At 37.1% G+C, this 219,437-nt stretch overlaps 9 protein-coding genes across 11 annotated transcripts; 6 read left to right on the top strand and 3 right to left on the bottom strand.

Annotated features, from left to right (window-relative positions):
* The first annotated feature begins 12,339 nt into the window (after positions 1-12,339).
* LOC306985534 (ankyrin repeat domain-containing protein SOWAHC) lies at positions 12,340-46,442 on the top strand. Its single transcript, XM_079587894.1, has 10 exons — positions 12,340-12,595; positions 17,567-17,628; positions 21,063-21,296; positions 24,505-24,618; positions 27,991-28,047; positions 29,236-29,337; positions 42,170-42,256; positions 44,012-44,084; positions 44,594-44,683; positions 44,947-46,442. The coding sequence occupies exons 1-10, from the start codon at positions 12,472-12,474 to the stop codon at positions 45,129-45,131; spliced, it is 1,128 nt and encodes a 375-aa protein (XP_079444020.1). The 5' UTR covers positions 12,340-12,471; the 3' UTR covers positions 45,132-46,442.
* A 2,113-nt stretch (positions 46,443-48,555) lies between these two features.
* irx7 (iroquois homeobox 7) lies at positions 48,556-54,945 on the top strand. The gene is made up of 3 exons (XM_079588893.1): positions 48,556-48,836; positions 53,015-53,517; positions 54,004-54,945. Exons 2-3 carry the CDS (start codon positions 53,311-53,313, stop codon positions 54,727-54,729), a joined length of 933 nt encoding a protein of 310 aa, XP_079445019.1. The 5' UTR covers positions 48,556-48,836; positions 53,015-53,310; the 3' UTR covers positions 54,730-54,945.
* Positions 54,946-57,468: 2,523 nt separating this feature from the next.
* Positions 57,469-63,270, bottom strand: cd40 (CD40 molecule, TNF receptor superfamily member 5). 2 transcript variants are annotated; one of them, XM_079588048.1, is made up of 9 exons: positions 63,103-63,270; positions 62,286-62,370; positions 61,021-61,143; positions 60,607-60,759; positions 60,246-60,336; positions 59,615-59,670; positions 59,170-59,268; positions 58,310-58,341; positions 57,469-58,189 (listed from the first exon to the last, which is right to left on the bottom strand). In XM_079588048.1, exons 1-9 carry the CDS (start codon positions 63,130-63,132, stop codon positions 57,959-57,961), a joined length of 900 nt encoding a protein of 299 aa, XP_079444174.1. In that variant the 5' UTR covers positions 63,133-63,270; the 3' UTR covers positions 57,469-57,958. The 2 variants fall into 2 exon arrangements, with proteins under 2 accessions (XP_079444174.1, XP_079444175.1); XM_079588049.1 differs by having other exon boundaries at positions 58,322-58,341.
* Positions 63,271-68,535: 5,265 nt separating this feature from the next.
* On the top strand, positions 68,536-104,988 carry LOC306985600 (uncharacterized protein). The gene is made up of 18 exons (XM_079588030.1): positions 68,536-68,604; positions 69,129-69,175; positions 69,714-69,836; positions 70,916-70,990; positions 71,060-71,233; positions 71,407-71,564; positions 72,854-73,114; positions 73,210-73,780; positions 75,591-75,753; positions 84,866-84,977; positions 87,034-87,124; positions 89,134-89,220; positions 94,331-94,483; positions 99,335-99,464; positions 99,569-99,601; positions 99,901-99,998; positions 100,841-100,924; positions 103,577-104,988. Exons 2-18 carry the CDS (start codon positions 69,143-69,145, stop codon positions 103,679-103,681), a joined length of 2,451 nt encoding a protein of 816 aa, XP_079444156.1. The 5' UTR covers positions 68,536-68,604; positions 69,129-69,142; the 3' UTR covers positions 103,682-104,988.
* Positions 104,989-112,726: 7,738 nt separating this feature from the next.
* cbln4 (cerebellin 4 precursor) lies at positions 112,727-123,221 on the top strand. Its single transcript, XM_079588017.1, has 3 exons — positions 112,727-113,532; positions 119,832-119,948; positions 120,923-123,221. The coding sequence occupies exons 1-3, from the start codon at positions 113,239-113,241 to the stop codon at positions 121,118-121,120; spliced, it is 609 nt and encodes a 202-aa protein (XP_079444143.1). The 5' UTR covers positions 112,727-113,238; the 3' UTR covers positions 121,121-123,221.
* A 12,149-nt stretch (positions 123,222-135,370) lies between these two features.
* Positions 135,371-218,973, top strand: LOC306985598 (uncharacterized protein). Of its 2 annotated transcripts, XM_079588027.1 has the most exons (18): positions 135,371-135,492; positions 135,652-135,962; positions 143,490-143,617; positions 184,343-184,381; positions 204,650-204,710; positions 204,802-204,899; positions 205,973-206,030; positions 206,240-206,315; positions 207,308-207,636; positions 211,543-211,689; positions 212,573-212,632; positions 213,663-213,698; positions 214,021-214,212; positions 214,932-214,970; positions 215,863-215,985; positions 216,089-216,172; positions 217,712-217,924; positions 218,742-218,973. In XM_079588027.1, the coding sequence occupies exons 7-18, from the start codon at positions 205,992-205,994 to the stop codon at positions 218,805-218,807; spliced, it is 1,404 nt and encodes a 467-aa protein (XP_079444153.1). In that variant the 5' UTR covers positions 135,371-135,492; positions 135,652-135,962; positions 143,490-143,617; positions 184,343-184,381; positions 204,650-204,710; positions 204,802-204,899; positions 205,973-205,991; the 3' UTR covers positions 218,808-218,973. The 2 variants fall into 2 exon arrangements, with proteins under 2 accessions (XP_079444153.1, XP_079444154.1); XM_079588028.1 differs by lacking the exons at positions 135,371-135,492; positions 135,652-135,962; positions 143,490-143,617; ... (1 more) ...; positions 214,932-214,970; positions 216,089-216,172 and adding an exon at positions 199,839-200,478 and having other exon boundaries at positions 204,650-204,899.
* Positions 165,620-168,850, bottom strand: LOC306986169 (putative N-acetyltransferase 8B). The gene is made up of 2 exons (XM_079589076.1): positions 168,776-168,850; positions 165,620-167,828 (listed from the first exon to the last, which is right to left on the bottom strand). The coding sequence occupies exons 1-2, from the start codon at positions 168,792-168,794 to the stop codon at positions 167,122-167,124; spliced, it is 726 nt and encodes a 241-aa protein (XP_079445202.1). The 5' UTR covers positions 168,795-168,850; the 3' UTR covers positions 165,620-167,121.
* Positions 196,506-200,460, bottom strand: pfdn4 (prefoldin subunit 4). Its single transcript, XM_079588029.1, has 4 exons — positions 200,396-200,460; positions 199,710-199,817; positions 199,224-199,364; positions 196,506-198,668 (listed from the first exon to the last, which is right to left on the bottom strand). Exons 1-4 carry the CDS (start codon positions 200,420-200,422, stop codon positions 198,537-198,539), a joined length of 408 nt encoding a protein of 135 aa, XP_079444155.1. The 5' UTR covers positions 200,423-200,460; the 3' UTR covers positions 196,506-198,536.
* On the top strand, positions 207,892-209,891 carry bcas1 (brain enriched myelin associated protein 1; the record flags this gene model as incomplete). The annotated part of the gene is made up of 2 exons (XM_079588808.1): positions 207,892-207,906; positions 208,574-209,891. 2 exons carry the CDS (start codon positions 207,892-207,894, stop codon positions 209,810-209,812), a joined length of 1,254 nt encoding a protein of 417 aa, XP_079444934.1. The 3' UTR covers positions 209,813-209,891.
* Positions 218,974-219,437: the final 464 nt, after the last annotated feature.

Raw genomic sequence — 219,437 nt, 5'->3', positions numbered from 1 at the left:
AAAAAAAAGAGGGAGGGAGGGAGGGAGGGCAGGTTATTTATATTATATTTAAATCCCCTATATTTATTTTATATTACATATTTTTATCATCCAGGTCCGGATTTAAGGTACCCTGTAATAGGTAATCTAGACTAGATGTTCTTCTATAAACAGAAAACTAAACTATTCAGACAAAAAAAAAAGTAAGTCCACACTCCGACCACTAGAGAGAGCTACTGAGTCAGAGTTAAAGGGATAGTTCACTTTGAAATTAAATTTTGATATGTTTTAGCTTACCTGAAGTGCATCCAAGATGTAGGTGTCTTTGTCTCCACAGTAGTTTCAATTTTGATATTTTTAGGTCAAACCGTTGTTGTCTGTCAGTCATATAATGGAGGTCTATGGGTACAGACTCCAAGAGCATGCACAGAGACGTCCAAATTAAACAATTCCCCATCGTTAGTGCACATTGATGGCCTAAGACACGAAACGAGCGGTTTGTGTGAGAAAACGAACAGTATTTATATAGTTTTAATCTATTTCAAGCAACCACGTCCTAGTGATCTGTTTACTTAGTCTGCGCAAGCGCCGTAGGGCGCCGGAATGCTCCGGAAGTGCTCTTAGTTCTTGATCTGTATATTCTGGTTCAAATAAATACGGCATACATGCCAACCCTCCCGATTTTTCCGGGAGACTCCCGAATTTCAAAGCCCCTCCCGAAAATCTCCCGGACCGACCTTTCTCCCGAATTTCTCCCGATTTCCACCTGGACAACAATATTGCTACACCATCCGTCACTGGGCGACGTTTCAGACCGAACAATAATAAAGGTTACACACCTAGAAGTCAAGCGCGGCAATCAGAACGGAAAAATAAGCAGTCTATGCGCTGTCAGAGCCGTCTATGGGTTTGCGAGCCTCCGCTGCGCGCGCCTCTGCTGACTGCGCGCGCGCCTCCCCACGAGGCATTTATACTTCGCGCTCGCCGGTGTACTATTCTTTGAAAAGACAGGGTGCGACTCGGTGTAATTGTCCTCTAAACCATCAGGAATCAGCGGTGAGAAGAAGTCAGGTACACTCGTGAATGTTTATTTTAGTACACTTTAGTAGGCTACACCAAAACCACACTACAAAAGAATCGTTTAAAGCAGTAAAACAGATTATTCAAAAAAAATGGATATGAGAATGTAATCTACAACTAAATTAACGTTATCTTACATAATTTCTATGTTTTTATTTAGTCTTGTCAACCTTTTTATAAAACATGGGCATCAAGGTCTCAAGGTTGGCAAGTATAAAATACGGTTGTGAAAAAAATTCAATGTTGTCTGTTGATGTCTCAAAATCATCTTCCATTGCGATTTCTTTTCCGTCTAAATAACTTTAGATGTTCTCAGTGAAAGGTAATACTGCAGAAATCTCTGTGTACACAATGAGTGACGTACATGCGCGAGAGAGCACTTCCGGAGCATTCCGGCGCCCGACGGCGCTTGCGCAGACTAAGTAAACAGATCACTAGGACGTGGTTGCTTGAAATAGATTAAAACTATATAAATACTGTTCGTTTTCTCACACAAACCGCTCGTTTCGTGTCTTAGGCCATCAATGTGCACTAACGATGGGGAATTGTTTAATTTGGACGTCTCTGTGCATGCTCTTGGAGTCTGTACCCATAGACCTCCATTATATGACTGACAGACAACAACGGTTTGACCTAAAAATATCAAAATTGAAACTACTGTGGAGACAAAGACACCTACATCTTGGATGCACTTCAGGTAAGCTAAAACATATCAAAATTTAATTTCAAAGTGAACTATCCCTTTAAGAATTGTAAGCACTAAGCACTGTAGTGAACACACGGCTATGGAACTGACTGGTCTTATAAAGGTAACGTTATAGATTTTAGGGTAGGTTATATTTATGTAGGTTAGGTCATATTTAGTATTTGACAAGTTTTCATTTCTTAAATAGTTCTAAAGGAAAGACTCTGAGGGTAGTAGTGTGAGTGAGGATTATTGATCTTCTAAGTGTTACTTAGTATTTCTTTAGCATTTTTTTGGCCATCCTGGCCAAATTTGTCCATTGGCCTCTGTCCATCATCATAGCCCCCTAATCATCCCCATATATATAGTGATTGGCTTCATCGCTGTCTCCTCTCCACCAATAAGCTGGTGTATGGTGGACGTTCTGACACAATATGGCTGCCGTCGCATCTTCCAGATGGATGCTGCATATTGGTAATGGTTGAGCAGATTCCCCTTTCCATATGTAAAGAGTCCCCAGAAAAGTGCTGTTCACGTCTCAAATTTGGACTAAACCTTAAATTGGACTAACAAATAGTTTTACAATCTCTTCATGGCCTTTTTGAAACCTCAGTGTGGTAGTTGTGTAGCTGTCAATGGAGGGACAGAAAGCTCTCATTTCGTCAAAAGGTTTTTTTCATAATTTGTGTCCTGAAGATGAACGAAAGTCTCACGGGTTTGGAACGACATGAGGGTGAGTCATTTTTCTTTTCTGGCTGAACTATCCCTTTAAAAAATAAGGTGGAAAAATCATATGTAATCAAACCAGAATCAAACACAGGACGACTTTCAATTAATCTGAATATAATACTCTCCCTCTGAATATGTTTTATAGAAACATAAACACAAGATGAGATGCTCTGCTGTGTATTTACATTTACTCTCAAACGGATTCATGAGATGAATGTTTCTTATCAGTCAGTGTCTTTGTGGCATCATCTTCAGATCTTTCTGAGCCTGAAAGTGTGTTGGTCTAAACTCGTTCTCCCTCTGTGCTCGGCAGCGGTTGGCATTCTGGGATGTGTGCGGGCCAAGGTGTATTTACAGGTGATTATATCAGCTAATCGGTGGATTACAGCATGTTGACTCCACACAAGACCCTAATCCTCATGGAAAAGGCAACGTTCCGGCCCGTGGGATTTTCTCCATTAATCCCATCCTAGATTTGCCGGATCCAACCCCCCACCAACCTCCCCCCCATTCCCACATCTGGCCTTCTGGGGTTTATCAATGTAATCCTTCATTTTAGAAGTAGTTTATTATGCTTCATCGCTGATACACTGGACTTTAATTATAAAAATGCAGCTTTACGCAGCAACACTAAAGTAATTACACAACCTGAGTCGATTAGCCGCTCTGTTTGTGTGTGTGCGAGTATGTGCTTCCATACACACACACACACATTTTTTTATATATATATTCAAAAGTTAGGGATCAGAAATCAATACTTTATTTAGCAAACAGGTATTATAGTGATCAAAAGTGACAGTATTTATAATGTTCAAGATAATCATATTTCAAATAAATGCTGAAACTTTCTATTCAAATATATTAAGCAGTACAACTGTTTTTACATTGATAATAATTAGAAATGTTTCTTGAGCAGCAAATCAGCATATTAGAATTTCTGAAGGATCATAAGGGATGATCAGGATAAGAGATTTTCAAAACCATAAAGAAATCATAACCAAATTGATATACGTATTAGTGCTGTCAAATCGATTAATCACAATTAATCGCATCTAACATAAAAGTTTGTGTTTATATATATATATATATATATATATATATATATATATATATATATATATTGTGTGTGTATACATATACACACGCATATTAACACAAACTTATGTTAGATGTGATTAATCACGATTAATCGCTTTTGACAGCACTCATATGTATTTATTTTTTTACAATATGCCTACATTTTTTTTTACAATATTTGTAGTTCAGATGCGGCGCCGGAAAGCATCTCCTTGAAAACTCAATAAATACCAAATTGATGAAGTTTATTTATTTTATTTTTTTATTTTTTGGTCCGTTTAATATGGACATTTCAACTGACACTGTATTTTAGATCTGTCACCAAGTTCAGCACAAGCGATCATGAACTCCTGCTTCCCCTTGTGACAGATGTCATAAAGCATCCTGTAAAATTTGTCTGATTAACACAAAAGGGCACTTTGGCAAATACAGATTACGAGAGCACTTTCCTTTATTAAACGCTGCCAATCCCAGCACTCTGCAGCTCTGGGATTAAAATCAGGTAGACACCATTGTCTGTTTAAACAATCCCCTCTGTAAGCCTCGCTGGCTGTGTTTCTCCGCTCATGATGGAGGGAAGTGTGTTAGTGTGAACACCGTTCTCTGAGTTCTCTTTAATCAACATCATCCTCTTTTGAGGCCTAGGTGATTGGATTTCGGCTGTGTTTGAATGAGGGATAAGAAGGGAAATGAGAACTGAGGCATGTTTACTAGTTTTTCGGCTGTGTGAAAAGGCTCCGCGACAAGCGCAGGCCATATGGAGTGTCTCACCATGTGAACAGCTGCCTCCCATCAGCCCGTCCATGTCGCACGGCACCATTATACGCCGATTGACCTTTGTATTGTCACAAAAGCTGCCAAGCAACATCTGGCATCATTAGGCACAGTGGTTTTTATCAGGTTAACATGGAATATTGTATACTGATCCAAGGGGGGGGGACATGGAAAATCTGTTGTGGGGTTTGATATCTCTCCATCTGTGAGGTGGAGCAACATTGTCCTGAGGGGTTTTTAGTGCACTATTTGAGTGTTTTGGGTGGTTGCTAGGACGTTGTTAGGGTGTGGCTGACCAAGTAAATCGAGCCCACACTCAAAAAAATTACTCTTTGAATGAACATAAAAAAATCATGGAAAGGATTTCCACATGATTAACTTGCTTTATTTCAGCATTATGCAATTATGTTATTCCAATTTAATGTACTTACGTTGGGTCAACTTAATTTATTAAGGTTGATTCAACTTATTTACTATAGTTTGGCACAGCTTCATTTAATAGTGTCAGCCCAACTAATTTTAAGGTTTTCTGACATGATTGAAGTGTTTTTTATTTTCAAACATCCATTAATATTTCATTTATTTTAGTGACACATAATCAAATCGATAGACTATAGCTAGCTATTTGCTAGCAGTAGTACATATTTGCAAATGCTAAGATTTACATGTTTCTTCAACCGAAACAGTTAAACGTATCTGAATCAGTCCACAGCCAAACAAAATGCTCCACTCTTCTCCACAATGGTAACCCACTGTAATTTAAATGGTTCTAATTATTCCAATGTAATTGAACATTAAACACAATTACACACTATCAAGTCTTCCCCTTTTCTAATTTTCTCCAAAAAACATAAAATAACACTTCATTTTAACATTTATTCTCTCTTAATTTAACCATATGCAAAGCATGCTGGGAACTAACAAGCACCGCCCAGTCTCAGTTAATGCAACACAAATCATTCATGTAATCCAACACAAATGGATTAAGTAAACTTAAATTTTATATTTAAGCAGATTGAACACAATCAAATTAAGTTAGGGCAAAATGGCAGTTGGCGTCGCACTATACCGCCCCCTCTGGATGTAAGAATTTTTTACTTAACATAAATGATTTGTGTTTAGACAACACGTTAGGATTTTGTACTGTTAAGATGAGACATAATTACGTGGACCTTAATAGAAAAAAACATTTCAAGTCAACAAACACAATTATTATAAGTAAACTAAATATAAATATATTATGTAAAGTGCACAACCTTCCTAGTTCGTTTTTTTGAGTGCACCCCCAAGTCTAATCTTTTGTAAATGTATGGAAATTTCAACTTTTTAGCATCCACCAAGAGAAAATCATAATTATTATTATTGTTGTCATAATTATTTGTAATCAATTACTTTAAAACTATAAATAATAAAACGCACCACAAATAATGAATAATATCACATAATTTCACATAATTAATTTGCTAGAAGCAACCAAGTCAGAATTTTTCTGAATTACTTTTTATATTCTTATTCTTAATCTTATTATTTTGTATTACTTCATTATCAGAATTATTTGTTACCACAAACAATAAATAGTCAAGTCAAATCACACTCATTTATATAGCGCTTTTAACAAATATAAGATTGTTTCAAAGCAGCTTTACAGTGATAATAGGCCCTTAAGAGAGCAGCCAGGAAAATGGAGCGCAAGGTAATGCATACAGAGGCATTAAAAGCTGCTAGATCATATTATTTTTCAACCCTATTAGAAGACAATAAACAAAACCCTAGGTATTTGAAACAGTGGCTAAATTAACAAAAAATAAAGCTTCAACCCCAGATGTTTCCAATCAGCACAGCAGTAATGACTTTATGAACTTCTTTACTTAAAATCCACATGATATCAAAATTGACCATTTACTTTGTTTGCCTAAATTGATCGTTTTCTGGTGAACAATTAATCCATGCAAGTCAATCCACACACACAAAAAATTGGGCTTTGTAATCTTTAATGAAATCTGAAAATGCCCCTCCCCTCTGCATTGGAGGACCTTCCCTGATGACGTAGGTTTGACAGTTTTGGTGTCTGCTTAACATCCGTAACCACGCCCCTACAAATGACAGTAGACAGGCTGAATGAAACACCTACTTTTCTAGATCCAATCAGGTGCTAGTTGGGGAAAAAAGCCACGCCCACTATTTTTCCTCATTTAGCATTCCGTTTCTCTCGGAAATACGTCACAACACTGAGATAAAGTCGGTCGAACTTCCGGTTCACGCGGACTTTAAGATGGATAAAATCAGGGAGAAAAGTATTACTATGCAACCGTCTACTACAGTATCGCATCAGGAAGTGCTCCTGGTTCCGGCTGACCAAATCTATACAGCCTAACATTGAATTATAGAAGTCTATAATGTGTTATGTGTATGCTAGGCCAAAGAGATGTGTTTTTAGTCTAGATTTGAACTGACAGAGTGTGTCTGCTTTCCGGACAATGGTAGGAAGGCTGTTCCAAAGTTTTGGTGCTAAATAGGAAAAGGATCTACCGCCAGCAGTCAATTTTGATATTCTAGATATTATCAACTGGCCGGAATTTTGAGATCGCAATAGACGTGAAGGACTAAAATGCGTTAAGAGCTCGCTCAAGTACTGCGGAGCTAAACCATTTAGTGCTTTGTAAGTAATCAGCAATATTTTAAAATGTATATGATGTTTAATAGGGAGACAATGCAGTGTTGACAGAACCGAGCTAATATGGTCATACTTCCTGGTTCTAGTAAGAACTCGAGCTGCTGCGTTTTGGACCAGCTGTAGTTTGTTTATTAAGCGTGCAGGGCAACCACCCAGTAGAGCATTACAATAATCTAGCCTTGATGTCATGAACGCATGAACTAACTGTTCGGAATTTGTCATTGAGAGAATATGACGTAGATATATTTTTAGGATGGAAAAATGCGGTTTTACAGATACTAGAAACGTGACTTTCAAATGAAAGATTGGTATCAAAGAGCACACCCAGGTTCCTAACCGACGACGAAGACTTAACAGAGCAGCCATCAAGTGTTAGACAGTGCTCTAGGTTATTACGTGTGGAAGTTTTTTTGTCCAATGATTAGAATCTCTGTTTTTTCAGAATTAATTAGTAGAAAATTACTATCCAGTTTTTTTTTTATATCTGCTATGCATTCCGTTAATTTTGTGAATTGGTAAGTTTCGTCAGGGTACGAAGAAATATAGAGCTGAGTATCATCAGCATAACAGCATAACTAATGTCATGCTTCCTAATGATATCTCCTAATGGTAGCATGTACAGAGTGAACAGCAACGGTCCTAGTACTGAGCCTTGTGTTGTGGTACGCCATACTGAACTTGTGATTGATAAGACATCTCTTCATTTACTGCTACAAACTGATAACAGTCAGATAAGTATGATTTAAACCATGCTAATGCAAGTCCACTAATGCCAACATAATTTTTGAGTCTATTTAAAAGAATGTCAATAGTGGTCAATAGTGTCAAATGCAGCACTAAGATCCAGTTACACTAATAGAGAGATACAACCACGATCGGATGATAAGAGCAAATCATTTGTGACTCTAACAAGAGCTGTCTCGGTACTATGGTACGGTCTAAATCTGGACTGAAAATCCTCGCAGATATCATTTCTTTCTAAAAAGGAACATAGTTGTGAGCATACTGCCTTTTCTAGTATCTTTGACAGAAAAGGTAGATCCGAGATAGCCCTGTAATTGACGAAATCTGTAGGATCAAGTTGCATTTTTTTTAACATGCGTAACATGGTTTAATCATAGCCAGCTTAAAAGTTTTTGGTACGTAATGACAAAGACAAGTTAATGATATTAAGAGGAGGATCTATGACATCTGGAAGCATCTCTTTCAGTAGCTTAGTCGGTATAGGGTCTAACATACATGTTGTCGATTTCGATGATTTAACGAGTTTAGAAAATTCTTCCTCTCCTATAGCAATGAATGAATCGAATTTTTCCTCAATGAGACTACAATGTACTGTCTGATGCGATACTGTAGTAGACGGTTGCATAGTTATAATTTTCTCTGTGATATTATCAATCTTGTAAGTAAAGAAGTTCATAAAGTCATTACTGCTGTGCTGCTTGGACACATCCAGGGTTGAAGCTTTATTTTTTGTTAATTTAGCCACTGTTTCAAATAAATACCTACCATATTTTCTTTTAATAGGGTTGAAAAAGAATCTGATCTTGCAGCTTCTATGGCCTCTCTGTATACAATCATTCTCTCTTTCCATGAAATGCGAAATACCTCTAGTTTTGTTTTCTTCCAGTTGCGCTCCATTTTTCTGGCTGCTCTCTTAAGGGCCTGAGTGTGCTCGTTGTACCACGGCGTTGGACTATTTTCTTTAATCTTCTTTAAGTGCAACGGGGCAACTGTGTCTAAAGTGCTGGAAAATAGAGTAGCAATATCGAGTTCTTAAAGCTATCTGGGATGCTGAGGAGATGAAACTGATCAGGAATATTATTAATAAAGCAATATTTAATGGCAGAAGTGATCGGTCTAACATATTTACGCAACACGGCTTTTGCAGCCTTGGCTAAATGAAGTACTGTATACACGAGACTAGATAATGATCTGCGATGTCATCACTCTGCTGCAGAATTTCCACGGCATCAACATTGATTCCATGTGACAATATTAGATCTACAGTATGATTACGACAATGAGTAGTCCTGACACGTGTTGTCTAACTCCAATAGAGTTCGGAGTGTCTTTAAATGCCAATTCCAATGCATTTTTTGTTATCATGTATATTAAAATCACCAAGAATTAGGACTTTATCTGCAGCCAGTACTAACTCTGATAGAAAATCTCAGATTGATTGCTCGATTTATTTTAAATAAATAAATAAATAAAAACAAAAAAAAGCACAATAATTAATAATAAGGTTCACATAATTCATATGCTAGAAGGAACCAGGCCAGAGTTTTCTTGTATGTTTTTTTTTCTAAACTACTTTCATATTATTATTATTAATTTATTAGTAGTAGTAGTAGTGTTACTATATTAATGATTAAATAATTGTATTATTTAATTATCATAATTATTCCTTAACACAAATAATAAATAATTCATTTGATAAATATAAACAAAAAAATGTATCACAAACAATTATAATTACACAAAGTATTTTTTATTAATTATAATAAATAATATTATTTAGTTGTCAGAATTATTTATTACCACAAATAATAAATAATTATATTAATAAATATAAATATTAAAATGAATCACATACAATAATATAATTAATAATAATATAATTAATAATAAGGTTCACATAATTCCAATACTAGAAGGAACCAGGCCAGAGTTTCTGCTGTTTTTTTGTTTTGTTTTTCTGAATTACTTCAGCTTGGCTTAATATTAAGCTGTTTTTCTGTTCTGATTCTGTCCCATTAGACATAACATATGTCTGCGAGCTCATAATCATTACTTAGGTGTTTCGAAAAATGAAAGTGACCATACGGCACAGTTTATAAAAACAACTTTACAGAGATTACTGTTATTGTATCAGCCTTAAGGAGCTTATTGTCATTCCAGTATTGTATTTTGGAGGGGGTTAATGCACATGAAAATGAAATGACAAGCATATTACTTAATTAAATGGAAATCCATTTGGAAATGCCAGACGCCGCCAGCGAGTAATGATGTAAACGAGTTGCATTTACTACCATTTCTGCAATTAATCTGGTTTACTGTGGTTCTGACATACCTTTGGATTACCAGATGTCAAATCCAAGAAGCCGCAGTAAAAGATAGCATGAAACATTAAATCCAATGTGTATTCTCACTGCAACTAAAGGAAGAGCACATGCAGGTCTCTAATTGTGTAGGCAATGGTTATTGCATATGGTCCTTTAAATAAATGATAAGTCACCAGTTGTGTTTGATAACCAACCCAGATCTTTATCAGGTCACTCAATCCACACAGCTAAATAAGTGTGACTAATGACAGTGAGGATGATTATGACTAGAGCGTATGACCAGCCGCTATATCAGCTGAATGAGTGTCCAGAAGAGAATGTTGCCCTCTCGAAATGTCCAGTCATTTCCAGTCGTTAAACATTAACAGACGAGCTCACCTTGGAAATGCACCAGTTGAATAAGCTTATAGTTCATTGTACACTTTCTGGAAATCCATCTAGTCTTGGTTACAAAAAGCTATTTCCATCGGTATTGCGTTATTAAAGCGAATGCAAATGAATGCAACTATCATGCAACTACCACTCTGAAGCTTCAAAAAGCTCATGAAGAGATCATAAAACTAATTCATATGAATTGAGTTTAGTCCAAAACTTCTGAAGATACTTGATCGCTTTATATGATTAACATATTAAATTTAGGCTTTTACTGACATATAAACATTCATCAGTGAACATAACCAGAAGCTCAACTGTACCTGCTTGACACGCAAGAATAAACCTCTTGCGGAAGCTCAAACATGCTGTATAACACGAGAATAAACCTCATTGGTTCATGCCGAAGCTTAAACGTGATGCGTAGCACACAAGAATGAACCTCATTGGTTCTTGCCGAAGCTCAAACGTGATGCGTAACACAAGAGTGAACCTCATTGGTTCCTGCTGAAGCTCAAACGTGATGCGTAACACGAGAATGAACCTCATTGGTTCCTGCTGAAGCTCAAACGTGATGCGTAACACGAGAATGAACCTCATTGGTTCTTGCCGAAGCTCAAACGTGCTGCGTAACACGAGAATGAACCTCATTGGTTCCTGCTGAAGCTCAAACGTGATGCGTAACACGAGAATGAACCTCATTGGTTCTTGCCGAAGCTCAAACGTGCTGCGTAACACGAGAATGAACCTCATTGGTTCCTGCTGAAGCTCAAACGTGATGCGTAACACGAGAATGAACCTCATTGGTTCCTGCTGAAGCTCAAACGTGATGCGTAACACGAGAATGAACCTCATTGGTTCCTGCTGAAGCTCAAACGTGATGCGTAACACGAGAATGAACCTCATTGGTTCCTGCTGAAGCTCAAACGTGATGCGTAACACGAGAATGAACCTCATTGGTTCCTGCTGAAGCTCAAACGTGATGCGTAACACGAGAATGAACCTCATTGGTTCCTGCTGAAGCTCAAACGTGCTGCGTAACACACTAGAATGAACCTCATTGGTTCCTGCTGAAGCTCAAACGTGATGCGTAACACGAGAATGAACCTCATTGGTTCCTGCTGAAGCTCAAACGTGATGCGTAACACGAGAATGAACCTCATTGGTTCTTGCCGAAGCTCAAACGTGCTGCTTTTCGCACGTCAAGCGAACATGCTTGAGCTTCTGTTTACCACAACTGATATGTGAGTTGCTGAATGTTTATATGTGAATAAAAGCCTAAATTAAAACTTTTTATCATATAAAGGAATAAACCGCTCAATCATATGTATTCATTTTTACGTTATCTTTATGAACTTTTGAAGCGTCAAAGTGATAGTGGCGTAGCTGACAATACAGGGACAGAAAGCTCTCAGATTTCATTAAAAAGATCTTCATTTGTGTTCCAAAGATGAATGAAAGTCTTACGGGTTTGGAACGACATCAGGGAGAGTAATTAATGGAAGAATTTTCCCTTAAGGTCTATCCCTTTAAGGTCTTTTTTGACAACATGCCCCAATAGCAGCTCATATTGTTAAACCATGTGGAATCTGCTAGTAGCATGCAACACACAAAAAATCAGGGTTATAGTTTTACATTTAGATATTTTTAATTTTATGGTATTTATATATTATACATTTATATTTAAAATATTTTATTTAGCCTATACACATATTAATACATTTATTCCCTACAGTTTGTATCTATCTAAAATCATAATTTTTGTGTTTATACACAAGTCTCCAGGTGGCAGACCTCTCATTATGAGGTGCAAATTAAGCCATTTATTTATGAATTCTTCAGAGCGCAAAGAGTTAACTGTGGGAGGTTCTGTCAGCAGATTTGGGTGGAGTAAACTTGGCCAGCCTGTGTACACTTTTCTCCTTCAGTAATTAGCTTGGCTTCCAGCAAAGCCATGCTTCAGCATCTTCGAGAAGAACCCATCACGACCAGAGCTCATCTGTTGTAAAATTACTGTTTATTTTCAGTCAGAGATGGGCGAAATCAGTGAAGCGTCCTTACTGGATTACATCTGTTCCTGTGGAGGAAAAGTCAAAAATTCAGATCTGTCCAAAACATATAAGCATTTTATAAACCATAGCGATTTGCAGCTACGTGGTGAGTAAATGAGAATATGACATTTTTCACATTTGCTTTACACCTAATCTACACTGCAAGCACGCGACGCAACGCGAGACACGAGACGCGTTTTTGCGTTTATAAACAGAACGCGCGGGGTCTTTTTTATAAGTAGTTTTAATAAACTCATTTTTAATGTGAGACGCCGTCATAAAAACGCAACACTCGAGCGTGAGACGCATTTGAGGCAGTGTAGTGTAGACCAACTATTACAGACATTTTAATTTAGTCGAGGTGTAGTGTAAATTGGGTGTTTTTGGTGGTAAGTCTCCTGCATCTTTTTCATTCTAAAATCAGCATACTGTGCGTTTGCTCTGCTTGAGGTCTGAGTAAATGGCTGTTAGCGTCTTAAAAAGTAACTGTGGCAAACATCTGCTTTAGATTAGAAAAGCTTTACCAACAGATAGAATTACACATGGAATTCTGTCATTTCCTTCGCTCCCTCAGGAAGGGCCCCCACATTCCCAAACCATGACAGTGGAGTTCTAAATAGAATATTCACTGACGGTGTAGTTTACTATTTGATCCATATTTCAATATTAATCAAAATATGACCATATTAAATTGTTTAATGTATTAAACTGATTGGCATAACCACATAAGTTGATATTCTGATTGACAAATCTGAATAACACACCTGGCATATGCCTATAGGCATATATAAAAGCGTTCATTTATAAATGTGCATATTCATATAAAGATGATATTAGATATTACTGACAGTTGTAGGGAAAAAAAAACTAACTATTAAAAAACACACACATTTGAGACAAGGAAGGACTGCTTACATTAAGCAGAATATACCCAAATTATGAGAATTCCTGTGCACATAGGCTACTTATTTTGATAAATGTTGGCTCATATGGACCAAATGTTTTACTGATAGGCCTATATAAGATGATAAATTGACCAATATTTGCATCAAATGATATCTATAGCTGCTTGTCTGAGCATGAACTATCTCACTTGTGTCAGTTTCAATAGCCTTTTCAATTAATATTGCTGTTTTTTTTTTTTGTGAATTACAAGTTGCGAATATTGCTCAAAGTTGGCATGAAACAGAAGTTGCAATAGTTTTTTCTTCCCTATTGTGACGTTATCCGAGTGAAACGGGTTCTGGAACAAGACTTGATTATGTCAATCAGGAATTGATTGGATGGTTGTGGTTTGCTATTGGAGGATCTCATGTGAGTGACGGGTTGCCCCGCCCACGCACCAGTAAACACATCATCAGAGAAGCAGAGAGATGTCACTGCAGGAGGCTACAGTTATTTTGTTTAAAGATAACAAGGGCACATGAATTTAAAAAAATTTGCTCAGAGAACTAATTTAAAAATAATAATAAATACTCCAATATTCCATTAAAAAAAAAAGATTTAACAATTTGGATTTCATGGTGACTTTAAAATCCCATTGTATAGTTATCAGCAAGCATCCCTCGTTGTAAAACAAATACTGGTTTAATCACTAGTTCTTTGTGTGTGAACATAAAATATTAATGTAAAAAATTAAATGACGTGTCTGCAATCAAGGACTTGGCTGCAGCAAAGTGGGCCAAATGAAAAAACAACAAAAAAAAACAGGCATGATGTTCTCATAAACCACTTACACAGTAATTAAATTAGATGATGTTGCATTTAATCCTACATACATGTGTCAGACATAAATATATGAAACAATTATCCGTAATGGCTTTTAATGCGTCGTCCAGCTGTGCTTGTACAGTTGTGTACAGAGGTTTCAAAATCTGCCTTCATCTGGTACCATCTGACACCGCTAACCAATTATCATAATTATTCCCGGTTACCGCATCAGCCGGCATGACATGCTCTAATTCTGGGCTTATAATGACTCCAGTCCTTTTTAGGATGGTGGTTTTGATGGGATCTCGGGCAGTTGCTATATTCTCTGTGGGAACGTGGAGTCCTCATAGTTGGCCAGCGTAGAAGACTAATAACTTTCCTCAGAAAGCTAAACAGTGTTCCTCTCAGTACCATGACTGGAATTCTGTTGGCTACAACGGTTAAGTGTTGACTTCCCTTAGGGTTTCCTGTTGTTGTGGATGCCGTGTTGCAATGTCATCCCTATCTTTTTCCCCTGGCAGGAAAACGGAAAGGTTGTGTTTAAAGGTTGCATTCTCTATTTAAAGATCCAAGCCCTGATATGTTTTGCCTGTTTGGCACAATCCAGTTTGAGTGGTACTGTTTAACCCTTTATGGATCACATTATGTAAACATGTGATGTGTTTGAAAGTATACCACATTCCCTTCTTCTACTTTTAGGTTTGTTTGTTTGTGGTATCTGGCTTTTGAAATGTAAAAGGGTGAAATATTTCATAAAACAAGATCTATTTCTTAAACGAAAGTCTCAAGAATGAGATTCTTAGTTTAAAATATTTGTTTGTATTATTTTTATTGTATCGTTCATTAACTGACATTTTATTATAGTCATTCATAATGTTCATTAGCAATAAAATAATTATTTAATAAGGTCATCACCAGTTATTAAAAAGTGCATACTTGGAGTGAAAAAGAAAATGCTTTATTATAATGTTTTTGTTAATATATTAGTGTTGATATATCAACATCAATATACAAGTAATCACTGACATAAATACTATTCAATGAAACTTAGACTAGGGATTTTCAAACTGGGGCCCAAAAGTTTTTGAGAAAAACAGTTACAATGTATATAAAATATTTAAATAAAAAAATCAATCACACATTAGAATGAATAAATAAATAATACATCTAAAAGCACTGCAGTGAGTAAAAAAACAACAACATAATAATATAACATAATTTCACTTGGATGAGAATGATCATATTTGAGGGCATCAAAAAGATTAAAGACCCTTGACCTAGACTATGCTATGTATGCATTATATATGAATACTAATTTGAAAGATTAATACTCCAGATTATGCTTACCATGTTGACCTTCAGCAATGTGTCTGTTGCCATGGTAACCAAAAGCTATTTCACAGAAAATAAAAGTAGGATTGAGTAAAATAGCACCTGCAAACAACATAAATCTTTGTGTTATGTATAAATGAAACCGGATCATTTAATGTGCCTTTATGAGAGAATGACATTCTGCCAAAATCATATGCTCAAGTTAGTATTATACTATGGGTTGCGAATCGCCTTAGTGGGGAAACAACAAGTGGTTCAGACAAAGCGCAAGAATGATGGTGCGTTCATGCCATGTCAAAAATATGAAAAATAAATGTTCTCAAGTTTGTTGGGTTCATAACTTTTATTTTCATATTTCTGGCATGGCACATCACAGGAGCGTTCCCTGAACTCGAGTCCTCGCGGGCAGTGCTTGTAAAAACAAATAGGCCTAAGCACCACCGGTGTAGTCCATTTCATGAACAGATGACTCTTATGAGTCGGTTCTTTTGATGACTCGTTCAAGCGACTCACGAGTTAACAGTTTGATGAGTCTTTTACTGAATGGACTCCATCAGAGTCAAGTCAATTCACCTTTATTTCTATAGCGCTTTATACAATACAGATCGTTTCAAAGCAGCTTTACAGTGATAAACAGGAGAATGATTCAATGATACAAACAAACAGTTCATTTCGGCTCTACTGCAGCTCTAAAAGAAAACAGTGCCATTGTTCAGCTGAAGTCCGTTCAGTGTTGATTCAGTTTCATTGTAAAGATCATTAATTATTCAATTGGTTTATTTAATCTCTAAAGCAGTTTTGGAGAAAACAGTGATCATCCAGCTCAGTTCAGTTCTCATCCAATAGTGTCAAATCAATAATATTGTTGAATATTGTTGAGTGGCTCCTGAATAAACACATGACTCCCTTACTGAACGGCAAGTTCCATGTCAAAGCTCTTTACGTCAATATAACTGTGTTGTGCCACCAAGAACACCATAATTCATTTTCCTTAAGGCAATGGAATGAAATTGAAGCAGGGAAAATAAGTCTTTGCGATCTAAATAAAACTACGAGCCAGCGCTGGGAGGATCTGAGTGATGATCCATTGGGAATGGTCGCTGAAAAGGCATATGAGCAACGCAGTAACGGAGGATTTGGTTGCGCTGGTCTCCTCCCTGTCATTTTCTATTCTTGTATAGTAATTCGAGCCAGTTTTTGATTTCTCCTTGATGCAGTCAGTCTGTGCTGAAGTGATGTTGCGTAACATCACACACTCCCACAGGCCAGGAATCAAAGTCCATTGTTTGCAAAACATTAAACACGAGTCAATAACTTGCAGACAGAACAAATCAATATACATAAACAAGTATTCAAGGTGTAGTGTCAATCTCAAACCTGGAAATGTTGCTTTTAAAGGGATAGTTCACCCAAAAATTATAATTCGGTCTTCATTTTCTCACCCTCATGCCGTTTCAAACCTGTATGACTTTAGTTTTTCCATTGGAACACAAACAAAAATGTTTATTTATTAAAATTTAAAGGGATAGTGTCCACCCAAAAATTATTTTTTTGTCATCATTGACATTTACTCAATTCGTTCCAAACCTTTATGACTTTATTTCTTCTGCTAAACATAAAAGTAGATATTTTGAAGAATGTTGTTAACCAAACAGTTTCGGTTCTATTTGACATTAATTGTATGGACAAACAAATGTAGTGGAAACCAATGGGAACCGAAACGATTTGGTTACAGACATTCTTCAAAATATCTTCATTTGTGTTCAGCAGAATAAAAACTCATACAGGTTTGGATGAGTAAATTGGTGACAGCTGTCATTTTTGGGTGGACTATCCCTTTAACTACTTCTGTATTCCATAGAAGAATGGTTTTTAGTTTTTTAGTTTAGATTTATAAAGCAAAGAACAACTGCAAGGTCATATTATACGAGTAACCTTTCTTTGAATAAATATTTTGAAAGCATGCTGGGAAAACATGATTATCATCTTTTACTCCCGACACTTTAATCTCTCTTTTTTTTTTTCTTTCCTGCAGCCAAATACAGAGAAGAGTTCAAACTCATCATTGATAGAATTGCTGTGGTGAAATCTGAGAATGTGAGTACATGTGTTCATGTCAGATCATTATTGCAGAGTTTAAACTAATTAACTCCTCCCTGGCTCCCTCCGTCTCATTAAATAATCGTTAGTGCATTGTTGTGTTTGTAATGCGAGCGTGTTTATTCCCTGTCCCTGAAGAATAGTCGCACAGGGGTCCGTTCTTCGTACGTTGCTTAAAACATCCGAGATCAAACGAGACATCCAAGATGATATAATCGGCCTAATCATGATCTGGCTAATTGGGTTCTTCGAACACACCTGCCGGTTATGATTAGTATAGCTGGATTGAGTTATCTGAGATAATTGCGCGTGCATGCGCTGGTTTAAAAGGGGATATGTATCGATAGTAGAAACATTGATCAGCAACGCTGCTATTGGCTGCTCACCGTGGCCAAAGAGCACGCACAGTTTTTCTCCGCAGCAGAGCAAAAGCTAGTAGTCGAAGTTAATGCGGAATTTTAATGTTTAATGAAAACGCTAGGGAACACATCAAAGTCTGTAAAAAGCCAGGAGATGGGGCTGGCAAATAGTAGCAAACAAATTAAATTCAATAGTGGGGACCATGTTAAATATTTCCATCACTTGTTACAGTATATACATTTTTGTATTTTAATTTAATTTCATAATTACTTTGTTCATTGTAATGTCAGAGCCACCACCACCCACTAGAACATTGGAACAAGTAAAAGTGAAAATGGTAATCTTTACTAAGCTACTTATACTGTTCTTGGTCTCTTTTAAAAATACACTGTTAAATGATGCGCATGTGTTGTTCATGTGCAGCAACCAAGAAAAAGGCTATAAAAATTAATAAAAAACAGGTGGTGGTCACTTACTCCCCGACAGAAGGGCTGGCCCTTGGGTTGAATGTGAATTGACCCTATTGTGGAGGGCATCTCTTCCTTAGACCCACGGCAGGGACCAGTAGCAGCAACAGCTTCATTACTGGTAAATGAGCTTTTAATTATCTTAGTACACTGTAAAATAATTTGTTGCTGCATTAAATTAAGTAGGCCTATTATCCAAATGGCTGGTCTAAAGCCTGAATTGCTTTACTTTATGAAAGTGAACAATGCATGTAGGCTAATGTAAAAATATCTCTCTAAAAGAACACACAGAGTACTATTGCTGACCTTGCATAATATCTCTTATTGCAGGCAAAAGATGGCTTGATCACTGGCTTTTCTTTACAAAGAATAATTGAAATAAAAAAGGAACTAAGCATATTTGTCTTGTCTTTTATTAAACATTTAGTGAATTTTAAAAATGGTGTCCCACAATTCTGTCCCGTGCCGCTTTGCTACTAGGTCCGTCCAAGTGCACTGGTGGAGGTCATCATCAGGCTGGAGATCATCAGGCTGGAGGTCATCATCAGGCTGCACCTCCACAGGGATCCTCTCCTTTCTGATGTGTAATGATGTGTAATACGGCACATGTAACAATAATGTCACAGTCCCTGTCAGGTGCAACCCTCAGCCTTTTCAGACACTGAAATTTTCCCTTTAGTTGCCCATGCTCAATTTAAAACTGTGCCCTTGTCCTGGCTAGAGCTCCATTGTCCGGGTTGTGGGTCAGGGAATGGCGTCATAAAATACTGCCTGCAGGTATAGCCCCTGTGTCTCCAAGTATGTTGTAATCACCTACATAATGAAAAAAATATTGTTATGTTAGGCTCAGAATACGTGTAGCCTATATAGTGTGCTTGATATTTATATTTTCCGTTTCCATGTTCAAATAATGTGCTACATGTGACTGATATGGTATAGTGTCACACACCGCCAAGACATTTTAGTCAACTGCATACTTTTTGATTCCATTCCTTTTTATATATATATATATATATATATATAATAATATTACTAATATGATATATTTAGAATTGTAATAGTAACTTACCTGCACATTTACACTGTTCACAAAATCCTCTTCATTGAGGCCTTGATGGGAACGTGTGTACAGTCTCGTTAGTGAATCATGTTAGTGAAGCCTGACACAAAGGCTACTGTAAATCATACTTATTGGCTAAGTCATGATTGCATGATCTTCATACAAAAACTATAATGTACCTGCATTGGCAAAAAAAAAAAAAAAAAAACTGCTTTACAACCTTGGGTCTGGAAAAACCATAAAAACCCCTAAAAAAAGCTTGAGCGCGAGGTAAACTTTGTGAATGGCACGACGGGCTGCACTTTTCTCCAAGTTCACCGTATCACTCGCAAAGAATCTCAGGGAAATGCACACAGTTTGTGCTGTTGTTAAAGCCCGACTCCGACATTAAATGTGTTGTTCAACAAATTAATGATACAAATGACACTCACGAGTCACGAGAAAAACTATATCTCTCTAAAAGTACGCTATCGCGCTGCGCTAAAGGACTTCCCGGATCACCTCCGCTTATAAAGCCGGGATCTAATCCTGTTAACATGAAATAAGCCTGCTCGCGAGCAGGTTTAAGATTGCGCACCTGTTGCTATGACAGCAAGTCCAGGATGAGCGTCGAAGAACCAAACAATCCAAGATCATGCCAAATCGCCAACAATCAAATCCAGCTAAGTGAGTTAGCGACGTACGAAGAACGGACCCCAGGTCTCTATTCCCACAGTGATTCATTATTTACTCTGGGACTGGGATAGGTCTCATTTTCACACATCGGTGCTATACCCCACACACACCCTTATGATCTTGGACCATTGTCCTAGTGTGTACTTCCCCTCACAAGAGATCCTTTTCCATCTGCAATCTGAACTGCAATCCATTTTTTCCAGCCGTAAACTAGCAGTCAAAAGTTTGGGTTCAGTGAGACTTTGTGGTTTTGAATGGAAGTCTCTTCTGCTCACTGCATTTATTTGATAAAAAATACAGTAAAACAGCAATATTGTGAAATATTAATATTTGTTTTCTATTTTATCATATTTTAAAATGTGATATTGTGGAAAATGTGATAAAATATGTGTGTTTTTTAGGATGATTTGATTAATAGAAAGTTTGAAAAACATATTTTGTAACATTATAAAAATATTTTTTATGTCAATTTTGATCAATTTAATGGGTCTCTGCTGAATTTCTTGATTGATGCACTATTATTTTTATACGATTGTGCTAAAGAGACCAGAAATAAACATTTTATCATAATTTATTCACCTTAACATTGTTCCAAATTCATATGACCTGCTTCCTTCTGTGGAGATATTTTGCAAGTTTCCAAGGTTTTCTTTTTCATATCATTAAAATGAATTTTTTTGGTCTCCAAAAAGTGCAAGGAGAACAACCACTATAAATGCAATGCTCTATAATGCAAGTCTTCTGAATTCTTCCCTTTGTGCTTTAAAATGTGATATTTTCTTTGAATAAATGATGAGATAATAGTCATTTTTGGTTAACTATTTTTTTTAAATAACAGTATCGAGGTAATGGTTCCTTTTTTATTTCAGGGAGAGAAATATCTCATCCTCAAGAAGAAGTATAGACAACTAATACAAGAGCGAGAGCCTTGCGCTGGCGAATCAATCAAGCAGGTTCATCCGAACCCACAAAATGAGCTTCAGGTCTCTAATCCAGTGCAGAACCATAACCCAACAGCCCAGAAACAGCCAGTACTGGTGGCCTGGTGCTCAGGACCCATGATTACAGTCACAGAGGCATCAGAACCGACCCAGACAGATCATGTGAGTGATTCTTGATTGTGATATCAATTCTGTTTCAGGGCTCCAGAGTAAAGTTTGAGAGTAGTAGCACTGGTGCCAATAAGTTCTACAGATAGTGCCGCCAGCACCTGATCAGGTATGGCACTTAGAGGTAATTTTTATCATATAAGTACTATTGTTTTGCATTAATAAGTGCAGCAACTAATGATATTACATGTTTATTTCTTGTAAATGCACATTTGACAGCAAAGCACTGAGCTAGTTGAGATGCAGACAAAAATAATTCCCTTGTTATTTTTGGTCATCACATTAAAAATAACATTTAAATCAGATAATATTTATAGCTTTGAAATGCTGGAAAAGTGAAACACTTGAAAGTCCTTGAAAAAGGCTTGAATTTCACTCTTAAAAGGTTGTACGAATCCTGAAATGAATCGTTTAAATACATTCAACTATTTCTGGCTCGATCCCATGGTTCCAGTTACCATTACTACATTAAATCAATGCCGAATGTTTGTGATCTGTGGAATTAAAAGCCATCTATAACTTCATTCGTTCATGGCACAACGTTTCTCCTGGTTTCCATTGGTATTTGAATGCTTCCCACTAGATTTCACAGCGATATTACTGTGGCCTCACAGATCAGTGACCAGCAGCATTGGGGTTAACGCATTACAAGTAACATGCATTACGTAATCAGATTACTTTTTTTGACGTAACAAGTAAAATGCATTACTTTATAAATTTTTACGTGTTTAATGCTTGTTTGCTTAAACATTTTTCCTACTTCTGAACATCAAGCCTTAGCCAGATGAGAAAAAGTAACACAAAAGCAATGCAACACATTACTTTCCATAAAAAGTAAGTAGTTACTACAGTAGTAGTAACTACTTACTTTTTAGGGAGTAACACAATTACTTTTTAGGGAGTAACGCCTGGAAGTTACTAGGGAGTATTCATGTTGTCATAAATGACACATCTTGACGTCTTGTGATTTTACTAAAAAAAAACAGAGAAGAAGAACCGAGAAGAACTAAAGAGGAATCTGGCTGAGTAAGTTGACCACAGTATTTCAGTAATATTTTGTCATGTGACGTAATTCCATTAAACATAATATTTAAAGCTCTGCTTTCCAAATGAGAGAATTATTATTGTCCAAGTATGTGTCATAGTCTCTGTTAGACTAGCATGAAATGTGCGCATCAACTAAAGGGCATCATAGTAAAAAACTCTTGTGAAATTCAGGTCTCTATTAATCATTTTCCTGGATATCACCCAGAATCCAGTGTTTTCCTCAGACTGTTTGCTAAAGCTTTTTTAGCTGGATTAAAGAAACAGCTGGTGATAAGAGAAAGCTTGTCAAAAGCAGATAACACTGTGTTTCAGTTGCCTTATCTTTAGCTGTGGGACTTCAGCTGTTAAAAGCGTTATTTTGAACCTCATATTGAGACTTCCGGCAAGGGAGAGCATAGTAAGCATGTACAATTTAATTTTTGGAATGATTAATGGCTATTTGTTTTGCTTGGTTTCAAGATCATCTTCATATATCTTTGAAGCCTTGAAGCATCTTTGGATCATATAACTTGCATCTCCACTGACCTTGACAGAAACAACTACTGGGTCTGTGCACAATGTCATTGAGAATATACTGTAGGTTAAAGGGATAGTTCACTTTAAAATGAAAATTCTGTCATCATATACTCACCCTCAAGTTGTTTCAAACCTGTATGAATTTCTTTCTTCTGCTGAACACAAAGGAAGATATTTTGAAAAATGTTAGTATCCAAACAGTTAACTGGTCCCATTGACTTCCATAGTATTATTTTTTTCCTACCATGGAAGTCAATGGGACCAGTTAACTGTTTGGTTACTGACATTCTTCAAAATATCTTCCTTTGTGTTCAGCAGAAGAAATAAATTCATACAGGTTTGAAACAACTTGAGGGTGAGTATATGATGACAGAATTTTCATTTTAAAGTGAACTATCCCTTTAAAGAATATCTCTCTAGAGAGGTAAACTTCTTAACCATAGCCATTATGAGAATCAATGACAGGGTTGTTATAGTTAACTAAAAGTAAAACTATTAAAAACATTGTTAATTTAAAAAAGCATATAAATAATACTGGTCGATGAGTGACGGTTTCACTCACGCATTGAGTATATAGTTCAACACACAATAGTGTGAATTTCCTGTCAGCACTTATTTCAGCCACATTGCAATGATGTCTAGAAAACTGTTAAACAGACAAACTGTATGAAACCATGAAAGTGGCTGCATTTATCTCTGGGCAATGAAATACCATCTATAGTTTGGCTTTCCTGATCTCAGAATAAAGAGTGGATGTCTTCTATAGATGTCTACTGAGAATGCATTTGTACTGTGGCTTAGAGAGCTCAATGTGCTGCTACTGAAGACAACACATGCAAAATAAAAAAACACCAGCAAATTAAGAAATAATCTTCATCAGTTTGACAACAAACGTGCTGCAAATACTCTGCAAATACTCACAAAAAACAAATACAGAAACAGATTGCAAAAGTTCACACCGCAACCAAATACAGAAATGAGCTGCAAATACTCACAATGCAACCAAATATAGAAACACATTGCAAAAGTTCACAATGCAGCCAAATACAGAAATGCGCTGCAAATACTCGCAACTAAACCAAATGCAGAAATGCGATGCAAATACTCGCAACTAAACCAAATACAGAAACGCAATGCAAATACTCGCAACTCAACCAAAATACAGAAACGCAATGCAAATACTCGCAATGCAACCAAATACAAAAACATGCTGCAAATATTCACAACCAAATACAGAAACACGCTGCAAATACTCACCACTCAACTAAATACAGAAATACCAACGGACCACAACAGAAATGTCAAAAAGTGGCAAACCTGGCTGGGACATGCTTTGCTGTTCATTGTCCACTAATCAGTGGTGTTGTTGATGACCTGAAAAGTGAGTTTTTGTTTATTTTAACATCCTAATCGAATGTACGTTGTGAGTATATTTGCAGCACATGTGTTGTCAAACTGATCAAGATGTTTTCTTAATTTGCTGGTGTTTTTTTCTATTTGCATGCCTTTTCTTCAGCTGCAGCGTTTTGAGCTCTCAGCCACCATACTTTTGGCCCATGACCTTGATATTTTGTCAGCATCAGCTGATTTGAGTGCAGTGAAGTGATCTTAGTGAAACTTCTCCTTTTCTTGTGATTAGCAGTCAGACAGCACCCTCTCCCCGCCAGCAGAGGCAGAGAAACCAGAGCATCTGACGGAGGAGCTTTCAGCGTCAGACAGAGAAGATGAACTCGACAAGGACTCAGGGTCAAAGGTGAGAGCCAAGTTATCTGTTTTTATGTTTTTAATTGATCACAGACTATTTAAGATGTTTGCTTTGTCTGAAATGGAAGAACTGGTAATGATTTAGAACAAGTTTCTCTTAGTTGTCATAAAAGCACTGAACATAGAAGGCTCAGGATGTATTAGTTTAATACTTTTAAAAATGCATAAAATGCATTTCATTCAGACAATGATTTCTACATACTTTTTTCGTGATTTAACATGATTCAGATGTCTTAACTTATTTTAATGTTTTATCTTGAAATAAATATTTCTAGGAAGTTTTAGTAAAAAAAATGATATACTATTATACTAAAATAATATTATTTAATATTTAAAATACAATAAATACAAATAAATAAAGTAATTTGACCTCATATTTTATTACTGTCTTTAAAAAATAACAAGTGCAGCAGTTTTATTTTAAAATAAGAAATTGTAAATTTCCAAATGTAAACTTCCAAATGTCTGTTAAATTAAAGTTTTGTGAATGTGCTGTGTTGTCAACATGCAAGAAATCCTCTTGTTGTCATGTGACAAGACCACAAAAATGGGAAATGACACCACAAAGATGCTGATATAGTCCGGATGAACTACATCCGCCATGTTGTCATTTATCATGTGACCTACCAGCGTCAGTCGCTTCACTGCCATTCACGAATCCTCTCTAGTGGCCTCATGGGATAGGAAAGTGTCCATGATCGTATGCACACTTCATTCTTGCCGGAAGTAGTAAGTCACATTCGCACAGGGTACTTTTCACCTACTTTTTTACGAGTACTGTGAATTCAGACATACTACTTTTGTCACATACTGTTTTTCGCCTACTATGTAGTAGGGACGTCTGCGATTTCAGTTGCAGCCATATAGATCAGTGGTGCCCACAGTAGACGGTTGCTGAATTCAAAACTGTGTACTTGCATTCTATTCTTACTATTTCTGCCATAGAAAGATATGGTAAAAGTAATATATTAGTCTGTGATTCCGAACGTGTCAAGCTTTTTTTTAAATATTCAGACTCAAATTCAGCTAGTCAAATTGTGAAACCCCAAGAATACAATAATCATGATTTAAAGGAAAAGGTATTTAAAATATTTGAGCACTCTTTTGAAAAATGATGATAGTAATGTGCACTCGCACAGGGTGTTGAATGTTATAACTTTTATATTTGATTATTACACCCCTTCGAAATGTTTACAACCCCTTTTTTGAAATGTTTTAGATGACATGAAACCACACCAATATTACCTGAAAATTCCATGTATAAGAACTTAATACATTCTAAAAAAAAATTGTATATATTTTTCCTTAAGATACACTTATTATTTGTCATTGCTCTTATTTGTTCATCCTTATTTGTCATTCGTTGAAAGACTGGCACAATATTTCACCACAAGAGCACCACAAACAAGCTGCTCATTTGATATCTGTAATATTAAGACTTACCAAAAGGTGGCGCCAGAATAATTAGCTGGATTTGAGAGGCCATATTTCAGCCAGGGGTGACAGCATGAAAGACACGTTCATTTACATTTGAATGAAGCTTTCTATTGTTGTGCAAAACAGCAACATGCTCCACCTCATTATAGAGAAAAGTATCATCTGTGCCCTCCAAACATTTGTATGCAGATCAATCTGAGATGCGGCTAGATAAAGGCCAATGTTTTATTACGGTATAATGTTGGAACATGAGATTTTATGCTTTATTTTGATGCGTATTATTATTTTATGAATCGTATTGAGTCTTTTATATAATTTGCCTCAACCTTTAAGACATTGAAGGTTTTGTTTAGCATTAAATGTTTCTCTTTCAACCACAACACTTGCGAACTTGATTCACACTTGAAAGCTCTTCACGCCCGAAAGCTCTTTCCAAGAAGCGAGACAAAAGTGACGAGTCCTTCTTAAGAATTATTAATATGATGCACTGAAGCTGAAATCATCTGCATAAAATGTGGTTACATATTTTAATATTTTACAATGTAACAAATCTCTTTTGTTGTTGTATCCATTGCTGCGTTCGGGTTACGCTACTGTGATTATTGCTTACCTTTCTGGTTGATTTGTCATATGATAAAAATAATAATAATTTTGCATGCAATTATTTAGTCACTCACCTGTCCGATTTCATTCTTGTTTTAAAAGGAAATATGTCTGGCTTAGTTCCTGTTTAAGGACAGGTAAACAAATATTGCTTGCAGTCTTTAGGAAAAGAGGCCTTGTTAGTGTAGCCTATATGAAAGAGCTCAAGTGTTTTCCCACTGTCCGATCGGACACTCCATCGCTGTCCTGAGAACAATTAGCAAGCACGCGCGCTGCAAAAATGACCCAGCCGCTCCATTTTCCCTCACATTAATCAGTGTGACTGACACTTTGGTACATAAAGAGAAATTCACCTTCTCTCTCTCACAAAGCGGGTAGATTCTGGTAAAATAGCGTACGATAATAAAAACTAAAAGACATATTTAGGGAAATTTGGCTACGCTAATCGTTCACCTCTCATACGGGTTTAAAGTAGAGCTGTAAAATTATTAATCGCGATTAATCGCATCCAAAATAAAAATTTGTGTTTACATAATATGTGTGTACTGTGTATAATATTTTTTTATATATAAATACACGCATGTATGTATATATTTAAGATAAATGTGTGATTTATATATAAAATATTTCTATTTATATAATATAAATTATATAAAAATATATACCGGTAGGCCTATGCAGTATATAAAAGCAAATATTTCTCAGATATATACATGCATGTGTGTGTATTTATATATACAAAATAATTATACACAGGACACACACATATATTATGTAAACACAAATTTTTATTTTGGATGCGATTAATCGTTTCACAGATCTACTTTAAAGCATTTGTTTAATGGTTGTGTGACCTGAGAAGAGGTCAGATTGGAGGAATTATCCTTTGTTTTTACTGTCCTTTCATTTCAATGAGCAGATTTGTTGTGTTTTTGAGGTAAACGTCCCTGGAAGTTTTGTTTCTAGTATTCAGTGTACGTCTGCGTACTGGTAAATAGAGCGGCATTATGGGTGTTTCCTGTATTTGCTGTGTTTACTGCATCTTTGTTGGGGCCTATTCAAGTATTTGTGGGCTGTTTAACTTGTTTATTTGCTACCAAAGTTGTTTAATTCTTGACAGCGCTGGGTTTCCCTCCCCTCATATCTTAAGTACAGAACAGGAAGAGGAAGCACATGACTGCCGAAACCCAAACGCCCACTCTAGCTTCTCAGATTATTTATTAACTGTACAGTTTCACACTGACTCCTCCGTGTTCCAGGTGATACTTCCAGGTGCTTTTGTGAGTGATTTCAATCGTATCATGTCCTGTTTCTTTCTCAGAGTGAATCTGAGCAGGATGAGGATTGCGGGGGCAGTTTGGGATCCACCGCTGTGGCTGTGAGTATAATACATCATACACGCATTAGAAGAAACATTTATTATGATATAGTTACAGTAAAATATATTTGGTTACTGTTGCTACAATAAAATTGTTTTTTATCCACCACTCTCATCAAAATAAACCACAGAAAAATTGCTAGTCTGTCTTTAAGAGATCCAATATTAATGTATCAGTAATTTGACAGTAAAAAACAAGAAAAAAACAGATTTTGTGCCCTTGATTAAGACACTTAACCTCGGGTTACTCCAAGTTTCTCCCTGTAAGAATAACTGTTAGTTGCATAGGATAAAAGCCTCTCCTAAATGATTATTTACTTATTTTTTGGTGGAATCAAATAGATTAACTATGGTAAATGTTTTGAATTATGTGGACTTTCTGAATGTTACTTAGAAGGCAATACACTACCATGTAAATTGTTTGAGGTCAATATTTTTTATTTGAAAGAAAGAAATTAATACTTTTATTTTGTAAGGACACATTATATTGATCAAAAGTGACTGTAAAGACATTTAAATGTTACAAAAGATTCTTATGCTTTATTTTCGTTCCATTCAAATCATTTAATGCATTAAACATTTCTTTTTTAAAGACATAATATTTTTCCACATTTTTGTTCACGTTCTTCTTCTACTTTCTTTTAATTTATTTTGTGATACCACCACCAACACATAAAAAAGCACATAAATAAATGTTACAAAATATTTGTGTTTCAAATAAATGCTTTTTTTGCCATAAAAGAATCCTGGAAAAATGTATCATGGTTTCCACAAAGATATTAACTGATTTCAACCTTGATTATAATTATAAATGTTTCTTGAGTATCAAATCAGCATATTAGAATGATTTCTGAAGGATCATGTGACACTGAAGAGTGAAGACTAGAGTAATGATGCTGAAAATTCAGCTTTGATCACAGGAATAAATTACATTTTACAATATTTTATTCAAACAGTTATTTTAAATCTTCACAATATTCTTGTTTTTACTATATTTTGATCAAATAAATGCAGCCTTGGTGAGCATTAGAGACAAAAACATAAAGCATCTGTAAAACCCCAAACTTTTGAACAGTAGTGTAAATGTAACTAGAAATGTGACTGAGTGAAATACTGAATATTTGTAACATTTGTTTTCAGTGTAATTTCAATAATGTAAATGGCTTCTCTTGTTTATTTCGTTCGTAGCTGGATCCTCTTGAGAAAGAGTGGATCTTCTCGGCAGCGAGTGGCAAACTGTCTCATCTCATTCAGCTCCTGAAACAAGACTCTTCTCTGGCCAATAAAAAGGTGAAGAGAGCTTTACTGTATATTCTCCTAAAATGCATCGTATAATGTGTCCCTCTCCGCCTGAATGCATAAATGCCTTATAGGATTAGAATGCATGCATCTCAGATCATAAACTCACTTTTAATCATTAATGTTTCTTGGTCTTTTCACATGCTCGGAACAAACCAGGACTTTACCTCAGTGAGTTTTCAACCAATCATACAACACTACACTTACTCTACCAGCTAAAAGTTTGGGAATGCATGGTTAAATTAATGTTTCATGTATACACACACACACACACACACACCCACGTCATGGGAAATATTAATTTAACCATGTGTGTATAAATTTCAGCTTCAATACTGTTTTAAATGCGTCCTAGGATGCAGCTCATGATTAAAAAAAAAATTAAAAATGTTATCATCAATACATACTTCCATTTGTGATATTTCTTAGTTTTAATGACTTGACTGATCTTCTAAAATTTCTAATAATAATAATGATCAAAATTTTATAAATAATACAATTATTAATTAAAGCTGCAAGCAGCGATTGCGGGCCCAAGCCGGTGGCACCGCCACCCTGGTGCCTTTAGTGGAACTAAAGGCACCGGGTGGCGGTGCCACCGGCTTGGGCCCTCCATCGCTGCTTGCAGCTTTAATTATATATATATATATATATATATATATATATATATATATATATATATATATATATATATATATAAAAAATAAAATAAAAAATTTAAAAAATATATATATATATATATTATGTAAATTCTTTTCCCCCCCTATTTTTAACATATATATTATTATATATATAATAATAATATATATATTATTAACATTTTTGGATGCTAAACTATTCTTTTTATAGGCTTTGTACTTTGTACACTTTGTACACTCACGTTCCAATATAGAAAAATTATCCTCTTCAAATGCGCAAAAATGTGCTTGGAAACATCACAGTGGAGCGGTGCTTACTATGAACGGCACAAACTGTACAAATGACTATTTAAACAGAGCAGTGTAATTTTTATATGTAAGGTTGACTATTTTATTGTTATATTTTATTAAGGCTATAATGAACATGCTGCGATGTCAAGATTGCAATGCTGGAATGCTGTGTGTGTGTGTGTGTGTGTGTGTGTGTGTGTGTGTGTGTGTGTGTGTGTGTGTGTGTGTGTGTGTGTGTGTGTGTGTGTGTGTGTGTGTGTGTGTGTGTGTGTGTGTGTGTGTGAGGCTTGATCGAACAATGGAGACATAAAAACATACTCCGTCATTTTGTTCATACAGACCATCTTTCAAAATGCAAAGTGTTTCCTTATATTTGTGTACACTCGCAATGAAACACAACATTGTGCTTTTGTTAAACTATAAACTCTTGTCAAACTGTAACCTACAACTGTCACCCAACCAAAATCACACACACACACACACACACACATCCCCCCTCCCCTCCCCTCCCCACACAGACAGACACACACACACACAGAATGGCAGAGAGACAGAGAGAGAGAAAATACACATTCAAATATCTGACTTCCTGTTGGTTGGAGCTAATGACTGTAAATTAGAAAGTTGTCTGGATCGAAGAGAAGAATGTACGTACCGAGTTTGGTTACTGTAGGTAAAACTATAACTAAGTTATAACACACTTTATGCATCCTTTTTTAATCATAAATTTGTTTCCTCGCCACGGCCAAACCGTTCGAGATATCAAAAATCCGTCCGCAATTTAGCATCCTCCATGTCCTGACTTCATGCTGACCGAGTTTCGTGGTCATCGGATGAATTCTCTAGGAGAAGTGTTTCAAATGCGAGAGCAAGCGTTCTCCAATCAACCCGTAATAGCCGACTTCCTGTTGGGCTGGCATAAAACTTGACCCAGGGAAAGTTGTTCGGCCCGATTAAATCTATATGTGTACCGAGTTTCATATTAATTCATGCAAGCGTGTTTGATATACGGACAAGTGTTCGAATCCCATTCCAGGGGGCGCTGTCGAGCCCCCCTGCCACGCCCGGGTACCAGCTTCAGCCTGGCCCTGTTGGCCGCGGGTTCTGAACTGTATGCAAAATTTCAAGAGTTTTCGAGCATGTTAAGGCCCTCAAAAGTGCCAGAGATTTTGCACACAGCAGAGAAATGGTTAAACTAAACTAGCCCCCCTCCTCACACACACACACACACACACACACACACACAGAGGGGCAGAGGGAAAATGCTCCAAACAGTACACATTCAAACCAAAATATCTGACTTCCTGTTGGTCGGAGCTAATGACTGTAAATTAGAAAGTTGTCCGGATCGAAGAGAAGAATATACGTACCGAGTTTGGTTACTGTAGGTAAAACTAATACCCCCTTTTTGACTAAAGGTGGCGCTACTGAGCCCCATACCACGCCCGTTTCTGAAACTTCGCACATGTCTATTACACAATAAATGTCAAATGCATGTTGAGTTTCATGCAATTTGAAGCATGTTAAGAGCCTCAAATGCATCCAAAAAGAATATAAAAGTTTAAAGCGTTGCCATGGCGACAGTATTAAAGATATCAATAATCCTTTCACAGGTCTACATCTGTCGTGTGTTTACAGTATACAGATGAAGTTTGAAGCAAATCGGGTAAAAATAAGAGGGTGATTTCAAAGCATTTCGAAAGTGACACACTTCCTGCTGCCAGTTGGTGGCGCTATAACTTTGACTCACAATAGTCACATCCATGTGATGGGCCTCTTACAACGAACACACTGCTGAAGTTTCATCAAGATCAATTAATGTATGAGGATGTTATAACACACTTCCTGTTTCCAATATTCGCCATAAATTCGTTTCCTCGCCACGGCCAAACCGTTCGAGATATCAAAAATCCCCTCGCAACTTTTCATCCTCAATGTCTTGACTTCATGCTGACCGAGTTTCGTGGTGATTGTTTGAATCGTCTAGGAGGAGTATTTTAAATTCCATTGCATGTGTTTTTTAAACTACGCCAAATAGCCGACTTCCTGTTGGGCTGGGGTAAAAAGTCAGAGCATGAAGGATATATGAACCGATGAGATCTATAAGTGTACCGAGTTTCATATTATTTCATGCAAGCGTGTTTGATTTATGGACCAAGTTTTCGGACCCCGTTCCAGGGGGCGCTGTCGAGCCCCCCTGCCACGCCCGGGTACCAGCTTCAGTCCAGCTCTAATGGCCGCGGGTTCTGACCAGTGTGCAAAGTTTCAAGAGTTTTTGAGCACGTTAAGGCCCCCAAAAGTGGCAAAAACCTTGAAAAAAAATTTATTATAAAGAAGAAGAAGAAGAAGAAGAAGAAGAAAAACAAAAAACCCTTAGAAGAACAATAGGGCTCTGCGCCCTTTCAGGGCTTGGGCCCTAATTAACATATATCGGCCGATACCGATATGGTGGCAAATATATTGTGCATCCATAATTCTAAAATACTGATTTGGAGCTCAAGAAACAATTTCTTAATATAGCTGCAAGCAGCGATTACGGGCCCAAGCCGGTGGCACCGCCACCCTGGTGCCTTTAGTTACACTAAAGGCACAGGGCTGGCGCTGCCACCGGCTTGGGCCCTCCATCGCTGCTTGCAGCTATATTTATTTATATATATATATATATATATATATATATATATATATATATATATATATATAAAAAGCCGCCACCCCGTTGCCTTTCGGGTTCCTGTGCACGACGGGCAATAACGTAACCCCGCTTTGACTGTCGAGAAGAAGTCTGCTTTAGAGCTTGTATCAGTGTGAGTCTTTCTGCTCCCCTACAAACACACACAGAAAAGGGGGGGGGGCTGTCTGTGTGTGTGCCCTCCCTCCTCCCCCCCCCCCTCCCCCTCCTCCTCCAGTATCTCACTGGACTAACACACACACACACACACACACACACAGAGAGAGAATGGCAGGGGGAACTCTGTCAGAGAGAGACAAAACCACATTCAAACCAAAATATCTGACTTCCTGTTGGTCGGAGCTAATGACTGTAAATGAGAAAGATGTCCGGATCGATAAGCACAATATACAGACCGAGTTTTGTGACTGTAGGTAAAAATAACCCCCCCACTTTAGTCAAAAGTATCTTGAAAGTAACACACTTCCTGCTGCCAGTTGGTGGCGCTATAACTTTGACTCACAATAGCCACATCCATGTGATCGCCCTCTTACAACAAACACACTGCTGAAGTTTCATCAAGATCAATAAATGTATGAAGACGTTATAACACATTGTGTTTTTCTTTTCTCGCCATAACTTTGTTTCCTCGCCACGGCCAAACCGTTCGAGATATCAAAAATCCGTCCGCAATTTAGCGTCCTCAATGTCTTTACTTCATGCTGACTGAGTTTGGTGGCGATAGGATAATTTTTCTTGGAGGAGTATATCAAATTCCAGGGGCATGCGTTTTCATACAACCCATAATAGCCGACTTCCTGTTGGACTGGCGTAAAACTTAGAGCACGAAAGTTGTTCGGCCCGATGATATCTAAATGTGTACCGAGTTTCATATTATTACATGCAAACGTGTTTGATATATGGACCAAGTTTTTCGGACCACGTTCAAGGGGGCGCTGTTGAGCTCCCCTGCCACGCCCGGGTACCAGCTTCAGTCCGGCTCTAATGGCCGCAGGTTCTGACCTGTGTGCAAAGTTTCAAGAGTTTTCGAGCACGTTAAGGGCCCCAAAAGTGCCCGAGAGGTCCCACACAGCAGAGAAAGGGTTAAAATAAAGCCCCCCTCCTCTCTCACACACACAGACACTGAGAGAGACTGGCAAAATTCCCATCAAATCACATTCAAACCAAAATATCTGACTTCCTGTTGGTCGGAGCTAATGACTGTAAATTAGAAAGTTGTCCGGCTCGATGTGCACAATATACATACCAAGTTTTGTTACTGTAGGTAAAACTAACCCCCCACTTTTGTCAAAAACATCTTGAAAGTAACACACTTCTTGCTGCCAGTTGGTGGCGCTATAACTTTGACTCACAATAGTCACATCCATGTGATAGCCCTCTTACAACAAACACACTGCTGAAGTTTCATCAAGATCAATAAATGTATGAAGACGTTATAACACATTGTGTTTTTCTTTTCTCGCCATAACTTCGTTTCCTCGCCACGGCCAAACCATTCGAGATATCAAAAATCCGTCCGCAATTTAGTGTCCTCAATGTCTTGACTTCATGCTGACCGAGTTTGGTGAAGATCAAATCAAATTTCTTGGAGGAGTATATAAAATTCCAGGGGCGTGCGTTTTCATACAACCCATAATAGCCGACTTCCTGTTGGGCTGGCGTAAAACTTAGAGCACGAAAGTTGTTCGGCCCGATGAGATCTATATGTGTTCCGAGTTTCATACTAATTCATGCAATATTCAGTTTGATATATGGACCAAGTTTTCGGACCCCGTTAAAGGGGGCGCTGTTGAGCCCCCCTGCCACGCCCGGGTACCAGCTTCAGCCCGGCCCTGATGGCCGCAGGTTCTGACCTGTGTGCAAAGTTTCAAGAGTTTTCGAGCACGTTAAGGGCCCCAAAAGTGCCCGAGAAGTCCCACACAGCAGAGAAAGGGTTAAAATAAAGCCCCCCCTCCTCTCTCACACACACAGACACTGAGAGAGACTGGCAAAATTCCCATCAAATCACATTCAAACCAAAATATCTGACTTCCTGTTGGTCGGAGCTAATGACTGTAAATTAGAAAGTTGTCCGGCTCGGGGAGATAAATATAAATACCGATTTTTGTTACTGTAGGTAAAACTAATACCCCATTTTTGACTAAAGGTGGCGCTACTGAGCCCCTTACCACGCCCGTTTCTGAAACTTTGCACAAGTGTACTAGGCAATAAATGTAAAGTGTCTGTCGAGTTTCATGCAATTTCAAGCATGCTAAGAGTCTCAAAAACGTTAAAAAAGAATATTAAAGTTTGCTGCGTTGCCATGGCAACAGTATTTAAGATATCAATAATCCTTTCACAGGTCTACATCTGCCGTGTGTTTACATAATACACATAAAGTTTGAAGCAAATCGGGTAAAAATAAGAGGGTGATTTTAAAGCATTTTGAAAGTGACACACTTCCTGCTGCCAGTTGGTGGCGCAATAACTTTGACTCACAATAGTCACATCCATGTGATCGGCCTCTTACAGCGAACACACTGCTGAAGTTTCATCCAGATCAATTAATGTATGAGGATGTTATAACACACTTCCTGTTTCCAATATTCGCCATAAATTCGTTTCCTCGCCACGGCCAAACCGTTCGAGATATCAAAAATCCCCTGGCAATTTTTCATCCTCCATGTCTTGACTTCATGCACACCGAGTTTCCTGACGATTGGTTGAATCGTCTAGGAGGAGTATTTTAAATTCCATTGCATGTGTTTTTTAAACTACGCCAAATAGCCGACTTCCTGTTGGGCTGGGGTAAAAAGTCAGAGCACGAAGGATATATGAACCGATGAGATCTATAAGTGTACCGAGTTTCATATTATTACACGCAAGCGTGTTTGATTTATGGACCAAGTTTTCGGACCGCGTTCCAGGGGGCGCTGTCGAGCCCCCCTGCCACGCCCGGGTACCAGCTTCAGTCCGGCTCTAATGGCCGCGGGTTCTGACATTTGTGCAAAGTTTCAAGAGTTTTTGAGCACGTTAAGAGACCCAAAAGTGCCCGAATAGTCGTAAGAAAAATAATAATAATAATAATAATAATAATAATAATAATAATAATAATAATAATCCGAAGGAAAACAATAGGGCCTTCGCCTTTTCAAGGCTTGGGCCCTAATAATAATTATAATGAGTAGATGTGTCTAAACCAGATTGGTAGCGTACACACGATTTAGTGAAACCTAATGTTGTGATTGTACAACAAATTGTTCATTAATAGTTAATTAATGTTAACTTAATCTCTCTCTCTCTCTCTCTCTCTCTCTCTCTCTCTCTCTCTCTTTAATTATCCTGGATTCATCTTCTAAAAGGGGGTGAGTTGAATTTTGTCTCCTTTTTCAGTGTTGGGGAAACTGTTAAAGTTTTCCAAGCAAGGATCACTTTCAATCATGTATTATTACTTGTTGGAAAAGCTACAAACAAGTATGAAATAAAAATATAGTTAGTTCCTCCTCAACACTGTCTTTTTTTAAGCATCATTGCTTCAGTTCATTAGTGCTGATCACTGAGTCCGTTACAGTGCATGTGAATGTTTGCCAGCGCAGCGAGCAGCTTGTCAGCGACGTACGTAGTTATGGACCGCCGATTCCCTGTGGCTCCTCGCAAGGTTACCGACTCTCCACAGTTTCCACTCTCGTACCCAGGTGCAACACAGACCAAAGAGCAAAGCTCAACCCCAATCATGCATTTCAAAGGCTTATTTTCAGAAGGATTATGAAAGATAGCTTTTTAGCTCCTTCACCCCCCAAAAACAAGCTCAAATCCTTTTATTTGTCCCCCCTGTGCGCTTAAGAGCTTTGAGTCGGTGTTTGTGGTCGCTGCCTGGGCCGGAGTTCTCACACTGTCCTGTGTCAGACCACCTTCTAAGAACCTCTAAGCCCTTCGCCTTCCCCGCGCAGACAAGATACAACGGCGGCCATTGAAGTGCGGGAAGATTAGGGCTCACCTCAAAGACTTCAACCACTTAAAGATAATCTGAAAGTAATAGAGCAGGCTGGGATTAATTGGAGAACAATCGCCGCCATGTCCCCAGGAAGGTGGTAAGTCTGACCCCCAGGTGGCTTTGATGCCCCCCTTCCTGAACCAAGAGGCATGCCAAGTGAGCCACCTCTTCTTGACTTGGTACAGGGTGACCGCGCTTGCGAGACGTCGGTTTAAGAGGTCATCCGACTTCTTTTCTGGCATTTTGCCTTCTAAACCGTAAGAGAAAACTCAAAAACTTTGCGTTAAATGCCCCGATATTCAAAAAGTTAGTTTGGAGTTTATTTCTGAAGTTCGAAGCAGCTTTTCAAAGCGAACTTGCCCATAAAATCTGCTCTGGCTGGTAAACTCCGTCCAACTACCATTGGTCCATGGTGATGTAATAGATGGGTGTGGCTCTGAGGCTCCGCCCTCTTTGTCGTGGAAGGGTTCTCCAGTTCATCTCTTCTGTTTAGTCCATTTGAGGTCAGGCGTCCGCAAGTAAAAGCATGAAACACGCCGGAGAGCTTATTTATAGTAGAAATTGAAGTTGTAATTCTAAAGGAAAGAGACACTGACAGTGTTTTTCATGTTTAATACTGTAAAGCTGCTTGCTTTAAGCAATCTATTGTATAAAGTGCTTTATAAATAAACGTGACGTGACTTTACTGGAGTGCCAAATTGCAGAGATCGTGCAAACATCCACATCACTATGATCCGATGCTTTATTAACTGCTGTTTTCTCACCACTGTCATTTTTGTTGTTGAGAGGAAAGCGTGCAGCACATATTTACACATTCATAAATTCTGCTCTCAAAAGCGTGGATGGCGTCGGGATGTTCGCTAACTGTATACTGACTTCTTTTTACCCTTAACCGAAAAAGTAAAAAGAACTTTGCCGCGAGTATCGGGAGAACTTATGGAGAAATTGTTGTACCAACTTAATTAAAGTGGGTCTATGCTTTCATCTAACACTATAGTAAGTTCTATAAACTCAAAATTAATGTTTTTTATTTGTAGATCCATGTTCAGTCAGCTTGCATTTTATATATATAATAGTGATGTAGAACTTTCTTAGTTTGTCTAACTTGTGTATCCGTTTCTTGAACAAACTGAAAAGGTTATACAGAATTACTTCTATATACGCCGAAGCAAGTTGTGTATATGTGCTGACAAAATATAATCAAAAACACTACATAGAGCGAAAACATCTATTATTTCTGATGAACAAATTTGTCATCATAACTCTCCATGCTTTGACCAAAAATACAAATTATTAAAGTGCATCGACAGTGATCAACCTGAGCATAGGATCTTACTCTGTAATAATTATAGTTGGTCAAACTAAATTGATTAATTTGATTGACATTTTATGTAGTCAACTTTTTTTACATTCGATAGTTCAATAGAAAATTGAGTTTGTCTCACAAAACAAGTTTTTTTTTTAATTTTAAATTTTTTTTTTTAAACTAGCTGTCAACGATGCTCATTTTTTGCTGTCCTTGGATCTTTTCTGCCACCTCTATTGTTTAAGTCTTAAGTTTTAAGTAGCTAAGCTTTGCCTTTAGCCTCTCGGTCGCTAAAGTTACACATCACCCCGAGCCCGTAACCCGACACAACACGCATTATCTCTGTTTTCCTTTCACACGTTGGAAGCTCCTTTGGGGGAAAATTCCAATTCAACCTCTCGCAGTGAAGCCCATAAATAAACAGTCGTGATCTCCGATGCAACGTAAACACTGCTTCCTTTGAGCCACTCGAGCAGGACCGCTCGCTTTCTGTCCACCAACAAGATAAGTGTAAATGAAAAGCCACCTGTGCGCTCATCTCTTTTCTTTTTGTCTCCTTCTCCAACATGCCATCCTCTCCCGATGCCTCCCGGACTTCCTCCTTTCCCAGTTTGTGAGTACATCATTTGTCCATCTCTCTTCTTTAAAAGCCGCAGTGAATATGTCTCTTTTGGTAGTCATCACAAAGGTGCTATTTGGTTAGTGAGAGTTAAGGGATCCCCGCCAGGCCAAAACAGGAACCTGAGGAACAAGGGTAGGAGACGTCACATCCTGTTGACCATCGTCCGTCACACCGAGCCTCCATGAGGCCTGTCGGGCTGTCAGTCAAGCATGTGTGCCAGCCAATCCATCTCAAGGGTGCGACAGTGGAAACAATAGAGCGGCTGATAGGGGAACCAGACTTCATCTATCACAATATGTCCTGCGAGCCGGACTGGAAACACCTACAGTAGACGGGACCCTCCCTTTAGTGCAGAACACGTGCTTATTAAGAATACACAATAGTGGGGATATGTTGCGTACTGTGTGTCCAGATGAAAACGCGCGCATACAAAAACATTTCAGAATGTAGTACATTGTTGTCACGTGACTTCATTTGGCAAGTAGGACCTAGTTAATAAAAAAAAAAATTCGGTATTTTTAGTGACCGCATGTGTTAAAATTTCTTAAACTTGTTCAGTTACTAAAATATAGTTGATAGATGCTGCTTCGGGTTCATACGCATTTTATAATGTTACAAAACATGTCTAAGCATCAAAGAATCCTGAAACAAAAATGCGAAGCAGCACAATGTTGAAAACATTGATAATAATCAGAAATGTTTCTTGAGCAGCAAATCGGCATATTAGTATGATTTTTGAAGGATCATGTGACACTGAAGGCTGTAGGAATGATGCTGGACATACAGCTTTGATCACAGGAATAAATTGCATTTTAAAATAGAAAACCATTTTTGTTTGTACTGTATTTTTTATCATATACATTGAGCTTTGGTGAGCAGAAGAGACTTTTAAAAAAAATTGTTTTTTAAATCTTAACAACTTAAAATTTTTGCACTGTAATGAATGTTGGAGCACCCAAAATAGTCACGTTATGCAACTAAATGTGTTCCAGTTTGAGGCAAAAAAAAGAGATTATTTTGTGTTTTGAGTGCAGTTTTGCGAATGATTTTTAACATAAATGTGTTAAATAAAACATCAATATCAGTAAAACAAGTAATATCAGCTGAAAAGGCTCAGAGAAGTGAATAAGTACTTATGTTTTGCTATCAGCGTTAACATGGTATTCTTTGCAATGCAATAAAATGAGTGAAACAGAAAATTAATTGGTAAAAAAATATAGATCACAATGTTTTCTTCTGTTCTTCATGTGTGCTGCTACATACATCATTAATTTCTTTACAAAACTAAGATAAGATGTTTATTCATTCATTTGTTTTTTGTTTTTTGTTGTATTCCTTCAATATGGTTTTAAAAGAATCCAAGGATGTAGTTCATGAAATTGCTTGAGAGGTTTGGCTAAACATTCCAGAAGCGTTCAACTTGTTAATGGAGTTTAGGAGATTGTCTTTTGTCTAACTTTAGATTTTTTTAGACAATTATCTTTCCAGCAACAGAAAATTCTGCTGTAAATGTAGGCCAGAACTGGATTTTATTAATCTGAATTTGATTGGATCGTGAAAATCTTTTTTTTTTTTTTTCTTTTTTTTCTTGCCCACATGACCCATCTTACATCAGCAAAAAAGATAAAAGCATTTCAGATGCAGAGAAAAGTAACATTTGAATGCTTTTTGATATCTTTTTTTCTTCAGAATAGCATGCACTGAAGCATTGTGAAGCACCACCACGTTAAAGCGGTAGATTCTGATATATGAAGAGTTCTGATAAAGCTCAGGCTGAGATCAATAGACATCTCCTCCATTCTCCGTGTTTGAGAGTGTCGGGCGTTTAGCTCCAGCATCTGAGCTTGTGTGTGGTGTGCGGCCCCTTCTCCTCTTGACAGGCCTTGTCAACAGGCTGATGCCTGGGTGGGTCCTCCATCAGAGGGTCATACCAACATCATCAATCTTGCACCCCGTGACAGGCCTGTGCTCCCCCCGCAGTGGGCACACTGGTTTGTTGTTTTGTAATTAGACCGCCATTAGATGGCAGGAAACCGTCCCCTCCACACCCTCTGTGCACAGCTGGGGCCCGCTGGCAGCCTATGGGAGCCACGGGCCGCTCCACCGCGTGGCGTTAGGGGGGTGGGGATCTACCTAGTGGGAGAGAATGAACATGCAGAGTGTAAATGATGTATTACAAGATGAATCAGATGGGTTGACGATCGTGTACTAGCTCAGACAAGCTGGTCAAACAACCAATATGAGAATTCAGATTGACCGTGAGGACCAAAAGTCTAAGACCACACTAAAAAAAAATGTGTTTGTATATATATATATATATATATATATATATATATATATAATATAGAAATAAACATTTTTAGGATTAATCTTTTAATGATTTTGTCAATTTTAAAACAATTTGAAAAATGATTAACAAATGATATATATATATATATATATATATATAAAAAAAAATTTTTCTTTTTTTTTTTTCTTATGAAACGTATGATTTTTTTTTTAAAACCAATCCTTTCAAACTATTTCATGAGCTGCACCCTGGTATGCTTTTAAAACAATATTGAAGCAGTTAAAAAAAACTTTAAAAAAAAACTAAAGTGATTTGAATTGAGTGAATTTTTCTTTTTTATTCTAAACTTTTAATTATTCTTATTTCTTTTGATTATTTTAAATTCTTCTATGTAAAGCACTTTGAAATACCATTGTGTATGAAATGTGCTATATAAACTGGCCTTGCCTTGAATAAGTAAATTGAATAAATTAAACTAAAAAAATATTGAAATAAAGTAAAAAATAAATATTCAAATATAATGTAACAAATAAATATTATAATTAATAAATAATATTAGAAGGAATATTAGGATTTGGCACAATTTTATACAGATTTAATAATTAAAAATGAATAAGTGAAAGAATAAATAAATATTAAAATGAAGTCAAATAAATAAATATTATAATGAATATATTATGTTTGAAGATGGAATACTTAATATTCTGCACCATTGTGATGCATTAACCATTGTAATAAATAATAAAAAGAAATGAATGACTAAATACATTTGATAAAAGAGTAAAATCAATATCAAGATATAGGAAAGTAAATATAAAAATAAATAAATATAATAATTAAATAATGATTTTGCACGATTTCTTGGTCAAATGTAAGTAAATTTGTGACACTACCCATGTATTAGGGAGGTCATAGTTCATACTTTGTACAGGAGGATATTATTTAAATAGTTATGTTATATTTCATGTAAAATGTATATATTTTAGTATGGTAATGTTTCAATATCTCTTACAGACAGCGCTGCACTGGGCTGCGAAACACGGTAAAGAAGATATGACCACAGTGTTGGCGGAAGCAGGAGCTGACATCAATACGAAGGCAGTAAGTACAGATATGACTCAAAAATCTATTCAAATCAAATACAAATGCATATATGCCTACAGTCCAATTCATTAATTTTTGTGTGTCTTTTTCTCTCACAGCATGTAAGTACTCCTCACCTTACACTCACCCTGGATGTGACGGCACGCACGGGTTAATGTTTCTCACGTGTGTGCCAAGCTGCCAGAAAGTGTGCGTTTTTAAAATGTCCGCTTCTGACATAACTCCTCTGAAAGGGTATGTGGGTGCCCAGCTGTGCAAATGAATCCAGGCGCTGTTTGAGAATGTCTGTTCATAAATCAAACTCTGTCATGTTAACAGCTTCCCTTAAACAATGTCTTCATGTATTCCAACAGCAGGCTCAGAGCAAAGCAATTTCACTGAATTACCAGGCAATTATGATTCTGTCATTAGATTCTGTTGCTGTAACCTCAGTTCATTTGTGTCCTGTCTTTCTCTCCCCCTCTTCTCTTCTTTCTGTCGCTCTCTGATTCTCTTGTGATATGTTTTTTTTATTATTATTATTGGGACATGGGCACTAGGGGGTGAGTGTCGAATTTCCCTTCACCCCGTCCGTTTCCTTATCATTTCTGATTTGTGGTGAGATTTATCACTAGAGATATTTAAAATAGAGAACCCTTATGTCACACATAACATTATCACTCCAAAATCAAAAGAAAAGAGTAAAAATATATTATATTTAAAGGTACACTATGTAACTTTTGGACCTCTAGCTTTAAAAAAAACAAAACTGCATGCATTTTGCGGAAGAACATTGTTTTGGTTGAGCTTCGGCTCTCAATGTGCGGATGAATTAGGCTATCCTACTCTTCATAAAACATCCACTGAAGAGATATCAGCAGTTTAGATGGAAAGGATATCGAGCTGACTAGCTGAAGACGTTACTGTAGCTTTACCCATTTATAGACACGGTAAATAAATTCCAGCACAACCGTAATGAAATGACCCTTCACAATAGATAATGCTTTACGATGATATCTGTTCGAGAGGTACAAATAGCAATTTATCTGTTCAATAAATATCGTACTCACCAGTTGAGTTATATTGTATTGTATTATGTTATATTGTTGAGTTATATACAGTATTGACTCATTTTGAACAATATACAGGGCTTCACATTAACACCCACCAACCCGCCAAATGCGTGTGTATTTCAGCACAAACCCGCCTCCCCTCACTCACTTGTTTCATTTGCTCCGGATGAATATTGTTGGTGTTACAGGGCTTGAATTTCAGCGTGGGATTGTGCGTAATGCGCATTTTTACTCATTCCCACAGATTTTATGCTTACACAGTACTAAATTGACTTCTTTTTAGCTGCTTATTCCGCTTAAACAGTCAAATACACAAAATAATGTCAAAATGCTGGTCAGTTATGTTTTAAGTTTCAAGTAAATTATGTGTAACAATAGAATGGATCAGTGCATCAGGTCTTAAAGTGACGGCAGCCTAATATACCTGCTGCCAAATTATAAGATAATATAAAAAATATCTATATGGCATTGATGTCAAAACTTTGGAAAACCACTAGCCACAGTGACCAAATCTGTGACGATGAGTAAAAAGGGCTAACTTCTCATGAAAATTATGTCACATATCTTCATAGTTTAGATAAAGGCATTTATTTTTGTAAAATATCTTTATTTCTATTATTTGATTATTTAGATTTTGAGGTGAAATATGATCTAGACATGCTCTTAACAATCTTGGTGATATTCACTCTTATTCTCACAGGGATACACACCTTTACACATCGCAGCACTGCACGGACATCGACATATATTTGACCTGCTGGTTAGGACATACGGTATGCGTTTTCTTCACAAACATTTAGTTGAAAATCGTCTGTTTTTAAATCGTCTGGTTTGTTCAAGAATGTCTGTTTGAATTTGAAAGCAGACTTCATTTTACGTTCACATTTTTATTGTCACGTCAAATGTTGTCCCAGTAAAGCAAATTCTTCCTGATATATCAGATTAATGTTGCTTAATTAATAATTTACCATATTTCACTGCATTTGAAAGTCACTTTTTTCGAAATATTTGTGATTATTTAATTGGCAAGATATTTTCCATTTTCAAAGAATCAACATGTTTGGTGACATGCAACTATTTATTTAATTGTTTAAGTGTGAAAAAACATGCAAGTCATTTTTACAGAGCAAAAAAAATAATTATAGGTTACATTGTCATTTCCTGTCTTGTTTATCATTTGCTTGTTTATTGAACTGTTGTATAAACGCAGTGTGCTGTTGAACTGAATATTAACGCTTAATTTGCTTGATTTAACATTGCTGAAATGTGAACATGTTCACAGGAGCTAAGGAGAACCTGCGGGACTACAGCGGTCGCTTAGCATATCATTACCTCAATCTACGGGATACACAATTAGAAGACCATGAGCTATGTGAGTCAAACTTCATTGTTTTTTTAATGCATGAATGCACTGTAACGTGGGCGTTTAGTCCATTCAGACCTGTGGCACATGTGGAAGAGCAGCACTGAGGATGTTTTCCACATTAGCGCAGGCATATGGTTTCTCGAAATCTACGGGGTGCCTCGTGGATCAATTTTAGACTGTTTGTCTTCACCCTATTTGTCCCTCCAGCATGTTATTTCATTCACAGTGTGGTCTTCTTCTTAACTCTGCTTTGATGTTTTTTCTCCAAGCTGAAGTCAGCGAGTGCCACAGCCTAACCCAGGCCGGAGAGCGCAGGAACCGCAAGATCACGTCATTATTTCACTCCATGAAGAAGTGGGGATCAGCGGAGGAGCTCGCGGCCGTACCGGAGGAGAGGACTGTTGCTCATCAGCTCATGCTGCCTGCGTTTAGGCCCAGAAAGTTCTCACGGTAGACTGTGACACGTCCAAACATCTTCAGGCTTGCTTTAGTGCCAATCGGATGGTTTACAGATGAAAACGCACTTGTTTTCTTTGCTGCTTTTTTTTCACACAAATAGTATGTTGAAGTTACATTCACATTTTCAGTAGCAATTCAGCTTAATGATTAGCTTTTGTAGTATGTTATGCCACTGCAGAATGTGACGTGTTGTAATGCTGTAGTGTAATGTCTTATGTTCTCTGCTCTACTACCTGTTCAATTAAGAGTTTAAAGATTTACAGCTTTCACTGAGGAATGAAACAATGCATTTTAAATTACTCTACATCGCACAATCCAACGTTTTTAGCAAGTATGAAGAACTCCGTTTCACAAAATATGTCAATGCTTTTCTCTATTTTTATATATATATATAAAGCAACTTTTCTCTATTTGAGGATATGAGACATGAGACGCGTATGTACACAATTTCCCACGAAAACCATCCCGACAGGTCTAAAATATAAATAGGCTTATAATATGCTTACTATAGTGAATCAGGGTAAGACAAAAACACATTTTGGAAGGCAGATTAATTATTTATTGACTCTTCATTCAAATTTTGTTAATTTTGAACAAAAAAGTTACGTAGTGTTTAAGTTCCATGATTGTCCAGATAAAAAAAATGTCCAACTTCAGCATTTATTTGCCTTATCTTCACCTTACAAAACTTTAAAAGTCAAAACCACCGTTTATGGCTGCGTGAGAATGTACCAAAAATACCCTATTTTCATATTGTGTGTATATATAGCATATAAATAAACAATATAAAATGACAATTATTATAAAAAAATCAAAAAAATCAGTGGACATTTATTCTAAAGCAAAAACAAACTGTTGTAATTATCTTTCAACAAAATGTAATAACTTGCTCTGCCTTTGAAATATATATTATTTTATGATGATGTAACCAAGGCTCTGTGGACTGTGAAAAATAATATCAGCCAATAATATCCCAGCCAAGTATTTTACATTTTACCCTATGTAAAAATTCCATTCTACCTTATTTCCCTGTGAAATATCTAAATGTATAATAGATTTGTAGATTTTAAATCCTTTGCTAAAGCAGTTTCTTTTATTTTTGCTGTTATTGTCTTTAAATATGTTTTTATCCTATTTTTATATTACAATAAGTGTGTCTTTTGCATTCCAAAGGGGCGATGTTGAGTAAATCTGCTAGTTTGTGCCTTAAGTCTGATGTTGTCTTTCCTGTTACCTGAATGTTTATTTGCATAATGTAAATTATTTTCTCTTATATAAAAGGACAAATAAATTGTACTTTGGATAACGGCTGCTTTTTTTCCTCTCTTCATTATTATGTGATTCTCCTCTAATTGTTACAAGCCTCACACATTTGAAGTGTTGCGCTCCAGTCTCCCACCTTTCCTCTGGGCTCTTCCCATAATCTAGCATGCCGGCTCTTTCATCACTCTCGTGGATCACCCTAACAAGATTACACCCTATCAGATCTTCCACGATCCCCTTCCTCGCACCTTCCCAGCGACACCCGAGAAAGAAGAAGAGGAGAAAAAAAAAAAACAGTTCCTCGGTTCTTTTCTCCTCTCCTCCTTTGATTCCCATCGCTCGCTCTGCTTTGAGCTCCCCAGATGGAGCAAATATGGGCCCTGGCGGCCCTCCGTAAGGTCCTGAGCCCTTAATTCCAGCTTAGTCGCAAAAGGCCAGCGCTTGCTTTCGGGTTTTGGGTATCACAGGAGTGAGAGGGAAGACAGGCAAGTGATTTTGTGCCTCTTTCCTATAGGGCATGGGGGTGTTTGAAGGATAAGAGGAACTTGCTGTAATAGATACTTATCTGACTGCCCCGCAGTCCTCAAACACGCTGCTCCTCTGAAGAGATTAGAACCCAGGGAGGGCACATTAGCTCTAATCCCGTGCTTTGAGGGCTCGGCCCCACCCCACGCCCCACTTATTCTTGCCCCTTCTGTTGCAGGGGGATACCTTGTATCGGGCCCATGTGTAAGGGGAGCCTGTGGCTACACGGGAGGGGGGTGGAGGGTGTGTGTGTGTCTGCGTTTGCGGTGAAAAGCACGGAGAGGCCTCTACTGCTGTGTAACTGATTCCCAGCTCTCTGAAGAGATTAGGCGCTACATTGTTGGTTTGGTTGCTCATTTCCATCTGAGGGCCGCTCCCCCTGCGGTTAAGGGCCGCCATTGTGCCGGGGAGGGGGAACTGAAACCAGCAGCTCAAGGCCTCCAGCTTCCTTGTAGTCTTTGTTTTACAAATGACCCAAAATGTAGATGTCATGTCACAGATGCCTTACAAGCACACCAGGTATTGATTGTGAGGAGAGAACAGCCGCATAAGGAGTGCATTTGTTAAGCGAGACTCGCTTCCGTGCGTTGATACCGCACGAGTTTCTGATCACTAATCATCAATAATGCTCAATCTATACAGACGACTCATTTTGGACACACACATATCCATCTGACTTATTTTCAGATTTCTGTCTATGCTTCTATATTTCTGTATATATATGTCTATCTGACTGTCTAATACATTTTGATATATCTGCCTGTATTTCTGTCCATCTTTATGTCTATCATTCTGTAGTTCTGTTTATGCTTATATTCTGTGCTCCTGTCTATCTATCTGACTGTCTAATACATTGTCTGTCTCCATTTCTATATCTGTCTGTCTTTTTTATATTTCTTAATATTTCTAAGTCTGTCTATCTGACTCTCGTCTCTCTCTCTCTCTCTCTCTCTCTCTCTCTCTCTCTCTCTCTCTCTCTCTCTCTCTCTCTCTCTCTCTCTCTCTCTCTCTCTCTCTCTCTCTCTCTCTCTCATATATATGTATAATGTATATGTCTGTCTGTCTAATACATTTTGATATATCCATCTGTCTTTCTGCCTGACTATCTTTCTGACTATATATATATATATATACATATCAATCTGTCTTTCTCTATCAATCATAATTCATTTTAAAACCTGTCTATCTTTCTGTAATTCTGTCTGTCTAATACATTTTGATATATCCATCTGTCTGCTTGTCATACCTGTCTTAGGCTATATAGTAATATATTTTGATCTATCTGTATATCTGTGTCTATTTTTATATATTTCTGACTATGCTAATTTCTGTCTGTCTTTCTGACAATTTTTTCCTTCCTTCCTTATGTCTGTCTGTCTGTCTGTCTGACTATGTCTCTCTCTATCTGTCTTGTTTTTGATCTATCTGTCTCTATCTTTCTATATGTCTGTTTATATACTATGTCTTAATACATTTTGATGTGTCTGTCTATCTATCATGCAGTTTATTGTTCAGTCTATCTGTCTGTATGTCTATCTTTCTATCTATCATGCAGTTTATCGTTCTATCTGTCTGTCCGTCGAATTGTGATGTTCTCTCTTTCCTCTCTTTTGCAGCGTTCCAGTCTTTCATTCATTCAGGCACCAGAACTCACAGCAGGAATCCGGGAGCCGTTTGGACACATTGCACAGTATTCTCAACCACACACACTGTAGCGATGCTCATGTAACACACCGTGTGGAAGGACCCCGAGCCACAGCACAAACTCAAACCACCATGCTGGCTGTCACAGGCTAACCAACGCCACCTGTCACTCACCCCATGCGGGGGCTGTCAATCAAATCACACCCCAAAAGAGAAAGAGGAGTGGGCGGGACTGCTCCAGACCCCTAACAAAGGCATCCTCCCATTGGTGAGTACTTGCAATGTCACTTCTCTGTAAAGAGGAGTGATAGAGTGGGGCTGATAACACAAATGACAAAAGATAGATGGATAGTGGAGGGGGTGATTGATAGAGGGGAGGTGAGAAAGGCTGATAACATTCACGTTCAGCTAACTTCCCTCTGTTTAGGTCTGTGGCCTTGGCATAGCTCATTAGCTCTCAAAATGAGGGTTTTGAACACTAAAAACAACAGCATTGTTTCAGGTGCGCAACACTCCTGCGAGGTCAGGGCATTTAGAACGAGGGCGGTCTTGTCTTGAAATGGCCCACATCAAACTAAACTTCTTTTTAAAGGGGTTAAGAGCAATTTAGACCACAAATGGATGTTTATGTTTCTCTACACTGTAAAACGGGGCTTTGTCAACCTAACATTGCATTTAATGTGGTAACATGTCCATATTAATGTTATTTTAATATAACTCAATCAACACCATGCAATGAAAGTCATTTTAAAAGTTCATTTTAAAGCTCCTTAAAGTAACATCTGTATTTATGTACTTATATTTTTGTTCTGATGGATTTTCTCTACATTTTGCTGGTTTAGGACAAATAGATTTGATGATTTCTTTATGGTGTTCTTTTAGATATAACACTAACAGACTTAATACACAGTGTTTAATTGAATTTGATTTCACCAGGTCTGGTTTGAAATGGTGCTTCTCTCTTCACCTCAGAGCGCGTTAAAAAGGAACAACTTCCAGAAAGAAAAACTAACATGTAGAAGGTGTGAAAGCCTCTCTGTGGATTCCCTTCATGCTTTTGTTAACAGGTCTTATTGACACCTGACTATTGGCCATTCTAATGACTTGTTCAAGCCTTTTGTCTGCTCAGCGGTATGTGATGAGCGCTAAATGAAGTCGCACCTCTGCCCATTGTCATTATCAGCTCATTAGGACACGCATACTTTGGTCAATGGACGGTCCTCCCATTCGCAAAGAATTCCATTTGGGACAAAAACAGATAGTTTGGTTTTCAGTTTTGGAGTACCTAGTCTGGTTTGTCTTGACATGTTTAACCGTTGTTTTTCCTCACCACTAGTAACTATAATTTTAGTTTGTTTGTTTATTCAGGTTTGGAGAAGTTAACAATATATATTTTTCTATTATATTGTACTACATGAAAAAAGGTATGCAGCATAAACACACAGCAAAAAAAATATATATATATTTGTCTTAATATCCATAAAACAAGATTTTCCCATCAAATTGTAACATTTACCATATATTTGTTTGATTTTTTTTTTTTTTACCATGCATTTGTATGGTTTTATTTTATTGTAAATTATTTTACTTGAACAGCCATTTTGAAGTATGAGTTATAGCACCAAGTTTTGTGCACATGTATTTATTTATTGCTGTATATGGTGCAATTGCAAAATGATTCCATTTAAATTGTAATATATATAATTTGTTGCGATATGCGATAGATGGATGGATGGATGGATGGATAGATGAGAATGCAAGCAGTCTCTGACATTGGAAATACAAGTTTTTATTTATTTATTTACCATTAAAGGGTCAGAGTTAACGTGTGTGTGTGTGTGTGTGTGTGTGTGTGTGTGTGTGTGTGTTTGTGTTGTCAAATCGATTAATCGCACCCAATACAAAAGTTTGTGTGTGTACAATATATATATATATATATACTGTATATATATATATATATATATATATATATATATATATACACACACACACATACATATTCAATCAATTTGACAACACTATATATATATATATATATATAGACTATATATATATATTTTTTTAATTCACCAATGTCCAGATAATTAACTATGACCTATAAAAATATATTTACAGTACACCTATATTTTCTGAAGTTATTGAGGATTCAGACTGGCCTTAGGTTCTGGTGTTACGTGCTTAGTGTTCAGCTATAGTACTGGGCCCTTTTCCCTCTGATCATGCTTGTTGATTTGAACTGATTAATCTAGTTGATCTCTTTGGTTAACCACACAACAAACCACAATAATTTTGAAATTCTCCAGTAGAGTGAAACAAAAATGTAATCGGGCTCTCAGGAGAAATCTCTGCTCATGCCGATCTAGATTTATTTTCTGCCTCTGTGGCGAAAGACTGGAAGAAGCTCATCTCTTATCTGAAGCCTGTTGGACTGCTATCACACTTTTCTCCTCTCGGCAAATGACTGACATCCCCTGAGCAAACAGTCTTAACTGGACCTGTCAGAACATGAGTACACCTGTATTGTGTGCGAGAAGAGAGGAAAGAGAGGAGAAAGCCGAGTGTGTGAGGAACACAATAATCACAGCCCTGAGCTGCTTATCTCCAGAGATGCAGCATAAGCTTTGCTCTTTGCACTCCGTTTTGACCATTGTGCTACTTGAGTAAATTTGCTCTCGGCCCAAGGGGATCTGAGCCCCACCCTGCTTCCAAACTCTCTCTCTCTCTTTCTCTCTCTCTTTATCTGTCTGTCTGTCAGCCCTTAAAATGTCTCACAGCTTCACACAACCTCACCACACACAATCTTAATAAACATTTCCAAATACAAGGTGATTAACCTTTGGAGAAGATCAAGGTGTAAATAAAACATAAAATGCAATGATGGATGAGAAATGACTCAACTTAATTTGGTGAGGCTCTGTCAAAGTTTTAGGAAACAATGCATGCCATCGCTCTGTTTACTAGATAACAGATTAAAGAGCAAGTTTCAACAACAAAAAAACTTGTATTTCCAATGTCAGAGACTGCCTGCACCCCCTGCTATCTGGTTGTTTGCTGTGCTTTTCTTTCCAGGGCATTGGTATGTATGTTTAGGAATTCTAATCTTATCTGAGTATCTCCCTACATTAACATCTGTTATGCTGCAATTACCATATACATTAGTCGACACCTGTTTCACTTAAACCTATTTAATTACGACAATTGTACTGGTTTGTTGCGGGCGAAAACAAAGTCATCCCCTTTTAAAAGAGGTTTGATGTTCGGTCACAGTAATTCATAGTCCAGGTTTATTTGAACCCGAAAGAAAAAAATCTGAAATAAAAATTCGGAACTAATTTAAATGCATTGCATTAGAAAATTAAAACCGCTTATTTGATTCATAAAATCGGCATGTATACGGATTTTGTTTTTAGCCAACGTAACGGTGCGTAAAAGTTAGCCTATTTGTTGCAAAGATGTAAAATTCTCACGTTTAGATTCGTTAAGCCCTATAAATCTATAGCCTAATGTTTTGTAATAAATTTAACAACTTTTTTTTTAGCAATGTTTATTTAAAAATGTAAATATCGAAAATGCACTAGTCTATTCTTAGTAAATAGCCCATAAGTCAAAAAGAAAAAAAATCCTAATGTTTTTAATGAAAGATATAGGCTTAACCTATTTTGTTTACCAATTAATCTAATTTAATAGCCTAAAAAAATAGACTTACATCAGATCTAATGTCAAATTAAAGCAACTAAAGTTTTCAAACCTGTGTTAATTAGTTAAAAGGTATTTGCTTACTTTTTAACGCGTCAGACACACATTGCACCGTGTTGCTAATCAAATTTTGATAATGGCTCGTCATGTTGTGTCTTGTATCGGTTTGCTCAAACAAAAAGATGAAACAGTCTCGGCAAGGTGGAAAAAAAGTTTATTCTGAGACGTTAATGTGCGACATTTGAAGGTGATCCGAATGGCTTTAGTCACTTTTCAGTGTTTCCCGACTGAGCTTCCTTCATTCAATTCATTGCATGTTAGCTAGGCTACATGTAAACAAGATTAAATAAAACATAGGCTAGACTCTTAGCCTAAAAATAAAGGTTCTTTATTGACATCTTTAACATCAATTGGAACTTTTTATTCCATCGCACAAATAAGAACTGAAAGGTTCTTCTATGGGCATCACGGTGATTGGAACCTTTATTTTAAGAGTGTATATAAATCAAAACGAATAGGCTATTACATGTAGGCTAATATAGGCTATATATATATTTTTAAATAGGCTACGTTTTTAAATAGATAATATAATTTAGGCTAGGTCTATATAGCCTACTAATAAAATATAGTTTGACACTTTGACTTAACTTTTGAAAAAAACTTTATAAATGATCCTACCATTTAAAACCGGTTTCTTCATGTAGACTAGGCTATATGTAATGTAGTTTTCATTATATGAAACTGTTTCAGGTTAATGCATCACAAGAGCATCTCCAGAAAATGCGAATTTCAAACGGAGCCCTAATATTTTCCACTCTTCAGTGCGGATAAGCGTGAGATAAGCATCATGAGTTTAAAGACTTTTAGAGGCCGTTAAAAGGAACAACCGAAATTCTCCTTTGAAGGGATTTACTCCCAGAGAAATCCTTCGAATCACAGCTGTCAATCACCCGCTCAGGCCCCGCCCATTGATGCGGCTCCGCCTATAAAGAGAGCCCGTGAGCTCGTGGGAGTGTCATTCAAACACCAGAGCTCAGGGAGTAAGGATGCCTGCTTCACCAACGGGGTTTGGAAACTTCTTCATGGACAGAAACATCAACATGCCCGCTGGATATCAATTATTGGGCTGCCCACCTGGAGTGCAACAGCCACCGCCACATTTTATGGGCATGGCTGGGGTTCCCTTACCTTTCTCAGGAATACCGGGGTACAGCTTCATCCCTTATCCTCATCCGGGACACATTGCACACATTGTAAGTATTTTGAATGCTTCTCATATTGAATTACAATTCAATGCAGAAAAGTTTTTGTATAAAGGTGAAATATGTATAACTATAATGTATATAGAAATAAAAAAATGATAAAATGCTATTAAAGGAATAGTTCACCCAAAAATGTAAATTCTGTCATCATTTACTCACCCTCAAGTTGTTCCAAACCTGTTGAGTTTCTTCTGCTGAACACAACACACGTTTGTTATAAAGAATGTTGTAATCAAACAGTTTGACTTTCATAGGAATAAAAATACTATGGAAGTCAATGGCTACTGTCAACTGTTTGATTGCCAACATTCTTTAAAATATAATTTGTGTTCAGCAGAAGAAACTCAACAGGTTTGGAACAACTTGAGGGTGAGTAAATGATGACAGAATTTTCATTTTTGGGTGAACAAACCCTTTACTGTCTTTGTAATGCAAAACTGTTCATATTCTAAATCTGAATCTCTTGCTTACTTTCAGAGCAATTCCTATGACCTCAAGGCTGCATCACCATATCACCAAGCTCTCCTCGGACGTGGGGGACCCTATTACACTCCATATCGTCCCATGCCAGCTGATGACCCCAGTCGGGTCACCAAGGTGGCCACCCGGGAGAGCACCAGCGCTTTGAAGGCCTGGCTCAGCGAACACCTGAAAAACCCATATCCCACCAAAGGCGAGAAGATCATGCTTGCCATCGTCACCAAGATGAGCCTCACGCAGGTGTCGACGTGGTTCGCCAATGCCCGGCGCCGCCTGAAGAAGGAGAACCGGGTCAGCTGGGCCTCCAAAGGAAAGTCAGATGAGGAGGATGAGGAAGAGGAGGGTGAGAGCGAAGAGGAGGGGTCCTTGAGGAAAGGCATGGAGGATGAAGATGAGATCGATCCTCAAACGGTTGATGAGGAGGAAGAGGATGTCACGGTGGAGGACCGTTTAGCGGAAGGACTTGATCAGCAAAAAGAAAGTGACAAGTCTGACACATCGTGTGAGACCAAAAGAGAGGTGTGTAAACAAAACGTCGATGTCCAGAAACCTAAAATCTGGTCTCTCGCGGAAACCGCGACCTCTGATATCATCAAGAAACCCAGCGATTTGAAACACCCCCAAAGCCCAGACTTTGGGAAATGGTGGGCTGGATGGCCTTCAAGAGACTCCTACTCACCTGTGAACCTTTCCACACACGACCTTCTCAAACAAAGTCAATGAGACTCTTCATCCAAAACACTCTAGACTCAATTTTGCACTTTGAAACCATTGGGAACGTTTTGTTGTGGAAGTTTGCATACAAGATTTAATCAAATGCCTGCATGGTTTAAAAACCAAAGGATGCGTGTTCTGTAAATATTGTACATTTATTTTGTTTAAATTATAAATGCATTTACCTGCTGACTTATTTTTGCTAAAATAAAACGTTGAAAAATCTAAAAGTTTTGCCATGGTCAGTGTTAATGATCTGGGGGTTTGTTTTTACAATGAGAAATGATTTCAAATGCGAAATTCTGCATTGTTTTGCTTTTGGTTTTTGTTTCAGAAGCATTCTTTCGATTGAATTTATGAAAGTCTTAAAGACCAATTTACTTAAGCAATGCCACGAAAATCTGTCCATGTTCAGTGAATTGCAAAATGCTGGGTTGTTTCAACCCAATTTTGGGTGAAATATGGACAAACCCAGCCGTTGGGTTACATTTTTACATTACATTTTTAACCCAACGTTTGGGTTTGTCCATATTTTACCCAAGATTGTGTTGAAACAACATTTTTTGTGTTGCAACATTTTTTAGAGTGAGTAACTCGAATAGTGTTCGTAGCTACTTCGTAGCCGCAAAAACTTCAGAAAATAGTGGCAACAGCAACATAAGCAAAATCTAGATAATTATTTATTAAAAATTGCCTTTATTACATGTAATATCCGACTTTGCAACATTGTTGGCTTCAATACGAGCTTCAAATGCGGCTCATCCAACCAGAGCTGGCGCAACGGGAATTTAAATAAAAATAAAAATGTCAACAACATGCGATGGGATAAAAACCATCGATTTGAATAGGTAATCATTTATATGTTAATGTTAAGACTTACATTTTCGTAAATGTTCGCTGTTTGACAACGCTTTGAAACGCGGCTCATCCAATCAGAATTTAGAACTATTTTGTTTTATTTTTGTAGTCACACATGTATCCATCATTACTTTCTAAAAACTTTCAAATAACGTGTATACAATCGAAATTTATATATATGATAATTACAGTGGTTCGAGAGGAATTCTCCGATTTTCGAGGCCGATCAAGACGCGTTCAAAGCGTTTCACTTCAAGGCTGGATTTAGGCTTCATGTTATCAGTGAGGACACTACTATTAAGGGATTTGCATATCTAGCTCTGATCTGTTAAAACAATTCAAGGCATCGCGGATTAAGGACATGAATTGTTCCGTCTTAAAGGGTGATAATTAAGATTATTCTCCTGTTTAGTCACGACTTGACAGACGAAAAGTGCCAGAGGCTCTACCTGGGCTTTACACCCTCATTTGGTGCTCAAAGGTAGGAGCAAACCTGAACAAAGTTACTTATGAGAAAATAAATAGTATTCTGACACAAAAAGTCAAAGTGCAAAAAGTTAAAAAGTGAATTATATTATGAAAATAACATAATGGTGTGTGATAAATGATTAAAATAAGTTTGAAAAATGAACAAGTCATGCTAATAGCATTAAAATTTCCTGTGCATATTTCACCCACCTAGTTATGAACTGGCATCAGAAAACTATCAAATAATAGAATCTCAAATTAATAAACTGATCCATCAAGCGATGGCAAAAAGAAAAGAAAAAAAGAAACTCGCATCCTTTTTCTTTAATAAATCTCTGACACAAACACACTAACATGATTAGGCCGTAGGACAATATTCTGTTTCTGCGGCCTCCCCTCTGCAGAGGGAATGATAAAAGGAAAACTCTTCCTTGCCAATCACTATGGCCTCCATGTAAATTCAAAGGCCTGTGGTCTGTTAATCCAAGGATAATGAGAAAACCCCTGGGTACAAAAAAGGAGCACCTCCCAGCCACCCCCCAAGCACATATTCACAGCTAACACACACTGGGCACAACAATCTCCTCCATGCCCCCTTTTCAGTGGCCCAAATGATGTGTAATCCCGGTCTAAACATGACAGGCAAAAGGCTGTGATATTGAGATAAGGATTGAGGTGTTGAACAATGGTGTGAGATACAATGCCTAAATCGGCCATCAATGCGTCACACAAGGGCCTCCTGATCCCAGCATATGGTCTTATGCTTCGGATGCTACACCCTGATTTATAGTTCAACAAGCTATGTTTGTTTAGATGCATAAAACATGCGCTTTATAAGAATGTGTCAAGTCAGAAATATTTACATCCATACAATTCATTACAATTGTATATTTTCCCCCAAAAAAGTGAAGTGAGTTGGATTAAGAAAATTGCAATGTGAATTTACTGTGAGCTATTTTATCCCAAAATTCCACAGACATGGAAATGGCAACCTCTTGTGGACAGTCAGAGTATCCCACAATGCATCTCTTGGACAGTCATGACTCATGAGCGATTTAAAAAACATTTGTCAAGTTTTTCTGTGGACACTTCACACCTCAGAAGTGGCGAGTAAATATCTTGCAGTGATAGACGGGTTATTTATAGGGAATCGGGAATTCTTTAATATGTATAGAGAGTTTATTTTACATAAACCTGAAATAAAATACACTAAAAGAACAATGCGCACAAAAATTGTGTTTACATAAATATTTACATAAAACAATACAAAGCACCACAGAAATCCCAACATTTAACAGCAAACAAATAAATACAAAGCCAAAATCGTAAAACATTATTATACATGATTTTGAGCATGCATAGCGTACTCCCTTTTTTTTTGTACAACGCTATCTTCCATCCCAACTTACTTCCATTTAAAAAAGTTGTAGTTTATACAAGCATTCTGGAAAACGGATCCATAAAAGCATCCATAGGAACTTTCATAGAGCTTCACCACTTTTCTTCCTCGCTCTTTTAGAAGAAGTAGTGTGTGTGTGTATGCTAGCTATCTCAACAAAAAGCCACCCTCAACCACCACTACAATCCATCACTGTTTTCATTTTTGTTTGCATCTAAATTTGCCTTCTGTTTTGGACTTGTAATTATTATGTACTGTAAGTAGTAGATTATATTTCATAACTACCACAGGATACGGCAAACACTCAGCAGCATTGAGTAGTATCTACAGTACATGTTTGAAAACACAAAGCTCATGGTAAGAGCTACTGTTTCAGTCATGGAAAAACTCTTGTATGATTGTATAAGACACATGCTGGTTTGGGGACGTTCAGAGTAAAGCAGTGCTTTATAATGTAATGCTCGATGGTTGTAACATGATGGGAGCACAGCACAGATTTAACAAGACTTTGCTCTATTGATATGGATATGAATTTGATTCAGTAGTTGAAATGATATGTTCCTTGCCATGTTCTTGATCGACAACATTTCCATTTTCGGTCATGTTACTTGGCGTGGGGCTCACGGGTCCGCTGTTGTCAACGTCCTCCTCAGGCTGTCGTAATGGTTGGTGTGCTCTCTCAACATCTTCATCTTGATGCTTCGTTATGTTTAAGCCCTTAACATTTGGGTTCTCATTGGGGAACTAAAAACAAAAGAAGCATTATCATTAATCTCCACACATGAATATAACATTTTTCTAATTTAAGGCTGTGCATGACTTTGAATGTCGCATATGATTAAATAGTAAAGCATCTGGGTTTACCTCATCGTTTACCTCTTTCCATCCCTGCTTTTCTAGAAGAAAAGTAAAAACAGCAATTATTGATAATTGTTTTGGTTTTATGAAAGATATGAGCACTTGATCACTTAGAAATTGTAATATGAAAGCCTATAGAGTGAAACAGTCGGGTTCCGGAAGTAAAAACTCCACTTCTCCGCAGGGAAATTGATTTTTAAATGACAAATTATAAACCTTTAAAGGCTTTACTGTGAGCTACGAGGTTGTTAATCGATAGTATTTGCTGTTAGCCCACATTATTTCAACTTATTTAAAAAATATTTGTTTAACAGCAGAATTCGCTGTGAAAAACTACATTACCCATGATTCTGTGCAGAAAATTTCACCAATCAGAAGTAAAATGTAGACAGCAAATGACGTAGAGTGAATATTTGCATATATGTGCATGTTATGCAATAAACTTAAATTATATTGTTTATATATAATCAACATTTTTAAATGAGTAGTTTTGTATTTCTCTATCGTTTTAATTCGATTATGCTCTTCACAAAGCTTCATGGGATTGTAGTTCTTTCACTCACTAAAGCCGTTAAGAACGGTCTCGAGCCTTTGTATTTTTTTCTGATTTTCAAATGCTTTTTGCTTCAAATCAAAGTTTGTAATGTTGCAAATCACCTCATAGCTTGTTAGCTTGGTTTATGGCTTATAACTATTTAATGAAGAATTCTCTGAAATCCCTATGAGAGAAATGAATGGAAAAAATACTTCGGGAACCAACGCCGCTGAAAAAGTGGCCGGCTCTGTTGCACTCTATTATGACAAACAGTATACTTTGTGTTATCGTAGATACATTAAGTAGATCATTTGTTGGTTGCAGTACTTACTTTTTGACTTTTTAAAATACACAACTAAAGCTACGATGACTCCCAACACAAGTACTCCAACTATTATGCCAGTGACAACTCTGTGAACGGGTGAACCCACTGAAATGTGAAAAACAAAACACAACAAACTGAGAAGACTTCCTCATGCCTAATATTAAGGTACCTACAATCAAACCAATACTACTGACAGCATTGTAAAACATGTTAGTGTATTGCAAACTCTTCACAGTATTGTTTCAAATAAGCATGAGTGATCAAAAGTGATCACACAATTTAGCCATACAGGAACTGGACTCCACCCACACAGCCGTCAGGTTTCACTACTGTTTTCAACACCCACAAGTCTTTAGAGCGAACAAATCAACAACGATTTCAGTTCTGTTTACTCTTTAAAATTCATAGTGATTTTGGACAAAGAACGAAGGCAAGATTGCGTTTTACTCACAACAGATGCGGTCTGAAGTTAAACTGCCAGTGTTTTGATCATATCCATTGTCACATCTAGACAGGAAAAAAAGAAATTTAAAACCATTTATAAACGTTTTTATGATTGTCAATAAAACTCTTGACTTAAATTCTGATATAAACCTATAAATATGACGGCCAAATGAAAATATATAATAAACAATACACAAAAATGTAAAATTGTACATGTTTTTGAAAGAAGTCTCTAATGCTGCATTTATTTGATAAAAAAAACAGTGAAGACAGTAATATTATGAAAATAATAATTTTCTATTTTAAAATGTAATTTATTCCTGTGATCAAAGCTGAATTTTCAGCATCATTACTCAGTGTCACATGATCCTTCAGAAATCAGTATAATATGCTGATTTGATGCTCAAGAAACATTTCTGATTATTATCAATGTTATTATTATTATCAACAGTTGAGCTGCTTCATATTTTTGTGAAATGCATGATATATTTTCCCCAGGGTTCTTTGATGAATAGAAAGTGCAAAAGAACAGCATTTATTTGAAATAAAAAATATTTTGGAACATTATAAATGTTATCCTTGCTGAATAAATGTATTGATTTCTTTTTAAAATAGGGACATAAAATCATTTTTCATACTTTGTCCATTCCTGGCAAGTGTCGACTGAACCGTGAGTGGAGAACGTTCCATTTTTACAGGCTTCACACACAGTATCACTCTCCGGTGAACCTGTGTAAATACAAGGAGATGAGGGGCAAAGATTAAACATTGCCAGAGGTTTGAACCTATAACCTTTCATTTAACCACCAGGCTTCAACAGATTCCTCCAAGGTGTCTTTAAGGCGAATTATAAAATCTCTAAATCACATCTGAAGTGATAGTCTAAGAGGGTTGTGGCATATTATTATTCTGGAGGTGCAATTCAGGACAGAATCAACATAAACCAGCAAGTAAATAGACTATATACATATAAAACTAGTGACGCCCGACAGCACAAACCTTTTTTGGCGACTCTCTGTCCTGGCTTGCAAACACTGTGTTCCCTACAAGCGCTGCAGTCGTCATCTAGTGTACAGTAGTATCCAGATTCACAGACGCATTTGTTTAGACGGGTTGTAATGGGTTTATCATCTTGTGGCTTAAAATGTAAATCTGATTTAAACAGAAAAGCAAGAGGAGAGATTACATATATTCCTTTATCCACAAGTTTATCATGAATATTAATAATTCAGTTTTAAAACTATTTATTATTGATAGATATAAAATTAAATGTGTAACTGTTAAAAAAAAATCATACGTTTGTCTTAATAAATAAATGATTAAAAATATTGAGGCCAAGACTAAACACTGTATTTATTAACAGCTTCCCAACCGCCCTAATATTTCAATATTTCAGCAGTAATACACACTTACTGGTGTCACAGCTGGGCTGGCGTAGGCATTTGGTATTGGTTGTGTAGCCGCTCTGATACTCTCCGATTTGGCAGTCCTGACAGTGCGGGTCCTCACAGTTGTCGTCCATCATCATCCTCTTACCTGAGACACACTCACAGTAACTACCCACTCGGATTAAACTAAGAGATTCGTATATTAAAAGAGGACTAAGACTATGTGAAATATGGTAGAATTGATGAGTTTATTGCAAGGCAACATGTGAAACAATATTAAGACAAAGCAAGGACTGGGCGATTTAAAAACAGACGAGTTAACTTGAAAAAATAAGTTAACTCAACTAATTTGCTCCAGTTAATGTCAACTTATATACTTTTGTTCTTCTACATGCTTACATTGCTAAATGCTAAACATGCTTTAGTTGCCTTGACAAGATTTTATAAGTTCAAAGGACTAGGCTACCTGTTACTCAAAAGATTAAGTGGAATTAGTTGAGTTAAAGGGTTAGTTCGCCCATTTAAGACATGAAGTTGTATGCAATCCTTACCAGCACAATAGTGCATACACACGGACCCACTATGTGTTCACCTCCCTGGTCAGAGTTCTGGCCGCTGGAAGTTTTTCAAGAAAGTAGTCCTGGTTAGTTTACGGGGCCACAAAACTGTGCGTTTTTACGTGAAAAAATTATTTGCGTTTCAAAGCTTGATTCATTTACATCACAAAAAACACGCCTGACAAAATTCATACCTCAGTTTTAATCGGCACTATTTTCTTTCCATTTCTTTCAATTTTGTCAGGCGTGTTTTTTGTGATGTAAATTAATCAAGCTTTGAAACGCAAATAATTTGTTCACGTAAAAATGCACAGTTTTGTGGCCCCGGAAACTAACCAGGACTACTTTCTTGAAAAACTTCCAGCGGCCAGAACTCTGACCAGGGAGGTGAACACAGAGTGGGTCCGTGTGTATGCACTATTGTGCTGGTAAGGATTGCATACAACTTCATGTCTTAAATGGGCAAACTAACCCTTTAACTTGGGTTGAATGTGATAGGTTGTCTTATTTTTTCAAGTTAGCTCAACTTTTTTTAAAAGTTGCCTTGACAAGAATTTATAAGTTAAAAGACTACCTGTTACTCATTAGATGAACAAAAGTTTTTAAGTTGACTTTAACTGGAGGGATCTAGTTGAGTTAACTTAAGTAGAATCTGATAGGTTGCCTTTTTTCAAGTTAGCTGTGTGTGGTGATACTTCCTTCGAGTCTAGACAAATGTATTATTTCCACACACCTGGTCCACATTTTTTGCAGCATTTATCGTTCTTCTTATAATGTGTTTCATCCTCACAGCACAACATTAAGTGCAACAGTGTGACCTGTCAAAGATAAAGACATAAGAGGAACATTATGAAGAATACTGTGCATTACAAAACAGGTCATCACGTGATGTTCACATGCCAGCGCCCATGAGGAGATGAGGGCCGGCCCACTCCATGAAGAATAAAAACAGCTTTTTCAAGTAGACTAATATGTTTAGAGTCGTTTTCATTCATTGATTAGCAAAAGGTTAACAATCTTTTTAATAATTATCATACAATGCGTTATTAATAACCAACCCTTATATATTTCAAAATGTATTTTTTCGAGCTAGTTAAGTCAGTTAAGGACATGGGAAATCTCAGACCCCAAAACAAACCATCTTAAAACTGAACGACGTTATAGGCAATACGGAAAGTCCCTGAGATCCCCACCAAGAATGACCGTTTTGAACAAGGCAGACTGCAACCTTATACTTGCATCAAATAACTATTTAACAACTCACAATACACGTGTTTTTTCCCCCATATGTCACTTAGATAGCCTACAGAGATACTTGAAATGTTTTCTCTAGTGCTATGCGCATTCGAATAGAAAGTGAAAGTAACCAGAAACATACGAGTCATTCTTTCAGCAACAACGTCAATCTAAGAAATCTAAATGCTGCACGTGAAAAATAATAACGGTAGCTTACGGTTACAATGAATATCATCAACAATGTAAATAACAACAGACACTAACATTCACGCGCAGTTATCATGCACGCGCAAAGCACGCAGCACACTACTTACCAGCAAATAAATAATGAAATATGTCCTCATGATGGCAATATCAATAGAAACGGATCCTTTTAACCAGTTGTTAAAGCTTCACAAACACATAAGACACTAAACGGTCTGCTGCAGCTCTTCAACTAATGAATCACACAGGCGCAAGAGGGGATTTCTTCCCGCAGACACGCCCACATGTGACATCATGTGACCATTTCCCATTTCCCCATGCTATTCCAAGAAGTGAGAGTAGCCTAGCAACTCTAAAGAAGTTTTAGAGCTATTGATAGACAAATATTCTTGACAAGATTGGTTATGGCGCTTATTATATTATTAGAAGTATTATTTCCAGTTTTAGAGGGAAAGTTGAAAGAGTAAATTATTTAAATAATTAACAAAATATCCAAACAAACAAAAAGACACAGATTATAATATAGGAATGGTTTATCTTTCAGCAATAGGCTATAACTTGTAACTCAGCCAGATAGAACTTCCCAGCTTGACTCTCACTTCCTCCACAGACAAGCGCTGGAATCACGTCACCAGCAGGGGCGTGGTAGTGGGGGGAAAAGTGGACCTGACTACCCAGGGCCCCGTCTAGGGAGAGGGCCCTTTGAAATCCCATCAAAAAAAAAAAAAAAAAAAAAAAAAAAAAAATCCATTTTTTTTTTTTTTGTAACCTAATTCGAATTAATTGGGAACTCCAATGGATGTCATTATTCATTTCAAAATATATTGATAACACCAACTGAGAGAATGAACTCAGTGCCAGACCTTTTCCCTGTTTGTATCACTCCGCTTGTTCGTGTTTGCGCAACTTGCATCATTAAGCCAGAAGGCGGCGACAAGTGACTGTCTTTATGAGTGAGCAATTGAACCATTGATTAAATGAACAGATTAGTCCACAAATATTGATTCATTTAGGAAAGAAAAAGTAGATGAAATTGATATTTGATGCGCATACTAATTGCTCATATGCCTCTGGACACAGAATTATTGCATTGGCGTTTGTTTGAAATGTAACATCTATGCAAAATAATCCTTGAATCATTTCTTATTTAAGGCCTTTCCCGTTTCGAATATGTGATTGTGTATAGTCAACAATAAGCATAAACATTCTGCATTTCCATTTTATAGTGTGGATAATTCATTGCGACATTTAAACTGATTCTCATGTTTTAGAATTTCTTATCTGATAAAATACTACATACTGCACTGACATGCTTTTAAAGCTATTGTCCATTTTTTTGGGCCTTCAAAACACCTTAAAATTCACATGTTGAGCTCAGGTAAATCTAAATTTTCTCGGGGGGGCATGCCCCCCAACCCCCCTAGTAGGAGCAGTTTATTCCGGTTTTTAGCTATAAAAGTAGTTTTCTTTGTTTGAATAACTACTCAACTCTACCATTAATACTCGAAAAGTAAAAACACAACACACAAGTCATTTTACAGCGAAAGAACCAGTCATTACTATAATCTGATTTGATTATGGATTTAAACACTATTTATACTTGTTTATATTCAAATAATTTAAAAAAATTTTTATTCAAAATTGAATTTTCATTTTTGCTAACCCGCATCGTACAATGGCATGTGTAGGGGGCCCACTGACATTGTGAGTATACAGGGCCCAGAATTTGGTGCTACGCCCCTGGTCACCAGTGACAATTATTTATCCATCCACCTAATTTTTTTTCCACATTATCTACAAATGCAAAATATAAAATCATTTAAAATAGTTTATCTATGATTTACCGAATGGATTAGCCTACGTTATGTGACTAATAGCAACAACAAAAAATTCGGACCACTAAGTGTAACTTGAGCAGGGACGAGGCAGGGCATCCAAATGCAAGCACAAAAGTTTATTAACAAAAATCAAACAGATAATCCAAGAACAAGAGTAGCCTAATCCACAGAGAGCAGGCAGGAGAGCAACGACCGACAAACAACAACTGAAGCACAGAGGTTTAAATAAGGTTAACAAGGGGCTGATGAAGGACAGGTGTTGGTGATTTGATGTCATGGTAACTAATGAGGGTAACTAGGGTGACAAACAAGGTACAAGGCAAAACAGGAACCAAACACAGGAAGTGAACGCAGAAATAATGGGAAGTAAGAATACACTTCAACATAAAAGTCCTTACAAAACACGACACAGCACAGGGATTGTGACAAGGCGTAGCCGAGGACCACCACGGTGGCACAGACGACCACAAGGCCAGATCAGACAGGTCTGAAGGTCCCCATGGCGGATCAGGAGCAAAGAACACAGAGAGTTTAGGGTTGGCCTCTGGGCCGTGTGTCAGAACCGGCAGACAGTTCAGTAAATGGCTCTGTGGCCATAACAGGGCAGGCAGGACATTCAGGAGAAATGTCCGTGATAAAACAAGCAGAGTCTTTGAACTCGGCCTCCTTGGCCGAGACTCGGGACCATAGAACGGCCTCTCTGGCCGAGACGAGACAGGGAGTTCAGAGGTGACCTTCGTGGTCGTGTCAAGGCTAACAGGAAACTCAGGGACGACCTCCGTGGTCATGTACAGAGGGTTCTAAGGCAACCACTCTGGTTCTTATACCGGGTCGTATATCAGGTCGTACCCGGACACCACCACCTTGGGTAAAACCAGATCTGGTTCCGCCACCTCGAGAGAAACTGAAGCATAGACAAACTAGTCACCCAGACAAACAAAATGGCCACTGCCGTAACAGGGAATGCCATGCAGTTGGAAAACTTCTGAAACCCTCAGACTTGATACCACCATGGAGATGCTAGCTGCCTGTACCAATATCAGTACTGCGTCAGCCAAACTGGAAGCCAATCTCACATGCCTATGGAGCCACCTTGCTATCTTCAGGTGCAGCGTTCATGGCGGCCGGAGACTCTAGCGAGTACCACGTGAATGTCTCATTCCTCCTCCACGACACCCACCTTAAAAGCTGAGCCACTCAGTTGTAATGTCAGATCATTAATATAAAATCCCAGAGTCCATTTTCATGTAATGGCATGACCTAGCTGTCTCCAATAATAACAACTCCAAACCAGGGAACAGAATGAGTGCACCAAACATACATCTGTGCAGGACAAGACCAGCAACACGAAACACTGGGGTTTAAATACACAAGGGTTGGCAAGCAAGAGACACCTGGGAGAAATCAAAGAACTAGTCAACAAGAAAAACTACAAAGGACTACAAAACCAAACCATGGCACAGAAAAGAAAATAACATAAAAGTCCACACAAGACCAGGGGAACACAGGCTGGAATCATGACACTAAGATATATATACTTATATATACTTCTATTTACTTAAGATTTATATATCTTTATTGATATTACTTTTTATTTGTGTGTGTGTGTGTGTGTGTGTGTGTGTGTGTGTAATAATGTATCAGTACTATTTAAATAATATAAAAAGTATGATATAGTACAGTGTTGTTATTCTTAATTATTAAAATATATATATATTTTTTTTTATTATTATTTTAAATGAATCTGGAAGAACATGAAATATAAATATAAGATGAAAAAAAAAAAACTTTAACTTAAAAAAACTTAATGAAAATTGAAAGTGTTGCCTTGGCAAATAACTAAAACTGAAATAAAAATAAATTAAAGATAAACGGAAATATAAAAAACTAATAAAAATGACAAAAGCACATAACAAAACTAAATCTTAAAATGAAATATAAAAAGCTACATTACAAATATTAATAAATACAAAAATTATATAATACGTATGAATATATAATATAGTACAATAGCCCATAAGAAAGAAAGCAAGTGATATTAAAACAGTTCATAAGACAAATGTGGAGATAATGCCAGCATGCTTTGAAAGAGCACCTCTGACACAGTTTGCTGTGAGAAAAGAGGAGATTGAGCAAAGCAGTCTGTAGCGTGAGAGTTTAACAGCCACATGTGAATCCACCCCTGCTGTAGGACTCTCCCTTAGAAAGAAAAAAAAAGAAAAAAGCCCAGGTTTGGATTCAAGAGACAGCAGGAGGAAATCCCCATGTAACAAGGAAGTTGTTTTGGAATATACACATGAGTAGTTTTAGGGACATACCATGGAAGAGAAGAAATATTCTCTGATCATCAATGATTCAACGAGGCAGATCCCAGCACATGACGTCTGACTTTAGACACGCTAGGAAGATTTTCATACTTATTGTATCACTTCCTCACCCAGGAATACATTCTGAGAATGATTTGAGGCATGGCCTACTGTAATTAAACATTCTAGTGAAAAACCCTTCAGTCCCACGAGGAACAGTTCAGAGAATATGGGCGTCACATGTTACGTTCTCAGAGGAAGGCTCTTCTCTTTCAAGACACTGCACAGGGGGCTTGCTGTACAAAACACATCTACAAATTACAGTTACTAGACAATAACAGTAGGGTATCACAATAACAAGAGCACACCGTCTGTATGTTAAATAATTGACAAATTTGCAAAAGGTAACACCATTATAAAATACATCTGCATGCATATGTAAACTTGACTAGCCTACAGTAAAATGAAATGGGATGTAAATACTTCCTTTTTTCAGTCTGTCACTTTTTTGACGCACAAGTTATTTTAAGCTAGAGTTAGTCAGATATGAATATGTTTGGGAGGATTGATACTACATAATAACACAAGTTTAAAGTTTATTTAACACTTATTTAACTTTCAATGCTAGAGAGTGTAGGCTATTCAAAGAGTTCAAACAGAACTGATCAAAATGCTAATTTCTCTCCAATGGTGTCCATTTCATTGTTTACCAAAATACAGAAGTTAACAGTTATCTGTAATGACAATGCTCAAACTATACAGCAAGATCTTATCTATTTGAATGTGGAAAGATTGAAATCACAGATATTGTTATGCAACATAAATCATAAATGGTACCATAAACTGCTGCTTTTGCTCACATCCCTCAAATTACATGATCAGTAAGTCATGACGACTTATGCTTTTACATTACTTTCACTCATCAAAATAATTTAGCCAAATCAATTTCAACTTTTTTTTAAATACGGTATATGATATCATATAATATGATATCAAACGGCGACAAAGCGTCGATCTGGTAGCCTACATGTGGATTCAACAAGCATAGACAGAACAGGCCTTAGATGCGGTCCTGGATTCATTTAAACCTCAGTCAGTTAAAAAAATATATATATATATAGGCTATAGGCTTTTTATATATATATAAAAATTAAGGCAGCCACTGAACTTATTTTTTTAATAGCTGGATTTAAAAAAAAAAAGTTTTACAGTGTTCTTTTCAGACTGGTCCTGCCGATGTGCAATGAGCATGCGCAGATAGTAAACAACAAATCGACACTCTACCTCCAAGGGTTATATATATATATATAAAAAAATAGTTTACCTGATGAGGATTGGATTTAAATCAACTGTAGTAACTGTGCTATTTTGTCTGAATCTACATGTTTAACTTGGTGAATTGTCATCACAGTGGCATATAAGCTCAAATACTATTTTACAGCTGCAACTGCTTTTAAGTTTGTTGTGGGTAAGTAACAAACCACTTTCATGATCACAACACTAATATAGAACTAGTTTGTACTTTATTTAAAGTTTAGTTGTCTTTTACAGCGTCGTAGTGATTTTGTGTTGGGTGTACGCCATCTAGCGGTCGAACAATTGCGTTACAACTTACAAACAAACGTGAGCATGTTTTATTTGACTCATCAAATTTGACAGTACAAGTACAACCAACCACATTCACAACAGCAGAGACAAAGACATAATACATAAGCCATAGATTAAGATTTTTAAATGACTCTCAACTGAGAGACAGACCCATTGGTGAGACCCACAGAAAGATGAGAAGTCAGATAAAGGGTGGAGAGGGTGTATGACTTCACTTTTTTCTTTTTGTTATCCTCAGCTAAGCAGCTTTTCAGGAAGTTGCCTAGTAATAAATACACATTCCATCCAAGCATACCAAGTTCCCTCTCACACAAACACACACCTTTACAATCCTCAGTCTAAGTCTGGCTGATGGTTGATCTGACATGTTTTGATCTCTTGAAGCCCAATGAAGAAACATGAATCATAGAAAGACAGTGTATGTCCCTCAGGTAAGAGACATTTCTTAAAGCTATTATTCAAATATTCAGTGTAAAAGTCTGTTTAACTGCAACTGTACTGTGTTGAAAATCAATGGATAATCATTCAACTGTTTAATCTGTTTATATTTTAATAAACAAAAATATCAAACCTCAAAAACACATGGCTGTAGATGAATGTAGTGTTGTGAATTCATTAAAAAAAAGCTGTTCTCCATTTCATTTACAGATTAATGTAATGTATTTGATGTCCCACATCGATTGCGTTAACCAAATAGTGTCTCTAGCCTAAATAGTGTAATAAAAAGTGTATATAACTAAACATGTGTCATAAGGAATCAGGTGTCCGCAAATGAAGTGCACTAGCATGAAATACAAGATTATAATGACGGTAAACAGTGTGCCAAAAATAAAAATCATCAAAACTTCCTCATTTCAACAGTCTTTTGGCAGCTAGTTCATTGTTGCCAAACAATGTTCCATGGAGACAGCATGTGCTTGTCTTAAGAATAATCACAGTTCTTGACTTAAACTCTCATTGTTTCTACAGCTCAGCAACGAAATGCAGCTGAATCTCATGGGCTTGGTGAAATCGGGGAAAATGAGTATCGACGAAGCAGTAAATCAGGCTAGAAGTGGCTCAGTACAGAAGCAAAGGAACTTAGACCTGGAGGTGATCTACAGTGGGACAGAAAAATCACACTGCAATAGAATGACAATGCAAACTTATTGCCTTATTGTCTTATTGCCAAAATAGAACTTATCAACATTTGAAATATACAGACGTGCTCAAAAGTTTACGGACACCTTGCAGAATCCGCAAAATAAGAGGGATCATACAAAATGCATGTATTTTTTAAATGGTCCGAATAAGATATTTCACATAAGATATGTTTACATATAGTCCACAAGACAAAAAAAGTAGCTGAATTTATAAAAAATGACCCCGTTCAAAAATCTACATACCCTTGTGCGTCATTACCTGGATGTTTTCCAGAATCTTTTGCATATTTGAACCCTTTCCAGCAGTGACTGTATGATTTTGAGATCCATCTTTTCACACTGAGGACAATTGAGGGACTCAAACACAACTATTAAAAAAAGGTTCATACAGTCACTGCTGGAAAGTGTTCAAATATGCAAAAGATTCTGTAAGACTGAAAAATGTGCAGTACCTGGAGGATTTTTCTGAAGAACATTGGGCAGTTTAACTGCTCAGGACAAACAAAGGACTCAAGAACAACCATCACAAAACAAAAGACAGTCGTGAATCATCCAGGTAACGACACGCAGTATTAAGAATCAAGGGTGTGAAAACTTTTGAACGGGTTCATTTTTATAAATTCAGCTACTTTTTTTGTCTTGTGGACCATATGTAAACATCTTTCATGTAAAATATCTTATTCAGAAAAATGCATTTTGTATGATCCCTTTTATTTTGTTAAAATAATTAACATTTTGCAGATTCCTTAAAGGGCGAGTAATCTTTTAAGCATGACTGTATATTTTATTTTGTTTTATAAAAAAATAACTTGTGTAATTCAGTCTGACTGATTACGTTGAACATTTGTCATAAGAAAGTGGCTGGTTAGTTTAGTCACAGTCCTTGTTAAGGAAATGATTTGTTGTTTAACCAGTCGTCGTGGGCCTGTCCCTAATATTAAGAGCAGCTCTGGTGATTTTAATGATCTCTATTGTAACCTTTTAGGAAGTATTCTTGAATTCTTGGTTTTACATATGTTTGTGTTGTAGGAAGAACAGCCATCACAGTATAACTTCAGCGTTCGCAAGTTCAACCGCTACATATGGCAGAAGCGAGTGCTGCAGGTGTGTACCAAGTAGATGCATATTACGTTTTAATGCACGATATAACAACTGCACGCTTCTATGCTTCAGATTGATTTCAGCACAAGCCTAATTTGCAGCATCGAGAAAGGCATCGTGAAACGCCAGCTCCTCTTCTCTGATGTGAAAAACTGCCATGAAGCTACAGGGGCCAGGTTCTCCATTTCGTTCAGAGGTCGGACTGACTATGAGCTGGAAGCTGCATCTTTAGAGGACAAGCAGAAGGTGAGAACGTCACGTGCAACGTGGATTGAATTCATAGTCTTTGGCAGATCATTAAACACACACATCAAATCTGCTGTTTTTTTTCTTCAAACCATTATTATTAATATGAGTCTGCATGGCCATGATAAAGCATCTTTGTTGATGTATTTAAAAGCATGTAATCTCTCCTTCAGATCATGCTGCTGGTGAATCAGATCATCTACAGTAACATATACAGCCCTCCTGTGAATGGGTCCGTTGAACGGAAAAGCGCACACTTACCTCCAGACAACCTCAAAGAGGGACAGCTTTTTCTCCAGAGAGGAGGACTGGCATCATTCAAATGGAAAAAGTATCATTTTTTGGGACATTTTATGTTTTGTCTGCTTCTTGCAAATCAGCCCTTAGCAGTTGTTATACCAGTTAGACTGGAACACACGTCACAAACATGTTATCACTAGAATGATCCGCTTAGGCCATGTTTGCTAACATTGTAGTGGTGCTCACTCAGGCAGGCTCATACTTTTGGGACAAACCACGCATAGATACTAAATTATTGTATGTCACTTTTTTAAAAGTAATATTATATATATATATATTTTTTTAATTAACCTATAAAACCTGCAAACGAAAATCACATAGGCTTCCACTGGATCATAAATTGCAACCAGAATATCAGCAACACTTTTGCAACCACCTAGCAATAAACTAAAACTGTAAACATTAGCAACTGCAAATGTCTGGCAAGTATCCATCATTGTTGCGTCATGTTTTGCACAGCAAACACCACGAAAAAAAATTATATTGCAAATTTGATGCAAGTTATGTTGACATTAGAAATATAGATTTATATTATGTCTTTCAGTGAAAATTCAGCTTTGCGTCATAAGGAATAGATTACATTTTTAAGTGTATTGAAATAGAAAACATTTATTTTAAATTGTAATAATATTTCACATTATTACGGTTTTTACTGTATTTAATAAATAAATGCTTATTTTTGGAGGCCTTCCAAAGGAGGCTTATTTTAAAATCATATAAAAATGACACAGACCCCAAGCTGCCTTTAGAAGCTCAAGTTCCCATAGACTGCACATGCGCATTAGCAGGTCTAGCCTGAAAAATAAGCTTTTTTTTGCGCTATTTGAGCAAAAGAAGCTTTGTGTTCGTGTCTTATTTTTTTGCTAATTTGAATTTTTTTATAATTGTAAGTTCGGAAGCAGTTTTTGAGATTTCAGGATTCCCCGTTAAAATAGATAGGAGTTGGTCTTGGATGCCGAAATAACGGCACAGAGGCGTTGCAAAGATGGCCGCCGACTGAACAGACTTCGGAACAGACTGAACAGAAAAAGCGAATATATGACCTCAGAGGCAATAAAATATGAGCGAGACGCCTGGGTGAAAGCGATCAAACAATTATGTGTGGACTGGAAACGAAAGTCAAGTCCTTGAAACGGACTTTGATTGGGGGGCTCGCAGACACTGTTTAGACTCTCTGACACATTCAATTCCATTCTCATCACTTCCTGATCCTGTTCCCCAATTTTCTATTGTACAAATAATAAAAAGTTGAAAAAGAGTAAATGTATATATATAATATATAATGATTACTAACAGGTATGCTATGTTCTGCACTCTTAGATATGAAGCTCATCTTCAGACTGGTCAGCTGACCTTGTGGACTGTTGCTCAGGCATCTGCCAGGAGTAATCCAGACGAGTTCGTTTCCTCCAGCGAGACCGTCTGGACTCTCTCAGACATTTACGACAGTGTGGATGATATCAGGTGTGCTGAGGCTGATGGGACAGCTGTTATCATCCATCTCTCAGACGGTAATGTCAGGGTGGAGACCTCCTGCACCACCGACACCTTCACTCTGATCAACGACAAGAATGACTACCTGTGAGTCAAGTGCTCTTTCTTAATCCTTGATCTTGACCTCAAGAGGAAATGAACGTGCGACCCAAAGTTAACTCTTTTTTTTAAATCTTTGTCAGGTTCCGAATACCAAAAAGCGAATATATGACCTCAGAGGCAATAAAATATGAGCGAGACGCCTGGGTGAAAGCAATCAAACAATTATGTGTGGACTGGAAACGAAAGTCACAACATGATCACTTCTATGAAGCCCCTGAAAGAGCTCTCATTGAAAGTAAGACACAAAGTCACAAAGATACAAAGTCAGAAAGTAAGACACAGAACGACCACATGCCGTTCACACCTCCGCCAGTGCCACCTACACCGAGACCACGTTTACCCAAAACATCCCCGGCCGAGCTGGTAGATAATCCAACAACGCTAGAGCCAGAAATCTTCTCCACGAAAGCGTCAGAACCGAAGCCAGCCCGGACAGCAGAGTTCAGATCTGTGCTCAAGCCAACCTCACCAGCCACATGCTCATCACCGTCTCTGACATTGGCGTTTGTATTGCCGCCACCTTTGCCTGTGCCGTCAGCAGTTCCAGGCCCTGTACCGCCCGCTCCTTTGCCCCCTCCGCTGCCCATGAAACCCAAGCAGCTTTCAGAGAGGACAAAAGCTTTTCACTGGGACCTGGTGGCTCAGGATAAGGTATCTGCTCATGTGTTCAGTTTTATCTATGGCCCTGTTTACACCTGGTGTTAAGATGCGGATCACAAGTAGACGAGTGAGACATATTCTTGTTTACACCTGGTGTTTTAATACGCATCTTGTCCACTTTCAACCACTTCTGTCCTGATTTCTCCGAGGGTCTATTGGCGGGTAAATGTATGAGCTCTTTCAGATCTTTCGATTTAATGCACAAAAAAAGCTTGTGCAATTTACATATGAACGCAACCGGAGAAGACGGAAAAACACACGGAGAGCATCAGCTTTAGTTTCTGCTCTGACAGCCGCAAGATCACGCCGAACGCTGTGAGTGTGTGTTAGAAATCAGAAATGGTGAGAGAACATTGTGCTTGGTACAATTTTCATCTTCAAACCAACTTGGGTCTTCAGCTGACTAAGTTTAAATCCCGTCTGGCTAACGCGCTTCACAAAATGTTCACGCGTTAGCTCAGTAGGCGGAGAATAGGCCGTGTTTTGCGCATTCCACATGAGTGTTTACACTGAGAAAGCAATCCGGTTGAATGAGTTTTCTTCTACCTCTGGAAGTTGTCGAAAGTGGACAAGCTGAAAACGTATTACACCTGCATTTAGCGTCATCCACTTGTGATCCGATCAACCAAAACTCATCTTAATGCCCGGTGTAATGCCCGGTCTTCAGATGTGGCATATTTTTTATTTATTGTGTTATTTTAGTGTAATTTAGATACTTTATTTGTTTTTATTGATATTTGGAGTTCGTTTTTAATTCGTTTTTTGCTTTAAAATATTTTTTTTATATATAGGCCTACTTGTAACGAAGTTAGACGTCGTTGTGGGAAGGAGGCGGGAACCAGCAAACGTTCAAAGACTTTAATAACAAAATAAAACAAATACAAAATGAAAGTAATGACCCTCATGGACGACTGCTGTCACACATAATAAAACAAAACATCACATAAAATAGTCCAGGCCTGGTCCTCTCTCGCTCCTCCTTTTATGCTTCCGCTCCTCCGTGAGAGATACGAGACCGGTGCGTCGCACAGGTGTCGCTCATCATCAGTCACGCCACCGGCCTCGCGCCGTCCTCTCACAGCCCTCGTCCTGCTCGCCACAACATTGTTTTCATTTTTATTTAAGTTATTTTAGTATACATTATAAAGTTTAAAAAAAAAGGCAAAATGTTGCTATGGCAACTAGCTGAAATAAATTGCATAAGTTTAAGTTTTTTGAAAATGTATTTCAGACAATGCTTATTTTATTGCAAGTAACAATTTTATTTTTATGGTGTTAGATATAGTTTTAGTTAACTATAATAACCCTGGGTCAGACAAAAATACTGTTTAAGCCATTTACAAAGAAATGCATTTGTACAGTATTAAAACCCGCTGTAATTAATTGTTAGAAAAAATTAAAGTTTAGGTTTTTGGTACATTTTTGAAAGAAAAGTGAGTCTTCTGCTCACTAATACTTTAAAAAGTATGCTAGTGTTCCATTCCGAACAACCATAGTTTTACATACAGGAGACACTTGTTTTTCGTGGGACCGTAGTTTTTATTTTTGGTGTAAGGAAACCCCTACAGGTGCTCATTTTTGTTAAATGTGCGTGTGATGGTGTTGTTTGCTTGTACATTCAGACTAAAGGAGTCATTCAACATTCCATATTGCAAACGTTTCAGCATTGCAATAGTTGTTGTGCTAAATCTGTTTCTTAATATGTAATCATTTGCTAAAGATCACTTGCATTCAAGGCATTTCCTTGATATGAAATAATACAATATGAAATAATGGTATCGACTGTTCCCTGCCTTTGCAGATCGAGAAGTCAATATGGTCTTGCAGGAACCCCAGGAAGACTGAAATCGACACCTCACGCTTGCTCGAGCTGTTTGGGGTGAGAGAGTTATGCGGCCCAGGCCGATCAGAGTCCACCAGTACTATGGAAATCATGTTGAATTCAAGGATCGCTCACAATTTCAGTAAGTATTGCAAGGATCTCTCAGGCTATCAGCCAACATCTTTAAATGAAAAGTACCTTTTAATTTTCATAATCGAAATTAGCAGCCAGGATATTCTTGCAGGTTTGGAACGATATGAGGGCGAGTAAATGATGACAGGTTTTCATTTGTAGGTGAACTTCCTTTAAAGCAAAAGGATCGTGGCCTAATGTTGTTGCTTGAGGAGAAATGTCAGGCCGTGTCTCGTTATAAATGGTGTATTTGTTGTAGAACTTGTGGAATCAGTCACGGTGTGGGTTATTGATCTCTGTGAGGATTAGAGCAGCAACAGAGAGGACCATTAAAAACCTCTCCTGGTTTGGCTTTGCACAATAGATCTGACAAAACAATTTGCACATAGTTTAGTTCTCACGTACTTAAGTCCTCAATAGATTTTATAGCTCGACAAAACACTGTGATTTGAAAAGCAAGCTTTTAGCAGACGCTACGCTGATTACTTTAGAAAAGAGATTTGTTTCTTGATCTTTCTTATGCTCATTTGTTTATTAGAGTTGTTTGCAAAGGCAAACCTCACTGTTAGTAGTATTGTTTATACATTTTCACAACCCAATTTATGATTTGGACATGAATAATCATGTGATTTATTGAGGAGTGGTGTGCGTGTGCTATATTACCAGTTTAAGTTTTTTTGTAACTTTTGGAAGATTATATTTCTACTTACATTTATTAATGTATTTTATGGTTGTCATACTGTACGGCTCATTGATATGGAAACACAATGAGCCCAAAAGGAGATCACATGGAAATTGTGACTATCAAATGCTAATTTCTGCTGTATATATATTGTAGAACACTATCATTCAAAAGTTTGGGGTTGGTAATTTTTATTAATGTTTTGTTTAAATGTACTTAATGAGGCTGTATGTTCAGCATCATTACTCCAGTCTTCAGTGTCACATGATCCTTCAGAAATCATTCTAATATGCTGATTTGCTGCTCAAGAAACATTTCTTGAGTCACAGGATTATTAATCATAAATTGGGTTGTGAAAAAGTATGAACAATATTAACAGTGAGGTTTGCCATTGCAAACACCTTGAATAAACACACGAGCATAAGAAGTATCTAGAAACAATTCTCTTTTCTAAAATAATCACATAGCAGTCTGCTAAAAAGCTTGCTTTTCAATTCATAGTCTTTTGTCAAACTATTAAATCTCTTCTAATTTAAACCTGGAATCAAACTTTAGCACTAGCATTCTGAAAAAAGTGAAACAAATAAATGTTATGATGTAAAATGAAGAAGAAATATGTAAGATTTTACTAAACTATTAAGAATGGTTTCCGTTAATTGAAATTAAGCTGAAAAAAAGTAAAATTAAATAAATATTATATTAAAAACAACATTTACAAATGAAAAAGTACTACAGTACTACAAATAATAATACATTTAAATATAAATATTAAATAGTGTTGTCAACACTTTTATGTTAGATGCGATTAATCATGATTAATCGATTTGACAGTACTTGTAAAAAGCTAAAATGAATAAAAATGACAAAAGCATAAAACAAAATGTCTAAAACTTTAACTAAAATAAAAACTGAAAATATATTAAAAAATCTAATAAAAATGATTAATAAATTATAAATAACAATAAATAACAATGGTGTGATTGATTGAAATTCAGAGTTTCACTTACCGGTAAATTGTTGCTGATACTATAATTTGTAATGGAATAAATATTTTTTATTAGAAAAATTTAACATTTTCAGTAGTGCATTTTCGGACCCTACTGTATGAAGCATTAAGCTTTATACAAAAATAAAATGAAGCATAGACAGAACAAATGCACAGGAAAAATTTACACATTGACCACAAAAAAAGATCTCAACCTGATAAATCTGGTCTGTTGACCATCTTAACAGCTCTAAAAGATACAACTAGGTGGCAGTGTTGCATCAAACTGACAGATAGACTACTTGGAAATTGCAGCATAAAAAAGTTACTGCAATGTTCCAGTGTCCTCCAACCTAAAGCATGGAATATGTTGATTCATCACGCTGGGTTTCAAGTGTTCTGGTGAAAATACCTCTTTGTGATGCGCGTTTCCCAGAAGCCAAGCTCTATCTTGGACAATAAGGACGCTGATGTTCTCTTAGGCACGTCAGAGGTAGCAGCACAAAGCATCAGTTATTTTTGACCACCCTGTTTATTTGGATCTAATTTTATTTTTGCTTGATTCTTGCTAGTGTGTGAGACTTGAATAGCATCAGAAGCTTTGTAATGCTTTTTACTTAGCGTCCGCTGACTCAAAAAAGCATTAAAGATGATTTGCAAATGAAAGTAGGTCCTTGTGATCTCTGCTATTACTATTTAAAACATCCCTAGAAAATGTTATAAAAAAATTTGAGGCCACATTTTGTGCTTGACTGTTGGATTCTAATAGACAAGCACCATTTTGAGTCTCTTTGAATTACCTAAAGTGTACTTAAAACTAAAATGAGAGTTTAAAAGTGCTTTTGTGCAAAGTTCTGCACCAAAAACAAGACATTCCCACAAATTTGACGTTCTATTTTCACCTTAGCTCTTCACAAAGAGGTAAAGCATGGAAGAAAAGAGATTGGATTTCAAAAGCGAGCAAATCCTTGTAAATCTGAACGAAAACAATAACACCAGCAGCAACCAAACGGCTGTGAGTTTCTCTCACAGGTGCCTCAATTAGGGGAGCGCTATGAAAAATGCATGGCATCCTTACTTGCCTATGTGTCAGCTATCTCTTCCCTTCCAAGTGTCCTCTTCCCCTGCCTCTGACAAGTTGCGGCGGTAGGCAATCAGGGCCCAGAGCAACCCCCAGGCAATTTATCTCTCAGCCAGTCTAACACGAAGGGGCAAAGGGCTACGGAGCTCGGCAAAATGATAATGCCTTCTCAGATGAATATTGCATGTTGATCAGTAATAACTCAGCCAGAAAACTCCCCCGACTGCATGAAAAAGGAAAGAGACTCGCGAGGTGATTGAGCTCGTAGGAGTTCTTGGATGATGGCATCCGTGGTTGCGGATGTCCCCTAGTTTTTCACGTCTGTGACCGAATCAGTATTATGACATTCGTTGTTTATGTATATTTAGGTATCTCAGAGTTTCGCCGAAGCATTACTGAAATTACAGACGGTTATAAATGCGATGCCTCTTAGTTAATTACCGCGTAGCTTTATTCCACAGAGACACATTGTAAGCAGATGTAGCTCAAAGTTGCTCTGCACACGGATGGCTATGCGGTGAACATACAGATGGAGGAATTATGGGATTGTGCATTTCACTCGTGTCTGGGTCTTATCATGAATCTGCTTTCTATCCGTAAGCAGTGGTTTCGGCTAAACTTTACCACCCCCACGTGCGAATAAATAATCAAAACTACTACAAATCATAGTGTCCAGAATGGTTATGATATACATATTATTCAAAGTATTCAAAGTTTTTCCTTTAAAAAAAAAGTTTTAAGGAGAAAATACCCACTGACTTATGAATTTACACATGGTTTGTCTTAAAGCACATTAAAAACACCACATAGACATAAACAACATTAAAAGCTTGATTTTTGCCTCAGGGTGACTTAAAAAAGTGAGTTGCCTACAGAAGCAGTATTTTAAGAACATTGTACACTATCGTTCAAAAGTTTGGGGTCAGTTAGATATTTTATTGTTTTTAAAGTCTCTATGCTCATTAAAGTAACACTAAGTAGGTTTTCAACCTTCATAATATATTTCCAAGACCCTTGTGATGGTACATCGACTTAAAATAAGTTAAATGACACGTCTGCCATAGCCTGACGGGGTCTGTATAGCTTTTACTGGCACTATGTAACTTCGGGTTTCGGGTCGGAACCCGTGCACAAAAAGAACTACAAAATTCGAGTGCTTAACGGCATACGTCACTTCCCCCACCACTTCCTCAAATTCGGACGCTTTTGTCAGGGCCGAAGCGGTAAAAAAAATCATGCATCATACTCTACCTTGTCTGTGGCCATTGTTGATTCCAAAGCCGGTGCTGGAGATCAACAGCGAGCGTGCGCGTGTGTGTGCGTGTGCGACAGTAGGCTGCGGTAGGCTAAATTATTTACGACAGCGCTAATGGACAATTCCGCTTGCAACCAGTAGGGCGACCGCAGAGGAAAAGATACTTGGTGTTACTTTAAGGCTGCAATTATTTGATCAAATTTACAGTAAAATAGTAATATTGTGGAAAAATGACTACAATATAAAATCTAATATGCTGATTTGGTGCTCAAGATCTGTTTCTTATTATTATCAAACAGTTGTTCTGCTTAATATTTTTTACGGAAACCGTGATCAGTGTTTTTCAGGATTCTTTGGAAAAACACCATTCATTTGAAATACAAAGTTCTGTCATGAAACTCTAGATGGCGCAGGCTGATTGGTCCTTAACTCTATTTGTCAGCGATCACATCGTTATTTTCATAGCGCAGCTGATTGGTTGCTGTGGCATCAGCAGCCAATGAGCTTGCTGCTCATCATTCAAACACTTGCCATTGTTTGCAGTTTGCAATCTGCAGCGTGCTTTCAGAAACCCTCCACCTTCCCCAGCTCCACCTGTGTTGATCTGCTCCCCCTGTATTAACATTGCCAATCTCTCAGAGGGAGAATGTAGTTAATGCATCCTGACTCATTACGTCCTGTAATATGACTACTTATTTGGCTCTTGATATCATTTTTAGCATGCGTAGGTCCTAATAATACACTGATGTCAGACACTTTTGAGGTCTCTGTAGAGACTTTTAACACAACCTTAGAGTCATCATTAGTAGCAGTGCTTTTATCCAGAGGACAGTTTTATTGCTTCGAGGTTGCTCTTTCGTGTCTCTGGAGATTTAAGATGAGATCTCGGACTTATGATTGCAGACTTTGGTATCTTTGGTTGCACCGTTTGAGATCTCTTAAACTCAGGAGGTGACGCACATGAAATACTAGATTACTAGGAGAAAAAAGGTTTCTGTCATTGATGTCTTAAATTATGTGATATAGTAAACTTTTTCTCCACAGAGATATATAGTTTGTATATACAGTGGGGTCCAAAAGTCTGAGAATACATAGAATTTCATTTCAAGAAAATAGTCAGAAAGTTTTAGGATTTTGGAAGATTCACAGTAAAGAAAATATATGGCATAAAATAAATAAGAAATATGTCAGATTCTACAGATTTCTAGATCACTACTTAAATCAGCAATTTATGGACTTTGAGCATGTAAACTTTGTACAAAAGGTCAGATTTTGCAATCATGTAAAGTTTTCATTTAACCGTTTCACACACTGTTGTACTAAAACATGCTATTTTATATACTATATGCCCACTATATGGACAAAAGCATTGAGTCACACCTCTTAATTATTGTATTCAGGTGTTTCAAGCAGACCCATTGCCACAGGTGTATAAAATCAAGCATCTAGCAATAATGTCTGCATTTACAAACATTTGTGAAAAAATGGGTCATTCTGAAGTCAGTGAATTCAAACGTGGTACTGTGACATTGCCACCTTCGCAATAAGTCAATTTGTGAAATTTCATCCCTGCTAGATATTCTATGGTCAACTGTAAGTGTTAGTACTGGAACGTGGAAGCGGTTAGGAACAGCAGCAACTCAGCCACGAAGCGGAAGACCATGTTAAAGTCACATAGCGGGGTCAACGAGTGCTGAGCCACATGGTGTGTAAAAGTCACCAACGCTCTGCTGATTTCATAGCTTTTTTTATTTTAAGCAGGTCGGGTCGGGTTGCGGATTTTAATTAGTGCTGCTGCCGGAAAACAGGTCGGATGCGGTTTTAAGCACTGCGGGTACGGGCGGGTGCGGATTTACAAAATCGGACCCGTGCAGCTCTCTGGGCATACCAAGACATTTTGGACAATGCTATGCTTCCAACTTTGTGGGCACATTTTAGGGAAGGCCCTTTTCTATTCCAGCATGACTGTGCACAAAGCAAGGTTCATTAAGACATGGTTGGATGTGTTTTGGTGTGGAAGAACTTGACTGGCCCTCACAGAGCCCTGACCTCATCCCCATCGAACACCTTTGGGGTGAACTGGAACGGATATTGCGAGCCAGACCTTCCCGTCCAACATCAATGCTTGACCTCACAAATGCTCAACCAGATAAATGGGAAACTCCAAAATCTTGTGGAAATACTGTCCAGAAGAGTTATAGCTGCACGGGGGTGGGGTGGGTGGGGTGGTGGTGATGTCATAACAATCCCAGTTGGCGTAATGGTCATGTGTCCCAATGCTTTTGTCCATATAGTGTTTATTTGTAAGGATTTTTTTGTGTTTTAAACAAGAAAGCTGCTAAAGAAAAGCATTTTCACTAATGGTCTCAGACTCTTGGACCCACTATACAGTCATGTGAAAAAGAAAGTACACCCTTTTGAATTCTACGTCAGGACTCCTGATAGATAAAACCATGAATTCAAAAGGGTGTACTTTCTTTTTCACATGACTGTATATGTTCTCATATGTTCTCTTTCAATCTTTCTTAGAGCTACAGTATAGCTAATGGCTTTAAAGTGAACATCACTCTTGAGTCCAGTCCTTGAACAATGATGGAACCACAGTCTTCATAAATAAAACAAAAAGTCCTGCCTATTTCTGAATTGAAGGGCTGTATCATAGTACTCCATTTAATGTATCTGAACTTTTTTGCTCCAACTGCATTTACCACCCGTAAAGAAAATAAATTGCTAATCGAAAACCCATGATTAGAGCCACAATTACAGCTCGAAGACTTTTCATAGGGGTTTAGCTGTTCAGCTGTGGTGAGCTACTGGAATCATGAGTGACGAACGCAGTCTGAAGTCCCTGTTAGCCTCTACAGCTCTGGGTGTTTACAGTGCAATCACTGAAATAAGATGAACAGCATATAATTTGAGCATAAAAGTACAAAATTATGTTAATGCAAGTGAAGATGTTGTAACCCTACCGTCGTAGTTCTGCTTATAGGCAGGCTAAGAACCTACTATAGGAGTTATCTAAATCTAGATTCGATGAGGAGGTTGGTTATGTACTAATCATATGGTCAAAAGACTCATAGATTCCACTCCAAAGGAAGCACGAAACAATATATTAAAGTTTGAATGTAGTTCTTATTCAATTTATTTTCCTTACTTTCTTATTCAAAATTCAATATTTAGTTAAATTCACACAGCATTAGTAACATTCATGTTAGCAAATCAACCACAACTTTTGAGATCTCATGAAACAAAACAAAAAGAAAAAATCTTTCAAAGAAAAATTAGTTACCCTTGAGTGCACTCAAATATTTTAACTGTCCAACCACCCCTTCAATACTTAACGTCCATATCAAACCACCCAATGGAACCGTTGCAGCGCTGTTAGTTGAGGCATTGGACCAGAGAACCAGGCACCAGGGCGAACAGAAAATAATCCAGCTTCGGTGGAAAGAACACTAGGGATCCGGGACCAGAAGAAACCTAAAAAAAACCCAGTCTACACAAAAATGTGCAGAAAATTAACTAATGTTCAGCTAAATGTCCTTTTTCCATCTTCTCATCATTTAAAAGTCCATATGTTCAATAATACAAATAAAAATAAAAATCAATGAAATGAAATTGGACAACCAAAAGTACAGTATAGCATAGTAACTCAAAATTGACATAGGCTACTTGACTCAAAACAAAATAATTTCCTTTCAAAATGCATTTTTCATTGTACCAAAATTAGAATACAACAAAATGTACCTGTGGGGTAACATCCACTGCTATTGTAGATAGCCAGACTGTTTTTTTTGTTTTAATCCACTGTAATCCACTGTAACATTGAAATGTAAACCTTTTTAGTCATTTCACCATTTTAGCTTCAAGCTAATCAACACAAAATGATAGTTTTCACTCACCGAGATAACTTTGTTTTACAACAGGTGTCGTCTAATTTTCAATGTAGTTCAACCTCGAGGATATATTTCGTTTTATAAATCAATTTCAATCTTAATGTTTACTTTTGCTCTGGCTCCCGTTTTTCCAGGCTTTTTTTAAGGCAAAAACGAATGACAGAAAACAGCAGAAGAAGAGCGTTTCATTGTGCACTGCCACCTAGTGGCGAACTAGATATTGCAATTTACTCTAGTTAAGTGTTTGCATTAAAGGTCATTTCAGGACTTTATTGGGGCAAAATTAACAGGGTTACAATGTTATTCTCACTATTTCTTTTTCAGTGTAGTATTGGTATTATAAAATAAAAAATAGCCTTTGAAATGTTCTAATGAAAAATACTGAAATATTATATTTATATTCATTAAGTAAATATCTGAGGTAAACACAAAGATAAATCAAATCAGAGTTTTTGCGTTTTTTATGTAAAAATTACAACCTTTGCAATGCCACTGAAAACCAAAGTGACACATTTCAGAGAGAAACAACTAATCATCAAGCTCATGTGAAGTGGTAGTCACATTTTTTTCTTTTTACAAAGAAATTCTAGACTCACCCTTCATTTTTGCCGTATCAAATCAATCAAAGTGGTTGTGAATGCTAAATACTCTGTTAATCTGTTTTTGTGTTTGTGAGGCTGTTGGTTTTTATGAATGTGACATGGCCTCCCATGTTTAAAAGAATGGATGAAATCAGATTTTCTTGCTTGGCTCATTGCCGAGATGCAATCATGTTAGCCATGAAAGAACCTTCCTTTCACACAGCTAATGGTTTCTCTGTAGTGCAACTTGGTGCAAACAGGAAAAAGAGGCTTAACATTGTAATTGTACCCTTGAACCCGGTGCCACTCAATCAAAGTGTGAATATGTCTCTGTAATGAGCGTCATCCCAGCCGCCACAGCTCCCATTATTCATACCTTTTTTTCAGTTTGCAACTTCAGCACAGCTAGGTTTATTAAGTAACATGAAAATCCCATCAATTCAGGGTTTGTACAATGCAAATCAGCATGCATCTGGCCCTCCCTGGATCATGTATAGAGAGGTAATTAAGCACACAACCCTTTTGTTTCCGAGTTTTTCATCGCAGGTGGGGAGAGCTGCTGTCAGGAGAGGTTGTTTCAAGAGTTGCTCAAGACTGAATGTGTGTGTACCTGTGTAAATGTATTGCGTGCTGTCCCCACAGATATTTTCCTCAAAAGTTTCCCTGTGCATCCAAAAGAGCTCAAGGACAAATTGTTGATTATAAATGAAGAGGAAGGGGGTCTCTCAGACGAGCATATCGCCTCTCTCAGGAGGTAAGAGACACATGGAGACAAAGCAGCCTGCCAAACTCCACACCTGACACAATAGTTCATTTCTTGAATGTGTATTGATTAATTGTTGGTCTATGAACACATGCAGACTGATGTCTTTGGCTGTGGTGTGGTTTTGCTGCTTTTTCAGCATCTTCCATGTTTTTAAGATGCTGTATCATGTTAAGTCAAGTTTAAAAAGTGTGTACAGGAGGTTTATAAGTTCCATTTTGATCCAAGCTAGGTTATGCTGGTCTCTTTAATTGAAAATGATTATTTGACACAAGACTTTATGGAAGTTCTTCAATATGTCTGATAGGAAAACACTGAATTTTCAGCATCATTACTCCATTCTTCAGTGTCACATGATCCTTCAGAAATCATTCTAATATGCTGAACTGGTGCTCAAGAAACGTTTTTTATTATCAATGCTGAGAACAGGTTTTCTGTTTAATATTATTTTGGAAAGCATGATCCATTTTTTTTAGTTGAATTATAAAGAACCACTTATTTGAATTTTTTATTTTTTTGGTAACATTATTAATGTCCTTACCGCCAACTTTTGAACAGTAGTGTTAGTGTAGCAGCGTGAGATGCTACATTATACCATTTACATCAAGTGTAAACACATTTGATACTGATTTGATAGTTTGTATTCATTTATTTATTTATTTCAGGTTTATTTAACAGGGACAATGCACACTAATAATACATAAATAAATGTACAGTGTGCCAACATTAGCGAAAAGGCTATTTTACATCTGCTGTCCCTGTTATTCAAATTCAAAATTAGAATATTGTGAAAAGGTTTTCATAAGCTGTAAGCCATAATCATCAAAATTATAACAAATAAAGGCTTGAAATATCTCACTTTGCATGTAATGAGTCTATATAATATATTAGTTTCACCTTTTAAGTTGAATTACTGAAATAAATGAACTTTTGCACGATATTCAAATTTTTCGAGTTTCACCTGCATGCATATTTAACCTCAAATGTTAATGCCTGAAAACAGATTTTTGTCCATGTTATTAGTTAATGACCCTTTTATAAAATATTAATGAAAATATAGCGGTTGAGATCAGCAGACTGCAGTTAAATGTAAAAGAACAGAGTGAGGTCTGTGTTTTGTAAGATACTCCAGTGGTAGATGTAATGAAGGCCGCAGAGACCGCAAGAAGTCACGGGCAGTTCATGTTGAGGAAGACACCATAGCGTTTCTTTAATGCTAATATAAAAGAACATATGCCAGGCTCTCTTAACAGAACAGCCTGCTTATAAAACTTTTATCTGATGTATTTGAGGAAAAGGAAACTATTGAGTTGCCCTGAGGGAAGCTGGAGAAATGCTTTCTCCTCTGCATTTGACTGCAAGAAACATCCTTATATGACTGCTGGAGGCCGACCTGCAAGCGGGAGGCATAATCTAATGTACCTACTGAGATTTATATTTATTTAGCCAAATACGATGGAAATCTAAGTGCGGCCACATGGGCTTCTGAATACAATCTTAATCGAGATGGGCCCAGCAGAAACTGCAATATTAATGGTAGGTGGCTTTAGTTTGCTTGTTTCTCCATCGGAACATCCTTGGGCTCATGAAATAGTCAGTGTGGTATGGATTTGAAACACACTAAAACGACCAGAACACAGGTCCATTTTGGAGGTGAGCTGGGTTCAAGCAGGATGCAAGTCAGGAGCAGCCAAACATCAACTACCTGAGCACTTTATACAAGCTGACTGCAACTTGGCTTTTAATCAATCTCTGTTCCTCGGGCCACTGGAAATCAGAGTAGCACGCGCCCTTTCCAGAGGACTAGATGGAGAGATGCAAAGAGAAAAGGAGGCAATCTTGGAGGAGAAAATAGGCTCGCTAGGCAGTCAACCTGTAAAAAAACAAGGGAAGCAAGGGTTGTGTGACATCCTTTTAGATTCGCGCACGCTTAAAATGGTCATCTATGAAGTATTTATGAAGCAGAGAGGTTGGACCGATGTAAAACTAAATTAGGGCCGACATTTCAGTGCTTTGCCATGTTTTCATTGGTTGTGTTCCTCATCAGATACGTGCCCACCGCAGATGACATTGAGATGTATAAATCGCATAAAGGAGACTTGACTGAACTGCATGTAGTGGACCAGTACATGATGGAGGTAAAGACATCACGTTCTGGTTAATCGCTGAAATAATGGATGTAATATACAGTATGTATGTACTGTATGTGTGTGTGTATATTTCAAATCAGCATAAATTGAAGAAATGTGTACTATTATATACTACCGTCTTTGTAAATAAATGGCTCCTTATTTTAACGATCTAAGCGAATGGTCTAAAGCGCACGGCGCAAGTACACTTAGGTGTCCGAATCCACTTTTGCTAGTTTAACGGCGAGAAAAATGGTCGGCCACAAAATGGAAACGCCACTTTTACGTTTGACCGTATTTTAGTTTTCGGGAGTGCTAGGGGCACTACAATGATAGCATCAAAATCGCTGTTTTTAAAACACTAAGAAGGCTCGACACAACATGAAACTTGAAGTATCACCAGGGGCTCTACACATGAACTCGAGCATTGACAACATTGTTTGTGTGCACAGAGTTTGAAAGAAAGGTTTTGTACGACTAACTTTATCAGTTAGTGTTTCCGGTGGCTGGAATTTTGTCAGTCAAAAGTAGTCGATCTCCGAATGCAACGTAACAGGGAGGAGAGTAAAGATGGAAAGCTCCTAAAGCTTAGTTCCATATAAATTACCATGAGCTAAGTGTCTAAGTTCTCATGCTTTTTATCGGAATTACAAGTTCATGACATTTCCTCATATGGAGTCATTACGTTGCATTCGTAGATTGACTACTTCCAAATCTCTCATTTATTTTAGTCCGCATTATACATTACCTACAGACTCTGGGCCATGTGCACAGGGCCATGTTCTCATGTGTCTAAGTGCATCGAATTTTTCTGATCCTCATTATGTGAAAAATCCATGAGGGGATTTAATCTGACAGCTGTTGGTTTGTATTCTTAACCTTCATCTTCACACTGCAAATGAACCACACGTCTTGATAAAGGGATTTTTAAGAGAATTTGGCAGTTGCTGTCTTCTGTTTCACATTAATCTTTAGTCATTTTAACAACCATGGACATGCAGTTTGTGACACATTAATCACAGTGCTAGTCCATTCCAAAGGTTTGAGGCTGGAATATAGAAGTGAGTTTTAGTGTTTCACGATTTTCGGCAAACATCGTTCCTGCATAATGATATCTTACTGGAACACCTTCCAGCAGTGGTGGTCACTTTGCATCAGATATGTGAGATGCATAATATATAAAACATGTAAAATATAAATGTCTTTACCTTGAAATATATATATATGCGTGTATAACCTGAGTGCAATGATGCGTTGTATTTCAGCTGATATCTGGGAACCTGTTGAATGTGTATGACTGAATCTCAGGCAACATGTCAAAAACATGTCATAAGACTAAAATTATTAAGTATGTTCTGTTTAATAAAACCAGGATAATTTTTTTTTCTTTTTTTTTGCATTGTGACATTATGCCAAATTCTCAAGAGCATATAATGCACAACAATCTTTTTCATTACCGTAATGTGAGAAAGTATATATATTTTTTAAAATAGAAAGTACATAAACATCCATAGGTATCTATAACTAATTTACTGATTTTAATAAAAATAGAGGTGATACATTATTTTTGCATGTAATACTGTATTACAATAATGAGAATCACCATTAAAAATAATGTGAATGAAAAAATAAACCGCAAAAGAAAATTTCACATAATTGTCATGAAAGTAACGCATCAAAGTGCAAAAAAATTATCTCTACATATACTAATAATATTTAGTTTATTAATTAATAAATGCTATAAAAATGTCTTGTTCAATGTTTCTTCATGATTCCTATGCATGCATTAACTAATCTTAACATGCAGAATCCTATAGTAAAGTGTTTAAAGGAGTCCTAAAATATACTATTTGCTTTTTGTTCGCTTTTGATTTTGGTGTGAAATATGGTGTGATTTTTTTTCATTTTCATTTTGTGAGATTCACCCGTACGTACCAAGCAGAGCACGTGCGAAGGTGTCGCTGCATATCTTTGTGACATTGTCCAGGCCGTCTTCTGATATATCACCTCTTCCTCAGATGTGTAACATCCCGGACCTGAGCGCCCGCCTGGACCTGCTGCTCACGCTGCGAGAGCTGCCCATCTGTATGGAGGACCTCACGCCGGTCAGACTCGCATTACAAACACCTCATATGCACCTGTCAGTCATGTTTGTGTCAGCTTCTCTTGCCTTTTGCCTCTGTTTTTCTCTGAACTCTACTGAATTACTTACCGATAGGGCTCATTCAGAATACGCTGCCAATATAGAATGCGTTTTTTTTCAAGAATAGAGAGGCACTTTTGGATGCATTCATTATTACCGATAAACAGCATGTGGTGTGTGTGCATATATTCATTTGCATGTTTGTGGTTGTGCTGGCATTTGTTTTGCAGTTAGCACTGTACTGCGCTGATGATTATGATTGACACAAGAAGAAAATGAAAAGTTTGTTTGTGGAAAAACAATCTCATGTGAACTCGAGTCTCACAGTACGTCTGGAGGAAATAAGTATTAAAGCTTCGCAATAGTGGCGAAGGCACACGGCTGAACGAAAGGGGGATATAAAAAAAGCAAAGAGAAAGAATAAAAAGCTCATTTACTAATGCAAAAGATAATCTTGGCAGACAGCAGGTGCTTGGAAAAAATAAACGAAATGGACTTTAGGTGAAAAAAAGAATCATGCGTTAATACACAGGGGTTCTGTTCTCAACGAATCAGCACTCAGAGTGGGCTGAAGGGGTTTCTAATGGCAAATTTCCTTCAAGTCATTTATTAGTTAGAGAGAGATAGTGCCGGGGAGAAGGAGATGTAGCCCAAAGAGCACTCTGAAGGCTTTCTCTACCTGCGAGGTAAAAAAAAGTTGAAATCCCTCTTGTACTTTCAGTGCATCTCAAAAGTTAGTTTTTATTTGAGTCCCTTATACCCACCTGGCTCCTCTATTCTGCACCAATACTCATGTTAAGTGCTCCGAAATCCCTCTAATGAACAAATGTAGTGGTTTAAAGGTATGCCAGATGTGACATTCATCTTCAGAAGCTTTTTCTGTGCGAACGGATGATTATGTACTGGACGAAAAGTGTGGAGGTCAGGATCACGGACGTGTCGGGGATTTTTCCAGAGGTTATGGGTGTTATATGCCATCGAAATAGGCTTGACTCAGCATTTGGGTGTCAGTAAGGGCTTACGTTTTTTTTCGCCTCAGGGAATTGACAGCTATTTTAGCCGATGTTGCTGTTCTGTCCACCTTTCTCTGCTCGCTGGTGTCACTGACTGTCGTCAAAGATGCCGGAAGCAGTAGACATTTAAATCGTTCAAACTTTGACGGATGTGAGTCGTACGGAGAATGTTTCACATGCATATAGCATTCAATGTGACAATCCCGGCTACTTTATTTATTTTTAATTTTTCAAGGATATCAAAACAGAATCTAAGATTGTGATGGCATCACTATGTCTGATTAAATGCTCTATTTTAAAATATACATGACCTCAATATACAATAACAATATTTTCCAGTTGGGCCACATGTAATGCTGTTTAATAAGTTATTAAGTCAATATCAGCCGACATTTGCAACCCATTTTACCTTTGTTATGTGACATGTTTTGGTAACACTTTACAATAAGGTTCCCTTTGTTAACATTAGTTAACTACATTAGTTATCATGAACTAACAATGAATCTTGCTGTTAATTTCTTTTACTAGGCCTACATTATTCAAATCAAAAGTTGTATCTGTTAATATTATTTAATGGACCTCTGCTGACATGAACTAACAATGAAAAGTTGTATTTTTTACTAACTAACATTAACAAATATGAATAAATACTGTAACAAATGAATTTGCTGATTGTTATTTAATTTTTATTTAATGCATTAGCCAACATTAACTAATGGGACCTTATTGTGAAGTGTTAGCCATATTTCTATAACCTCATAATGCCTTAAGTGTCATGAACTAACAATGAACAAACTTATATTTACACCATTTATTAATCTAGGTTCATTTTTATCTATAAACATACGATTATTCACATTGTTAATGTCTGTTTATCCTTAACAAGTTAATGTATTGATAATTTATAAATTGAAATGTTAAAAATATAGAAATTAACATTTACATTATCTTCCACTATTTGCTGTTTTTCTGGTAACCTTTATTAGATTCACGTTAACAAGCATTACATTGCTAAGTATTTCTAAAAGATTTTAGAAGTGCTGCATTATTTACAACAGAAATCTAAAATTCCTAAATGGCTATTTTTTGATTAGCGCTTAACATTATTTATGGTCTTGTCAGCTTAAAAGGTGAGTTATTATATTTAGTTTTTTTTTTTTAATAATTGCACCGATTTATTGCACTGAGCGCATATTGATTTCATGTTCACTTTAAAGGAACATAAGATTATGTATAATTCACCCAAATTTAAAAATTCTTTCATCTTTTACTACGGTTTAAAACCGATATGACTTTCTTCTGTGGAACATACTTTTTTTGTCTATACAGTGAAAGTCAATGGGGTCCAATGTTGTCAGTGTTTGTTTTAGACCCTAACTTTCTTCAAAATATCTTCTCTTGTGTTGTGAAAGTCATACAGGTTTCGAACGATGAGTCATCATGTTTGGGTGATCTATCCCTTTAAGATCAATGCTATATTTGTGTCTGAAAATGTTACAGTGTAACTTTTGACCCCCACGGAAAGGTCTTCCATTGTTAAGAGTTCCCAAAACAAGTACTCAGGCTTCTTTTTCCACCCCTGCTATTAAATCCATGGGATTGTCTGACATGGTTGACTCTTAAACCTGTAACATTAAGGCGGATTTAGCCACCATATGACAGGCTGGGTGCTAGGGTGGAAAATTGGTCTGGCTTAGAGTGGGGAATACTGAAGAGCTCTCTAGGTGTGTTGTGCTTTGTCTAAAAGCTGTCTGAGGAATGCTAACTCCTTGTGGCATTGTGAGCTCTTAGTAAACAGAGAGCGTGCAATGCTCAAAGAGCTCATGAGGTTAGCGAAACACAGGGGTTTGAGAGAACTAGAGTAAAAAAAAAAAATGCAGGAAGATCACTCATTTTGAGTGTTGGAAAGAAGCTTATGAGGTTTCCACCCACTGGGACTTGATTAGCATTTGGTTAAATTAGTGTTTAAGGGTGTGATTCAGCAGGTAGAAATGAAGGAGAGGGCTCGGAGGTAATGCATCGAGGCTGAGGTTATGATGGAAACAGATGAGCATATGGTCTAATGGTTTGTCTCATATATCGTAGACATCAAATCAAGCTGTGTGTCCGGACTTTTTCCTCCAGATGCTTTCTCTGCTGTTGCTCTTTACTCCGGGGTTCAGTGCACCAGCTTGTTAGACGGGTTGAAAAATAACAAACTAATACCACAAACAGTGATGGAAATTAAAGCAGCTCACAAATGCCGTTCGCAAACTCCTTTCAGTCAAACCTGTTTATCTTGGCTAAATCACAAGGGCTTTGCCCCAAGAGGACCATAAACTTGTTACTTGTGTTATTAATAGGAATGTTAATCAGACAGCCTAAATGAATATGGTATCTAATTTGGTGAAGTTAATTGGAAGTAATCCAGTGTGGTTCTGGGAATATTCATCAGTCTGTATCCTGATCCACTGCGAGTTTAGTTTTCACTAATGCAATTTATTTCTAGACAAGTGCATTGGTGTGAATATGGACATTTATGCATTTTGGTATCCAGGGTTGACATTTACAGCCGCCTGCAGCAAACGCGGGTGTATTTCAGCAGTGGATGTGCACTAAGTGCAATAGTGTTGTCAAAAATATAGATTTTTCGATGCATATCGATACTCAAATATCTGAAACGCTACCAATACTCATTTTCCGCAGAATAGACACCCGATACCAGCCGCGTTTTCTCTCTCTCACCTCTCCGACAGCGAGTTACACACAAACCCATCTCTCCTCACTCACTCATTTCATTTGCTCTGGATGAATAGTGTAGGTGTTACAGGGCTTGAATTTCAGCGTGGAATTGCGCATATTGTGCATAATTTGACTCATTCCCACAGATTTTGTGCTCAGACCCAAAGTGCGGCACTCAAAGCCACCTCTCAGTACCAAATTCAGTTATTTGTTGCTGCTTAAACAGTCAGATACACACAAAATAATGTCAAAATGCCGGTCTTGGCAAGTATTCACATACACACAGTCAGTAATGTTTTAAGTGTTTGAAAAGTGTGAGCTATACGTTTGAAAAGTGTTAGAAAAATTATGAGATAATATAAAAAATATCTGTATGGCAGTTTTTCGCCATGGTATCGATGTCAAAATTGGAAAACCACTGGTTGGTGAGCAAAAAGGTTACTGTCAAGACTTGTGCACATTACTGTAAAATCCTGACACAATTTTTCAGCATAAAATGTCATTTGCAGGCCATTTTGATTGTATAATGTTTTTTTTAAAAACAGATATTGTTTATAAAAAAAAAGATTTTATATATTGACACATTTATTCATTCGTTCATTCATTCATTCATGCTTTCTTTTTTCTCTAATTTAAAAAAAATTATTATTCATTATTTGATCATAATTTTTATTATTATTTTCTTTTATCACCACAGCATTTATTGCATTACCCAGCATTCATTTACTGCATTAACTAGCTTTTACTTACAGTAATAGCCTAAAACAATGCAGAAATAGCTAGTATTTATTATATATAGGCCGAACAAGCCATTATATTTTGATAAACAATTACAAAAAAAACTAAAATGTCTTCCTTTCCACCAGGAACTTGCATTAAGGAAGTAAACAGGGTCAATATGGATTTCATGTTGACTTTAAATAGATTATCCACTGGCACCATTTTCTGTAATATTAACCTTAGTAATACACCATTCCGGTCCAGAGTTTTGATTTAGCACGTATTGTCAAGCACTCTTTGGAATAGCCCTGATGTAAGTGTCTTGTTGACGGATGGAAGTCGTTGATTGTACCTTATACTTGTTACTTCAGTAAGAACCCCTTAACCTAACGGCTATCAATCCTCAGCTTTAACTTTCTTTCCGGCTTGAAATAATATATTACCGCACTTCCTGTGTAGGCTCTGATATACACTTGACAAGAACGGTCTGTGTCAACAAGACCGCTGAGAAATCCGGCTGTGCTTAAGTGTCTGTGGCTGTTAAGTGAGAGGCAGGGAAAAGTTTGCAGTTGGATTAGTTGGAGATGACATGTTCTGGCCTCTCTGTTTGTCTTGCAGCTGATTATCCAGAAGATCCGCTTGTGCCAGCAGCTGTGGGCTTGTGAGCCATTTGTCAGTGTGCTGGAGTACCTTCTGGCTGTGGGCAATTACCTCAACCAGAACGCAGGCAAGGACAGGGCCAAGGGATTTCGCCTCGCATCCTTAACTAAGGTAGGACCCGCACCGCCAGCAAATGACCTTTGTGGGATGGCGAAAAATAAAACATCTTATTGGCATATGGGTTTTTTCTCTCTCTCTCTTTCTTTCTTTTTTTGTATACCAGATTTCATTTCTCCTCCAGTTGTTCTCTTTTCAGCATTGCTAACCGCATTAAGGGTAACTAATAATATGAGTTCGGGTTTTTCTTGTTTTCAGCATGTAGCAGTCTCTGTTTTTAGTCACACTGTGTTGTGTTCACAGCTTTGCACACAAATGAACCGAAACAATCTCCTGAAACACACTTTCTCACATATTCTACCATTCAAAACCAGTAGTGTTTTTTCAAAGAAATAAATACTTTTATTCAGCAAAGTTTTATTAAATTGATCAAAAGTGACATTAAAGACTGTTATAATGTTACAAAATATTTATATTTCAAATAAATGCTGTAGAAATAAACTTTCTATTCAGTCAAAGAAGGTGTCCACAACATTGATAATAATAATAAATGTTTCTTGAGCAGCAAATATTCAGCATATCAGAATGATTTCTGAAGGATCATGTGACACTGAAGACTGGAGTGATGATGCTGAATATTCAGCTTTGATCACAGGAATACATTACTTTATAATATATATTCAAATAGAAAACAATTATTTTAAATGATGATCATATTTCATGATGTTACAGTTTTTACTGTATTTTTAAACAATCTTACTGATAAATTAATTAATTAATTGATATATTGGGATTCTTCCCCCCCCCCCCCCCCCCCCCGTAATATTGCATTTATCATTAAGATCCTTTTATTAACAATTTTAGCTTGCATTCATGTTGTTCCCTAAGATAAAATACAGGATTCTGTAAATGTATTAAAAAATATTCATATATAAATAAATAAGTCATTTGAGAGTGTAGAGCGAATGACTCTATTAAATCATTCACAGTACTTCATTGGAGTGGGCAATTGCTGTGTTTTTTGTTGTAGTTCCCAAAAGCACAAAACATTGCTTAACAACCGCAGTGATTATGGTCAGTCTGTCTTAAAACATAAATGTTAAAAATCAGTTTACTTATAGAGAAAGTGAATACGATTTTAAGTTATACCACAAAGACTAAAAAAACAAGCTGTTTCAGAAATACAAAACGAATGAGTGAAGTAATTACTGTTAATTATGGAGATCTAATTTATGCATGAGTGACGTACCTGAACAAGTCATCCCGACAGAACTAACGCAAAGCTAGTATTTCCAGACCCCTGTTATGATTCCAGCATTGCATGGCATATATGTATTGCGAGTGCGACGTGTATCATATTGTGACATAATTCCCGATACCCTATGGGTTTGTCATGTTTTTATGACTCCATCCACTACACAAATCAGACACGCAGCACCTGAGTTTCTCTTTGTTGTTCATTTCTAAACTCTTGCCGCAGCGGCCCAATTCATTAGCCACGCGCCATGGCTTTTTTCCCGAGCTCGCTGAGTCATTAGCGACACATGGTGGTAATTTGTATCGATTTTTGCGGCTAGGATGCTGAAAACCCAGTTCCTCAGTGGCAAGATTTAAGGGCACTTCCACAATAAGCTGAATGACTTCCTCCTTTGCTAATGAGGAATCTGAGTGCACCGTCTCTGTGCTTCCTCCATAGAAACACCACATAGAAGCACGAGAACAGCATTCTTACTCTATGATGAAGTATAACTTTACAAGGCAGTTACAGTTTTCAAAAATATCATTTAATATATCATATGTTTGTTACCAGTGTATGAAATTTGAAGATATCACAACATTTAAGACCAATATGTATTTTTTAATGTATATTTGATTCTGATTGGTCAATTGTAGAATTGTACAGTCAGATATTTTTGTATAATCACAGCTAAATTGTATAAATAATTGTTGTTTTATGTTTCTTTTAAATCCCATTTCTCCTTTTCCCATCACATAAAATACCTTGAAATCAATATTCAATACACTACCATTCAAAGGTTTGGGGTTTGATAGATTTTTTATGTTTTTGAAAGTCTTTTATGCTCACCGAGGCTGCATTTATTTGACCATAAATGCAGCAAAAACAGTAATATTATTACAATTTAAAATAAATGTTTTCTATTTTAATATATTTTATAATGTAATTTATTCCTGTGATGCAAAATCATTTTTTTAGCATCATTACTCCAGTCTTCAGTGTCAGATGATCCTTCAGAATCATGATAATATGCTGATTTGCTGCCTAAGAAACATTTATGATTATTATCAATGTTGAAAACCGTTGTGCTGCTTCATATTTTTCTGGAAACCATGATAATTTTCCCTTCCTTCCTTGATTTTCATCAATATTAATGCATCCTTGCTTAATAAAAGTCAAGAATCTTACTGACCCCAAACTTTTGGACTTTTTGAAACCGCAAAATACGAGTGATCCTTTTTGAACCAAGCCTAAGCTTTGAACAAACAGTGTATTTGATGCCTCCAGGTCATCTTTTAGTTTTGTAGTATGGTCCGCGGATTGAAATGGTAAACAACATAAACTAGAAACCGAGTATAGCCCAATTTTCCACCCATCTGAAGTTTAGCATTTAGCCCCCTGTGAGTTTTAAATTAGCGGCTGTTGAAATTGTTGCAGTGGTTTCATGTCTACATGCATTACCATAAAGAATGGGTCTAGAGAGCTTGATATATTGCCACTCGTGTTCTCTACAGGCCTCTTCATATGAAGATCAGTTGAAACAATCACTCTTGAACATGCTTTCTGGCATGCACACACACTTTACATATTCTTTCTTTTAAGAGGATGCAATTTAGATAGCATTGTTTTGTGTTTAGCACTATTTTATTAATGTTCAGTGCTTAAAGGGATAGTTCACCCAAAATGTTGTATTCTGTTATCATTTACTTACCATCAAGTTTCTTTCTTCTGCTGAACACAAAAGAAAATATTTTGAAGAATATGGGTAACCAAACAGTTGATGGACCCCATTGACTTCTATAGTGTTTTTTGGAAGTCAATGGGGCTCATCAGCTGTTTGGTTACCCATACTCTTCAAAATATCTTATTTTTTTAAAAGAAAAGATAGAAATTCATACAGTTTTGGAACAAGGGTGAGTAAATGATGACTTTATTTTATTTTTGTAAATTTTTGGGTGAACTGTCCCTTTAAATGATTCACTTTACCATTTGATAAGTGTTAAACCTTTGTGAATTATCAACTATATTTATTCTGCATGATGACTCAAGACATGCATTCCTGATCATTATCACCCTTTAGCCTGCTGTACAAATTCCCAATCGTTCAAAACACTCGTGCGAGGCTGCGCTACTCCAGCAGCATTTGCATTGTGTCTGTACGGTTAATCAGAGAGCAGAACCTTCAGATGTCAAGGAGATCCTTTTGAAAAAAATGTGTTTCATATGTGCACTGTGCACAATAGAGGTGCTCTTCGGTACAAGGACATTATCTTCTTCCATTTTTAGTTGATGGTAATATGCACGTGGGTGTTGAATTGTCAAACCTCGCTCTTTCTCTGGCCTTGGGCAAGGTATTGGTATTCAGAAATGCGTGCATGTGCGTGCATAAACGCTCACAAATGCACACTCACACCCAGGATAAATATTTGTTTACCTGATCCTCTAAATATATCACCCTCTGGTCAGATGGGATACTTGATTGGGGAGATATGACCAAGCGTTCCCAAACCTCTGCCCTACTGCCAACATAGACAGCTGCTAAGAAAGCATCCCGACTGTTATGGAACTTTATAAGTGACCAATTTGGAACACATTGGCAACTCTTTATGGCACACAAATAGCACTCTGCACTTGACAGATGATTGATTCCAATAGAATTTGTTGTTAATATGTGACCCTGGATCACAAAACCAGTCACATTATATGGTCACATTGCATTACATTGTATGGGTCAAAATTATAGATTTTTCTTTTATGCCAAAAATTATTAGGATATTAAGGAAAGATCATGTTCCATGAAGATATTTTGTAAATTTCCTACCGTAAATATATACAACATTTATTTTTGTGAGTGAATGCACCATAATTGCGAACATAAATGGAAAACTTTAAAGGAGATTTTCTCAATGTTTCGATTTTTTTGCACCCTCAGATTCCAGATTTTCAAATAGTTGTATCTCGGCCAAATATTGCCTCGGCCTAACAAACCATACATCAATGGAAAGTTTATTTATTCAGCTTTCAGATGATGTGATAATCTCAATTAAAAAAAAATTGACCCATGTGACATATGCCATATGTTGCTAATGGCATTAATAAGCATTAAAACACATCACACACATTTTCAATATATAAGACAATAAATATTTATATATATATTTTATATTATATTAAATGTATATGTGACATCATGTTTGTCAGCATTGAATGGAATACAAGTTTGTTTATAGTTATTTCTCTTACCTCTTCTGCTATCTTGAATATATTTTATTTATTTTTTACTGAATTTGTCTCAATGTAATTCTGGGATTGCCTTCACTGCAATTTGGCTAAATCTAAATAAGTGTCTATGATGCTTTAAAATGCTGCCTACATAGGGAGCTCACTCGGTTTTGGACACAAAGTAAATCTATCATAAAATAATGTTTTATCATATTTTACATACATATTTTATATATAAATTATATAAAAATAATATTTTTATTACGGTAACTCTTTTTTTTCTGTATTCAATTGAATACAAAGTGTCAAAAAAGTGTCTGTGATGCATTAAAATGCTCCCTACATAGGCAGCTCAATAGGTTTCGGACCACAGCAAATGTGCCATCTCCTTTTTAAGTGCAGGTGCATGGATAAACACATTCATTCTTTTTCCCTCCTTTTTCCAGCTCTCTCAGCTGCGCGGGAACAATCGGAAGTTCACCTTGCTGCATGCCCTTGTGGAGCAGATCATGTTGCGAGAACCACGTTTGGCCACCTTTTTCCTGGAGCTTGCAGAATTCGAGACTGTTCCTGGCGGTACTCTAATCAAAATTTCATTGGAAGGGAAGATGTGATAGATGTTTTCGGGGCTGATTTGATTGAATGCCTTCTGATTGTGTGTATCTGTGGTTTTCCTGCAGCTTCGGTTAAAGGTCTAACAGCAGAGGTGGATGGTACGTGGTCTTATCTGATGTATTCTGTGATGATGCTGCGGCACCAAACTTGTTTTGTAGATGCTTTTGATGCTTGATTGAGCACTTTTGCTTTCAGAATATCAACAAACCCTTTCACTGTTATATTCAAGTGTGGTCAGGCATTTCATACAATTTATAACTTTTTAATCAGCTGAGCGTTAGATTCAAACCTGTTGCTGCTTGGCTTGCCTGTGCATTAATGCATGAAAGCACTGCATTTTTATTCATAGAGTTTAGCTAGTCCATTACAAATGTCCCCCCTCCTTGTCACTATTTAGTCGTGAAGAACGAGTTTCAGAAGGTCATCCAGTACAGGAAAGCACAAAAACGGAAAAACACAGTCAATCAGCACCCCAAATTCATCAAAGACTTAAAGGTAAATGTACAGGTTTACCCAATTATTTTTTGCTTCATGTTATTGTGCATCACATACTTAGTCTGAATATGAATTTGAAAGAAACCATAGATATTGATGTCTTGTTTTCTGATTAATATGATTTATTCGAGTGGTTTCTTCTATGGGACACGAACACAACATTTTGAATTATGTACTTGTCTCTATTCTTCATGCCATAACCATGAATTGGGATTTAATTTTTTTCCTTTCTACAAAAGAATGCAAGAATACAGTATATAGCCTACTAAAAGTCTTTGCAATTTCAGTCGTCACTCAGTTTCAGTGAGCTGATCGGATCACTAAGTCAGTGAGTTGAATTGAATCATTTAGATTGGATTTTGTGAACTGGATCAAAAAATGCTACTTTTCTCACTGAATAATGACTCAAATTTCAGTCTCTTCCTCACACAAAGCTATCATATTACTTCAAAAGAATATTTAATACATTATAATGCTTTTATGCTCCTTATTTGTCCGTTTGGAGCTTGACAGCCCCTGTCCTTATTTATTTCCATTATATTGAAAAGACTGGCCAGGATATTCTTTAAAAAAAAGAAAATCCAATGTACTGTATCATTCTTGCACAACTCCATGGAGAAAGGAAGTTAATTTAGATCGTATAAAGCGCAGACCCTTGTGAGCTTGTGGTTTGTTACACCTTTTGACTGAATAAAAGCTTTTTCTGATGTGGTCTGGTTGGAGAGAAATGAAAAGCCTCTGAGGATGAGAGCGCTAAGAATGCCAGTGCTACCTGTCCAAAAAAGGGAAAGATTGAAAATGCACACCCGACACACCTGCTGTTCCTTTATCTCCGGCTCTAGATGGCCATCGAGAAGCAAGAGGCCGATTTCAGACAGCTGATGAAGAGGTGTGAGGAGATGAGGAAGCTCTACACTGACATATTGGTAATCCCTGAGTTATTATTTCAATATCTTCTGTTGTGTTGCCTTGAGAGATGGATGGGCCGGAGTCACCGGCTATCTGGAGATTGGCTTTTTCTGCTTATCTGTGCCAGGTGGACTTTGGGAAAGGGGAATATATTTCAGCCCACCCATTCACCAAGGTTACAGTGTTTTTCCCTCCTCTCACTGTGAGGGACATGATGCTGGATTGAGAATGACTTATGATGACAGTTCTCCATGATGTTCATGGGTTGTTTATAGCACTAAATATGTTATGAGCACAGAAGATTGTCTTGGGTATACCAGAGGGGTATTTGCTAAAAGAATTTTTGCAAAGCAACTAGAAATGCAGCATTGAAATAAATAAAGAAAATATTTAATACTTAAATAAAATAAATGTTAAAAAAGTCATTTAAAAAAAAAACTAAATTTTTAATATAAAATATATAAGAAAAAAATCAATGCAACTCTATATGAAGACATTTTTCTTAAACATGTTTTGTAATTTTGCTAATTTATGCCCTTTTGCCCTCCTGGGCCACCATGCATGTCAAAGTTAATCCTAAAATTCAGCATATAATGACATTTGACACCTCAGACTGATATTGATCATATTTGTTATGTTTGTTAATTTCACTCATTTCAGACAGAAAACAAACTGCTTTTTGCACTAAAAGTCCAGTTGGGCCAAAAATACACCGCTTTCTTAATATTAAAGGAAAAGCACACAGTCATTTTCCTCTGTTTGTAACAACATGTATTGTATTTCCCAACTGTCCCAATTTTCTTCAAGACCGTCCATAAAGACTGTGTGTGTTTCATTGTGAACATTCAGCCTATTGTGTGTTTGACAGGATGAGGAGCGAGTCTCCTGCCAGCGATGAGAATTGCTTTTAGTTTTACAATTACAGCCCAAACTTTTAGCCTTGGGCAAAAATACAGCAACCAGCAACTTAGGGCTGTGGAGCCAGGAATAATGGAAAGAATAGAGCCAGGATGAAAAGAGCAACTGAGAGGGATGGGAAAATTAGCAGTTTAGAATTTTTTTGGCTATTAAATAGTTTATATCTCTTATATCAGCATTAAGGTTTATCTCTCCAGGTATGAAGGTGATTGGACGGTGGTTCACAGTAGTAGTTGGTCTAAAAGTTAAAATTCTGTCATCATTTACTCACCCTCCTGTCGTTTTAAACTAGGACGATGTTGTGTCTTAGGTGGATGAAGAAATTATAAAGGGGACCTAATATGCCCTTTCAAAGTCTTGACTTTGTATTTGTGCTCTACTAGAATAGGTTTTCATGCTTGAATATTCAAAAAACACTCTATTTTTCATATATTTGCCATTGTGGCAGCTCCTCTCTTCCCAGTCTGTCAGTAACGCTCTGTTTAGTCTCTATGAAGCCCCTCCTTCTGACAAGCGCTGAGCTCTGATTGGTCGGCTAGATCAGTGTGCTATGATTGGTCAATCGCTTCAAGCGTGTTTGGGAAATGTCCCGCCCCTTACCATAACCACGAGTTTCAACCCAACACACTACTAACTAACTCAACCAGGCCTCGTCCCTTAATTTTCAGAAATGATTTAAATTAGGAATATTGTGACGTGTCAAGATTACAAAGACTAAACTCAAGATTACAATGGCGGCGTTTCAGGGAGTTCAGAAAGAGTTGCTGATATACAGAAATAACTCTGCAAACCTTTTTCATGCTCAATGAAAAAAGAAAAAAGAAAGAAAAAAAAAACATTATAGGACCGCTTTAACTAGTATGACTTAGTTAAAAATATTAGGATATTAGTGAAAAAATTCAAGGGAACATTGACTAGGGCCCTGTTTACACCTGGTATAAACAAGTGGACGATGCTAAATACAGGTGTAAATAGGGTCTAAACCGTTTTGAGCTTGTCCAACCTCTTCCAGAGGCAGATGAAAACTCATTTGACCAGCTTTCTTTCGTAGTGTAAACGCTCGTGTTCAAATGCGTTCAAACTGCTATAAAAGACTGTCTACTCTCCGCCTACTGACCTAATGTGTAAACATTATGTGAAGCGCGTTAGCTAGACGGGATTTCATCTTTGTTGACTGGAGACCCAAGTTTGGTTTGAAGCTGAAAAACGTACCAAGCACAATGTTCTCTCACCATTCCTGATTTCTAACACACACTCCCAGAGTTCGGCGTGATCTTGTGGCTTTCGGAGCAGAAACTAAAGCTGATGCTCTCCGTGTTTTTCCGTCGTCTCCGGACGTTCATATGTAAATTGCGTGAGCTTATTTTGTCCATTATATCAAAAGATCTGAAAAAAAACCTTCCCTCGAAGACATCAGGACAGAAGTGGTTGAAAGTGGACAAAAGTGATGGATTAAAACACCATGTGTTAACGGGATTGTGTTTCCCTCGTCTATTTGCGATTCGATCGACCAAAACTTATTTCGCTGCGCCTGCAGAATAAAGCAGAAACAAAGACCGATCTTAATACCAGGTGTAAACTGGGCCAAGTTGGTATTTGGATGTTTTGATTTGATCAGAGGAACTATATTATAACTTTTACATGTTGTATTGTGACTTTAAAATAGACGGTCACAATATGAAGCAGTTTAGATTGTATCAAGGGTTGACTTGACAATATCACTGTTCATTTGTTTTCTTTTCCGTCCACAGGTAAAATTCGGAGAGCCTTTGGATCAAGACTCCCAAGAACTTTTCGGATGGATCTGCCAATTTATTAATGACTTCAAGAAAGTATACTCTGAATACGCTCAATGATCCTGCATTTCCATCCAGATAGTCACATCTAATGCAGTAGGTGCTTGTACAGTCTGTGTGAATTGGCACCTGCTTTCTCAAACATTTCAAAGGCTGTAGAAAGAGACTTACCTGCAGACTACGAGCAATGTTTTTACCAGTGCTGGTGTTTGGTTTGATTTGATTAAAAGGATCATGCGGTTCTTTGACCCGGTCCTACAGCAAACAGCTTGGATTGATTAAGCAGGAGCAAACGTTTACTGGAGCCACATATAATATTAGTTATTTTAGTGTGTATGTATAATGTATGTTAGTGATACATTTAAAGAGGCATTGGTTCAGTTGAATGGTTTCCACGTGTGTCTGCTGAACCTCCGACTCTCTCTGTGGCCTTGAGCGTGTGTGTATTTTCTCGAGGATACAGAATCGAGTCGTCGGTGGCGGTTCAGCACAGGACATCTGCATTTCACACTGTTCAGAACAGACCCCTCTTCATTTTTCTTTTCTTTGGATTTCATTCATAAAACGAAGAGGACGAATTAAAGAAGAAACGAATCTTTTTGAAGTCTGATTCCCTGCGCGTAACACTAGGATTTACATGCTCGGGACTTGTAATCCTTTTGTAATGAGCATCCACTGCAGTTTTTCTGCCATTGCAGGGACAGTTCAGCCAGAAATGAAAAAGGCTGTCGTCATTTACTCATCTTCACGGCCGTTCCAAACTTCTTTGGAGCACAAAAGAAGATGCTTGGCAGAATGTCTAAACCGCTCTTTTTCGTTTCATGACGAATGATGCTAAACAAAGCATTTTTAAAAGTAGTCTATAGTCATTTTAAGCACTATTTTAAGTTTTTACGGCCTTATTTCAGTTAATATGTGACCTATTATTTTAAACCACATGGCAGAGTAGCAACATAACTGTAAATATGACCTTGTGACATATTTGTTGTGGACTACGGAAACAGATTCATTGTACAGTATACCAAGCAAATAAAGTGAGTATTGCGCACTGCAGTAGGGTACATGAAGTATTCTGTGTGCCATTTCATGACCCGCAGGAGTTTGTCAGCTCAAATTATCTGCTTAGTCAGACATAAAGTACTTTCCTTCTACAATGTGGCAAAAATTGAGTTTTTTATTACTAAAATGAACTTGACTGCACAGGGCATGAGTATTTTATTCATTGAAGAAATGCATTAGAACACTGAAAGATTTAAACCAAACAAGCTTAATTGGTCTTCTGAAACACTGATTTGCATTAATAGTCATCTTAATTTACCGTATACTTTTATCAAATAAATAATTAAAACGACTCTTCTGGTATCACTAAAATCATGTTGTGCTATCACTATCTGTATTCACTTAGTGTGCTTTTTCTAAATATATTTTTGTACTCTTACTCTGTGAACATGTTTGGTTTAGAAAAAAAAAGTGGGGATTACAGTACATCTCCACCTGCAGCACACACACGGCTTTTACGATGACATTACATCTCACATCTGTTAATCTTCTTGTACTCAGCTGTTGCTTTGTTACCTTATATTTGACCTTAACTGGCTTTTGAATGGCCATACAAAGAGTTGAAAGCCAAACCTGTTTTCTCACAACACACACACACACACACACACACACACACACACACACACACACACACACACACACACACACACACACAGACAAACTTTTATGTTAGATGCGATTTGATAGCACTACTTTCAATTCAGCAAAGAATCCTGACCAAAATGTTTCATGATTTCCACATAAAAATGAAGCGACACAACTGTTTTCAACATTGATAATAATCGGAAATGTTTCTTGATCATCAAATTATCATATTAGAATGATTTCTGAAGGATCATGTGACACTGAAGACTGGAGTAAGTTTCAGCTTTATCATCACAGGAATAAATCACTTAAAAATATATACATATTCACATAGAAAATTGTTGTTTGTAATTGTAATAATATTCCACAATATTACTGATTTTACAGGCTTGGTGAGCATAGACAAAATCTTAAAGACCCCAACCGTTTATATTATTGAATTAATATTAATCATATAGTTCATGTTGCCTGCATTAATTAAAGGACATGTGAAATATTAGTTATTATTTTTATACCTTATAAATATTATAATTCCTTCTTCATAATATTTTAGAATTAATTTGTTTGTTGGTAATTTCAAAATGTCTATGGCAACAACTAAACTTTTGAGATTTAATTTCTGATTGGTCTGAGCTTCATGGAACATAGAAGCTGAAAACGCATGTGCTGCCCTCTTGACCAGCGCTACACAAAAGCGTTTAGGCTGTTGAAGAAAATCACTCCAGCCAAAGTGCTCGGCCGTGACCCCATTGCCTGGACCTCAGATTAAACAATTTCTCTTGGCCTGCTTCGCGGAGCGCCTGCCAGGGGTGAAAGCAGCAAGCTGCCAATCTTTTGTCAGCCTGCACAGTCAGGCAAGATTGGGACCAAAAAGTCGCTTTTACCATCAGATGCTTTTCAGTCACCCCATCAGAGGAGGGTTAGCAGGTGCTCGGTGTGCTGGGCAACAGTGTGGAAACGATGATTATTAGCAGCTGTCAATGAGCTCGCGCTACCTCAAACCTGTAGTGTACATCTCCAGCGTCCCCTTCACGGACATTTTTAGGGAGCTACAGGTATGTGTTTAAAATTCAACCTATGGTGGTCTTAAAGAAAAAGCTTACTCAAAAACTGAAATTTAGGTTGTTTAAAATATGTGTTACACTTAATTTGGTAACTCTTTATTTTACAGTGTCCTTGTTACATGTACTTACCATAGTAATGACAGTAAATTGCAAGTAACTAACCTTAAACCAAACCCTAGTCGTAACTTTATAGCAAGTACTGTAAATGTAGTTAATTAATACTCGTATTATGATACTAATATAATATATAATATACTAATAATATAATGTAGTAATATTAAGTGTAACCCTTTATTTTAAGGTGATGTAGTTACATTGTACTTACTCAGATAAGTACTGAGCAATATTAACTACATTTAAAGTTACGACTAGGGTTATGGTTTAGTTTAGAGTTACTTGTAATTATTCATAATTTCATGTTATTACTATAGTAAGTACATGTAATAATGTGTAACTACGTCATCTTAAAATGAAGTGTTACCATTGACTATTTTTATGGTTATTTTAAAAAAATAATTTAAAGTTTTGTATTTTTTGGTGATCTATTCCTTTCAGAGGGGCATTCTGTTTTAAATAAATAAATTGGATACATTTTAATTGTCATTTCTGCATTTTTCTTAATGATGTTCTCTTCACGCTTCACAAATGTGGTCACCAATTCTCCTTTTGTGTCCCACGAAAATATAGCAACCTTGTTCAGTTTTAGAGAAAAATTAAGGTGAGGAAATGATGACAGAATTTTTTTGTTTTTGTTTTTTTTTTGGTGATCTATTCCTTAAAAAAATACATATTCTGTTTGCTATGACTGACTGAATGAATGAATGGATATTCTGAAATGACTGAAATAAATAAGGACTATTTTATGGTTCCTTTAAATTTAATTTCTGGATTTCATTAATTTTCATAATGTTCATTTCAAAGCTTGATATGTGTTCACTTATGGAAAGAGCTGCATGAAGTTTCCTCAAGATTTGTCATTTTGTCTCACAGAAAACAGTGTTTGAGTTTGGAGTGGACCAACATAAAGGTGAGTAAATAATGACAGAATTTTTTTGATGACCTGTTTCTTTAAGACATGCATTCTAGAATGGATTCTGTTTATTATAAATCAAGAATAATTAATAATAATAAACTTTAAAAAGTGTTATACCTGTTTAACTCCCCTGTAGAGTCCCCCCCCCCCCCCTTCATTATAATTCTGTGGATTTTTTAACCTTCTCTCTAGACTGGCAGATTTGTTTGGATACCCCTAGAGAGGCCGCTTTGTTTGAACTCCAGGAAAAGTGCAGAGCTTTGTTTGATGGATTTTAATGTCATTTGCTTTCTAAGTCAATGTCAGCTTTGGGGAGGTGTTCACCCAGAGGCCTTTACACCCAAACGCTGCAGGCCCAGCATTACTTTGTGCTTTGTGCGAGGACTCAGAGTTACACTCACACATAAACACAGACAACTTCACAGCACTCCAAAGTCCTCGGCTCGCTCCACAACCCAGTGAATCATAACGTTGCTCTGAAATGGTCCAATGAGGCAGTCTGCCTCTCTCTTTCCACAAACAGTGTCAATGGGGTCGTGTGAACTATCCTTTTCTTCTCGCTCCGAGCAGTGCTTACCTGGCTGAGAAGACAGCTAGCCTGTGGGTCACAGGGGGTTGATTCGTTTGCAGTGCTTCAAGTCCAGCTCATTTATCTTACTCTCATCCAGGAATAGATTCACGGCTTTCTCTCCCCAGCTGCTGTCCAGGTGACTGGTCCAGCGAAAATCCAATACTCTTAATCAAATATTAACTCCTTATGTCATCATTTGTGTTAAGAGTCTTACAGGCTGGTATAAAAGTAATAATTCTGGAAAATTTAAGAGCTTTAAAGTTCGCCATTGATGGAAATTTCCGTCTTTTCTGAGACGATGCTTCCCCGCCATTGGTGGAAATGTCCAGCTTTTCACTGTTATACGGTAGGGGACGCTATTACCAACTCGATCTCACGGCAATTCGTAGGAATTTTATGGGGTGGCCCAAAAAAATTATATGTTGGCTTTAATTAACTTTTTTATGTCAACAGGTCACACATAACTAGATTACGTTAAACAAACATAATTTCTTCATGTAACTTCAACATAATGGAATTAAGTCATTTTAAGCGACCCAATTTAAGTAATCTCAAAGTGAATTTTTTAAGGTTTCCTGACATGATTCAAGTGTTTTTTTATTTTCATTCATCCATTAATATTTAATTTATTTTAGTGACACATATTTAAATTGATAGACTATAGCTAGCTATTTGCTAGCAGTAGCACATATTAGCATCTTAAATATGATTTACATGCTCTTTCAACCGTAAGTAACCAAATCAGTCCACAGCCAAACAAAGTGCTCCACTCTTCTCCACAATGGTAACCCACTGTAATTTAAACACAATTACACACTATCAAGTCTTCCCCTTTTCTCATTTTCTCAAAAAAACATAAAATAACCCTTAATTTTAACATTTATTCTCTCTTAATTCAACCACATGCAAAGCATGCTGGGAACTAACAAGCGCCGCTCAGTTTCAGTTAATGCAACACAAATCATTCATGTAATCCAACACAAACGGATTAAGTAAACTTAAATGTTACATGTATTTAAGCAGATTGAACATGATCAAATTAAGTTAGGGCAAAATGGCAGATGGCGTCGCACTATACCGCCACCCTCTGGATGTAAGAATTGTTTACTTAACATAGATGGTTTGTGTTTAGACAACGCGTTAGGATTTTTTACTGTTAAATTGAGACATAATTACATGGACCTTAATGGAAAAAAAAGATTTCAAGTCAACAAACACAATTATTATAAGTAAACTAAATATAAATATATTATGTAAAGTGCACAACCTTCAGTTATTTTTTTTTTGAGTGTACGAAATCATACGACCTCACTCGTACGAATTCATAAAATTTCTGCTGAATAAATTCATACGAATGACCTGACCCCGCCCCTAAACCTACCCATCGCTGGGGTTTAGACAAATCATATTTAGCCACCTTTTACTCACTCGTACGAATTGGTCGTGAGATAGCGTTACTATTACACATCTTCTGAAAGAGTATTGAATAAGAGTCTCCTGGACATTAAGAAGATGCAGAACCAAGCGATAGCATATCAAATGCATATGTAAAATAACGCGATCATCAACATTAAACAGCATTTAAAACAAAACTGCCTAATTTTATCCAATGAAATGTCGACCCATGAAGTAATAATGGACTATGAAGCTTTAGGGGTGTTGATGGACGTGATCTATTGGATACTTATTGCATTGGTTGTTATGTTTCTAGCATGTTATATGTTTGTCAGTTCTTCTAACCTTAATTGATGGAGTGTGTAGCTTTTCATTTCTTAAACAAGCATGTAGGAAGACACATCATGGCCATATTTCAGGATGACAATGTGAAAGAATGGTTTGGAGGGAGCATGAAGAATCATTTTCACACATGAATTGTCACCTTAAATTCATTGAAAGTCTTTGGGATGTGCTGGAGGAGACTTTACAGAGTGCTGGACTCTTGCATTGGCAATACAAGAACTTGACCAAAAATTGACTCACATATTGATGGAAATAACATCCACAACATTTATTGAAAGTTACACACTACATCAATAATGAGCAATAAGGATCCAATCATAGACACTTAAAAGACCCCCTGTGGTGAAAATCAAGCGTTTAATGATGTTTATATCATATATGTCTATGTTGTGTTTTTATGCTTTAAGTCAACATCAATGCTGAGTATTTCTTTCTTAAAACTGCTGTAAACCAAAGACAGTCTCAAAAACACGGTTTGAAATCGCTGGTGTCTCTGACGTCACAAACTACCCTGTAACCAATCAGATCAACCGAGCTGTGTGAGTGAGTGGAGGCAGGGCTCATTTGCATATTCATAGAACGTATAGAACCGCATATACTAAATGAAGCAAGGGTGTAGAGTTACATTCAAGCTATTTTAAAGCATGAAGAATGTTTTTGTTCAAGGAAAAAACTTTTAAATCAGTGATCAAAGATGAGTTTTAAGGGATAAAATGATTGACTACAGGGGGACTTTAAGCATTTGCCCATCCAAACAACAACTTTTTTTTGCCGCTGGCGGTGAATTCAAAGCATTAAAAGCCATTATGACTTTTTGTTTTAATTTTGCATTCACTACTTTTGTGCACATTTCCCACCAAAATGTTCTTAAACCCTATTGCCGGTTTCTGGTGTGTCCCTCTTTGAACCCACAAGCCTTGCCGTTTCAGAGATACTCTGACCCAGTCACCTTTCCATAACATCCAACACGTTGATTACGAGAACTGATTGTTTGCTTACCATCTAATGATATTTTTATATGCGCCCTATTTTTGAAAACAGTCGAACGACGTCCTCATCATTAGAGAAATTACCAGCAAGATGTAGGTTACAATCTCATTAAGATTTTACATAGTTAAGAGATGAATATTACAGAATGCCCAAGCATCTTTTTTTTGTGAATGACTTTGATCCAGAACTGTGAGGTCTAAACATGTGAAACATTTATGAATTTTGAAATATGCATGACCACATGCTGTTTTTCTAAGCATGAGACGCTCCATTCACACTTTGGACACTGTGTGTGCATCACGACAATGCTGTCCTGTTGTTCACACATGTAATCACGAGTTTACAGTATTCCTTTCTCTTATAGAAGGGAAAGTGCGAGGCGCTGAGAGGAAAATGAAGAACATCATGAAGGTAAACAGCCATAACAACTCTCATTTATTCAATAAATTCCCAAGCATCTCAATGGGTCCCCAGGTGAGTTAACTGTTCATTTGTGCTTGCAAATATTCCATCCTTAATTTGTTCCATAAATGAAAAGCCTTGCGTTGTTCAATGCATCCTCCTGAGAGATTGAAATCAGCGAGTTGAGCCGAGTAAAAACTGTATTATTCATTTTTCATTGACTTCTGAATCTGAACTTCATTATAGATCTATGGAAAAAGTTTCATTTTTTTTGCAGTCTGCAATGACTTTATTTAATGACCCTGCATTTAAGTATTGAGTCCTGATGAAAACAATTAATTTATAATCTTATATAATCTTATATTATACTATCTCTACACACACAACTACAAAATTACATTGCTTAATAGTCCAACTTTAGAGCAAATAACATTCACGGCTCCAACTTGAGATGCATATAGTAGCGCCGAACGCATAAAGCCAAATATTGAAACGCTTCTCTGCTCTATTATAGATTGCACATGAATTGCTTGTCCTTCTTATAACTTCACTACGTATTTTATTTAATTTTGAGGAATGTGTATATGAAATGCAGTATTCTCCTGAGACCTATTTGTCCAATGCAGTGGCTGTATATTTTTTTGTTTATGGTTATTAGACCAGACATGCCACTAGCTGCTTTTAAGTCCATTTGTATTAACTGGACATACATATTTATATATATTTTTTATTAAAGTATTATGTATTTTTCAGGTGTGGCCAATGATATGAATAAAGTTGTGCTCAAAAAGTTTACATACCCCTTGGAGAATCTGCAAAATGTTAATTATTTTGACAAAATAAGAGGGATCATACAAAATTCATGTTATGGTTTATTTAGTACTGTCCTGAATAAGATGTTTTACATAAAACATGTTTACAGTCAACGAGACTGAAAAAATAGCTGAATTCTTTTTTTTAAATAGCTAAATTTAAAAAAAAGTTGACATACCCTTGATTCTTACTGTGTGTCATTACCTGGATGATCCACGTGCATTGTGTTTCCTTCTGGAGCAGCAGTGAATGTTTGATCCTTTTTTAATAGTTGTGTTTGAGTCCCTCAATTGTACTACGATTTTCTGAAGAACATCACAAAACAAAAGACAGTCGTGAATCCTCCAGGTAACAACAGTATTAAGAATCAAGGGTGTGTAAACTTTTGAACAGGGTCCTTTATTTTTATAAATTCAGCTACTTTTTTTGTCATCTTTTACATCTTTTATATGTAAAATATCTTATTCAGAACAGTAATAAATAAAACATAAAATGCATATTAAATTTTGTTAAAATAATTAACATTTTGCAGATTCAAGGGGTATATTAACTTTGGAGCACGACTGTATTATTATAATTAATATTTTTAGTATAAAATATGTATTAATGGTATTAATAATAATAATAATTGGTATATTGATATAAATCATTAAATATATTTAATTACATATATATTATATTTTTTTATGAATCGTAATAATAATAATAATAGTTGTACATAAATATAAATAATAATACAAAACTTTACTTAATTACCTATACACTATTTAAAACATGTCTGTTTGCTGAATGTCAGGTGGATATTGAAAAATCATCTGACGTTACGCACCAGTCGTCACAGTGAGTTCATAGTCGGGCGTCATTAAGAGTGTGCGCGCGCTCAAGACACTTCGTCTTGTGGTTGAGAGAGAGGAACATCCACAGATGTGTTAAGGGAGGTCATTGGGGGTTTTCTTTAGTAGCCTATCCTTCTCTATTTGTATGGCGCAAAACTAATATGGACACGAAGTGGCGATTGCGCATGCATTGCGGATAATAATCTCTGTGCGCACTGAGTGGATTTTTTACGCGGAGTCGCCAGGAACCCACGGAGAACCTGCAACTCTCCAAAACTCAACTGACAGATCTTCTGGAGTTGAAAACTATCAGAATCAATAACACACACGGAAATAAGTATAACAATCCAAAAAATGACTATAGACCGGTTGTTGCATCCACCTACGCGCATTTGGTGATTTGTAAATCAGCAGCTGGTGTCCGGACGGATGTTTGGCGCAAACGAGCACGAACACGGAGCAGAAGCGAAGTGACGGGATCGGGAGAGCCGTTTGGATTTTGGCTACATTGGAGATCGTTCATCATGGTGTCCATAAAGCCCTTAAACAAGGCGTTTGTCGACTGCGTGGCTCTTTTGTTCTGCCTGGCCGTCATGTTTGAGTTGGTCTTTTCTCAAAATGACACGGAACCCATCGTCCTGGAGGGCAAATGTCTGGTGGTTTGTGACTCGAACCCCGCCGACTGGAAGAGCTCGTCCTCGCCGCTCGGCATCTCCGTGCGCGCCGCCAACTCCAAAGTGGCTTTCTCTGCGGTGAGGAGCAACAACCACGAGCCCTCTGAGATGAGCAATAAAACGAGAATCATATATTTTGACCAGGTAAGGCTGATCTTCATGTTTTTATGCATGTTATATTCAGACGAATAGTATTTTTCTTTGACTTAGACTTTTCAAACCATCCAACTAAAGCTCGTGTGCTGGACTACATTTACTCCCTATTTCTCAGGGTAGGCTTATTTTAAGTCACTTTATGTATACGGTAATTTCATATATTAAACTGCAAATAAAAATTAGTTTAACACACATTGACCTTTTCACAGGCCACCTTCGAGGTATGTTGTCACATTAAACGGGGTAAGTTGTCACAACGGAACCTGTCATGTTGGCAAAGTATACAGAAAAAAAAATCATGAAAAAGAAAAAATTTAAAAGGTAACCTAATGGATACTGTATATCAAATAATTGTCTTGGCCAACAAATATGGCAAGTAATGAATTAAAATTACACCTGTGACAACTTGCCCCAGTCTCCTCTGTATAAAGCTTTTTGTGACTACATTGTTTCTGCTTTTGTAATGAAAATTGACGTACTATTTATAACATACTCAACACTAGGCAGTGTATTTAAATTGTTGCTTATTTTAATAAGTGAATCTAATGTTGTGGAATATTCAAATTACAAGAGGCATAAAGCAAATTCAATTAATTTGTCATCATTAGTTAATATTCTAAATCAGATTACTGTGATAATTGGAATGAGTGCAGAGGTTAATTATTATTTAGCATTTGACATGGACATTTATTTTACAGAGTAATGTGAAAACAGATGTTCTTACTGAAAAGAAAAATAATACATTATACAATTCAAAGTCATTTGGAAGAGAGGATATCTAAATTCAGGACAGATTTTCTGTACATAGTTGTACATGAAAGAGTTTGTTTCGTAACTGCAGGTATGATCAGATATTCACAGCTGTGTCTAATATTGATCATAATGCATTGCATCTGTTAACGCATGTTTCCAGGGTTTCCATTATTGTAGATACACAGGTGTGAAATATTACTGTGACGAGGTCATTAGTGATAAGTCAAGCTGTCAGGACTGTAAAGGGCAGATATTTATTCTCATTGTATTGCTTATTTTTAGCTGTGTTTGTGTTGCCAGAGGTGTAGTGCCATGGCGTTTTCTCATGCATCCATCTAGGGGTCATGCTATGCTTAACTTTAGTCTTTAGCTTTATCACTCTGAAAATAAATGAATTGGAAACATTCATGCATGTGCTGAATTCAAAGCATACTGTATTTTATATTACTACCATTCCGTTTTAAATGAACTTTAACATGAAAATTACAAGCTTTGCTTTGTGTGTGAATATATTCATATACACTGTGTGTTTTGGTGCACAGATCTGGCATAGCACGACCCTGCCTGATTTTATTCAGTTCTCTTTCTTGGTCAAAGACGTGATACTGTAGAATTAATGAGCGAACGTCATTATGCAGAGTCAGATCAAACACAGTGATGTGCATGCCTGAGAAAAAACAACTCTTTTATGACCAATATCCTTGAAATGAATGAAAAATTATGCTGGAGACGAGGTCAACGTGTGTTTGTGTTTCACGATTAAATCGATTCCCAAAAGAAAAAGGAGGGACATTTGGAGACGTGTCTCTCTGAAGGCTTCCTTACTTATTCTTATCATTTACTAACCCCCCTGTTGTTCAAAACCTTGACACAAAAAGTGAAACAGAAGAAGAATTTTTAAAGATGTTTTCCAATTACAATGAATTGTGACTGAAGATACAAATCCTTCAAAAGGATACATAAACACCATAAAAGTTGTCCAAAATAACATTAATGTTATAAGGCTTCTGAAGTCATACAATTACTGTAAACCCGAATGCTCAAAATAATTAATTGGTTTGAGTGGGGAGTGGGGACTTAAATGAAACAAATTAGTTCAATCAAATTCACTTTGTATGGGTTTAGAACTTTCTTTTTCTTTTGAGTTCACAAAATTGACACATTTTAAGTAATCTGAATTGTTTCATTGTTTTGAGTTTCATTAACTTATTTAACAACTTACTTAATTTAGGCAACCTTAAATTGAACTGAAACTGGGCTGGGAATTATATTTCCCAGCATGCTTTACCATACTCGAAAGAGAGAGTAAATGCTACAATGAAGTGTTATATGTTTTTTGAGCAAGATTAATGTTAAGTGGGAGATTTAGTGTTTGGGGGAACTAAATTCCACAACCCGTCATGGAAACCCATTGCATTCAAATTAAGTAATAAAATTCATGCATAATTGAAAAATAAATAAATTGACAATTCCACATAACGTATATTTTTCAATTATGCATGAAGTTTTACTTAATATCTTTAAGGCAGCGGGTATCCTCACTTTTTTTTTTTTTTAAGTTAAGTCAACTGATCACGTTCACGGTTAAATCTTGCCAAGTTTCCACTACTAAAAATATTTAAGTTGAGATTACATGATAATTTTAAGATAAATGAATGATTGAGTTACTCAACTCAAAAAAATTCAAATGTATGAGTACTGATTACCTCAATTTTTATTTTAGTTTTTTATGAATCCATTAATCCAGTTCAGATAACCAATCTGAATGATTTGTTCATAGTTCAAACTGATTGATAGGACTGAACTCGTTCCCAAAATTCAACAATCATTCAATGATCTGTCAGACTGGTCATGGAAAATATCATTGAATAAGATCTGAAGCCATATTATTTCTTTGTGTGTGGAGCAGATTGAATTTTACTTCAATATTCACTGAAAGTATGCAAAGTTCATTAATCACACTGTCCACCTGTGAATGAATCATTCTGTCAGATTATTTTCAATGAATCAATTGATCCGGTTCAGAAAACCAATCTGAATGATTTGTTCATGGATCAGACTGATTGATCTGACTGAACCGATTCCCAAACTCAACTCACTGACTCAATGATCCGTTCACATTAGTCATGGAAAAAATGACTGAATAAGATCTGAAGCTATTGTATGCCTTTAAATATAGTGCGCGACGACTTTTAATGCCCGATTCTGCATCCCAATTGATGCTTGAAAGCCTCAGTCCCCATTTATAATAGAAAAAGAGACCAACTACATTATTCAAACACTTTCTGTCCCACACAAGAAGGAAAGTCAAATAAATTAGCATTTTAGGATGATCAATTTTTAAGTTCCTGAAGATTCCTGAAGGTAAATGTGTCTTTTTGCTGAAGTACACAAGAAGCTGTTTACATGTTGCCCTTGAGGAGCCATTATTCCACTCACTGCTTTGGCTGCAGGATAAAAGTGCAGGACTGACCAGCTGCCCTCAGCCACTGCGCTCCAGACCTTGACACACATAACACCGTCCAATCCTCTGGCCCGGCACGTGTCTCGCTCGGGGTACGCCACAGGGAAAGGTTGCGTGGAGCTCACAGACTGCGAGAGAGAGATTCTGCCCTTGTCAATGTACCAAGAGCTTTGTGAACCAACAAAAGAGCTGGCTGTTTGGGATGCTGAGTAATCCAAGCGCACATCACAGCTAGTTTATGTGGAAAGCCTTTGTTTGCCTTCATATAGGCAAAGATTTTAGCGTCACTGCCGCGCTGCTCTATAAATATTCATGGATCCGAGACCATGAGGGAAAATGCTTCTTGGATTTTTTTTTAAAATTTAAAGTGTAAAGTTAAAAAAATGTAACTACACTTTTAAAAATAAGGGTTCTTTATTGGCATTGATGGTTCCAGGAACCTTTTCAATGTACAAAAGTGGAAAAAGTTTCTTTAGATTATTAAAATTGCTCTTTTAAGAACTGATCTGTTGGTGATCAACAAAATGGTTCTTCTGTGGCATCTCTACAAAAGCTTTATTTTGAAGAGTATATTGTCTTAGTTTTTGCTTTGCCTGACATGAATCAAACCCGGTGGCCGTGTTCTCCAGCACGACTTGAGGTTTTCCGAAGAGCATCTTGTTCTTCAGACTCAGAGGAGGAACAAAGGTCTGTACGAAGGGGCACATTATCAGTTATTCATTTTACATCAGAACTTTTCTTTCGTTTGAAAGGTTTCACAATCTGAAACTTTCTTTGTATTTCCAGGTTTTAATGGAGAAACAAAAACTCCAGTGCTCTCAGAGGACCCCAGTATAGTTTATATATTTGTGGTCAATCATAAAAAAAGCTGAAACTCTCACTTTTGCTGGAGTTTTTCTTCGACTGTAATTAAGCCGAGATCAAGAGAGAGAGAGTGCAATGTAGAAATGTACCTTTGAGCGGGCTGGGGTCAATGTCCAGACTCCATCCACTCATCTTTGTGTCTACAAAGCGAAGGGAAAACAATAAATACACTTTCTTTTTGATGTTCACTTCAATCAGTGTTACCGAACATGACCTGAAATTTCATCAGTGTTGAGAACACCGGGTTTTAATCCTAGGAAACTGGTTCTGGGATGTTTGGCCCTGACAGCATTTGATTCAGGTTTAGTTGTCCTATAATTTGCCTCTGTAGACTTTGTTGCCAAGTCCAGAAAGATTAGGCAGTGTTGGAGTAACACAATCAGAGTTACGTAATCAGATAAGACTTTTTCAAGTAACTAGTAAAGTAGCGCATTACTTTTAAATTTGCAGCAAAATATATTATCCGAGTAAATAAGTAACGCAAACTTTGTTTTCCCATTTATTGACTGACTGCTCTCCTGTCATCATGTTGGGAGAAATTGGGAGTGTGTGCGCTGTGTAAACATGATGGTTATTGTTTCCAGTATTCCTCAAAATGAATAAAAACAGTGAAATGCAAACTCCGATACGCAGACCTGCAATAATAAAATATGATAAATAACGCATATAGGCTACTTTATGTATTTATTCTCACTTTATTAACAGTACAGGTGTGAATTTACATTTCCTTTAGCCTGAGGCATATTCATTTCACTTCTGGTGTGAAAGAGCCTTTGCATTTGCCACAAACAAACAAAAAGTAACACAAAATTACTTTCCAAAAAGAGTAACTAATCAAATTTGTTACTTTTTTAGGGAGTAATGAAATATTGTAACGCATTACTTTTAAAAGTAACTTCCCCAACACTGACTAAAGGTGGAGTCTGAGGAGTGTTTTATTGTTTGACCATGTAATATAAAAGAAAATATTTTTGTAGATAATGGTGTAGTTATTTAAACCATTTTACAACCCCAAGTTCAGCACTAATTCCCACAACATTTGTACATGAATTATACCTCAAATTCTGCAGCTTTTTGAGGAGACTTAAGGACTGTGAACACACAACAGCAACAATAACTATATTAGTGTCCACACGAGCGGACGAGATCATTCTGTTTATTCTAAACACACACCGCAGCTTTGTCATCTGTCACTTTAAATGCTTAAACTTTTTAAAGCAGAATGGATTCTGATTGGCTGTCAATGTTTTTATTATTCATCAGCTGGAGAAATAATTCAGGAAGTGGTTCCAACTATGTAGTTTCTCTGTGGCGTTATCATTATAGTTGTGGTGTGGAATCTGTTCTTTTATTAGAATGATTCATATCTTTATTGTTATATATAGTTATTATCCTTCTAGTGAATGGGCTTTTAGTTAAAAAAACTGTTATATTGTAAAAGTATTACAATTACAAATAACTATTCTATTTGAATATATTTAAAAATGTAATTTATTGTGATCAAAGCTGAATTTTCAGCATTATTACTCATGTCTTCATGTCACATGATCCTTCAGAAAGCATTCTAATATGTTATGATATGATAAGCATCTTTATTGTCATTGTATGCATCAACGAAATGGAGTTAGCAGCTCTAAAACAGATGCATAAAACAATAATTAATAGTAAATAACAGAATGGACAGCTCAAATGAACACATTTGAAATATAAATCTTTTGTAACTACTTATGTCACAATAGGAGCTGTATAGCAAGCTGCCACTGTGCATTAAAAAGTCTGTGGAAACTCATCTTTCCATGTGTCTGTCACTTCAGATGCAGCTTCTGTCTCCCGCGCGAGTGAAAATCCACCTATGATTGATTGCCCTGCGTTTGCTATAGTTCAGGGTGTCTCGTCACGCCATTACAATGGAATCACGGTCAGCATGACCGTAAGAATGAGAATTTGGTGTGATGGCAGGATTGTAGGATTGTTTCATTGTTGCAGAGAATTATTATTGAAAAGTCCAATTGTAAGCATGAGTGCATTCATATTTCATTCCGGCTGCCTTTCCTAATCTGACACTAACGTTTTTTGCAAGGTCTTTCGTTTGAGGTTTTAGCATTGCAAGTATACATATTTCACAGAACAAATAATTGTATAGTGTGGATAGGATATGTCATTGTAATGGCATCATGTCTGATACCTCTGAAATACTCTTTTGCAGGTTCTTGTCAACATAGGAAACTATTTCACGTTGGAATCCGTCTTTCTTTGTCCCCGGAAAGGAGTCTACAGCTTTAACTTCCACGTTATTAAAGTGTACCAGAGCCAGACTATACAAGTGAGCACAGAAAGAATATATTTAATCACTTTCATTTTTATAAATATACCTGTATAAATATTGCATTTTTGCATATTGAATGTATTTTCAATTTATTATACAACGCCTTACAATACACCGTGGATAGTCAGTATATTTAAAGTTAAACATAAACTTAAATTTAACAGTTTTTTAACCATTTAAAACATAATCAGATGTTATTTGTCATGCAGGAATTATAATAACACTGTTTCAGTGCTTTTCCATATGTTATAAGGAGACTAATAATACTTTTATTGACAAAAACATAGTTTAACATGCATACACGTTGTTGAAATTGTTTTTGTAACTAAAAAGCAACAATTATCTTATAATCTATCACAAAAGAGGTAATTCTTGCTTTTTTCTTGTAAAAAAAGACTGTACAATATTCTTAATATAAAGTACTGTACATTTTCACCATAATTATAAGTTATTTCAAGCTTAATTATAAAAAATAATGTAATTTTTATTGTAATATTTTACAAACATGTCTTGTTAAATATTATATAGATTTTCATTGTAAATATAAGGTCATTCATACTTTCTCCTTTATATTTTTACAGCTCTTTACAGTAAAATTACATGTATTATCTTGTTGAACTTAATTTTTCATTTTATTGTGTGGTAACTTACAATTTATAGGTTTTACTGTAGTAGTCTTCCATTAAAATTGTTAACCGTTTTACCATGATGCAATTTTTTTTTTGTAATGAAAATATATAGTGAATTACAATATAAGGCACTATGAAAATCTTTATAATATTAAATGCAGGTTTTAAGTCAAGTGTTATGACAATTGTAATAACATTTTTTAAATAAATAAATAAATAAATAATAAAATAAAAAAATGTCATAAATGTAACCATCAAAGAAGTAGATAGATTCATGACATAAGTCCTGTAAAACGTGCCTACTTGAGATCTCTGTATTGATTTTCTCTCTTTGTGATTCAGGTCAATTTAATGCTGAATGGAAAACCGGTCATCTCTGCCTTCGCAGGGGACAAAGACGTCACACGTGAGGCCGCCACCAATGGAGTCCTCCTGCACCTCAACAAAGAAGACAAGGTTTATCTGAAACTGGAGAAGGGGAATCTGGTAGGAGGATGGCAGTACTCCACCTTTTCTGGCTTTCTAGTTTTTCCTCTGTAAAGCAAACAAAAAGACCGCCACCTTTGCCGTCCAATCGTCATCGTGTAACCAGCCCTTCAGCATTAATTGGAGGCACCCAAATGGATTCATAATTCCAGACATTCATTCAGCTGTTGTCTGCGGACTATACTGGAAATGAGTCTGTGAATCTGGAGACATCTACTTCAGTGCAATATCACTTTCTGCTGCGACCCAGGATTCAACACATCACGTCAGACTGTTTGTTCGTTTCGTTCGTATGTGTGTATTGGTTTTTAGCGTGTGGTTTTTAGTGAAATGAGGGATCCTGATTTAGTATTTGTTAATAAGGTAATTTCCTGTCAGAGAGGAAAGGCACGAAACTGTCTTGCCACTCGATGGCGCAATATTTCAAAAACCTTGCACTGCACCATGCGTATTTAAAAATGAAAATAAACATATATTAAATATCATTGTTTTCAAGCAAATACACATTTCTATGTAAATTAGGCTTGTTCATGCTAAATATCAATGCTGTTAGCCTGTGCTATTTATCGCCATGGAAAACAGGTGGTAAAAAAACTTTATTTAAAAGTGTTTCCATTGGTTTCTAGCTATGGCAGCAGTAATTCATCATATGATGATCAAATGAGAATAGAAGAACATTATAATGGCCATGTTTCCCAACATGCTCCGTACTTTCTGCTGCATTTTAAAGCATTGCAATGGTTGAGTGAGGGGCCGTTCACACAGTGTGGCTGCATCCGAGCGACTAACGCTGGTAAAGTCACATGATAATGACAAAATGGCGAATGTATTGCGTCCGGATTACATTCATACTATATAGAACATCGTTTTTTTTAGCAGTCGTGAAATAATTACTTGTTCAAAAAATAAGAACCTACTCTTATTATGCGATTTATGGATGCAGCCTATGTGTTTTTCCATTCCACTGCGCCATTGTTTTTCAATGTAAATATGCGCTAGACGGACATGTTTGACCATTGCACTTGCGTCTTTTGACATGCCGTTCTAAAAACTCAACGCTCAAGTTAAAATAAAACTTTTTAAAAAATGTGCCTCAAGACCTTGCAGTGTTTTTTTGTCCTTACATTGACTTGCTGTACAGCCTCAGTAAAGTCGCTAGATCGCGACTTTTTTTTTTTTGGTTGCGTTTGCGACTTTATTTGCATTCTTCCTTTAGTCAGTCGGCTGCTATGCTGCATTCATACCATGTCGTAATTACCGTAAATAAAGCTCTACTTGCTTTCGGATCGCTCTCGCGGTACTTTGATATCATACACCGATCGGTCTGCACAGCGCAGCTTCAAGTCGAACACACATTACATCTGCAGTGGTCAGGTACAGCGGCCACATGGTACAAGTCGTAACTAACACGTTGTAATCAGGGCTTGACAATGACATTAAGGCGAGACACTACAGGTGAACAGGGTGAAATTTTTAACTAGCAGATATCACCATGAAGCTTTCCCAGTTGAAATATGCAAATTAGGCTATATCTAATTAAATATGCACTAATTTGCATATATATAAAAAAAACGAAATCTAAGTATTGGATAAAGCCAGGTTAAAAAATATTTTTTTCATTGTGTTCACATATTAGATGGGGAAAAAAATATGGGGATTTATGCACTTACAGTATCTTATCCTGTAAATCAAAATGTACTGTCAATAGCCTTAAAAAATATATTTTCGCCATGTTTTTTGGAATAAAATGTTATATAAATCAGGCTAGAAATAATATATTTACAAATCCCTCAGTAAATGTCTTCATATAACTAGGTACAAGACTGCATGGTTTGGTGTATATAGGTGCTACTGAAGTGGAGATTTCGGACTTGGAGAATGAGAGAAAAGTCATTTTGAGAAAACGGACTTTAAAGATTTATCATCAGCCAATAAGATTGCGCATTCAGCCCTTATACTTTCACGATTGGTTGCTGATAAAAAGGAAATGACCATATTTGGATCCGACAGCATTGTACGGGAGAGAGAGAGCTTTCCAGCGGTATTATGTGATGACAGGGAGCAGACAGCGATCGCGGAGCAGCGTGATGATTTATAACGCCAACTTTTGTTGAATTTATGAGAAAAATACAGGCGCAAACAGACAAAGTGTAGTAAAATAAAGACCTAAATGTGTATTTCTGACTTTTTTCATCACTAGTCTGAAAGAAGACATGTTATTGAAGACAAATATTCAAAAATCTCAAAATTGACCAGTAAAAACCCCCGATGTTTTTGCCTGCCGTGTCACGCCTTAACTTTTTTGCTCACCAGTCACTGTGGCTAGTGGTTTGTGACTCAGCATTTTCACATCGATGGTAAGAACTGCCATATATATATTTTCAATATTAGGCTTCTGTCACTTTAAGACCTGATGCACTGATCCATTAAACTGTTACACATGCGTTTTCTTTCTCAACTGTTTACGTTCACTTAACACAACTGACTGCGTTTGCGTGAATACTCGCCAAGATCAGCATTTTGACATTATTTTGTGTGTATTTCACTGTTTAAGTGCAATAAGCAGCAAAAAATAACTAAATTTAGTACTGAGATGCGGCTTTATGTGCTGCACTCTGGGTCTGAGCACAAAATCTGCAGGAATATGTAAAATGATGCACAACACGAGCTATGCCATGCTGAAATTCAAGCCCTATAACACCAACAATATTCATCTGGAGCAAATGAAATGAGTGCTGAAATCCACATGCGTTTGGCAAATGTTAATGTCAAGCCTTGGTTGTAATTAATTAAGTTCTACAAGTGCAAGTACGTAAAGGCTTTTGACAGTTAAGAATCATTATAGTAATTAGGACATGATGTGAACGCACCTCTAGTTTTAGTCTCGGACGGACCGTTGGCTAAACGTCTGATGCATAAGGCACACAATTGACCGTTCGCAAAGACCAGCCCCCCTTAGTTACTGTTGCTATGTCCGACAAGCTACGCCGCTCTCATGCCACACCATGTTCTCACGCAGTGAAAAATACATCGCGGAGCAGAGAGGACACCGACAGGCAGGACAGACCAGGTTACTTTTCGGTTACTTTTGATATTAAACATATTAAACAAAGTCTCACCTTTCAAATTTGGTCATTTTTTAAAAAGAAATTTAAACAATAAATACCGTTTTGTGGCTCTTTGATGTGTCGTGACAGATCGCTGTAGAGCATCAGTTAAAGCTGCTCGTGAACCGATCATCTCTTCCTTCTAGTTTACTTATAGCATCAAATAAACATGAATGAACATAAGAAGGAATGTTGTTTTAACCGCGGAAAGGCGTCAGTACACTCAGTTTTTCAAGTTCAAATCCTCCCATGTTAATCTACTAACTCTCCTGACTGCTTTGTCGGACAAAATGGCGGATGGCGAAGTATGATTGGCCAGATCACCTGTCAATCAAACTCCCTGCGAAGGGTCAATTGGGAAACACTTTGGGAGTTTCGAGGTCGTCATCTGATTGGTTGGATACTCTAGGATTTCTAGGTTTCACGTTCTTTAATGGTCCGCTTGGAAACAAAGCCGTCATGAAGCCAAACCCCCTCATGGAAGAAGAAAAGCCGTCGTGTTTACAACTGTGGCAATGTGCGCTTATCAGGATCAACTAAACGCTGGATTTTCAAAAGCATGTGAAGTTCACTGCTGTAAAATTGCAAGATGTTCTTGAATGAATTTATTAGATGCATGCTGGTCTCATGCCCCTAAACATGACGCTGTGATTGGTTGCTTTACATGTCAGTCAGAAGGCCTCTTGGCCAATGAAAGCTGACTAGTCAGGTGATTAAACAACACAAGTAAACCAGGCCGCAATTCATTCTTAATCTGCCCTTTAATGTTTGCAGTAAAGGGACGTTGTTAATATTTTCCGTGTAAAAACGACAGGATCGTCTGAATGGAAAAGAAAGATAAAACAATACTTACTGATTTCAATCCTGAACTAATTTTCACCATTAAGAGGTGTTAAATGAAATATGTTTGTCATCCGTTCAGTGACTTCACACGGAGTGTTAAAGCACAGTTTTGTTTTAACAGCACATGGCAAAGCATCATCGAGGGGTGGAGGGGTTGGTGTGTGTAAAGGTGCCAATGAGCTCAGAGCTGTAACACCCTCCAATTAACTCATTAATGTAAACACAACAATCATGTCACCGCATCATGCATACAGTTTTGGAATTACTGTCTGTCACTTGTGAGTCACACAGACTGTGTGCTTGAGGATAAGGCAGAAGGTCACTGGAGGCTGGATGACCACAGGGTGGATCTCACTGAGTATATTTAAAGGGACAGTTCACACACACAAATATTGGTCAGCATTTACTCATTCTTATGTTGTTTCAAAACAATATGCTACAATTGAACAATTATTTATGGTAACCACTTCTTAAACGCTTCAATAAAGACAGAAAAATACATAAATTCACCAAAATTAATACATATGACAACAGTCATACGCAATACCTTGTGCAACCATTTTTGAATGTGAATTAATGTTCAGAATGAAATACTAATTTATTGAATACTGTGCAGTACAGATGTGTTATTTTAGCATTATCTATATATTATAGTATTTATTTATATTTTGAATTAGCTTTTATTTTTTGTATTTTCAGTTTAAATTGTAATTTTCGTAGGAGTAATTTTGTTGTGTGCTTTTGTTTTGAATTTTTTATTAGTTTTAAAATAAATAAATAAGTATTTCTATTTAGCTTTATTTTATTTTTAGGAATATAGACTTACTTCAGGTAAGTGCCAAGGTAACTTTTTTTCAAAGCATTATATATATATATATATATATATATATATATATATATATATATATATATATATATATATATATATATATATATATTATCATTATAATTTATTAATAATTAACAACATGTCTGTGTATGCCTTTTTTCAGTAACTATTAAAAAATTACACAATAAACCCTATGCAAAAATGGGTTATTGTGCATTTGAATTGAATTGTGTGTTAAAATGTCTTAACATTTGACGGTCATATCAAGTAATAACTCAAGTGAAGAAAGAGCAGAAGCATACAGATTCTCCACAGCATACAGATTTGGAATGACATGAGGGTGAGTAAATAATAAATAAACAAATTTAAATTAATAAAATTAAATTGAATAATTCTAAGTAATTTTAAACCAATAAAACTTTAGCTCATTAAAAACTATGTTTTATTTGAGGGCGAGATTGTGAGAATAACTGACTTGACATTGTAAATGTCTTCTTCAATGTGTAGTTTGCCACACATTTCAAAACCTTCATCTGCGTTTCATCAGTTTCCCTGAAAAGCCTTTCATATTGTGACACAGGTCTGGCACTTACAGCAACTAATGGATTCTTGCTTTAATAATTTTTTTTATTAAGCAAACTCAATGTTTGATGGATTAAAAATTCCAGAAAGTGAATGTTCAATCAACCATGTGGCCATAAAAACATCTAAAACAAAAATATTCCTCTCTGTGTTCACTCTTTATGCCAAGTCTTACATTAATGTCGAATTACCTTTGTAAATATTTAATTCTCACTATTTTTTACACCATAGATTTGCTGATGTGAAGTGTCAGTTCATGGCCGACAGATTGGCCTAATATTGTGAATAATTTGATCCTGGCGTGTCACATGACCGACAGGTGTCATGTGTAGTTCAAACTGTATGCCGTACATGCTTTATGCTCCAATGAGTCATTATTCTTTTAGTAAAGGCTTGTTATAATGGACCTCAGAATTAGACTAATGGAAATGCTTGGAAAAATAAATACTGGCAAGTTCCTCAGAAACCCTTAACACTTTCTTGTTTTTTCATGGCCCTCATTTATGTTCAAATCTTTGTCATTTATATGTAAAACACCTATTTTTATATTATTTAAGATCTTTTTTTTATTTTTTTTTATCCGTCTATGTACATCCCACTTTGACATTGTTTCTTCATAATGGACATCTTCAGTGAAACTCAAAGGATGGCGTTTGGATCAAATTGGAGTTGAATCACATGACTTCTCTCTGGGATTGTACCTGGTCGAAAACATAATGGAGCTATCGCATGTTTGCATTGGTGGATTTGGAGTGACAAGCAGAAAGATGTGTGATTATGTTGAAGCTTTTCTGTCCTTTTTATTACCAATGTCCACACCAAACAAGAGAGACACATCAGTAGCAGTGTCACAAGACTGAAATGGTAAAAAAAAAAAAAAAAAACCCAGCAGGAATCGTGTAAAAACCATATTAGATGACAAGAGGGACTTGGGTGGTTAAAAGAAGAGCAGCATCCGGGCTGTGTCATTGATTACAAATCACCAAAATGTGTTTGACCGCATGGTTGGATTGTCTCTGATTTGATAAAAAAAAGCCTTTAAATCATTATGTGTTTTTGTCCTATTAAATTGAAGCATCCGTAATGAAAATTTGTCCTTGTTCATTTCATAGCTGGATTTCAAAAATCACTCCAATCCTTCAGAGTTCAGAGGATTAGGTCCAGTGTTATTCTGCACATGGACACAGAGATTTGATTGAATGGAGAGTATCTTACACACAGTGTTATGTGTTTGTGACCTCTCATTCAAGGCTGCCAGATTAAGTACTTTCAATCCAAAATCCTGCATTTTCCTCATGTAGTGCCTGTCTTTTATTGTTTGATATTGCAAGGCTTTCTTAGACAATCTTGCAAGCTGAAACACAAATGCATGCTCTTAATAAAACAGAAGGTTTGAACTGTTAATCTAGAGAATCAGGAAAAATTGGCAGCCAAGAATATTTTTATTTTATTTTATTTTATTTTTTTATATCAATAGGTGCTTGCAAAATTACTACAGCCCATATTTCTCCATAGGGAAATTTATTTTTAATGATAACTTATACACCTAAAGACAGGCTTACGGTGAGCTACGAGGTTGTCAAATAGTATCTCCTTCTGTTGAAGCTGGCATCCCGCATTATTTCAACTTATTTTTTTAAATAATCGTGTTTAACAGAGGGATTTATGGTGAAAAACTACATTACCCATGATGCTGTACAAAAAAATTCCAGCTCTTTAGCTCCGCCCACTCCCATGTAGCACTGCAAATGACGGAATCGAGCCAGTCTCCCTATGCTCTCAAAATATACATTAAAAAAACATAAAATATATTGTTTATATATATATATATATATATATATATATATATATATATATATATATATATATATATATATATATATATATATACAATCAAATTTTTAAAATGTGCAGTTTTATATTCCTCCATTGTTTTTAATTTGATTATGCGGTTTGCAATGCTTCATGATGTAAGTTTGTAATGTTATGATTCACCTCGTAGCTGATTGGTTTGGTTCATGGCTTATAATGCTTAGACTGTTTTTTAAATCCCTATGTATAAAATATCATGGCTCGAATCACTCCGCCCAAGTGACAGTGATTCGCCTTCTGAGAATATAGTTCCCAGTATGTATACGGTTAGAAGATGGCTGTGTCTCTTGTGACCTTGTTATTTATACACGCTGTGACTATACAAATCACAACATGTAAATAGGAAAATGTTGGCGTTATTTCGTCACTTATTGGGAGCAGTGTGCTAGCTGGAGCCGATTACCTCCAGTCTTTGTACTAAGCTAGGCTAGCGGTGGGTGCGTCAGAAAGAGTTACGGCACGCAGAGAGATGAGAAGGGTATGTATGGACTTATCTAACTCTGGGGGATACGGTGAATAAGCTAAAGTCCCAAAAAGTCGGCGTGTTCCTTAAAACAAAACACGAACCCTAAACACAAGCCCTAGCAGCTTCACAACAACACCCTGGCAACCACTTACAAGATCCTAGCATCCTGGAGTCAACTTTTGCATGTGGCAACACCAGCATTTTCTTCAGAAATGTAGGCTACAAAAATCACAAATCTGGTTATATTTTTAAATGCTATTTTAGAATTGCTTTTTTTTATGACTTCCACCTCAATGTGTGACTTTAAAGCCGTTCCAGTGTCTGTTTTAGCACATTTATTTCTTAGTAAACACTTTTTCTTGCCAACACAGAAAAATTAGAGTTGCAGAATATATCACTTGAGATTTTTGCACTGGGATGCCAAACTAAAAAAAGTGCTTTCCACAATCAAATAGGATTTTGTGAGACGTTCAGTTCATCACCTCAGATATACGATTGACCACTGGGTGTACGTATGTCTTTTTTAATCTGGGTGCTTTTAAAAGTTTCTCACTTAAACCTCACCGGAATGAACAGCACCAGTCCAATTACTCTAAATATTAAATCACCCCTGTGCAACAAAAACACGACGGCTAAACGGACGCCTTCATCCAGCAACAGCCAATTCTGCACATTTCACCAACTGACATTATGCAGAATCTGCACTTCTGTTTCTAAATAATTGGTCAATTTGGCCACTTTCGCCTCACGGATCAAGAATGATAAATATGTTGTTGTGGAGGATGAACACAAGCACACGGCGAAAAACCTTAGCAGGTAGGATGGATTTTACTGTGGGATGCTTGAGAAGTCCCTGTTTACTGGTCTCTCTCCTCATTTAATATTAAACACAGGAGTTATTAAAGCAACCGTCAACAAGAGCTATAAAAAAAACTACGGAGATTGACTAAAGAGATAGGAAGAAGGAGAAACAGAACTGAGGAGAAACTGCATAATGTCGTGCGTTTGGGTGAATTTCAAGACTCACGCTATTGATTTGTCCGTCCGTCCGTCTAGTCCACGCATCGCTTCCTCAATCCGTAAATTCATTTGTATGTCCTCTGTGAACTGCATCTAAGAATAATTGACAGAATATATATCACTGATTGTCAAAGGCATCATGGCAAAGTGCCACCTGAATACAAACAGAGGCCTTGCTGAAGTGTTTTGGGCACCGGTCCTGCTCAGTGCATCTGAGGAAATGAGAGGGTCCTTGGTAATTATTGTCATGAAAGAAATGATTCACAGCTGCTGCAATTAGTCAGGAATGATCAAGATTCATGCAGTGTGTCAAACAGCCAGTTACATGACACCGTGTCCAGATTGCACAAAGGTTGTGTTTTTGGAGGCGGGCTGTGGGATAAATCAAGTCTACAATTGTATTTAACAAGTGTAATGTAATATACTTGTGCATAATAATTAAGCTTAATGTGAATTTGCTGGGGCTTGAATTGAACGTTTTGGCTAACTATTTCATTCTGTTCTTCATTTGGTTACAGAAGACTTGGAATTTGTGAGTTATACTTTTATTAAACTTTTAAGGCCCGTCCCCATTTACTATCATTGAATAGAAAGATGTGACTGATGTTCTGCCTACTTTAGGTGTTTTATGGAAGAAAGCAAGGCAGGCGGATCTAGTGCACTTAAAATGTGTTTGATTTTACTAAAATGAGCACAAAGCAACTTAAGAAAATTGGTATAAAATCAAAATGTCCATAAAAGATAAGATGCAAGTTGTTCTACTTGGCTTGTAATCAGAAATGTAATTCCATCCAAGGCGATGAGGAATCTGACGCTTCTTGCCCAGGAGTAAACACAGCAAACTGTAAAATATCTCACTATTTCTAACTATCATCAGCAGCTTCAAACAGAGAGACTTTTGTTGATTCAGTGGAAAGTTCATTTGTCTAATACAGCACAATAAATCCCCAGTCCCGGGACAAGCAAAACTAAGCACTTTCTTGGCCCAGTGCTCAGTCTTGAAAGAAAATGAATCATTTATTTGACATACAAATGCCACTGTAAGAATATTTCTGGCTGTTTGATAAAAGTAAATAAATATTGAGTCGACCTTATGTAACCGGTCCTTGACCCCTCCGAGCGGGATTCGAACCACGGTCTCTGGCGTGGGAGGCGGGCGCGCTAGCAAAAACGCTAAAGACCGCAGCCGCTAATGCGCCTCGAGGCCAGCGGAGTGAGATTTACGGCCTATGTCCATTACACTCATCCCCCGAAACCTCTCTCCCATCGGGGTGACGGCACCACATGTAACTGATAATACTCGACCTGCTCCGAGCGGGATTCGAACTCGTGTAACGGAGGCCAGCTAGTAGTTGCTGTGCGAGTAAACCTCACTCCTCTGATCTCAATAGGCGCTCTAGCGACAGATGCCAGAGGCTGCAGTCTTTAGCCTCCTTGTTAGAGCGCCTGACTCTCATGCCGGAGACCCGGGTTCGAGACCCGCACGGAACGGGGTGAGAAGGACCCGGGTGGAGGGGTTACACTCGCACAGCTCTTACTAGCCTACGTCCGTTACACTTAGGCTACATATGATTTGACGAACACCTTGTCATAAGAACAACTTCTCTTGCAGTCGTAAGTCTTATGAACCTAGTTTCACATTAAAGGATAATTCCGGTATTTAACACCTTGAGTCTATATTGTAGTTTGTTTTGGATGAACAAGAGTGGTGGACAACATTTTTTTGACAATGGTTCCTCTCTCTCGAGTTTTTGACTATATAAGAATTGGCCATGGACCCATTTAACATTGGAGTCAATGGGCATGTCCGAAAATGTCATTAAAACAACCTTTAACATTAGTTTTCAAAACTGTGCAACTCACCGAGTGATTAGTGATGTTAGTTGATGTTCCAGAAACAAAAAGTGTTGCGAAATACAGTTTCTGTCGTGTTTTATTCGTCATTTTGTAAAATCCCATTGAATTCTGTTGAAGGACTGAGTGCTCGTTAATATAAATGCGCTAATGGAAGTGGTCGGGAGTTTGCTAACGCTTCAGATTCAAATATTGAGCGGAAGTTACACGGTTGTGAAGTGTCTGAAAAAATAGTTCCACTATAGCAAAATAAACGGATTGGAATCATATATTGCGACGATATATTGTTTATAATCATCAACAAACACCACTAACCACTAGGTGAGTTTAACAGTTTTGTAAACAAACATTATTGGCTGTTTTAATGACATTTTCGGACATGCCCATTGACTCCAATGTTAAATGGGTCCATGGCCAATTCTTTTATAGTCAAAAACTCGAGAGAGGAACCATTGTCAAAAAAATGTTGTCCACCACTCTTGTTCATCCAAAACAAACTACAATATAGACTCAAGGTGTTAAATACCGGAATTATCCTTTAACATTTCCCAGTTCATCTCGAAAGTAGCATTTCTTTGAAATGACTCGCATTTCAGTGAGTGAGTCAGTCTCTGAACGATTCACTGACTGAGTGTATCTGATTCGAACCGCTAACCCAGCGAGTGCTTTATGAATCTTTGTGATGGACTCACTAAAAATTATTAGTTCGTAAGAGTCCTTTGTTCGGGAACCGAACATCTCGGTGCAAGAAACACTAGCATGCGCTCGAACAAAAAATGCATATGAACCACTTTATATTTTAAATTATTATCGCCTTTTTTAGTTTTTTTGTAGTCACAGTCTGGAGCCACATCCAGCAATTTCCGCTTCGGAAAAAATGTAGTTTTGACCTTTTCCAACGCGTGCATATTTAGTCAGACAATAACTGTAATCACTAACAATTTGTTCTCCGGTTTATTGGACATCCTGCGGGAAATGCAGAAAAGAAACCATCTGAATGAAGCCGTTTCACCTGTTCTCTGTTCATTCAGCTGGTGAACTCCGAAATCACCCCTCGAGAGCTCTGTGGGAGGACGCTGTTGACATTTAATACTCTGCAAGTTTCCTTTCTGACCTCCGAGCTGACCATCAAAAGTGAGGACGGCAGTCTAACCGCAAAATATTACACAATCCACTCAACAAAGATGAGCTGTCATGAATATGAGTCGAGATTTTTTTTCCATAAAGGTTGGCACAGATGATTGGCACCGTTACTTTTTATCATTAGCCTACAACAATAGGTTTGTAGTTGCGCTCGAGCTTGAGCGGATAGCTGGAAAATATCAAGGTAAGAGATGATGTTGAAAATGATTGTAATGGAACAGAAACGGCTTATGGGCCGCTTTCAGGTGTTGGATGAAAAACATAATCATTCTGGACAGAAATGCTTCTTATTATTCAGACAACTGTCAGTCACGACTTTGATACACAGACAAAAGCAGCATTTAATATGAGTCTTGTATTCGTTTATGAAGTGAAATGAAGCAATCTTAGATTTATGATGTAACACACATAACATTCTTAAATTAGAAGACTAACAATGTCTGTTTGACCTTGGTTAGATTCTGATGTATACTGGAATGATGTTATCATTATTAACAAAACTTGTTAAAATTATATAAATATTTTTGGTTACACTTTATTTTAAGGTGTCAAGTGTAATTATACATTTAAGTACTGAGTTATATTAAGCAACTACATAGGGTTTGGTTGAGGGTTAGTTGCATGTAATTATGAATTACATTTTTAAAATGTCAAAAAGCTTGAGTTTCAGGTCAGTGATAGATAGATAGATAGATAGATAGATAGATAGATAGATAGATAGATAGATAGATAGATAGATAGATAGATAGATACAGACTGATGTGGGAGTCTTCATCGGATGTATTGTTTGGCATTTATTTATATTCCTCTGATTTTCAAATTAGTTTTCTTTTTTATAGCAAAACTAATAATAATAGACAGTGCTGGATCATAAAAAAGATTAGATGTGCTTGTCTGGAGCCAAAAGACAGCCTGATCTATATTCAAATCATATGAGATTCCCACCCACGGCTTTAAAACACAGACAAATAAAACACAAAGTGTCAGTGCAGGGCTTGGGAAACTTATAAAGTCTCTTTTTTGGATGTGTTGGATGGGGATAGTAAAGTGGGGGAAATATTTGCATATTTAAGGATTTGAAAAAACAAAACAAAAAAACATCTAAGAATACTGCATTCTCCATGGGTAGGGCTATTTTGTTTTTGTTTCATTTCTGTGTTTAAAACTATCCAAACATATACTTTTTTCATAGAAAATATCAAAAGCTTGTCTGACATTACAATGATAAAACACCATTTTAACCGCAAATAATGACATCGCTATCTCCATGCAACATTAAAATGAAACACAAACAAAATCTTAAAGTAGGCCTATCCTTTAGTTCAGTGTTTCTCAACTTGGTGGGTCGCAAGGCCGTTTTAAGTGGGTCACGGAGTGTGTAGTCAGAGAAACACAACAACAAAACACTTAGGCTAATTACAATGTTTTTCTGATGCGCACGACTTTAATTTTGAATGACATCCGTGAAAAAGCGGCTGACCCTTCTGCAAAGACTTTGCTCTTCTATCAGACAGAACACGCTTTTCATTGCACCGCTCTACTTTTCCATTGTTTTTCTATGTAAACACGCACTATACACACGTGTTTGACCATCTGTTTTGTTCCACTGACCTGCGTCTCGTGTTGTCCTGACTCAGTATCTGCTGTATACCATACTCTGGGTTTGGGCAACACTTTTACAATACATTTGCTTGGTTCAACTTCCTAAAAATGTTCAACAGCTGAACCATTTGAGAGCCACTGCTTTAATCTAAATGAGGGCAAACAAAAACTCCTATATGATTGATTCTATGCAATGAACTTCACAAACCTTACATCAAAGATTTAACAGATTAATTCCATTGCATTGGTTTTTTATATTACTTGGGTTTACCCTTGTCTAATATATTCAGGATTCACTGTTGTTCCAGAGTCGTCCTAAACCATATAGACTGATGTGGGAGTCTTCAGGGGATGTACTTGTTTGGCATTTAATTATCTTCCTCTGATTTTCAAATTAGTTTTCTTTTTCATAGCAAAAAAATTATAATAATAGACACTGCTGGATCATGAAAGATTAGATGTGCTTGTCTGGAGACAGCCAAAAGACAGCCTGATCTATATTCAAATCATGTGAGATTCCCACCCACAGCTTTAACACGAAAAAATAAAACACTTGTAAGGCAATTAAAGAGAGAATATGTTCGGGGTTTCAGTTCTGCATGGCTTACTCTTTTACTACATATTGTTCTTATGCTGATCTTTATTCAGAATGAAGATATTGCGGGGTTAATATAATCTAAAAGCCTTTTGAAAATGGAGTGTTAACTTAACGCTTTAATGCATCATATAGGGCTGCGCAGTTTTTTTTTTTTTTTTTTTTTTTTTTTTTTTTTTGTCAAGTTCGCGCGAATGGCGCGTTTACGGGCGAATGATTTTATAGTGCTTTTTGTGCATTCACGCGTTTGACGCGAATTCGCGTCTGCCGCCCGAGTTGAAAAATCTGAACTTCTGCGTCAATTCGCGCCGCGTTAACCAATCAGGAGCCTGCTTGCTTCACGTGGCATAAAGTGACATAGTATAACAAGCTCCCGGCCGCTCGAAGCCACTCATTCAAAATGGAGGAGAAACTCATTTTAGCTGTGAGTGGTCACCCAGAATTTTCACTCAAGTTCCCATTTTTATAGAGACAGGAACAAAAAGGACCTCGCTTAAGATAAGTGAGGAGATGGTAAGTTGTAAGATATAAAAATTTCACTTTTGTGTCACGTTATTGACCTAACGTTACTAACCAGCTAGCAAGCTGCCGTGCTGCTAGTTTACAACTATTTCCCCGCAAATATACAACTAACAGTTACCTTTTCACTTACAAGATAATGTGTTTATTCAGAGGATGTCTGCCGTAAAAAGTGGAAAAGCCTCAGACGTACCTGAAGGAGAAGAGGAAGGAGATGGAGAAGAGGAAGGAGATGGAGAAGAGGAAGGAGATGGAGAAGAGGAAGGAGATGGAGAAGAGGAGTGGGTCAGCAGCAGGGTCTGGGAAGAGGTGGAAGTTTTCTCAGATCTTGGGATTCCTCGACCCCTTCGTCACTCCACGAGTAACAACGAGTAACGTGGAGGGGTTCGAGGCCTGGATCGGAGAGCACAACCACCTCGAGGACCAGGGACACCCCGAAGAACAATCAGGGGAGACAGTGACAGGTGTGTTTCCAATAAAGACACATTACAAGGCATATATGCTGTCATGTTTACAGATGAAGAAATGTAATCTCTCTGAGTAGGCCTATTGTTACCAATGTGTCGTCTGTCGTATTAACATTTAACCCTCAGAAGGTCTTCGTTTTGGAGTCACCTCGGTCCGGGTATCATTCGTTCATTTGTTTTTGCTTTCACATATAAAAACGGAAAAACGAGAAAACAGCTCCTTTTTCCGTTTTTCCGTTTTTTTAGAAAAACGAAAAAACGAAATTATGACTTGATTTTTGATTTACCCGTTCTTGCACGGAACTCAGAAAAAACACTTGATATTCCGATTTTCCCCTGTGGGTGGTGCTAAATCTGATTGGCAGGAAATGCATTAATTATTTTTCAAATTAAGAGTTTACCCACATAAAATTAATAGTCTATATGCATGCTATTTATTACCCAATTATTTGCCTGAAAAAATCTATTGAAATAGCCTAAATGTAAAACATGGTTATCAGAGGAAAGGCAGAATGGAAAGGCCATTCTTAGTGCATTCCTCGCAATATAGGTTTCTTTTGCATTCCCTTGCCAATAGATTTTGTTATCCCTTTATATCTTCCGGATATACTCTTGCTCAGGCCATCCTTAAAAATATTTTGATTTGCCTTAACAGCAAAAAAAAAAAAAAAATTGTCGGTAGGTAGGTCTATTTTTTTTTTTTTTTTTTCAAGATTCAGTGTGAAAAATTAAGTACAACTTTGGTCAAGGTGATTATATGTTGAATGTAAACAAATGTGCATATCGGGACTTCACTGACAGTTTTCCAGAAATGGTGCCAGTTAAAGAGTTTAAAAAAGCAAAAATAAATAAATAGGGATTTTGATAAAAAAAATTATAATAATAAAAGTAGCCTACTCATTTCAAACTTTTTTATAGATATATTTCTCAGGTCTGTGACTGTGAGGCAAGTAGCTTATATTCTGAGTTTCGGTTTAAGAGAGGAGCTCCAGTTCCGGCGCCTCCGTGTCCTGATTATATTGCTTGCTTACCTCTTATTTAGGCTATTAAACCCAGGAAATTGGTTGATGAAACATTGATTTAAATTAAGATACAATTAATACAAAACGAAATTAACTTTAAAGACAGGCTTTCTACAAAAGCAAACTTAATGAAGTGGTCAAAATCATGTCTGCCCAGTGCCCACTACATTTGTCTCCCGACATTTTCGGAATCATCTTATCTTATTCATGCTTTTCACTTTTCATATAATCAACATAGATGAAATTTAAAAATATATATTATTTTATTAAAACATGAATATGAAACTAAATCGTTTTTAACGACTATAGGCTACAACACAGGGTTATATTACTCTACAGTCGTTAAAACTAGCCTACATATTTTCCTGGCCTTATATGGACCATAGATAGACAGTAAAAGAAAGTGTACACTCTAAAAAAATGCTGGGTCAAATATGAACAAACCCAGCCGTTGGGTTACATTTTTTAATTACATTTTTAACCCAACGTTTGGGTTTGTCCATATTTGACCCAAAATTGGGTTGAAACAACCCAGCATTTTTTAGAGTGTAGGTGTAGTCATGTACAAAATATGCCTTTGTCCATTAAAATGATAGCCAATCATGTCTTTATCACACTTCTACGTTCAAAAAGCTGAAGCAGCCCCCCAATGGACATTCGTGTTAAAATATCAAATTCTGTACACACTTATTAATAAAGCATGTATACAGATTAGCAGATGAGCCCAATACGAACATTGTTTTTAATTGCACAATAGCGTTTCCTCCCATAGAAAACCCTTATAATAAAGACAAAGCTTAATGTGGCTTAGGCTACTTCAGTGATAAAGATCAAATGCTGTACACACCTTATTAATAAACTATCCTACAGAGAAGCAGATGAACCAAAAATATGAACGCAACGCATTTAATCACACGTTAAGCGTTTTCTTCCCATAGAAACCCTTTATTAAGGCAAATAAAGGTGGCTCTTAACGTGGCTTTCTAGGATGACATTGCGGTGCACAGCAAATCCTTTAAATGGTAGCCTATTCAATGCAAAACAAAAATGAAAAATATAAGTAGCCAATAAAATAAATAATTAGCCCACAAACAATATTTATTTTAAAGCCTAGACGAATGTATTTAAAGAAAAACACCAGCGTTGGGCGTTTATAGGCTTAATGTTTCAGCCGCCCTTTTCAAACTGGCGCAAGAAAATGCAACAGAATTTGATTTGTTAAACATGAAGAGGACTTATCCGTCTGGCATGACCGATCGCTCTAACGTTACCTGGATAAATATTTGCTGTTATTAAGCGCATATCCGAGTGTTTGTGTGGAGCGCGCACTGCATGACATGGAGGCGCCGGTGCCAATTCACTCTCATTTTCCTATCAACGGTGGAAACAACTTAAAATACTACTACATAAAAGAATAATACATCAGTCGCAAATACTTTTATTTGTGTAAGCTCACAACAAGAAAACGTTGTGCTTTTGTAAAATAAAAGAAAACGAACAGGGCGCGCTTTCATGATCTCTGTGAATTGGAGCGCGTCTCAAAAATTAACTGAAAAACTGCCTAGACAAGCCTCACAGACATGAGAAATATAGCTAGGGCCTATCTATATAGCTTATAAAAAATGTCCACCAACGGAAAAAATGCATTCGAAAGCAAATACGTACGGTACCATCTGATTATGTAATCCTGTCCGTATAAGGCGCATCTAGGCTACATTACAGCGGAGATGTATGGAGATATGTTTGCAGGCAGCCTACACTGATTTAGAAAAAAATGGTTTATTAATAAACAATTAAAATGCTTCGTTATTTTTTTCAGACACATTTATTATCATTAGTCTACTTTTCCTGGTGATTTGCGGCAAGTTTTATGCATGCGATTGAGCGCGGAGCCCAGGATTGAATATAAACGTGCGATTAGTCCTAATTGCTTAAATGAATGACTGCTATCTAGAAAAATCTTTAGTCTATGGCAACTGTAATCAATAGACTACATTTAATATTTAACATTATTTAACTAATTAGTATCCAGCTCAGTTAATTAGTTAAAATAATAAAATAAAGTTTAAATTAATATACTAACCATATATTTCTATATAGCATTGCTTATTCCACTACACAAAGGACTGTTTATAAGATGACAATCCGTTATACATGTGAAGATTGTCTGTATCTTGAAGATTTTTGAATTGTATTTGTATTGTATCTTCTGTTATAAAGACGAAGATTGACATTATAAAATAGACCACAAAATACACCACGAAACTAGTTGAGGATAAAAAAAAATGGTATTATAATTGGTACAATTCCAGCATTATGGACGTGACATTTCAATTGCATTGAATACCAATATATTCAAACTGTTTATATCCATAGGCCTACTCTCTTTATAAAGGCGTCGAAACATTTTAAAAATTTAAGTCTACACGTGCGTTTTATATTTAATATAAGGGACATACACATGCTACATGGGTGACAAAGGTGACCTGACAAAAAAAAATCTAAATATTTTTAGTAGCCTAGGCTAATTCAGTGAATTATGAAGAAGGGTAGGCTACTCCCGGATGAAGAAGGGGCGGCTCTCCACAGAACATAAAATATGAATTTTACTAGGCGAACATTTTCTCAAAATCTCTCTCTTTCACCAAAGTGACAGATAAAATCTGCTTATTTATTATAGTAAAAATTATCCAGCAATTACGTTTTTTAGTACTCGATCGAATTCAAGATGTATAGCCTAAGCTTAGATCAAATGAGGCTACGGGTCATAAATAACAAATAGCCTTTTGTCTGACAACTGTCAATGCGTGAACATGTTTATATTTAGGCTATTTCAATAGATTTTTTCAGACAGTTAAGCCAAATAATTGGGTAATAAATAGCATGCATATAGACTATTAATTGTATGTGGGTAAACTCTTAATTTGAAAAATAATTAATGCATTTCCTGCCAATCAGATTTAGCACCACCCACAGGGGAAAATCGGAATATCAAGTGTTTTTTCTGAGTTCCGTGCAAGAACGGGTAAACCAAAAATCAAGTCATAATTTCGTTTTTTCGTTTTTCAAAAAAAACGGAAAAACGGAAAAAGGAGCTGTTTTCTCGTTTTTCTGTTTTTAAATGTGAAAGCAAAAACAAATGAACGAATGATACCCGGACCCACCTCCTGGGCCTTCCCGGTCAGAAGTGACCGGACACCTACAAATTAAACTGTCTCCATCCCAGTAAAACCAATGCAATTTATTTTTGTTTTATAATATTTTTCTTTTTAATTTTGTATTTTGAGAGAATTTGATTGAATTTATTAATATTTATGCAATATTTATGGTCTATTTTTGCCAGTGAAAATAATACAAAAATGTATATATATATATATTTTTTTTTCTTATGCAGTATTTTAGTTTAAGGGTGTACTCACACTAGGCACGGTTGCCATGAACCGGGCCCGAGTACGATTGTCCCCCCTCCCCACTCCCCCTCTGGCCTGCACTCACATAGGGTTTCAGCATTCGTGCCGGAGCACGCTTACGTCATTATGGTGCGACGGTTTCGGTATAAACAGGAAGAGCGGCGCTCTCTGAACACAATGGAGTCCATCGCTCTGTTTTCTTTGTGGATAATTTTGTGTCGTTTGGTCCACGGTGGTCCACAGCCCTCTCACAGCCTGTTGTTAAACAGATGTGTCGCCTTAGTGGCGTGAAAATTTTCACGTAATCGTGCTGCTCGTATGAGGAGGTTTGCAAGGTACCAGCTGAAGTGCAGCAAGGACTTTGCAGCTTTGATTACGGACTACAATTTCCAACAAGCATTGTACCTCTGCCGTAGACCAAAGTGACCCTTTCCCCGCAATGTTGGTTTTGGAGCGTCGCAAAACCGTGACGTCACGCGTCCTGTTCCGTGCTCCAGCACGGTTAGCGATCACACTGCATGCGAACCGCGCCCGAGTCCAACTGAACCGTGCTCTGGCCCACCTCTTCCAAGCGGGTCAGGGCCGGCTAATCGAGCCGTGCCCGGGCACGGTTCGGAGCACTCACACTAGTCAAACGAACCGCGCTTTGGTGGTCAAACGCACTCGGGCACGGTTCAAACTGGCTAGTGTGAGTACACCCTAATATAGAGTCTAGGCCTTCAAAAAAAAAATGTTTGAAGCAGATTAGCACCATCTGGTGAGAGTATGGAGAGAAAGCGTAGAACCATGGTGTAACCACTAGATGGCATAAACTGCACTCTATGGAGAGGCATGTGAATTCCCCAGCTGTTTTTATGGACACATTTACTTTTACATTTTTTTGAATATATATTTAAACAATCTCAAAAACTATTTCTTATCAAGTTTTAGATATATTTTTTTAGAAATAGTGATTTAAAGTGTTAGTTTTTGCATTATGATTAGTCAAACCTAAACATTGTGTTAAAAAGAGAAGCTTGCCTAGAAGAATTCTCCTAGAGTGGAAATCACACAATCCACCTAATATGTCATCATGGCTTAGTGATATAATGATGTTTAATATAAATATAAATATTATTTTAATATATACAATTTTTATTTATTTTTTAAATGTTTTCTCTCTTGATGTTTTAGAGTGTCACCCCTTTACTGCTGTGTACTTAAAAAAAAAAAAGAATTGTGAAATTTTGCCAGGAACAGGGACATTAAACACCATCACGCCGAAAAGGTAAGCTTAAGTTCGCTTTTACAGCTTCGTTATGCTAATAATTCTGCTCTTCTTATAAACTATTCTAATGTTCAGGGAAAATGTTTTTAAAAACTAAAAGAGTTGTCGGAAGCTTAGTGATGGTGACGTTGAAGTCGCGCGACCGTGGTTGAGTTCGTTTATAGCCTACCTTTAGCTTTTTACTTCTGGTGACTGCATTTAGGCTTCAAAAATACATAAAAGTTGTGTTCATCTGTGAAAATGATCTTGATGGACATAACGTGCATGTATCATAAACTTTGATCACAGAGCTTGTTTTTTTGCGATAATCCAAAAGCATATGGAAAAATCCTGTTGGGTTTTTGTCGAGGAAACCAGTGTGATGCGAACTGCCTTGTTGGCCTTCAAAGTGACGTCATACCTGCACTACTCTATTCCTAGCCTCTCTGAAATTGCCTTCCCTAGCTTTAAATTTGATTTTGCAAAGAGTTTCACCTTTATTACAGAAATGTTTATTACTGACAAATATTTTGTGTTTTCCAATTATTGGCTAATATTCCCCTCTAGTACATTTTAAAGTATTTCTTCCAGCTGATAGTAAATCCTTGAACATATTCTGGAGATTTCTCCGGTTTCCAAGGAAACTTTAAAAAAAAAAAAACTGTCTGATCAAAGCTTTGAGATGCAAGGACAGCAGAGCCAGATAGCGGAGTCATTGACTTCTGTGGTACAAACCAACGAATCATTCGCCCCTGAGGTTTCCCTCCGCGAGCAAACATGCTTTGTCTGCTCCCTTTATGATAAATGACTCCTATGTCTCATCCGATAATCAAAAACTATATATGGTGGACCATAAGCTGGCCTTGGAATTGCCCGAGGGAAGAGGGATTGTATGTAATGCTGTGACAGAGGACGAATTCAACTATTTGGTGTTTATTGACACCACAGGCATACAGATCTAATTCATACAGTCAGGGCAAGCGGCAAGACTCTCTGAATTAAAACCCTAAATAATGAACTGAAAGAAATTGCAAATGCTACTAATGCATGCAAATACTAGTGCATTTGTTTCCATATTTCTTACTTGAATTCGAGCTGTTTGCTTAGGCAAGCATCACTATTGTTATTGCTCACATTTACTCCTATTCTTCCCCAAACAAAACTTTGTTTGTGCTGCCGACAGAAACAATGCCTCAGAGTAATTGCATTTTCGATTTTTGTGGCAATACAATGGGCCATACAATTTGTTTGACCCCCAGCGATGTCTACAGGGACCAAAACAGAAATGTTTTTTATTTTTATTTCATTTAGTCGAAAAATTAAATAATAGAAACATGGGAAATATTTTTTTTTACCTGAATATACTGCTCTGTTCATTGTTCTGTAGGGCATGTTAGAAACAGACAGACAGACAGACACAGATAGACGGATAGACAGACGGATAGACAGACGGATAGACAGACGGATAGACAGACGGATAGACAGACGGATAGACAGATGGATAGATAGATAGATAGATAGATAGACAGACAGACAGACAGACAGACAGACAGATACATATATAGAGACAGACAGATAGATGGATGGATGGATTGACATATAAATAAATAAATAAATATACAGATAGATAGATATTTAGATTGACAGATAGACAGACATGCATATATAGACATAGATAGACAGATGAATGGATGGATAGACAGATAAATAAATAAATATACAGACAGATAGATGGATGGATGGATACATTATGCTATATACTGTATCAGTCACCAAAAAACCCCACTTTGCCATAAATTTCTATTTAGTTTTCTCTCTTTTTCTTCCTAATTTTGTATCTCTATAGGAGTTTTGCGGTTTTCTCCCTTTCAATGGCTCCTTGACATTACGAAAGCTGCTGAGAACCAGGAATTGTGGTCTGTGTGGATGAAGCACCATCCATCAAATGACCTCCTCTGAGACACGCAAACTACCGTGAGTAGAAGTGTGAAAATGCTGGTGGGGTGAATTCTCATCTTTGTCTGTCATAATCTTTGCATTTGGGAGAGACGCATCAGAATGTGAGGTCTAGAAGCGAGCAGCTTATGTTTCGCTGTCTGTTCATCATCATTTCTAAATCTCTAGTGAAACCGCATGTGAATCGTCCTTGAGTGGATGGGAATCTCGTCTCTGTTGTGGGTGTTTCATCATGGAAAGTTTAATTTCATGTTCTTTCAGATCTGGGGTTTTCTCAAGTAACTAATTCTGATGCAGATGAGCAAAGGGGAATAGTCTAGGGAGATGTTGATGCAGAGTGGTTTATTAGTGGTAGAAGTAGAACAACAAAGCAGATGGCGTCACGTCCTTTTTTAAAAGCGGTCATATCAGGAGAAATCATCCTTGATCTACTTTTTTTAGATAAAAGAGTTCATTGAATTGTAAAAACGAAAACTTTTATAACTCAAAAACGTCCAAGCCAGTTCAAAAACCCCTTTATTGTAAAACAAGCTGCAAAAACAGTTAATTCTGAAATCCTTGAATTTCTGTAACAAAATCTGTATTAGTTGTGGTGAAACGTTGTGATGCATCGTTACGCCAGTAGGCGGTGACAAATTATGTCTTTTTCAGTGAATCTTTTAAAGGACAAGTTCGGTATTTTACACTTAAAGCCCTGTTTACAGATCGTATCTGATGAAATAGAACGGTTAAGATTAAAATTTGGACACATGCTGCTGTCGCGAGAATTTTAGGTTTATTTAGGACCTATTTTGCCAAACGTGTCACACCCGTGATTCTTCCGTTGAGAGCTTGAATAATAGACACTCATGCGGCGGAGTAATACCGCACCTCACACAGCACATTCAATACAAGTCATGGAGTTGGACAAACACTACGATAAAACCTGTTGGAATGCATCTTTTTCAGCGATTTTTTTTGGGACCGTATCAGTGAACACCCCTGACCACTCGGTGAGTTTCACGTCTTTGTAAACGAAAGTTTAATGTGTTTTAGGAAGGAATCTTCCAGTGGCCATAGACAACCATTGTGGGGGTGAGGGGGGAAAGCGATATAAACCTAAAATTCTCGCGACAGCAGCATCTGTCCAAAGTTTAATCTTAACCGTTCTATTTCATCAGATACGATCTGTAAACAGGGCTTTAAGTGTAAAATACCGAACTTGTCCTTTAATAATTAATTCAACCAATTCATTCGAAATACCAATTAATTCAGGAACAAAACGTGACTGGCTTTATGTATGAGCTACTGAATCATTCAATGAACTGAATCATTCATAACACGGAGGTGATTCATTCAGGAACACTACTACTACTACTACTACTGCAGTGTTGGTCGGATTCGTTCAGCGGATAATTTCGTTGTGGCTTTGTTTGAAAGAGTATTTGTATTGTATTAATATACAATACAATGGCCCATATGCTGTGTTTGCACGTTGCACATTCAAATTCCTACTACACAGCTTAATATTTTTAAATTTTAAGATCCCAGTTACTATAATTCTGGCTCTGTAAATAGGCTGTTATTGAAGGATGGCGCAGGTAAAAACCTTTGAGACGCAAACCAAGCCTATGTGCTTCATTTCACACGTGAAAACGTGTTTACGTACAAGTCTTAAAGGCACAGTAACATCAAAATAACACTAGGCCTATACATCAGGATCAGAGAAAGTGGAAAATGGTTATGAAAACCTACATGTTTTTTTTTTTCTGTAAAGAAAGTTGAACTTGCAGAGACTTGCTGACAGGGAAATAATTTATATATAAAAAATATTTATATATATAAAAATCTTCAAATAATACTTAATCTTGGACCCTCATGCTGTTGTATAACTTACATTTTCCCTTTTCCATCTTGAGACGCTTAACATTTACTTTTGTCTATCTAAAGGAAAAGTTCTCTCTGGCAATTATTCATAACTAAGCAAAATCAGTAGCTATAAAACATGGTTACCACAGCAGAAATGTAAGAAATGGCTATAGGTCATATTTCATGGAATTCGACGTCTACTAAGTATGTGAAGAAAAGTATGTGGAAGGAAAAGTGTGAGCTCTTGCACTTTCCAGGTTTTCACATATTGAAAAATCTTTTGTATTCCATTTTTTTAACCATTTTTATTAATAGAACATTGTTTAACATACATTTTATTTTTTCATTCATTTATTTATTGATTTATTGATTCATATATTAATGTATTCATTCAAACAAATACGGCATACGCCCTATAAACAAAAGTATGCACAGAGATCTGGGTTCATTATGCCAGTGAATTTACATTTATGATCCTATTAAAACAGCCCAGTACTTCACCATGGTGTCCATGGATGAATGTGACTTCTGAATGATGAAAATATTCAGTGAGTCATATGTGAAGGGAAAATGACCTACCTCATATTCCATATCCATTCACAATAGATCTCATGAACCTGTTTATTACAGCTAAATAAAGTTGAAAAGCAAAATAAAGCTGAAAGCTGAAAAGTGTCGGTCACAGAAAAAACATTTGAAAGAGAACACAAAATGTTACTGGATCCACAGCCTTTTGCCAGTGCTGGAACAACATTGCTATATAAAAATAATTAAATAATTATTTTGCCTGCTTGCCTCTATGGGAATTTAACATAGGGGTGTCCTGACTTATGAACCCTGTATTTTAAGGAAGAACATTTATTTATTTACAATACATTATTCATTCACAATGAAAATTGGTGTCCTTAAAGGTTGGATTTTTCCTCATTTTTTTAATTAAGGCATTAAGATAAATTTCCAAAAGATTATTGTTTATTCCTCTTTTTAGGCAAATTTAGCATGGGTGTCTAAACTTATGCATAGCACTGTATCCTACAAACCCATCCTTAAAATCTGATCCATGAATGTCGCTCCATGACCACCGACGATTTGGATTCAGGAACATTTCCTGTGCTTGGATAAATCACACTAAGCAAAAGGCATCTGATTTATCACCTTACCCCAGTTTCATTTGAGGAAAATGTGAATGAAGATTCTAAAGCTCCTTTTCTGGAAATCCATTTCTGAAAAAGTCATAAAAAGTAGACTGCAGAGAGCAAATTTAGATAAGATAAAAACAGAAGAAGAGGCCAAAAGTGAGGGATGAACACTATATCTCTCCTGTCAAATTCAGATTGTGATCCATCATTGGGGAAAAGAGAAGTTTTTTGGCAGATGGACTTTTTCCATTTTGATCTTGAAAGGATTGACCTTTATGCCCCTTTCACTGAGACAAATGTCCATAAGTTTTTTATTCTTTTGGGACATTTTGGGGGAAAGGGGTGAATGTAAATGAACTAATTGAAACATAAGAACAGAACACGAGTACATGCATAACAGGTTTCTTGTATGCATTCAGACCCTTAGAGACTTAATGGCCACAAGTGAATGAAGCTTAATCATACATCTTCATATATCATATATTCAGCTAAAATATTTTTTTCAGAGATGCATTAAAGGGATTAAAAGTGACAAAGACATTTACAGTTACAAAATATTTATATTTCAAATAAATTCTGTTCCTTAGAACTCCACAAAAATATGAATCGGCACAACTGTTATCAACATTGATTATAATGATAATAAATGTTTCTTGAGCAGCAAATCATCATATTAGAATGATTTCTGAAGGATCATGTGACACTGAAGACTGGAGGAATGATGCTGAAAATTCAGCTTTGACATCACTGGAATAAATATTTTAAATATATATTTTATATATGTAGTATTATTAATAATATTTCACAATATAACTGTTTTTACGGTTTTTGGATCTTAAAAGAAAAAATCTCTTAAAAAAAACACATTGAAAAACTTTTAAACATTTCAAGTTGAACTGTAAACTGAAGTAAAGTCTTGCTTTGTTGCCCCTGAAAATTGTGCTGCGTTATCAGTTTGAAACGGGACAGATTTACACAGAGGCTACTGCTGTCGGACAGTAAACCTCACCCTTATCTTGATGTCTGAGTCTTAAAGTTGGTGTCCAAACTGAATGTGTAACCTCAAAACAGAACAATAAATAGCCTAAGGGTAGATGCATAGAAGCAACTGTATATTATGTTCACGTTGCTGAAAAGAACCATTATATATTCACTAGTCCTGTGGCATCTGTCACACAGAGGACAACAATCTAACTAGTACTGCTGATCAGCGTTTTAGAAGCTGAGCATAATAAAATGAATTGGACATGAGCTACTCAAATTATATGGTAAAGTATGATCAATTATTTAAAGGGATAGGTCACCGAAAAAATTTAAATTCTGTCATTTACTCACACTCGTGTTGTTCCAATCCTGTATGAATTTCTTTCTTCTGCTGAACACAAAATATATTTTGAAGAATATCGGTAACCTAACAGTTGACGGGACCCATTTACTTCTATAGTCTATACATTGATTAGCATATTCTGTCTTGATAATCTATAAATCGTGTTCCGGGGGCGGGGTTTATGTAAATTTTAGGGTTGGTGATGTCACTAACCCGGGAGTAATGTGTGTAGTCCCTACCAGCCGTTTGTTGTAGTCCTTAAAAAACGATTTCTTTAAAAGGAAATATCTCCTTTTGCTCTGAACTTTGAGCGTTGTAACTTTGCAGATGTTGTTTATGCTCAAACAGCAACATTACACACTAACTAAAGTTAGAAAAGTGAAATCATAATCAACCACCCCTTTAAACCAAATATGACTTTTAATATTATGTTTTTTTAAAATATATATATCTGGTTTAATAATCAAAGTTAAAGGAACATGATCAGAAATAAATAATTAGATTCTCCACTTAATTCATGCGAGGTAACGCCATCTAATTGATTTCCATCTAAATGCACAGTGTGATTACAGTGTGATTCCCATACTCTCTCTCTCTCTCTCACACACACACACACACACACACACACACACACACACACACACACACACACACACACACACACACGTCATAACTGCGTGCGTGGATAATGTGATGGTACATTTTACTGATAAATACACTAAAACTGTGCATCCTTTGGTAATGCAATCAAATTACACTATATGTCACACTGATTATGTAGTGATCACAATTAGCATGTAATTTAAACTATCCATAAAATTATAGAGAGAATGCTGTTGAACAGCATGTGGGTAAATTCAGCAATCTCTCAGACATTAATGGCAGTTAGTGAAACCCGTGAAGCGCTGAAAAACATGTAAATGCAGAGCAACTAGTGTAAGCGAGCTGCACTTCACATCAGCATATGCAGGTGTTTAACCAAGCAAAAAAAAAATAGATCTCGCACAACCACAATTGTGCTTATTTGCTTCCAGGAGAGTTTTATGATAAAATGGGATTCACATTTACAACAAGGAGCACAATGCAAAGTCAAGCTGAAGAGTGGGAGATACAAACCATAAAACTGCTAATGCATAATGTTGTGTTGCTAGGTTTTTAATATTTGAACAAGCATGTTAAAAAGAGACTGGGGCTTGTGATTGTTGCAATTTGATATCAGAGCTTAAAATTTTGAGTTAATATAACCTTCCTGGATTAAATATGAGATGGTCAACTTAAATAATCTAAATAAATAAATAAAGTTGTCACTTAATTTCAAGTTAAGTAACACTTAAATTTCAAGCTAAAACTATTGTAGTTAAAACTAACTACAGTTGACAGGAAAATTGGTAGAAGAGATATTTCTATAAAGGTTTTGAGTCAAATATAAAAAAAAAAACAATGGCAAGAAACGGAGCATTGTTTTTGTTCCAGATGTCATATTTCCCATCTGAAATGTTTTAGAACATTCTAGAGTTAATTTTTTTTTTTTCTCAGTTTGATGATGCAGTTAATTGACCTGTGATGTAGAGCACTTTAGCAATTACATTCTGATTTTATTGCTTTTTTCCTATTTAAATTACGAGAAACTCTCAAGTGATTCCTGCTGGGTGAATCTCTAGAAGAGGTTAATTTTTTTCTTGCATGCTGTGATCCTAAAATTAAATACATGTTCATTAACTGGATGACTAGATTGCGACTGTAAGAATCTCAAGAAAAAGAACGAAAGAACTATAGACAAAACTTTCTAAAAATACAGAGACATTTATAATTAGATCATGATATCCTTTTACAAAGACTCGACCATGCTGGGATTCAGGGGCCTGTGCTGGAGTGGCTTGCCTCTTACCTCAAGGAGAAAACTTTTTCTGTTAACATAGAGAAGGGTTTATCATCCTGTGCGCAAATTTCCTATGATGTTCCCCAGGGTTCCATTTTGGGCCCTCTTCTTTTTTCTTTATATATGCTTCCTCAAGGTCATATCATTGAGAGACGCAACTTATCATATTATTTCTATGCCGACGACACAGATTTATCTTCCTGTGAAAAATAATAGCTGTTCTATGTCTAGTTTGTTTGACTGTCTGCATGACATAAAATGCTGGATGGACATTAACTTTTTACAGCTAAAAAACGATAAAACTGAATTAATCTTCTTTGGCCCATCAGCCACGTGTCAAAAATCTTGGTGATATTTTGAATTCCACTGTATTTTGTTAAGCAGATTAGTGCTGTTGTGAAAAGCAGTTTCTTTCAGTTAAGATCTATTGCTAGAATCAAGATGATGCTCTCAAGATGAATCAAGAAGGACCTCAAAACTGTTGTTCATGCTTTGATAACATCTAGGTTGGACTACTTTAATTCGCTCTATCTGGGTTTGCCTAAATCAGCTGTAGATTGTTTGCAAATGGTACAAAATGCGGCAGCCAGATTACTGACTGTGTTCTCGCTTCTCTTCACTGGTTACCAGTTAAGTTCCGTATTGATTTTAAAATTTAGCTTTTTGTTTTTAGCTTTGCATGGACTGAGTTCATAAATTATTTTTATCTTTATATAAATTAGAGATCATGCACCAATATGAACATTTTGGACAATACAGATAATCGATAATTCTTTATATTTGTAAGTCGATAACTGATATACAGTATTGGCCGATAAATCTAAATCCAAATGTTTATATAATTTGAGAACCTGATTACAAAAACAAAAGTCTCACCATTAAAAGCCATGTCCCAAGCACACACTTATGATGTTCTCATCATAAGTTTATGTAGTCTATATGACAGCACTGTTGTATTTAGTAAGGATCACATTACCACAGAGAGTAGCATCAACTTATCTTAACTTTTTACTTCATCTCACTGTCTTTTTTTAGACCCAAGTAAACAAACGCATACATTCGTCAGGCATAACAGCCGAACAATCCGCATGTGAAGTGTCTCAGCTGAAGGAACTAATCCATTATTTATCGGCTTTAATATATCGGCCTAATTTTCTTATCGGGCTGATAACATTCAAAATGAACATATATCGGCTGGTACCGATATGGTGGCCGATATATTGTGCGTCCCTGATATAAATTGAGATACCAAACTTCCACAACTTTCCTTTAATGGTTTAGTTATAAGATATGTAAGTTTAAATTCTCATTTGTGTAACAGATTTTAGAAGGAATTTTAGTAGAAACATCCGAGACAAAAATCAAGCGTAGCATCAGTTCTGGCGGGTCACGTTATTCAAGCTCGCATCAGCTGACTCTCAGCTGATCCAGGTCTACCTATAGGAATACGACGCCTATCACTGTATTCATATATTAGCTCCTTCAGTATTATAAGCAGCTATCGTGTTTCTCAGGAGCAAATTACCCTCCTCCATCCCCAGCTCCACCTCTCGTCCAGTCAGGATCCGGCATTCTGATTACCCCTGAATCAGACTAAAATGATCTTATTATGTTGTACATTAAAATTAATTAATGATATCTGCAATACAGTCATGTTGGTTCTGTTCTGTTTATCCTAAGGGGGTTATTGCTTATCCATGCTAGACTGAGTTCTTGCCCAGACCAGAACCATATCGTCAATCCTAACTGTATGCTAATTGTCAATCGTATACGATAGTGGTCCTGACAGAAGTGATTCATTTACAAATAACTGAGAGATTTTTGATTGGGCAACCTTTGAGAAAACATTTTCCTGGGTTCTTTTTCAAAAAAAAAAAAAAAAAAAGTTAATATAGCTTTTTCAGACATTACTAATGAATATTGCTATAGTTTTCATCAGTCAGTACAAAAACTAAGATGCCATTTCGTGATCACTTCCTCTCAGTCGTGCTGAGCACTCTTCACTTGCCGGCGAACAGAGCAATTATTTATTTCAGATTTTTATTTGATTATTGTAATCAGCTCGAGCTGTTCAAGTAGGTAGACTGTTCTGAGAAGCCCTTCAGCGCACTCCATTGACACTCAACTAATCAAGGCCCCGCTCTCACCACAACTCTCAGAAAACACATGTTATACATGTGTGATTTGTGTGTTAGGTGCTAATTATAAGCTCTGTTTGAAATGCAAAGAAATGATTTAAAAAAGTTTGAAACATAATCGAGAACAACAACAACAACAACAACAACAACAACAACAGGAAGGCACGTTCTCAAAAGAGCTGGTCAAAGGAAATCCCTCAAGAAAATATCAGCAGTAAATGGACATGACTTTGTTCATGTTAATGATTCTGTTTCAAAACCTGGATTTAATTTTTTTTTTAAGTTACAGTAAAACAATTTGATAAAAAATTGAAATATTTCTTAAGTCAATACCTGCATTAAAAAAAAAAAAAACATGCACCTTAGAGCCCCATTAGAAGCTTTCCATGCCATTTTACCAGGAAGAACCTACTCTTTTTCCACAAAAGTCTATTTTCAAAATGTCACTTCATTATGAGTGAACATACATTCAGGGCCCTATCTTGCACCCAGCGCAATTGACTTTGAACACCGACGCATGTATCATTCCTATTTTGCACCCGCGCACAGCGGACTTTTCCCTCCACAGACGCACGTCGGTAAATTAGGAAATGAACTTGCGCTCGCGGGGGCGGTTCAGCGCAAAGAGAAGGCGTGTTCCGGCGCAAAACTTCCATGGTGCTATTTTCCAGTTTTAGAAAGCAATTGCGCCATTGACCAGGAAAAAAACAGTCTAAAGACAGTGGCGCGTTGCGCGTTAGTCATATGGTATTTTAAGGGCGCGTGCTTGGCCATAATGTTAACGCGCATCCACTTTGATTCTCTATAAACAGATGCAGCAGTTTTCATTTTTGCAAATCATACATTATTACAAGGAAAAATATTAACACACGAGGGAAATCATTGTTGTGTCCATGAAGATGTGAAAAAGATCTATCTAGATAAAAAAAATAAAAAAAATCTAGATTAGGCTACACATTTACTACCCAAATGATACGCCTGTTTAACCGAAGCTAATTTGGGTGGGTTTCTCCCATCATCCCCAATGTCACTTCTCTGTGTTTTACAGCCCTGACGAGAACGTCGGTTTCCTCGGCTGTGAACCGGTCCTGGCGTGCGCTGGCAAATCCGCCGTTATAATAGCAATCCGCCACGGAACAAGCGCGCATGCTCTTAAAGGGAATGTGAGAGGACGCTCTGATTGGTTTATTTCACGTTACGCCCAAACCACACCTATGAATAATGAAGCTACTTCAGACCAACCCCTTTTAGATTTGCGTCGGGCGCAAGAGTCCTTTATCCCTCTGGGAAAATAGCAACAGCGCCGGGATCCGCCCACAAAGTTACTTGCGCTTTGCACTTTGACACTTGCGTTTCAGATCGTTAAAATAGGGCCCTCAGTCTTTCTTACATCCTTTGTGTAAGTCAATAAAATAAAATATCTAATGAATATTTTTATCTTTTACAAACGTATTGCTGTTCAGTATGGTGTCATTAAATCAGAGAACTGCTGACTCATTGAGCCCAAAATAATGTTTGTCAAGGTCAGAGTCAGATCCTCTTCAAATATGCCATAAGAATGACAAGTGATGGAATATACCAGGCAGCTGAAGAGCATGCTGTCAGCATTTTCCACACACAGATATGCAAATATAATATATTATGTGAATTACATGCAAACTATGAGGGCAATGAATCATCAGGGAGATCAATACTTATCATGGTTAATCATAAAAACACAACTAATTCGTTTTTTGTTGTCTTAAAATGTGGAATTTGCTGAAAAGTTTCTTTCCAAACATATCTGTATATCAGTGAAATCAAGTTTCCAAGTTGGAAGTCCACCTTCAAAAAATGAAGGTAATGAAGTGTCCCAGCAAACAAAAATATTTTCTAAGAACATTTTGCTAACGTTCCATTAAGATATGAAAACGTTATTTCTGAATGTTCAAAACCATCAAGTTGATTAAATGTTTTTAAAAAAAGTTCATGGTTATACAAACGTTATGGGAACATTCCATTTTTAGTATCTTGCAAACATTATGGGAACGTTAAAAAAAAACATTAAAACGAGCATCCAACTGAAACATTTCAGGAAAAAATATTCCATGAACAATGTATAAATAAGGTTCTTGTGCTAATGTTTTGATCACATTATTAAAGACCAGATAACTGTTACTGGAATAATATTTGTTCATAACATTGATAGAACATAATTCATTTGCCAGAACGTTAACCAAAGTTCTCGTTCCCTGTTAACTGGGGTAATATTTCACATTTCCTAACAGGAAGATTATTCCAAAGACATTATTCCAAGACACACTATTCCAAATACTAGTCAAGTGTTAAATAAATGTAAGTAGGTGAAACATATTTAAATAATCTTATAAATGAATGTGTTAACTTTGGCAGCCCTAACATTCATCTGAGAAATAAGTATCAGAAAAGCTTATCCAACACATCACAAGTAGCCTATTCCTCCTGGAAAGGAGCCTCGTGTCTCTGTTGTGGATTTAATGATTCTGTACATTGTTTGAATTTTCATCTCTGGCAAGCAGATGTCCAAGACTGCTGTATGCGTTCATGTTTTTGGGCCAAACAGAGACAAATTGCAGCTTGGCATGGCATTGTGCATCTGTGATTTTGGAACAGGTGTTAACAGACCTGAAGATGCATTTTTATTCAACATCAATGGGGAAAAACACAACCTGTGCAGGTTTTCTGCTGCAGACTAATGTAAATTAATGACCATGTGGTGTGAAAAACATCCTCATTCCATTTTTCACAATGCATTTGCTAAAATACACTGGGTGCATTCCTGACTAATAGGCATTGATTTTCTTCATATATTCTCAAACGTCACCCAGTATATTAAAGATAAGGCACGAGGTATCAGGAAAATTAAATACATTTATTAAATTATAGTAAAATATTGTTTATTTACTTTGTAACTATATTTTATTATTTTAATTATTAAAGAATGGTAGTATTTGTCGTAATGCCTATAATTGATTTGGTTTAAATAGCATAATTGTAAGAGAGAATATAACGAGAATCACCGTTAAGAATAATGGAAATTCCAAAAGATGTCTAGAAACATTACAGTTTATTTGGGAATATGTGTTTACTTGTGATTTAAAGTGCCCCTATTATGCTATTTTAGAGGTTCCTAATTTAGTTTTTGAGGTGTCCTACAACAGGTTTACATACATCCAAAGTCTTGACACTTTAATTTTCTCATAATATGCATTGCAGTATCACCTCTTTTCTCACAGTGTCTGAAACCGTTCAGTAAAGGATTCAGCCTCTCTAAACTCCTCCTCTCCATGCCCCTGCTCTGCTCTGCTCTGATTGGTCGGATGGCCAAGTCCGTTGTGATCGGTCTACCGCTTACAGCATGTGTCGGAAACAAAATGCCAATTACTATATCTGAATTTCAGCTCTGTAGGCTTCCTTAAGAACATTAACGATCCCAATGGTTTTACCGTATTAATTAGAGCGTGAGTTCTCATCCTTTGGAAGTGGATTTGCTTTTGCAGCGCAGAAAATAGCATCTTCTCATTATTTCAATAATACGAACTAGGGATGCACCGATTGATCGGCTGGTGATCGGAATCGGCCGATTTTCACGTGATCGGCCGTAATCGGTGACCGGCCGATCACTCTGACCAATGCCGATTTTTAAAACCGGTCAAAGAGAAGCGCGCGAGCTTCAAGCAGGAACGTCGCGTGAGCAGCAGTGAATCGCGGGTTTCGGCGCCGAGACTTTTGTAGCAGCTTTTGTAAACGCTTCCAGTAATACTCCGGCGGCTAGCAGCTGCTGTGATGATGCATTTACGCTGACGCGCCACTCACGGTCGTTCACGCGCCTCTCACGTTTGCCATGTGAAACTGTCGTTCACGCGCCGCTCGTTTACAGTGTGAAACGGTCGTTTCCCTGCACTTGCTCCACTTGCCCGAGCTTACCTCTGTGCACCTTGTACAAGCGTCGACAGTGAGCGCTTGTTTAGCCTGGCCGGACATGTGGCAGATGACAGAAGAAACAGACTATCTGGGGACAAAACAGAAATGCTTCTGTTCGCGAAGAAAAACCTGCCATTGATGTACAAGTGATTGCAATAGGCCTGTGTGTGTGTTAGAAATATATTTATACTACAAGGCTATTGGCTATTTATTTTATTTTTATTTGTTATTTTTATATTATTTCATATATGGGGGGGGGGGGGGGGGGGGGGGGGGGGGTATTGGATGTGAAAAGAAGGAAATGTTTTTTTTTTTTCACTTTAATGTGTGTGAATTTCCCACACCTGGAGTAATTATTTGTTTGAATGTTCTATATTCCATGCAAAATGTTCTATTAAAGAAAACATAGACAAAAAACATTTGTGTGTGTTTTAAAGTGGTTAGAAAAAATAAAATCGGAATCGGCTAAAATCGGTATCGGCAGGTCAAACTTGATGAAAAATCGGAAATCGGAATCGGCCTAGAAAATTGAAATCGGTGCATCTCTAATACGAACCAAACTCTTCCAAGCTACAACTACAGTGTTTGAGGGCGGAGCAAATTAGTCGTTGTTTGTGGGCAGCCAATGAAAACCATAGACTGGAATTATGCAAATGTTCCTACATATGTTTATGCTGCAAGTAAGACTGGAATTGTACTTTTATCAGAATCATACATTCTTTAGGGAGACAATAACTCCATTTATCACACACTTTAATCTCTGAAACTTTGCAGAATGTTTACATTCGCACATTGCACATTACACAAAAGCATTATAGGGGCACTTTAAAATAGTGTCACAATGCAAGAAAATCTTATTGAGGGCAAAAATATAGCTTTAAAATGCTGCATTGCCTTGAGAAGGCAAGCTCAATATCAGTCTGTATTTACTTTTGATTTCCATGTACTTACATTGCGAGAGCTGGGCCAGGTTAATCCAGGTGGGTACTTGGGGATGACCCTTGCATAAGCAAGCAAGTAGTCTGAGACTGTTTTTCCCATCCTAGGATAGGTTTTGCCTTTCAAAAGCCTTCAATACAGTCAGATCCCCTACCAGCAGCAGGTCCCTGTAGACCCGGATCTGCGAAGGTGAGGAAGGTTGAGAGCGAGAGAAGAACCACTAATAATATACTGAGGCTTAGATCACCTACGCCAAAGCACTTTTTCCTGCCTGGGCAAATGAGCTTTACATTTTTACATTGAGCTTTTGGAAATCAGTGCTGGTCACGCCGCGTAGACGCCGCCGGTGAATGCCCTGCATGATAAACTGCTTTGATCCCTTGGTCTGTCACAGATTGTCGCATTCAGTAAAGCAGGGCTTTAAAACTTGTGTTAAGATGGGAGGAAAGACATTTTTAAACATAACAAACATTCATTAAAGCTACACTGTGTATTTTTTTTAAACTTGATTCTTGGCAAAAAACACTTTGTTCTTTCAAAATTATATGTGCTCATTAATGTATAATTACTTCTACCAACTAATCAAGTATTCCCGTAAGCGTAAATCTGCCATTTATAATACATAGGGGTGAGCTGCTCGAATGGCGGAAGCCATGTTGCGCCTCCATCTTGAAAATACATTAGCCAAAGAGGGACATACCTGGTCGCCTTTCGCGTTTTTACACTCAGTGGCACCGTGACGAGTGCGAGTGCGAGGGGGAGATTACTGCGGCCACCGTAGGAGTTAAAACGCCCTCGGAACGGGAGGGGCTAGAGAGTAATATTCAGTTGGTAGTCATATACAATTTCACCGCTAGATGGGAGTGATTCCTACACATTGTAGCTTTAAAGTCAACATGAATGGCAGACTTAGTCTAAACTGCAAGACTCTGACTCATTTTTTGTTGTCCATTTATTTTGAACAGCTAAAAATATTAAGGAGAATGAATGTTTTCAACATTGATAATTATAATAATTGTTTCTTGAAATCATCATATTAGAATGATTTGTGAAGGATCATGTGACACTAAAGACTGGAGTAAAGAAGCTGAAAAGCGGCTTTGACATCACAAGAATGAATTACATTTTAAAATATATTAAAATAGAGAACAGTTCTTTTAAATTGTAATAATATTTGACAATATTACAATCCATGATCTCTAACCAGAATAGAGGGAGGTTGGCGAGAGAAAGGGCTGAAAGTAAAAGGGATTAATGATGTCATCTGAGAAGGAAAGTTGGCAAGTTATTTTGCTTAATTATAAAGATAATCATTTATTTTATTTTATTTGAATCAACATGCACCAGTGAATCGTTCACAATGAGACCATGCACATGCATTAGGAAAGTAAATAGGGTCAGTTCTGATTTCATGTTGACTTAGAGCATTCATTAAAGGGTTGAATAGACTGACTCGAATGACCTATCATGGCTTGTTTGAGGTGCATGTAGAATAAGGTGATTCATGCAGACAGCACAAGCTAGAGATCACAAGTTCATAGGCTGCAGTCTACAAAAAGCTTATTCTGCTTTGATAATAATGTTAAAATGTTTATAACCGAGGTTACAGTTATCAGATATAGTTTCATAATAAATTTCACTGTATTCATGCAGTAGTTATGAGCCCTGCACACAGATTCTGCGTATATATTGCCGCCTTTGAAGACACCCTGAATGAAACGAGTTTCGCCTTTAGGTAAAACATTTCATATTTAGCTTTATTTTAAGGTGATGTAAGTTACATTGTACTTACTCACATAAGTACTGAGTAAAATTAATGAACTGCATGTACTTACTATAGAGTTACGGTTAGGGTTTTGTTTTAGGGTTAGTTACTTGTCATAATATTACTATAGTAAGTAGATGAAGTATGTAATATGTCACAAATTAAAGTGTTACCTTTTCTACTTCAGACGTTTCATTCAATGTGTTACTTGCCGTTTGTGAGTGAAAGAGTGAAAACGGTTTCCAAACTTATAATTTTTTCAGTGTAAGCAGTTCTTAGCCAGAATATACTGCAAAGAGGACCAAATATCAAAAATACTCTTACACAACTCTGTGGCATAATAATTTGTGCTTTAAGACCCAAATCACCCCGGGTGGCGTATCAGTCAAATAGATCCCAGGCAAGCATGAAGTCTCTGCTTAGTAAAGAAGCTCAAAAGATTCTATCATGCTATTTGCACAAGTCTCTCCACAACCTGCATATACATCCTGAGGTAAAGATTCGTAAAAGTACCCTGTTTGTGGAAGCACTTGAGCACCCGCTGCCCGGGTTGATACCATGACAACAGCTGTCGGCCACAGCGCTCAAGGTGCCGCACATCCGTACCGAAATAAGAGCCCTCCTGCCCTGTGAAGTGTTCAGCATCTCTCTGGGCAGATCGCATGCTACGTGACTCTGGTTTCAAGTGGATTTTCAAAGAGAACAAAAAGAGGTTGTTCGCTCTTTATGGGCTTAATGAGTCACACTGTGTTCAGTGTCTGAGTGTTGCTGCTAGCATTGTGCTCTTCAGATTGGGGTGCTTGAGCAGTGGGTAAAGGATTTTTAAACACCCCAAAGAGTTGCATCCTATGGAAGCTTGTTTCCATTACTGAATAGAAGTTTAAAAAAAAAAGGTAATTGTCACAATTCCAAGCTTATATCTCACAATTATGACTTTTTTCCTCAAATTTGCAAGATATAAACTCACAATTCAGATTTTTTTTCTTGCAATTCTGACTTTTTTCTTGCAATTCGGACTTTATAACTTGCAATTGCAAGTTTATATCTCAGAATTTTGAGAAAGTAGTCAGAATTGCCAGTTTGTATCATGCAATTCAGACTTTTTCCCCCTTTTTTCCCCGAGACAAATTCACATTTCTGACAAAAAAATCAGAATTGCAAAATATAAACAAAATTCAGCAAGTTTATTGCTCAGATCTCACAATTCAGACTTTACCTTGCAATTGCGAGTTTATATCTCACTCTGAAGAAAAAAAAAAGTTAGAATTGCGAGTTATAAACTCTGAATTGCAAGATAAAAATTCAGAATTGGTAGTTTATATATATCTCACAATTCTGACCTTTTTATCATTGAATTCTCTCTGAGCTCGGTATTGCAAGGAAAAAGTCAGAATAAAAAGTCACAATACCTATTTTTTTAATTCCGTGAAACAAGCATCCATGTGACTCATGCATAATACCTCAAGCTAAGCTAATAATTCACACACTGTTTAGCACTAAGTTGGTTAAGCCTCCTCTCCACACATTAATTGGATTAATTTCAAGGGCATGTCAAAAATATAAACCTGGTTATTGTTAATTATGTGGCACTCTTTCAAAAATGGAGGACACTTAGTCTTTCTGGCTCTACTGTCAAGGGAAGAAGTGTAAAAAACAAGCATTTGCAATGGCCACACAATTAAAAGTACAATTATTTGAAATCTATCTGTTGCAAAGGACAGACTTTGGGACTGTCCAAAGCCAGGTGCTGTAGTTCGAGGATTAGAGAGGAGTCAGGAAGGCATGACATGACAAGATGGATTTTGGTGCAAAAAGAGGTCATTTACTGACAATCCAAGGGTAATCCGTGTAGAGTACAACTTAATAATAAAAATAAAAATAAAACAATAAATAAAAATTACATGATCAGTGCTTATGAGGCAGCACCATACGCTTTGCAGATTAAACACAAAGGAAAACGGCTGAAACGGCTTTTCACATCAAGCTGTTCACCTGTGAGCTTTAACAAAGTTGTTTATAAAAACATCATTTCTTAAACAGATGAAATACCGACTAATAACCGGACTTAAAGTCCCCCTGTAGTCAATCATTTTATCCTTTAACACTCACCTTTGATCACCAAAATGACATATATTAAAGTTTTTTCATTGAATTTAATTTTGTAATGCCTTAAAATATCTTTAATGTAACTCTACACCCTTGCCTCATTTAGTATATGCGGTTCTATGAATATGCAAATGAGCCCTGCCTCCACTCACTCACTCAGCTCAGAGATCCACTCGTTGACGATCACACGTTGATGTGATTGGTTACAAGGTAGTTTGTGACGTCAGAAACGCCAGCGATTTCAAACCATAGTTTCAGACTCCCGTCTCCCGTCGAAAATACTCAGCAATGGTGTTGACTTTTGAATTTACACGTGGTTTGTCTTAAAGCATATTAAAAACACCACATAGACATATAAACAACATTTAAAAGCTTTATTTTCACCACAAGGACTTTAAGAAAATGATTTTTGCAGTGTAAAACACATAGTTTACATCTGTATTTAGCAGTGCCGCCTTGTGATCGAATCACTAAATTGGATGCCAATACCAGATGCTAATGAGACATTAGCCTGTTTCTGTAGTGCCATCTAGATTTTTTTTATGCAATTTTTTTCTTCAAGCATGAATCGATTTCAGAGCTTTTCCTACTGCGTAATCAGCATACAACATGACAGGCAACACAAAAGTCCCTGGCCACTCAAATTCAGAAAATAATGTTTTTTGCTGTTTCCTCCTCAACCATGACGGCTACAATGGCGTCTAATTCATTGTGAACACTGATCACAGTATCCAGCTTCAGTTTGTCTTGGTTCTTTCCTATCAGAAACATCTGTCTGATACCATTATTTTAGATCTATTAAGCTTTTGAAGAGAACACGTTCAAAGAAAGTCACAGACCCGAACTTTCCTTCAAAAAGTGACCTTAAAGTGACCCTGTAGTGTCTTTGAAGCGTTTTGCTGACTGAGGACATCTTGCTATTGTGAAATCACAAACTCCAGTGATTCATATATCCTGCTGTCACACAGTGTGCTGCCGAATATTTGTTTCCACATAAAAGATAATGAGATCATTGTTATAAAAACAAATCCTCTGTAAATCACTTTGTCACATACACAATATAACACAAACTGAACATGAGTACACATTAAATACTTTTGGACATTATTTTTTAAAAGACAATTAAAATAAATGTAAGCCTTGACTTTAGTATATTCAGCCTGCACCCCTGAAATTAGGTTAGAAAGAAAAACAAACAAATTTTTTTTTAGAATTAATTGACATTCCATACTCTCCTTGCACTCAGGTGTGTGTGTGTGTGTGTTGATTTCTATGTTCCCTCTTAAACCCAAGGGTGAGTTCATTAAAGCGATCTGAGCTTTTTGCATCTCTCATCCCTCCTTTATCTCGCCGCTTTAATGTCTGCTAATAGATGATGGTATATTAAATGCCCTTTCTATTTAGACGTGATATTTTTTTTTCACTGTTTGAATACTTTCTCCAGCTTAATATGCAGAGGCAACTAGGATAAATAAGCCATTTGTAAGTGTATTCCCTGGAAAGTGTAAACGCTGCAACTCGATCAAAACAGTGCTCAGTTTGTTTGAGCATCCCAATAAGCCCCTTACAGTACTGACTTTTTGACTTTGCAACCATTTAGAAACACCACAGACACCCTAGCAACTGCCTAGCAACACCTTAGCAACTACATAGCAACATGGCCCGGGCCATATAGGCAACAGAATATACTAATAACTTAAATGGGCTATATGTTATGTATTAATTTCTTCTTGTATTGTCAATGTGTGAACAGCTTGTAACAAAAGGTAAAAAAAACAAGACTTTCCCGACTGTCTATGAAAGCCTGTAGACTGTTTTTTAATGGGAAGGTTTCGCCAGGAAAATCAAATGGAAGTGACGTTTACGCTCCCGAGAGCCTCACTTCCATTCAATGAAATAAATGCTTACAATGTTCAGCATAATGCCGAAAGAGCTATTCGGTACTTTACAAGCAATGCGTCATCCAAACAAAAGGGATTAGTTCAAACTAAAGTCTTTATACTTCAAATCAATGTAAATTGAATTACCTCTTCTGTCGACATGATGCCGGTGAATCGCAGTGCGAAATTAAGAAGAAAAAAAAAAAGAACTAAAAGAGTATGTTCAGTCTCCTGTGAGCAAGAGCAATACGTTGCTGGCTGCAGTTCACTTAACACCCACTGGTGTCACTATATAACAAAGGTTTCTGAGTTCTACATACAGCCCCTTTAAATACCAAATCAAATTTATTTGTACATCGCTTTTCACAATACATATTATTTCAGAGCTACTTTACAAAAAATCATGTTAATTTTTATAATATCTGAATATCTTCATGCCTTATAGTCGCATTTAGCAGATTAGAGCTGGGCGATAATATCATTTACATTTTGTGACGATACAAGCAATCAAGAAGTTGAAATTTGCTGTACAATATATATTTCACCGTATGTGAATATAATGTATGTGAGTAACATATATTGTATGCGGATAAAGTTGGACATACTTGTATATCCAAATTTATACAAAGAGCGGGGCGATAACATACAAAATAAAAAATCAGGTAGTTGACATTTGCTTTTAAGTATATTAGCTCACATGAGTATACTGTACGTATGCAAAAACATTTGGATATAATATATCCAACTTTATGTGCAGAAATATAGTTTAGATTTTTGAGATGATGTAAACCATCACGCCGCCAAGATTTGCTATATTGCTTTACATGAGTATACTGAATGTTTGCAGGTAAAGTAGGATGTACTATACATTTTTCGACGATTTAACAATCAAGCAGTTGCTCTTTATATACATGGTTAAATTCATCATGAAATCAAAATTGACAATTCTCTTTTTTATGGAATATTGTAGTATTTATTATAAATGATTTTCATTCGTGTTCCTCATAATCTTTAATCATAATAATTTCCCCTCCTCTTGCAGAAATATTTCTTCTCTTCTCTGATGACATGTTTACTGGCGTGTGGGCGGGGCAACCTGTCACTCACATGAGATCCACCAATAGCAAACCATCCATTTTTTTCTTGTTCGAGAAGCCGTTTAAATCAGAAATAGACAATTGGGGAAGAAAAGACTACTACAACTTCCTTTTCAGGTCAACTTTAAATGGGTAGGGATACCCTTAAAAAGTTTACATAATTCTATCTACAAGAATATTTCCTGAAGAAAATTATGCATTCTTTTTATGTCCTAATAATGTCACTTAAGTGTATTATTTTATGAACTCTATGCACATGTAAATTCAGCTCTAGAAGTCCCATTGCTGTATTTACACATTGTAAACTGATAAATATTCTTCATACCATGTTTTGAGAGGAACCTAACCAATTGATTGAATATTTATCCTCTCAAAAAACATCAAGCTTCTCAAAGCTGTAAAAATACCACCAAAATGCACAGTCACACACCTTGACGCTTGCCAATTATTTAGCATTAACACTACGGCATTATCCATCCTGACATTATGTGTGTCCCTTACTTATATGTGCATATGCATGCATTAGAGTCATGATGTGCAATTTAGACAATTATTTAAAAACCCCTCCTTATGCATGGTAGGAATAATAATGATGAAAGTCATTACTAGAGGCTAATTCCCCTCGGAGTGTCTGGAAGGGGGCTCAGTAGCGCAGACGTCACTGGAGAGATCATCACCTGCCGACTGGACAGTGCTTTAATACCATCAGACAAGATCTGAGCGGGTGATTGATGCCTGCGCTCTGTCTAGTTATGTGTGCGCATCTCGGACAACCACAGCCTTTGCGATAGAATATCTCATATAATATGGGCTAATTTATCTGAATGCATAAATATAATTCTGGATATATAATTATGAACCCAAATTTATATATTCTTTTGTATACACAATGTGATATACACAATTTATAGTTATCACTACAGTAACTATAACTTGTAACAAGGACATTGTAAAATATAGTGTTACCCATGTGTATATAATATATATACCTGTATGTATATAATCTGCATGCATACAATATATAATATAAATATAATGTATCATTTAAATATAAAATCTGATGGTATTTAATATAAATATAATTGTACATTTGATTTTTTTTATTTAGATAGCACGATATTCTGAATTTAGCATATACATACATCACTATAAATCTAATATACACTTAACAAAATTATAAACGTAACACTTTTGTTTTTGCCCCCATTTTTCATGAGCTGAACTCAAAGATCTAAGACTTCTTCTATGTACACAAAAGGCCTATTTCTCTCAAATATTGTTCACAAATCTGTCTAAATCTGTGTTAGTGAGCACTTCTCCATTGCCGAGATAATCCATCCTGTGTGGCATATCAAGATGCTGATTAGACAGCATGATTATTGCACAGGTGTGCCTTAGGCTGGCCACAATAAAAGACCACTCTAAAATGTGCAGTTTTACTGTATTGGGGTAAAATTTAATATATAAATGTATGCTAAATTATGTTTCTATTAATACTAATACTATTATAAAATATATATACTATATGTAAACTAAAATGGTAAGCTAAAGGATGCATGTATTCAGATTTAGAACAATATATGTAGAGGGGGGAAAAACATGATTATATAAATTCTTTTTTTTGATAATTATAAATACAAATGACTGAAGATGACTGAATAGACAAAGGATGCCAGGAAAAAAACAGATGCTGCATTAATTGCGTTAAATATTTTTAAGGGGATAAAATGAAGAATTTTTTTTCAGCAAAATGAACGCTTTAATATATATATATATATATAATTTAAATGGCATAATGCCGGTACGGACATTGCAAATTAGCCTTGGCTATAAATGTTGTAGTGTGGTACATGTTTATTGTTCACACATGTCCCTATTAAATAAAATAAAATAAATCTGCAAAATAGCAACCCCTCCCCACTGTATACTACTGATGAATGATGTTCTGTAATACAATAATGGTGTTACCTGGTTAAACATGGCTTTTATTCCCGAAAATGTGAGTTGTAAACACTAGCTCCTTTATTCTAATCCACACAATAGGCTCACAATGTCATTGCTGCAAGAATGTTAAACCTCCGGCTGCTTTCTTTGGTTTTGTATTTCTGTTGTATTTAAAAGATTTAAGTATGGACTTATGGGTCAGCTGGCATAAATTCCTCTAGAGCAATGAGATTCAACCTTTCCCTGAAAGCTAAAAGTAGTTTATATAACATTTTTACACCTCAGCTTCTATTTGCATTTTAATTCTAATGGATGAGAGAGCAAACTATAATATTTGTATTGTTTATTGCTTGTGGCACTTGTTTACATCCCATAGCAATATAAAGAAACCACATATTCTCTAGAAAACACAATATTTGATTTAAATTGGCATTGCTCTTTGACTGTCTTTGAAGTGAGAATGTAGTCTTGATTGCCAAGGGATGGTCAAATGTGTGAATAAGAGATACAAACATCTAAACATATCTGTTGCAAGGACTGGTAACACTGTATTATCCACTTTAGACATTTTGACTATTAGTAGTCTGTCTGCTACTTAATATCTGCTAACACTTTATTTTGATGCTCCACCAATAGACATTATACTGACTACAAGTAACTTTGCAACTACATGTTTACTAAAACATGTACTACAACAAACTTATTCTACTAACCTGGACCCTAACATCTAACCTTACCGTCTAATACTCTTCTGAGAGTTAGTTGACATGAAGTCGCAAATGAGAGTTAGTTGACAATAGTTGCAAGTTACTAGTAGAATATCTAAAGTGGACTATCGAAATAAAGTATAACCCATGGATTTAACATTGCATCTTAAAGGGGTGGTTGATTATGATTTCACTTTTCTAACTTTAGTTAGTGTGTAATGTTGCTGTTTGAACATAAACAACATCTGCAAAGTTGCGACACTCAAAGTTCAAAGCAAAGGGAGATATTTGCTTTTAAAGAAATTACAACGAACGGCTGGTAGGGACTACACAACATTTCTCTCGGGTTAGTGACATCACAAATTCTAAAATTTACATAAACCCGCCCCCGGAACACGATTTATAGATTATCATGACAGAAAATGCTAATCAATGACTAGAAATAACTACTACAGAAGCTACATAAATTCATTAACTATTCAGAAATGTTGTCTACATGTTGTCACTTCTTCTTGAGACTCCGGTTTGAACATAAAAGGCTAAAAGTTTTTGAAATTTTCAGTGCATGTGTGTGTGTGAGGTAAAAGGACACAACCTCTTGAAGCTCCGCCCCCTGTGCCGGGAGCAGCAGCTCATTTGCATTTAAAGGAACAGACAACTGTGCGTTTTAGTTCACCCTCAAAAAGTGACAATTTTAACATGCTATATAAACATATCTGTGGGGTATTTTGAGCTAAAACTTCACATACACACTCCGGGGACATCAGAGATTTATTTTACATCTTATTAAAAGGGCATTATTACCACCCCTTTAAAGAATGTGCTTTTCCATTCGTATCACATTGATCCTGGCCAGTTTTGAGACCAAATGGTTAGGATGTCTGTAGCTGTGCATGGATGTCACAGTAAAGCCCAGTTTGCGAAAAATGGAAATGGCCGCGGTCTGTGGGGAGCTGATCTCCACGACCACCCGAGAAAGTCCCCGCTCCTTACAGAACTCTACGGCTGTCTCTACCAGCTGGGTTCCCAGACCTTTCCGTCGCTGGTGGAAGGACACGATTAACTGAAACACCTCCGCTGTCGCAGCATCGTCTGCGTCCCACCCATCCTTCGAAACATCACCCTTCTCACCAACTACAGCAAGCAGCCCGGACACTTTGCACTTCCCGTTCACCTCTACCTCCGCCACCCAGAAATGATTCACCTGGTTATCCAAGAACTTGGCCTGAATATCTGCCATTTCCACCTCCATCTTCATCTTGAGGAAGCTGTCGTAAATTTCGTGGCAGCAATAGTAAACCAAGCAAGCCCAAGCTCCTCCGAAGAGCACGGCCTGGAAGTACGAGCTCCCTCCGAGCACATATCCGGCCACGGAGAAGCTGAGGGTCACGCCGATGTGGTCCGGATGACTCATGGCTTTGAAGAAGGATGGGTAGACATGCTCCAGAATGCCAAAGCGGAAGAGAGAGACAATAGCAGACTTATCTGTGGGCTTGTAGGGCCGGATTACACTCTGCACTGCAAGAGAGGAAAGAGACAGGGATTCAACTGGATGCTGACTGAACGTCTGCTGAAAGTCATGCAGATTTATAGGCAGAAGGAAGAGAGTGCAGAAATAACCCTTGTAATTAAAACCAGGGTTATTATCCTTAACTAAAGCTAAAACAATAAAAAAATATTAACTGAAATAAAATAAAGCATAATACAACTTAAACTTATCTTTATTCCAGCAACAAGGTAACATTTCTCATTTTCATTTAGTTTATGATGAACTAAACAATAAAACTTAAAAAAAACATATAAAAAAAATTATAATAAAAATGACAAAATTACTAAAATTTTAATTAAAATCAAAATGAAAACAAAATATAATATAAAGTAATTCAAAATATTATAAGACTATATAAAAATAGCGTATCAATGATACTAAAATAATACTTATTAAAACGCATAAATCGTACACATCCAAATCATGCGTAAAAGAAAAGAGCATTTGAAGCTTCGAATTTGCAAAACATTTCAAAACCGAAAAAAAAAGAAAATCATGTGATTCTGTGAATTTTAGTATTTTCCATCCAAACATTGTAAAGAATGAAAGAAAGACAAACAAAATACCCTATGATAGAGAAAAACCTGAATTAATTGGAATAAATGATTTACTATCGGAATGTCTGTCATTTGTAAACAATCAACAAACTTCATACATTATAATAAAGGAATGTTTCACATTTGGCAAACATGTCGCTTGGTGTGAAGCAACACCTCTGATCTTACAAGCAGACTAGCAGAACCACCACACTCATAAATCTAGGAAATTACGTATTGTTCCATAACACTGCAATTTTTAATAATTCACCAAAGCACAAGCTATTCCAGTCCTTGCTAATTGCATTAGCGTGAAGACGCACCTGCCACCTATGAGACACCTCGCACAACACATTCCTACAGAGAAAACGTTCACTTACAGCTCGTCTTCTGTACCATCGCTGCGGCTTGCTGTACTTCACTCTCAAACGCTCTACACCTCCTTTCTTCCTCACTCACTCTATGAACTTTAGCACGGTATTGGGACAAATACTCATTATAGGGCAGCTTAGGGGAAGAAATAGTGCATTTGCACACACACACACACACACACACACACACACACACACACACACACACACACACACACACACACACACACACACACACACACACACACACACACACACACACACACACACACACACACACACAATGACAATCGCTACCGATCCCAAACAATCATAGAGACCTGTTTACATGATTTCAAGCTATCCATGATTTTCTCTATAAACCCAATTCCAAGAAATCGTCATGGTTGCTAGAAATGAAGTCACAATTATGAGAAATACATTTAAAAAATATGATAAATATTGCAATTGTGAGATATAAAGTCATATTGTGAGATATGTCCCAAAAATTATAAATAACTGCAGTTTGGAGATTTAATGTCTTATTGTGAGATATAAACATGAGAAATAACTTTGCATTTGTGAGATATAGTCATATGTGAGAGATGAAGTCCTTGATATTGATATGAAGACATTTGGCCCACTATAATGTCACACACACACACACACACACACACACACACACACACACACACATACACACACATACACACACACACACACACACACAGTGCGAGTCAGCGTCTAGTATTTAATAAAATCAGATCTAATCTTGGCCTGACTGACTGTGTAATGAGGTCCTCATATGCCTGGCTGCATATCTCTATGACTTTGTAGGACCGAACCAGTTTGTCCACTAAATGTGACCTGGGTTTTAATCGCGAAAGCCCAGATTAGAGTAACGGTGTCACTTAATATGAGCTGTTAAAGATACATCACTGCCAGCTCTACACGCCAATACACTGGCTGAAATTGCTTTCTCCATGAGAGGCATAGGCCAGGGCGCAATTATACTGTCCTTTTTACAGCTTAATAGACGTGGCTTCTCAAACTAATTTCTCATAAATGTTCCTGTTTTGTCCTAGAGTAAAAATAACAGCACACAGGTTTGGAAATAATGACAGAATATTCATATTTTGGGGGGTTGAACTGTCCCTTTAAGCATACATTATGAAAATCAACATATCAGTGATTTTCGTGAATGATGTGGCTTCTAGGGCAATGACAATGACTCAGAAAGTATTCGGATGCTTCTAGGGCCTTCGGCACCGTATCATTTAAATGAGAAATCCTTTAGTTCGGTCTGAGGTGGCACAGACCCATACATTACATCTGATTGCTTGTCACTCATTCAGACTGCATGTTACAGAGGACAGATTGCTCTCCGACCCAACGCACTTCATTTAGTAACCAGTGCGCATGTTTTACATTATAGACATTCTCTATGTGACAACTAGCCCCGGTCTCGCTATATCTCAATAACTACCAAGCTAAAAAATTAACATGTTCTAAGAACATTTTGCTAACGTTTCAATTTGGTTATTAAAATGTTATTTCGGATTGTTCTCTGAATGTTCAAAATGTCCCTTTTTTCCCCTAGTTATGCGAATAATAAGGAAACATTACATTTCAATAATTTCACATTATGGGAATTATATTTTTGAATGTTCTCTGAAAGCTCTGAAATAGTAACATTTAACACGTTTTAGATGAATGTCCAACTAAAACATTTCAGAAAAAAAATTCCATGAATAATGTTTTGTGCAAATGTTTTGAGAGTATTATTACAGACCAGATCAATTTGAATGTTATTTTAACGTTACTGGAAGAATGTTTGTTCATAACTTTGAGAGAACCTTGCTAGAACGTTCTAGTCAAAATTCTGACATTGTGTAACCTTGTATTTTTGCATTAAAATAAGCCTAAAAAACTTGATTTTGGGTGTTAAACATGCCCTGGGTGTTAAATCAAAGCTTCTTCTTATTAATATTTTAGCAGACAAGACTTTAATGGCGCTTTTTTTCACTACACAGTACCAGCTCGCCTCGACTCGACTCGCCTTTGTTTGGTTTTCCACTGTGTAAAAGTTGTACCGGTACCTGCTTCCAGATACTTTTTTTCATATCACCTTCAGCGAGGTTCTGAGCGAGCTGAGGCGATACTAAAATGTGACGTGAAACACGGCAGACTGCTGATTGGTCAGAGAGAATCGTCACTATTCACTGCGTCATCATTGCACGCGCCAGACGGAGTATCCTGAATAACCCCGACATTTTAAAATAGTTTGGCCAGAGATTGCGTGATATACCCATTACTAATATTATGTAAAACAGCATACACTCGATTTCCTCCATTGTCCTGTGTGTGTGTGTGGCTAGCGGGTGTGTGTCGCGTCGCTATGACGGACGACCAGGTACTATTGTGGAGGTACTATCTGCAATGGAAAACGGAGCGAAAAGCGAGTCGAGTCGAGCTGGTGCTGGTAATGGAAAAGCGCCATTAGTTATATCTATACAGAAACTAACTCCAAATTGAACATACTCTGAGAAATATTGAGTGTGACAACTAGCCCCGGTCTCCTCTACATTACACCAGACTCCACTATAACCACAGATTGCTCTAAGCACTGGCATTTCTTTATGCAGATCTCACCTCAAGAAAAAATTGGATCTTTGATTGACTCAGTTAGAAATCCCACATTTTTACAAGCCAAAGATTCATTTTCACTCTCTAGATTCACACGTGTGAAGGGTGATATATCTGCACGGTAAATATGAGCTCAGTTTCCATAGTTTTGCCTGCCCTAGTGATAAAAGATTTAACGTTACCTTTCACCTCCATTTATAAGCGCATAAGATCTCAAAATCTCACTGGAGAAAATACAAGCAATTGCTGTTAAGCTCTGATGGCATTTCACAAACCCATGTGGCATGTGCTTTCTGAACGTATATCCCAATATATTTATGTTCAGAAATCCAATGACATATTTATGAGGACAACCAGTTTCAACTTCACAAATGCGCATTGTTTTTTCTTTTTCTTTCTATATGGCCCCGCAAGAAAGCTGAGGTTATTTACTGAGAGTCTTGAAGCTCACTGCTGTCTTATAATCCACATTTGGCTTCTCTGATTGTGTGGTTATGATTTACGTGAACCCTCTGCACAAGCATCATCTTTTATTCCTGATCTTAACAGTGTCGAGTACTTGTATGACCTTGAATAGTTCACTTAGTGCCTGGATCTCCACACATTTATTCTGTTCTTGACACTCGAATGAAGTGGATTTAAAGGAATAGATCACGTCTAAAATAAAATGAAAATCCTCTCTAGTTACTCGCACTAAACCATCATGACTTTCTTTCTTTTGTGGAAAACAAAAGGGAGATTTTTTTTTTTTCATTTGCAATAAATGGGGACTGGCATATTAATGCTTCAAAAAATGCAAAAGGACCATCAAAAGTATGAAAAAAATGAAGCAAATGACTCATGCCCTAATGTTTAATACTGACGTATACCTAAAGACTCTTATTCACTGAAAATCTTGACATCCGCGTTTTCTCTCCTTGACGCATTTATCATTCATAAGTTCATAATGAGTTTGTAAGACAAGAAGCGATGTTCAATTTATGAACAAATTATTCTTTTGAGTTTAATCTTTTTTATGAATCATTGATTCACAAAACCAGTCTTAATGATTCATTCGAATGCAATGTAAGTCACAGAAAGGCAACTTCAATTTCCATCTCATGAAGTTTTCATAATACTAATAATAATAATAATAAAAGAACTTTGGCTAACATTCTGGCAATGTTCTCTCAAAGTTATGAACATTCAAAGCATTCTTAGAACATATTTTTTTCCAGACCCCATTATTGTGCAGGTGAAACTAGAATATTAATTTATTTCAGTAATTCAACTTAAAAGGTGAAAGTAATATATTATATAGACTCATTACATGCAAAGTGAGATATTTCAAGCCTTTATTTGTTATAATTTGGATGATTGGCTTACAGCTTATGAAAAGCCCAAATTCAAAATTAGAATATTGTGAAAAGGTTTTCATAAGCTGTAAGCCATAATCATCAAAATAATAACAAATAAAGGCTTGAAATATCTCACTTTGCATGTAATGATATATTAGTTTTAAGTTTTGCACAATATTCTAATTTTTCGAGTTTCACCTGTAAGTAAATAAAAAATAGTGACGTACAGTACAAACATTTATAATATACATTTCATACATGTTTGGAAACAACATGAGGGGTGAGTGATGATTAAATATGAACTTTTAGGTGATCTATCTCTATAAAACGTTCCTATGTTCTTTACCAGTCACACTCATGTTCGCTCAACACGTGGATCTTCCCTTCCCTTCTTTCGTCTGTTCTTGAGACTTAAAGACTTTTAAAAAGACTGATTCACACAATAGAAAAACTTTGAATGCTTATTTTTTTTCATCTGGGTCTTTCTTTTCTTTCTTTCCTGCAGTGCTAATTATTTTTTGGGTAGTTAATGAGTATTGCACCAACTAAAATCTTGGGAGAAAATGAAAAGCAACCTGCTGTTTACCAAATGTTGACTGTCCTGAAATGCAAAGACATCAAACTGTGATCTTCTAAGATGTACTCATTATTTTTTTCCACAATATTTGTTCTAAAATAGAGTACTTTTTGTAGTTGAAGTAAATAATGTTGAATAATAAGTACATTACTTCATTAAGCAAATTGTTAGCAACTAGGTTAATTTAAAGTCTCTTCACATAATGTTGACAAAAGACATTATATTACAAACTCCAGAGGGACCACATGGCTCGAAAATCCTCATTCTCTTTCTGATTTTAGGACTACAAAATTAACAAGACAACATGAAATGAGGAACAATCAATAAGTCATGTAAACTGTTGCCTTCATTTTTTGATCCTTTAGTAAACCATTTCTCTCTTGGAAAGTATTTCTCCCAAACGCATTTGAAGATTTAAACCATGTTAACATTTTATATTTTACTGCATTAGATGCATATATAAAATATATGTATCCAATATCATGTGCGACTGTGCGTAAGAAGTTGTCGTGATGAATCTGCATTTTTGTCGGATGACAGCGCGATAGATGTCTGTTTTAAAGCAGAGAGGGTAAGTCATTTCTCTCTCCTTTATTTGCCTAGTTTCAATGATGATGGTTATTGTAGTTCTAGACTAAATGTGAGCATGTATCTCACGTGTACAAAAAAATAATCGGTATTCCTCAAAATGAATAAAAACAGTGAAATGCAATATCAGAATACTACGCAAACCTGCAATAAATAAATATTTGTATGCATTTAATCTCACTTTATTGGCCAATGTACTTGATGCTGATCTTCGATGATTCAGCAAAAATTACTTTAGATTTTTTGTTTTTATTCGTGAAGTTTATTCTGTGCCCTCTACTAATTCCTTCAGCCTTATTATTTCAACTTTGGTGTGAAAGGGCCTTTACATGTGCCCAAAATATAACTTTTTTTGTTATATAAAAAAAATACACACAAAAAAAAAACAAGCCTAGCTGGGTATGGACAGCTGTGTATGGACATATATGTTCCACTAACATTTGACAATCAGAAAGTGTCGCAATATAAAATACGAACAGTACATGTATTGTTTTTAAAACTGAAATAATAGATTCAATTTGATATTTTATTATCTAATGCAACGGCATTCAGAAATGTTCAGTCCAAGTATTTTCTGAGGCCGTCATGGCTACCAAACATGCAGTGATGATATACTATTATTTGTTGGCGAATGGCACAATGAGCCTGTGAAATGTTGAATTATGCCATTTGTTTTTGATATGTAAGCAGCACAGGCTGTTGTGACAGCGTCTTGAACAATAAACCTGTGGATGTCAGGTAAGATTGAATTTCCTCTGAGGTGAGACTGCTCCTTACACCTGCTTAAATCAATAACGCCCCTCACGAATCGCAGACGAAGACGAGGGTCAAGGCACTCTTGATGTTTTTTAGAATAATTTAAAGCATGTCGATGAATTTGGAATTTCACACTGGTGACCCCCTTTATCCCGGTAACCTTTAATCAGATCATGATCAAATCAAGTTAGTTTTGGTGAGGGTTTCCTTTGCCAGGAACTATAAAGGCAGACAGTGATTAAAAGTCATGAGCAAAAGTCTCAGTTTGACCTCCACGTAATTTTCGTGTCATCTAAGAGAAGCATTTGAGGGATTAGAGATATCTCACTTGTATTTTCCCCCAGTCCAATTGGTTGAAGTTCTGTCTTTTTGTTGTAAATTTCAATGTGCTTATGACAACTGTATCATTTAAAAAGTGGCCTGCATTTTTTTGTATTCTTCTGAAAATGGGGTTTCGAGCTAGAGAATGATTATTATTAAACTTTAAAACCGATGCAATCGTGAACAAAAAACACAAGTTTTTCGATGCTATTTGCGAATGTTCGTTGGAACGATGGTTTGGGGAAACACCGACTCGTTGAACTATGCTGATAACGACAGAACTTGTGAACATAGTTGGCTAACGATGCTTTTGGGAAACACCACCCTGAACAGTTCAACTCCAAACCTAATCAAACACACCTGAAGCCACCAATTAAGGTCTTTGGATCACTTGAAAATTAAAGGCAGATGTTTTGGATTAGGGTTGGAGATGAACTGTGCAGGACAGTCGATCGGCAGTTGCAGGATTGGGCACCTCTGCTTTAGCTGTAGTTAAAATAATATAATGTTAGATTTATGTTAACATTTTAACATCCATTGCTGTCCAGTCTGACCCGAGGCTGACGGATAACTTTTTTTTTTATTTTTTTTATAAATAGTCTTAAAATTTGATCTCCCAGTTTCAACAAAGAATCACTATATGTTTTGAGACTTAAAGGGACAATTCACTCAAACATGATAATTCTGTCATCATTTACTCTGCACAGACGATGTTATAGACTGACAACCTCAGTAACCAACGCAGAAGTGTCAGCGGAGATCGTGTCAACTAGACACACTGGTCCTCAACAAACCCGTCTTCATACCGGCTTTACATACATAATTACCTACGACCTTCAACCAGATGGAACTAGATAAATATTCTGAATGTTCCGATCCAATCTGACTTCTGACCTGTAATGCTGCCTGAATAATAATCACACCATGTTCGATCGTTGGCCAGAGGAGAACTGGCCCCCGACTGAGCCTGGTTTCTCCAAAGGTTTTTCCTCCATTCTGTCACCTGACGGAGTTTGGGTTCATTCACGCCTCTGGCTTGCTTAGTTGGGGACTATTGATATTCAAGAATATTATTGATTTGACTGCACTGAGGCTGTAGGATGAGAACTGAACTGAGCTGATCGATGACATCACTGTTTTCTCCATGAGCGGCTGTATAGATAAATCAAATCAATTAATAACTTTTTAACAGCAAAATGGACCATTACTGAACTTACATAAGCCGGACTATGACACTGTTTTCTTCCAAATCTGCTGTACAGCCGAAACAAACTTTGTTGCATTATTTTCCTGTTATCACTGTAAAGCTGCTTTGAAACAAATCTGTATGGTAAAAAGCGCTATATAAATAAAGGTTGCTTGACCTGACTACAACTTGCATCATTTCAACAAATTACAAGATTTGTAAAAAATCCTCATGAAGAACATTGTCCAAGATTTACAAAAAAAAATCCAAGTATGATGTCATCAGATGATGTCATGCAAACTCCTAGCTTTATTCCTTCCTGACCATAAGAAAGCACACACAAACTTCTAAAGGTAATAATAATAATCAGATCATAGCTTTGGTCATAACCTGGCTGCTGAAAAACAAGAAAACAAAAAAAATGTTCCTTGCTTGATTTGAATTTAAATTAAAGACAATGAATCCATTAGGTGATATAGTAATCTCTTAAAGTCTGTGATAAACAATAGAATAATTTGCATCAAAATGACGCATTCTGCATTTATAAGTGAGTTGCTAGAGGCTAAATAAATTACTAATTGAATAGATTAAGATAAATTCAAGTACGAAATATTGTAAACACAATTGCTAAACACAATTAGCTATCATTTCGAACAATGCAATGACTACGATATTATACTCTGTGTGTGTGTGTGTGTGTGTGTGTGTGTGTGGGGGGGGGGGGGGAGGGGGGGGGGGGGGGTTCAGGTATTCCCTTACGTTGCTGGGGACTAAAATTTCCCTATGCTGAAAACAGCTGATAAATAATTACAAAAAATATATAATTATATTTTATACATATAAAACATGAAACCCAACGTGTGTTTGTATATGTTTAAGCTACATGTATGCAAGGGGAAATTACTTACATCCCACTTCACATAATCAATTTACTATTTTGCACAATTAATATCAATATATAAGCCAAGGCCAAATGCCGTAGGGTACGTCATACACAGTTGATGCACCAAGTGGTTGATGTCAAGACACTAGCTAATCTTTCACAAATATGTCATCCTTATTCAGGCCTACAAAACCTTGTGAGACTAGCCATGCTGTCCATTTCTGCAGTAGAGAGTTGTGGAAAAGCTTTACTGGGAATAATTTGGAGCTAGAAAACGTGTCTAATTTAGTTGAGTAATGCTGAGTAAAGCCAACTGCTTTTCTGAGCGCATTCGTCTTCAATAAGCGCTCGACTCAGAGGAACTATAGGAAGCCAATAAAAGCGTTAAACAATTCAGCCGCTGTAGATTGAGGGGAAACAAAAGCTTGCTGGAAGTGTATTGCTATTCGACGGCGCTCTCTTCCCCTCCGGGAGAAGTAGGGACACAATGCGGACAGTCAGGCAGCTCTACACCAAACTCCATCTATCATCCTTAAGAAACAAAGCCACCCACCTATGTCTGCTCAACAACACGCATGGATATTCTGAGGTTTACGGAGACACTGAAATGACACACAAGGACCAGAGCTGTCACTATTTCAGCAATCTATCTGATGGAGAGCGTGTGTGTGTCGCCATCTCCGTGGTTTTCATTAGGAGGACACTGTTGTTAAAGTGCAATTGTCGGCTGGGGACGCTACTGTGGTGTCGTATTTTCATGAACAGAGACCTGGGGTGACGGCGTATTAATAAATGATGGTGGAAAGTGAAAGTGCACTCTGAGGATCAGAGTTCACAGATGCTCAGAAGTTTGTGAGTGTGTCCTCTCCGCTAAAACACAACAAACCTGATGTTTTCGCTATTTCTGGAGACATTAAAAGTCACACACCTCTGGGGCACACGCTGAAGTGGACACTCACCTGGACAGCACTTACTGTACGCCCACCCTGACATGCATTCAAAATCAGTTTAGCCCGTAAGGTAATACACTTCTCTGAATAGATGCAAAGGTAGCGATGTATCAAGTACTAAGAAATTACGCATAATTATAGGTTATGTGTCAAAATTTTACTTCATTAAAAGTCCAAGTACTACTTTGGTGAAAGTAAAAAAAGACTCCACATTTAGCTGTACTTGTTAAAAGTAAACACTACACCTTCTTTTCTTTTTTTTATGACAAATGCAGCCAAGAGACAGTGGATGTTTTCTCATTAGTTTTGATGCACAAACTTTTGTAAAGCAACTTAGTCATAATTTCACTCAGTGTCTTGACTATAAGCCTCTAGGACACACAGTTACATACTGAAATTGCACATCGTACACAACTAAAATTTTAAATAGTGCTGCAGGGATGACGTGGCCAAACCCCAGAAGGGAGTTTCAGAACTTCCAGTTCCATCGTCTTGAAGTCAATGTTTTTGTTTTGTTTTTCTTTTCTTTTTTTCTGTTAAATGCCTGAAAAAAAGTCTATATGGTAAACACAAGCTCAAGATATTTTCTTGTGTTATTCTACATAAAGTACACCAGTAATACTTGTTTTTTACATGTCTTATAGGCAGTTGCTTAATTAAAAGTGAACTCAGTCTTTTTTATATTGCACTGGCTGAAATGGAAGTTGTCTTGGATTGTCACAGTTTACAGTCACAGTCATGATTCATTTATTCCATGAGTGAAAGTTATGTAAAACTTATGTAAAACCATTATGTAAAACTTTTTCATGATGAAAATTGACTATTCAAAAAATGGAACATATTTTCATAATAGCGCATCGCCATAATTGTGTCCAGTTACATTTACACTGAAATTGATATCGTTAGTTAAATCGGACAGAAAATCAGAAGAAAAGAAAAATGATAAGCAGAAATATTTAGGTCTAAATGCAGATGAAAAAAATAAAAGTATAATTTTTGTCATGTAAAATAGTATAAATTACAAATTCCCCAGAATAATACAAAAATACCTCATCAAAGCGTATCAGTCAGTTTTCCAAGAATATTTTTTTTGTTATTTCTAAATATAATTTAACGCCAATGTTATGTGCACACTATAATAGGAATAAAACATTGAACTAATAGCCTTAAAACTCTAGCCGTAAAAAAAACTAATAGCCTTAAAAATATATAATTTAGATATAATGGGGTCTTTAAATGTTATAATACAGTTCTCAAAAGATGTCCTTTTCTGGTTGTTCAGTTATGTTTTGATGCATACACCGCAGCCTTGATTATGAATATGTATTGTTTGTTAACATATATCATGTATAAATGACTGTATATTATGCTCAACGTGTTCTGCATTAACAATTTAGCAGTCACTGTAACAAAGTCTTGTTGACACTGGCAGTGAATGTCTTTGCGATGCTAATTTACAAACTCCTGATGTATGCAGGCCCTGAAATGGTTTCCAAATAATTTTCCTAAGTTCCCTAATGACCCAGAACAGGTATTATGCACTGAAAATGAATAATCGCTAAAAACTTTGAGCGGCTCTTTGAAAGAAAACAAAGCAATAGCATCTCCGAAATGAATTATGAACACGTTTTACTGGAGGGAATTAGGCCGGGAATATTCAGTTCAAGCTGCGTTTAGCGAAAGGCTTCCACTGTTAAATGAGAAATGAAGTTTGGCTCTGACTACCTTCCCACTTTTAAACACACTCAATAGGAGGCCTGTGTGAGATTGAGGTAGCCTTTTTATGATACACTTTGCCAATGTTGACAACAGCTCTCAGAACCTCACATTACCACCCACAACCATTGTCAGCCAGGTCTATAAGAGGTGCGACACATGGAGACTAGCAAACAGAGGCCGGGTCAAACCTGAGTGCCTATTCATATGTTTGCTTTACTCCCGCTGCCTATTCCTATGTTTGCTTTACTCCCGCTGGCTCTGTTTCTAAGTGGCACAGCATGCTTTTAAAGCCCTGGGACATCTTAATTCAAACAAAAGCAACCTGTACTTTGCATTCCTTGAACAACGGCCACAACATCTAATAGTACTGTAATATAAAGATCTTTTTGTAGCGGTATGGTACGTCAGAGGTTTAAGAAGAGCGCTTGATGATGCATATGCCATGACTTCCTCAGACTGATGCAGTTTGCGTAGAATTTCGTTTCAGTTTAATCCCTAATAATCAGGTATTACTAAAAGACAGAGCAGACTCTTTGAAATGCACTTTTCTGTTGCAAAAAGAAATGGCTTTTCATTTCTCTCCCGGATCAACTAAATCAACAGAAATGAAAGAACTTCCAAGCTTTTACTTCTAATCAAGTCGGAAATGTATTACCGGTGGAGAGTTTTAGGGAGATGCAGACTTTTCTCTCCGTGCAAGTCATTTGTTTTTTCATTAAAGTCTGTCGGCCATGCAGAAGTACGGGGGAGCCGAGTTTCAAATATGCACTAAATTATACGCCACCATTTCATGGAAATGATTCAATAAATTAGACGTTACAGGAATAGTTCGTCTAAAAATGAAACTTCTGACATTCTCTACTCCTGTCGTTCCAAACTTTCAACCATGGAAGACAAAAAGGGAATTCTTGAAAGGGATAGTTCCCCCCAAAAATAAAAATTCTGTCATTAATTATAACCTTCATTTCCGGAACACAAATGAAGATCTTTTTAATGAAATCTGAGAGCTTTTTTCATGGGAGTGGGCGGAGCTAAAGAGCACTTTTGGTGCATTTAGCTTGCTTGTCGCGACTCTCTGATTGGTGGAATTTTCTATACAGCATCATGGGTAATGTAGTTTCCATCATGAGTTCCACTGTTAAACATGATTAGTAAACCCCTTATCAAGCGCCCCCCTTTTCTTTAATAGACATGAAAATGCACATTCCGAACTTAAATGGTTGTAATTCAAGAATGCTTTGGAATATAGATGTAAGATTGGTCTTGTTTTTAAGAATACACTTGGCAGATTTTTGTAGAAGTGAATTAAATTAAGTCAGTTAAACAGAAAAAAAGTTATAGAAGTTTGAGTTTATGAAAATGTACAACGTTAAAAATTAAATTATTCATATTTTATATAAAATATATATTTTCAAAACCTGGTGGACTCTAAAACTGCAAAAAAAAATCAAAGGCAAAAATCTGAACAAGTTGTGCTTCAAATTGTAGGTTGATATCTCAAAAAATAAGCTTTCAGTGAGATTTAGTTTGGGCGCAGTACCAAACTTTTTCACTAGTTGACATTACAGGGCGTCTCTATTTCCATATGTTGTTTGAGTGATCTGAACCATTATTTTTACAATTTTCATACAATTTATGAAGTAGACATCCTATTCTGAAGTAGTATTGGAAGTTTGGCAGATTTTTAAATGAATTCAACCTCTAAGAAACACAAAAAGAACACGTATGTGCATTATAGCTCGCTGCCATGAATGGTGAATCACAAATGGTGAATCTATTATTTTTTTCTTTATATTTAAAACATTTTCAGACCTTTTTTTCTAAAATAATTGAATGGATGCTATCTTTTGAACTCTTGGCATGAAAACAAACTGAGGTTTCTACCATTCTTTCATGATTTTTCATGTTCATCACTATTTCAAAATAAAGGTCTGAACGCGCCTTAGGAGTATGAAAATATTCTTGTTGCAAATTGATAAATTATGGCTCCTCTGTACTTTATTTTAAAAAGCATTCACCAAAATGAAAACTAGAGATTGTAAGCTTTCAAATGATATATAGTTTGTCAAGATTGGTTTAGGTTTAGTATAGGATATTACTGTTTTAAATATATAATGGCCGCCGTGCCAATATAAAGGGTTAAAAAAATTAATAATTACAATGGAGAATGACGACTTCATCAGAAGCAAATACCATCGATTAACAACCTCGCACCTCACAGTTAGTCCGTCTTTAAAGGTTTGTATGTTATCGTTAAAAATCTATTTTCCTATGGAGAAAATGAATGTTTTTACTTCTGGAACCTGACTGTTAGAATATAGTTAAATATAACTCTGTGAATATAACTCTTTATCAGTAAGTGTCCGAACACGATGACCTCTGTGAGATGTGACCGTAAATATTTCTGAAAACAACTCATGAAAAAGTATGCTGCGATTTCTGTCAATTAGTGCGCTCTCTCCCTATTTCGGCCACGCGGGAATTAAATTAGAATGGCAAATGAGACGGCAGATGTTACAGCCGACCATCAGATGCTCAGGGATATTGGGGTTACAAACCAGTCAAACTTCTCACAGTGGTCGTCTATTGGGCAACAACTGACTGCGTGTTTATTTAAAGAAGTAATGCTGCTTTCCACTGGACAGAACAAAGTACGTTTAATTTCAGAACAAAGTAAAGCAGCACTACTGAGTAAGAAAATTATTTATTGCAGTGTGGTATGCAAGGTGCAGCTGAAGAATTTCCAGATGTTCATTAAAAATGAATGCCAAGTAAAAGGGGGTCTTAATGACATCCATCTATCATGAAGTATCTGTCCATTTCTAAGTGATGTAGCCGTTCACATGAGGGACATAAATACTGGATATACAGAAATGTTTGGGACACATTTGTCAGTATCCTGAGCATCAGATGCCGTTTTGATGTAAATCTGGTTGTGTGTAAAATACATCAGAGCAAGTTAACAGGTTCAGTCGACCGCATCTTTTTGACTACCACAAAAAAATTATATTCGTCTCAACAACTTTACAACGGAAGTAAATGGACATTATTGGCATCGGCCCACAGCCATTACATATTTAAAACTGTAATATCCTATACTAAACCTAAACTAATCTTGACAAACTATATATCATTTGAAAGCTTACAATCTCTAGTTTACATATTTGGTGATTTTCAAAATAAAGTACAGAGGAGCCGTAATTTATCAATTTGCAACAAGAATATTTTCATACTCCTAAGATGTGTTCAGACCTTTATTTTGAAATAGTAATGAACATGAAAAATCATGAAAGAATGGTAGAAACCTCAGTTTGTTTTCACACCAAGAGTTCAAAAGATAGCATCCATTCAATTATTTTAGAAAAAAGCTCTGAAAATGTTTTGAATATAAAGAACAAAATAATAGATTCACCATTGTGGTGGCAGCGAGCTATAATGCACATACGTGATCTTTTTGTGTTTCTTAGAGGTTGAATTCATTTCAAAATCTGCCAAACTTCCAATACTACTTCTGAATAGGATGTCTACTTCATAAATTGTATGAAAATTGTAAAAATAATGGTTCAGATCACTCAAACAACATATGAAAATAGAGACGCCCTTATATGGGCAGTAATATCAACAATGTTCAGATTTTTGGCTTTGATTTTTTTTGCATTTTTAGAGTCCACCAGGTTTTGAAAATATATATGTTATATAAAATATGAATAATTATATTTTTAACATTGTACATTTTCATAAACTCAAACTTCTATAACTTTTTTTCTGTTTAACTTAATTTATATTTCTATAATTACATTTTAGACAAAAATCTGCAAAATGTCTTCTTTAAAACAAGACCAATCTTACATCTATATTCTAAAGCATTCTTGAATTACAACCATTTAAGTTCGGAATGCATTTTCATGTCTATTAAAGAAAGGGGGACGCCGCTTAAGGGGTTAAACCCAGAAAAGTCAAGCTTAAAATTTTAGAAAAGGTCTTACATTTATTCTTCTATTAAAACTTGTCTATTATTTGAGCTGTAAAGCTGTTTAAATTACGGTATTATTTTTTACAGTCAATTTAGAGTTTTAACTTTGATATGTTTGGATGTGTTTGGAATGGCATGAGTGTGAACAAATGATGACAGAATGATCAGTTTTCAGGTTTTCTTTAAGGTTATTTCTTTGGTTTAAGACTATTTCTTCTCTAGTACACTATTTCTACTCTTCTAGACTAAAGAAAACATGTTCTAAATCTTTATCGAGTAGCTAAACACACTCAGCATACATCTGTAATACACTAATATGTGAAGATGAAACTTCTAACCCCGTTGTTCCCCACAGTATAAGACCACAAGTGAGCAGAAAAATCGCCAAGCCAGCCGCTGGCCAGCTAACAGGAATAAAGCAGTTACCACACTTACTAAAAGAAGATTAATGTTTTATCCCTTCACACCCAATAGTGCTTTGTCTCAGAGCGCTGCAGATGTGAGAGAACGGAGAGCGAGACAGATGATAAAAGTTCCCTGAGCTTCCACTCTAATCAGTTTAGCTCATTTCTAATAGCAATGGATGACTGATACAAAGAGGAACTTTGATTGATCACACACTGGGGATGTTCTCAAAATGCATTTGTTTCCTTTCTCACAGAAGCTGGACCACAGCATCAGGAGGATGAAATCAGCGCAGGTGAGAGGAAAACGGCCCTTCAAACCCATGGAAGCACATGTGGTATCTGAGGTTTGGGCACATGGGGTGAAGGTTTGGCTGGGTAACACTGTCCCGTTAGCCTCTGCTGGTATAGGTTGCTCATTTATAGCGATGTTGTTATTGCCAACTGATACTTTAACCAAGCCTGGTGCCAGGACGCACGACTTGGACACATAACTTTTATATTTCTCGGGGGTTAAGCAACCGACATTTAAACTATTAAACATAATTTTCCTCAAATGACATGAGGCTGAAATAAAATGTTTCAGTAATAAAATGACTAACACTAAAACTGACAGAATAAAGCTAAATACAAATAGAAAATATGAAAAGAATAATAATAAAATGATTAATGCACAAAAATACTCAAAATTAAAATGAAAAGTGAAAATATAAAACAAAAGCCAATTTTAAAAAATGATAACTACTATAATAGTATATAAATAAGATTAAACTGATTTATACATAGGAGACTTTTCAGTTACATCAAATTATTATCAACTTTCTCAGGAGAAATGAAAATAGGCACAACACACCAAGGGCGATAACAATAGCAATAACGATAAAGACAGGTTCTAAGTAATCCATGTGATTTTTTTTTGCGCAAACAAAGCACTCGCGTCACCATTTAAATAATAACTTTATTTAAAAAATATATAAATATCCAATGCACTCACGAGAGCACCACGACACACATGTTGACGTGAGAGCAGATGTTGTTGCGTGAACTCATGTTGGAGATTAATATTTTGAAAATAAAGTGGTTAATTGTCAGGGGTTTTCGCAAACAAAACACTTTGTTGTTTCATAAAATTGAGGAAGTCACACGGATTACTTTAATGATGTCTTTATAGGGCTTGAAAGTGGTAGTTGCATAGGCTGTCAATGGAGGGACAGAAAGCTCTCCGATTTGATCAAAAAGATCTTCATTTGTGTTCTGAAGATGAACTAATATCTTACGGGTTTGGAACGACGTGAGGGTGATTAATTAATTAATGACAATTTTTATTTTCGGGTGAACTAACCCTTTAAAGTACACGTTAAAATTCAAGATGCTGACCAATTTAGTGAATGTAGATACAAATCAATATTTTGACTCTAATGCAACTAATAATTTATATACATAGCTTTGGTAACACTTCAATAAAATGAACAACACATTTTTACAGCATTTATATATTTATCTAAATCATAATTTCTTTTTAAAAACGTTCCTCAGCAATTATTAAGTTGCTAAACAATGCTCAGTGCATTTGTATTCAGTGTTTATTTCATATTTGTATGCAGGCACACAGAAGTGTTTGTTGAGAAGTGAACATGAAAGTTGCTTGTTGTAAAACTTTTGACGTGACTAGACTAACTGGATGTGTTTATTATGGACTGGAAGCCTGGTCTCGGTAATGCTATGCTGAGAATGAATCAAATACGGGGCAGTGGCAAAATGATCAGTGATTTTGTAATCAGAAAGTCTTTGGATATCTGCCCTTGGAATAGAGAGAGAGAGAGAGAGAGGGAGAGGGAGAGAGAGGGAGAGAGAGGGAGAGGGAGAGGGAGAGAGAGAGAGAGGACTGGTGGAGCTTGTAAATGGATGCGGTCCAAACCGAAAACAATGATCAGTGTGTCGCCTCTGTGATGAGGAAAGACCGAGCCTTCAGAGTATGACAAAAATGTTGAATACATACATTTTTGTTTTTACATTTAAAGAAACAGTTTACCCAAAATGCACAATTCTGTCATCTTTTACTCAATCTCAAGTTGATCGAAACCCGTATTCATGGCCATTTCATGGTGCTTTTGTGTCATTTTTCGAGCTTGACAGCCTCAGTTCCCATATGAATTTCATTATATGGAAAAAAGAAGAGAGACCAGGATATTCGTCCTCTGTTCCTGCTCTACCGAAGAAGGAAAGTCATGAGGATGAGTAAATAATGACAGAAGTTTAATTTCCTAGTGTGAACTATCCCTTTAAAACAACACTCGCTCTCCCACAGGCAATGACAGACTAATAATGACAGGCACGGCTCTGAAACTGTTTCAAAGAGTTTGTTCCCTGCGAAGTTCAAACACACATTAATATGACTTCATTCAGCAAGCCCTCAGCATCCTAGCAGAGCGTCCCGAGCTGCAGTGATTGAAATATAATTATTGGCAAATGAATTCATCTCCGAGTCCCTGCCTGTGATTGCTTCCTCACTGCAAGTCCATCTGGAGCGAGAAGCGCCGCTTTCACGCCGAATCCTCAATGAGTTCCTTTACACGGCCCACGCCGCGCGTCCCTGAGCTCTTTAACATGCCACATCCAGCAGTGGGCCAAGGTTTATAATCTGCGACAAATCCCCCAGCATTCCTGTACATGTCCGGCTGTTATAATCTCAAGTGAAGGGTCTTGCACGAAGGCTGTTGGATTTGCTGTTTTGCGAGCGGATTCTCCACTGTCACTTAGATGCAAATAAAAGTCATCTTCACACAGGTCAACTGTGCCACACACCCGTCTGGAATTTCCAAGTGGCTGTGCCAACTCACACACTCGAACAGGGCTCGATGCTAAGGATTTTTTTCTACTTGCCCAGTCGATCAAGTGGGTGAAATTTTTACTTGCCCTGCCAAAATTTTCACTGGCCCCAACACAAAAAAGTAATAAGTAAATCAAATAAAATTATTGTTTTCATTGTTTTTGATCCATGTAACCTTAATAAATAAGGTTATTATGACATAACTAGCCTAACTTGTATACATTTTTAATATTGTAAAAGACAGTCAGTAATAAAATGGAAATATTCAAATTGCAAGCAATAGCTAAAATAAATACAACAGAAAAAAAATCTACAAATGAAATTAACAGTTCTTTTCAGGTTTTTATGTAGGTCTAAATTAGATTTTCAGGAAGAGTTTTATATATATAGTTATTGCTATAGATAGATTGCCTTTGAACACAGGGAATCTACATCCGTCTTTAGTGATCCTTCTTTGAGCTGTGACGTCAAATACACCAGACAAGGAAATATAGTCCAAAAGAAGTCATATTAAATAAGTCCAATTAACAGCTAAACATCTAATATTATGACATTTTTAGCAATATACAGTGTGCATAATGTCACAGCATTTCCCATGATCCTCCCTGGCACAGCTGTCACTCATCAGCCCTCATCACAAGCATATCTTCTCTTCTCATCTGCTCCCTCTTGTGTGTCTGATCATCCGTAAGACAAAACCAGTTATCATAATCAAAGACTTCATTGATGATAATTTGTGATCGGTGCACTGCTTACCAGTTTGTTATTCCTCAACATCTGCTGTCGTCATTGTGCTCAAGTTGGTTTGTGACCAGTGTGTATCGGTTATCGGGCACATACACTTGCAAATATGTGGTATAGTTATCAATATCGGTCGATAGTTGTTATAGCATAAAATAAACATGAATGCACATCAGAGGGTATGTTGAAAGATACAGTACACTACACTAGTTTCTGAAATGTATCATGTCTCATATAGTCGCTCAATCAGTGTTTTGACCACGGACTGATGTCAATAAAACAGCTTGAGAACAATAACGTTGCATTTACCTCAGGAAAGTTATCCAAAGTTCACAGTTCCTTAGTTAGCTATAAAAACACTAGAGAGGGGCTTATTTACTTATTTAATTATATATTTATATTTTAAATGTGTCATGAAGTCTTTATGAAAACTATGTCCATTTGTATACAAACATGTATTTTTTATATTTGAGTTTAATTAGCCTATATAAAAATAAATAGCAGTAGAATGTAATAGTTTGGGCTCTGTTTTTAACCTCTATTTATTATTTTAACCTCTAAGAGGGTTCCCAGTATAGATTTGTTTTTCCTTAAGACAATCACACTATCGGATTCGGTATGGGCAGATATCATTCTGAATAATCGGCATCGGTGTAAAAATGTATGCGTGCATCTCTAGTACAAACTGTATATTCTATCCCCTAACCCTATAAGCACAAGACTAACGGAAAACTTTCTGCTTTTTTACATTTTCAAAACAAAAATAAAAATCTTGTTATACAGACCCAAACTAATCAACGTTTATATATATTAGGGCTGTCAAAAGATTAATCGCGATAAATCGCATCCAAAATAAAAGTTTGTGTTTGGATAATATATGTGTGTGTACTGTGTATAATTATTATGTATAAATAAATACACACACATTCATGTATATATTTAAGAAATAATTGCATTTATATACTGTATATACATTTATATAATTTATATTATATATAAATATGTTATATATAAATATAACCAATTTCTATTAAATATATACATGATTGTGTGTGTTTTCATATATATAAATAATTATGCACAGTACACACACATATATTATGCAAACACAAAACTTTTATTTTGGATGCGATTAATCGTGATTAATCATTTGACAGCTCTAACCTAATATATATATATATATATATTTTTTTTTTTTATAACATAATGATTAAAAATGTAACTAAAAATAACATGAAAAATAAAAGCTAATTCAAAATAGTAATAAAACAAATATAAAAATAAAAACAAAAATATCACATGGCAACCAAATTGCTGAGGATATAGACAAAGTACTGGAACCCTTGTTACAGATATCAGGCATATTTCGGCATGAAGTCTAAATTTGGAAATACGACTTCAAATGACATTCAACTGAAGTTGGAAACTCCAAACATAAATTCTGCAGGTGGAAAGATATCTAGGACTGAACACCCCTGCTGAGTGCATTAGATATTTAAAAGACGAAGTTCATTACGCAACCTATCAGATTTTCCTTTGAGATGGATTGCTGCATTTCTATCTGCAGTATATCTTCCACAAAATATGTATTATACCTGAGAGTGTGAATTTAAAAATCATTTATAAAGCTCTAAACTGTTTCATATCTAAAAATGAGCAATATAGCCTAATCGACTCCTACTGGGTAGAAGGCAACACTGGGACAGCATGTCAATTGCAGATCAGGAATCCTCATACTGCTAAATAATCCACAAGTAGCATGCAGCATAAAAAAAAAAAAAAAACATTAAAAATTAGTGATGTTTGTTTCTGCAATTTAGATTACCTCTGACAGAAACAGGAGCAAGTGTGATGCATCTGTGTGTGCTTTTATAGTCAAGGGAGATACTGAGCGATGGCTATGAACTCCCCAGAGGAAAAGAGAGAGTCAGGAGACAGATTTGTGGTTCCCTTTCGTAGTCACTTCGAGTTACGTCGAAATGACGACGAATGGGGTTCGCTTAGAAGCCTATCCTCTTCGAATATTAATAAAACGAGCCAATGGCAAGCAAATGCCATGGGTCTGCTGAATTTGCATAGCGTAACTCCGCCCCACAGTGTGGGTATATAAGGAAGTGAGCCGGCAACATGCAGATATGTTTTCGCTTTCGGAGCCAAGTTTATCCTTCACTCCACAAGCCATCCTGAGTATCATCTCTATTCCTCTTCGAGACGAGCTTCCCTCCAGGTGTTGGTGTGACAGCGAGTTCCAGCGAGTGCACATTCCCTGCGATCTGAGCAGTGATCTGCCAGTGTGTGTGTGTTCTCTCCCTGGTCGCTTCAGCATCTGCGGGGATTTCTCCTTCTCTCTAAAAGAGCAAAGCGCGTGGCACGTCTTTTTAAAGATGCATCGCCCGTGCCCTTCTGGTTGTGGTCACTGGCTGTCTGATTTAGATGGGCACAATCGCTGTTTTGCGTGTTTGGGCTTAGAGCACGCCAAAGCAGCGCTTGTGGATGACTCATGTTTTCATTGCGGAAACATGACCATCGCGACACTACGGTCGAGACTCAGTGATCTCGAAAGAGTGAGAGTCCCCTCATCCACACCCCCGATCTACCCCCTCTAGTAATAGAGCTGGTACTTCGGCTGGTGGCCAGGGTGACCTGAGGGTGACGGTGTGGCAACAACAACCGACGATTCGTCCTCGGGCCACATCCCCCTCTCAAGTGCCGCAACCCGCGAGCCGACCAGATGATGCGCTCGATCAGTCCCGGCCAACGGTCGGCGGCGGACCGAGTGCGCCGTCTGGCGCTCCTAATGACGATGCTATGTCGATCACAGCATCACAAGGTGGGCAGGAGTCCTCGGGAGATGAGGGGTCGGCTGTGCTGCCGCCTCCGGGCGCGTCAGCATTGCCCGATCCTGATCCCGAGCTGACGGCCATGCTTTCCCGGGCAGCCGCGAGCATCGGGTTAGAGTGCAATCCGCCACCCTGCCCCGAGCGCTCGCGTCTGGACGATTGGTTTTTGGGCGCGGCCGCCGATTCACGTCGGCGTCCAACCCCAATGCCTTTCTTCCCGGATGTGCATGAGGAGGTCTCGAGGTCCTGGAAGACACCCTTGTCTTCCCGTGATCGCTCGGCGACCTCCTCCGCCTTTCCTCCTCTCGATCAGGCGGCTGTTTACGGGTACACTGGGGTGCCTATGGTTGAACGCTCTGTTGCGATGCAACTGTGTCCACAGAGTGCTTCTTCCCGTGGTGATCCTAAGCACCCCTCCAAGGCCTGTAGGTTTTCGTCGACCCTGGTGGCGAAGACCTATAGAGCTGCGGGGCAGGCAGCCGCCTCATTGCATGCCATGGCCACTCTGCAGGTCTACCAGGCCCAGATGCTCAGGGACATGCACGAGGGGAGGACTGACCCAGGGCTCTTCAATGAGCTGCGTGCCGCCACTGACCTCGCTCTCCGGGCGACGAAAGTGACCGCACGCTCCCTGGGCCAGGTGATGTCCACTAGTGTGGTCCAGGAGAGACACCTCTGGCTCAACCTGGCCGATATGAGGGACGCTGAGCGGACTCGTCTGCTTGACGCCCCCATATCCCAGGCTGGCCTCTTCGGCGGAGCGGTTGAAGATTTTGCCCAACAGTTTTCAACCGCCCAGAAGCAGACTGAGGCTATTCGTCATATTCTGCCCCGACGGCCCGCTGCTGCCTCCACCCAGCCGTCGGTTCAGACGCCTCAGCCTGCTCGCCGCCGAGGGCGCCCTCCCGCGGCTCCCGCCCCTCCCGCACGGCCCCAGCAGCAGCCTTCACCCGGGCCGCGTCGTGGAGGACGCCGCAGGCAGGCGCCCCAGCCCTCTCCAGCCCCGCGCCCCGCTAAACGCCAGGCCAAGCGGCGCTCCTGAGACGGGCTGCTCAGAGATGGCCATCAGTTCTTCTCAGGAGATGGTAGCAGGACCACTCCTTCCCCCGGTGGAGGGCCGGGGGAGAATCCTTTGTTCTCCACTCCCCGCTGCTCACCCACGGGTGGGCAGCACCCTAATGTGGTTAAAGAAAGAACTGATATCCCCATCTCTGAGCCCCCAGAAGGGAATGACAGTGCGCGCCGCCCACGGGCCCCGCCGCTCTCATCCCCTTCTGTCGCCAGACCCCTGCCAGAGCACGCCCCCGTGGAACGCTGGTCCTTCCCTGGCTCCCTCTGGCAGGACGCGGCTAATGACCGTGCCCCCACACCGGGCCGCTATGCCACCCACGTCCGGGCCGGTCATTCCGCTTCGCTGCACCCCCGCGGGGACGTCTGTCGTCCGCATGACCCCGCTGGCACAGTCCTTGGGAGCCTGGTTAGAGCTTCCCAACCTGTCCCGCTGGCTCGCGCGGACCATCAGGCTCGGCTATGCGATTCAGTTCGCGCGGTCTCCTCCCCGCTTCAGGGGAGTCCGCTTCACTATGGTCGGTGGCAATGCCCCTGTCATGAGAGCGGAGGTCGCCACCCTGCTGGCGAAGGGTGCGATCGAGACTGTCCCTCCAGCCGCAATGAGGTCCGGCTTCTACAGCCCCTACTTCATTGTCCCCAAGAAAACCGGTGGGTTACGACCAATCCTGGATCTGCGCGTCTTGAACCGTTCCCTTCACAGGCTTCCGTTCAAGATGCTCACGGCCAAGCGCATTTTCGAATGTGTGCAGCCACAGGATTGGTTTGCAGCGATCGACCTGAAGGACGCCTACTTTCATGTCTCCATTCTTCCTCGACACAGGCCGTTTCTACGGTTTGCTTTCGAGGGGCAGGCATACCAGTACGCGGTCCTCCCATTCGGGCTGGCCCTGTCTCCTCGCGTCTTCACGAAGGTCGTCGAGGCAGCCCTTGTGCCGCTACGGCAACACGGGGTTCGCATCCTGAATTATCTCGACGACTGGCTAATCCTAGCTCACTCTCGGGACCAGGTTTGCGAACACAGGGACCTAGTGCTCCGGCACCTAGTCCGTCTGGGCCTTCGGGTCAACTGGGAGAAGAGCAAACTTTGCCCCGTGCAGAGGATCTCTTTTCTCGGTATGGAAATCGACTCGGTCGCCATGTGCGCGCAGCTTACGAGCGAGCGCGCGCAGTCACTGCTGACTTGCCTGAGACAAATCCAGAGCAAGAGTGCGGTTCCACTGAAACTTTTTCAGAGGCTCCTGGGGCATATGGCATCTGCAGCCGCGGTAACGCCGCTCGGATTGCTTCATATGAGACCGCTTCAGCACTGGCTTCACGATCGAGTCCCGAGGTGGGCATGGCACCAGGGCAAGCTCCGAGTACCAGTTACTCCGACCTGCCGTCAGACCTTCTCCCCGTGGACGAACCTCAGCTTTCTACGGGCCGGAGTGCCCTTAGAACGAGTTTCCAGGCATGTTGTTGTGTCAACGGATGCCTCCTCCACGGGCTGGGGTGCCATGTGCAATGGACATGCTGCCGCGGGCTCCTGGACAGGACCCCACCGCCTATGGCATGTCAATTGCCTCGAGTTGCTGGCAGTACGTCTCGCTCTGCACCGCTTCCGGGCGCTGCTCAAGAACCAGCACGTACTAGTCCGATCAGACAATACCGCGACTGTAGCGTACATCAACCGACAAGGTGGTCTACGCTCCCGCCGTATGTCGCAACTCGCCCGCCACCTCCTCTTATGGAGTCAGAAGCATCTGAGGTCGCTTCGAGCCATTTATATTCCGGGAGACCTGAACTGTGCAGCCGACGAGCTCTCACGGCTTCAGCCTCTTCCTGGAGAATGGAGACTCCATCCCCAGGCGGTCCAGCTGATTTGGGATCAGTTCGGGGACGCACAGGTAGACCTGTTTGCCTCCCACGACTCGTCCCACTGCGCCCAGTTTTACTCCCTGACCGAGGGCACGCTCGGCACGGACGCTCTGGCGCACAGCTGGCCCCGGGGCCTCCGCAAATATGCGTTTCCCCCAGTGAGCCTTCTTGCACAGACCCTGTGCAAGATCAGGGAGGACGAGGAGCAGGTCATATTGGTTGCGCCGCACTGGCCCACCCGAACCTGGTTCTCCGAACTTGTACTCCTCGCGACAGCACCTCCCTGGCCAATTCCTCTGAGGAAGGACCTCCTTTCTCAGGGACGGGGCACCCTTTGGCACCCTCGTCCCGATCTCTGGAACCTCCACGTGTGGCTCCTGGACGGGACGAGGCAGGTTTGAGTACCCTACCACCAGCGGTGGTGGCTACCATCACTTCCGCTAGAGCGTCGTCCACTAGACATGCCTACGCGTTGAAGTGGAACCTCTTCGTCTCTTGGTGCTCTTCTCACTCAGAAGACCCCAGATCATGCCCGATCAGTGTCGTGCTTTCCTTCCTGCAGGATGGGTTGGAGCGAAGGCTGTCTCCCTCCACCCTGAAAGTATATGTTGCCGCTATCGCCGCACATCACGACGCAGTTGATGGTAAGTCCGTGGGAAAGCACGACCTGGTCATCAGGTTCCTGAGAGGAGCGAGGAGACTACAGCCTCCTCGCCCTCCTCTCGTTCCCTCTTGGGACCTCTCAGTGGTACTAACTGCCCTGCAGAGTGCTCCCTTTGAGCCTCTGCAATCAGTGGAGCTTAAGTTCCTGTCAATTAAGACAGCGCTCCTGGTTGCTCTGGCCTCCATCAAGAGGGTAGGGGACCTGCACGCATTTTCTGTAGACGAAGCGTGCCTGGAATTCGGGCCGGCCTTTTCTCACGTGATCCTGAGACCCCGGCCTGGATATGTGCCCAAGGTTCCCACCACTCCCTTCCGGGACCAGGTGGTGAACCTGCAAGCGCTGCCCCTGGAGGAGGCAGACCCAGCCTTGGCATTGCTCTGTCCAGTACGCGCCCTCCGTGCTTACGTAGACAGAACGCAATGTTTCAGGACCTCAGACCAGCTCTTTGTCTGTTATGGTGGGAAGCTGAAGGGAAGGGCTCTCTCCAAGCAAAGGTTGTCTCACTGGATAGTGGACGCCATTGCTTTGGCTTACCAGCAGCAAGGTCGACCGTGCCCCCTTGGTGTGACGGCCCACTCCACCCGGAGTGTGGCCTCCTCTTGGGCTCTAGCGCATGGCGCCTCGCTAACAGACATCTGCAGAGCTGCAGGCTGGGCGACACCCAACACATTCGCCAGATTCTACAATCTCCGAGTGGAGCCAGTGTCCTCCCGAGTACTCGCTTCAACCAGCCGGTGCTAGGACCCGCTCAGGTGTCTTCGCTTGCTCGCCATTCCACTCCACGGACTGGATACGTGCGATATTCTCCTCAGGTGAGCCTGATAAGCCCTGAGTTCCTCCAGCGCTGTTGACGTCAACGCCAGAGTTATGCCTCCGGCAGCTTTCGCGTTGGCTAGGTGCCACCATGTGCATGGTTCCCCCGCTGGGCGACCCCCACGTGTGTATTTCCACTGTAAGCCTCCTTCGAGCATGTGTCTTCCCTTGGCAAGCCAGTCTGCCACCCCTGGGGTTGAAATACTCCACCCTACGGGCTGGACACCCCAGTGTTATCCGTATGCACCCCCCTCCGGGTCATATGTGTTTTCTTAAGTCCCCCCCCTTCGGGCGGGCACTGATTGCATATTTCCACTGTGATATGCTTCCCAGTGTACCTTGGTATTCCTGTGTTAAGTAGGAGTCCTTCGTCCGTGCTAGTCTCACGACAGGGAGCTCAGACTTACGCAGGGCACTGGAAGACAGCCGAGGTGGCGTGATTGGACTGGGAACCCCATTCGTCGTCATTTCGACGTAACTCGAAGTGACTACGAAAGGGAACGTCTCGGTTACGGATGTAACCCTCGTTCCCTGAGTAGGGAACGGAGACGTTACGTCTTCCTGCCACTTCCGCTGTACCGCTGGAACAGCCTGAGTTCAGCTTGGCTCCTTCAGCGAAGAAACATATCTGCATGTTGCCGGCTCACTTCCTTATATACCCACACTGTGGGGCGGAGTTACGCTATGCAAATTCAGCAGACCCATGGCATTTGCTTGCCATTGGCTCGTTTTATTAATATTCGAAGAGGATAGGCTTCTAAGCGAACCCCATTCGTCGTCATTTCGACGTAACGTCTCCGTTCCCTACTCAGGGAACGAGGGTTACATCCGTAACCGAGACGTTCTCCTCCCATGGGCGGCACAGCATACCATGCGTTTACCATCTGTTTCGTAGGCAATAACACTGCGCGGTGATCAAAATGTATAAACAAGACACGTTTTCCGCAGCTTGTTAGAATGAGAGATTCAATCAGAAATCTTGATTTGGTGGTGGTGACCTTTCGATGCAACCCCCATCTGATGTGAACATCGGGGAGAAGTGTCTAAAGTAATGCGCCTGGAATGAAATTACTTGAGAAACAGAGACTCCTAGTGGAAAGATTGTGGATGTGCATTGCAAACCATAGATCATCATATCTTGCAGCAGAATTTGAAATAAGTCCCAATGATTCTCTAAAAGTCACGTTTGCCATTTAATGGCACAACTGATGGGGCCATTCAGATGTGGATCCCTAAAGCAGTCGAGTCACCTTATGGTTTTCCCAAACCTGTACGAGTATGTTGAACACAAAAGAAGATATTTTGAAGAATGTCAGTAACCAAACAGTTGATGGACCCCATTGACTTCCATAGTAGGAAAAGAAAAATACTATGGAAGTCAATGGGGTCCATTAGCTGTTTGGTTACTGACATTCTTCAAAATATCTTCTTTTGTGTTCAACAGAAGAAAGAAACTCGTACAGGTTTGGGACAAGTATGTGTTGACAGAAGTTTCATTTTCATCCCTTTAACAACATCAATAAAGTATAGAGAACCAAACATACAAAAAACAAAGTGCACACTTTTAAATTTAGGTTTACGACAGGAGTCAAGTATTCAGTTTTGGATTTTAATGTGTCCAACATGATTTGTGCAATCAAACAAATTTCACCTGGTAGCCTGCACCCTTAAAAATAATTTAAAAAAAATAAAAAATCTTAGTGTGTAGAACATTTTAATAATCTGAACCTTGTGTGCAGTGGAAGGCATCCATGGATGTTAAAGGTTCTTCATGAAACCAGAATATCATGCAGACTAATAAAAAGCAACCAACTGGCATGGTAACTTATAAAGCATAGCAACATCATAGCAATGTCATGACAACCATCTACAAAACACTAGCATTGGATAAGCACCACTCACATTTGTATAAAACAAAATATAGCTCATATCTATAAAAAAGGAAGATACACAAAAAGCGCAAAGAAAAATCTAGTTGCACAAATATCTCTTGAGTTAAGCAGGGTTGATTTAACTGTGAAAAGCTCATGCGGTGTAAATTACAATCACTGAGACTCACAACAGCTCAGTGTCTGGCAGCTACAGTGTTCACTGAGACTAACACATAAATAACAAGCACTTAAAAGACATGATGCAAGAGAGAAAGTATGCAAGAGAGAAAGAAAGAAAGAAAGAAAGAAAGGACATGAATGAAGAAAGGGGTAGAAGGAAAAAAAATGAAGGAAGCAGTGATGGAAGAAGGGAAGAAAAAATAAGAAGGAAAATTAAGGGGGAAAAGCAACAACAAATGAGTAAAAATGAATGAAGGGAGAGCAGAAAACAAAGGAATGTTTGAACAAAGAAACAAGAAAATGGAAATGAAGGAAGAAAGAAAGAAAGAAAGAAAAAAGGAAGGAGGGAAACAAGAAAAGGAAGAAAGAAAAGGAAGAGAGTACAAGAATGAAGAAAGGGAAGGAAGGAAAAAATTATATTAAGGAAAATAGGAAGCAATGCAGACAGGAGGAAAGAAGGGAGAGCAGAAAAAGGAAACAAGAAAATTATGGAAATGAAGAAAGAAAATGAAGAGAATGAAGGAGGGAGGAAAAACAAGAAAAGGAAGGAAATGAAGGATGAAAAAGAAGGAAATATAGCAGAAAGGAGAAATGAAGGAACGCAATGAGGGAAGAATGAAGGGGATTAAGAAATAAGAAAGGAAAGGAAGGGAAAAAAAAGAGATATGAAGGAAGGAAGGGAAAAAAGCAGCCAATAAGGTAAAAAGGAAGCAATACAGAAAGGAGGAAGGAATGAAGGGAGAGCAGGAAATGAAGGAATACAGAAACAAGAAAATCAAGGGGTAGAAAATTAAGAAAGAATGAAAGGAGGAAAGGAAGACAGTACAGGAAGAAAGGGCATGCATGAAGAAAGGGGAGGAAGAAGGAAGCACATGAAAGAAAGATGAGAAAGAATGAAATAGAGAAAAAAGGAATGTAATAAGGAAGGAAGAAGAGGCTGTGTGTGAAATACGAGTGTGATTGCACTGAATGCAGAATGAGAGTGAGCTGGACAGAGGAACTGGTCATTGAGATCTGGATTCTCCAGGGTTCGGCCAGCAAAGACTCCAACTCCATTTATGAATGTGATATTATATTACCAGGGTCAGGCCACACTCGCTTTAATTAGACCAGTACAATCACTCCATCTCCAGCAGATGAAGAAATCACAACAGCTGCACACTCACTTGTTCTGGGCCATGGAGTCACGGTTTACTCGATCATCACGCAATTAGAGTCTGTCTGTCTCACTATGTGCATTTATGAGCTGAAACGTGAAGGATTAGAACCAGCTCAAAACTTTCACCACTATGCTAGGTCTATTCAATCCTGCCAATAATAAGCATCCACTGAAAAATGAAACTGAAAGAAACAAATGTAAATGTTTTGCTTTTTTTATTATTATTATTTTTACATCAGCGCCTCTTACCCAGCCTCAAAACCAGCTGCATGCAATAGCTCAGATAATACACTCAACATAACAACATGTGAAATGCAACAAACATCAGCAGAGTAAACAGGGCGAGAACGTGTTGTGTAGAGTAGAAATGTCATATCCTGTTGGAGACCGAGAGTCTGTGAGGTCAAGTCCACATGCTTGAGGTTTCAGCTCTCTTCTGCCTCTAGATTGATGTTGTTTCCAAACTTGGCGTACAATTGAATCTTCAAATCTCCAAGGACCACCTGTATGGATGACACACGACCCTCCAGAGCTTTGATCTCATCCTGCAGAGCTTCCTGTGGACACCACAATATCAGTATGGAAACGTTGAGCTAAAAACAGGATTCAAATTGAACACTCGGCGATGGCAAGCAAGAAACGCAAGTAAGATTGGTTTTGCAAAGCAATAAAATATCTTCTAACATCAACTGTAACAACTCTGAAAAATGTATCTTGTCAGTTTTTTTGAAATCATCGGTTCTCCAAAAACATGAAGATTCTCCACCAATTTGTAGGTTGTTTTGTACTCGATTTGATGCAAGTATGCTAGGGAAAACATCTAGATAATATGAAAATACTGAAAATAAAGCTTAACAGTTTCATGAGCAGTAGACCTGCAGTAACCACAGCAAGAACCTGAGGTTAAGTCCTGATTCAAAGACACAATTCTTGTAGTTCATGGAATCGACTCTCATGAGATTTGAACCTATAACCTTTCCATTCCAGATCTTTATTCACTATACTATAGTCTACAGACCAGAATGTGTACGGCTGACTCGCTCTGTGGGACACATATGAACACACACGGCTTGAGTAAAGGCTCATGGGTTGGTATGGTACGGTCATGTCACCTTTGCTGCCTCCAGCATTTCCTGCGTCTCTTCTTGAGAGTGACTGATGAACACGTCTCCGATCTGATACGGGATCAGCATAGCATCGTCCTCACACATCATGAGGTCTTCACTGGCATCCTCTAAATTCTGTAAGGATTTCTACAAAAAAAGGTAAAAAGATAAGCATATACCTGAAAAAATGCAGTCTAAAATGTATAAGAATTAATGCCGTCAAATTGGTTAATTGTATCTTAACATAAAAGTTTGTGTTTGCATAATGTTTGTGTATATTATATTTATATATATTATATACGTGTGTGTGCACTGTGCATGTCTCTGTATGTGTGCGTGTATATATATATATATATATATATATATATATATATATATTATACACACACACACACTCATACATGTATGTATACAGTATATATACACACAAACTTTTATGTTAGATGCGATTAATAAATTTAGCAGCACTAATCAAAATCAAAGTATATTTACCTTTTTGGCCTCGATTTCATCTTTCAATTCAGACATCCGATTTGTATTTCTGGCAAACTTGTTTATCTTTTGCTGGTCTTCAAATGTTACATTGACATCTTCAGCTGCCTGTTATGATTCAAGCCATGTTTGTAATCAAAACTGTGTATTATTAATCACATTTATTCCACTATAAACAAAACCGTTAGCTCTTTATATTAAAATATACTTGTAAAAAGCACAAAATGTAAACACATGACGTGACATTAATGACATTACACTTGATGTAAAATCTATTTTGTAAAAAGCAGTCGGCAATTAATTCCACGTCACATAAAACAGTAGCTTGGTGTGTGTACGATTCAATGCATTTCTATCTAGGAATATCTATATTTTCAAATAAAGATGATAGTAAAGCTGTAACTTTAGCATACAGTGTCATAAACAGATATTGACTTTATATGACCTAAAGAATGGCATATGAGCTAAAAGAAAATGTACAGCAGAACGATGAACGTAAACTTAAATATTAAGAATCAACGTCAATGCCAGACAATCATGAATAATGTGACGTTAGCCATTTAGCAGATGAAAAAAATATACTCTTCAGCGTCCCACAACGAACTGTTTCGTGTACTGTTTTAGATATGTATGCATCACTAACACGTCGTAAATCTGAACAGAAAGCAGTTTATGTGAACACATACCACTCCTTTCTTCATGGTGGCTGCCATCTTTGAACCGGAAGCGGACTGCGTGCACGCGCGTGGACGGCGGCGGAATGGAGCACGTGGGTATTCATGAATTTATTGTGTGCTCGGTGTTTCTGTTGCAGTTTCAAAAATACTGGCGCTTTCCCACTGCATGGTACGGCTCGGCTCGGTACGGTACGGCTCACTGACAGAGGGAGCATGAAAGATAATGTTTGACTGTAATAACTGACTTAAACGAAATGCAAAACTCAATGAGTTTTCTTTAAATCATCCATTGCTTCTTTGTGGACGAGATTTTCAGAACTCGACTTACAACTTATAGACAGTAGGACAATAGCCTAGTAGATTTCCACACAGACATAAAATACTTTATGATGATTTGATTTTAAAGTAAAATTTTAAAAAGTTACTTTTATGCCCCAGGTTTTTTTTATTTATTTAATGTACCTTTTATCCACCTTTGTTGGCCTTCTAGATTTAGTCATATCCAAGAAACAGCAACAAAATCCATCATAAAAATATGAAATAGCCTATCACAATTTAAAAAAGTTTAATAACCTGTCAAAGAGTTTTTTTACTGTGTGAAAATGGTGTTCCCTCAGTGTTTCATAACTGAGAACTCAAATTAAAGCTGTTATTTCCATCCTTACCAACAGTCTTGCCCCTAAAAACTTTTATCAAACGTTGTTGTTGGCTGATAGGCTACTTGTTCACTTTCTAAAAATCCACCGGGCCAAAAGTGGCATATAGTGGCTGAAACCTTTATACTCACATTCAGCTTGACCATTCTCATAAGAATCCAACATTGTAACTTACATGCTTATATTTTTTTGCTCATGTTGTGTTTTTCAGTCATTTTAAAATGGATGACTATTTATTTATGTATTTTGGGATTTCCTATATGCTTTTACCCAATGCATTTCCCGAAACAATTCAATCTTTGCATTGCTAAGCAGAAAAACTGAACTTCAAAGGATCTCAGAATATCTTCTGTTGTGTTTTTAAGAAATGATGACAGAATTTTTTATTTTTGGGTGAACTTTCAGCTTCAGAATAAGGATGTGGTCGAGTGTCCAATGTTTGAGTGGTAACCAAGTAAAACAGTCAAGCTGTTGAATACTTAGTTAACATAATGACACAACCAGACTGAACAAACTCACAGTGGTTGCTAGTGCTTCTTGAAGCTCCTTGAACATCCTTTTTGTAAACAGTGTTACGCCCAAAGACAAATATTGAGATAATAATCCCCCCCCCCTTTTTTCCCAACCTATCATTACTATTCGTTTATGATTCTTTTTAATTGCTATAATTAGAGTATCAATGACCACCAATGTATAATTCGGTGACAAATATGATAAATCCATTGCATTCTGTGCGTGTCGCAAGAATTCCTTTCATGGTGGCAGATCAAGTTCACAGTGACCACAAAGGAATTTGCTTTTCGCCCCCGGTGTGTACATTTACAATGTGACTCTGTATCCATGAACGGCGCTTACATGACAAAATCTCACTCTGCGGATCTACTCCTTTGTTCGTTGTCATGCTTTCTGTTGAATAGGAAAACATATTAGTGTTTTGTTTGACATTTATTTCATGAGATGTTAAATGGTTTACAGTGCACTTTGGCAAAGCGATAGGATTCCTCAGCTCAAACAACCACATGTGAATCAAATAGTTGCATTTACAGACAGGGGAATGGAGAATGAATAAAACGGCCTGACTCGGCCCGTACGTGGGAGACAATCAGCATATACTGAATTATGCTTGTGCAATGAAAAGAATTAATATTATGTCGAGAAAAATATCTTAAATGTCAAGTAGATTGTTAATTTATGATAAAACACTCTAGAAAAAGGGTGTGCCAAGAATATAAGTATGGGGGATCATATTACTGAATTAATACTGTAAACTTGATATTTGTTTTCAAAAATAGTATTTTCTTCATGTCAATTGGTATTCCTGTTAATATTACATTATTACAAATTAGGTCTGTTAATAATCAAATTATTATTTGCTGGAAGTCAAAAGTTTGGAATAATTAAGATTTTTGTCTTAATAATTTTAGATTTTTTTTATGTTTTTGAAAGTCTCTTATTCTCACCAGGGCAGTATTTATTTGATCAAAAGTACAGTTAAAGCCATGATTGTGAAATAGGCTATTAAAATGTTATGTATATTTTGAAATGTGCTCAAAAAGTGCTCAATATATAATTTATTATCATCAACGTTGAAAACAGTTTTTGCTGCTTAATATTTTTGTGGAAACCGTGACACATTTTTTTCCTGGGTTCTTTGATGAATAAAAGTTCAAAAGAAACAGTATTTATTTGAAATCTTTTGTAACATTATAAATATATTTACTCTCACTTGAATCAATTTAATCCATCCTTGTTTTTCTTAGCCCAAACTTATAAATGGTAGTGCATTACAGTTTCCACAAAAATATGAAGCAGCACAACATTAATAACAATAAATGTTTATTGATCATCAAATCATCATATTAGAATGATTTCTGAAGGATCATGTGACACTGAAGACTGGAGTAATGATGCTGAAAATTCAGCTTTGATCACAGGAATAAATTACATTTTACAATATATTAAAATCAAAAACAGTTCTTTAAGATTGTAATAATATTTCACAATATTACTTTTTTTTCGTCTTTGTGAGCAGAAAAGATATCTTTCAAAACATCTTAATTATTCCAAACGTTTGACCACCAGATACTGATTAATTAAATGAAGTGCAATGCATCCCATATCGACATTTGCTGAATATTTGCCTTAGAAATCAAAATATACAGTTTCATTAAACATAAGCCACAGTCCACAGAAATCCATTGTACAAATGTTAAGGATTTAGATGGTACTTCACTTTATAATTTATTTTACAGTCTGGAGCAAATCCAGGGTTCATCAGTACATCAAAAAATAATCTCTGTATGTTTGATGACGAGCTTAAATTGAGCAGTTTAACAGACTGTAAAGATCAGATAATCCAATCAATAAAATAATCCAATCAATAAACCTGCAACGAAGTCCAGAAGTTTGAGACCCCTTTGAAAATCTAAGGTTTCAGATCTACTATAAACTTTAAAATACAGGAGGTTTTGAGATTTTTCAAATAAAGAAGAAATATTTCAAATGGTCAAATGTTCTTGCTTGAAGCACAAAATGCTCTTTGAAACATCAAGCTGGAGAAACACGATCATCACACAGTTCTGCTGTCATTCAAGCAAACGGGGGAAGATGACTAATGTTTTCTGGCATAATTTACTCACCCTCAAGTTGTTCCAAACCTGTATGAGTTTCTTTTTTTTCTGTTGAACACATAACAAGATATTTTGGAGAATGTTAGTGACCTGATGGTTTCTGCTCCACATAGACTTCCATAGTATTTTTTATTTCCCATTCTATGGAATTCAATGGTGTCCATCAACTCTTTGGTTACCCATATTCTTCAAAATATCTAGTTTGGTTGAACTATCCCTTTAGTATTATTTTTAAGTCAACACACACCACCTTTCAAATGTCTCTTATGCTCACCAATGCTGCATTTATTTGATCGTGAATACAGTAAAAATTGTGAAACTTTATTACAATTTAAAACAGTTGTTTTAAATTTTAATGTGTTTCAAAACGTAATTTATTCCTGAATTTTCTGCATCATTACTCCAATCTTCAGTGTCACATGATCCTTCAGAAATCATTCTAATATGATGATTTGCTGCTCAAGAAACATTTCTGATTATTATCAATGTTGAAAACAGTTGTGCTGCTTCATATTTTGCATCATATTATTAACATTCTTTAAAAAAATTAATAATAAGCATGCTGACTCAAACTTTTGAACTTTTGGTCATGCAAGTAATATTTTATGAAAAATCTGCACCAAAATATTTTTAATTGTAGCCTCTGTCATTATTCACGCCGTAACTCTTTCAATGAAGTGTTTGTCATGTTTCTTTAATGTATTCTGCCAGTGAGGGATCATTAAATAAATAAAGGCTTATGTTGGTAAGCTTGGCATCATGTACTCTGTACTCAAGCCCTGGATGACAGTCATACTGCGCAAATAAACTTTTGCATTATATCCTCTTCACACATCCTGTTTGGGGACAACCACACCTACAAAACAGACTGTTCTCAGATCAGCTCGACACTCTCTCTGGGTAACTTCTTTGAATGAGTGGATGATATTGTCTTGATGTCTTATCATTGACGTGTGATAATCCTGTCACTTTTTTAGGTGGAAAAGCTCATTGGCGAGAAACAAAAGGACATGATGCTGAGTTCATCAGTGCTAATAGGTTCACAGGCCATGTCTCATCCACAGTGTTTTAAGGTAATGAGTTTTGAGCCCCACCCTCTTTTAGGACAGGTATATGTGTACACACACAGGCTTGACAGATAGCAGACTGCTGGTGATTACTTTAATCGAGGTTTGGAAACTGTACAGAGACTCTAATTGTCAGTTTGGACCACAAGACAGTGGAAAGGTAAATACAAATATTTTCAGTATGTTCAATTGTATTTTTAAGTTATTTAATTATTAGAAGTAGTATTTGATATTTCGTTATCATCCCTTTTTGGGATTGAACCTACAACCTTCTCAAAGACAAGTCAGAAGCTACTCCACCCTGCAGCGATCTAGGTTTCCTATTGCACTGCAATGAAAAGAAAAAGTTTTTTAGTCTTGTTTTCAACACTGTAAAAAAAAAAAGTTGGATTAACTTAAAAAAGCAAGTTACCTTGTTGCCTTAAAATTTTGAGTTCGTTGTAATTAAATTTTTTAGTTAATACAATGAAGAAGAATGGTTTAATAAACAGAAACTCAAAATAGTATGCTATCTTCACACATTAGTTATCGAAGTTGATTTGACAAAAGATCATGAAAATATTTTTTTACAGTGTACAAATATGTTTAAATCAAGTAGCATTTAGTTACTCAAAATATAAAGTTTTGTTTTCTGAAAAATTAAGTGTTTCGTTTATGCTTTAAAAAATATCTGCCCATCGGGTAAGAAAAATAAACTTAATTTAAAAGTAAAATAATTATTTTTGGCAGACATTTTCTTGTTTTAAGCTTAAAGTCACCTAATTTTGATAAATCTTTTTGGTAACACTTTATTTTAAGGTGACATAGTTAAACGGTGCATACTTACTATAGTAATAACAGTAACTTATGCATAATTACAAGTACTAAACCAAACCCTAACCCTAACTCTACAGTAAGTTAGTTAATTCATATTTCCCAGTACTTATTTAAGTAAGTACAATGTAACGTCACCTTAAAATAAAGTGTTACCCCTTTAGAATACAACACTTAGAATAGGAAATCATTGTAATTTTGCTTTTTAAGGAATTGCATTTTGATCTAGGAATGTTTAGATATTTGAACTGAAAACAAGACAAAAACTCATTTCTTTGCAGTGTGGGATTTTTAGTCGTCATCTGATTGAATTCAGCCCACGTAACAGACTTGGAACAATTATATTGTGGGTATTTTCCTCATATTAATATGCAATAACTATGTGCTTTGCATATTTTCAATGTCAATGCTGATATTCAGTTGCTGACTCGAAGCGAAGATGGGGAATGAGCAATCAACTCAGAAAAAACGGCAGAAGGTAAATTAAATTTTTGTGAGTTGTTGACATATAACATTGTTTTATTATTTATTACCTTATCTTATCTTTTCAATATCAATAGTTTTATGTTAAGTGTATATACAAGCATTTCCAGCATTTGAAGTACTCTTGTAAGCACCTCTACATATTTAAACCGAGGCACAATGGTTCAAACAACAACATATGAAACTAAACCATGTCATTACCAGACAAATACTGATATAAAAGTGAAGAATGGAGAACTGAATGGACATGCAGTGCCGACTCCAGATGGAACTGAACTTGGTATGTATACGATATACTGCACATTTATTTTGTTTATGTCGCTAAACGTATCGGTAACACTTAACAATATTTCATTTATTAATAGTGAACTGCATTAGTTAACATGAACTAACAATGAACAATACTTTTACAGCATTTATTAATCTTAGTTATTGTCAATCTCAACATTTTCTAATACGTTTTTTAAAATCAAAAGTTGTATCTGTTAACATCAGTTAATGCACTTTGAACGAATATGATTTTTTATTTTTTTATAAACTAACATAAACAAGGTTAATAAATGCTGTAAATATATATTGCTCATTGTTACAGTTCATGGTAACTAATGCATTAGCTAATGTAAACAAATTAGACCCTAGAAAGTGTTACCAATGTATCTCCCCGCATATTGTCTCAAAGTAAAGATCTGCCAGAGTAACTGCAAGCTAAACTTGCAGGCGTTTACATTGTTTGGATTAACTCAGCAAGTCAACCCACATCCGAGAACATGTCACAAAGCTCTGTATAAACTGAGGGTGTTGTAGTCAGATGCATGTGGATAAAGCAATGTTTAATTTGCGTTTTGTGTGCATTGCTAGTTTGTAGTTGCTAACACTTTCACAAAGCCTTCATAAAAGGGAAGTGCACTCACAAGTACATTTTCCAGGCTTACTAGATGTGAGTGATATATATCCCATAGAATGTTAGAAAGTAGTAAAAATAGAAAGATGCTCAATGCTTGTAGAAATAAGGCCAGAAACACTTTGCTCAAGTATGCAAACGCAGATGCATGTGCACAGTCTTGTTGAATATGCTTGTGTAACTTTGGCGGGACTAGATAGAGTTACCTTCAAATGTCAGGACCATTAAACTAGATATAAATAAGGCCTAAGCCATAAGAACTGGGTGTGTATTATGATTTATTATTAGTCAAATTGATAACTAAAGGCAGCATAGATATTATGTGTCCTTGTGCATTGCATACATCATTTCTTTCATTTACTTTTGTCTAGTGGCTAGCAAAGCAGCAGCAGTGGAGCAAAAGAGTGAACCCCCACCAGTGACCATCACAAATGAACCAAAGCCAGCAAAAAAAGAGGAGGTAGACAGCTGCAAACTCAACGGACCCGCTCATGTGGAAAAAGCCCCTGAGCAAAAAACCACAGTCGCAAAAGATGCAGAACCGGCCAAAACAGTCCCAAAGCCCAGTGAAGATGAGGTGACCAACTTCTTTGGTAAAATGTTCAAAAAGAAGAGTGAACCTGTGAAACCTGCATTAGAAAGCAACGATTTAGTTGACGCCCAGGTCACAGCGGTGGATCTGAAACTTGACTTGCAGACTGTAAGTAGAAGTTTCAATGTTGTTCATTTATTATTTTACTAATTCAGTGTAATTTCTCCTTTTTCTAAATTTTCCCAGCCACTTGATTTCTCTGGTAGCCTCGTCCACAGTGAAACATGGTTGTATTTTAAACGTAAAATATGAATGGTTCTCTATGATTTGTCACATTGCACCGCATTTTTGCTATTAGTTTGGACAGAAAAATTAATTGGGTCACACTTTAGTTTAGGGTCCAATTCTCATTATTAACTAACTATGACTACGATTAAAGTTAGGAAGTTAGTTGTTAAGTTTAGGTATTTGCTAGGATTGAGGGATGTAGTATATTGTCATGCAGAATAAGGCATTAATATGTTTTATAAGTAGTAATAAGTAGCCTAGTAATATCCTAGTAATTTGCTACACTGTAAAAAAAAATTATGTTGGTTTAACTTAAAAAAATTAAGTTGCCTTAAAAATTTGAGTTCATTGAAATTACATTTTTTAGTTCATACAATGGATATTGGTTTAATCAACAGAAGCTCATATATACAAATATTGGATGTTATCTGAACCACATTCATTTTCTAAGTTGATTTGACAAAATAAAAAAAGTTGTTAGAACAAATCATGAAAATACGTTTTTTACAGTTGGACCCTAAACTAAAGTGTTGACATTATTTGACATCGGAAAATATACTATGTAGGATGTAAAAAAAAAAAAAAGCTTGAAAAAAGCAGATTCATCATAAAACAAAAGAATGATTTAGTTCTTAGAACACGTTGCTACACTCTAAAAAATGCTGAGTTGTTTCATGCATTAAATTGTGCTTTATCGTGGTTATTTTTTGATGGATGCCTGAATTGTTCTGCCGAGCATTTACCGGGGAACAACTAATCCTAGTGCCAAAAACCCAGTGCATTCTGATTCACATTTACCAATTTCTCGTTCCAAAAGGATAAAGTCTTCATTAATTCAGACCAAAAGGAGATTCTTGAGGAAGTTGCGGAGAAGCTCAAATTTCAATTGGTCAACGTTATTCCCGCGCAACCCAAAAGCCCAAGCTCATTGACAAAGAACATCTTGAAGGAGTCATCAAGCACAAATGTTGAAGACGTCACATGCTTGGAGGTCCTACCAGATCTACACACTAAACAAGAACCAGTAGCGGTTGCTGAAGAACCACTAAGTGAAGAACCATTTACAAGACAAGCCAGTGAGATACATGTAGGACATCTGAGATCTGAAGAACCACCAACGGCTGATGCTAAGGTTCCAGAAGATGAAGAACCTAAGACTGTGGATGCTGAACAGGCCTTGTTAGAAGACCAGGAACTTCTTCAAATTGTTGAAAGCATAATATCAGATGAAAGGGAACAATTAGCATGTGAGAACGTCCCAATGTGTGAAGCTACCAAACATCTGATTGATGAACCTATTTCCAAAAAACTGATGAAAGTAGCTGATGAAGCTGATGGTTTTATTGCACAAAGTACGTCTTCAGTTGTAAATTTAGCAGTTGATACTGTCGAGGTGGTGTCTCCTGTTGAGGAACCAGTCATTGGAACTGAGGAGCCATTAATTACTGAAGAAATTGTGGATACTGTTGAGGAAATCTTGGAGATTACTCAGGAACAAGAAACGGTGAGCCAATCAGAAGAACTTCCAAAGCACGATTTTAAGGAGACATTGGTCGTTGCAGAGGAGCCATTAACAACATCCGTGGAGCCAGCGCTGGTTGCTGAAGAAGAAATTCCTCCTGGTTCTTTCGAATTAATCTTAGCTGCTAACTCAAAGGCATCTGCAGATGAGGAGAGTTGGGTGATTATTGAGGAACCAGCTCGACCCCTGAACGTTTCTGCCCATAGTGGACGTTCAGCGCTCAGAAGTAAAAGTAATTCAGCAGAATCCACTCACATTCTTTCCCAACTCAAGTCTGTTTGCATTAGGGCTTTAGAAGATTCTTCCTATAAGCCGCTCAGTGTAGATGTATGTGCTCATGAAAGCATTATTCACATCACAATTGAGGTTTGCCCGGATGAGTTCACATGTCTCAATAAGGTCAGTTACGACAAACAATGTTCTTTCAACGAGAAAGGCACTGCATGGACAAACTCACCGCATGCGATTCACTCAAAGTGTAAACCTACTAGCTCCTGTCCTCAAGATGCTTGTCATCGATTAACACAAAATTAACTACCAGAATTGTTCATGAAAGTGTCGTCGAAACTTACTACATCAAAAAATGTGTACAAAATAAAAGTTTGTTAGCATGTTGGATTATTGTGTTGTCTCTATTTAAACTACCAATCATAATTTTAAAATAATGTTTTATTTGTTTCTAAAAGAAGTCTCTTATGCTCACCAAGGCTGCATTTATTTGATTTAAAAATACTGTAAAATTGCGAAATATATATATTTTTCCAGCATCATCATGATCAGGGTCGCATGATCCTTCAGAAATCATTCTAATATGCTGATTTGCTGTTCAATTATGATTGGTGCTCAGTTATTAATAATGGTTCTTATATTATCAATGTTGAATATTTTTGTGGAAACCGTGAGCATATTAGAATGATTTCTGAAGGATCATGTGACACTGAAAACAGTTACTTTAAATTGTAATAATACAATCCACAATATTACTGTTTTTACGTTTTTTTATTTCAAAAACACAAAACAAAAATTCTTAATAATTAATGTTTGTTCAGCAAAACCGAATTTTCAGCATCATTCTTCAGTCACGTGATCCTTCAAAAATCATTCTAATATGCTCACGGTTTCCACAAAATTATTAAGCATTGATAATAATAATAAGAACCATTATTAAAGTCCGCGTGAACCGGAAGTTGCAACCGACTTTATCTCAGTGTTGTGACGTATTTCCGAGAGAAACGGAATACTAAATGAGGAAAAATAGTGGGCGTGGCTTTTTTTCCCAACTAGCACCTGATTGGATCTAGAAAAGTAGGCGTTTCATTCAGCCTGTCTACTGTCAGTTGGAGGGGCGTGGTTACGGATGTTAAGCAGACACCAAAACCGTCAAACCTACGTCATCAGGGAAGGTCCTCCAATGCAGAGGGGAGGGGCTTTTTCAGATTTGATTAAAGATTACGAAGCCAAAAACATTTTTTTTGTGTGGATTGACTTGCATGGATGAATTGTTCACCACAAAACGATCAATTTAGGCAAACAAAGTAAATATGGTCAATTTTGATATCATGTGGACTTTAATAACTGAACCCCAATAATAATTGAGCAGCAAATCACCATATTAGAATGATTTCTGAAGGATCATGATGCTGAAAATTCAGCTTTGCATCACAGGAAAAAGTGACATTTTAAAATTATCATCATATTAAATATTACTGTTTTACTATATTTTTGATCAAATATATGCAGCCATGGTGAGCAGAAGATACTTCTTTCAGAAACATCCAAAAAAATCGTAATTATTTGTGAAAAATTGATCGGTAGTGTAACTGTCTCAGACATAGTAAGTCTTTGTTTAGTCTTTTTCTTGTGTGGTTTCCATTTGCATGAAATTCAAATAACATCTAGTAACTAATGAAGACCTACTGTAACTGTACACCAGTCATCATGTGTAGTTATGTCTGTAATATGTTCAACATTTAGTTCTCTAAAAGTGATTGTCTGTAAAATATAACAAGCCAAACACACACTATAATTTAAACATGGTACATTTTACTGTAATATAAAGCACGCAGACTTTAAGTCCAGCACATTGCTGAATATCAATGAGTGAGGGGGGGAAACAGGCGTTAATAATAGGATGATTGTTGCTGCTGACTCGAGTAGGCAGAGGCATGGATGGAATTGTGCCTCTATTTCAATGCATCTATTGCACATCAGCTGTAAGGGTTGTAACACATTTCCAAGGGCTAATTCTCTGGATTTGTCTATAGGATCCAGTGGCCATAAAGACCAGCACAGAGCCGGAGCCGGAGGGTGAAACTCTCGAACCCAGTCCTGTGGAAGTCGCAGAAGAAAACAATCCGCCAGAGGACATTAAAGCAGCAGAAAAGTCAGTTATGAACTTTTTCAAAACATTTGTAAGTACAAATTTTAATCGCTTTAATTATTTTGCTTATGCTTTAATTATATAAAGTTTCGGAGTCTCTTTCAAATTACATTTACATGTATGCATTCAACATATACTTTTATCCAAAAGGGGTTTCAGTGCATTAAAGAGATTATTTATTTATTTATTTTATTTTATTTATTTATTTTCTGGAGGGAATTAAACTCATGACCCCTGGTGTTTCAAGTGCATTGTTCTTTCAATTGAGCTATGAAAATCATTTTTTAAGAAATATTACTGAGAAATATGAGTGTGCAGTGTTTATATATAATATATAACTTAGAGAGAAGAACAGGAAGGTGTGTATTTCTATAACTGACTGCTATGCAACAATCTAGACTTGCTGTACTAGACTACAATGATGCATTTTTACTCCATCATTGTGGTATGTGTTACACTGCATCTTTAATCTGTTAAACTATCCTTGGCACTCTTCTAAATCAAGCCTTTGGACATGTCAGACTGTGTCAGCCTTTTGTTTGCTGTATAATGTGAGCTCACAAGGGAGGCCTGTGCGTTTGGAGTTGTGATAAAGCACGGGTAGGCCTACGCCATCTCCAGAGGACAAAGGCTGACTCAATATGAGAAGCATGTTCAGAACGGCCCCTGCCAGGGAGCTCTTTGTGTGCCCGTGGCAAAGCGAGCCCGTCTAAACTGCGTCTGAGTTTGACAGACAGGCATTATCCTTGCAAACGATACATTTTTGATATCTCAATCTTCATCTCCGTGCAGATGAGTAGGCCCGTCCTTCCGACATGGAGTACCTGAAGGAGCGATATATGCTTAAACATGCCGCTCTGTCACTTTTTCACAGTCACTCTAATGTTTCCTTGTCTCCATTCTCTTTTCTGCAGGTCAGTCCGACCAAAACAAGCAAAGAAGCCAAAGCCACTCCTGATGCTTCAAAAGAACAGGTAATAAAACCCTGACTGTCACAACACTACTCACTCATATTCATGAGATCATTTAATATTTAGTGAGGTCAAATCGATTAATCGTGATTAATCTCATCTAACATAAAGGTTTGTGTTTATAATAAGTGTGTACATATCCATCCATCCATCAGTCCATCTATCCGTCCATCTATCTATCCATCCATCTATCCGTCCATCTATCTATCCATCCATCTATCCATCCATCTATCTATCTATCCATCCATCCATCAGTCCATCCATCAGTCCATCTATCTATCTATCTATCTATCTATCTATCTATCTATCTATCTATCTATCTATCTATCTATCTATCTATCTATCTATCTATCTATCTATCTATCTATCTATCTATCTATCTATCTATCTATCTATCTATCTGTCAATCTATCTGTCAATCTATCTGTATATATATATATATATATATATATGTATGTGTGTGTGTGTGTGTGTATCTATCTGTGTGTGTATCTGTCTATCTGTCTATCTATCTATCTATCTATCTATCTATCTATCTATCTGTCTATCTATCTGTATACTGTATATATGTATGTGTGTGTATTTATCTATCTATCTATACATCTATCTATCCATCCATATATATATATATATATATATATATATGTGAGTATATGCACACACACGCACGCACACACACACACACACACACACACACACACACACACACACACACACACACACACACAAACACAAACGTTTATGTTAGATGTAATTAATCGTGATGAATCCATTTGAAAGTCCTTATTATATTATATTATATATTTTTAATTATTAAAATTATTTATGAATTCACTTATTCATGTAGTTGTTGTTCCAATCTGGCAATCTACAGTATTTGTATACTTTCTGTTTAAGATTGTTTTCAGTTATTATTGTAGAGCTGAAAATTTTTAAATTGATACCCTAAATTGTGTTTATAAATGTATTTGTTAATAAATAAAATAAATAAATATGTACACATAAATGAATTCTTCATGAATTTATTCCTCAGTCACAGAAAGAGACTCCACCAGCACCGTCAACAAATGTGAGCCACATAATATTATCAGCATTATAACATTATGAATATAAATGTGAGCCTTATAATGTTTCACCATTTTGTGCTATTATTATAATCATATTTTATTGAGCTATAATAAGCTATACAATTACACGACACGAAACCTGCTTTAAAGATAGATAGATAGATAGATAGATAGATAGATAGATAGATAGATAGATAGATAGATAGATAGATAGATAGATAGATAGATAGATAGATAGATGGAAGGATGAATGGTGAATGGATGGAAATGTATACCATCTGCTGTTTTGTGCTTGAAATAAAACCAATTGCACTCCTTTGTAAGGTACAGGAAACCCCCAAGGCTCCTCCTCCTCCTCCTCCTCCCCCAGCTCCACCTAAGATGGAGAGTAAAGCAGAGCCGGTGGTGAAGAAAGAGGAAACGTCTGCAACAAAAGCAGCGGCTGCAACAAAAGCAGAGGGCTCTGCCAAGACCAAAACTAAAGACAGTTCATTCAGCAAACTCTTCCGTCCAAAGGTAAGCCCAAACTGGCAGGTGACAATAAACCACATAAATAAAGCCTTACTCTTTTTTGGTTCAGGGGTGAGACTTAGACTCTTATTATACTTTAAATATAGCTTATGTGGCACACCATAACTGAGTAATGTGAATTTGAGGTGTTGCTAGGCAAGGTGGTGTCAAAAGTTCAGGCGGCGACCACCAGTGGAGCCAGTGCTAAGACATCAAGAGTGGTAAATGTCAACTAGCACAGGCTATTCTGATATTAACAGAACTGACCCCATTTGTTTATCATAACTCAAGACATGCAAATTAATCCAATGGAGCTACTATTATTTTGCCCTTTGTGTGAGAGAGCTATAATATGTAATATTCAAAGGTATAAAATATCTTTGAAATGTTTTCACACATGGGCATAATACATTATGCCATTCAATTAGCGGATTGAAAATAATGAATGAGTCAGTGAGCGTCCATTATGGTGACATCATGTTGACAGCAGCCATTACCTCATGTCACAACAGTCGGCCAACTAAACCATGTGCTTTGGGTTCCACTGCTCTCCATTCCTCCACTTCATACTTACATCGGATTTATTCAGCGACTTGAGGCTCATGTAAAGGCTTTCTGTAACCAGTGACTCAGTATTTGTCCTTGCTAGAATAAACGGGCAGTGTAAAGTGCCTTAGGAATTGTAGATTACTGCAAAATTAATGCTAATATTTGCTTGCCTGCAGCCTGTTGTGGTTGAAGAGAAAAAGCCGGTTGAGGTACAGGTAAATACCTGGTGGTGGGACGGTCTTCCTAAATAAAATCAGTCATCTACTATTTACCTACCTACATTTACATACTTGGCACTTTCTGTAAACTGGGTATGAAACGGTGTCGCGTTACTACTATCATGTTCTTCTGAAAGAGAATACATGTTAGTATTATTAAACCTAGAATTATTATGTTAACCGGTTTCCAACTTATAAAAAATGAAAAGTGGCAAAGTTTTGACAGAAACTATTAAATTAATCAAATTAATTTACACAAATTAATTTTCAATAAATATTTTATCGTATTCATCAAGATGATGAAAATGATAAATTATTGTAAATAAATTATATACGTGTGTGTGTGTGTGTTACATTTTTTCTTTAGTTTATGGGAAATATAAGTTAATCAATATCTATAACATTTGGTCTGAAATCTTGGAATTTTATTTAGGTTTAAATATATTTGTGTGTGTGTGTGTGTGTGTGTGTGTGCGTGCGTGCGTGCGTGCGCGTGTGTACTCTCATATATACATACATATATAAAAATAAATAAATAAATCTAAACCTAAATAAAATTCCAAGATTATATATATTATTATATAAATATATATTATTTAATTCTCAAATATTTTACATGAAGTCTGCAACCATGTTAACAAAACTTACGACATGTCTGCATACATTTACATATAAAGAAACATTTCTTGACTGTTTTATACCCTCATTTTGGAAAGTGCCACAAGAAAACGGGCTCAGACGTATAAATGCAGCAGTCATCAGTTAAGCTCGATGTTTTCTGTTTTAACCTCTCCACTGATGATTCACACAATCAATTGACCACCTTCTTGATTCCCCACACTGTTCTTCCGTGTGCTGTTATAACACTACTCTTCCTCTGAAACATCAGGTAGACGCATCTAAGAGCAGCACCCTCGAGGCTTCTGCCAAACCTGAAGAGCCTCCAGCGCCAAAACCAGAAGAAAAGAAACCAGAGAAAAAATCCTCTTTTGGAAACATGTTCAAACCCAAGGTAAACTCCAGATGAATTAAAGTCCGGCTACACGTGTGAGTGTATCAGATTGTGTTTCTGCATTGGAGCACTGCATGCAATAACAGGTTTGTGTGAATTTGAGGTACTGCTAGGCCAAGTGAACACTAGGATCCAGGCAGCCGCGTCCAGCGCTGCCGCCAGCATCTCCCTCATGTCTGCTAGATCGGTAAATGGCACGATACGGTGGCCATTCTTGCATTAACCAAACTGATTGATTTTGTTGCATTGCTCAACCTTACATGTGTGTTTGTGTTTGTGTTGTCTGTGTCTGTTCCCTGGCACTACAAGTTTAATTGATTTTTACAGGGGGGAAAACACATATATAAAGGCCGATCACACCAAGAGCGATAACTAACTATAACGATAACTATATTAGCGTCCACTCGAGAGGACGCTGCAGTTTATGTGTTCTGTCGCTTTAAATGTTCAAGCTCTAAAAGCAGGATGGATTCTGATTGGCTGTCAATGTTTTTATCGTTCATCAGCTGGGAAAAAAGTTATTCAAACAATATTATTTCTCTCTGTCGTTATACTTGTGGTGTGAACTCTGCTAATCTTTTATATTTATATCTTTGTTGTTATTGTTATAAATGTTGTCTTTGGTGTGAACAGGCCTTTAGCGGCACAGTTATTAATCAAGTTAATATTTAAGCAATGTAATATATCCTGTATAGACTGTTTTCTGAGTAATTCATTTCTACTAAAGTTCTTTACTCTCATATGATCTTTCTTTCTTTCTCTCTTTATTTTTCTTTCTTTCTATCTGATAGTATATTTGAAGTATAGATATGGATTGCATTGGTTGATTTATTTGATCATCCAAAAAAATCATATATATTTCACTTATTTGCATTAGTATAGTTAATATTATATATGTACATTTAAGTATACATATATCTAAATAATTACATGATTAAACAATTTATATATATATATATTAATTTAAAAAAAGTAAGTTTATTAATAAATGTTTGGGGTGGTATTTTTGTTTTAGAATGAGAAGCCTCTCATTCTCATCAAAACTATTAATTTGATCAGAAATACAGCAAAAATTGTAATATTGTAAAATATTATTACAATTTAAAATAACTTAAATCATTCTAATATGCTGATTTGATGCTCAAGAAACATTTCTTGGTAACACTTTACAATAAGATTTCATTTGTTATTAGTTAACTACATTAGTTAACACGAACTAATGCTGAACAATACTTCTAAAGCATTTATTAATATTAGTTAATGTTAATTTCAACATTTACTAATACATTATTGAAATCAAAAGTTGTATCTATTAACGGACCTGAGCTAACATAAACTAACATTGAACAGTTGCATTTGTATTAACTAACATTTAACAAAGATGAATAAATACTGTAACAAATGTATTGTTAGTTTATATTAGTTTTTGCATTAACTAACGTTAACTAAATGGACCTTACTGTAAAGTGTTCCCCATTTCTCATTATCAGTCGTGCTGATTTTTGTGGAAACCGTCATACTTTTTTTTTTTAGGATTCTTTGATGAATTTAAAGTGTTTACTTGAAATAGAAATCATTTGTAACATTATAAACTTTTGATCAATTAACAAAAATATAAATTTCTTTAAAAAAATATATATATATATATTGACCCCAAACTATTGAGCAAGAGTGTAAAATATAAATGATAATGTGCATCTCATTAACCACCATTCCTTTCTATCAGCCCAAGGCACCAGAGGCCAAGAAGGAGACTCCAGCTCCTCCTGCTGTGGCAGAAGCTCCAGCCGTGAAGGCCAAAGAGGAGCCCAAACCTGCCGTCCCAGCACCACAAACGGCCCCGGACAACAGATCCATCGGAAGCACAGATAACTCCTCGCCCAACATGCCTCGAAAGCTGGAGAAGAGGAATTCCCTCCAGCTGTTCTTCAAAAACCTGGTTAAGTAACAGCACAGAGATGACCGAGGGCTAGGGAGTGGACCGAGGACGAGTGTGTCCATCTAGTTTAACTGTTCAGTTGCATGTAGTTCGCCAGTTAAATGCCGAGAAGTGTTTTATAATTCTCTCCGGCGTCTAACCGTTCTGATTATTTTGGTATTGTTTGCTGGCTGTTAATCTTAAAACATAAACAAGAATCAACTTTCACAGTGTATGACCACTAGATGGCCTCCATTACCAACATTTAGATGAATCAATTCCACATAAACATGAACTCTTATTTGTATTGCGCTTTAATACATGCTAATTAAAATGTAATAAATATTTTAAATGGTTTTTAAATATCATTCGATTAAATTGGGAACAAAACATGTGCATATGATATTTTATAATTGCATGAAATCTAATAATATTGCATGAAATCTCATAAATGTGTTATTCTAATCTTAGTTGCAATATTAGTTTTTTTTAGCCTCTTCATTAATTAAAATGAATTTGTGTTCATTATTATTATCCACGCTTATAGGCGCTTTCAAATGGGATGATACAAAAGTCTCAGACAAAAAGTGTGATGACGACTAAATAATCACGGCGTACACCGATAATAAAGCGTATCATTTCTCCATTGACTATCACTAAAAGAGACGTGTTGGAGCAAGATCCACTGTTGATACTCTAGCAAAATAAAACCGCAGTTGTCAGACAGGTTGCGAGGGGTTTTGCTTCAGGCGCCATTACGGACGAGCAGTAGAAAACAAAGACTTCCTTGCTAAGTCGGGATCACTAATGTTGCGTTATGCGTTGGTGTGTCTCACAGGGCCAAAAACGCCAGTCTGATGCCGGAGTGCAAACGGACCCCGTGGCGCCCGAGAAGTCCAAATAAAGCCCCGTCTTTCTTTTGATCGCTCATCTTTGTCAAAAACATTTGCCACCATGAATGCATATTTAATAGGCCCCAGTTTCGTTTATTTGGTTATGAGGTTTACTCTAAATCTGAAATGATGCCATGAAACATGCATTTAGTGAGAGCGGAAGAAAGTGAGATTCCCTGTTAAGCAAGTGCTACATGTGTTTTTGACTGGAGGGAGGAACTTCTATTGTTTTCCCACAGAGAGACGTGTGTGAGTTGCGTGATGTGGCATAAGATGGAAAAGTGAAAGTGAAAATGTAATCCTACATTTAATACAAACTCCCTTTTCTTTATTTTCTGTGCATGTTAAAATGTAACGGTATGTAAAAAAAAAAAAAAGTTGACTAACACTACTTACTCATCTTACGTTGCATTGCGCATTAAAACTTCAAAGCAAACATCATGCGAGTTTGCACATGAGAAGTATTTATTTATGTAATCACACACTATCTGATTGTAGAAACAACGACCCGTCGTCTGCTTAATTCAATCAGCGTTCTCACTGAAACCTACAATGAGTTAAAATGCTAAACTTCTGAATCGCTTTAGGCCCTGTCCCAAACGGCACACTTCATATGCACTACGGTCTAGTGGACGTACAAC

The sequence above is a fragment of the Phoxinus phoxinus genome (genome assembly GCF_949152265.1).
Source record: "Phoxinus phoxinus genome assembly, chromosome: 18".
NCBI classification, from domain to species: Eukaryota; Metazoa; Chordata; class Actinopteri; order Cypriniformes; family Leuciscidae; genus Phoxinus; species Phoxinus phoxinus.
This window is presented reverse-complemented; position numbering and strand designations above follow the sequence as displayed.

Excerpts from the sequence above, each read along its gene's own strand:
- LOC306985534 (XM_079587894.1), top strand. The coding sequence starts at position 12,472 with ATGGGCGAAATCAGTGAAGCGTCCTTACTGGATTACATCTGTTCCTGT. Across the intron at positions 29,338-42,169 it reads CTTCTCTGGCCAATAAAAAG|ACAGCGCTGCACTGGGCTGC; the intron begins GTGAAGAGAGCT and ends TATCTCTTACAG. Across the intron at positions 44,085-44,593 it reads CCTGCTGGTTAGGACATACG|GAGCTAAGGAGAACCTGCGG; the intron begins GTATGCGTTTTC and ends ACATGTTCACAG.
- irx7 (XM_079588893.1), top strand. The coding sequence starts at position 53,311 with ATGCCTGCTTCACCAACGGGGTTTGGAAACTTCTTCATGGACAGAAAC. Across the intron at positions 53,518-54,003 it reads CGGGACACATTGCACACATT|AGCAATTCCTATGACCTCAA; the intron begins GTAAGTATTTTG and ends GCTTACTTTCAG.
- cd40 (XM_079588048.1), bottom strand. The coding sequence starts at position 63,132 with ATGAGGACATATTTCATTATTTATTTGCTG. Across the intron at positions 61,144-62,285 it reads CTGCAAAAAATGTGGACCAG|GTAAGAGGATGATGATGGAC; the intron begins GTGTGTGGAAAT and ends AGTGTGTCTCAG. Across the intron at positions 59,671-60,245 it reads ACTTGCCAGGAATGGACAAA|ATGTGACAATGGATATGATC; the intron begins GTATGAAAAATG and ends TTTCCTGTCTAG.
- LOC306985600 (XM_079588030.1), top strand. The coding sequence starts at position 69,143 with ATGAATCATAGAAAGACAGTGTATGTCCCTCAG. Across the intron at positions 69,837-70,915 it reads AAAGGAACTTAGACCTGGAG|GAAGAACAGCCATCACAGTA; the intron begins GTGATCTACAGT and ends TTTGTGTTGTAG. Across the intron at positions 100,925-103,576 it reads AGCTCTACACTGACATATTG|GTAAAATTCGGAGAGCCTTT; the intron begins GTAATCCCTGAG and ends TTCCGTCCACAG.
- cbln4 (XM_079588017.1), top strand. The coding sequence starts at position 113,239 with ATGGTGTCCATAAAGCCCTTAAACAAGGCGTTTGTCGACTGCGTGGCT. Across the intron at positions 113,533-119,831 it reads GAATCATATATTTTGACCAG|GTTCTTGTCAACATAGGAAA; the intron begins GTAAGGCTGATC and ends ACTCTTTTGCAG. Across the intron at positions 119,949-120,922 it reads ACCAGAGCCAGACTATACAA|GTCAATTTAATGCTGAATGG; the intron begins GTGAGCACAGAA and ends TTTGTGATTCAG.
- pfdn4 (XM_079588029.1), bottom strand. The coding sequence starts at position 200,422 with ATGGCAGCCACCATGAAGAAAGGAGTG. Across the intron at positions 199,365-199,709 it reads ATGAAATCGAGGCCAAAAAG|AAATCCTTACAGAATTTAGA; the intron begins GTAAATATACTT and ends CTTTTTTTGTAG. Across the intron at positions 198,669-199,223 it reads AAATGCTGGAGGCAGCAAAG|GAAGCTCTGCAGGATGAGAT; the intron begins GTGACATGACCG and ends TGGTGTCCACAG.
- LOC306985598 (XM_079588027.1), top strand. The coding sequence starts at position 205,992 with ATGGGGAATGAGCAATCAACTCAGAAAAAACGGCAGAAG. Across the intron at positions 207,637-211,542 it reads TGAAACTTGACTTGCAGACT|GATCCAGTGGCCATAAAGAC; the intron begins GTAAGTAGAAGT and ends ATTTGTCTATAG. Across the intron at positions 213,699-214,020 it reads CACCAGCACCGTCAACAAAT|GTACAGGAAACCCCCAAGGC; the intron begins GTGAGCCACATA and ends CTCCTTTGTAAG.